This window comes from Pleurodeles waltl, chromosome 1_2 (genome assembly GCF_031143425.1).
Source record: "Pleurodeles waltl isolate 20211129_DDA chromosome 1_2, aPleWal1.hap1.20221129, whole genome shotgun sequence".
NCBI classification, from domain to species: domain Eukaryota; kingdom Metazoa; phylum Chordata; class Amphibia; order Caudata; family Salamandridae; genus Pleurodeles; species Pleurodeles waltl.
In genome coordinates, this window is record NC_090437.1 from 708,410,463 (window position 1) to 708,698,820 (window position 288,358).

Genomic DNA, 288,358 nt, shown 5'->3' on the forward strand with positions numbered 1-288,358 from the left:
GCAACGGCTGGTATCTGGCTGCACTAGACCAGGTCAAAGTCCAAAATTAAGGATGACCACAATGGAACGTGGGTTGGATACACGGACCAGGTTCAGTCTGGTGAAAAGTGTACCCTCTGACTTTTACTTGAAGAAAATCTTCATCAACGAGGTCACTGATGGGTCGGGGTTGGAGCTAAAGAAGAACTCACCAATGGTCCCTGGCTACAGGGCAGGACCTTCGTACGAGCCTCAGTGTTGGAATGAAGTTCAAGACTCTCACTGTCAGAAGTGGGAAAGCAAGAAGAAGAAGTCTGCGTATCAGACCTAGCAAGATGTTGGTGGCGGCTGGTTGCTGCGTGGCATTGATCCCGGTGATGTGCTCTATATTCAGATGTAGAAACATTTCAGGAATTCAGGATCCCTTCAGTGGGGCATTCCAGCAAGTTGAATCCAACCAGAAATTCAATGTTGGACGCTGCGGCTCAGCAGCAGTCTGAGGGTAGCCACTGGTTCTTTTGGCAACAATCCTTGACAAAGTTTATAAGTCCCTCTTGTTAGGCTTAGGCAGGATGGGTACATGTTGACACTTACCCCCAGTGCCTTAGGAAAGCCACTTGGGGTTCACAACTCACTCCAGGAGAAGCCACTGGCAGGACCGAGGGCATGTCTAGCTGGGCCTGGTAAGCTTAGCTCTTCAGGATGGTGGTTTGTTTGCAACTTTTAAGCCCTTGTAGCCTAACAGGAGGCCAGCCAACTACCCATTGGAGCCCACTCTTCTGTCCTGAGTTCAGGTGGGAGTAGGTCCATGGGGGTTCTGTCAACAATTTACAGAAGGTGCAGTCCTCTTTCTGAAGTCCAAAGGGTTCAGCAGGTGCAGTTTTATACTTTGTTCTTCAAGTCCGGCAGGGTTCTGGAGAAGGTATCTTGGGATACACTTTTACACCTGACACTAGCTTGTGGGTAGGGTAATTTCTTGTGAGTAGGAGAAACTCCCTGGCTCATAGAGGCAACCCTACCTGCATTGACATAACTTCCTAAATAATCTGACAGTGCCCTGCTCTGCTAAAATCCAACATGGCAGAATCTTTCTTCCCCTGGTCGAAGCTCTGGGCAGACGCCTAAGGTGTGTCTATGGAATGAGGCTTTCCCCCTGCAAAAACAAACTGGTGCTACTCTGGCTACTTGGCCAATGGATGATGCAGGCCTAGGTGTCTGTTTCATCTGCCTGTGACAGGGGATGCATCTTTGAAGCTTGTGCAGTTGATGGACATCCCCCAGGCCAGCCTGTCAGAAGTAGAATGTGCCTCCTTCCAGCCAAGGCCCTTTTGTTCCCTTTCCTGGGAGCCATGTACACCTCCCTGCAGACTGCCAGGAGGCAGTTGGAGGATTAGCTCTGAAGAGGCTACCAGAGGCTTTAAGCATGACAATGTCAACTTCCTAAAAGTGGCATTTTCAAAATAGTAATTGAAAATTCAACTTGACCATCAGAATGGATTTTAAAGTTCTATTAATTGGAGTCTCTGAGCCATGGTTTTAGCTATTCCAAAGCTGACGTTGTGCATTAGATGTTATAATGTAACCAATTGCTTTTCTATGGGAGAGCCAGCCTTGGCACATTGAAAAACGATTTTGCAGATTTTTCACAGGCAGGCCAAGTAAAAAGTAAGAACATTTGTCCTACTTTTTAAATATGATGCACCCTGTCCTATGGGCATTTAGGGCCTGCCTTAGGGAGGACTTAGAAGTATTTTTTTTTTTAAACGTTAGGCGTGATGGGAGGGTGATTTTAACAGGTTAAAATGACAGCTCTAGAACTGCCATACTGGGCTGATCAGGCAGGTCATGAGTCATATTTTACTTAGTCACTTTAGTGGTGGCACCAAAAGTGCTGCAGCCCACTAGTGCCACTTAATGTACAGGCCCTGGGTATGCAACATAACATACACTAGGGAATTAAAGATAAGTTAAATATATCAAAGATTAGCCAATCGCACACATTTTAGGGGTCAGAGGACATGCACTGGAGCCTTGTTAGCAGGACCCCAGTGCAAAAAGGTTTAAAAAAACAGCAACATTGTCCAACTATTGAGGGGTGATCATGCAAAAAAGCATTTCCTAACACCCCCAAGAAATCCTTAACAATATTGTCACTCTAGATATTTTGCTTGTTGAGCTATGAGACCTGGCACTGTAGTGTTTACACTTGAACCTTCCCATATTACATTTTGCAAGGAAGAACTAGCAGTAGTACTTTCATGTTTTTCTGTTTTAGCCTGGCATAGATTTCAGACCTATTTTCACAGGCATTAAGGCCCCTCACATTAAATATGAGTGCTTTGCATTTCCTTGCTAATATGGAGGCTGGTTATCCAGATTCACCATATCACCTAAGCTGCCACCCCTTTGATCCCTCCTCACCATTCCTCACATGTTCTGAAATACCTCGATGTTGATCTCATGTTCAACAAAATCAATATAAAATAATTGCACCATCACTAGAGTTTATATTTCAACAGGGTTACCCATGGGTTTCTGACATCATGGGCTGCAGTCCCTGCCCCTTTGTCTGTATAGTTTGTGAGTCTGAATGACAAAAGAACAAGCCCACAATGTTAATTTTCTTTCTCTATCAGGTGATACGAATAGTCCTTGTGTCCACCTCATAGTTCTATCTGTATTGTTTGTTCTCCCCGTTTTAAAATCATTTAATATTTGAAACATTGTAAAGTGTGTCATTAAGGCATCCTAGTGCTAAGACATGGGAGGCAATTTAGATGAAACACCTGGGCCCGTATTTATACTTCGTTTGCGCCGAATTTGCGCCGTTTTTTTCGACGCAAATTCGGCGCAAAACTAACGCCATATTTATACTTTGGCGTTAGACGCGTCTAGCGCCAAAGTATGGGCAAATAGCGTCATTTTTTTGCGTGAACGCCTTCCTTGCGTTAATGAGATGCAAGGAAGGCGTTCCCGTCTAAAAAAATGATGGCGATGCAAAGGCATTGTATTTATACTCCCGGGCAAAAATCACGCCCGGGAGTGGGCGGGGCAAAAAACCCCGCATTTGCGCCACTTTTTAACGCCTGCTCAGGGCAGGCGTTAAGGGGCCTGTGGGCTCAAAATGAGCCCACAGGTGCCCTCCCATGCCCCCAGGGACCCCCCCTGCCACCCTTGCCCACCCCAGGAGGACCCCCAAGGATGGAGGGACCCACCCCAGGGACATTCAGGTAAGTTCAGGTAAGTATAATTTTTTATTTTTTATATATTTTTTTGGTGGCATAGGGGGGCCTTATTTGTGCCCCCCTACATGCCACTATGCCCAATGACCATGCCCAGGGGACATAAGTCCCCTGGCCATGGCCATTGGGCAAGGGGGCATGACTCCTGTCTTTACTAAGACAGGAGTCATTTAAATGGCGTCTGGGCGTCGAAAAAAATGGCGCAAATCGGGTTGAGGCGATTTTTTTGCCTCAACCTGACTTGCCCCATTTTAAGACGCCCTAACGCCATTTTCCCCCATGCCGGCGCTGCCTGGTGTACGTGTTTTTTTTCCACGCACACCAGGCAGCGCCGGTCTGCTAGCGCCGGCTAACGCCATTCCATAAATACGGCGCCCGCATGGCGCTTCAGAATGGCATTAGACGGCGCTAAATTTTTTGACGCTAAACTGCGTTAGCGCAGTTTAGCGTCAAAAAGTATAAATATGGGCCCTGGTACTTTGTATTTATTTACTAATGGAACAGCCAAATGCCTGAATTAGATGGAGTATCCCGTCCAGAGAAAGGAGAAAGTAAAAAAAATAATGACGACCCCCCCCCCATACCTTGGGAGAAAACTCCCTAGGTGTTTGGTACATTTGTTTTTATAAAACAACCTTTCCCTTTGGGAGCTTGCTTTAGAAGAAAAAGTACTTGAAATGTTTGATGGTGGCAACAGGAGCATAGCTTGCTCAGTAGGTTTGGGGAGGGTGAGCTTCAAATTTCACAGATATGCTGCTATGACATAACATAAGAAGCAAGGAATGAAGGAGATTAAAGGAACGTAGAAAGGGAGACCAGTGTGGATTAGGGTTACTTAAAAGACAATAAATACAGTTTTAAAAACTTCAAAACAGAGAGGAGAGTGTGTGTGTATGATTCTGTCAGTGTGCTTGTAAAACTCCTATGTGAAATCCGACAGCCACCTCACCATACCCGACTGAAAATAGCTGTACCCAACTATTTACTGGAGAATCCACTTATTGGGGTGTGTAGCACCCCAAACACCCCTCTCACCTGAAGCTATGCCCCTCGGTGGCAATCATGTCTGACAATACTGTCTTCAAACATTTCATGCATAGATAGAAACTGCTGGGAGAGTGGTTCCTGTCAATGTACATAGTTGTCTGCCAAGCTGGAGGATATCTCTAAATTTGGTGGGCCAATGTCACTCAGGATGGGAGAGGTAATGTCCTCCACCATCCCAACAAACTACCCTCCTTCCACTAAACTCTAAATCAGGCCCCAAGTTTTTCACTGGTTTCTAAATCAAAATAAACTGGTTTCTGAACGCACGTTGGAAGGAAGTTTCTTACAGTATTTCCAAATTTAGTGATACCATATTTATTGTTTAAACCTTTTTTGGTGTTCCTTGTTATTTTTCCCTTCTCCTTGATATGTTTGTTTGTCACTGCCATTACTTTTTCAGACATCACATTCCATTGCCACCAGGACCCCCTTCAATGATGACTCAAGTTTCTCCCCTTTGATTTACATGTAAATTGACTAGAAACTATATCCCACAAGTAAAAGACCAATGGAATCTAAATCCCATTTTTTGCCAGTTCATCTATAAATAGGTGCAAAGTCTTAGTAAGTGCCACCATAGATTGTGCTATGCTCTGTAGCAGAATGATCACATCTCTCTGTTAAATCATCAGGCTTTTTGTCTCTATTTTTATCAAGCACTTTTTCAACTGAATATCATTTATCTTTTCTACAATGTCCTTCAGGCATTGGTTATTTTTGTCCCTGAACAGGTCTACACTGTCACTCTCCCTGAGAAAGTTAATGCTGCAGAACTTTGTATTGTACAATCATTTCTTATCTCTTTGCGAGCCCTTTTGGTTACTAAGCTTTCTCCTTCCTTTCTTTTCTACATAGTTCACTGTTGCTTAGTACTTACTCCAAAAGCCCACTCCTACCTGGCCGGCCTGTTATCTCTCCATTAACTTTCAACGTCTGAGGAAGTTACCATATCCAACCCTCACTGCCTTCTGTGTTCTACCTATTTCCATGCCCTCCAGCATTTGATGGTATTCTGTCAGTGTTCTCTCTGCAGTTTCCCTGTTGTTCTGTTGTCTGACTTCAGCCACACATCTTTCTCACTATGCTGCAGCCAAGTCCTCTAAGATCAACAACATACCACATGTTCATTCTTCTGGCTTCAGTCACACATCTTTCGCACCATGCTGCAGCCAAAGCTTCTAAGGTCAACAACATACCACATGGTGATTCTTGTTTCAGGGGTCATGCGGGAGTCTCCATTCAGCTTACATGGTGCTGTCCATCTCCCTTTGTATAGCTCATTTTGCAGTTTCCATAGTTGTGGCACCTAAACAGCCCAGACCTTCATGAATTAGAAGTCTCACTCTTTGCAACCTGGCCATGGCAATTCTAAATTATACATTAGTGAAATTAAAAGAGAGCCAATATGTCCCAACTCTCTCAAATAAATATATACTTTAGGAAATGACCATCTTTGCATGGTGTGCCCCCTGATATTTACCTAACTGTTATTGCTGGCTGTAGAACGTTGTACTGTTTACCCCGCTAAGCATTGGTAAGGTGCCTGTGCTCCACCTTGCAACATAATGAAATTAGCATACTCCTAACTGGAATATTTAACTATCTATAAGCCCTTAGTATATATTAGTTAGTGTACTCATGTTCTGTAATTAAACGTCATTAGGTGACTGCAGTCCATTTTGTGCAATCCACAACAGTGACAGTGTACGAAATGGCTTCAGGCCTACCTTTGAATACCTGACTGTAACAGTGTAAAAACTGCAATGGAATCTATCAAAATAAACTTTTTTAATAGGTCAAAACCTTCCTTTTAAATATTAATAAGTCACTTCTATTTAAGCCTTGTAGTTCACAATGCAGGGAGCAGGGGATTTGAAAGTAGGATATGAAGAAATTTAGGGGCATACAGCAAAGTGGTGCATGTGTGATTCAAGCCCAAAATGTGATTTATGAAGCTGCACAAGGCCACCATGCATGGCCCTGAGTGGCTTCATAAATCTGGAGTAAAGCAATGCAGCACAAACTGTTGCATTGCATTACTCTGCCTGAGGGAGATGTTTTCATGGGTGTTGCATGGGTGTTCCCATGCATTACCCATGGATTTTCATGCATTCCCAGATTTACCAGAAGTGATAGGCCTGGAAATGCACTAAAACGTTACGCTTTCCCAGGTGAGGAAATATCTTTATTTCTCCTCATTTCTTCCTCATTCTGCACACATAGAAAAAGGAAAAGGAAAATACCTCCGGGGATTTTTTTTCTGCAGGACGGTCCCCCTGCCTACATAAAAAACAATTCTCTTTACAACACAGTCACCTTTAAACTTTATTACTGATTTGGCACTCCATAAATGCTTTACACATTGCCGCTAACTTAAACCTGTCTGATCTGTGCCATAGCTACCAGGGTGCTGGGCTGATGTTTATTTAGTGGTTTTAGTGGTTCACCCTGACAGTATTTGTGTGGGATATTGTCCCTTAAACTAACACTCAACTTTCTTACATATACCTTTAGCTGTGCACTTAATCAGGCTGCTTATCTTAGACTCAATGAACTGTTAGCTGATAGATAAACTGATTTGCAGGTGTGGAATTATCCAATATATCTTGATTTTACTAAAACGATATCAATAATATATTTTCTTAAAGTGGATTTCAGCCACCTCTCCTCATCCATTGGTCGTATGTTGTTTCATTCACCTTTTGCTTCCACCCACTACAGCATACAGCATGGGACAGTGGGTCAACCTTCTTAGGCCACTGGTTAACTTCACTTTGACTGACTGCATTTTGTTCTCTCACAATGAGCATATCCCTAAACAAGGCAGTTTTCTTCTGTGCCAGTATTTCTGTTTTTAATTTATTTCCTTTATGATTATGTTAGTGCTGTCTTTGTGTTTAGAGCATAATGTGAAAGCAGGACCTACCAGAAGTGAGCAAAGGGCACATTCCAACTTTATCTTTTCTTGTTGTCTGCCAGTGTTGTTGTGATTTCCTTTTTGAGTGTATTTTGTTTATTTGCCTGCTGGTATTTCACAGAATAACATATTGTGTCAATTTGAAACTGTTCTGTAATAAGTTATCCTCTTTTTACTATGCATGCAGTTTACAAACCAAAAGCGTAACTATTATATGATGTTAATTCATAAGCTGACAGTTTTTCAGAACACATTTATTTTGGATTCGGTTTTACCAAGAGTTCTTTAATAACTTTGCCCACAGAGAAAACTGGCCTTTATTTATTTTTTTCTTTTTAATTTCTTTATTGGCATTTTAGTCTATAAACATACACAAAGGAGCAATGTAAAGGCTCTGACACATAAGTAGCGCAATAAAACGAATAACAATGAGTGTACGTGATGTTGCAGCAAATGCTGAGGAGGAGTCATGAATCAAATTAGATTGGCGAGGATATTTACACCTGGGGGGTTTAGGGTCTCAGGACATCGAAGTAAACACAGAATAAGCCAATAAGGGAAACACTTCACAAAATAATACAACATGGCAACAATAGAACACTTCTGCAACAAATGGCTATCTGGTGAGGCAGCAAGATGAAGATGTCATACCCTCTTATAAGTTTGGATAGGAAGGGGGAGATGTACCTCCTAGTATGGAATAGAGCCTAGGAGGCATGGAAATATGTATGTCAGGGATGGGGGGCATGAACCCAACCAGGATTTGGAGTTGTAACAGAGGTATATGTCTAGAGCGATCGGGACACATAGAACTCCGTCTTAATGTGGCATCAGTCAGTCGTAGAAGGGTGTAGTTTATTAAGCAATTGAAGGATGTACCTGTCCCCGGTCATGGCAGAGGTAGTGCCACCAGGGGATCTCCGATCCTGAACCAAGGCCTTAGCTTCAGCTAAAGCCTATTTGTGGGTCACCCAAAGGCAGCAGACTATCGTAGGGGGTGCTGCTCCTTCCACTGCATAGCAATCAGATGTTTGTATAGATCAGTCGCCAAATCAACACATTTCAGATAATGTTTGTTATGTTTTGAGCATGGCAGAACACCCAGTAAGCAGATAAGCAGGGTCATAAAGATCTGGACTTCTATAAACGCTGGTATCAATTCCATTACCTGAGTCCAGGCATGCAGGAGCGGGGGCATTCCCAAACCATGGGTATGAAAGGTGCATGGTCCAGATTGCATCTGGGCATCCAGTCCGTGTCCCAGGAACATTTCGCTCAGATGATACAATGCAAGATAAGCCTGGTGCACATAATTAAATTGTGTGTATTTCAGATGTGCCTTTTAAGGAGACTCGTTGGATCTGCTCGGGCCATAGTGTCTTACTCCGGGACAAAGGGCCATCCCTGCTGTGCTGTAGCTGTGTTGTAGTGCTTTATATAGGGTTGATATCGCTTTGCGGCCCATACCATCGATCAATATACATTGGAGTCCTAAGTGTGTTGGAGCTGCGCCGCTACAAAGTACAGTTCCAGATCAGGAAACCTTGGGCCCCCTCCAAGCCCGGGCATTGGAATGTCGATAAGGATGCTCTCATTTTCGTCTGACCCCCCTATCAGGGCCGACATTAAACCACGTAAGGTGGAAAAGAAGGATGTGGATGTGAGCACTGGTAAAGCTGCGGAGAAATACAAGAAGCACGGGAGGAACAACATTTTAGTGATCAATGTTCTTCCCATGGGTGACAGGGGCAGACGCATCCAGAGTTCCATGGATTGATGTATGGACGTCAGTGCCTTCCCATGATTGCCATCAAGTAGATCCCTAGGTGTGTGATAAACGTTGACCCCAAGATATCGGAAGTATCAAAGGCCCAGGGAAGGCAGCCACCATCCAGGAAGTTGCGTTGAGCCTGCTCAGCCCTCCGCAATGAAAAAATGCAGGATTTACCCCAGTTTATCCTAAGGCCTGTTAAATCCCCAAAACGCACTAGTAGAGTATATAGGGGTGTGGTAGTGTAGAAGCATGATCTCGTAGGTAGAGAAGGACATTGTCTGCATATGAGGAGATGATATGCCAGACGGGCCTTATTTAAACACCCCACTCCGGTCCTTTCATACCCAATACAGCGGCCAGACGCTCCATGGCCAATGCAAACAATACTGGTGATAAAGAGCAGCCCTGGTGAGTGCCCCGTTCTATGGTAAAGGAGCGCAAGATACATTGGTTGGTGTGGACTCCTGCTCTCAGGCAGTATACAGTAACTTAACCCACCCCAAAAAAGCAGGGCCCACACCAAAAGCCTGTAGGACTTGAAGCAAATAGGTCCAGCTAAGAGTGTTGAACAGCTTCTCAAAATCTGAGGAGACTGCCACTGAAAGGTCAGGCTCCACAGCTGAAGAGTTGACTATGTGACATAGGTGCCTGATATTAAAATGTGTGACCCTACTCAGCACAAAGCCATTTTGATCCGAGTGAATAAGGGTACCCAAAAGCGGAAGCAGTCAGGAGTTTACTTAAGATCTTGTAGTCAATGTAAAGCATTGACAACAGTCTGCAGGATCCTTCCTGCTGGCCTTTAGTAGCACAATAATTAGGGTTTCCCGGAGTGAATCAGGTAGTATGCCGTGCATGTGTGCCTCACTTTAGACTTCAAGAAGGCGAGGAGCAAAGGTGTCCATTAAAGCTGTGTAGTACTCGACCAGGAACCCGTTGGTACCCGGTGTTTTACCCCGTGCCTTTTGTTGGATTGCTAATGCAATTTCCTCTAGCTGGTCCCCGCTGGTACAGTTCCTGTCGTTACAGCGGGGACAAAAGGGGGAGCAATCCCACCTGAAAATAATCTTGTGTGTGTGTTAGAGGGGAGTCCTGAGGGGAGGAGTATAAATGTTCATAATTCCTGTTAAACACCTCATTAATGTCTGTCTGAGTGTTCTTGACAACTCCGGTGTGATCCCAAATGGCCCCTACAAAGGTCTTGTGAACCTCTGTCCATAATGACCACACCAATATACGTCCATATGTTGCCATCAGTATGTTGACGTGCCACAAAGATTTATAGTCTAAATCGTCCAACCATTGGAGCTCGTCCCAATAGCTGCGATGCAGAGCCACCAACCTTGGACATGATGATGGAGACATGATCACCTCGAGCTCCAGTGAATAAAGAAGCACCTTCAACTTCAGCCCATGCAGGTCCGAGTGTCCCACGTTGTGGAGATACAGGGTCCTCCCATGACAACTTTAATAGCTTTCCATTCCGCCACACTAGTGGTCCCAGTACCCGCGTTCTCAGCAAAATAAGTGGAGATCTGTGTGGCTAACATAGTATGGTAAGCTGTGTCCTGCAAGGCCTCAGTGTGCAGGTGCCAGGAGGGAATAACTGGTTGTGACCTCCCCCACTGAAAGGTGACTTTAAGCAGGTTATGGTCTGGAAGAGTTCTGCTCAGATATTCAGAGGTACATATCAGCTGCCAGCATTCAGAGCTACAGAAGAAATCATCTAGGCCTGCATGTATCTGGTGACCTGGGGCCAGATGTAGGAAACTGTTTGCGACTCGCAAACGGCAAAATTTGCCGTTTGCGAGTCGCAAAACACAGTTTCCTATGCAGAAATGCATTTTGCGAGTCGGAACCGACTCGCAAAATGCATTTCCGACTCGCAAATAGGAAGGGGTGTTCCCTTCCTATTTGCGACTCGCAGTGGGATGCAATACCATTTGCGACCGCGTACGCGGTCGCAAATGGCATCGCAGTTACCATCCACTTCAAGTGGATGGTAACCCACTCGCAAATTGGAAGGGGTCCCCATGGGACCCCTTCCAGTTTGTGACTGGACCCACAAATATTTTTTCAGGGCAGGGAGTGGTCCAAGGGACCACTCCCTGCCCTGAAAAAATACCGAAACTAAAGGTTTCAGTTTTTTTTTAAGTGCAGCTCGTTTTCCTGTAAGGAAAACGGGCTACACTTAAAAAAAAAAAACTGCTTTATTGATCAAGCAGTCACGAACATGGAGGTCTGCTGACGACAGCAGGCCTCCATGTTAGCGAGTGCCTATACTCGCTATGGGGACGCAATTTGCGACCCACCTCATGAATATTCATGAGGTGGGTCATTGCGACCCCATAGCGAGTCGCAGTCGGTGTCTGAGACACCGTACTGCATAGCAATTTGCGACTTGCAAATTGCGAGTCGCAGGGACTCGCAATTTGCAAGTCGCAAATTGCCGTTTTGCTACATCTGGCCCCTGGTGCGTAGTAGGAGTAGTCCTGTTCCCTCAGGTGACTCATCTGCCAAATGTTGAGTAGATCTGAGGTATTGGCCCAATGTTGGAGATGTTTTATGGCATGTATACCTGCTGTGCCCGCTTAAGGGAGTAGTGAACGGTCCCAATCAGTATCTTCTATACACTTAAAATTAACCCATCACTGGAGCCTGCAGTGTTAATAGCATGGTAGGTGACAGAGAGTCTAGGAAAACTGCCTGAGTGCTGTTAGGGGCGTAGATGGATACTAAATAAAAAGGATGCCTGTCTAGGGTTCCCTCCACCACCACATAGCAGCCCTCAGTGTCTACTAAGACCCTACACTTCACAAACGGGACTTCAGGGGCAACCCAGATGAGGACCCCTTGGGCATAGGCGGAATAGCCCGTGCCATACACCTGCCCACCCCATTGTCTGCTCACCTTATTCAACTTACTCTTAGTGATGTGAGTCTCATTTAAACATGCAAAATATAATTGTCGCTGTCTGAGTAATGCATAAATCTTATGCCTTTGGGCCGGTGTAGCTATGCCTCTAATATTCCATGTGAGTGTGCAGCAACCCCCCATTCTCAACAATCCACTCCCACACCTTCACACCGACAGTACCTCATACAGACAGTGCAGTATGAAACCAGTAAACAGATAAAATTAACAAACCCCATTCCCCTGACCTGAGTGCAAAACAGCCTCAGGCCACCCTTTAAGAAACAAATTAACTGATATGCAACAAATGCCCGTATAGCAGCCATGTACGGCCAATAGTTTGGCGGGGTGGGCCCAGTGAAGAGTGGTAGTGGGATTGGTGTGAGCCCACTCGAAAAGGCTGGGCCGAACATCCAGGTCCTTGCCCCCCTGCATCTCACCTCCAGAGCAGAGTATAGTCCACCTAATAACGCACCCCCTTGGTGAGTACTCGTTGGTCGTCAAGAGGGAAGATGTCTTCATAAGTCATCAGCAAAGCGTGGTGTGACCTGCGGCCCCAGATGGGACAGAGCACTGAAGGAAAGCAAGCCACCAGTGTTCAATCCAGAGTCCAATGCCTGCAGCGAGTAGGGATTTTTGCTGCAAAGAGAAGCCTCCATTATGGCCTGTGCCTGCGCTGCCACCACTTGGTCTTTAGTTGGTTTTGATTTAAGTGATCTCCTTTTGCATTAGCCAAACCGCAGCCTCAGGATCCTCCATCGATTCCCTCTCCAAGTTCTTGGCATGTATGCCAAAAGTTCTTGGCATGTATGCCAAGTGCAAACGTCCTTTGGGGAGTGGAATATGGCTCTTGTTGCCATCAATCACACGGACATTTGCTGGAAACAGCAGGGCATTTTTCAAGTTTACCTCGAGAAGACACAGTTTAACTTTGGCATAGGAATTCCGTTGGTGCTGTACTGCCATGGTGAAGTCGGGATAGGCCGTGATCGTGCTGTCCTCGTACTGCCAGTGTCCTTTAGTCCAGAACCTTTGCAAGAGCATGTCCCGGTCCCAGTAATTGAGCAGCCGAGCTGTTATTGGTTGCGATGGGGCATCGGGTGGCTGGGGCCGCCCCGGGATGCAGTGTGCCCGTTCAATGGAAAAGAACTTTGCCACCTTACCCTCCAGCACTGTCTCAGCAAGCCAGTTTTCAAGAAATAGTTCCATGCTGGGACCCTCAGCACCCTCTGGAAAGCCAAGCAAACATACATTGTTCCTCCTGGAGTGTCCCTCCGCATCCTCTACTCTGAGGTGGAGTGAGGCAACCTCGGTCTCAACCCGTTTCAGATGATCTTATAAATCCTGCACCTTCAGACACACAGTGGCGAGAGTTGATTCCATGTCACCAATGCGATCTGCCAGTTTGCGATATTCTGCTCGCAGTAAGTTGACTTCCAGAGAGAAGGTATTGATCTGAGTCTCAAGGGAGGATTTTGTATCCAAGATAGCCTGTAGGACCTTGTCAAATTGCATTGAGTGTGTTTGTAGTGTGGCTTTGAGCTAATGGAGGCTATCCAAGGTTTTGTCTGGGAGGTTGAAGGGGGCCAACTCATTGACCGCACCTGTCATCAGCAACTTGAGGGACCTGACCTTCCCCATCATATTTGGCAGGTGCCGGGCAGTGCAGGGAGGCCGGAGGATCAGGACGGCAAGGGACTGGGTATGAGTAGGAGTCAAAGTGCTCCTGGATCAGTTCCAAGGCGGGGTACTCAAGGTCTAAGCTATTTGCCTCGTGCAATAACTGTAGTGTGGCAGCATCATTGACAGGGCACCACTTAGGGTGGCTGTTAGAAATGGGGTCTTTGGTTGGCAGTCAGGTTACCCCCTGTCCAAACAAGGTCCCTCACGCTAGTCAGGGTAAAAGAGAATCACCCTCAGCTAACCCCCGCTCACCCCCTTGGTAGCTTGGCACAAACAGTAGGCTTAACTTCAGAGTGCTTGGTGTAAAGTATTTGTACCCACACACACAGTAATTCAATGAAAACACTACAAAATGACACAACACAGTTTTAGAAAAATAGAAAATATTGATCTAAACAAAACAAGACCAAAACGACAAAAATCCACAATACACAAGTCCGGTTATCAATTAAAAACCAAAAAGAGTAATTTTAAACACAACGCTAACGCTGTTAGCGTGGAAATGTTCCTGGGTGCGTCCAAAATAACCCACACGGGCAAGTGTGCGTCAAAAAGGACTTGTGATGCATCAATATCACTCACAAACGAGACCGAGCATCATTTCTCCTTCAGTCGCGTTGGCTCTCCGCAGGAGAGCGATGCGTCGATTCGAACCTTGGGTCCGAGCAGGCCATGTGTAGTTTTTACACACCCAGAGATGTTTGCATCAGAAATCCTGCCGCATGATGATCTGAAAACCATGCAGCGCGGGTTGCGATCTCACCAGCCTCCAGAAGCGATGCTGTGCGTCGTTTCTCCAGCCGCGTGCGTCAATTTTCAGCCGCAAAGCCGGCAGTGCATCGATTTTTCAGGAGTTGTGCCTATCTTTTCCCCGCATGGCAGTCGTGCTTGGATTTCTCTCTCTTGGCCTTCCAGCTTCTCCTTTCAGAGTCTTAGGAACTGGATGGGCACCACTTTGCAGAGTAGGAGTCTCAGCAGACGCTCCAGGTGCTGGCAGAGAGAAGCCTTTGCTGTCCCTGAGACCTCAAACAACAGGAGGCAAGCTCTAAATCAAGCCCATGGAGAGTTCTTCACAAGAAGGAAGGCACACAAAGTCCAGTCTTTGTACTCTAGCACAGGCAGAAGCAGCAACTGCAGGATAGCTCCACAAAGCACAGTCACAGGTAGGGCAGCTCCTCTTCCTCAGCTCTTCAGCTCTTCTCCAGGCAGAGGTTCCTCTTGGTTTACAGAAGTGATCTAAGGTCTGTAGTTTTGGTCGCCCTTCTTATACCCATTTTGCCATTTGAAGTAGGCTTACTTCAAAGAAAAGTCTCTCTTGTTTGTGAAATCCTGCCTTGCCCAGGCCAGGCCCCAGACACTCACCAGGGGGTTGGAGACTACATTGTGTGAGGGCAGGCATAGCCCTTTCAGGTGTGAGTGACCACTATTCCCCTCCCTCCTAGCAAAGATGGTTCATCAGGAAAGGCAGAATACACTCCAGTTCCCTTTGTGTCCCTGTCTAGTGAGAGGTGCAACCAGCCCAACTGTCAAACTGACCCAGACAGGGAATCCAGAAACAGTCAGAGTCACAGAAATGGTTTAAGCAAGAAAATGCTCACTTTCTGAAAGTGGCATTTTCAAACACACAATCCTAAAATCAACTTAACTAAAAGATGTATTTTTAAATTGTGAGCTCAGAGATCCCAACTCCACATGTCTATCCGCTCCCAAAGGGAATCTACACTTTTTAAAGATAGCCCCCATGTTCACCTATGAGAGGGACAGGCCTTGCAACAGTGAAAAATGAATTTAGCAATATTTCACTGGCAGGACATATAAAACACATTACTATATGTCCTACCTTAACCATACACTGCACCCTGCCCTTGAGGCTACCTAGGGCCTACCTCAAGCGTGTCTAACATGCAAGAAAAGGGAGGGTTTAGGCCCGGCAAGTGGGTAAACTTTCCAAGTTGAATTTACAGTTAAAAACTGCACCCTGCAGTGGCAGGTCTGAGAAATGATTACAGAGCTACTTATGTGGGTGGCTCAACCAGTGCGGCAGGCCCACCAGTAGCATTTGATTTACAGGCCCTGGGCACCTCTAGTGCACTTTACTAGGGTCTTACTAGTACATAAAATATGTAAATCATGGATAAACCAATTACATACACATTTTGTATAGGAGCACTTGAACTTTAGCACTGGTTAGCAGTGGTAAAGTGCCCAGAGTAACAAAAACAGAAAAAACATCGTCCAGCACACATCAACAACCTGGGAAAAGTTAAGGGAGACCACGCCAAGGATGAAAAGTCTAACATGTGTGTCCCCCAGCTGAAAGTGGGGATCAGCTACCCAACCTCATGTGAGTTCTCATCACTAAGGCAGAAGAACCAGGACAGACCATCAGCACTGGCGTGTTCTGTACCAGGACGGTGTTCCACCATGAAGCCCATCCCCTGTAGGGAAATGGACCACCTCAACAGTTTTGGATTCTCACCCCTCATCTGCATTAACCATCTGAGGGGCCTGTGGTCGGTCTGAACCCGGAAGTGAGCCCAAACAAGTAGGGTCTTAGCTTCTTTAGCGCCCAGACCACAGCAAACGCTTCACGTTCTATGGCACTCCACCTACGTTCCCTGGGAAATAACCTGCTGCTAATGACGGCTACGGGTTGATCTAGGCCCTCTTCATTAAGCTCTGAGAGTACTGCTCCAATACATGCTCTGAGGCATCTGCTTGCACAACAAACTCCTTGGAGTAGTCAGGTGCTTTCAGCACAGGTGCTGTGCACCTGGCAGCCTTCACGGCTTCAAAAGCGGTCCGGCAAGCCTCTGTCCAGATCACCTTCCTGGGTTGCTTCTTAGAAGTCAACTCAGTCAAGGGGGTAACAATGGTACCATACCCCTTGACAAACATCCTGTAGTATCCTGTAAGACCTAAAAAGGCTCTCACTTCAGTCTGGGTCTTGGGAGGCTCCCGAGCCAGAATGGTATCAATCTTTGGTTGTAGGGGTGCCACCTGGCCACTCTCTGCCTGGTGTCCCAAGTACACCACAGAACCCTGCCCTTTTTGGCACTTGCTTGCCTTAATAGTGAGGCCTGCCTAACACTCTCCAGAGGTGTTGCAGATGTTCCTCCCATGTGGAACTAAACACAGCAATGTCATTGAGGTAGGCGGCACTGAACTCATCCAGCCCAGCCAACACCTGGTTGACCAACCTGTGAACGGTGGCAGGGACATTCTTCATCCCAAATGGCATCACTTTAAATTGAAAGTGTCCATCTGGGGTAGAAAATGCTGACCTCTCCTTTGCCCCCTCAGTTAAGGCAATCTGCCAGTACCCAGATGTTAAGTCAAACAGACTGAGGTACTGGGCAGCTCCCAACTGGTCAATGAGCTCATCAGCTCGGGGAATGGGGTGTGCGTCAGACTTGCTGACCGCATTGAGTCCTCGGTAGTCCACACAGAACCTGAGATATGGGGTGGCACCAGGTGCAGCAGCCTTGGGGACCAATATCACTGGGCTGGCCCAAGGACTGCTGAGCAACCTCTAGGGTTAACATTTTGGATACTTCATCCTCAATGCAAGCTCTGACCCTGTTAGTTACCCTGTGAACTTTCTGCCTAATGGGTGGACACGTGGCGAAAGTCACTCTGCTGCTCTTCAGTCGGGGGGGAGAGGATCACTCCCTCCACAGGCCCATCTTTCTCTCCTGCAGACAGGAGGTCAGGAAGAGGCTCCCTCTCCTCCTCCACCCCATCATCTGTTGCAAGGAGTATGGACAGATCAGTCCGCTCAAAGTGCGGCTTGAGGCGGTTGACATGCAGGACCCTTAAAGGGCTCCTTGGAGACTGCAAGTCCACCAGGTAGGTAGCTTCACTCTTGTGCTCCACCACCTCAAATGGCCCAGTCTACTTGTTCTGGAGTGCCCTAGGCTCCACTGGTGCCATCACCCACACTTTTTGTTCAGGTTGAAACTCAACCAGAGTGACATTCTGGTCATACCAGCGTTTCGTTTCCTCCTGGCTTGCTTCTAGGTTCTCCTGGGTGAGACTCCTGAAGCGGGCAGTCGGGTTTCTCTGAGCCGGCATGTAACTGAATACATCCTGGGGGGGTTTACTAGAAGCTTTTTCCAAAGCCTCCTTGACCAGACTTAAAGGTCTCCTCACAGGGTGGCCATAGATGAGCTCAAAGGGACTAAACTCAAGTCCCTTTTGAGGCACCTCCCTGTAAGCAAACATAAGGCATGGCAAGAGGACTTCCCACTTCCGCCTCAAGGGCTCTGACAAGCCCATAATCATGCCTTCCAAGGTGCGGTTGAATCTCTCAACCAGACAATTACTTTAGAGGTGGTAAGGGGTGGTGAACTTGTAGATTACCCCACACTCCTTCCGCAGAGACTTCATATGCGTGGATATGAAGTTGGTACCCCTATCAGATACCACTTCCTTGGGAAACCCATGCAGGTAAAAACCCCCATCAAAGCACGACCCACCACAGGGGAAGTGATTGATCTCAAAGGAATGGCTTCTGGGTACCAGGTGGCGGGGTCCACCAAGACTAGGATGAACCTGTTGCCCATGGCTGTCTTGGGTTCCAGAGGCCCCACAATGTCAATCCTTACCCTTTCAAAGGGAGTACTGACAACAGGTAAAGGTTGGAGTGGAGCCTTACATTGCCCCCCACTCTTGCCACTTGACTGACAAGTCTGGCAAGATCTGCAATGTGCATCCGAGTGCCTACGCATTAGGGGCCAGTAAAAGTGGGTGAGAAGCCTCTCAAAGGTCTTGTCCTGCCCAAAATGTCCAGCTAAAGGCACATCATGAGCCAACCCCAGTAGGAAGGACCTGAAGCACTGGGGTACCACCAGCACACTGGCTGACTCAGGCTCTGGAACCCTTAGGCTCACTATACAGGAGGTCATCCTCCCAATAGATCAGGTGCGATCCTGGCTCCTTGCTAGCCGCTTGGTCTGCAGCCTGCTGCCGCAAACCCTCTAGAGTAGTGCATGTCCTCTGTGCTGCACAGACTGCTTCCCTTGTGGGCCCCCCTTCCTGCTGCCACTGTGACAGCTCAGGGAACTCACCCAGTTCAACCACCTGTTCCGCTGTAGGCTCTGAGGCATCACCCTCAGGCTCTGCCTCCTCCTGGACCTTGGGAACTTCTGGGGCCGGTTTCCCGCCGCCCCTGCCCTTCCTCTTTTTGGCGGTCCCCTGGATCACTGTTTCAAGCTCCAGGGGCTCTTGACCACCCTGTCGGGCTGTCATTGGCCAGGTGGAAACGCATACCCACCCAGGCAGACCCAACATCTCCAAGTGAGACCTGTGTTTCACCTCCTTCCAAGGGGAATCCTCCAGGTCATTGCCTAGCAAACAATCAATAGGCATGGTTGGACTCACAGCTACCTTCAAGGAACCTGAGACCCCCCCATTCAAAGGGAACCTGCGCCACTCTGCACAGGCGCTCTGAGTTGTCCACTGCAACTACTTGGTGAAGTACCAGGGGATCAATCTGCTCTTCAGACACCAGCTGACTCCTCACTGTAGTCATCCTGGCTCCTGTGTCTCTCAGATCCTCCACCCTCTGTCCATTGATGGTCACCCACCTCCTCTACTTTTTAGTGTTCTCAGGCACAAGGGTTCTCTGGGCCATCTCAATGTCCCCTAGTGAGACAATGGTCATCTCAGCTGGCTCCCACCCACCTGGAACCAACTCCTCCCCAAGCGCTACACTAGCCAAACCCTGGGATGGTGCACCAGTGGGTGCCGGTGTGCTCTTGGGGCATTTGGGGTCCCCCCTCACATGACCCACCTGGTCACATGCATAACACTTACATGGGGGTCCCCCTGCCACTGAATTCCCTTTGGAGAACCATGGCTTCTTCTCACTGGGGAGGTTGGGAATCTTATCCCTGGGAATCAGTTTGGGGTCCTTTAGAGAACTCCCCCGTTTGCCCTTACCACCCCCTTTCTTCTGAGAGGGACCCTGCCCACCCTTGGCGTGGTCTCCCCCATACCTCTTCTGAACCCTGGTGCTGTCCCAGCGGTCTGCTTCCTGTGCAAGCTTCCTGGGATCAGTCAGCTTGCTGTCAATCAGGTGCTGGTGCAGCTCTGGAAAACATAAACTGTACAAGTGCTCCCAAGCAATCAGATTGTAAAGGCCATCATACGTAGTTACCTTACTGCCCTTTACCCAACCATCCAGTGACCTGCAATAAGAATCAACACATTCCAAACATGTTTGGGACTCCTCCTTCTTATAGGACCTAAACTTGTCCTTATATTGCTCAGGGGTGAGACCATATCTTGTGAGTAGGGCATCCTTCATGATAGTGTAGGTGCGATTCTGAGCATCCCCTAAGGCTGTCAGTGTATCCCTCCCCTCTACCGCAAAGTGCTTCCACAGACCCGCCCCCAATGAGCTTCAGGGACCAGATTCCTGTGGAGAGCAGACTCATGCCCCTTAAACCACAAGTATATGTCATCCTCCCTTTTGTACTTTTTCACAAGCTCTTTAGGAATGTGCACCCTTATCTCAGGCTGTACTATGCTGCTGCTGCCACCATCTTTACCAGACTGGCTCCTATGATCTAACTCCTTTAAGCTAAGCTCATGAGCCAGCAGTATCTTCCTTTCAATCCTTCTCTCTTCCATCTCTAGTCTGAGCTTCTTCAGCTCCAATTGTTATTCTCTCTCTGCCTGTCTGTCCTGTAACTCTTCAGGAGTCAGAACCTTGGATGACACACTGCTACCTGCCCTGGAGACTCTCTCCCTGGACATAACAGGCCCACCCACTACATCATTGTGAATAACTTGCACCCCTTTCTCCCCTTCCTGCTCCTCATCTGTGTGCCCCTCAGCTTCTTTGGCTGTCACCCAGGTCCTCAGCGCCTTTTGCAGCTCCTCTTTCTTGGATGAGCTCTTAATGGGACAGGCAAAATCTTTACAGAACTGCTTCAACTGAGCCACTGTATAGCTCTCCAATTTCTCTATGTCAAAAGCAGCTCCAGCTGATGCATCTCCAAATTGAGACATGATGAAGAGTTAAAAAAGAGCAAAGTTCCAAAGGCAGAAAAACAAGTTCCCAAATGAAGTTTAAAAAAAGTCAATCAAGGGATCAGCAAGAAGTAAAACAAAAAGAAGACCCAAAGAGAAAAGCAAAAATCACAAGACAAGTAGTATGTGGTCACGTAGTGGTCTGAACTCAAAACAGTAGTGTACACTTAATTACTGTATGTGAAGTACAAATACAAATCCAATCCTAACCGCTGATCACCAATGTTAGAAATGTGGTCTTTGGTTGGCAGTCAGGTTACCCCCTGTCCAAGCAAGGACCCTCACTCTAGTCAGGGAAAAAGAGAATCACCCTCAGCTAACCCCTGCTCACCCCCTTGGTAGCTTGGCACGAGCAGTAGGCTTAACTTCAGAGTGCTAAATGAAAAGTATTTGTACCCACACACACAGTAATTCAATGAAAACACTACAAGATGACACAACACAGGTTTAGAAAAATAGAAAATATTTATCTAAACAAAACAAGACCAAAATGACAAAAATCCACAATACACAAGTCCAGTTATCAATTAAAATCCAAAAAGAGTCTTCATGTAATTTTAAACTGGGTGCATCAAAAATAACCCTGCACGGGCGAATGTGCATCAAAAAGGGCTTGCGATGCGTCGATATCACTCTTGAGAGAGACCGTGCGTTGTTTCTCCTCCAGTCGAGTCGGCGTGCATCACTAATTCTCTCCCCCGGAGAGCGATGTGTTGATTCGAACCACACTCTTGGGTCCGGGCAGTCCTTGCGTCATTTTTACACAAGCCCAGCGATGTTTGCGTCGGAAATACTGATGCACAATGATCCAAAAACCACGCAGCGGGGGGTTGCTATCTCACCAGCCTCTGTCAGCGATGCTGCGTGTCGTTTCTCCAGCCGCGTGTGGCGATCTTTCCATTGCGCTGCAGGCGAGCATCGATATTCAGCCACAAAGCCGGCGGTCCATCGATTTTTCAGCCGCGGATCGGAGTTGCGTCTCTCTTTTTCTCGCACGGCAGTCGGTGCATGGATTTCTCACTCTTGGCCTACCAGCTTCTCCTTTTAGGGTCCCAGGAACTGGATGGGCACCACTTGGCAGAGTAGGAGTCTCATCAGAGGCTCCAGGTGCTGGCAGAGAGAAGTCTTTGCTGTTCCTGAGAATTTAAACAACAGGAGGCATGCTCTAAATCAAGCCCATGGAGAGTTCTTCACAAGAAGGAAGGCATACAAAGTCTAGTCTTTGTCCTCTAGCACAGGCAGAAGCAGCAACTGCAGGATACCTCCACAAAGCACACTCACAGACAGGGAAGCTCTTCTTCCTCAGCTCTTCAGCTCTTCTCCAGGAAGAGGTTCCTCTTGGTTTCCAGAAGTGATCTACAGTCTGTGGTTTTGGGTGCCCTTCTTATTCTCATTTTGCCCTTTGAACTAGGCTACTTCAAAGACAAGTCTCTCTTGTTTGTGAAATCCTGCCTTTTCCAGGCCAGCCCCAGACACACACCAGGGGGGTTGGAGACTGCATTGTTTCGACGGCAGGCACAGCCCTTTCAGGTGTGAGTGACCTCTCTTCCCCTCAGTCCTAGCACAGATGGCTCATCAGGAAATGCAGACTACACCCCAGCTCACTTTGTGTCACTGTCTAGTGAGAGGTGCAACCAGCCCAACTGTCAAACTGACCAAGACAGGGAATCCAGAAACAGGCAGAGTCACAGAAATGGTTTAAGCAAGAAAATGCTCACTTTCTGAAAGAGGCATTTTCAAACACACAATCTTAAAATCAACTTTACTAAAAGATGTATTTTAAATTGTGAGCTCAGAGATCGCAAACTCCACATGTCTATCTGCTACCAAAGGGAATCTACAGTTTAATCATTTTTAAAGGTAGCCCCCATGTTCACCTATGAGAGGCACAGGCCTTGCAACAGTGAAAAATGAATTTAGCAATATTTCACTGTCAGGACATATAAAACACATTACTATGGGGGTCATTCTGACCCCGGCGGTCTAAGACCGCCGGGGCCAGGGTCGGCGGGAGCACCGCCGACAGGCCGGCGGTGCCCCGCAGGGCATTCTGACCGCGGCGCTTCGGCCGCGGTCAGAAGAGGCAAACCGGCGGTCTCCCGCCGGTTTACCGCTGCCCTTTGAATCCCCCATGGCGGCGCAGCTTGCCGCGCCGCCATGGGGGATTCTGACAACCCCTACCGCCATCCTGTTCCTGGCGGTTCGCCCGCCAGGAACAGGATGGCGGTAGGGGGTGCCGTGGGGCCCCTGGGGGCCCCTGCCATGCCCATGCCAATGGCATGGGCACGGCAGGGGCCCCCGTAAGAGGGCCCCGCAAAGTATTTCAGTGTCTGCTAAGCAGACACTGAAATACGCGACGGGTGCAAACTGCACCCGTCGCACCCCTGCAACTCCGCCGGCTCAATTCTGAGCCGGCGTCCTCGTTGCAGGGGCATTTCCTCTGGGCCGGCGGGCGCTCTTTTGGAGAGCGCCCGCCGGCCCAGAGGAAATGTCTAAATGGCCGCCGCCATTAGAATCAGGCCCTATATGTCCTACCTTAACCATACACTGCACCCTGCCCTTGGGGCTTCCTAGGGCCTACCTTAGGGGTGTCTGACATGTAAGAAAAGGGAAGGTTTAGGCCTGGTAAGTGGGTGTACTTGCCCAGTTGAATTTACAGTTAAAAACTGCACCCACAGACACTGCAGTGGCAGGTTTGAGACATGATTACAGAGCTACTTATGTGGGTGGCACAACCAGTGCTGCAGGCCCACTTGTAGCATTTGATTTACAGGCCCTGGGTACCTCTAGTGCGCTTTACTAGGGACTTACTATAAAATCAAATATGCCAATCATGGATAAACCAATTACATACACATTTTGTATAGGAGCAATTGCACTTTAGCACTGGTTAGCAGTGGTAAAGTGCCCAGAGTAACAAAAACAGCAAAAACAGACTCCAGCACACATCAACAACCTGGGAAACAGAGGCAAAAAGTTAAGGGAGACCACGCAAAGGATGAAAAGTCTAACAGCGGCAAGCTGTGCAGCATTAATTAATTCCCACCCTTGTGAGGGGCACGAGTATCAGTAGTCAATTCACATGCCTCTTTTATACCTCCCTCAAGAGGCCTCTGTGGTGCAGTGTTAGGCACCCCTCTTTAGTAGACAAGAAAGCAACACATATCCCTTGTTTGTGGGGGGAGGTCCAGGGTATAGTTGCTCATCCAGTTTATAGAAGGAAGGGGAAGGCTTCTTGACACATCGTGTGGCCCAGCAGAGGGGCCCAAAACTTAGTCCTGGTGTCACTCAATGCCCAGTCCCCACACTAAGCGTGGCAAGGATCTGTTTTGTACCTCAGCGAGGGGGAAGAAGGCATGCCAATATTCAGCAGCATGGCCCTCTCATCTGCTCCTTCAAAGCAGGCACAGCCGAGCGCCTCAGCGGCTCCGATGTCGCATACTGGTGAAGAAGCCCAGTGAGAGCCGCAGCCAGATGACACCAGCGACACCAAACCAGAATTGGATTGAATCCACAAAAAGAGACTTATGGATAGATAAAGCATACGAAAAGGAATATACCTGATATTATTCCCTGTATATTTTCACCCTTAGTTGTGTTCGAGACTATGATTACCTAAAATAATATCATGCCCTGCTAGAGAGTCTTAACACTTAGGTCTACCTGCTCATCGAGTTTGATACTGACAAGTGTGAAGGAGTAATCTGGGCAGTTTACATTCCTTTGATCACAGTGAGAGTGCTGTTGGGAGTACTTTCTCTAGCTGCGGTTGTCTCCAAATGATGCCAGATGCAATTAGTTTAAAACATGAAGGATTCCCATTCACATCAGCATTCTATCTTACCATCTATCTCCTGTACACTTGATATAGTATGATGAAGCTCTCATCCCTCTCCCTCTCCCTCTCCCTCTATGTGCTAAGAGGACCTAGCCTGGGATAGACCGCACATTCCTGAAAACATTTCTCAAGTGGCACTACATATGGAGCACCCTCCATCCACCCTTCTTGGGTCTCCAGTTTTTGGGGTTATTACTATCTCATGTTTTCAGTACTAAATGTTGCTGTCACACAACCTTCGATAAGTGGTCATGTCTTTTGTGAGGTCCTTGAGACCTCTGCCTTCCTAGGAAGCAGAGGGTGGGGGAGGCAATTATGTCACAACCTACTGCAATCTAAGAGGGACAAGGAATTCCCTTTAAAATGATCATGAAGGAACTTAACACAATTGGTGGGACCTCATGCAGTAGTATATCAGCATTATCATCAGAAATCAAATTGTGAGGGCTGACATCTTCACATTCCATAATAGACTTTCCACTGCCGAAAAACATCTGGAAATCATAGAGGGTAATCTTAACACTGCTCCTGATTAAGGTCAGGAGATCTGGCAGCTACACAAGGAACTCAAAGATCTGGAAGAACATTTGAGATGAGACAATGTCTGGTCTATGACATTACAGAGAAGCTTGTAAAGGACTGTAAAAGCCTGGAACTGTATTTACGTATAAAGGGCAATAGTGAAAACCATAACTCACCTCAGCCGTAATTTCTTGCCTATCCTAAGACGTGTCTGTCTCTGACTTGATGCTGCTTCTTCATCTTGGATCCTAAATTACGAAAATCGATGAAGAGGTTGCACAGATGAAAACTGCAACTGTTTGAAGACCACTCTGCCTTGTTACCTCGATCTCAAACCAGTGCTCCTATTAGCTCTTATTGTAAGAAATAGATAGTTATTGCTACCATGAAAAGGCTGGTGGAGAACAGGTGCAGGGGGCCACAGGGGGACCCCTGCACTTCCCATGCACTTGGCATGGGCAGTGCAGGGGTCCCCCTGCCCAGCACCCTCGCAGTGTTCACTTTCTGCTGCGCACACAGTGAGTATTGCGCAGGTGTTGGTGAACCCTGAAGGCGATAGCATTGCTGCTGGCTTGATTTCGAGCCAGAGACAATGCTGCCGCCAGTTTCCCTCTAGGCTGACGGGTGGAAACATATGTTTCCACCCATCAGCCTAGTGGGAAACTCATAAGAGGTCCAGCGTTGTGGTTGTCACTACGGCGGCAGCCACCCTGTCGGGCCTTTGGCAGACAGGTGTTCATGTCTGCCAAAATCAGAATTAGGCCCAAAGTGTGGGAGAGTATTGATAATTGTTGGATAGGGAGAGTGGGAGATACAGAAATCTAATGAGAAAATAGCGAATATAGAGAAGGAAGACATTTAAAGACGTGGGAAAATGCAAGTAAATGGGTAGGTTACATAGAATGAGAGCAGGTGGTGACAAAGAGATGCAGGAGGACAAAATGAAATGTAAACAAATTAATAAGCAGTGTGATAGGAAAAGCAGGGGGGCCAGACAGAGAATTCTAGAATGAGAGCGACTAATTAAAAGAAAGTGAGCAGAAAAATAGGGTGAAAGGGTAAGATAAAAAACTTTGGCAGAAAGAGGAGACACTATTGTGGGACAAAAACAAGTTTTGTGCTGAATGGTAAATGCTTATTCTACACTTTGCACCAGTTTGCGTCCCAAACCTGGCACAAAGTGTTAGTAAATCAGCCCAATTGCATCTATTGTGAGAACAATGTAGTCCTCCCCAGGCTTCAATGGTTGCCCTTACCTAGTAACAGCTGCACAGTCCTTTGGCATCTGTTTTTGAAAGCTTGAAAAGGGGTCTAAACATAGCTAATAGAACTTGTCATGTCATTCCAGAGTTACATTTTAATCAGTGTAAACCCTCCAATCTCGTATTTTTATTTAGTGCGCCACTAGCACCTGGAAGCTGTTTGATTTAGAGTGTGTGATGGAGCCGATATATAGTATGTGGAGGTGGGTGCAGTATAACAGTCTTAGCTCATGTTTGACCCTACTGGTGGAAATAGTGTAATGAAAAAATGGTCTTCTTCATGCTGTATCCCCATATACTCCCAGAGCATGGGTGCTCTGGTGGAATCACAGCTGTGGAAAAAGACAGAATGGAATAATATACTGTTGCAGAACATCCTTCATTACTGTCTTTGAAACAAATGAAGCGTCTTTTCAAAGCCCAAAGAAAATTGCTCTTTTATCAGGATGTTGGGCTCACAAAAAATTGCATGGATCATCCCCTTAGAGTGAAAGGGATCCCAACACTTCTATTTACATACTCATGATGCATTTGCGCACAACAGGATTGCCTAAAACATCTTTTAGTATTATTAATCACTTATGTTTAATTTCTCAATTATCCTATTTTTTGCTTGGCACCTGTTTATTCCCCATTCACTTCCACTTTCAAGTAATACTGGATGCAAATGAAGAAGACTTACTGTCTGAGCCCCCTCTAAGAGTATTACAGAACACTGGTTTGAATCTAGAAAGGCCTCAACCAACACAATGCACATACACCATAGCAGTGCTACCCTTCTAGCAACTACACACATATTTTCATCACAACATATTAAATAATTTTCTGCGTGCCCTTTGAAAACATCTTAGTTGTGCCATGTGTTTGGGTATCAATGTGTCCACAACAGTACGTATTCTGAATCACACAACAAACACATAGGCCCTCATTATGAACTTGGTAGTAATCAACAGAAGAAGAAGACCGCGAGTGGCGGTAGACTGGACACAGCCGAATTATGATGCCAAAAGTCAAACCTCCCAAAATTCTGAACCTCCACCCACCGCCATGGCCCACAACGGCGGAAAGGCAGTACACCCCAACCGCCACTGCCATGTAGACAAATCCTACGCCCACCAAATAATGAAGCACATATCAGCGCAGCGGATAGTGGATGCCGAACGACCATTGGCAGTATGGTCCCCACCAACGTCAAATGTACACATTGGCAACTTTGAAACCCACACACATGACACACATCCACAACACTATAAAACACCCACACACATACCCCACAATCCTTTGTATTGCCAATAGCACGACTGAGATTGACAACACAACACGCATACACTGAACACAGAATAACACAAGTCACATACACAAATACACCACCAAAACACATACAAACCCCAAACACCTTCACAATCCACACACACAACCACACAACAGCACACTCACCAATACACCCACAACACATACCTTGGCACCCCCTAAGCTCCCCCGCTTCACAGATAGGGAGCTAAGGACCATGGTGGACGAAATACTCAGGGTCGAGCCACAACTATTCGGGGCACAGTTGCAGCAGACACCAGTAGCCAGGAAGATGGAGCTATGGCAGACAATGGTCAACAAGGTCAACGCAGTGGGAAACCATCCACTCACAAGGGGTGACATCCGGAAGAGTTAGACCTGCGCTGGAAGGTTCGGTCAATGGTATCCAGACACAACATCGCCGTACAAAAGACTGGTGGCGGTCTCCCACCTACACCCTCCGAATACATCAACTGGGAGGAGAAGGTCCTGGCTATCCTGCACCCAGAGGGCCTCACTGGAGGACTGGACTCGGGTGAGTCAACCACTATACCTAAACATCCACCCCACCTATAATGCATGTATCACATGGGGACACAGGCACAGGGGGCTATGGCCAGTGGGAGGACATCAGTGGCCCAGGGGGGTGGCCAAAGGATGGGTGCAGCAGCCCAGGAGGTGATATCTGAGGTCCTAGGAGCATACCACCATACCCAGGACAGGATGGGCCAGATCCTGGCCACCTTGGAGCAGAATCAGAGGCTGCAGGTAGCACACCACCAGGAGGCCATAGAGCAATGGAAACAGCTTAATGCCACCACGGCTTCCATTGCAGGGGTACTGCAGCATCAGTACCACAGCCAGCCTGAGTTCTCCACCCACCTGTAAGCCCCGACCACTATCCAGGACACTGCCCTGCCCTCTATATCTGCAGCAGTCCTGACTGGTGACACTGCAAGAGGACACACAGGAAACCAGCACCCCTACACCGGCAGCCCAGCTCCAGCCACACAAACATGCCCTCAGACCCAGACATGCCACTGAAACACCAGCTAAGACTAAGCCCACCGCAAGGAAGAGACTCTGCCCTGAACTGTCTCCCTTGTGTGCCACTGTGCTCCCTTGTTGACATGCCACTGCCATCACACCATCTACCAATGGCCACATGGAACAAAACCCAGTGCTACCAACAGCTGAGCATATGTACCTGAGTATAGACATGCACCATGTATCCCCTCCCTAACACTGTCCCATGAAATGTGTATATTCTGTCATTTAATAAATACATCTATGCACTCAAATCGTATGTCCCTGCTCAATATGAGATATCAATAGTGAGTGTGTATGCATTGGCCAGTCAATTTCAGAATCATACATGTATTGCAGGAGGAGTTCCAACACACTGTAGTGTCTGAAGTATGTCACACTGTACATAATATTGGGTTACCTGGCACATGCCACTGCAGTCATCAGTTATCGGTGTCACTGACACCACATTACCAATTACATGAGTCAGACTGAAACTATACAGTGAAGACATCAGCATCACTGAACAGAACCTTATAGTTACTGGAAGTATGGGCGGATCAGCTGGTTCCTGGAGTTTATATCTTCCCCCTCTTCCTCCTCACCATCACTCTCATCCCCTCTCTGAGGTTGCAGGGCTGGTTGGACACCACCCTCCTCTTCCATAAGGGGGGTAGCTTTCCTCACAGCCAAGTTGTGCAGCATTCAGCAGGCCACCACTATCTTGCACACCTTGTCAGGGACATAGCACAGGGATCCCCCAGAGAGATGGAGGCAACGGAATCTAGCCTTCAGGAGTCCTATAGTGTGCTCAATCACCCTCCTAGTACGTCCATGGGCCTCATTATAATTCCTCTCTGCATCTAGTCTGGGATTCCTCACAGGTTTCAGGAACCATTGCAAGTTGGGGTAGCCAGAATCACCTGCAAAAGTGGGCGAATCAGGACCTTAGGAAACTGACTTTACATGCACATAGCTTGGCTGTCAGCTATGTACAGATCCAGTGTAATGCACAGTCACCTCTGTCCCCTTGTAGTTGTTCCATCAAGTGTGGTACTCTGCTGTTTCTCAGGACAAAGGAATCATGGACAGAGCCTGGGAACCTGGCATTGACATGTGATATGTACTGATCAGCAGTACACACCAATTGTATATACATGGAGTGATAGTTCTTCTGAATTCCTGTATACCTGTTCATTCACACCAGGGGGTATGAGAGCTGTGTGGGTTTCATCAATGGCACCAATCACATGGGGGATGTTAGCAAAGGCATACAATCCAGATTTGATGGCAAGAAGTTCAGCCCTTTGGGGAAACTGGACATATGTTTGCAGGTGTTGGACGAATGCATCCAGGAATTTTGACAGGATGAGGTTGAACATTGGCTGTGAGACCCCAGCACCCATGCCCACTGTCACCTGAAATGAGCCTGTAGCCATAAAATGGAGTACAGATAGCACTTGCACAGTTGTAGGGATGGTTAGCTGATTAGCTTATTTCAATACAGGATCCATTAATGCACAGAGGTCATGGACAGTAGCTCTTTTGAGTCTGTAGGTGACAATGATGTGACATTCCTCCATAGTTATCAAATCAACCAGAGGTCTATAAACAGATAGGGCCCTCCCTCGCCACATGGGTCTGTACCTATGGGGGAGGAAAGAACACATATTGAGTGTAAACATAAACTTGCATCACATGATGTCACTGTAACTTTGTAAGTGCGACACGTAGGTAACACACACAGAATAAAGGTATGAAGTGCTTCGTCAGGCATATGTGTGTTGAGTTAACTCTGTCATAATGGCATCCCAGTGAGGACACAATTCCAAAGATGGATACATGTGAGGATCCTAGACCCATGTCAGCAAGCGACTAAGGTCGGAGATTTTGAGGCCCTGGATGAGGCCCCTGGCCAGGCTATGGTGACGTGGTGGTAGCAAAATGGCAGCCTCCTGCCATCCAGGTATGAGAGAGTGGAAGTCGCTTCTTTCTGCTGGCGTTAGTCATCATGGTGGAAGGAGGTGTTCACCGCCGTGCACCCGATCATTGGATTACGTGGTTGTCAATGGGAAACCTGGGCCAATCATGATCGCCGCCAACGGTGACAGAGCACACTGCCATGGTACCTACGCCATTTCATCAGACCCTTGACACTTGACTCCTGATTCCCATGCAGGGTAGTACTCAACTGCGTGTGCTGCTGTGCCCTGACTCTGGTTCCTGATATGCGTGGGTCACAGGGGAACGGGCCCTGCCCTTCAACGCGGAGGAGCTGGAGAAGCTGGTGGACGGGGCCCTACTCCGGTATGCCAAGTTGTATGGGCGACCAGAGGAGCAGGTGAGTTGGCATCTGTCATCCTTAGACATGTGTGATTGTGGCAGATGCCTGTATGCATGTGGGTTCGACGAGTGACTGCCCAGCCGTAGTCTGACTGGCTTGTACTGTAAGTGAGTTGATAACTTGCCTTTTAACAGTGGCCATTCCATAGTGAACGACATGTTATCTGTATTCAGTGCACACATACTGACGTCTGTTTTCTTTGCTCTGTGTGTCCCATGCAGGGCAGCGCCCATCAAAAGAAAGGCCTGTGGCAAGCCATCATCAAGGAGGTGCGGACTCTGGGGATCTACAACTGGTGGAGAACCCACTGCAGGAAGAGGTGGGAGGACCTGAGGCGCTGGGCCAGGAAGACTGGAGAGGCCCAGCTTGGGAAGGCCTCCCAATGAGGAAGGGGTGCCCGTCGGACCCTGCCCCCCCAATGGCCAACATTCTGGCGGTGGCCTATCTGGATTTGGATGGGCACTTGAAGGCAGCACAGCAGCCACAAGGGGGTGAGTACCTACACTGTTGTGATACTGCGGAGATGGATGGATGTTGGTGCTGTGGTATGTATGCATTCCAGTGCCAGGCACTTGGACAGGTGTGTTCCTGCAGTCCTGCCCCCTCAAAGTCCCTGGAATGGTCTGAGGGCTAGCTTGGGCAGTCTAAATGGGCACATGGGGGGTCCCCTTTCTGTCATCTGGTATGCTTTGTGGCCTCATGGACTTGTAAGTGCATTGGCTGGGCATGGTTTCTTATGGGTCTCTCATGGGTGTACTCCACAGTGTATCAGGTCCGTGTTTTATGTGGGCAATGTGGTGTACTCTGGGGAAATGGCCACTAGTCAGGGGCACAGTCATGACGTATGTTGTAGGTGCTGCGTGTAGGTGTGTGACCTGGATGGGAGTGTGTGTGGGCCAGAGATGTACATGTATTCAGGTTTTGACAAAGTTCTTCCTTGTTTTGTCTCTCCACTCCTGTGATCTTGTGTCCTTTGTGTACATCAGCATTATCTGGCGAGGGAGCAGTGGCACTGGCGAGTGGGAATGAAGCAGCCCATGGTTCCAAGGAGGCAGAGTCAACGCCAAGTGGACTAGTGGGTTGGAGGGCGAGGGGAGTACCACGGTAAGGCAACTACCACTGGAGGTAGTGACTCTGATACCTCCACTGATGGGAGCTCCCTGGTGGTGGTGGACCCTACTGGGCACACCCATTCTACTCCATCTTCCGCCACCCCCCTTGCCATCACCGCCCTCCCAGTTACTCCCCACCCAGTTGCCCTTGCCCACTCACGCAGGAGGGTGGGCGTCTCCTTCGCCCCAGGCACCTCATCCCCTGCCCCAGTCAGCCCTGCTGCCCTCACGGAGGAGGCTATTGACCTCCTGAGAACCATCCCTGTAGGGCAGACAACCCTTGTGAATGCCATCCAGGGGCTAGCATCCCAGGTGCAGCAACGCAATGCATACCTGGCAGGCATTCACGGTGCCATGGCTGGCCTATAGAGATCTTTTCAGGATCTGGCCTCCTCTTTGACGGCAGCCAGTGTACCTGTTCTTTCTGTCCTCCCTCCCACCACCTCTACCCCTTCCAGCACCCCATTCCCTTCACCCATCCCAAGCACACATACAGACAGCCATGCACACAGATCAACACACAAGAAGCACACAGACAAACACGAGCACCACACTTCCCACCACAGGCAGGCACACACCCAACATACCAAAGCACACACAACAACATCCACTTCCCCCAGTGCGTCAACCTCCCCGCCACCCTGCCTGTCACCTCAAAATCTACACCAAAACACACTGCACCCTCAGTCACTGCTGCTGCCCCATTCATGCAGTCACCACAACATCTGACATCCAGACATGCACCCCAGACACCACACCTGCACTCACCACAACTACATTTACAGACACTTGCAGCACACTCACCAGACCTTCATACACCCAGACAACATCCATGTACACTGGCAGCCTGTTTTCTCCCAATGTGTCCAGCCCCTCCTCCCAGATCACTCAAACATTCGCAGATATCCACAGCACACACATCCACCACACATCAACATTCTTTACAGGCACCTGCATCCATGTCTTGCACATCTACACCTGATACAAGCACTCCCTCAACCTCTACTTCAAGACCTGCCTCCAGATCCCTTCCAACTGCCCCTAAGAACCTTTTCCTCTCCCGTATTGACATGTTCAAACCCATTGGCCCTCCCCGTCTTGTCCCTAAACGTGCCCATCTCCTTGCCCAGTCCACTCCTTCCACGTCCAAGTCCGCCCCAGTCCACCCTTCCCATTCCCGTGCCCCTTCCCCAGGGAGGAAGAAGCCCAGCGTTGCCCCAGGTCCCTCTGCCACCCCCTGGTCCAAGCCCACTCCCCCTCCTTCCAAGGGGATGCCCAAACCCCCTCCACTTCCCAAACCTAAGCCCAAGCCCCCCCTTCCAGATGTAAGGCTCCACCCCTGCCACCCCCTGCCCCTTTTCCCTGAGGTACCTGGCTGCCCCATTGATGCCCCTTTCAAGTGGAGTACCCTTTGCACACGTGGGAGTCAAGTTCGGCCTATTTTAGGCCTTCAGGCTATTTGTAATGGACTGGCCAATGGCCTTAATTGGACATGATGTAATGTCTTTGTAAATAAAGTTTCAGTGCTCAGTAGTGCTGTTGGCACAATATGGTGACGTTGTTCAGCGTTTCACTATGGTGGGGTGATGTGTACATGTGTGAACTTTGGTGCAGGTCTTTGTTGTCTTGTGTCTGGTAAGTACATTTTGTTATGGTATGTTTGGCTTAGGATGTGGGAGGGTTTGGGGGTGTGTTGCAGGGTGGGTGGGGAGGGTGTGTAACTGTGCCCTTTCTTCCCATGGGTACTTACTGTCGTCGTCTTCATCAGCGGTCACGATTCTGGAGGTATATGGTGAGGAGCAGCACTGGCATTATTTCCAACTCTCTCTCCATGTCTGCATCGTCGTGTTGTGTGTGCCTCCGGTGAGTGTGTCCTTTTATATTGTTCATTTCCGACACGCTTTGCCTGGCGGTGGTTCCTGCCCCAGAACTGATGGCGGCCTTGTGTTTCACTATTGGGTGGGCGGGTAGGACCTTGTAGCCGGCCTGTGGATGACCTCCACCATCCTTGTCGGGACTACAAAGATGGCAGTGTGTGGAAGGACCGCTACTTGTTTCTCATTGGCTTCATTATTTGGCGATCCGGACCACCAGCATGTTGGCCTTAGTTACTGCCACTACCGGCGGGCCGGTGTTTACCGCCATGTTCATAATGACCACAATAATCTTAGCAGTTCATATTAGACAGAACATATGTCACGTAAAATACAAATCAGTAAGGTGCATCAACACCTAAAGGGTGCATTTACACTGTTGACAGACATTCATTCTTAAGTAACTCACAACATGCACTCTATCAGCCTAAGGAGGGTTGACCCACCAGGAATCAAACCTATGGCCAAGCGGTCAAACACAGATTCCTGCAGTGGAGACATTAGTTCTCTGAACCAACAGATGTGGATATAAAGGCCCAAATTTACTATTCTTTCACACCACGCAACACAGCAAGGGAACTTGCTATGAAAGGGATAGAGCAGAAATACACCAAATCTACGAAGATATGGCATACTTTTGCTATCTTTTATCACTGGCACACTTCAGGCAGCCTACCACCAATGCAGGTGCCCTTTCATTATGGCACAAGTGCTGTGTTACAGGTAAGATTGTTTTTGTGCAGAAAGGGACACTGTCCTGACCAAATTGCAGAAAGGAGTGCCTTCCTGCACAAAAACAATCCTTAGAGGTGTGTTTGTTTATTCATTCATTGATCCACTCCTCATCCTCCAGTTAATTATTCATTGATCATGCTGTCCTGTCTCCAATCTCTATCCATCCATTCAGTGACAGGACAAGGTTCTGGATGAATTGGATGGAACAGTCCACATTTTCTTTCTCTCTCTCACACACACACACACACACATACACACACACACACACTTGCGCGCACACTCACGATGCAAGGGCTCAACTCAATGAGTCCTTTTAGCAATGAGAGACCTAGCAACAATGGGACATTGGCAGATTACAATCTGTTTGTGCTATGAAGAAATTGTGATTAGTGGAAACAATATACAACACCGCCTTATAAATGCTTTATTTTTCTGGTACCTATATATTCCTTCAAAAACTTTATTTTTATTTATTTTTTGACGAGAAACACCTAACCTCCTTTCGGACAACATAACACCAATTTATTTTTTGTTTTTATGGCATTTCCTTTGTTAATGACAGGGTCACATTTCTTCTTTTCACTTTTACATAGTGTCATTCGATTCACAAAATGGAATAGGGTATTTACTGCTCGTGTTCAAAGATATTTCAGAACTTTGTGAAAAAAGGCAGATACCATTTGTTCAGGTAATGTTACGCTATTTGTCTACTAACCAGTAACTTCTGGATGCCTGCTGCTTCAAAGACAGTCTTTTGGCCCCAGGGGATTGTTATGAACACGTTTACACAGTGCCTGCTAGCATCATAACTTTCTCACACATCTGTATTTTCGTCCTCAGCATTTTATTGCTTCACAATGGATTTTCACAAAAAATATCAAATCCCTTTGTTCTATGACTGTCTTGAAAACTTAGCATTTCCTTTCCCACTTCTAATAAATCATATACGGCAATCCTTATTCTGGCAGCCCTCATAAAATGTACATGACATTTGGCAAAAATGTGTGTGACGTTAGATAAAAAGCTGCTCAGCAGCTTAATAAAGACTCGAATATTTCATCCCCACTAATGAGCTGGTCTTCGATGAAACCACTCATGTTGTGAGACGCTGTAAACTCCCACTGCTCTATTTTTTTTATTTTTAATCGAATATAGGGTTTATGTACCGCTCCGCCTACACCCAAGCAGTCACTATTAGCACCACCGCCTGGATTTTTACCAGGACTAAGAAAATAACATTGGTGCAGAAAAAATACTTTGGTTATATACCTCTCTCTCTATAAACGGGGTAAGCATTTACTGCTCGTAACAGTGTTTTTTTTTTTTTCTTTTTCACAGCAGAGTTTCGAATTGCACAAACGAATGTAGAAGCGTTTTTAAAATAGTGAAAATTAATGTCATAACTTGTAGAAGTTAACATGCAGGTTTTAGGCAAATGCTATTTCTTTTAATCCAAGTGAAAGCAGTAGGCTGTCACAATTAAACATATTAGGCTTAAAAAGCTGATACTGCCATTTTGCGAAGTTGACCTATGTAGGACGTGTGAAAAGTTAAAGTTTCAAAAAAGTAACATGATGTGAAAACCATAGGGCATATTTTTTGTAGAATATAATAATGTATTACGTCGTTTAGCTTTACTATGCAAACTGTTTCAAAGAATACAATGGCTTAGCCTAAACATGAACTGAAGTTTCCTCAAGCAGCAGTCACTGATGAGAACCCTCATGGAAGTATACAAAGTTTAGATAAAATTTAAAAATTGCTCTCTACGCAGTATTGTTTCCACTGTGAGATGACAACGAAATGTTCCCGTTTCCATGAAGACATTGCTGATTGGGTGACGAGAGGAAGAAACTAAACATGGTACAAAAGTTTAGATATGTTATGTTATATTAGGATGTGGTTCCTAGAGTCAGATACTCTTGCTCAGACACTTTTCCAAGACATTATTTTCCAGACTCTCTCTGCAGGAGATTTTTTCCACGTTCATTCCTTGCCACACAAACTTTTGCCTGAATCAATTCAGTGCTTGATTAGTAAATTAAAACTTGCCGGTGCTCAAAGCCCCCCACTGAAACACGCGGCTGCTGCATTTAAATGTGAGAGCACGGAATACTGAGGCCGCGTAATCCTGAAGCCATCTCGGTCCTCTTCAATCTATTTAAAGCCACTCACCGCCCCTTCAGCGCACTCCTGCAGCTTTCTGCTTTCACCTTTGTGATGCTTTTTTGTTTTTCTCTACCTCCCTCTTTCCCATATGTGTCTTTTGCTCTCAGAAAACGCTTGAGGCAGAAGAATAAGCGCCGGCCCTGAAAAATAAGTGCAGGCGCTCAGCACCGGAAACAACAAGCACAAATTAAGCACTGAATCAATGCTTCTGTGAAACTCTATCAAGTTTCTTGAAACTCTCTTTATGGGAAGTTTTGCTTTGACTTTTCTCTGCCCTCTTTGGGCCCTTTTAGTTCGCTTTTGCCTCTGCCCCTTTTTGAGCCTTTCCCTCTCCTTCCTCCCACTCCCACCTCCTCCAACTTCCCCCTCTGCTTTCCATCTTTTCGTCAACCCTGCACATTGCCTCCTAGTGCCCTTTCCAGGACCTACTAAATGTTGGCTATAGTGTGGCCACACCACTGGTGCACCAAAGGCATGCCAAATACAAGCCTGTCTGCTTCCATCCATGCCTGGACTGTGCCCAGCACCAGGAACCCTGCTGCAACCTCCACCCACAGCTACACTTCTACAGCCCTCCATGCCCTCGACCATGAATGCGCAATGAATGCTGCCACCATACCACACCACACTCCACGGTGTGAACTTCACCTGCATTCTCTGCCACATCACCTGCAACACCACACACACACCCACCCCTCTAAGCAAAACCCACCCCACTAGACGCGCAACAACAGCTACTCACCACCAACTAGCATGCATTCTCCTCAAAACTCGCTCACTCAGCAAACACGCCACTGAGGTCTGGGACATTATTGACACTATTGCACCAGACATCATCTTCCTCACCTAGACGTGGCTCAACCCTGCATCAGTCCCTGACATCGCCACTGCCATACCAGCAGGATACAGAATCACCCACCGCAACAACATCAACAAGCCAGACGGAGTAATCACCATCATCCACAGACAGTCACTCAAATGCACTATGCCAAAGATGACATTATCCCAGCAAAGGAACACCGCAACTTCACTATCCAAATGGCCAAGAAATCCACCACTAGGGGAACCCTCTACCGGAGTCTCGAACTAGCTTTTCATCACTGATTTCATCAACCTCTTTGCCATTGTTTTGAAGGACTACATGTTTCTGAGTGACCTCAACTTCCACCTTGATGACATAACCAACCTTAATTCCACCAACCTCCTCGACAGCCTGAACAACATCGGCTTCATCCAACTCGTACATGACCCCATGCATATGGCAGGACACACACCCATTCAGACATGCATATTCACCTCCAGCGACTACATCAAATATAACCACACAACCAAACTCACATGGACCGACAACTCAATCATCTACTTCATCATCACGACCCCCATGCCCTCCCCTCCAATGCAACACAACGCCACCCATCACAACTAGAACAAAGCCGCAGAGACCGAATATACCAACACACTGTAGGAAGGTAGCCTCTTTCTAGCCTTGTTACCCCCACTTTTGGCCTGTTTGTGAGTATATGTCAGGGTGTTTTCACTGTCTCACTGGGATCCTGCTCATAGTGAAAACCCTATGTTGTCAGTATGTTTCTTATGTGTCACTGGGACCCTGTTAGCCAGGACTCCAGTGCTCATACGTTTGTGGCCTATATGTGTTCCCTGTGTGATGCCTAACTGTCTCACTGAGGCTCTGCTAACCAGAACCTCAGTGGTTATGCTCTCTCTGCTTTCCAAATTTGTCACTAACAGGATAGTGACTAAATTTACCAATTCACATTGGCATACTGGTACACCCATATAATTCCCTAGTATATGGTACTGAGGTACCCAGGGTATTGGGGTTCCAGGAGATCCCTATGGGCTGCAGCATTTCTTTTGCCACCCATAGGGAGCTCTGACAATTCTTACACAGGTCTGCCAGTGCAGCCTGAGTGAAATAACGTCCACATTTTTTCACAGCCATTTACCACTGCACTTAAGTAACTTATAAGTCACCTATATGTCTAACCTTCACCTGGTGAAGTTGGGTGCAAAGTTACTTAGTGTGTGGGCACCCTGGCACTAGCCAAGGTGCCCCCACATCGTTCAGGGCAAATTCCCCGGACTTTGTGAGTGCGGGGACACCATTACACTCGTGCACTGTACATAGGTCACTACCTATGTACAGCGTCACAATGGTACCTCCGAACATGGCCATGTAAAACGTCTAAGACCATGGAATTGTCCCCCCAATGCCATTCTGTCATTGGGGGGACAATTCCATGATCCCCCAGGTCTCTAGCACAAAACCCGACTACTGCCAAACTGCCTTTCCGGGGTCTCCTCTGCAGCTGCTGCTGCTGCCAACCCCTCAGACAGGTTTCTGCCCTCCTGGGGTCCAGGCAGCCCTGACCCAGGAAGGCAGAACAACAGATTTCCTCTGAGAGAGAGTGTAACACCCTTTCCCTTTGGAAATAGGTGTGAAGGCTGGGGAGGTGTAGCCTCCCCTAGCCTCTGGAAGTGCTTTGATGGGCACAGATGGTGCCCATCTCTGCATAAGCCAGTCTACACCGGTTCAGGGATCCCCCAGCCCTGCTCTGGCATGAAACTGGACAAAGGAAAGGGGAATGACCACTCCCCTGACCTGCACCTCCCAGGGGAGGTGCCCAGAGCTCCTCCAGTGTGTCCCAGACCTCTGCCATCTTGGAAACAGAGATGTCTGTGGCACACTGGACTGCTCTGAGTGGCCAGTGCCAGCAGGTGACATCAGAGGCTCCTTCTGATAGGCTCTTACCTCTCTTAGTAGCCCATCCTCCTTCCTAGGTAGCCAAACCTCCTTTTCTGGCTATTTAGGGTCTCTGCTTTGGGGATCTCACCAGATAACGAATGCAAGAGCTCATCAGAGTTCCTCTGCATCTCCCTCTTCACCTTCTGCCAAAGGATCGACCGCTGACTGCTCAGGACGCCTGCAAAACCGCAACAAAGTAGCAAGATGACTACTAGCAGCCTTGTATCGCTTCATCCTGCCGGCTTTCTCGACTGTTTCCAGGTGGTGCATGCTCTGGGGGTAGCCTGCCTCCTCTCTGCACCAGGAGCTCTGAAGAAATCTCCTGTGGGTCGACGGAATCTTCCCCCTGCAACCGCAGGCCCCAAAAGACTGCATTACTGGTCCTCTGGGTCCCCTGTCAGCACGACGAGCGTGGTCCCTGGAACTCAGCAACTCTGTCCAAGTGACTCCCACAGTCCAGTGACTCTTCAGTCCATGTTTGGTGGAGGTAAGTCCTTGCCTCCCCACACTAGACTGCAGTGCTGGGTACCGCATGATTTGCAGCTGCTACAGCTCCTGTGCACTCTTCCAGGATTTCCTTCATGCACAGCCAAGCCTGGGTCCCCGACACTCTAACCTGCAGTGCACAATTTTCTGAGTTGTCCTCCGGCGTCGTGGGACTCCCTTTTGTGACTTCGTGTGGACTCTGGTTCACACTTCTTCCAAGTGCCTGTTTAGGTACTTCTGCGGGTGCTGCCTGCTTCTGTGAGGGCTCCCTGACTTGCTGGGCGCCCCCTCTGTCTCCTCCTCCAAGTGGCGATATCCTGGTCCCTCCTGTGCTGCAGCAGCACCCAAAAACCTCTACTGCAACTCTTGCAGCTAGCAAGGCTTGTTTGTAGTCTTTCTGCATGGGAAGACCTCTGCAAGCTTCACCACGACGTGGGACATCCATCCTCCAAAGAGGAAGTTCCTAGTCCTCTTCTTTCTTGCAGAACTCCAAGCTTCTTCCAACAGGTGGCAGCTTCCTTGCACCCTCAGCTGGCATTTCCTGGGCTCCTGCCCACTCTCTACACTGTCGCGACAATTGGACTTGGTCCCCTTGTCTTACAGGTACTCAGGTCCGGAAATCCACTGTTGTTGCATTGCTGGTGTTTGTTCTTCCTGCAGAATCCCCCTATCACGACTTCTGTGCTCTCTGGGGGTAGTAGGTGCACTTTACACCTACTTTTCAGGGTCTTGGGGTGGGCCATTTTTCTAACCCTCACTGTTTTCTTACAGTCCCAGCGACCCTCTACAAGCCCACATAGGTTTGGGGTCCATTTGTGATTGGGATTCCACTTTTGGAGCATATGGTTTGTGTTGCCCCTATACCTATGTGCTCCTATTGCAATCTACTGTAACTTTACACTGCTTGCATTACTTTTCTTGCTATTACCTGCATAATTTTGGTTTGTGTACATATATCTTGTGTATATATCTTATCCTCATACTGAGGGTGCTCACTGAGATACGTTTGGCATATTATCATAAAAATAAAGTACCTTTATTTTTAGTACTTCTGTGTATTGTGTTTTCTTATGATATTGTGCATATGACACCAGTGGTATAGTAGGAGCTTTACATGTCTCCTAGTTCAGCCTAAGCTGCTTAGCCATAGCTACCTTCTATCAGCCTAAGCTGCTAGAAACACCTCTTCTACACTAATAAGGGATAACTGGACCTGGCACAAGGTGTAAGTACCTCTGGTACCCACTACAAGCCAGGCCAGCCTCCTACAGGGAGGAGTAGCCTTCCCAGCCTCTGGAAATGCTTTGAAGGGCACAGATGGTGCTCTCCTTGCATAAGCTAGTCTACACCAGTTCAGGGATCCCCCAACCCCTGCTCTGGTGCGAAACTGGACAAAGGAAAGGAGAGTGACCACTCCCCTGTCCATCACCACCCCAGGGGTGGTGCCCAGAGCTCCTTCAGTGTGTCCTAGACCTCTGCCATCTTGAATGCAGAGGTGTGAGGGCACAATGGAGGCCTCTGAGTGTCCAGTTGCAGCAGGTGACGTCAGAGACCCCTCCTGATAGGTGCTTAGCTGGTTAGGTGACCAATCTTCCTCTGAGGGCTATTTAGGGTCCCTCCTGTGGGTTTCTCATCAGATAACGAATGCAAGAGATCACCAGAGTTCCTCTGCATCTCCCTCTTTGACTTCTGCCAAGGATCGACCGCTGACTGCTCCAGGATGCCTGCAAAACCGCAACAAAGTAGCAAGACGACTACCAGCAACATTGTAGCGCCTAATCCTGCTGGCTTTCTCGACTGCTTCCTGGTGGTGCATGCTCTGAGGGCTGTCTGCCTTCACCCTGCACTAGAAGCCAAGAAGAAATCTCCTGTGGGTCGACGGAATCTTCCCCCTGCTCACGCAGGCACCAAACTTCTGCATCACCGGTCCTCTGGGTCCCCTCTCATCTTGACGAGCTTGGTCCCTGGAACACAGGAGCTGGATCCAAGTGACCCGACAGTCCAGTGGTCCTTCTGTCCAAGCTTAGTGGAGGTAAGTCCTTGCTTCCCCACGCCAGACAGTAATCCTGTGTACTGCGTGATCTGCAGCTGCTAGGGCTTCTGTGCACTTTTGCAAGGAATCCGTCATGCACAGCGCAGCCCAGGTCCCCAGCACTCCTTCCTGCATTGCTCAACTCGCTGAGTTGACCATCGGCTTCGTGGGACCCTCCTTTGTAGTATTGAGATGACCGCCATGCTCAGATTTCTTGAATGCCTGTTCAAGTACTTCTGCGGGTGCTGCCTGCTTCTGCGTGGGCTCGCTGTGCTGCTGAGTGCCCCCTCTGTCTCCTCCTCCAAGGGGCAGCCTACTGGTCCTTCCTGGGCCCAGGCAGCACCTATTTTCTTCAACTGCAACCTTTGCAACTAGCAAGGCTGGTTTGTAGTATTTCTACATGGAAATAACTCTGCGTCCTCCAGCATGCCGTTGTACATCTTCTGTGCAAAGGAGAAGTTCCTGGCATCTTCCCTTGGTGCAGAATCTTCAGCTTCTTCCACCCGGAGGCTGCACTTTTGCACCATCATCCAAGGTTTAGTGGGCTCCTGCTCCCCCTGGACACTTGCGTGACTCTTGGTCTTGGTCCCCTTCCTTTACTGGTCCTCAGGTTCAGGAATCCATCTTCAGTGCTTTGCAGTCAGTTGTTGTCTCTGCAGAATCTCCTATCATGACTTTAGTGTCTTTCCGGGGAAGTAGGGTAACTTTACTCCTACTTTTCAGGGCCTTGCGGTGGGGTATCTTGGACACACATAGGCGGTGATTCTAACCGCGGCGGGCGGCGGTCGCCGCCGGCCATGCGGTTACCGCCAAATGACCGCACCAGGGGCCCCGCGGCACCCCCTACCGCCATCCTGTTCCTGGCGGGAGACCCGCCAGGAACAGGATGGCGGTAGGGGGTGTCAGAATCCCCATGGCGGCGGAGCGCGCTCCGCCGCCATGGAGGATTCTCAAGGGCAGCGGAAAGTCGGCGGTACACCGGCGACTTTCCGTTTCTGGCCGCGGCTGAACCGCCGCGGTCAGAATGCCCAGCGGTGCACCGCCAGCCTGTTGGCGGTGCTACCGCGGTCATTCGCCCTGGCCGTTTTTACCGCCAGGGTTAGAATGACCCCCATAGTGTTTTCTTACACTGCCAGCAACCCTCTACACACTACACTAGGCCTGGGGTCGATTTGTGGTTTGAACTCCATTTTTAGAGTATATGGTTTGTGTTGCCCCTAGGCCTAACGCACCCTATTGTATTCTACAGTGTTTGCACCACTTTTCTAACTGTTTACTTACCTGATTTTGGTTTGTGTGTATGTTTGTGTATTTTACTTACCTCCTAAGGGAGTATATCCTCTGAGATATTTCTGACACATTGAAACTAAAATAAAGTACCTTTATTTTTAGTAACTCTGAGTATTGTGATTCTTATGATATAGTGCTATATGATATAAGTGGTATAGTAGGAGCTTTGCATGTCTCCTAGTTCAGCCTACGCTGCTCTGTTATAGCTACCTCTATCAGCCTAAGCTGCTAGAACACTACTAATCTACTAATAAGGGATAACTGAACCTGGCACAAGGTGTACGTACCATCAGATACCCACTATAAACCAGGCCAGCCTCCCACATACCCTCACCCTCAACCCACCCTAACACCACAACAACGTGAACCAAGACTTCACCACCTGTATCACTGACTGCGCTGACACCATCACACTCATCAAGAACAAGAAATACAGAGGTCCACCAAGCAAGCCAGCTGGTACATCTATGACCTCAGGATACCACTCTACTACTGCAAGCACCTGAAGAGAAGGTGGCCCACCAACAAAGACCACATACAAATTAATACTCAATCGATACCACCGTCAACCACATGAGACAAAAAAGAGCTACACCCAATGATAGTAAGAAGCTCATCGGCACGGTCAAGGAATTCACCAGCCCTGCAATTGCGATAAGCAAGATGTCTCCTTCTCAGGACCTATGCACTAGCCTCGCAGATTTCTTCCACAACAAAATCGCCAAAATCTACAGAAAATTCAACTCCCAACCTAAGCCTGCAGATTATTTCAGTGGCCAAACCTCCACACACATGTCCATCCCAAGGGTAACCACCTGGATCCACCTCACCACTCAGGACACTATCACCATCATGCGATCCATCCACTCAGGGGTGCCATCTGACCCATGCCCCCACCACATCTTCAAACCAAGAGCATCTAGGATGAGCCTGGAACTTCCCACTCTACTCAGCCACTCATTGGATTCTGCCACCATCCCAGAAGTCTGGAAGCACACAGAGATCAAACCCCTGCTGAAGAAACCTTCAGTGGACCCCAGTGAACTCAGCAACTACAGACCCATCTCCATGCTCTTCTTCTCAGTCAAACTCATTGAAAAAGTCACCAACCAACAACTCACCATCTACCTGCAACATAATCGCCTCTTGGATAACTCCCATTCCAGATTCTGCAGCAACCACAGTAGAGAGACATCACTGATCCTGGCCACAGATGACATTTAGGTCCTCCTCAATAAAGGAGAGACAGCTGCCCTTATTTTCCTTGATCTCTCAGCAGCCTTCAACACTGTCTTCCACCACGCACTCATAGCCAGACTTCATGACAATTGCATCTTTAATTGCATTGGAAGCTTATTGACATTCATCAGACCAAATAAAACTAGCGTTATTTTTCAATAATGCTCTCATGGCATGTCTTCCACCACGCACTCATCGCCAGACTTCATGACATAGGCATCCAAGGTGCTGCCCTAAGATGTATTGTCTCCTTCCTCACGAACAGAACACAAGACCACCTTCCACCCTTCACCGCTAAACCCAAACCAATCATATGTGGAGTCTCTCTAGACACCACCCTCTTCAATATCTACATATCCTTGCCAACATTGTCAGATCCCACAAATTCAAAATTACATTGTAGGCGACACACAACAAATCGTTTCCCTTTCTGCAAATTCCACCAATGCCAGCACCAACAGTGGATGACCAGCATCATCAATTGGATGAGGAATAACTGCCTCAACTTCAACACAGACAAGATGGAAGTCTTGATATTCTACAGCAACAGTTGCCCTTGGCACACCTCCTGGCGGCCCACACACCTGGGACCCACTCCAACCTCAGCTGAGCATGCCAGGAATGTTGGTATCATCCTGAACAGCAAACTCACCATGAGGTCCCAAGTCAACACAGTGTCATCTTCTTGCTTCTTCATCCTGCGCATGTTACTTAAGATTTCCAAGTGGCTTCCCTAAAATGTGAAATGCCCCATCACCCAATCCCTCATTATCAGTCAAATGGAAACACCCTATATGTGGAAATTGAGGCCCACCTTGTTTTAAGACTACAGACCATCCAGATCATCGCAACAAGACTCCTCCTGCATCTCCATGTCTCACCCACATCACCTTCCACCTAAAAAAATATCCACTGGCTCCTAGTTCAGAAGAGATGCCAGTTCAAGCTCCTCACCCACGCGTTCAAGGCCCAGCACAACTCTGGACCACCTTACACCGCCTGAGATTCCACAAACCCTCAGACAGCTATGCTCCACATCCTTTGCACATACCAGGCAGCAGAGCAGGAAGACACCCCTTCTCCTTGTCACAACTCTGTCTTGTTCCCTATGTGCTGTGAGTTTTACTGGCCGGGATCATGTCACCCTTCCCTTGTGGCTCTCTCTGTCCAAAGCACTCTAAGACATCCTTCCTTTGTGGCGCCCTTCTTTTTCGAGCACTCCATGGTCGCCCTCCCAGGAAGTCTGAACTATTGACTCTCCTGTTCTGTTGCCAAGCAGGGTTAGTCTGTTTTGCACCTGTGGATTGTCACATGCCTGTTAGGAGAAATTACGTATCCACTATGACCCATTGAATTGTACCATCATGCACATGGGTTCTGTTATGCTTGTCAATTGCTGCCACTTACCGTTTGCACCTGCCACCTGCAAGGCCCCATATCCGTTGTATGTAACACGGGATCTTCCCCAGGTTCATTGGAATATTCCACTCTTCCAGGTGGTACACATGCCTTCCGGAACACTCTTTTCTTCCAGGACAAATACCTGCCTCTGAACCTGCATCAGCGCTTTGCTTGGTTCCAGTCCTGAGCAAGCATCATCCCTGCACTCACCTTCTGAGTCAACTGGAACTTCCAAAGTTCTAGTCTTCCAAGCCTTCCTGATGATCCTTGGATCCTGGTATCTGCAATGCTTCCAATATCTTCCTTCATGCTCTACAATTCCGCCTCCTGTTGAGCTTCTTGCACCAAGTCTCTTGTCATCTTCGGATTCCAGTTAAAGTATTAGTAATGGCTAAGTACTTTCCCTTCAGGTAAGTGGACACTATTCCATAGGTTAGCAAATAATTCAAAGACTAATTCCAATGAAGGTGTAAGTACGTTTTTGGACATTAGACATTATTTGAGTATTAATCCCCATAAGGCCCAGCGCTCTGTACTTTGCATTGCACATCTCTGAACTTTATTGGATCTGAACTGAAAGTTTGTCACTGTGTTCTTGCCAAGTTGTATCTAGTATCTTGGGAGAAACATCTAGAGCCTGAAGTTGTATTTGAGTTTGAATCTGAACTTCGTATGTTCCAGAGAGCCGGGAAATTTCCAGTTTATTTTTTAAATGGTTTCTGCTGTCTCTCATGATATATGTATGATGAAATCTGTAAGTGTACAAATAGTTGAAACAATTGATAGATCATTTGGAGTTGAGAACATATGAGTAACTTTGCCTGTTGTTTTTAGTGTTCCACACTTGCATAAGGACAGTGAGGTCCATGGAGTCCCGACCCTAGCAGGTAGTGCACAGGATGGTAAAGCAGTAGCTTTCAGTGATGTAAGTTTATCTTTTCTTCCCCTTGGAGGCAGTGGGTAAATAAGGGTTGATTTTGCCTTATTTCAGTCCTGTCTCAGTTGGGATTGCAGGTCCAGCATCATCTCTGCAGTTGGAACCACATGAGTGTGTGACACTTCCACCTCACAGCCAAAGCCTTGAACAGATTTCCTCTGCACCTTCAGAATTCCCCAACTCTACAGGAGTTCCATAGGACACTGAAACCCTGGCTCTTTGACTGAGATCCTGGGTCCTGCCAACAAGTAGATACCCTCACAGGTGACAAATCACACTCTACAAGTCAACTGATTGACTGATTGCTTGAAGTAATCAAAAGAACATGATGGAGGCCCTGGGAGATTGATGCAGTGCATATTATGGGTGTCTGTGTTTACCAGAACCATTTTTGTTCACCCAACTTTAACTACATGCTGCTCTACTTCATTTCTCAGGCTCTATTGCCCTCACTTCAAGTTCTCACTCTAATCTAGCTTTTAATTGGATGATTTGACCTCTATTATGTCACGATCAATAAACATATGTGCCATTCTTGTCTCCTTGGAGGACAGGTATGAGGTACAGTCCTTGATTATGAGTATAGGTACTATTGATCACATCTGATAATTACCAAAACCACGTGGTACTAAATTTATCGGGTGCCTTAAGTAGCTCTTCAAACAAAACAAAAATAGAGATGTCCAGTAGGGATGAATGCACAGCCAAGTATCTAAGTGAAAACATGAATTATTCACTGAACAATATTTCTTTATTCAAATGAAATCAAATAGATTAATTAATGCTTAGTGTCTACAGGTCACACTCTTACATCTGTGTAACACTGACAAACAATGTAATCATCAAGTGTATTAAACAAACAAAAGACAAAAATGACAAAAACCAATATTAAGGTACTATACAGAACATCACAATGTTAAAAACAAGTGAGCCAGTAGTTCCTTTAAGCACCGTTATACATTAACCGTAAACTGCTTAGCCATTCAGTGGCGAGCAGTATTACAATGAGGTAATGAAAGTATTGCAGAGAGCGTATCGTCCATCAGCCAAATGTCTATCACTGGTGTAAATATCCGATACGGTTCAATGTTTTTATCATCCAATTTTTCAGAAATTCCAAGAAACATTCCTCCACAATTGTAGTCGACGCGTTTCAGCCTTTATAAATCTGGCCTCCTCAGAACAACAGGAACAGTGCCTTATTAAGTTGTTATTGCTGAAAGCCTCGCTCAAAAAGTAAAAGCATCACAAGAATTACCGATGTTCATATCTCATTCAGTCAAACCGCCCTTGTCGGGCAAACTAGAAAATGACTTAATAAGCTACTGTTCCTGTTGTCCTGAGGAAGCCAGATTTATAAAGGCCGAAATGCGTCGACACGTACATGGTAATAATTGTACTGGCTTCAGGGTCAAATCCTTGTAGGTTCGGCACCTTGCTAATTGCATCTTTAATTGCATTGAAAGCTTATTGACATTCATCAGACCAAAAAAAACTAGCGCTGTTTTTCAATAATGCTCTCATGGCATGCGTCTTATCTGAGACTCTGTCCACAAATTTTGAATACAATTCTGGCAACCCCAAAAATGACCGTAGATCATCCTTGGATTTGAGTGATGGAGCACTAACTTTCTACAGGGTCATTCCCTGACTTTCTGCCTTCCTCCTCCTAGTTTTTCAGACTCTTTTTGGCTGACGTTATGACTCTGGTAAATTTATCACTGCTAACCAGTGCTAAAGTGCATGTGCTCTCCCTTGTAAACTTGGTATGATTGGCTTATACCTGATTGGCACATTTAATGTACCTGTAAGTCCCATGTACAGTGGTATCCCTATACCCAGGGCCTGTAAGTTAAATGCTACTAGTAGTCCTGCAGCGCTGCTTGCGCTACCCACAGAAGTAGTCTTTCAAACCTGTCTGAGGTCTTCTAGTGCAGAGCCTGTGGGTACAGTTTACTGCCACAGGGACCTGGCATCTAGATTTACTTGCCAGGCACAGAACTCCCCTTTTACTACATGTAAGTCTCTCCTAAGGTAGGCCCTAGCCAGCCCTATGAGCAGGGTGCTATGTAAGTAGAAGGACATGTGCCTGGTTGTGTGGCCTGTCCTGGTAGTGACAAACAGCCTATTTGGATTCTCACTGCTGTGAGAGCTGCCTTCTCGTGGGATTGTATTGGAAATGTCCTGCCTGATATCTATGGAGTATTGTCTGATTTATGAGGGGTAGCATAGGTATGTTTGGTATGGATTGTAATGGTAGTGAGAAATGCTGCTTACTGGTATAGGTGGATTTTTTATTTCCATTTTAGAAATGCCACTTCTAGAAAGTGAGCATTTCTCTGTGCTTATTTCTATGGTGTTTTGCAGCTATACTCCAATCTATGTCTGGGAAGAGTAATAGCTGGGCTTTGTGTATACTTTTCAGACAGCATGTACACAGGTAGGGTGGAAGTGTCACAGAGGTGCATCTACATACTGAATAATCTTCCTAGGCTGAGAGAAGAGGGGGTGGGGCACACCTGCATTTGTAAAGTCTGTGTCCTAGCCTCACACAAAGGGCTCATTTACCCTCAAACTGATGTCTGGAGCCTGTGCTAGAGGAGAGAGGGGGCACTCCTAGAACCAGTTGTAACTGGTTGGAACCTCCTCTCCCCTTCATTAAAAATGCTTTGCAAAACTGAGTATAAGTACAGGGGCTTTTCCCCATGAAAAGCACACTTTTAACATAATTGGAACTGGACACAGAATGCTGCTGGAGGGACTTTCCAGGAACCACCTTGGACTGCTGCTGTGTTGACCTGTGACCTGCTGGGTCACTAGAAGGAACTGCCACTGTCTGTATCCCCTTTGTGCTCGCCTTTTGCTGGGCCCTGCCGCCCTGTGCTCCACTTTGTGTCCCCAGGGATTGGGTGCTGTGGCCTCTACAGCCTGCAATTGCTTAATTGTAATGCATGAGGAGCACTTCATTTCATTTCACAGCACCTGGTGTGCGATCCACATAATTTGCCTAAAGTGACTGAGGAGCACTCCTCTTTATTCTCCTGAGCACCTTGGAAGCACCTTTTTTTTAGTCCTTGAGCGCCTTGAAAGCGATTCCGTTGTTCCACTGAGCGAGGAGATCAACGCACCAACCCGGTCATTCCTGTTTATCGAGCTTGTCGAACTCACAATGTGTCATGTGCCCCTGGGGTACTAAGGAGTGAAGCCTGGAGTGAGAGTGCTCCTAGCGGTGTCCCCAGGGTGAAGCACGCTCCAAGGAGCACCCCCGGGAAACCAGCTGGCAGCCACTTTGAGCCTGGGATCACTGCTACGGCCCCGGAGCCAGTCGCACACCAGGATCGGGTTTGGGTGTTTTGGGGAAGGGAGTGAAGTGCTGGGCTCAGGAGAGCTCGTGGTGCACCCCCTTCCTTCCCCGTCCAGTAGAGGAGATTAGGCCTCGGGAGGCCTCCCCTTTCTCAAGGAGACGTCTGCCTGTGTCCCGCCCCCAACCGCAATTCGGTACGTGCAGGAGCGTAGGAGCATATTTGCAGAGCCTGCGGGCATGGTGAAGTTGTGGCCCCATCCCCAGGTCCAGGAGGTCATTGTTGAGAGATGGCCCCCGTGTAAGGAGTGCAGGCTGTTCTTGCCTCTCGCCCATGCCGAGGTATGCTTTGGGGACCGCGGGAGCCTTTAATTGTGGAGGCATCATTCTGCGGGACGGACGGAGGCCTCAACGGAGGCCAGGTCCCACTGAGAGCTGGTTTGTGCCCCCCCCCTCATCCTGTTGATCGGAGAGCAGGGCTCCTATGTGACACCAGGTGTGAGAGATACCCTTTCCCTCGCAATAGCAGCGCAGTTTCATTCTGACCTACATATAGACCATGTTTCATAGATCAGTGCATCTAGGGTGATATGTGTTCTTTCCATGATTTCCCATATGTTTTTAGATGTTCCTCTTATGGACACTTAGGATGATTTCATGACATATGCAATATTTTTGTAACATGTTTACTGTGACATTATGCCTTTCTGGTGACGTGTTTTTACCATGACATGTGCATTGGTTTAGTAATGTTCTCCTGACTACTGCTGATGTTGCAGAATAATTAGTAATCTATGTGTAATATGTGACACCTACTGGCTTTTGCAGGGTACTAATGCAGAGTAATGTTCTGACAACTGCTTAGGTAGAAGGGTATTACCGTCATGTTGTGTTTGGTCTAATAATGTTGTGTACAATATCGTTTTTTTTATATAACTTGGTGGTGTGTTTGTTTTGTGGTGTATTTATTGTGTCATGTGTATTGTGTGTGTTGTGCAAACGCTTCACACATTGCCTCCCTGACTAGAGTGGGTGGGGTCTGCCTGGATTAGGGGCATACCCTAGCCAACCAGAAACTCAGGGGCATATTTATACTCCGTTTGCGCCGAATGTGCGTCAAAAATTTTGACGCACTTTCAGCGCAAACGTTGCCCCATATTTAAACCCTGACGCCCGATCCGGCGCACAAGGAAAATGGCGCTATGTGCGCCAGTTTTTGGAAGCGGCACCCCGCCCTGCGCTAATGACATGCAGGGTAGGCGTTCCCGTCCAAAAACCGACGCACACAGAGGTGCATCGTATTTATGCTTCAGGGCAAAAATCACTTCCGCGCGGCAGGCGGCGCAAAAAAATCACGCAAAGCACGAATATCGTGAAATTTTAACGCCTGGGTCAGGGCAGGCGTTAAAATGGTGCAAACACACCTGTACTTAATCAGAACACACAGAACAAACAACAGAGCAGCAGAGCAGCAGAGCAGCAACAGGGAGACATGGAGGTGCTTTTTCTTCAGCGTGCACGTAGACGCAGAGCCCTGCAGCAACAACAGCAGCTACAACAACAACAGCAGGGACCCCAAAGACAGCGCAGAAGGCAGGAGAGGATATTCCGCCCAAGAACAACCCTGCATGGCCTCAGGGAACGAGACATCATCCAGAGGTACCGGTTGAACTGGCAGGCCATTCAGCAGCTGCTGACAAATATTGAACAGCAATTGTCCCCCACTTTAGTGACTCCACGCACTATCCCAACAGAAACAAAGCTGCTTGCATACTTCACATGCTGGCAAGTGGCTCCTTTCAGACAACTGGTGCCCTGGTTGGTGGAATATCACAACCATCTTTCTCCGCATTCCTGCCTAAAGTACTGGATGCCATCATTGGACTGACACCCCGCCACATCTGCTTCCCTAACACACTGCAGAAGCAGCAGGAAACCAAACAGGGGTTCTACGCCATCAGTGGCTTCCCGGACGTCCTTGGTGCAATCGACTGCACACACGTACGCCTTGTGCCACCTGCTGCGAGTGAACACCTCTACCGCAACAGGAAGCACACACATTCCATCAACGTGCAGGCCATAGTCGATCACCAAGGACTGATCAGCAACATCGTGGCTAAATATCCTGGGAGTGTACATGACGCATTCATCTTCCGTCACTGCACCATCAACCAACACTTCCAGGATGGACGGTATGGCAATGGACTACTTGTTGGTAAGGACAAAAATCTACTTATATACTCACTGCACAGAAACCCTCTAGGATAAACAACCCATACACCACAATAGCAACACCTAGACAGGAACACACTGAGGTACTCACATCACTAGCCATGTTTCACAAGTCACCATTGAACCTCTCACACATTGGAATTTACTCTACAGCTTAGTGTGAAGACATTAATGACTGGTTGCCTAAATGTCACCTTGCAAATTCGAAGGCTCACAATAACCTGTACAGTAATACAATGCATAAGTTCTAAGGGATGGGATGGCCTGGGTATGTTCATATGAACGTTTCTAATACACTTTCATGTTTCAACTCTGCATGGAACTATCATCACACCCCCAGTGAGGACACACGGACACCTGTGTCACAAGTCACAATGCAAGGGAGGGCACACTGTACTTGAGAAACCAATACATCCTGCTGACAAACAGTTAGCCAACAAACACTTGCTCAGCCAAGGAAAAAAAACAATGCCAAAGTTTTCACCAACAACCATAGGTTGTCACATTAGTACACAAAATAGTCACAGACAACACAACACAACTACTGCCATCAAAGATACGTACAACAGTGCCTCCTACATCTAATTGATACCATTCTGTGTTTCTCTTTCAGCTGATCAGGGGTATGGCATCCAGCCTTGGATAATGACACCATGTGGGAACCCAAATACTACTGCTGAGCGGGCATACAATGACGCCCACAAGAGGACACGCAGCATTGTGGAGCGGACCTTTGGGATCCTAAAGTCAAGGTTCCGCTGCCTTGACATCACTGGCGGTAGCCTACTATACTCCCCAGAGATGGTCTGTAAGATCATACTCACTTGTGCCATATTACACAATATTTGTGTGAAAAGGAACATTCCCCTCCTTGAACCGGACCCAGACATGCCTGAGGATGACGATGAGGAGGATGCTGGCCTGCAACAGGAGGGGGAACAACCTAACACGGCAGCAGGAGTGCGTAGGCGCCAACAGATTGTCAACAATTTTTTTTACTTAAGTTATTATAATCACTTGTATTCCACACTTGTAAATAAACACAGATAACAAACACCACATCATGCTTTGGCCTATTCATTTCAGACCACCTTTAGTTTGAAATTGCTGAAGATGAATGTCGTCTCATTGAGCAAGAATGCTATAACATTCATCACACCAAAAATAAACATCACAAATGTATGCACAGAGGGTAGGATGTGACATGATACATTACCATACACAGAGCCCAACAAGAGTACAAATGTGACAATTACAGATGCCGGATCCAACCAACTGAAACAGTCTCTCATCCAGCCCAAAATTGGAGATCATTTGAAAGTCACATCACACGTGTTCAGAGACAGGGTGGGACCATCCATGTGTACGTGACCATGTCATCAATGGCTTCTCTCAAGTGTGTGATATGAGCAATACACAATTGGTACAACATCAGCTGCCTCTAACTCAGCCGGAGACCTTGAAGTTACAGTGACAACATACACCCAGACAGGTGATAGTGGATCCACATTCCCACACACATGCACACATATGTCATACAATCAACCTAATATTTGAAAGTAGACCATCACAGTTGTGTCCCAGTTTGAACCTAGCAGGAAGATTGTAACATGACACTAAACCAGTTTATGCAGAAAGGGACACAGACAACCAAAACATTATTCTCATTATCACATCGGGAACGCTGAGAGTCTTGCAAACATAGTCATAGGAAAATGGTATGCAAGTTGGCTCCAATTCATCATTACTGCAAACGTCAAATGGGCTAATGAGATGAATGAATGGTCAACAGTCATTCATACCATATGGCCTTACATTAGCCTGCTGCTGCAGGTTTGCCATGATATAATAAATATACTCCATGGATACAGTAGCTATTCTGGATGGTCAAATCCTAGGGTGCTGGGGGCCTAAGTCCACCTCTACCGCCCCCAAAACATACAAGAATCATGTACTTGTGAACTAAACACATGCATAAGGCACATGTGTGGCCTCCATGTCATAAGTCCAACACAAATCTGAAACACAAAATCATAATGGGACATGGTTAGCCCCATAAAAACTGTAAGTGACTCTTCCACTCCCTGTTAGGACTACAGATAAAAGCATCACCATCATAAATGTGGACACATTTTGGAGACGGAATACATAATGGTATCCCATCCATCATTTCAAAATAGCCATCAGCAATTACACCAAATATGTCGTCAAATATGGTCAATACATTAGTCAACGTATCCCAAACATTACAGTGTGAATGCCTTCTATACATAAAACAACGGACATGTGTCATATCCAAACACAAATGTGTATCACATCGCACCGTTTGACCATGACAAATCACCTTTCCAAAGGTAAAAACATGAAGACATAAGGACAAATTTGCTCCATATTCTACGCATACAGCATGGGCGTCATAATTTGTTCACGTACATGAGTGCACACAATGCAGAGTCAAATACAAATGTATCCAAAAGTGTCTTAATATTTCGCCTTCAAAGTATATTTTACATCCACAATATTTTTGACTCTGCATCATGTGCACTACTGTACGTGTAAAAAAATTGACGCCCATGATGTATGCGTGGTGAAATTGACGCTACATGGACAATATGTTGGTCATCTCATGTACATAAAAAATTATTAATATTCATATCATATTTTTTCACTCCGCATCATGTGCACTACTGTACGTGTAAAAAAATTGACGCCCATGATGTATGCGTGGTAAAATTGACGCTACATGGACAATATGTTGGTCATCTCATGTACATAAAAAATTATTAATATTCATATCATATTTTTTCACTCCGCATCATGTGCACTACTGTACGTGTAAAAAAATTGACGCCCATGATGTATGCGTGGTAAAATTTACGCTACATGGACAATATGTTGGTCATCTCATGTACATAAAAAATTATTAATATTCATATCATATTTTTTCACTCCGCATCATGTGCACTACTGTACATGTAAAAAAATTGACGCCCATGATGTATGCGTGGTAAAATTGACGCTACATGAACAGTATATTGGTCATCTCATGTACATAATTTTTTTTAATATTCATATCATATTTTTTCACTCCGCATCATGTGCACTACTGTACGTGTAAAAAAATTGACGCCCATGATGTATGCGTGGTAAAATTGACGCTACATAGACAATATGTTGGTCATCTCATGTACATAAAAAATTATTAATATTCATATCATATTTTTTCACTCCGCATCATGTGCACTGTAATGCGTCAAAAAAAAATGACGCACAACTGTGTATGCGTGAAAATATGACGCATAACGGGAAAATAAAAACGGCGGCCATTTTATGCAGGAAGTGATGTAATAGGATATCCTGTTTACCAAATCTGTACTGGGAGTTAACTTTCACTTTCACTTTGCAGTCTCAGATTTATCTAGACTGTGTGGTTGTGTGAAAGGTGTTGTCCTGTGTTTTACTGCTTTAGTGTCCTGTGTGTCTTGTATTTTGTCTTAGTGTCAATCTATTATTGTTGTATAACATTGTCTCAGTCTGTTTAGTCTTGTTTTGTCTATACCTGTGATAGTTTGTATTGTCTGTGGAAGTCTGTTGTGGGTAGCATAGTTTGGGGGGTTAGTTGGGCTATTTTTCTCCTTCTTCTTTTTCTTTCACACCTCTACCTTTCCCCATTTTCCACTTTTACTTTCATATTTCATTTGTCCATTTTTAGACCTCTCAATATGTCAGGTAGGCCTCGCCTGTCCAGGATGGGTGAAGACGAATTGGGGGGGTTCATATGGCTAGTAAGCCATTTCCTCCCACTGATGCTGGAGGTTGGGGGCTGTGTGATACAGGGGTATCACACGGAGGCGAGGAAAATCCGGTGGGAGAAGGTGCGCCATCACCTGGTCCGGGTCTACGGGAGTCTGCGAAATGTCCATCAACTCAAGCACCGCTGGGCAGATCTGATCACCAGGGAACAGGACCTGCTGGACCACCTGGGACTCCGGATTGGTGGCCATGTTGGTGAGTACAAATCAATTACATGGGAATAATAGAAATCTGTGTGTGAACATGTGATGATTGTTAGCCAATCTGCAAAATAAGTAGCTGACTGTGTGTAATGCTAGGGAAACCTAGGCCCATGGTCATACACATAAATCCCCATTTTTGCAACACATGTACACGCAATAACAGCAGTAAAATCCAACATCTATTTGTATTTTGCTAAGTAGCCCCCTCTCTGCGTCACAAAATGATGCAAATGCTGCGATACAAACGTATACATCTGTGTCCTAATGTGTATTTGTTGCAGAATGTGTATGAAGACCTATGCTACCAGTCCGATGGCTCATTTTTGCAACACATACCAGATGCCTGTAGCTGCATGTAATGTAGTGTTGCATTTGTGTCAGAAAAGCAACACGTGAACTGCTCTATTTGTACTCTGCTGGTCATAATGGCCAGTGAGTACGTCATGTAGAAACAACATACCTACATATGTAGACGCCATAGCTAGACAGAAAATTGGAAACACATGATGATGCTATACATGTGTGTTGCCTTCACGTCACATGAAGTTAGTCATGTTGTCCACACATATGTTACATGTGTGTCTGGTTGCTGTGTGTTGAACCTGTCCACATAGCCTGTTTGATTGTAAGTGGTCATGCAGTCCTCATGGAACCAGTTTTGGAATGTCTCTCTGGGATGCACATGCTGAGATGTATGGATAACATTATTGTTGGGGCATACTAATGGAGGATTAACTTGGACGACACAGGACTGTCCTGGCCACTGCATGAGTGTAGTAGGGTGTGTCACTGGAGCAGGAGACTCATCCAATGATAATGTTGAATACAAAGTCATCCATGCAGGATGAGCATGTGTGAAAGTGTATCATTACCATGTCATATTCACACAGTGTCATTGTAACAGAAATTATTTGTCCGTTCACCCAGTCTGAGTATATTCTTCCTTTCATGCTTTACAGGTGGACCAGCCCCGTACACCGTGGGAGAGGTGGCCCATTTTGACGACCCCGATACCTACAGTGAGTATCGCCTGAGTGCTATTTTCATTTTTTGGTAATGAAGCATGATGGATTACTGTGTGTTCAAGAGAATTCATGATTTGATGTGCTGGCCGTTCATTGGCTTGGTTGTTTTAGTGTGATATCAAATAGGAATAATGTTTCTGTAAAGCAATACCTAGTCATCTCTCAGATTGAGGGGCTGTATGTCATTCAATTAGGGCGGCAATTGGGAATGGTATGACTCATTTGGAATACACTGCTCAATGTTAGACTTGGTCAGGGACTTGCCATTAACTGAGTCTGCATATCAGACTGACAGTCTCCCAGATAGCTTAGGCACATGGCTTTGATGACAAGTGCTTCTTCCTAGTTGAGGATGGACTGTGTACACTGTAGGTCGGATCTTCCGGGGGCATGTACTTCCACAAGGTGAACTCGAAGTGTGTGTGACTTGAGTGCAATGGCTTAGGTGTTCTGTCGAATCATGAGAATGGGTGTTCTACCTCCTCTGTGTATGTTGTAAAACATGCCTCACTAATAGTATGTTATGTTGGGCTAAGTCATATCATTTTGACATGTGTGGACCTGGGATGTGACAAGGTTTGGCTGACTACAACGTGTTGCTAGCCCTTCATAGGTGTTGTGTGTGAAGGCACATACTTGTTGAACTTTCTGTACCCTCCTGGGTGTGCATTGAACATGGGATTGTTGGTTGTTCTTCCCACACCACCCACAAAGACTGGGATGTTACTGTGAAACAGGGTACCTAGGACTGTAGCAACCAGTATGTTAAACGTATTTAACACCTTTTGTGACTTGAGTTAGTACCTAGGACAGATGTAGCAAAATGTCTACACGTTGCAAATGGCATAAATTTCTGTTTGTGAGTTGCAAACGTCTGTTTCCTATTCCAAAATGTATTTGGTGGTCATGTACATATTAGCAAAATGCTTTTCAAAATGCAAATAATAAAGGGGTTTACCAGACCTACTTGCAACTCACAGTGGTAGGCAATCCCATTTGCAACCGAGTACGTGGTTGCAAAGTGAGTAGCTGTTATCATCCACTTGAAGTGGATGGTAACCAACTTGCTGACTGGAAGGGGTCCTCATTGGAAAACTTCACCTTTGTGAGTGGACCAAAATAATCCTGCGCAAAACAGCCAGTGGTCTAAGGGACCAATAATTACTGTGAAAATTTCCAAGTTGAATTGTTGTGATTTTTAACTAATTGCAGCTCATTTTCCTTTCAGGTAAACGGCCTACACTTGGGGAAAAAAAACTTGCTTTATTTAAAAGCAGTCACGTCTATGGAGTTCTGCTGTTCCCAGCAGGCCTCCATCCCCGTGAGTGCCCATAGTTGCTAAGGTGGGGCAACTTGGAACCCACATCATTGATGTTCATGAGGTGGGTTTTAGGGACCCCATAGCGACTCGCAGACGGTGTCAGAGACACCGTTCTGCTTTGCAAATTGCTTGTTGATTTTTCAAAATTCCTACATCTGGCCCCTAGTGTGGACATATGATTCTGGGCCAGGGGTTCAATCTTAGCACACAACTAATTCCAAATGCCATTGAGTGAGGAGTGTGATTGTTATCACATAGAATGACATATGTAGTGAAGTCAGTATGCGGAAGAGCTGGTGCCATAATGTCTAATGCCTTAGGTATGATTTGGATGAGTAGTTTAGGGTGATGTCATCCATCATGTAGAGACATGGATATGCTATGTGTGATATGCCCTTATGTATGCATGATTCACATGTACTTCCTCTGAGCCTTTCCGTGAACTATGTTGTAACAATTGCTGCAACCAATACATTTCTAGTAATGGACAAATGACCCATTGTGGTATTCAACCCACTGTAAATTTAAAGCTCAATATTTCCCTTTTCTCTTCACAGCTGCAAACCTGAGTGCCGCAGATCGCGACCATTTCGAGCGCCGTGTGATGAGGTACAGGCACATCCTGCAGGTGCAGTGTGGGTATCGGAGGATGGCCCGCAGATATCATTCGGATCGGGCCTCCGGGGCGTGGTATGCCACACCACAGGTTCCCCCAACGATGCCACCAACAACCACCGCCACTACATCCACCAGGTCTGCCCAAGTGGACCCAGCAACGGACCAAGCATCTTCCTCCAGACCTGGACCCAGCCGTGTGGTGGGAGCAGGGCTGTCCCGTGGCCACACAACTCCAGCAACAACATCCACCTCCACCGGCACGCAAACCAGCACTGACCCTCCTATCGACCCTGCGGCGTTCCAGGCATTGTCCCGAAAATTGGACAGGTTGATTCGAAAGGTTGACAACCTGACGGAGGACATGGATGAGGTCAAGAAGAAGGTGCGCTCCATCCGGCGCACACTACGGAGGGCAAATCAGTAGTCATTTTGCCCTCCTGAACTTTTACCCCTCCCCTCTCACCTCTTTCCTATTTCATACTGTTAGTTGGGTTTGGGGGGTTAGTTATAGGATAAGTATAGGAAATTAGCTTAGTTAGTGTTAGGTAAGAGGGTGGGGGGTCCTTATTCTTTCTATCTTATATTTTTGTGTGGGTGGGTGGGTGGGGGGCAATGTTGGGATTCCTGTTTAAAAAAAAAAAATAATAATAATAATAATAATAAAAAAAAAAAATATTCAAAAAAATATATGTTTGTTTAGGATAGTATAGTATGTGTGTAGGTAAGTAAGTGTTGTCCTGCATGTGTCTTGTCTCATAATGGTGGGTGGGGGGTTGATGTTTAGATCGTTTCGTTACATGTGTAGAGTAAGTTTAACTTAGGTTAGTTAGGGACAGTTGTGGGTTAGTAGTAGTCAGGTTAGATTAGTGTAGGTTTACCTTTCCCTTAGTTGCCTCTTTTATTACTACTTTGAAATAAAAAATTTGTTAACCCTTTACATGATGCGTTAGGTGCTACCTTTTCATGGCCTTGACATCAGTGTAGCAGAAAGTTTTAGTATGACATTTGTGTCCTATGCTCGCTATCTCCAGGCTATTGAGGTTTAACATGCCAGCTACCGGTGCTAACTTGGTAAGTATCCACCATGTGGGAGAGCCACCATTGGTAGTGTGCATTGATCATCAAGGTTTGGGGTTGGTATGTATCCTACTTCACAAAGAGTGCTTCCAGACTTGTTATTGTAGGTAAATAGATAGGTCGGACAGCAGTGTGAAGTTCAGGGAGATCTTTGTAGATGAGGATTTGTTCACACTCTTGTCTTGTTGCTGTCATTGCTGACCTACATCATGTGTGTACTGATTCAGCATGACTTTCCTTCATGGAAGTATACGCCGTAAGGGTGATTGATGCTGTGTAATTTGTTTATCATTCCTTTCATTTTACAACATAATTTCTAATTTTAGTATTGCATGGTGCCTACATTTCTCAGCCACCATTAGTTGTCTAGAATAGCTATAGATGGTGCATCATTCTGTCCAACACAGCATGATTGTGTGTGCTTAGTCCCTTCATCAGTTATTTTCCTCAGTATAGTAAAGCTATGATGCAATCCTGGCCACTGCACAGATGTTTCAGTATACATGAAATCAGGACAGTAGTATAGAGAATCGACATGGTTGCCACACAGCCACTTTGGAGTTATGTACTGCACAGTTGAAGTGTGAAATAACACAGAGACACAATAGGTGTGCAAGTGATATTTATTTTTAGGTGGTGTAGTGCAAAATGTCCATTCACAATGTTAGCTGAGTCCGTTCTGGTGCATTCTTACATGGTGATCCTACAGACGGGGTGTGGATGATGCTCCTGACATGCTGGGGTGATGTCACAGACAGTGCAGAGGAACAGGAATTGCCAAATAGTAGGAGAGGAACATTCACTGCCAATGGGGACAAGTCATACAGTGGATTGCCGAACAGTCATTGAGGGTAGTTGTAGTGAGACTGGCATGTGTCAAAACGTAGGACCTTGGTCAGAGTAGGCCATGGTGCAGGGACTAGGGCTTCCGGGTACTCTTGCGTGTGAATGTTATCTGTTCCATGTCTTCTTCTTCTGATGTGTGTGTTGCCTGGTGTATCCTTGTTGTTGTTGGTTGTGAAGGGGCAACACACACCTCAGTGTTAGAAGACATGGAGGCAGACATCCCGGGGGCTGATCCCTGTCGAGTAATGAAGGGCAGTACTGCAGCAAGGAGGGCCTGCTGGTTTTTCAGAATGGCAGCCACATCCCGATGGTAAGCAGCCAGGTCGGCCCTGAGGGGTTCTATGTTGCATTCGTGCACACGTTGACTGGCTTGCAGTTGGAGTTGTTGTGTCAACTGGATGACAGCTGTGCAGATTTCCTTCTGTGTTTTTAAAAGTTCCTCCAAGAGCGATGTTCTGGCTTTCATTGCAGCTGCCTGATCAGCAGTTGACAACATGCACGAACGCACCCCCTCAAGGCTGGCTGCCATAGTTTGCATACTCACCCGCACCTCCTTGGCCAGCTCCCGCTGGACCCCAACGACTGTTCTTTCGAAGCTGGTGCCAGTGTCGTCAGAGTCCTCAGCTGTGTTGGAGCTGGCAGGTCTTACAATTGGGGTGGCGGGTGGTTCTACTGTGGTGGCTGCTTCTTCTGTGCTCCTCCTTGTGACTGAAGGTGGGGTTTGGAGGCTTTCAAGGACCATGTCAATGGTCTCTTGTGGGAGGTTGATGGTCTCGTCATCCATGTCATCAGGGAACTCATGGACAGGCATATCGGCAGGAGATCCGTGTTCCTCTGCAATGAAACAGGGTACAATTAGTGTGTCTGTGTTGTGACAATTTTGCACTAAGATACAAGCCTTTGGATGCCTTAACTTTGTACTCTGTGTTTGTCTTGGTATCTGCTGTCCGTCATAGGGCATTGTTGTAGGCCTATGGCCCACCTGTGTGTCACATGTATGATATGGAGCTATCAGACATGTCTGCCAGGTCGCCTCTAGGTGTTGCTTTGTAATTATTTAGGAATAGGCGTGTTTTTGTCCTACTCCTCCCTCGGTGTTTCACTATTGTTATGGAGGGACATTTTGTTGGGTGGGCTCTCATTATCCTACATGTGATTCTTGGCTTTCTAGGCAGCAGGATAGCTAATGGTGTGGGGGACTAAGTTTGACCCACTTGTAAATAACTCTGTCACCCAGATATTCAATTTAGCTCAGACAGACTAGCAGTGCCTCTGGTCTCCCACATCAAAGGAATGTTTAGACATCCGAGCGCATGACATCTTTGGAACTTCTCAGGGAAGTGGTGGTCACTCAGATCCTACACAATTCGATCTTTTCCGGTATGTTCCCATACACAAATGACAAAGACAGTATTTGTTTAATATGAAGTTTCATTGTACAACTGAGTTGTAGAAATTTAGGTGTGAGCCCCAATAACCCAAACAATACACACTGTTAGAATTGAAATAGTCCGCAGGAGAGTAATACATTAGTACACAGCTATCATGGTGCCTAACAGTTTCTACTCTCCCTCTGCTTGTTCTATGTATAGCACAGCATGTTAAGTTTGGAGCTTGCCTGTCTGAATCACAGGGGAGACATCATCCCTCATATCAGAGGAATGGGCTGGGATCTGGTTGTGCATCAGCAGCAAGGCAGGCAGCATCTAGTTGTGATTTTCTGTTTGGAAACTCCCCCATGCGTGTCTTGGGACGAGGAAGTGAATTTAAAAGACATATGTCATGGTGATGACAAAGTTTCCCTACGCAGGAATGCCAAACCTTAACCCCTACCACATCTATCAGCAATGTACCAGACGGTATCCTTGACTGGGGCACAGAGTGAATATGTTCTGGCAAACTCCAGTGCAGAAGTAGGCAAAACAGTGTGATTTGACTAATTGACAACACCTTAGGACTGACTATTTGATACATTAACTGATAGGAAGGGCAATGAGATTCATTTAGTGCAAAGTGCTCTGAGGCACTTAGATGTGAGCAAATGAGTATAAGTACATTCAGGGTAAGATGCACAAAGGCCTCCAGGCTGAGGCTAATGCGCAAAGTATACGTTTCACTTGCCACACTACACTTTGACTGACTGTGGGTGTTGTGACTGCCCTGCCAGCACACTTGCCTCTCAGGCCCTGCCCCATACACTTTGTATTCACATTGCATGATCTGTACATGTTACGTGGCATTACCTATGCATGTCAATGTTAGGATGTGGTATGGATGTAAACATTGTTGAGGTTTGAATATGATGGGGTATCATGTGTGTCTTACTGGATTGGCCTGTTTATCGTATGAATGTCCTATTTGTTTGTCAGACTGTGCAGATGTGTTTCAGTGACCAGTTGCCTGTGTCCCCTCCTCAATGTTGTTGTCTGAGCAGTATGACATTAGTGATGTAGCCTTGTTAGCCAGGCACATGAGGGACCCTGACGTATGCAGCATGTGTGTGTCGTTGGTGCTGTGTGGCTCCTATTGCTGTTTCCTTAGGCTTATGTATGTGTCAGTTATGGACATTCGGCATTTGAGTGTACTGGTACCTTTGTCTTATTTCTAGGAGTAGTTGCAGATGTCATCCTCACCCCCTAATTTAGGTATGTATGTTCCAGGGTGGGGTTCCTGCCATTTGGTACTATAGCTGCACAGAGATGAGAGGTGTTATTGTCAACTGTTGTGGCAGTTACGTTGCAGTTGTTGTATTTGCTACTGCATTACAGGTAGGGACCTAGTTGATGTAGAATAGATTTTGCAATACAAGTGCCTGGATGTGGATTTGAGGTAGTGTCCTTCCCACCTGTCACTGCTTTCCCTTGGCTCTCTTGTTGTAATTACAGGATGTACCCGTGGGACTGTTGTTGTTGCTGTATTTTGTCGTGCCCCAGCTTCGGTCAGTACTGGGCATGCCCCCCTGCCGTGCCCCTTTCCCCATGCCACTTCATATATGTGCTAAGTTACATGCATTGTGTAGTAGGTATCCCCCCCCCTGCTTACAGTCCCCATTATTGCATTTGAATTCCCCATGCGACTTACCCTGCATGTGCGTTGTGTCGTGGTAGTCTGCGCTGTCCAGTCCTTGAATCCCTGTGACGATCTCCTCCGGGATGACGGCTGCGATCATCTCCTCCATGTGGTCCAGGGCCTCCTGTTGTGCTGGACTCCCCCCTCCAGTCTGCATTGCTGCCTTCCTTTTCCTGGCCATTTTCTCTTTGGTCCTACGTTTGCAGTCATGCCAGCGTGTCTTACACTCGGTGACTGTCCGGCGTTCTTCAGCCACACTGTTAATCTTGTCCACAATTTGTTTCCAGATGGCCTCTCTCCTACTGAGTGGCAATTTTGAGGAGATGAAAAGTTGGTGCTGGTGTTCCGTCACCTCTTTCACCAGGATTTCCTGTTCCTCTGCACTGAAGCGACACTTTTTTTTTATTTTTTAAATGTCCTGGTTCCTGTATGGATCCTCCTGGCTGGTTCCTGGTCTGCTCTCATCCTCCTGGGGTCTGTTGGGGCATCTAGGATCCATTTTGGCTCTCCTCTGCTGAAAGGGCAGTTTTCGGGCAGAAATTAAACGCAATAGTGTGAAAAAAAACGGCGTTTTCACGATTGCGCTGTCGTAAATCGACCCACAGTGATGTGCGTCGCATTTACGTTGGTTTCCTTTACGACAGACGGACGCTGTGTGCATCACGAAATAATGACTCCCACCTGTTGGTTGCGCCGCCGTACGTCAAAGTATAAATTTGACGCCCGCATGGCGCATCAAAATGGCGTTAGACGGCGCACATTTTTTTGACGCAAAACTGCGTTAGCGCAATTTTGCGTCAAAAAGTATAAATATGGCCCTCAATTTCTAGAACTCATGTAGCTACAACCATAGCGAAATTCATTCAAAAGCCTCAGTGGACTCGATAACACCCACATTTTGTAATTTACTCAGTTCCATTTTGACTTCCTCTTTGACAATTAATTTTATGTGTAGCAGATGATTTCATTCTAATCCTATTGTGAACCGATTAATTTTATCAGTTTTCCCTTTGAAAACATCCTGAAACTTACTAAGAACCCATTTCCTATTGTCTTCACCGCCATAATCTACTAATACTTATTCCGCACTGTTAGGGTCAAGTATTATATGCATCGTCCTTTGGTCTTTCCAACCTAATACCGAAAGACCATCAGCTGCAACATACACCTTGCACGTGCCTTTCTGGTTCTTAAACTCAAATGCAAGTAACCTATACACCGACATATCAATTTCTTCTTCTGTGAAACTTTCCAGGTTCACATCTGTGGGTCTTGGTGTGCGCCAATGACACATAAAAAATAGTTTTCCCTTAAACTACGAGCAATGAAGAAAAAAGGGGAACCTGAATCTGCCTCAACCTGTAAAGGAATACCTCCAAAGTTCATGGTGCACAATGATTTGTTCTTATCAGTGCTCTTTAGAACAACACTTTTCTTCTGCACACTTTGTTGGTGTTCAACACTTCAGAAGCATCGTCTACTTTGTTCCCTGATGGCTCAGAATCACTTTCTGTTAGACAGGCTACTCTGTTTTTATTTTTTTCCTTTTTCTTGCACAGAAAATGTCCTGCAGTACTTTCCTAATTTTTCTGGGCACCTTTCCGACTTGGCATTGTGTGCACTGCTTCCACATCGATTACATGCAAAATTTGTGACCTTTCCCTGGTTGGCATTACTATCTTTGCTTGGGCCTTTATGAAAATTAGCCCATTCATACATCTTCTTTGCATACGTATTTTCCTTTTTTCCTTCTGAAATCTTATTAACAGAAGGAATTCAACCTTGAGGAGAAATCGCCCTGGCACATCCTTCGGAAAGCTCAGCTTTCTTTAACAAGGCTATAATATCTCTTAAATTTGAGTCTCCTTCAATCCAAAGCCTATATTTTATTCCTTTGTTCTTTGTGCACATGCGTATTTGCTCCTATATCATCTTGTCATGTAAACTACTAAATTTGTAGGTGACAGCTAGAGTTTTGACTCAATTCTATTGTTGCTTCCTTTTAAAAAATGTACATCTTGTAGCCGTTACACACACACAATAGGAGAGTAATGTTTATCCAAATCTAAAATAGCGCATTTAAACACATCTAATCACCAGCTTTCTTCATTTTATGTGTTTGATTGTAAACTCTGAGCTCTTCAGGACCTAGACAGTGCATCAGGATGTGTTTCCTTCGTTCTGGTGATAAAACAGTACCATTGTCATCAAGTGTAGCAATATATTTAAACATACTCTTTCCATTCTGGCCACTTGACAATAGATTCTCTTGGATTAGTCAAACATTATTTTGGTGCATTTAAAGTGATTCCTACACTCCTGGTGCTGGAACTGGCTGAGTTTGTTTCTATGGTAATTACTCACACCCAAATGATTGAAATGACGAATCTGTGTATCTTTTATAATACTAGTACTACACAGGTGGCAATGCACTTGTATAGGCAACACTTCAGCTAATGCACCACTTCCACTGTTTATTTTTTTAATGAAAAGAAAACACAACAGTATATTCATAAACAAGCATTTGCAATGCAATGGGTCTCGCGTTTGCCCGGGTTAGAGCTACTGACAATGTACTCCGACTGGGGACCGTCCGTATCTGTCAACGCATTCGCTTTCCATTCAGAGACGAAAGCAAATTTAAATGAAGTGGTCTACTGATTGGAGATCACAGAGATCTGAATTATAATCTCAGTTCACTAAAAGTCGACGTTTCTGTACACATCACTTTATTGCTATGTGTAATACTTTTGAAAACTGCCAACACTTTGCAGATCCATAAAAAAGCTGATTCAAAGCACCACCACCGCCATGAGCTTGAGCACAAGACTTTTTGGCTCTCTGCATGAATGTCTAAAATGGATTGCGGCTGGGATGAAAGACAAACCGAAACCGGAGGCGGGGCCATCACACTCTGTAACTGTGAAGTAGTGTGATGGCCAACAGAAATGTTCACTTATTTAAAATTCCTGGTACTCAGCACACAAAGGAGGGACATTTCACAAAATGCACCAATAAAAATAAAGCATTTAATACAAGCATAACAAAGAATGAATAGCAAGAGTGGGCATGGTTAAAAGCCTACAGAGAGATTACAACAGGCTAGAGCGCTTGTGCGCCCGACTCTAAAAAGCCTTACTTTTGAGAGAGCGTAGTTTTTATTACATATTATAGACGTGAAATGCTTATGATTAACAATGCTACATTAAATAAAATATTCATTGAAACATATACATTAACATAAATGATTTTATGTGTGTAAACTAATGTCAACTATAAGAAATAATCGTTCATAGATTGCTAAAACTGTGCCTATTAAAACCTATAAAACTGCATTCATTAGAACTCATATATCTTCAGTTAGCATGAGCCAAGCAAAGCTGTGTAGCTCTCATATTAAAGTGTATTTTTCTGTCTCTTCAGTGTGCTGACTTGTAAAAGACCATGACCCAGCGATTGTTCTTTTCCTTTCAATAGTTTGCAACAGAACCACATTTTCTCATCCGCTTGCTAGCAGTTTTTAGTTTAGAGTTATGTGCTTCGAAACATTATTTGACACTTCCAAGGACGATGGAGCGAAGAAGAAGAGAACTTGTGACCTGATATGTATAAGAACAATGAAGTAATCCCGGATGAACCGCCTACGAAAATACGTCAATTATGATGACCAATTAGAACATAATGTTTTATCGAAAATTACAAAATGCATTACTTAATGTATAATTTGATAGGTTAACAATGGTGGGGTGTATTGGCTGACCAATAGAATTTTGGGGGAATGTATCACGAAAAAGGGATAAAAACCCATGACACAGGAGACAAACGGTCATTAGGTAGGGAATGATATTGATTGCATCCCGAAACTCTGTCACTCTATTTGGTGACTTGAGACTTAGAGAAAACTATCTTTGCCCATAGGCTGCCCCTTACACTTTTCTCCGTAGGAGGAGAGTGTCTTTGCCTTTAACTTAGATAGACTGTTGGCGATCTAACTGATGTCCTGAAGACAAAGACTGATCCTGAATGCTGACTTAATCAGAGGAGGGTAATTATAAAATTGCTAATGAGAATTCATTTATTTGCCTTTTCTTTCTAGGTACCAACTGCTGTATGTTTGATTAGAGACCTTAGTTAGATGTTTTCCAAATTGGTGTTCAAATTGTTTTGCATGAAGCCCAACATGCTAATGCTAATTAGAGGTTAGACGAGGTATTCATTTTGACTGACAAACCGACGTGACTGACGTGATGCTATGCTGAACTAGTATCTTAGAACATTCGATGTATTCGATGTATTATGATTCACTTATATCCATCTGATTATCTATGCTATTGATCTATGCATTATTGAAAGCTTATTATGATTATCATCTTGTGACTATGCTTATATGTTTCCTGGCTTTGAGATTGATGCTTTTGCTATTAGATTGTAATCAATAGGGAATAAAATTCATAAAACTCGATTAAGGTGTGGTTATTCGTGACTGAAAGGTCATGATTGCACCGAAGGTTTATTAATGACTAAAGTAAGATATATTTTGGTGTTAACTATTGACAATGTTATTGACGTATTGATTGATATATTGATCAGTTATCTCCTATGGTGTCTCACCACTGGGCCCAAAGATTCATCGTCCTAAAACGAGTCCTGATGTGTATAAATTGACATAGACGGACGCGTTAGCACTTTTATTATTGTCCATGTCTGGTTTCAATTAGCCTGGAAATCCATGAAAGACGCTCCAGGTAATTGTAATTGTATAATTTCCAAAACGGAGGCATGCAAGGTCAGGCAACATGACGCCGTGATGAAGCTGGTTCACCCAGAAATCGATGCAGGAAATTTCCGATAGAAGAGCTGCGCATTGGAGATGCGAAAGAACGTCAGAAATTAATGCACGCGGATGAGCGCACAGGTTCCGTAGCTCTATGTAACACATGCAGCAAGAGCGTTGGTTTCTTTGTGTGCGCTGATTGTTTGAGGGCATGCAATGCCTTGCTTTTTGCATGTACACTGTGCACACGCGGCGGCTCGTTTGAAAGTAAGCAACAAGTAACAGGTCGAAGTGCAAATGTACAGACACGATCACACATCCAAGAATTTCTTGAAATTCTGAAAAAATGCTTCCTGGAATAAGCGTAAATCCTTGTCAATCCTTTAAGTACTTTAGATTCACAGGGTTCAGGGGTTGATAACCGTTCTTGTCATCAAATACATGTAGTGTCTCCACAGATAATGTATACATTGTATAAATCCAAGGTTTAACTCTTCTTTATTATTATTAGCTTCAAAGTATCCAAAAATTAGCGTCAACTCCCGGTACAAGATTGTGTCCTACATTCCATCTAGTCATAATTATACCTAGAACTTAGAATACATGACAACGACCTGGCACATTCTAAATGGACTGATATACCCTTACCTACGTACCACTAACTATACTACAAAACCATATGTCCAAATGCGGGATTATCAAGAAGGCAGACTAACACCGAGGAAATGATTCAACAAAATGCCAGAGGTAGCCGGAAAGAGATTATGAACCCTTCCATAATACTGATAACATTAAAGAGTTGGATTCTTGTCCCTCACTTGGCTTCTCAACAGAATCCGTTTTGCTGCTGCTGAGTAAAGGGGAAAGGGAGAGAAAATTACTTTATTTTCCTGCTGCTGCCTTCTTGAGTCTTCTGACTGGTATTGTAAAGGCAAGACACGGGCCAACTGATGTCCTTGATTTACACATTAGTAGTATAACACTCCGATGGCATTTAGGTTACAGCCAAGTTTACAAACAGGTAGATTCTCCCTCACATTTCATACAGGTTCTCCCCCTATGACATCAACATCTGGCTAAAATAATGATTACACACTCAGGTACTTTTTTGGATTAAACCAAATCATTAGCGTCTCTTCTGATTTACATGTTTCAACCCCGACTTTCAAAACATAAATCCTGTAGGATGGATTGCGTTTTAAGAATACATCCTTATTGTTTTTGTTTTTCTTTTAAACAGTGGTATTTCATACATCTGTGACTGGCAGCAGTTGAGATGAGCATCAACACGCACATCACTAATACAATTCCGTGTAAATTACCCGAATGATAGTGAGTGTATACCTGTACTCATAGTTTAATTATAATGGAATAATGCAGAATCGTTGAGATTTCACATGCCATTTTCTAAATGTAATTGTTAAAATAAACATGGAGGTCGCTCTACACACTGTTTTGTTATCCTCCGGAGATGGCATCATGTCTTTATCAATGGACTCCAGGAAATAGATGTTGTCTATGGATTCAACTGGTTGAGAAGCCTTTACAACAAAACGTGTAACAGGATTGCAGTGGCTGTCTTCGAGAGGGTTTTCTGAAAGATTTCCCCTCTAATGTCATCAGATATTCCGGCAAAGAGGGGAATGCCAAATGATATTGCATTGCCTGGTCACCTTCTCCCACCTCTCTTTGGTTTCCATAGAATCTAAAGAAATAGATGAAAGTAGGCCACACTGGCTTGCAGTATCTGTAAAATCATTTATCACCTTTAATACATATTTCTTGAGATCTGTTTCCGATGTGTGTTGTTTCTCTTATCTTCCATCTCTTTCCTTGTCTTACCGTCCTGTCTTGTGCATGAGCGGGGTGCTCCACGAGCTGAGTGTTCTGAAAAATATCATACTTTTTTATGTCAGTTGTTGGTGCTGCTGAATAAAGATTACTCATACTTACCTTCTGCTTGTTATCACTACATACCCCCACCTACCACTGCTTCCCTAGCAGCTGCTCACACGAACAGAACAGTGGTTGATGGGATTCTAATCCATTTTGGCAGTGGCTGTCAGAGACCCCGTGTCAGCATAGCTCTGTCTCTGCAGCCTATCACACTGAAAGTAGAAAGGAGGGCTCAGGTTGGGAATAAAAAGACAGGTATTTAGGGGCATAGGTATATTTTGTGATGCAAACCTGCACTAACGCATCAAAAAGTTTAGCACCGGCTTGCACCATTCCTGAGCGCCAGCCGTGCGCCATATTTATGGAATGGCGCAAGCCGGTGCAAATGGTGGGCTAGCATTAAAAAAAAAATATGTTAGCCGGGTGGGGGTGGCGGTATGGCAGAAGGGGGTTTTGCACCAAAAAATGATGTTAGGCTGGTTAGAGGCAAAAAAAAAAGACTCTACCCAGCCTAGCATCATTTTCTGACGCAAAACCATCCATACCACATGACTCCTGGCTTAGAAAAGACAGGAGTTATGCCCAACAACCCAAAGGCCAGCACAGGGGACCAGTGTCCCGTGGGCACGGCCATTGCACCCTGTGACATGCAGGGCCCCCCAAGTTGGGGCCTGATAGCACTTTAATTTAAAAAAGTAAAATACTTGCCTATACTTAGCCTACTTACCTGGGATTGGCTCCCCCATCCTCTGGTGTCCCTCTGGTGTGGGTGGGGGTGTCCCTAGGGCTTGAGGAGGGCACATGTGGACCCATTCCATAGTGTTTAACCATGGAGTGGGTCCACAGGTCCCTTGATGCCTGGTCTGACCCAGGTGTTAAATAATGGTGCAAAGCATGCTTTGCACCATTATTTTTTCCCTCCTCCCACCCATGCATCATTTTGGCACAGGGGGATAAATATGGGGCTATGAGGCTAGCACCATTTTTTTGGTGGGAACTGCTATCTTGCATCACATTGATTCAAGGTAGGTTCACACATCTAAAAAATGGAGCAAACTCCAATATTTTGACGTTAGACATGTCTAACGTCAAAATATAAGAATGGGGTTAGTTTTGCTTTGAATTTGCGTAAACAATTACGCAAATTCGGCACAAATGGAGTATAAATATGTCCCTTATTCTTTAATGTTTGTGTGGGACAGGGGAGGGTGTTAATGGAGTAGGGTGGTGTAAAGTAGCAGGGTACTAGGTGTGTGTTTCAAAATATTTGGGTGAATGAGGAAAGAATTTAAAGGAAGAGAGGTGGAGAAGTGCAAAAGGACACCAACTGTTAAATTTTGTTATATTATGTTATGTGCATTTATGGGGCATGCATATCACCTGAAGGGTATAGTGGTGCCTGAAGAAGCAAAGTGTGGTCCTGTCTGGGACCTATTTGAAGAACAAGGTTTTCCGTTTTTTTTTAGGAATTCAAAAACTGAGCTGGTGGCTCTTTTGTTTAGAGGGAGGTCATTTAAGGCTTTGGGGGCTGATGAGAAAATGCCTGCCTGCCAACTTCGGCTCAACAGAGGAGGGTGGCCAAGCAGAGGTTTCTGGTAGGGGTGTGGAAACTGATGTGGCTGTTCAGGTATGCCTTGATTGTGTGGGGCTTTGTATGCGTGTGTGTGTGAGGAGCTTGAAGAGTGCTCGCTTGTAGACTGGGAGCTAGTAGAGGTCTTTGAGATGTGTGGAGATGTAACTGTGGGGTTAGAGTTTGAGCATCAGCCAGACTACTGCTGTTTGAATGACCTGGAGTTTATTGGTGAGGTGTATGGTAATGTCAATGTGGAGTTCATCCCATAGACTAGATTGCTGGTGACAAGGAACTGTGTGATGGTTCTAAGGGTGTTCTACAGGAACATTCGGAATGATTTTTTAAGAAGCTTTAAAGGTGGCATCCATTTTGATCTGGCTGGTCATCAAGAGTTGATTGTCCATCACTACACCTAAGTCCCTGGCTTGGTTGGATGGGTTAGGTGTTGGTCCTAGTTCAGTTGGCCACCAGGCTGCGGTCCATAGTGAGGTGTCTTTTCCTAAGAGTATCACCTCTGTCCTCTTGGAGTTGAGTTTCAGGCACTTGGTCTTCTTTCAGGTGTCAACTTCGGACATGCAAGTGGTTAACTTTGTCCAGGTGTTGGAGTGTCGTCAGAAAGGATGAGCCCAGTGACATTGGTGTATTAGATAATGCTAATTGTATGGGTTTGGATGATTTTTGCAAGTAATGCAATGTAGACATTGAACAGTGTGGGCCTGAGCAAGGATCCTTGTGCAATTCCTCTGATGTGGTTGGTGGTGGCGGAGGTGTACAGTGTCAGGATGACTGATTGGGTGCTCCCATTGGGGAAGGAGGTGATCCATCAGAGAGCAGGTCTGTGTACTAGAGTTTTGTGGGGGCATTGAATGAGGATGAGTTGAGAGATGGCATTGTAAGTGGTTGAGAGATTGAGCAGGGTAAGTACAGCTGTGGCTCCTCTGTCCATGACCATACACATGTCATTGGTGGCAGCAATGAAGGTGGCCTTGGTGCTGTGATTAAGCCTGAATCATGATTCAGAGGGATACTTGAGGTAGCTGTCTTTGAGGTGGTCGCCAGCCATTTGTTGACAAGTTTTTCCAAGATTTTTGCTGGGAAGGGAAGGAGGGTGATTCGTCTGTAATTTGTTAAAGTTTTCAGGTCTAATCAGGGTTCAGAAGAAGTAATATGGTTGTATATTACCAGGAGTTCAGAAAGGTGGCGGTAGCGAGAGATTCATTGAGTAGCTGCATGAGAGCAGCGCAGATAGGAATGAGTGTGGGTACATGGGCCCAATGGGGCTCCCGAGTGGATGAAGTGCATGGTGGTGGCAGTTTCTTTCATGATGATGATGGGTCGGTAGGACCGGGGTGTGATCTCATTGGGTTGTAGGTATTGGAGGTCAACAAGGGTGTATAGGATTGTTTTGGGGAGAAAACGTGCAGTACATGGTGCTTTTTTGTCTCTAGAGTAGTAGGAGAGCTGAGTGCAGAAATACTGTGATAGGGTAATGGTCGTAGAGCAGGCTGTGGGGTAGGTGAAATCCTTTATCATGGCAAAACATGTTTTAGTGCTGTTGGAGCTATTCTTGATTTTCGTTTATAGCTCAGCATTTGCTGCATCTGACGGGGGATGATCTTTAAATGCTTCTATCGTTTTCATATGGGTGTGTATCTATTAGCATTCTGTTAGACCTGACAGCCTTAGAGTGGTCACCTCCAACTTTTTTGCCTGCCTCCCTCCACTTTTTGACACTGCTTTTGCTGGTTTTAGGACTCTGCACACTTTACCACTGCTAACCAGTGCTAAAGTGCATATGCTCTCTTCCTTAAAACATGGTAACATTGGCTCATACCCAATTGGCATATTTGATCTACTTGTAGGTCTCTAGTAAAGTGCACTACATGTGCCCAGGGCCTTTAGATTGAATACTACTAGTGAGCCTGCAGCATTGATTGTTCCACTCACACAAGTATCTCCTTAACTATGTCTCAGGCCTGCAAGTGCAGGGCCTGTGTGTGCAGTTTCACAGCCACTTTAACTTGGCATTAAAAATGACTTGCCAAGCCTTAAACTCCCCACTTTCTACATGTAAGTCACCCCTAAGGTAGGCCCTGTGTAACCCATATGGCAGGGTGTTATGTAGGTAAAAGGCAGGACATATATCAGTGTGTTTTACATGTCCTGGTCGTGGAAAACTCCTCAATTTGTTTTCCACTGCTGTGAGGCCTTCTCCTTTCATAGGCTAACATTAGGGCTACCCTCATATACTGTTTGAGCAGTAGAAAGGGTTAGTATGGCCAGAATGATAATACAAAATCCTGCTGACTGGTGGGGTTGGATTTTATATTACTATTTTAGAAATGCCACTTTTAGAGAGTGAGCGTTTCTCTGCACTTAATATCTATTTATGCCTACCAGCTTGTCTCCAACCCACGTCTGGCTGGGCTGGTTGACAGCTCCCTTGTGCATTTCACCCAGACAACCACAAACACAGGATGCTCAGTCACACCTGCACTCATCTGCATACTGAATGGGTCTTCCTGGGCTGGAAGGGTGGTGGTCCTGACACTTACATTTCAAAGGACAGTGGTCTGCCCTCACACAATGGACTGTCAAACCCCCTAATGGGACCCTGGCAGACAGGGTTGTACTGAAAGGGGACCTTGTGCACTTGAGCACCACTCTTTGAAGTCTCCCCCACTTCAAAGGCACTTTTGGGTATATAAACTGGGTTCCTGACCCTACCAGCTCAGACATTTCCTGGGACAGACACTCTGAACCAGATCCTGCAACCTGCCAAGAGGAGCTGGCTGGCTGCCCAAAGGACTCATCTGGACTGCTTTGCTGTGAAGGACTGCTGTCTTGCTGTTGCCCTGCTGACGTGCTGGCCTCTGGCTATGCTGAGAAGTGCTCTCCAAGGGCTTGGATTGAGCTTGCCTCCTGTTCCTGAAGTCTCAGGGCCAAAAAGGCTTCTTCTCTGCCAGGAAACTCCTTGTGCGGTGAAAATTGATGCACAGCCTTCCGGAATCGATACATAGCCTGTTCAGTGGTGAAAGAATCACTGCATCGCTGAACCAGAACGACGCAGCCTGGCTCTCCGAGTGGAGATCGACACAGCGCCAGTTTTGCGACCGGAACTTCGACACACAGCCCCCCGTATAGAAGCATCGCCAAGCCGGGACGACGCAGCTTGACTTCCTGCGGGAGGAATCAATGCAGTGCCTGCCATGTGACAGAAACTCCGACGCATCACCCACCGAATCGGCGCAGCACCTGTGACTTCATCCTGCATGCCCAGGATTTCCACACATCATCCCTGGGCGTCAAAAGACCCTGCATCGCAAAGAGGATTCAAGACTGCGTGCCGGAATTCGACACAAAGCCCTTGCCGCGTGGAAAAGAATCGATGCATAATCTGTATGCACCTGGAAACCTTCCTTTTTTCACGCATCTCCTTCTCTGCGGTCTTAGTGCATGTAATTTTGATGCATACTAGGTACTTTGTTCTTGCAAGAAACATTTGTTGATTTTTAAAGACTTAAGACTCTTCTTATCATTGCAACATTAATATTTTAACTTGTGATTATCAAATCTTGATAGTTTTGACCTTAATTTACTCAGATAAATATCTGATATTTTTCTAAAACTGTGTGGTGTATTTTTGTGGTGTTTTCACTGTGTTACTGCATGATTTATTGCACAAATACTTTACACATTGCCTTCTAAATTACGCCTGACTGCTCAGTGCCAAGCACAGGATAATTTGGATTGTGTGTGACTTACCCCGACAAGGATTGTGGTCCCTACTTGGACAAGGGTGTATACCTTTGCCAACTAAAGACCCCATGTCTAACACATTCTAGTTGCTGGCAGTGGCCTTTGAAGAGTCACAGATCTTCTGTATACCAGCTAGCTTGAGGTCTAGCCCTTAGGGTAGAAATGTTTTTGAACAGGGCCAGTGAGTCTGTGCAGGAGGTGATCCAGGCAATTAATTTGATGATGCATCTGAAAAGGCTGTCTTGGTCTGGCAGGCTTGGAGCTCTGTGGTCAAGGTTTCATCAAGGATCACGTTCCAGTTACGTTAGACGGTTTTGGTGGGTGCGGTTCCATGTTGGTAGGGAAGGTGCAAGTCAAAACAGAAATGTCCAATGTGATGTCAGAGAAGTTGGGGTCAAGAAACCGCCCTGCAGTGTGGGTGGGGCCTTTTACTCGTTGGGTATGTCCTAGTGTAGGCAGATCTTCTGGGATGTTGTTGGAACTCAGGTCAGTGGTGTTATACAGGTGGGCATTTAGGTAATAGAGAAGGAGGAAGGAGCTTGAGTCATGCACCAGAGGAGGAAAGAGGTCCATGATAGTCATTCTGAAATTTGATTTCAGTCAGGGAGGTCCTGATAGGGGTCCTCTCACTGTGGTGTTGCAGGAGATGTTGAGTTTGAAGGCCAGGACCTCTGGGAGGTCAATGGAATTGGCAGCAGTCATGGAGCAGTGGGTGCTTTCTCTATAGGTGATGGCTAGTCCTTATCGGGTTGGTGACTTCTGCCCTGTCTTACAATCTTCAAGCAAGGAGGATAGTGACTGCTGTGTTGGGGACTAAAGTCTGGGTGAAGACAGTTTACAATCAGGTAGAGGAGTTCCAAGAAGAGGTCACTTTGGAGCTTCCAGATCTGAATGGCATTTTTGATGAGGGAGCGAGTGTTGAGGAGAAAGCACTCAGGGTGTAGTCTGTGTTGTGCATGGGGTGTTGTGTGTAGTGTGGTCACATGTGCGGGGTGAGGAGGAAGGGCAAAGAAGGTTGTGGACAGAGTTGCGCAGGAGAAACAGATGGCAGTGCAGGAGAATGCACTTTTAGTGCAAGTCTGGGAGGCTCGGGTACAGCATCTGGAAAGTCAACTGGCATTCATTGCATGGAGGTCAGCGGCCTAGTAGAGTTTGTGGTGGCAGTGGTTAGGTGGAATACCAGGGATCCTGGCAGTGGGGACTTCCAGGGCACAGATGTGCACAAATGGGCTCATGTTTGGCATGCCAGCAGCACATCCTTTGCACACATCCGCTGCATGCCTGCACTGCAGCCACCATTAAGAAGGTCTGGCAGAGGGGAGTGGTGAGTGAGGCTGGGAATAGAAGAAGCAGGTGGCAGGAGAAGAATATGGGAGGTGGAAGCAGCAGGTGAGTACCCACCACTTGGGTGAAAAGGCAGCAAAAGGAGGCAAAAAGGGAGAAAAGGCAGTATAGGATAACTGAAGTCAGGAAGGAAGTCAGGAAAGAGACAAAAAAGAGAGAGAAAGCAGCAAAGAAGGCAAAATCAGAAGAAGGCAAGAAGGAGGAAAAAAAGCTGACGTTTGAAGGAGCAAAGGAGGAAAAATTAATAAACGTATACATAACAAAAATACATATGTAACCTGATTTTAATGTTGTAATTAACATATAAAAATGTTTTCAATTAATACAGCTAAGTAAATATATAAGCAAAATTTGTACACAATTTAAAAAATAAAAACAATATCTATACCAATTCACAAAAAATGCATTATTATTAACAATAACTAAAACATTTAAATTAACAAATATATGACGAAAAACATATATCACACTTTATTAAAAAATAAATTGATATAAAATGTAAATAACAATGACTATTTGATAATAAATAACATAAACACTAAAGAAAAAATTATTCAGAAAATAACAACAACACTAGCTAAAAAAAGATGCACTTAAAAAGAGTTAGAATTACTATTCTATCTTAAATTTTAGTAAAAGTAGGAAAAGCTTTGTACTTTGGAGGGGTTAGATTTAGTATTCCAATTTCAATTTATGCAAAAGTAGAAAAAGCTTTATATTTTGAAAGAGTTATGTTTACTATTTCAACTCAATGCAAGGAAAAGCAGGGTTAAACTTTGGAGAGGTCAGACTTACCATCCCCCTCTCTAATGTAAGCAAAAGTAGGGAAAATGTTAAATGTAAGAATGGTGAGATCTATTATCCCCATTCCAATCTAGTCAACAGTAGGGAATGTGTTGGACTTTGAATGGTTTAGAATGACTATTCCCATTTAAACCTAATCAAAGAAAGTATTAGGCTTTGGATGGGTAGTATTTATTGTTCCCACTCCAGTCTAACCAACAGTTGGGAAAGTTTTGGATTTTGGAAGGGTTAGATTTATTAGTCCCACTTCAATATAAACAACAGTAGGGAAATTGTTGGACTTTAGAGGGGTTAAAGTTACTGTTCCTACTATAATCTGAGCTACAGTAGGGCAAGTGTTTAACTTTACAGGGATTATATTTATTCTCACTCCAGCGTAGGTAAAAGCAGGGAAAGTGTGGGACCTTGAAGGGGTTAGATTTACTACTCTCACTCCAAAGTAAGAATGCTTAGCTATATCACTCAAATTTTAAATATTGTTTTTAAAACATTTGAATGCCTAGCAACATAACATCATTTAAATATATTTAGATAAAATACACATGCTGTATAATGAAAGTGAATGTAATTCTAAACAAACAATAACTTAAAAAATAAAGACATTCAACATAAATAGACTCCATCCACCAACCATCCATCAATCCAAAAACAATCTGAAATTAACTATACATAAAAATAACATTGAAATAGTTATTCAATAAAACAAATAATACTAAACCAGATTTCATTATTAAATAAACCTGTTAATAAAACAATTAAATAAAAGACAGAAAATAATTTGCATACCTCTTTACCAATTGAATATTAAGTTCATTAGTTCTTACAAACATTTCTAAATGAATAGCTCTATTCGCCTACAAACCCAGCAACACACTTCTAAGTTATAAGTTATACATTAGTATTTAAACTTTACAAAATAAAATAAATAATACAGATCACAAACTATGCCTAAATAAATACAATAACTATTAATTAAACAATGTACATATTTAATTGCCAACTAAATATGTAATAAACATAAATACATTAGCAAAAAACTGTTTATAATTTTATTAACTTTCCACCCTGTTCCCCTACAAATCTTACAATCCTCTACTAAATTATAAATGAGTAATTGTACTATAGAAAAATAAAATTACATACTAAAATCCACAAAGCATGCTCAAATATTTAAAAAGACAATCAATTAAATATTTAACAGAACTAATTACCAAATAGTTATTTAGTTAATATTAAAATGATTTAAAATACAAAAACACTAATTCTTGATGCAAATTATTTACAATTTTCATAACTTCCACCCTATTCCCCAACAAATTCAGCAACAAAAATATATATTAATGAAACTAACACTTAAAAGTAATATATTGACTAGTATAATTAAATTAATTTAAAAAAAGGATTGGTAAAAAAAACTATGCTAAAGTAAACAAAATGATATAAAATAATATTTAAAAAACTATTTAAATAAATAAAAATATATTCTTACCTTGTATACTCTGGGGCATATTTATACCCCATCTGTGCCGAATTTGCGTAATTGTTTTGTGATGCAAATTCAGTGCAAACTCCAAATTTATACTTTGGCACTAGACACGTCTAGCACCAACGTTTTGGAGTTAAAGTTATTTTTTGTCCGCAGGAAACCACCTTGCATCAATGAGATGTAAAGTAGGTGTTCCAGGGCAGAAAATGACGATGTGGCCTTAGGACCATATCTATCACTCCGTGCTAAAATCAAGCACGGGGAGTGTCTTTAAATAATTGCACTAAGCGTCTCTAGCGCCATTATTTAATGCCTGGGTCAGGGCAGGCGTTAGGGGACCTATGGGCCTTTTACCATGGTCAGAGACCATGAAATGGGCCCACAGGTGCCCTTCCCTAGCTCAAGGGACACCCCACCCACACAAGAGGGACACCAGAAGATTGGGGAACACCAGAGGATGTTCCCTGTTCCCCCTGTGCCTCCTCCACCCGGCTAGTATCCTTTTTTATGACGCTAGCTGGGTCTTACCTCCGGCTACCATCAGACCATAAATATGATGCCCGGCTGGCGTCTTGGGATGGCGCTAGCCAGTGGCATACTTTTTCATGCAAAACTGCATTAGTGCAGTTTTGTGTGAAAAAGTAAAAATCAAGGCCTCTGTTTCTCTATATTTTGTATTGACAATATTTGTGAACTGTATTTATGGAACTTGATATTTTTGCAAATCTTCTTTTCACTCTCAGAGCTGTCAGTAAGATCTGAATATGTTTTTAGGTATTTGTTTTAGGGAACCAATATGCCATGACCTCAAACCTAAGCGCTTGTTAGAGCATTTTTAAAATGTGGCTCTGAAAATACCGTTAAGTAAGTTGTGGAGATTTTAGTTTTACTCTGGGTTTTGTCTGCCCATAACTCTCATGTATAGCTGTTATAGGATCTGACAGTACAAAAGTGATGGATGGAAATGTCTGGATTCATCTGAACCTCTAGTAATCACTTTCAACTTGCCCTAAAAGCGAAAGTCTCAGTTGAACTGCTTGGCCACATATCCCTCCGAGCTGGAACACAAGCAAGCTCATATCTTTGCTAGACTGGTTAGGGCTCAGCACTGAGGAGTAACTTCACTCCCTAAGCCTAATATTTGGTCACATGGTTATTACCAGATGTTGTTCGTAAGCTTAAACGTCCTAAGATGTTCCAAGCTGCACCTTACTGATTAGGTCTACCCAGTCTGAAATTTGTCTTGGGCTGCATAAATTCCCATTGAGAGGGGGAATAAGTGACATCAGTTCAGACTGTACAGTTACTGTCGGCCTTACTATGAGTCTGACGGATGTGATAACCCATCCACAGAACTTCTGACAGGGAGGTTGCTGCCATGCTGGCTACCTCCCCGCTGGGCCCATTGAGGCTTTCCCGCTGGGCTGACGTTTGGAACCAAGGCTTCTGCCCATCAGCCCGGTGGGAAAGTGGTAGCAGCATTGTCTCCGGCTCATAATCGAATCGGCAGCAATGCTTCTGCAGCAGGGGCACCAGCACCCTCACAATGCTCACATTGTGAGGGAGCTGGCCAGGGGGACTCCTGCACTGCCCATGCCAAGTGCATGGGTCCCCCATGAAGCCCCCTGCACCTGTTCTCCACCAGAGTTTTCATGGCGGTGATACCACCAAAGGCTGGCGGAGAAACAGGTCATAATCAGCAAGGCACGCTGGCTGATTTCGACCTCCACCATATGAGCCTGTCATGATCACTGATCCCGGTGGAGACTGCAGTAGCGTCATAATGTGGCTAGCCTCGTAATCAGTCCCTTTATTGTCAGGGAAAACAATAGTTTGCCTATGGCTGGTACCTATCTATAATGGCACAAGGGAACTAAAACAGTGCACCTAGAATTAGTACTTGTAGGAAATTGAGTTATTGGTTGAGGGGGGGTTGTTAGACCTGACAACCTTAGGGTGGTCTGGGACCCAATTTCTAACAGGTGTGGAAACCCCACTCAAGCAACAAACCCAATCCTTGCCAGGGTGAACCACAAAAGTCACTAAATTAACCTGTGATTAACCCTCTGGTAGCTTGGCACAAAGTGGTCAGGCTTAACTTAGAGGCAATGTGTAAAGTATTTATGCAGCACACAAACAGTGGTAAAGTGAAAACATCACAGAAACAAAATCCCAAACTAATTTAGAGAAATAGAGTATGTTTTATTAAATAAAATGATACAAAAACAACAAAAGTCCAATCAGTAGAACTGCAGATATTGACTTGTAAAATTTTTAGGTAAAATAGAGCCTAAAACACAAAGGGTTATCTGTGATTACCGTTCTGCGCTGGACTGGGACAAAGTCACAAGTTCAGTCCGACTGCCATGGAGTCTGTGTGAAATACAGTGGCCAGGTTAGTTCTGCTGAGAGTTACACCTTATGTCCTTGATGCGAGGCTTCTTGTTGATCAGGAGCTGTGTGGTGCTGGGAAGTCGTGTGTGTCGAGTTGTGTCACAATGCATTGGTTCCAATCATGAGCTGTGAAATGAGATCCTGCGCTGCGTTGTGTTGCACTGCATCAGAGTCAATGAAACCCATGGTAACTCAGCCAAGTAATCTTGGCTCCAAAACACGTTCTGTATTTTTCCACAGAGATCAGGGTAAGGGCCTGATTATGACTTTGGAGGTCTTTGAACCACCTTGGTGGTTGCGACAGTCACCCTGCTGCAGTGTTGGTGGTCCGACCGCTGTATTATAATGCATGTGGTTACATAGACGTAAGACTGCCACAATCCTGCTGATACTGACAGCAAAGCTAAACCACAGCGTTGGCAAGATAGGCCAATGTGACTGTCGGAGGGTGGACCGCCAGTGAAACCGCCGGACCAATTACGAGGTGGTGTTCCACTGACTACCACATGAGGTATGGGATGGGAGGAAGGCTACCATGAAGGAGGAGGCCAGAGTCTGAAAAGATCTCTGTAGGGCAGAAATGTAACTGTGGAAAGGGAGGATATAATGCTGAACCTCACCTGTACTCAGCTTCACATATCCAGTGCCACCATGGGGTTGATCCTACACGCACTTCCTCTGCTAGATGACACCCAAAACCGACTCCGTCATGGACGCAAACAACTGTAACCCAAACACCTGTTACCAACAACTCCACAGCAAATAGATGCCATGCCTTGGATCTGGCATTGTCTATGTGGTCCAAGTGCCAAACATATTTCGTGGACCCCCGTTCCGAGTAGTACTCAATGTGTGATCCTGTTGCAGCCCTATGATGCCCTTTTTCACCAGGTCACTGCACAGGCATACTATTCTAAATGTTAAATGTGTACATAACCAATATTCTGAGAAAGGTATGTGTCTATAACATTGTGACACACAACAGCAACTCATCATCAATATCCCACCTACAAAGTGACACCCTCACATTGTTCACATGCCATGGCCTGTTGTGATATAAAAGATACATTAATATGGATGTGTCATGAAACTGAACCACACTTTCTCTGCTCAACCTCTGTAATGGACTTCCACATATCACCCACATTTCAATATAATGCAAGTAAATGGGATGCAAAATAATCAGTATGAGAAATATTCAAAAGTTACAATGTAAATAATCCCTGCAGTATAGGAATGTCTCTAGCAGGGGGACCCCTGGAAGACTGGTGCCATGGGCCACATGCCAATTTGCACATCCCTCAAAACTACCATCTGCACAGGAACTGTGGCTTGATAAATATCAGGGACAAACAACAGTATAACTAGGTGCCATGCATATGTGAGAAATGTGTAAGTGCAAGTCATAAAATCACATACAGCAGTAACAGCATGGGTCCCACATTTAGTTAAAGTAGGGACATGGTACACACATGAAAATGGACACATGGCCATTAAAATGTATACAAAGATATGACAATTGAATACCTTCCATGTGTGGACAAACACATCTCAAGCTTGCACACATCAAATGAATGTACAACCTGCATCATAGGGAGAAAGGGAACCCAATTAATGTTGACATTGGCCAAACCAAGACTATACACTTACCATATAAAACACCACACAATGCAATATCAGCCCCAATGACAATACATCCCACATATCCATCCATTGAACATTTCCCCTTGTCCTGGGTGACTCCAAGGCCAGATCGCACCAAACACATCAAATGGATCATCAATCAGGGTGAAACAAACAAAACTGTAGTCATACATCCCAAAGTATCCATGAACATCCAAATGGTAGAAAAGTAATGGCAGGACTAATGTGTACAAAAAACAGCAACTTATTTTTTTATTTTAAAAAAAATAAACACATCTAGTTAAGGCCAATGGCCTGTACATTTGTTCAATAGGTGGTCCAGCAAATTGCTGGGCCTCTAGACTTGCCTCTCAGAACACTGCCATGGGAACCTGACCAGAAAGGGAGATCTAGTGGGCAGTCCATACATCTCAATGATGTCCTTTTGTAGGGGTGTGGTCGGGTTTGGAATGGATGGGTTTGGTTTTGGGAGGGGTGAGCCTGGCTTTAGGGAGGGGAGTCCTTTTCTGAGGTTTATTAGGGGTATGGCTGGGTTCAGTGTAGGGGGATCAAGTGTCACAGGGGAGGACTTAGTTGTGGAAGGGATGGATTGGGGTGTGGGTATGGTCCCTTTGGCTTTTGGACAGGGTGGTTTTTACAGGGTAAGGACAAAGCAAACATCAAACTTTCTTTAGGGAAATGGGTAGGGTGTCCAGGAGGGATTAGGGGCTGGGAGGGTGAGGAAGTGGAAGTGTCAGGTGTGGGTGCATGTGTTGTTGGTGCTGCTGTCTGTGTGTCATATGTGTGATGTTTGTATTTTGTAGGCATCTGTTGGGTGGCTGAGTGTGAGTGTGTTTCTTTGTGGTGTGTGATGTGGATGTGCTCAGTGTGCTGGGAGTGGGATATGTGTCTGTTGGTGTACGTGTGGCATCAGGGGTATGGTGGGAGTGGTGGATGTGTCTTTTGGTGTAGGTGTGATGTCTGTGGGTATGGTAGAAGGAGTGGATGTATCTGTTGGTGTGGGTGTGGTGTCTGGGGGCATGGTGAGAGTGGTTGATGTGTCTGTAGGTGTGGATGTGGTGTCTGGGGGAATGGTGGGATGGTGGCTGTTGTGAATGGGGTGAGTGTCTGGTGAGTGGTTGTGTGCTTGTGCGTTCTGTGGTGTTTCTGTTTACGTATACTGCTTGGGGCTGTTGAGGTGTGTGTGCTTATGTGTGAGTGTGCTTGGGACAGGTATGGAAGTAGGGAAATTGAATGGGGAAGAAGCATGTGAGATCCTGTGCTGAGTTGCATTGAGCTGCATCTGAGTCAATGGTACCCACAGTAACTCAGTCAAATAACCTTGGCTCCAAAACATGTTCTGTATTTTTCCATAGGGATCAGAGTAAGGGCCTGACTATGACTTTAGCGGTCTTGGTACCGCCATGGCGGTGGTCACCACTCTGCAGTGTTGGCGGCACGACCACTGTATTACGATGCATACCGTTAGATAGAAGAAAGACTGCCATGGTCCCACCCACACTGCCAGCAAAGCTAGACCATGGGGTTGGAGAGATAGGTCAGTGCGTCTGTTGGAGGGCGGACCATCAGTGAAACCGCTGGACCAATTACAAGGTAGTGTTCCACTGACATGACTGTAGCGGTCCAACCACCACATGAAGTATGGGATTGGTGAAAGGCTGCCATGAGGAAGGAGGCTAGAGCCTGAAAAGATCTCTGTAGGGCAGACATGTAACTGTGGATGTCTTCAAGGTAGGCCACCATCTATTGCACATGGCTGCCCTGCATCAGGATGGCATTCAGTAGTGCTATCTGACCCACAGATATGCTTCTCCGGATGTCAGTAGCCTCCTCACTCAGGGAAGCAGAAGGAAAAGGGGCAGGGGGTAAGGTGCCTGGAGCGAAGGAGACAGCTCCCCTCTTGGTTGAGCGGGCCCAGTCAACTGGGTGGAGAGTGTTGGGCCTGGCCCTTTTTGCAAGGTCATCCCCAATCTCTTTGTCTCCTTCCTCCTATTTTTTCCTGACCTGTTTTTGTTAGATTTAGGACTCTGGGCACTGCTAACCAGTGCTAAAGTGCATATGTTCTCTGTGTAAATTGTATTGGTAATTGGCTATCCATGATTGGCATATTTGATTTACTAGTAAGTCCCTAGTAGAGTGCACTAGAGGTGCCCAGGGACTGTAAATCAAATGCTACTAGTGGACCTGCAGCACTTGTTGTGCAGCCCTCCATAAGAAGCCCTGTAAACTTGGCTCAGACCTGCCACTGCAGTGTCTGTGTGTGCAGTCTTGTACTGCCAATTTGACCTGGCAAGTGTACCCACTTGCCAGGCCTAAACCTTCACTTTTTATACATGTAAGGCACCCCTAAGGTAGGCCCTAAGTAGCCCCCTGGGCAGGGTGCAATGTATGTTGAAGGTGGGACATATACTGATGGGTTTTACATGTCCTAACAGTGAAATACTACTAAATCGGTTTTCACTGTTGGAAGGCCTATCTCTCTCATAGGTTAACATGGGGACTGTGTTTAAATAACTTTAGAGTGCAGATTCCCTTTGGGAGCAGATAGGAATGTGTAGTCTGGTGTATCTGAACTCACAATTTAAAAATACATCTTTAAGTAAAGTTGGTTTTTAGATTGTTAGTTTGGAAATGCCACTTATAGAAAGTAGGCATTTTCTTGCTTTAACCATTCTGTGACTCAGCCTGTTTGTGAATTTCCTGTCTGGGTCACTATGACAGTTGGGCTGTTTGTGAATCCCCTGTAGACAGTGAGACAAAGGGAGCTGGGGTGTAGCCTGCATATCCTGATGGGCCATATGTGCTAGAGTGGAGGGAGGAGTGGTCAATTACACCTGAATGGGCTGTGCCTGCCCTCTCACAATGCAATCTCCAGCCCCCTGATGTGTGTCTGGGGCAACAGAGACTTTCTTTGAAGTTTGCCTACTTCAAAGGCAGAAAGGGGTATAAGTAGTGGACCCAACACCCCATACTTTAGATTTCTTCAAGATCACTTCTGGAACCAAGAGAACCTCTGCTAAGCAGAAGAGCTGAAAAGCTGAGGAGGAGTGCTGCCCCTGCCTGTGACTGTGCTTTGTTGGGATTTCCTGCAGTTGCTGCTTCTACCTCTGAAAGGGGACAAAGACTGGACTTTGTGGTATATTCCTGCTTGTGAAGAATCTCCAAGGGCTTGAACTGAGCTTGCCTTCTGTTTTAAAGTCTCAGGGCCATCAAAGACTTCCTCTGCCAGCACCTGGACTCTCTGCTGAGACTCCTGCCCTGCCAAGTGGTGCCCTTTCCAATTCCTGGGCCATTGAAAGGTGAAGTTGTCAGAACAAGAGCTGAAAGTCCACGCACAGAACGCTGTGCGTGAAAATGTTCAACACACCATCTGTAACGCGACTGATAAACAATGCGCCACTGGCTTCGCGGCTAAAATCGATGCTCCACCTGCATCACGGCTGGGAGATCGACACATCACAGCTGGAGAAATTACCCACAACACCCGCTTGAGGCTGCTGATAATGACTCAAGCCCCACGCAACACAGTTTTCTAACACCCGGCGACCGGATTTTCGAAGCATCGTACCTGGACGTCAAAGTCAACCCGACTGCGTGGATCTGAGGTGCCCTGTCTGAAAATAGATACATCGCTCTCTTGCGAGGGAGAAAAACGATGCATCGCTGACCCAACCGGAGAAGAAACAATGCCTGGCCTCCCTTGCGAGGAAGGAATCAACGCATCCGTGCCTTTTCCGTTGCACGCTCGCCTGTGCGGCTTTATTTTTTACACTTACCAGGTACTTTGTGCAAAATCAATGTTTCCATTGATTTCTATAGAGTAAGACTCTTATTCTTTTGAAAATTCATATTTTAACTTGTGTATGTTGGATGTTTGTCATTTTGGTCTTGTTTGACTTAGATAAATATTGCCTATTCTTCTAAACTGGTGTTGTGTCCATTTTGTAGGGTTTTAACCATATTACTGTGTGTGTTGGTACAAATACTTTTCACATTGCTTTTGAGAGAAGCCTGACTGCTTGTGCCAAGCTACCAAGGGGAAAAGCAGGGGTTATCCAAGTGTGTATCTCTATTGCCCTCAGTAGAGTTAAGGTACTTGCTTGGACAGGGGGAAACCTGACAGCCAACCAAGGACCGCATTTCTAACATTGGTGATCAGCGGTGAGGATTGGACTTGTATTTGTACTTGACATACAGTGATTAAGTGTACACTACTGTTTTCAGTGCAGACCATTACATGAGCACATACCACTTGTTTTTCTTTTGCTCTTTTTGGACTTTTTCCTGCTTGCATATTTTTGGATCTTTTTTGTTGATTTTTGAACTTCTCATTGGGAACTCTTTTTCTGCCTTAGAACTTAGCACTTTTGATTTGCCATCATGTCTCAATCTGGAGATCCACCAGCTGGAGCTGTTTTTCAATTGGGGAAACTGGAAAGTTACACAGTTGCTCAATTGACCGAGTTCTGTAAGAATCCTGCCTGTCCCATTAGGAGCTCAACCAGGAAGGAGGAGCTGCAAAAGGTGCTGATGGCCTGGGTGAGAGCCAAGAAGGCCCGGGAGGCACACAGAGGGGGGGGGGGGGTGTAGAGTATTCACATTGGTGTAGTGGATGTACCTGTTATGCCTGGAGGGGGAGTCTCCAGGGTAGGTAGTAGTGTGTCAGCCAGAGGCCTGACTTCTGAGTAGTTGCACGACAGACAGGAGGAGAGGGTGCACCAATTGGAGCTAGAGAGGCTCAAAAGGCAGCTGGAGCAGAGAAGGATGGACTTAGAGGTGAAAAGGATAATTTTACACTATGAGCTAAGACTGAGAAAGCTGGAAGCCATGAGGGCTGAATCCAGTTCAGATGGTGGCAGCAAAAGTTTTATGTTCAGTACTGTTGAAGAAGTACACCTGCCCAGAGGCTTGGTGCCCTACTTGAAGGAGGAGGTATACATATACCAGGAGGTTCAGGGGTATGAGGTAGCTCCAGTGGTGCGCAGGATCCTTGAGGTGGATTAGGGAACTGGCATGGGGAGTCATATTCCTTGTAGTGGGAGGGACACTCTGCTGGCTCTAGGTGAAAGTGACAGGGAGAGGGGTTCTCCCCCAGGTAGCGGTCCTGGTTGTGGAGTGTGGAGACATCCCAGAAGAGTGTGGGTTTAGTGTCAGGGACAGTCAGGTACTGTCTCACCGGTCTCAGGAGGGTGATGTGAGATACTTTTTCCAGGCTGAATCACTGGATGGTTGGGTGAAGGGTAGTTTGGTTAACTCATGTGAGAGGCTGTGTGATGTGATTTCTGGAGAACATATGTCCAGTCCTTGTTTTCCAGAGCTACGCCAACACCAGGAGGAGTTTGAGTTCTCTGACCCCAGGGAACTTGCACTGGAGGCAGACCTCTGGGTGAGTACCAGAGGGTCTGAAGAGACATTTGGGAGTGCTCCTTAAGGGAGAGGTCTAGGTATTTATCAACCAGGTGAGGTGGGAAAGGATTGCAGTGTCCCAGGTAGGTCCCATTGTAGTGGTGTGGGGGAGCCCATGTCCAGTCTCAGAGGAGAGGGAATGGGGATGGGCTGAGTCCCAGAGGGCCTGAGATCCAGTCCCAGGTCTGTGAGGGTTTCATGAGTGAATACCAAGAGGGGAGCCTCGCCTGTACTGTAGGGCCATCTGCTGAGGGAGACCCCACAGTATCAGGAGAACTTGGGGGAGTGGCTGTAGCCAGTGTCCCACCAGTTCTGGTGGTAACACTCCTAGTGAGGGGGTGCAGAAGTCCAGACAGAGGACTTAGAGGGGGTTGCGGGCCCCAGTGGGGAACTTGGAGGGTCAGGAGTTAGCTCTGAGGTCAGCACCCCTAGGAATGATCTTTGTGATACAATTTTTGGGCTGGGGGGAATACAGGCTCTGCCAGGTGGGCAGAGGTCAGGGGACCAGCACCAGCCAGACTCTTGTGTAGCCCTTAGGGAAGATGTTTCCCTTGTGGGGGGAAGGATGTCCTGGCTTAGCAGGCAGTGGTCTGAGGGTGGTGACTCTGGGTTGAATGCTCGGGTTCAGGGGCTAATCTCTGACCTGACGGGAGGTAGGTGTGTGTCCCAGGAAATCCTAGGTTGCCAGGCAGTGGTCCAGCCTTAGGGTACAGATCATAGGCTGGAGGGTCAGATGCAGGGGGTAAACCCTAACCTGATGGGGGTTTGCCCAATCACTCCCGGTGGGACTACTAGTGGTACTCTCCATGGTGGGGGGGGGGTGCAGAACCCTAGGAGTGGTGGCAGGGGAGGGAGAGACTCACCCCTGACCCCAATTCAATCCAAGGGTATAGACCCTTGGTTGAAGGGCCAGGTTCAGGGTGTCCCCCATGACCTGGAGAGAGGGGCTACTGCTAACAGTGCCCCTACCATGTTGGATTCTGGGGGGACACTCATATTGGGGTGGGGGGGTGCAGGACCTTGTAAGGAAGGGCAGGGGGAGGGAATCCTCACCTCTGACCCTGGTCCACCCTGATGGTACAGACCCCAGGTTGGAAGACCATTTGCAGGTTACCATCCCTGCACTGGTGGGAGAATTGTGCAGGGCTGCTTCCTTAAGCACCCTGACACTTCTGGATTCTGGGAGAGTCACTCTAAGTGGTGGAGGGGGGGGGGTGCAGGACCCCAGAAGGAAGCGTAAGGGGAGGGAAGCCTCACCTCTGACCCTGGATCAACCTGAGGGTACAGACCCCAGGTTGGAAGACCAGTTGCATGTTAACTCCCCTGCACTGGTGGGAGAATTGTGCAGGACTGCTTCCGCAAGTAGCCTGACAATTCTGGACTCTGGTGGTACCGCTCCTAGGGGGAGGGTACAGAGCCCCAGATGGGAGGACCAATTTCAGGCTATCATCTCTGACCTGGTGGAAGGGAGAGTGGTCAAAGGTTGCCAGGCACCTGCGGCTACTGCCCCCCCACTCTCCACAGTCACAGTGGTTGGAGAGCTGGGAGCAGCAGGGAGGGTGGAAATGGTGGTGGGGTGGCAGACAAGGATGGTGTAGGAACTGGTCTTGCATGTCCTACCACTTGGGAGTGTCCACTGGAGGTGGATTTGAAGAACGAAGATTCAGAGTCAGTCTCCTCCATGGTACTCCCCTCACCCTCTGGGACACTGGATCCCCCCGTGTCTGTAGTGTCACAACTGGAGGTACTGTTGCCAGCTGCTTCCCCACAGAGGTCAGCCCTACCTCCTCTGCTGCTTGGGATGATACTGATAGGACAAATACAAATAGGGTTATTGCATGTGCCAGGACACACTTGACCAACAGTAAGGTTCACAGAACATTAGTGTAATATATAGTAGACCACAGCTGCAAGGTCCACCAAAGTGGTTTCAACATTTGAAAGGCCACATGCATGCATGCTACATGAACTGTAAACAGTTGCCCACTGTAAAGTCAGAATCACAGACAACTCCAATTGCATGATTGAAGTTGTGCAATAACAATATCCATGTATCAAGTAGGAAACCTTGTCACCTTGAATGGTTTGGCTCCTGTAGCATACCTCAGTAACCTGTTGTCACCAAATAGTATGGCAATGCAAAATGTATTCCTACTGATCCCACAATAGGCTCGGCAATCTGCAAATGTTCATATACCTCATATCACATCATGATGAAATGATGGTTAACTAATACAACTATGTTTCAGCAAGATGTACAGTAGTTGGAAGAAGGTGACATAGAAAATTCTGTGTCATACTGTAGAAACTTCCCAAATGTAACTTTGTAATATGTCCATTGTGTGGTGAGAACTCCATTCGAACACTGCATAACTAAAGCCAATAATCCATTGAATGTTGTTGAGGCTCAGGTAAGCTCCATTACCATTAAGAGGTGGTTTAATCTGTTTCTCAGTGGGAAGGCACATCACTGTTGCTTTTCTTTTATGCAAACACAAATTCCAACCTATTACTGAGTGTACACACTCACATATGATTCCCACATATCTGTATGCCACTCCCTGATGCATGTCAACAGTCAGTTAATGATCATTCAACAATAAAAATGTGCAAATCACTAAGCTTAATAATTCCACATCAATGGCATGGAAATGCACATTGTAAATAAGTACTGTAGGTTTACCTGTTGTCCTTCATTGCTTCATGTCCTTCATTCCTGCACACATAACTATTTTCCAATAAATTCTTGAATGCACACATATGTGATGGAATCAAACATCATTCCATAAAGACAGGTTGATCATGTGGGAAAAAGTAGTGTAAACAATACTGCAAAAGTGAAAAATATACATGCCAACATGTCGGTACAAATACTGTTGGCAACAGTGATGTTAGCCAACTCATTTAACTGTACATTTCCCACTTACCAAGGGAAATTGTTGCTCAGTGACTGCACCCAAAGTGCACTATAAGCCATGTCACATGAATGAGGGCCACCATCGCATGAGAAACATTAGTGAGTACCAGCACTCATGACACACTGAAGACAAGTGACCTGTTGGGTGCAAATTTCACCTACAACATCAAACAACATGAGCTGATTGATCACTGTACTCAGCCATGTGTCTACTCAAGATAGCATATTGGTAGTGGGTTAGACTCTGTTCTGTACCTGGTCATTTGCACAATAGACAAGGCACATCAGCTTGCACCTACTACCAGACCTACACAAACAACAGCTTTTCTTGTTCGTCACACATGTGCCACCTCCAATATTCAGTGTGAGATTTCTGCTTCTAGCACATAAAGGTGACAATGTAAATGTATGAATCTGCCCAGGACTCACTCCCTTATAGCTCCTATGATTCCCTCAACCACCCATCAAGCTCTAGGTAGGCTACTGCCAGTAAGCGGGCCATGGGGGGGGGATCATGGTCCTGGTGTGCAACATGCCCATGTTGAGATAACAGCTCCAGCTGGCCCTCTGTGATCTTCCAGACCCAGCATCTCAGATCCTCCCTCCTTTTTTAACAATGGGCCCTGTGTCTGCGATAGATCCCTAGGATCTGCACCTTTTTGGTCATTGATTCCCAAATGGCTTGCTTCTGATGGGCGTTGACCTGTATGGATACAATAGACGAATGAAGAGATCATAATTGCATAATTTTGGACATCTTTTTGGTCCACACACATTTTGTAGACACCTAGCACAAGCATTCTGAATTTTTAACACACTATGGCCCTCAGTACGACCCTGGCAGTGAGTGATAAAGTGGCGGTAATACCATCAACAGGCTGGCGGTAAGTACAGCCAAATTATGACCATAGTGGTGATAACTCCCATAGACAGTGAATGTACCACACCAATCGCCAGGGCGAAAACAACACTCACCATGGCGGTAGCCATCAACAGCCAGGTGGAAGACAAAGTACTGCCCACCATATTTTGACCCTGCAATCTGCAACCTTTTCCGGGGCGGTACCAACACCATCAGAAGCCTGGCGGAAACGCATCACAGAAGAGAAAGGACTCACCATCAGAGACACAGGGAAGAACAATGCCACCATGGGACCCGAACTACAAGTTTTCCCAATGATCTTCTACGTTATGCTCCACCTGGAACACCAATGCAGACGAAGACGACGACGGTTAGTACAGCCTCCTAGCACACCAGGGAGGGAGGGAGGGAGGAAAATGAGAGTGACACACACAACACACACCCGACACACACACAACCATACACACAACCAGCTGCAGATGAAAAACAATTTGCCCCCGAAACACGGCAGAATAATGCAAGGACAACAGGAATGGGCGAAAGTGATTGTAATCAAATCAACATCTGAAAAACGTAATCGATTTGTCAATGAAACAGATATGTACACATTTACACAAAGGGACACTGCCCAGTCCAATGTACAAAGGGCCCACATGGCCACAGGGCACAGTCTAAGGCCCAACTCGAATCTTGACTTCATCCGGATAGTACTCTGCAGGTGCATCAGCTTGCAAATGGGCAGGCACCTCAGAGGGAGGGGGGACACCTCAGACGGATGCGGGATCAAGCCCACTGGCTCTGGATGGGGCTCCATGACCATTGCTCTGTCCTGAGGAGTGCAAGGCCACAGTCTCTGAAGAGGGTAACTTTCCCACTGGTTCTGGAGGGGGCAACTTGCCATTTCTCTTTGCTGGGGAGTGCAAGGCCACAGTCTCTGGAGTGGGTGACTTTCCCACTGGTTCTGGATGGGGCAACCTGCCCATTTCTCTTTGCTGGGGAGTACAAGGCCACATGCTCTGGAGTAGGTGACTTTCCCACTGGTTCTGGAGGGGGGAACTTGACCATTTCTCTTTGCTGGAGAGTGCAAGGCCACAATCTCTAGAGTGAGTTACTTTCTCACTGGTTCTGGATGGGGCCCCTCATATAGCAGTCCCTGGAGGGTGGCCTACATGGAACTGCTAGCGGTGATGGCTGCAGTGTGTTGGTGGATCGAGGTGCCTCCGGGCAGCCTCTGCAGTTGCTGATGGCTGCAGTGTGGTGGTGGATGGAGGTGCCTCCTGGGCAGCCTCTGCAGTTGCTGATGGCTGCAGTGTGGTAGTGGATGGAGGTGCCTCCTGGGCAGCCCCTGCAGTTGCTGATGGCTGCACTTCATCAGCTGGCAGTGGGGGCCTCATGACAGCTGGTGGTGGTGGTGGTAGAGGTGTCACCCTGACAGCCTCAGCTGGAGTAGAGGGCTTTGTCTCCTCCATTACACAGGGCGTGGATTCCTTACCCTTCCTGGTAGGGGTGGATGGCCTCTTCCCCTTCTTGGATGGAGGTGCAGGCTCCTTCCTCTTCTTGCCTGGATGTGCAGGCTCCTTCCCCTTCTTGCATGGAGGTGCAGGCTCCTTCCCCTTCTAGGATGGAGGTGCAGGCTCCTTCCCCTTCTTCGATGGAGGTGTGGTATCCTTACTACCAAGAGTAGGTATTGCTACCACTGTCCCCGTGGACTGTTTGGCTGAGGTGCTGGGCTGGGTCTTTGGTACCCTGCTCATACGGGCAGGACAGGGGGCGCAAGGGAAGGGAAGAAATCAAGTTGGGCAAGGTAAAGCTTTTAAGGGACGGTGGGGCGGGAGGAGGGATGAGTGATGGGAGTGGAGGTTGGGGGAGTTGTAGGAGGTGTATGTCTGCTGGATTTGGGTGCAGGTGCATGGGCTGCATGCTGATGTGAGGTGGATGGCTGTTGGGTGTGCAAGTGCTTGTGTTTGTGTGGTTTAGGAGGGGGACAGACAGGGTGGGAGAGAACAGATGGGACGCATGCATGGCTGTTGTGGAGTTGTCTGCTAGTGAGGTGTGTGAGCTGCTTGGTGTGGTGATGCTGGTGGTGGATGTTGATGTAGTGCATGCATGTAGTGTAATGGAGAAGGAGGAGGAGGAGGAGGAGGGGGAGACAGTGGAGGCAGTGGATGTTGTCATGTCTGCAACTGAATGGTGTTTGTGTGAGTGCTTGTGGGATGAAGTGTGGTGCTTGTGTTTGCCTGTTCCACTCTTGGGTGTTGTCCTGTGTGCATGCTCGTCTGTATGTGTTCCTGGGATGGGTTGGGGTTGAGGAGAATGGGACTGGGAAGTGGTAGTTGGAGGGGGGACGGTAGAAACAGCGACAATGGCTGCCATCAGAGAGGAGGCCAGAGCCTGAATCGATCTCTGTTGGGCCACCAATCCACAGTGAATGCCCTCCAGAAATGCATTGCATTGCTGCATCTGGGATGCCAGCACCTGGATGGCATTCACAATAATTGATTACCCTACAGAGATGAATCTCAGGACGTCAATAGCCTCCTCACTCAGGGCAGCAGGGCTCACTGGGGCAGGGCCTGAGGTGCGTGGGGAGAAGGAGATGCCCAACCTCCTGGGTGAGTGGGCACGGGCAACTCGCTGAGGGGCTGCTGGGAGGGCAGTGCTGGTACAGGGGAGGCGGCTGTACCTGCAGCTGGGGTGGTCACAGAGGTGTCCGCCACCACCAGGGAGCTCCCATCGGAGGAGGTATCTGAGTCTCTGTTGTCGCCTCCAGTCTCCGCCGTGGTGCTCCCCTCGCCCTCCCTCCCACTGGTTCCCTCGACATTAGTGGACTCTGCCTCCTGGTTCCTGTTGGATGCAGCTCCCTCTGTCACTGGTGCCCCTGCTCCTCCACCAGATGATGCTAATGCACACAATGACAGGATGACAAAACAAGAAAGGAGGGGCAAGAGACAAAGGATACACTGGGTCGATGACTGCACCAACACCACTATTGGCATACACATCACCATCATACACAGGGAACAGGTGTAAGCACTATGCATTGCACTACCAGTGATATGGCTAGTCACTAAGGCAAGATGAGGACCACACACCGCCAACTGCAGCACTCCTGGGACCCACAATGCCCTGGCTGAAATAGACTGCTAACAAGCTAGGTTGCCACACACCCATTACCCTTCAGATGACCCATGCTGCAATGTCTAGCCTGGCCTGAGGGGCACCCACTAACACACATCCACCACCTGGATACCACCCCACCAGGCAAAATATGTAATGATACCCACTATACTAACCCCCATGTGGCTGCTGTGATTCCCTCAAGCGCCCATTCAGCTCAGGTTAGGCCACCACCAGTATGCGGGCCATCAGGGGGTCAGGGTCCGAAGGGAACCCCTTCCTCGTTGGGAGGCTATCCCCAGCTGGGCCTCCGCAGTCTTCCGGGACCACCGTTTCTGACAATGGGTACTCCGCCTGCCATAGATCCCCAGGGTCCGCACGTTCTTGGCGATGGGACGCCATATTGCCTTCTTTTGATGGGCGCTGACCTGCAGATGCAATAAAGACAATAGAACACCATTAAACAAACAGTCCAGCCTGTCACAGAAATGGATCACCATACCCGTTTCCATTACCATTGGCACACACATAGCCCAGCGCACACCATGTACACCACCACAAGACATTCTCCCAGCCCCCCTTACACAATGCTTGCACACACATCTCCATGCATCCTTCCCACATGCATCGTGCCCAAAGTGTACTCACCTGTTGGTCTGGAGGCCCATACAGTTGTCCGTACTGGGGTAGAACCCCATCCACCACTCACTTCAACTCCCCTGAACTGAAGGCTGGGGACCTTTCCCCGGTCACACGGGCCATGGTAGGTTCCAGATACAGGTCACAGCAGTACACGCAGTGTAGCTGTTCTCCTGTTGAAGGTCAGAAAAACAAGTGAGGAATCAGATAGAAAATGGCGTTCACGTCCACGGCAGTGTACACCATCACTGCCGGTGTAGATCCCCATTGGCCACTATACTCCATAGAGCCCCATATTATCCAATGAGGAATTGCACTGCGGTGCAAGACCACCTTCCGCCACGATGCACAACATCAGCGTAATTACCTTATTTCCACCTGTCCCGACATACAGGACAGGCGGTCGCCATTTAGCGGGGGGCGAAACAGTCATACCGATCATTACTGCATCACAGATTAGATTGGCATATACTTCACCCTTTCCACTGTTCCAGTACACACGTGCACCATGTGGACTGCAGTTGTGATTTTGGTGTTCCAATTGTGACAGCCTTCTCTTGTGTCCCTTAGATGCCTACCATTGTGGATTAATAGGAGGTTGAGACATACACCTGTGTACAGACCCCTGGTGGACTTAGCTACACTGGAGGACAGGCATATTATCCTCACCTACAGACTGGAAAGGGCCACAATCACAGAGCTGTGTGCCCAGTTGGAGCCTGACCTGATCTCATCTATCCATCATCCGACTGGGATCCCCACTCTTGTGCAAGTGCTATCAGTGCTCCATTTCCTGGCAACAGGTTCTTTCCAAGTGACAGTGGGCTTGGCAGCAGGAATGTCACAGCCAGTGTTCTCAATAGTGCTGGCAAGAGTGTTGTCTGCCCTGGTAAAACACATGTGCAGCTACATTGCTTTCCCCCAGGTGGAAAATTTGGCCACTGTGAAGGCTGGATTCTATGCAATGGGACATATCCTCAATGTTATTGGGGCGATTGACAGTACACATATTGCGTTTGTCCCCCCGGCCAGAATGAACAGGTGTACAGGAATTGTAAGAGTTTCCACTCACTGAATGTGCAGATGGTGTGCCTAGCGGACCAATACATCTCCCACGTCAATGCTAAGTATCCTGGGTCGGTGCATGATGCCTTTGTTCTGAGGAATAGCAGCATCCCTCATGGGATGGCCCAACTAGACAGGCACAGGGTGTGGCTAATAGGTGAGCCTTGGTCCCCGCCCACTCTATGTTAGTGTATGCCTCTGGTGTTAACCCCATAGGATTGTGTGTGGCTCAATGTTGTCCCTAAATACTTGCAGGTGACTCTGGCTACCCAAACCTATTGTGGCTGCTGACCGCTGTGAGAAATGCCAGGACAGGAGCAGAGGAACGTTATAATGAGGCACATGGGCGAACCAGACGGATCATCGAGAGGACCTTCGGCCTCCTGAAGGCCAGGTTCAGTGCCTTCATCTGACAGGTAGATCCCTGTGCTACTCACCGGAGAAGGTCTGCCAGATAGTAGTGGCATGCTGCATTTTGCACAACCTGGCCCTCAGACGGCATGTACCCTTTTTGCAGGAGGAGGAGACAGGAGATGCCCCTGTGGCAGCAGTAGACCCTGATAACAGTGAGGATGAAGAGGCTAAGGATGAGGATGAGGACAACAGAACATCAGTTATCCGTCAGTACTTCCAATGACACACAGGTGAGACAGTGCAACTTCACATTTCTATGCCTATTGGTGTATTCTGTGTGGCTGTGGCATGAAGGCATTAACTTCCTTTTACCTCTACTTACTGTCACCTATGGTTTGTCATTTTTACAGATGTTGGTGATATAACAACTGTGTACTGATGTGCTGACTACAGCCAGCTACAGGTCATTATTCCTATGCTCTCACAACGTACAGTTCATTTGCAATGGATGTAACTGTTTCCATAAATACACATTTTCAACACATGAAATATTAGTAGTCGAGTTGTGTGCAAGGGTGTTTATTGTAGTGCTAAGAAATTTAGGGGAAAGTGCAATGGAATGGGGTGATGATGGTAGAAAGTCCAGGCTATTGTTCCAGTCTGTTTGTAGCACAGGCCCAGTGTCCAAGGGGCCATAGGAAGGGGAGCAACGGCAGTTCAAAGTGGACAAGGTGACTGAGTGGGACACAAGGGGGACAATCAGGAGAGTCTCATTTCCTGGCGGGGGTCTTGACAAGTGTCTCTTGCTCCTGTCTGGGTCGCAGGGAACGTTTGCGGGGTGGTTCACCTTCTGCAGGGGGATGGGTGCTGGTGGCCTGTGGGTCTTGTGGCGGGGCCTCCTGCCCACTAGTGGCAGCGGAAGTGGAGGGCTAGTCAATGGACTGGCTAGTGGTAGGGGCCCGCTGGTGTGCTGTTGCCACCCTCATGATGTTGGCCATGTCTGCCAGCACCCCTGCTATGGAGATCAGGGTGGTGTTAATGGCCTGCAAGTCCTCCCTGATCCTCCTAATACTGTCCCTCCTGCAGCCACCTGTTCTCCTGCACGTTGTCAAGGATCTGGCCCATCGTGTCCTGGGAATGTTGGTAGGCTCCCAGGATCTTGTAGAGTGGCTCCTGGAGAGTCGGTTCCCTGGTCCTGTCCTCCCTCTGGTGCACAGCAGTCCTCCCAGTGTCCCTGTTGGCCTGTGCCTCTGTCCCCTTAACGGTGTGCCCACTGACACTAACCCCCGGTCCCTGATTGTCTTGGGGGTGAGGTGTGGACTGGGGTCCCTGTACAGGTGGGCACACTGCCCGATTGATGTGTCCTGGAGACAGAGGTTTGAGTACGCTGGGTAGGTGCTGTGGTGTTGGATCCTGATAGGGGAGGCTCTGTGGTGGTCTGTGAGTGGGCTTGGGTGACCGGCTGTCCAGTGGTCCCTGATGGGCCAGGTAGGTCATCCGGATCCAGAAGTCCAGAGTTGCTGTCATCACTGGGGCGTCTTCTGTTGGGGGATTGGATAGTCGTGACACCTCCTCTCCACTGACATTGGCTGGGGTACCTGTGGGGATGTAAGTGATGTATTATGTTTCATGTGTATGACATATTGTACATCCCTGGCTTCCCCTCTATCATTGGTGTTGCCCTGCCACCTTTTGCTTATGTATGGTGGTGTATTGTGGGATTGTTAGTTTCCCTATGCTGTGCATGCTTTTGTGATGGGCGTCCATGCAGGGCTGGGAGGGCTGTCCATGCATTGGTATTGCATACAGGGCCTGGCATTGGTGTTAGTCATATGTGTAGGTACAGTATGTGGGATGGAGTGGAGTGATGGGAGTGAGGGTGAGAGGATGTAATGGCATGCAGGTATGGTGGTGATAAGTGGTAAATGTTGACTTACCAGTGTCCAGTCCTCTGGCAACTCCAGTGAATCCCTCAGGATGCAGTATTGCCAAGACTTGCTCCTCACATGCTGTGAGCTGTGGGGGAGGAAGTTGGGGCCCACCGCCATTCCTCTGTATGGCGAGCTGGTGCCTTGCTGCAATGGAACATACCTTACCCTGTAGGTCGTTCTACCTCTTCCTGATGTCGTCCCTTGTTCTTGGGTGCTGTCCCATGGCGTTCACCCAGTCCACGATTCTCCGCTGTAGCTTCATCTTCCTTGCAATGGATATTTTCTGTACTTGTGCTCCAAACAGCTGTGGCTCTACCCTGACAATTTCCTCCACCATGACCCTTAACTCCTCATCTTTGAAACGGGGGTGGTTTTGTGGGGACATGGGTGTTGTGTGGTATGTGCTGGTGAGAGTGTGTTGAGTAGTGTGGCGGGGTGTGTAATGTGGGGTGCTTGAGAGATGTATGGGTGTAAGTGGTGTGTGTCTAGTTGTCTCAGTGGTCTTGGTGTCAGTCTGGTGGCAATTATTTATATTCGTAAAGGGTTGTGGGTAATGTGGAGGTGTGTTTTATAGTGCTGTGGGTATGGTGTGGTATGTGTGTCAGGTGTGTGTTTTTCATATTGGCCAATGTGGTGTTGTTTTGTATGTGGGTGTCCATTCTGAGCGTGGCGGTATGTACCGCCAATGGTTTACCACCATTGAATGTCTGCCGTGGTGAGTCGTGGGTCATAATGTGGTGGGCGTTGTTTTGTTGGTGTAACGGTATGGGTGTTGGGACCGCTACTTTTGCACTGACCTTTGGGCTGGCGGATTTGTGTATGTGGCTGTATTCTGTCGGATTGGTGTGTGTGTGTCATAATATGGCGAACTGATATTTGCCACCGTGGAGGTATATTGGTGACCGTCAGCGTGGCAGTAAGCAGAACTTACCGCCTATGTCATAATGCTGGCCTATTATGTGGACATTTCACATGCTGATAAGTACAAGGATATACATGCACACTTTGTAGTCATCTGCTGACTATCCACAACCCTGGTCATGATCTACTCTGACTAACCAAGCATACTAACTTCATGTAGCCCAGGGCAATCCAACATTAACTGATGTGAGCTACAATGAAACACAACACACCATTCTGACCTTATGAAGGGTAAACTACTTGTGCATGACTGCACAGACACCTTTAGATCCATGCTCTTTGACTTGTTACATATGGTCCATACAAGCTACCACCATAGTCAAGACTTAGGTCACAATGAAAGGGCTGGCATGGTTTTTACTGAGAGCTTCCTTTCTGTGGATGAGTGGGCATGTGGACTACCTAATGGAATACCAAGCTGCATCTGATTGAATTTGTGTGGTATGTACTAGTATCAAAGGACACACCTTTTAGCATATGTGGCACTCTTACAGAGATGGCATTCAACATACCAAGTTATGTTTGGTCTGATTGGTTCAATGTAACAAAGCTACTGATTCACACACAACGATCTCTCCAGAACTAATCAACTATCTGCACTGTCACTTGTGCATGGCGCCAGTACAGTGCAAACATGACTTAGGGAAAAGTAACAACAGACATGTGGGAGTAAGGGGCCTGTCAGTAGGAAATGTCACACATTGAGAATGTGGGTAAATGGAAAGATGTAGCAGGTCAGGGGGTTAACTCAGTCACCATTCCAAATGTAGTCGCTGTAAAAGTATACAACCCTGCTATTGGTTCTGAAGAATCATTTTAGGAACAATCCAAGGATCTTCAGGTCTACAGGGAGTTTATCGTCTGCATCAATTGCATTGCCATAGTAACCCTGCCCCAGCATGGGCTATGGCCCCTAATGGGAAAACCTATGACAGGCCTTGCTCTCTGCAGGCTGAACATACTGAACCAACATGAACATCACATTTTCATCACTTCAATACATACCAGTACATCTTGTGGCCATCCTATGTGTGAACTCAAGGTTGTGTGGCACTCTGAAGGAGTCAGTGAGGTTTAGCTAGCTATCAGACAACAGCGTTCCAAGGCCTAATGTGGGCTGACTGATATGTGGGACTGTACACATTGCTAACATCCTCCTCAACTGTTTCTAACAGTACACAAACACAGCTCATGCTGTACTTCAAATACATTTGTTTTCTTATTTACCATCATCTGATCATCACATATGTCATTGTTACCCTGAAAAGTTTACTTGCGTAGACATGTGAATGCAACAGAAGGAGGATCTAGGTCTTATCACACATCACACAAGACAATGGTCATTCGAAATACACAAAGTACAGGGCTCCACAATCCATGACATGTACATCCTATGTATGGACCGCAAAATGTAACTACAGTCATCCAAAAAAATATCTGGGACTCAGAGGCACATTGTAGCCTGTGGTAAAGGAAAGAATAGTGTTGACCATAGTCAAGTATGTATGTGAAGTAGCTACCTGTGCCTCTGATGATCCATAGAGCTGACCATACTGGGGAAGGACCTCATCAACAAGTTTTTCCAGCTCCTCTGCCGCATGGTTGACTTCTGCTGGTGGTGGCAGCTTCCAAAAGTCCAATATTCGAGGTCAGGCATCCACCATTATATCGGTTGATGCCTGGTAAATGCATCACTACTACTACAAAAGTGGCGTAACATGTCAACATATGTAATACTCCATTGTTGCTTAGTTTCTAGTACACAATAATTAGTGTAGTGTGTTGCTGGTCATAAATGCCAAATGACCGCAGTGCACTGTACACCACCAGTGACAGTATTTTTGGAGGGAAAACACTTTCTATAACAAGGTGCACATGAGGACCAGACAGGTGTATGATGTGCACATATTTGTTGTAGACTTGTGTAGTCAACAATGGGAATTATAGCTGGATCTTGGGGAGTAGACAATTAAAATGTGAAATGTGTCAAATGGTTTTTCACCAAAGATTGTTTTGTCTCATTACTTTTGTCTTACTTATCATATATATTGCTCTCGACACCGTGACCAATGCACCTATTTATTTGATTCCACACATAGGTACCTTGAGAGAGGAAGGAGACGACACCCTCCAGTGTATTATTCATTTCCAGACCTTCAGACCCTGGAAGAAAGGGATGTAATAAAAGAATATCATCTGAATAGACAAACTATACTAGATCTGTGTCTTCATTTGGAGCCAGATCTCATGCCACAAAACACGAATCCAACATGTATACCATCCATTGTGAGACTCATGGCAGTATTACATTTTCTGGCCACAGGGTCATTTCAGTAGACAGTGGATTTATCCAGTGGTATGCCACAACCTATGTTCAGTGGTGTTTTAAAAGATGTGCTATCAGCAATGATGAAGCACATTGACAGCTTTATCAGGTTCCCCAGATATGAGGATTTAGCTAATGTGAAGATTGGCTTTTTCAGATTTAGTTGCCTCCCACATGTGGTGGGAGCCATTGATGTCACCCATTAGTGACACCACATGCCAGTGAACAAGTCTATTCAATCAGGAAGCACTTACATTCTATCAACATGCACGTGGTCTGCTTGCCAGATATTTACATTTCAAGCATCTGTGCCTGGTTCCCAGGCTCAGCCCATTATTCCTTTGTAATGCAGAACTACACCATAGCCCAGCTGATGTAACAACTTGAACCGAAGACGGCCTGGCTTGTTGGCAAGTAATATCTGTCCTACCTTTGTGTGTGCAATGTCAGGTGCCATAATCAGAAAGTGTGTGACTTATTGTAGTTCTTATGTCTCACTATAAAACAAGAGACTCAGCATATACCATATTGGTTGTTAACACTGCTGAGGAATCCATCTATGCCAGGGGAAGTCCACTGAAATGAGACCCATGGAAGAACATGGCAGCCAGTTGAGTGGGCTTTTGGGCTCCTGAAGGCCAGATTTCAGTGTTTGGACAAGAATGGGGCAGTCCTCTTCTACATACCCGGGAAGGTGTGTCAGATCACCATGCTCCATAACATTTCCCTGTGATGGAACATCCCTTACATTGCAGAGGTGGAAGAGCCTGAGGTCCCATTGGGTCAGGATCCTGAAATGCCAAATTATGATAATAATAATGAAGAGGAAGGAGGTGACTTGCCACAAGACCCTATTGATAGCTTTTTCTCATGAGTGTAAGTATGTCATGAGATGTCATGACTTTGACTGTACAATCAACTCTTGTTGTGATGAAGTGAGGAGTATATATTTTTTAAGCGTTATGAGTCTGAAGCTCAGGAAAAAACTTGCAAAGGGTGTTTGGTGATGACGTTTTTGACACATTCACATTTAGTAAATGTTGCTTTATTTATGTCAGATTTTTGTTATGGTTATTTAGTAAATGCTGCTTTGTTTATGTCAGATATTTGTCATGGACTGTGCTCTTCAGATGTTTGCTATGTGAAGTGTATAGTATGTTTGGTTTCATAACTGTACTTTGTTTTTGTGTTTGTGTAGGTACCTTCACCATGACACCTTCATTTGGACAATTCAGAGTTGTGACACTGGCCTGTATTTGATGCTGTTGGGACATATGAAGTGGACATGGATTGCTCCTGGGAATGTATGTCACAGACTTTGGGTGTATAAGACCTGTGCCAAGACAGCTTGCACAGTGATAGGATGGAAGTTAGGGAGAATCAATTGGACTTGTTCCGTGTCATGTGGTGGCCATGATGCATTATGTGTGTCATCATGTTGTGAGTACATATATCATTGTAGGCCAAATCCATGTTAGTTTTACTTCATATTGGCTAAACACTCTTTGAGTTCAAACTGTATGTAGTTGTTGATGTGTTTCACCATTGTAGGCCAAAGTGACTGTGGCACATCACTGACATTTGTTTGTGTCAATCCACTAGATGTAAAGGCACTGGGTTGTAATGACCCTGTGATCAGGAACTGTTGTACTGCCATCTGTCTGAATCTTGCATTATGTGATGTTGGATTCCTTTTGTGAGGTAAGCGATATGACTCCAGCTGATGACATCAACCAAATTCATATTTGCCTATTCTACAGGACAATGTTTGATATATCGGTTCCTTCCATTATCTGGAGGCCTGTGCCTCTAATTTGATCACTTACACAGTACCATTAAATCATGTTTGATTTTCTGTGTATCTGACACCTTGATAGCCTATGATTTGATCACTTACACAGTACAATTCAATCATGTTTGGTTTTCTGTCTATCTGACATCTTGATAGCCTATGATTTGAACAATGTAATAAAATTATTCTTAGACAAGAAACTTGTATCTATATGTTGGTGTGGCATGATTGTGATCCTGAGCTAAACATTGTGTACATGCAACATATTCATTCTTACACATGTAGCTTGTTTTGTCATTGCATAGATCACATAGTCTTACGCACCTACATTGGTAAATGTGAAATTGACTACAGTAGACAATTAGTTTGTGCCTTGTGAATTTATTAAATTGTTAAAGGTGAACACATACTTGGTGCAAAAACAAGATGTAGATGGCTTTGATGTACTTGCACCCCGGGAAGGGGTAGATGGTGGTGGAAAAGCCCTGCTCACAGTTGTATGGATGTCCCCTGTTGGGGTGCCCATGTTGGTATTATGGGCCACCATCTGTTTGTACATGTCCCTCTACAGCTGCTTGATTTCCTGGAGTTCAGTTACTACCTGGTCCATCACGCCTTGGGACTCCTGATAGACCCCCCTGACTTGGCGGATGGTGTCCTGGTCGTGAGTGGCCATAGTGGCCTCACTCTGCCAGCCCATAGCATCCCTCCCAAGCACCCTAACCCACAAGCATGTGCCCTTGGCCCAGAGTTCCCTCTCCTACTGGGTCCTGGTCCCTCTGTAGCTGGGGTGGTGATTTCCTCTTAATTATTCAGGCTGGGGAGATTGTACTAACAGTGCTAGGTACACAGGTTGGGATGTATGTTGCTGGCAGAGTTGGTGTAGCAGCTCTACCTGGTCCGTCATCCTCGGCCTCATGTCCAGGAGCGTTGTCATTCCTGAGGGCTTCATCCGAGGGTGGGTTGGGAGTCTGTTTGGTGGGCAATGTCTGCCCAGGTGCAGTGCCAGTTAGACCTGTTGAGAAAAAGAGTATATTGTTATTGGTGGAAGTGTGGAATCTACATTCAAATGTTTAGTGTCACAGTAAGTAGAGACCAACGAAAATGTTAATAGGTAGGGTTTCCTATTGTAATATATTTCCACGGCATTGAAGCTGTTGAGAAGAAGACATTTGCGGATGTTGCAAAAATGATTAGAATCGAGCAGCAAATTAGATGTGCTGATAATTTGCATTTTGGATTAAGGAATGAACATGACATCTGACAAATAGCTAAGCCAACACAGTGGAGAAGTAACGTGTATTTGACCATTCCATGGCCTAGTTGTATAAGATACAGGCAAACACACAACTTGGTTGAATATGTAGCAGTGGACATCAAGTGAGCAGGACAGTCAATGGGTTACCTGACACTTCTAATTGGCTGAAGCAGCTTAATGCCTTACAACATCTTGATGTACACACTTATTAAGGTGTCACTCATGGCATCAACAGTGTAATTTGGGGTTACCGGGACAACATTAGGGTCAGTAGGCATACGGGTTTAAATGTTAAGCATGATATCTAGATTGCTCAGGCCATGATGATTGAATATCAGTTGTGACATGGCTTACAAGTGTATTTGGGCAAGGGCACAATGGCCTCTTGTTTTGAGTTACAGAGAGAGAGCCTCATGGTAGTTGTAGTCATGTCACTTTCTAACTCCCATCACTAGATAAATGGTAAACTCCATGATGAGTGGACATCAATTGTGACATGGCTAACAAGTGTCTTTGGGCAAGTGCACTATGGCCTCTTGTTTTGAGTTAGAGAAACAGAGCCTCATGGTAGTTGTAGTCATGTCACTTTCTAACTCATAACAATAGACAAATGGTGAACTCCATGATGAGTGGACATCAGTTGTGACATGGCTAAAAAGTGTCTGGGCAAGTGCACAATAGCCTTTTGTTTTGAGTTACAGAGTGAGGGCCTCATAGTAGTTGTAGTCATGTCACACTATCTTCTTCCAACCACTTGACAAATGTTTAGTCTGACATACCTGTTGCCACACTGCAGTTAGGTATATTAGATATATTTACGTGTTGACACATTCCATGTGCCCCGGGATGATCTTTTGAAATTAAAATACTCACAGGCCCCATTCCAACATATTGCATGTGATGGAGATTGATGCATGTGGTGTTATATATGACAATACACATTGAAAATCTACTGTCGCTAACCCTTTGGGTATTGCAGGCTAGGAAAGTAGATTAATAATATTAATACAGGACACATGTGTGAGGGCGGCTTTGCTCCAGATTTCTTCTGTTTGCCTGTGGATTAGGTGTGATTTTTTACTTTTGTGTGGAACAGTGTACTGTATTAATATTATTAGTCTTTAGGGAGAGTGTACACTGGACCAATAATCTCCCTTTCCCTGTTGTCTTATTTATATGAAAATATATGAACAACACAATTGTAAAAGCTGAGATGTGGGCATACAGGACATTGACATTTTGTGACAGTTTTTGTGGTGTGACTTACCAGACTCCACTCCTACAGCTGTTCCTGCCAAGCCCTGAGGATGCAGGATGGCCAGGACTTTCTCCTCCCAGGGAAAGAGTTGTAATGAGGTGCCGGGAGGATCACCAACAGTCTTCAGGGAGTCCAGGGGTTGCCTGGAGGCCAGGGAATGCACCTTCATCCTCAGGTTGTTCAACCTCTTCCTAATAACCTCCTTTGTGCGCATGTTGGTGCCTACAGCTTTCACTCTGTCCATTGTCCTTTGACCCATTTCCATTTTCCTACCGAGAGGAGTATGTTGGAGTTGGGTGCCAAACAACTGTCGCTCTACTCTTATGATTTTATCCACCATGACTCTCGACTTATCCTCTGAAAAACATGGATTTTTGGGCCATGACATGACTGAAAATTGAGGTGGGTGACAGTGACTAACTAAACAAGACAAGTCAAATTTGAAGAAGTGTGTGAAAGATGTTAAATGGATAGGAAAGGGGCTGCCTTATGCCACAAAAATGAAAAAAGAAGTGTGGTCTCTGTCTTGCTATGCTGCAGTGGAGAGACAAAGGATCATGATCTGGAATGGGGTATGTTTTATAGTGTGATTTTCAGGTGTGTTCACTTGGCCAATGTCTGTCAGCTATGTTGTTTTTTAATCTATCCAATGGGCACTCCTCTGGTACTTTGCTGTGAGCATATCGCAATGGCGACTGTCGTCAGCTAACTGCCACAAGTGGGCCACAGTGTCAACTGTGTTTTTGTAATGGACTTTGCAGTTGGCCGCGGCCATGACGGTGACAGAGTACGCACTGCCAACATTGCATCCCATCGTGCCGCTGGCCGGCAGCAAAATGTCAACGTGGTTGGCGGCTCCACTGGCATACATCGTACTACGGTGGGTGGGAGACCTCCAGCACCTTCATCCTCAGGTCGTTTGACCTCTTCCTAATAACCTCCGTGGTGCGTAAGGTGGTGCCAACGGCATTCATTCGGTCCATTGTCCTTTGACTCATTTCCATTTTCCTACTTAGAGGAGTATGTTGGAGTTGGGTGCCAAACAATTGTTCCTCTTCTCTTATGATTTTATCCACCACGACTCTCAACTCATCCTCTGAAAAAAGTGGATTTTGGGCCATGACATCACTGAAAATTGAAGTGGTTGACAGTGACTCACTAAATAAGACAAGTTATATTTGGGAAGAAATTTAGAAGAAGTGTGTGAAAGGTGTTAAATCGGATAGGAAGAAAGGCCTGCCTTATGCCACAACATTTTTAAAAAGAAGTGTGGGGTCTGTCTTGCAGTTAGTGTTTCAGAATGGCCACCGCAAGGGGGTCACCGTGTCAACTGTGTTTTTGTAATGGACTCGGTGGTTGGCCGTAGCCATAACGGTGACAGAGTACGCACTGCCAACATTGCAGCCCGCCGAGCCACTGGCAAAATGTCAACGTGGTTGGTGGTTCCACCTGCATATAATGTAGTACGGTGGGTGGGAGACCACGGGCACAGTAGTCTTCTTGGGAACGCCACCGCGGAGGACTGGGTGTCCTACTTCCAAACTCCTAATAAGTCCCTAAGTCAGCATGTCGCAGTACAGAGGTATCACGTTCTTTACTAAAACTGTGCCTTTATTTTAGTTACAGTGTACATTGAATATGATTCTTTAAAGTAAGCCTTTCTTCCATGATTGGTCAACCATGACTGGCCTCTATCACTGGATGGTTCCAATAATTACATACCTATTCACCAATTAACTATTAAATTAAATATTTTGTAAAAACATTTATAATGTAATAACTCTATTCCTAGCTATCAAATGTATTAATTAGAAATGAAAGGGTGGAGACTGACGCCAGTATGTTTTTTCGCTGAGATCAATAGTATTTTCCCCACCAATGTACAAGCCCTTAATGGCCAGGCTTTTTACTTTTGAGGAATTCTGTGTCCCTCTCCTTCGCCGTAGCTTTTTGTGTCTCTGCAGTAGTTCAAAGACACCCTAGCTGAAAATATAGATCGGGCCAATCATTCCGGTCTGCGCAGCAGACTTGGCTGGCAGAGTCAATGTCACTGCCAGTGCCTTATTCCTAATGGCATGAGCTATTAAATGCATAGCCAAGAGTTATGTTGGGTATCAGTTTTTCAACCAGTTTAATTGAGATTTTTTACGGAGATGATTAGCTGTTGGGGTCAGATTTTATGCATTATGTTTTCTAGTGCCAGTTTCATGGAAAGAATAACATTTAAAATTAGGGTCAGCTTACTTCACAAAGTACATGTGAAATGAGGTATTCCAAGCATTCAGGATTTTATTTTTCTGGTTTATCTTTCTGTTCTAGTAATCTTCAACATAATTTATTTGATGACATTTTGTGTGGATAAAAAAATGCTACAAATGGCATTTTAGGAAACTCCTCTCTCTCAGCTTGAAGCATTATTCTCGCTGGGAAAGGCCTGGAAACGTCTTAGCAAAAAGATCGTAAAAAACAGCGCTAGATATTTATATTGTGCAATATTGCAGTGGCACACGTGTTTGCAATTTGCATTTGTGATGGCTTTGTGGACCATCACAGGCGATTTTGACAGACTTAAGAGCCTCCAAATCCAAACCATTCCCAGACAAGTGACAAACAGACATAAAACCGGCTTTCAAAAGGTTAATCGGGATAAACATATTGTGAAAGACAGAGGCTACCAGAAAGTACTATATATCACAGATTTCCAACCTTTTCTGTAATAAGAGCTACTAATGCTCAATGAAAAGCATCCTGACCTACTAATACTGTTCGTGGTGTAATACTGATCATATCTTACAAGATGGTGGTCACCATGTGCAAGATATGAGCAGTGATCACCTCAATTCATTTGCCATGATTGCCAGCATTGAGAAAGGGCAAAGCCTATACATGGGTAATACATAACAGCTATATCTGCAATGCCCCTGGCACTAAGGGAGTAATATTAATCTATTGTAATAAGTCTCCCTAACGTCATATGATTCATCATTCAAATATTAGTTTTTTAAATATACTCTGGAAATTCAACCATTTTTGCCCAAACATCAGCTTATAATAGTGAACATATACACAAGCTTATCTCGTATTTTCAAAATTGGTAAATACATATTAAACATAGAGAAGGTTTCTATTTTTTTGGGCTGGGTTGCACATGGGAGAGCTACTTATAAAAAGCTGGAGAGCTACCAGTAGCTTGTGAGCTAATCGTTGTAGAAACCTGCTCTAGATTAATGTTCACATACTCAATCCTTTACTTTCCAAGATATAATGTAAATAACCAATGGAATCACAAAATTGTAGACAGAACTGTCTACAGAAGTTCATGAAAAATATCTGAGAGAGCGTAGTTTAAATATTACATATTAGATGTGAAATGCTTATACTTAACAAAGCTGCATACAAAACAATCACAGAATATTATTTGCTTGAATGTATTCTTAACGCAATTATAAGTGTGAAACTGCTATTGTACACATATACTAATGTCGACTATAAGAAATAATTGCTTGCATTATGATTAGTTGAATATGTTAACATCTACGAAGATTACGTTTATTAGAATCCATAAGTCTTAAGTTAGCGTGAGTTGAAAACTTAGTCGTGTAGCTCTCATATTAAAGCATATTTTTCTGTTCCCTCAGTGTGCTGACTCACAAAAGGCCATGACCCAGTATGTGTTCTTTCTTTGTTTTATGTAGCAAGTCATGCACCGTTCCCATCCGCATGCTAGATGTTTTAGTATAAGTTTTATACGTTTTGCAACAAATATGAAACTTTCAAGGACAATCGACCATGGAAAAGAGAACTTTTGACCTGAAGACGTGCCAGAGAATGAAGTAAACCCGGATGTGCCACCTACCAAAAACGTCAATTATGAAGACCAATCAAAGTGTTATAAATGATCTTGGGGTGGCAAATGTATTACCTAATGTATAATTTGATAGGTTAAAGAAAGTGAGGTATAGTGATTATCCAATAGAATTTTGGGGGAAGGTATTGCGAAAAATGGATAAAAACCCATGACACAGAAGACTCGAAACCTGGAGGGTAGGGAAAGATATCGATTGCATCCAGAAACTCCGTCACTCTGTTTGGTGATTTGAGACTTAAACCATCCTCATCTATAGACTGCCCCATTACACTTTTAATCCTTATGAGGGAAGTGTCCCCCGTCCCTTAGACAAAGCAGATTGACTGCGATCTAACTGATGTCCTGAAGACGAAGACTCATCCTGTATGCTGACTCATTCTGAGGAGGGTAATTATGACAATTGCTATCGTAATTTGTCAATCTGCTTTTCCTTTCTAGGTACCAACTGCTGTATTTTTGGATAGAGACCTTAGTTAGATGTTTTCCAAATTGGTGTTCAAAATTATTTTGCATGAAGCCCAACATGCTGATGCTAATTAGTGGTTAGGTTAGGTAATCACTTGACTGACGCAAATAGATGTGACTGACATTGTACCATGCTGAACTAAGACGTATATGATGTTCTATGCACTCTGATCTGTGTATATCTCATATTGGTATTTTATGTTTGTGATCTTTGCATTATCAAAATCTCGTCACAGTTGTCATATCGTGACTATGCTCTTTTGCTTCTTGGTTTTGAGATTGATACTCTTATTATTAGATTGCAATCAATAGGGAATAAAATTCACAAAACTTCAAATAAAGGTGTGGTTATTCATGACTGAAAGGTCATGGTTGCGTCGACAGTTTAATCAATGCCTAAAGTAAAATATATTGTGGTGATATATGTTGATAACATCATTGACATACTGCTTGACATATTGATCAGTTATCTCGTTCTACGGTGTCTCACCACTGGGTCAAAAGATTCATCGGCCTAAAACGAGTCCTAATGTGTATAAGATTGACATAAAAGGACGCGTTAGCATATCTTTACCAAATTTCTTATCAGATACCTGTTTTTTTGGAAATAGAACACCAACAAGATCCAATTGATCGCAATACATTCGATGTATAGGGAAAGAGGTGCTCTCAGGTGCAATCTAAGGACCTTATTTAGAGGTGGGCACTAAAATACCACAGTACAAATATCATTTGCCCTGGTATCGGTAGCGCGTTCCACCTGCGAGGACAGAAAGAGATGCTGCGTCAGAGCGCGGCGTTACAGTAGGTCCCCTCCCCGAGGCCCCAGGTTTGTCAGGATGATTGTCAAAAAACAGGCGGACCAAACGGGGAGCATGGACGGAGGAAGCATCTTCCCACGAACAGTCACTGAGGGGGTATCCTTTCCAGTGGACCAAAAACTGTAGTTTGCATCGAAAAATTCTGGAATCACAGATCTCCTGGACTTCATACTCAGGCTGTCCGTTGATAGAAAGAGGAGGTGGACGTTGGAACTGGCGATGGTAAGGATCAGGAACAAAGGGTTTTAACTGGGACACATGGAAAACAGGATGAACCCTCCAGGTATGAGGTAAGCGGAGACGCACAACTACATGATTCAGGATGTGCGAAATTCGAAAGGGTCCATAAAAACGTGGTTTGAACTTATTGGTGGAAAACCGGGATGGTAGAAATCTGGAAGAAAGCCATACCTTGTGGCCCACTTGATACAAAGGTGCGGCTTGCCGATAACGATCCGCCTTTCGCTTCATAGCTTGTTTCGAAGCTAGGAGAGCAGTGTGAAGTAGGCCCTGGATTCGACGGATCTGTCGTGAAAACGAAGTGACAGCAGGCACAGAAGAGGATGTTTGGGAAACAGTAGTGAAAGTCCTTGGATGAAATCCATAGGTACAATAAAAGGGTGTGGTCTTGGTCGCACTATGTATTGTGTTGTTATAGGAGAACTCGGCAAGAGCAAGATATTCTGACCAATTGCTTTGTGTGGCATTACAGTAACATCTCAGATACTGCTGAAGTTCTTGATTCACTCGTTCAGTTTGCCCATTCGTTTGTGGATGGAAACCCGAGGATAAAGAAATCTCAATGTTAAAGAAGGCACAAAAGGCTCTCCAGAAACGTGAAACATATTGAGGCCCTCTGTCCGAAATGACCTCTAGAGGAAGACCATGGAGGCGAAAAATATCTCGCAGAAAAATGCGACTCATTTCTGGGGCCGTTGGTAGTTTCTTCAAGGCTGAAAAATGGGCCATCTTGGTGAATGAATCCACGGTTACCATGATTACTTGGTTACCAGAGGAAGTAGGTAGAGAGCATATGAAATCAGTGGATAGAGTACACCAAGGAGCGGAAGGAACCGGTAAAGGTCTTAATAAACCTGCCACCTTAGTTCGGGGTGTCTTAGTCTGGGCACAGACTGGGCATGCTGACACATAGGTTTCAGTGTCTGTCTTTAGTGAAGGCCACCAAAAAGATCGCTGAAGCAGTTCCTGGGTCTTCCTGATACCTCGATGACCGGCTATAGGAGAATCATGGCACATTTGCAGGGCTTCTGTCTGCACTTTCTTGGTAGGTAGGAAGAGAGCATGTTGATGATAGAAGTAGTTGTCCTTCTTCTGCAAAAAAGGAGTCACTTTATCCCATTCTGAAGCAGACAGAAACTGGTAGTCGGATTGAATGCGTTCTTGAAAAGATTGAGTAGCTCCGATGATCCTGCTAGACTCAATACGATGTGGAGAGGAGTTCTGGGCTATGTCAGGATATCTGCGGGATAAGGCATCTGCCACTAAATTCTGGGAACCAGGTATGTACGTGATCACGAAATCGTACTGGCTAAAGAAGAAAGCCCATCGAGCCTGACGACTGTTGCGACACTGAAAGCTCTGCAGACACTGGAGATTACGGAGATCAGTCCTAGCTTCAAAAGGCTCTCTGGAACCCATCAGAAAATGCCTCCATTCCTTACAAGCTACTTTGAGAGCGAGTAGTTCTCATTCCAGTACAGAATAATTTCGTTCAGCCTCTGATAGAATATGGGACAGATAAAAGATTGGATGTTCCAATCCATCATTGTCTTGCTTCTGCAGCAAAACTGCTCCAATAGCTCTGTCTGAGGCATCAGTCACGACGATAAATTTCTTGGTATTGTCAGGATGACGCAACACGGGTGCTTGGGTAAAGGCTGTCTTTAATTCTTGAAACGCGTGTTCAGCCTCCTTGGTCCAAATGAAACCCTTCTTCAGGTTCTCTTTCTTAATTGTTTGTGTTATGAAACTTTGTAGGTGGGCAAAGTTCTGAATAAACTGACGATAAAAGTTTGATAACCCAAGAAAACATTGCGTTTCTTTAATGGACGTTGGAGAAGGCCAATCTAATATGGCACTGACCTTGTCAGGATCCATGGATATTCCGTGTTGATTAATACAAAACCCGAGATACCTTACTTCAGATTTATGGAACTCGCACTTCTCAGGTTTACAAAACAATTGTTTTTTCTTGAGTCTTTCCAGGACTTGCAGGACATGATCTACATGGTGCTCAGGATCACGGGAATATATCAAGAGAGCATCCAAATAACTGACTACATATTGATTGAGTACATCAGAGAACACTGAATCCATAAATCGTTGAAAAACAGAAGGGGCGTTGGTCAGTCCAAAGGGCATAACACGATACTCATAGTGCCCAAAAGGGGTACGGAAAGCAGTCTTCCATTCATCTCCTTCCTTGATCCGAAGGAGATGATAGGCACCCCGTAAGTCTAATTTAGTAAATATCTTGGCTCCTTGAATGGCATCCAGTATATCTCTGATTAAAGGCAGTGGATATCGATCCTTAATCGTTATTCTGTTGAGTTCACGAAAGTCCACACAAGGACGCAGATCCTTAGTCTTCTTTGGGACGAAGAAGAGAGGAGCCCCAGTGGGGGACGTGGAAGGAGCAATCAAACCGTTGTGTAAGATGTCGACTAAATATTCCCTTAACACCTTCTTTTCTTGGTCTGTCAGAGAATACATTCGACCGAAGGGAACGACTTCATCAGGAATTAAAGGAATAGCACAGTCATAACTGCGATGAGGTGGCAAAATAGGATTACTAGGTTTCTGAAAAATCACGATATATTCCTGATAACAATCTGGAACCCCCTGGATAATATTGATAGAGTTAGTGTTATCCTTAGTTGACTGACAGGACCTTTTTGGAGTCCAATAAGAAGTAGTAGAATAACAATTCTGTTGACAAAATGAAGACGTTAGGGATATAGTTTGTGTTTCCCAATTGATATAGGGATTGTGTCGAGCTAACCAGGGAATTCCCAAAATCATGATGTGATTTGGTGAGGCTATGAGATCAAAGGCAACGTGTTCTTGATGCCCCCCAAATGTCAAACAAAGAGTAGGAGTTGAGGCCACCACAGGTCCTGAGGTTAACGGAGAGCCATCCACTGTGTGAACCTGCTCAGGGGTTTCTTTAGGAATGCGGGGAATTCCTTTACTAGTATCCCAGGTCTCATCCAGATAGAGTCCACTGGCTCCACAATCAAGGAGAGCCAGAAGATGTTCTTCTTGATCTTGTGAACTCTGCAACTTGACCGAGAGAATAAACAGGGTGGACATGCTTTCTTTGGAGGAACATATTGATGGTACTTCAGCTCCTCCCGTCTCCTTCCTCCTTACAGGGGACGGGAGCTGGCGTTTCCCGCAGGCCTTGAGGGACGTACCGGACAACTACGGATCAGGTGGCCAGCCTTACCACAGTATAGGCAAAGTCCCCTTCGTCGTCGTTCCTCCCTTTCTGACTCCGTCAATGGCCCACGAACCAGATCTATCTGCATGGGCTCTTCATGGGGAGGTGGAGATGCTTCAGATGGACTATCTTCCGTTCGCTGACTGCTAGCACGGAAGGTACCGGGCTGGTATGGAGCTCTAGTTCTACGTCTTTCCATCTTGCGCTCTCGAAGTCTATACTCGATGTTCATAGATTGATCCATTAATTCTTTCAAAGAACAAGCTGGGGAAGAGTGTACAAGCTAATCTTTAATTTCTTCACGCAGGCCTCGGCGGAAAAGGGTTACGAAGGTGCGTTCTACCCAGGAGGTTTCAGCTGCCAGCTGTTTGAAGTGGGTTATATACTGTAGTACATCCTGATTACCTTGCTGAATGTCACATAAGGCTTCTTCAGCTGCTGCTTCTACCCCAGGTCTCTCAAACATTTGTTTGAAAACAGTCAGGAAAGCGGAATAGTTAGCCAGGACTGGGTCATCTGCAGAAACCAGAGGAGTCGCCCAAGCAAGCGCTGGACCAGACAAGGCGCTGATCAGATAGCCCACCTTAGTCTTATCCAAAGAAAATTGGAGTGGACGAAAGGCAAAGAAAACCGTCAGGGCGTCCAAAAATTCCTTCATCTTTAAAGGATCTCCGGAATATCGAGGAATAGTAGCAGATACGGGTGGTATGTCCATTGATCGGGAAGACAAGACCTGTCGTAGCGCATTGTTCTCTGCCCGTAACTGTTGTAACTCTTGGGCTTGTTGTTGGACAGTCTGTAACATAGCTTGAGCATTTTCTGACACCTCTCCCTGTGGATCTTCCATGGTGCTCTCGCAAAACAGAATCTTTTGGCGTTGTAATCTGTCACGTACTGTGCTGGACTTCTCACCTCTGGATTTCGGATTGGCGAATACACCAAGTCTTCTACAGGTCCTGGATGCTCCCAGATAAGGGCGACCCCTTCTAGTAGGCACGGTGCCGCTAGACAGGCTACGCCAAAGCAGACCGTACCCTCCAGAAGGAGTCCCAGAGGGAAAAAACCCCAACACTGGGGAAAAAACCTCTAACAGGAACTCCAGAAGGAAAACAAGAAAAAACAGGACTTGACAACAGGAAACAAAAATAGTCAATATCCAGGGTACAAGGCAGGAAAAAAGGAACAGGCAAAAATCTCCCAAGGCAAAAACAGGAACAAAGAACAGGCAAAAATCTCCCAAGGCAAAAGCAGGAACAAAGAACAGGAGCGAACAGCACAACCAGAAGGAAGTGTTTGCAACGCAAGGAGGAACAAGACTGACTGACTTATATACTGAGAAAAGGGAAGTGACATCACAGGAAAGGGAAGTAACACCATCTTGGATTGGGAAAACCCCATAGACCAGTATAGGAAAAAGGAAGTAGTATAAAAGAAAAACAGAGCATGCTGGGACAAAAACACGAAGAAGACAAGATGGACACAACATGGATAGAGACAGGCAAAAGGCTCAACAAAAAACCCACCACCAACAATAAAAGAAGAAAAAAGGCTACAAGTAAGTGTAGCGCGACCGGGAGCGAAATATATGCTTCCCAGAAAGCTTAGTCAAAAAACGCAGGGAACGGCGCTCCGAATATCGGTAGCGTGTTCCACCCGCGAGGACAGAAAAAGACGCGGCGTCAGAGCGTGGCGTTACAGCTCCTGCCTGTCACATTACATGACAGACCAAACGCTCAGTACAGTGATGCCAATATGGAAATAAAAACAGATTTGGTAATTATAAGTCACACACCCAAACTGTTGACATCTGATGTGTAAAATGAGAGTCTGTGGTACAGCCATTAGAATAGTCTAACTCAATCATAGAGCCAGATAAGCAGATACCAAACACATATATATCACAAGTGACCATACCGCTAAGTGCACCTAAAAAGTCCCATATAGCACCTATGACACATCCATACGCAATCACGAGTGCAGTGTCACACCAGATGTACTTCAGGAACACACATATTACATCATGGTCCACTTACAATGCAACCACACATGCAGTAACACCTGTTAGACTGCGCAGTGTGACAACTCCAGCTTCAAACACCAATCCAGTAATGACAATTCCTGCCACAGAGGTCAGACAACACACATCTCAGATGGTAAATGTCAGGATGTATTAGGTACAAATGGACCAACACCACTGATTGTAAACCATGTACAGATCCCACTACTACATGCCAAGGGAGAATAAAAACAATATTAGAATCACATCCACATGCCATGTGACATGTAATAGGCCAGCCTCTTTCATTCTGCCACTTCAGCTTGGCCAAGGCAAGCAGAACAATCCCAGTCCATCAGATGTGCCCCCAACATACCATTAGGACATGATGTTGGCAGTCACTCTGCAGTGTAGCATATCAATTGCTAGGCCATTGTCATACATACCATATGCATACCGTGCTGACATATACAGGACCTGTCAAGGCACCTACCACCTCTAGTACCATTCCATGGGTTTAAGGGTAAAATCCCCAATAGTATGGCACCTAGGAATGCATAATGTATGCAACCGGACCTCATCATGTGTACATGCAACAGTTTCCCAGTTAGCCTACCTTCACATACCCTACAGTCAGCAGATCAGTTATATATGACAATACAGCTAGCAAATCAATGATCCAGTCCCATGAAGGGCATAGCTGTAGTGTAACTGTGATGGCAGCCCCACATTCAGTCAAAAACATTTCCAGTACATGATGTATTCAGTCCCATTGATTAAACTAGAGTCACACAGTAGCATATACAGGTATGCTACACAGATGGGAGTAGACTGACACCTCAGAGCCACAAATGTAGATGGATAGAACTAGTCATACTCAGTGCTTAGGCTGATACTAATACATACATCCTTTACATAGGCAGGATGGTCTTACACACGTGGCAATGTCATATGAGCATCACGACATTCCAGACATAGAGAGGTATTATATTGGAAGATGTACATCCACTTACAATAAAGCTTGCCAACACATCTACTATCTATTCTCAGCCAGGGTGCATAATAACCATTCCCAATAGACGATACACTGGATGTCAATACAACAATGTCACTTTGCCTGCATTGAGGCACACTATTCCAATTTAGGACAGTCAGGTGCCAGGATCCAGTCTGTACTTACCCCCTGTGGTTGCTGTGCTGCCCTCAAATGCTTATCCACCTCAAGGTAGGCTACTTGCAAAATGCAGGCCTTTAACGGGGTCAGGGTTCGACGGGCATCCCTCCCTCGTTGGAAGGATATCCTCAGCTGGGCCTCCGCTTTCTTCCAGGCCCAGCTTCTCCGGTCCTCCAACCACTTTCTGCAGTGGGTGCTCCACTGGCTGTGGACCCCCACTGTCCACACTTGCTTGGTGATTGCATGCCAGATCCCTTTCTTCTAATGGGTATTCACCTGCATGGATGACATAGACAGAAGGAGAAAGTCAGGTACACAAGCCCCATACCAACAACAGTGGACAATACTCATCTGACTCACCAAGTGCCCACCCATACCCTTCCTCTCGGCTCACATGCTTCTACTCCATGCCCTCTGCATGCATGTACTCCCTCCACAGTACACTTACCCCTTACACCATCACACACACCCCTATCACATATGAGTATGGCGTTGGGCTCACCTATTCCTCTGGTGCCCCATACAGCTGTACATACAGGGGTGGGACCCTGTCCATGAGCTTCACCAGCTCTTCTGGGCTGAAGGCCGGGGCCCTATCACTTGCAGGATGTGATGTTATGGCTCCCAGAAAGAGGACACAGCAGGCAGCCCAGCTCATGGAGATCTTGCTTGCTTGAGTGTCAGAACTTAAGTGAGCAAGGTGGCAAAAAAAGGCAGTCACAGCTGTGGGGTACAGTACTGTCACCGCCGGTAGTGATCGCCATTGGCCCCAATCACCCATAGGCAGAAATGGTATCCAATGAGAAGTTGCATGGCGGTTGCGATAACCTACCTCCATGATGACTTATGCCGGTGGACTTAGATCACTTCCAACTGTCATGTGCAACAGGCCAGGCAGATGCCATTTTGTGCACATATCGTGCCTTGCAGTCCCTAAATAAGTGCGTAAAACACACTTATGTGCAAAGTGCGTGGTAGGCCTGTGTTGTGCAATTATAGTTTAGCCGATACATGTGACATGCATATTACTGTGAAGCTTCAGCTTTCCCATAATGATATGTGTCAGCAGTGCGATGTATGTCTACAGTGTTCGGTGTGTGCGATGATGACATGGACTGCTTGCATGCGTTAAGTACTCATTACTCAGTACATTTTCTACTCTCGATCCTAGACAGCCTGCCATGAGGAGATTGAGATATGCACCAGTATATCGACCACTAGTTGACCTTGCTTCCATGGAGGACAGGCATATCATCCAGAATTATCGTCTGAATCGTCAGACCATCATCGATCTATGTGGCGAGTTGGACCCTGATCTCTTACCTGCCATACGCACTTCCTATGCCATCCCTCCCACAGTACAAGTCCTGCAGTGCTACACTTTCTTACCACAGGTTCTTTCAGACTGCAGTGGGCTTGACAGCTGGGATGTCACAGCCCATGCTCAGTCTTGTGTTGAAGGATGTACTGTGTGCTTTATTGAAATACCTGGACAGCTACACCAGGTTCCTCCAATGTGCAGATTTGGCCTATGTGAAGGCAGAACTGTATGATGTGGGACACATCCATATGGCACCCATATAGCCTTGGTCCCTCCCAGTGCCAATGAACAGGTCTACAGGAACAGGAAGACCTACCACTCAATCAATGTCCAGGTGGTGTGGCTGCATTGTAACAGGTTCTATCTTTATGCACACAGGTGACTCTGGCTATCTTAATCTTCCCTGGCTGTTGTACCCTGCCACGGAATGGGAACTCCATTTCAATGAGGCCCATAGCAGGACGAGGCGAGTAATTGAAGGGACATTTAGGCTTCTGAAAGCCAGGTTCAGGTTCCCGGAAGTGTCTGGAGGTGCCCTCTCTATACTCCCCAAAAGGTATGCCAGATCACAGTTGCCTGCTGCATGCTCCACAATCTTGCCCTGAGATGTCAGATACCATTGTTAGCTGATGATCAGGAGGCAGGTAGACCAGTGGCTGGTGATGCAGACATGGAAAGTTATGAGGAGGCAGATGAGGATGGTGCAGCTGACTCTAGGACTAAAATCATCAATCAGTACTTCCATACAGGTATGCTGACTGTGTATTTGCAAGTGATGTGTATCCACATTGATTGCTGACAATGGTCCTCTTGATTAGTTTCATCAGTAGTGTTGTGATGTGTTCCTTTACCTATGTGTGTGTTGGTAGAGGTGAGTGCTGTATACAGTTTTGCGCATGACAGATGGCAGTTAGAGTGTATTGTTATGTATTTCCTGTGACTTGGGATGTACAAATGCCATCTGTTTTGCCCTGCTTTGGCAATCTACACTGGGCTGGAAAACTATCTACTGCATATGTACATTGTGTGGCACCATGCCTTCTATCCTGATGTAACTCTGTGCCATGGTCTCTTTTGCAGGTTGGATGAGTGAATTCACTGTAGTGCGTGCCTGGACAGAAGATTTCCAAACATCTGCCCTGGGACATATCTGTTGTACTGTGCCTCCTGCAAGGGATGCCTCCTTCTGCTGTTCATTACACTGCCTGTTGGTTTGGGGGGTCATATCTACATCACATTTTGCTGACAAAACATTTGTACATGTTCAAATAAAGACATATATACAGTTGCTGTGATCAATCATGTTTATTGGACATACAGGGGATATGTGAACAATCTATGGTGCATATATTGACAAACAGGTGAGTGGAGTCATGGTAGTTGTAATCATCAGAGTAGGTTGCACATCTGTAGGTAGCACAGATCCAGTGGCCAAGGGCTATTGGAAAATGGAGTAGTGTTATTGAAAAATCAATATGGTGTCTCAGTGGCACACAAGGGAGAGAAATCAGGAAAGTTCACGTCCTGGTACTGGGTATTGTATTGGCACCTGCTTCAGCCAGATGTCTGGGTTGACATCCACGTTTGCGGGAGGGAGGGGTTCATAACCTACAGAGGGAGGGGTGCCAGAGGTGTGTGGTTCCCCTGGCAGGGCTCCATTCCTCTAGCTGCGGCAGATGCGGATGGCTCAGTTCTTATGTGGCTAGTGGAAGGGGCCTGCTGGTGGGTGGAGGAAGCACACATGATGGTGATGAGGTCCCTGCGCACCCCTGCATTGGAGGCCATGGTGGCATTGTGGGCCTACCACTGCTGCATGACCTCCTGGTGGTATTCCCCCTGCAGCCTTTGGTTTTCCCCTAACATGGTAAAGATCTGGTCTATCCTGCCCTGGGATTGTTAGTATACTTCCAGGACTTGTGAGATTGTTTCCTGGTCAGTTGAGTCCCTTGGGGGACCCAGCCTCTGGCCCACAGGGTCCCTCCCATTACCCCAGCCAACCTGTGCCTGTGCCCCTGGCACAGTGTGCCTACTCCCAGTGTCGCCAGGACATTCATTGTCTTGGGTGTGAGGGGTTGACTCAGGCCCCTGTACTGTGGGGCACACTATTTTGATTGAACTGTCCTTGTGACACAGGTTTGGGGACGAAGGGTTGGCTGTGCTGTTGATGCCACAGGGTGGGGGGAATTTGATGTTGGCAGGGTGAGGCAGGGAGTAGTGGACTGACCAGGTGTCCCAGATGGGCTAGGTAAGTTGTCAATGTCCAGACATCCAGAGGCCTTGTCCTCACTGGGCCTCATCCTGAGGAGGGCTGTCTGTCTCTGGCAGCCTCTCCTTGGTGGCATTGGCAGTAGTACATGTGGATGGACTGAGAGAGATTTACGTGGTGGAGGTGTGATTGGTTGCCTCTTTGTCTAATGCATACAGTGCCTTGACTTGATTCCCAGCAACGGCAATGACAGATGCAGCACTGCAAGCATTTTTGTGGATAGTGGGTTGTGACCTGTGTGCCATGCTCCACTGAAGACAGGTGTCAATCTGGATAGGTAACTTATGATGGGTGAGTGGAATCAGGTTTTGTGTGATGGTTCACATGGCAGGTGTGTCCTGTTTGTTCGTGGTAAATCAGACTTGTTAGAAGTGAGTGGGGATGGCTGTACATTGCAGCATAGTGTCCAAGTGGGAGGAGGGTATGTGTGTATGCATGGTAACTTGTCTTGAGTGTGGTTTTGGTGCATGGGGTTTATCGTCTTGCTTTCTAGCCCATGCTAAGTCCATTTGAGGGTTGTAGATCTGGATAGGTGGCCATTTGTATGGCACAGTCCTGTGGCTGTGTTTGGCTTTGGCATTATGTGGTGTCATTGCATTGTTGTCATTGCCATATAGTGGTGCTCAGTCAAAGCATCCAGTTGCTGTAGCTAGTCCAATAGTCATACATGCAAACGTTGTGCTGTGAAGTCGACATAGCAGCTTTGGTGTAGCTGGGCCAGTGCATTGTGGGAGTCGTAGTGATTGTTATTGCCACTGCTATTCAGGCACTATGTGGACATTTGGGCTGGGTGGTGGTGTGGCATGCAGGAGAGGGGCATTAGGTGAATAGTTGGGAGGTGTAGTGGGAGATGGAGTGGAGTGGGGGTGTTTGGGTGTTGAGGACGCATGCTGGACAGGAGTAATTTGTGCCAGGGGAGTGTTAGTTACTTACCAGAGTCCAGTCCTCTGGGTATTCAAGTCAGGCCCTCTGGATGCAGGATGCCCAAGACCTTCTCCTCTCATGGTGTGAACTCTGGGGGAGGAGGTGAGGGACCACTGCCAGTATTCAGCAATTTGGTGTCTCGATGTCATGGAATGCACCTTCCCCCGTAGGTCGTTCCACCTTATGCATGGATGGTTGCCCACTGAGTTGACCCTCTGCCATAACTCCATTTTCCTGGCAATGGATGTTTGCTGGACCGGTGCTCCAAACAGTTGTGGCTCTACTCTGATGATTTTATTGACCATGACCCCCAACTCATCGTCAGTGAAGCGTGGGTGCTTTTGATGGGACATGATGGTGGTTGTGTTTTGGGTGGGGGTGGGTGTTGTGTGTGTAAGTGTGCAGTGTAGGGTGCTTGGTGGGGTGTGGGTATTTGGTTGTGTGTGATGGTTGGTTGTGGTGTTTGTGTGTAGTTGTGATGTGTGTGTTGTGTTGTTTGTGCAGTTGTGTGCTGTGTGCTGAGTGTGAAGTGTATACATGCCTATGCTGTACAAATGCAAAATCATTATATTTTGGCTCCTCATTGTCAGTAAAAGTCGTTTTAGTAGCAAAAGATTGTGGGTTGTGCGGGGGTGTGTTATATAGTGTAGTGAGTAGGTGTGCCTGGTGTGTGTATGTGTGTCAGGTGTGGGGTATTTGAACTGTCCATTGTGGTTTTGTGTTCTGTCTGAAGTGACTTTTGGACACGGCGGTTTGCTCCACCAATGGTTTTCCACATGAAAGGATCGCTTTGATGATTTGTGGCTCGTAATGTTGTAGGAGGGAAGTTGTTGGGCTGGCGTGCTGGTGGTGCAACTGCCTCTTTTCCACCCTCCTGTGTCCTGGCAGCCTCAGAGTTTTAGCTGTATTTTGGCGGTCTTCTCTGTGTGACTCTTAATATGGCAGTTCAATGTCAGCCAACATGCTGGTCTTCCCAAAAGACCACCAAACTCATAACGAGGCACTCAGTATGAGTAGAAGCACAGCCAATAGGAGCAGTCTGTGTAATTGAGGATGCTGAACTGGCTGTTGGTGAGGAGCTACAGTTGAGTGAGTTTGAAAGGTCGCCCTCGTATTTGACCTTCCAGGTTTTCCTCCAATTTCTGTCTAGGTGTATATTCTGGCTATTAGATCTCAAGTTATTTTCCCTTGACCCCCCCTTATCATTCCTCCCTTGCCTCTGTTTCTATTCTCCCTGAACCACACTCTGCTCCTCAACTCAGTCTAGATACTCCTTGCCCAGCACTGTGTCCATCCCCATTGCTCATTGCTCTTCATACTTCTTCTCCATTATTCTGGTATCATTCATTCCTGAATAAAGAGCACCCTCTTTCTGATGTTTCTTATTCACCAAGTACTGCAGTATTGTATATAACTTGTTCTTGATGCGTGGCTTCAGTGCACTATAAAATAAATAAAATTACAAGATTAAAATTAAATAAGTATCTTCCACACTTCTTTAACACTTTGATATTGCCTCAAAGGAGTGTGCTCATTTTACACATCCTGTAATTAAATAAAAAAATAATGGGCACTCGTAACTCTAGCCCCTAGTGCACAACACAAAAGAGGGCAACGTGACACTCATTTAAGGACAGGCAATAACTCTGGGCCGGATGTATTAAAGACATGTTCACAATGCAGTTGGTATTTGTGCACACTGGATTGAAACACTTGTTGAAGTGACTGATGTTCTAATAAGTTGTACATAAAAATGTCTATTTAGAGGATGTCAAAAACCTACGGAATGAATATTAATTTGGGGAAGAGGCACTCTGGTTTTCTGTGAACGTGTGTGAATGGAGGCCTGCAAGGGACAGCAGATCTCTGCCCTTGCATTCTTAGCAGAAAGAAAGTGTTTTTGAAGTGCATGCCCCTTAAAGTAAAAGGTGCAGCTTAAAAAAATCCTTCAAGGAATAGCATTGTAGGAGAACTAAGGGTCCGATTATGAGTTTGTCTGTCGAACCGCCAGACTGTTGTGGTGGCAGTCCCAAGAAGATGCAGTATTATGATGTATGCAGGTTAAACAGCTGACCCGTAGACATTTTGCTGCCTGCTAGCGGCGCTGTGGGCTGCAATGTTGGCAGTGCGTATTTCGTCGCCTTCATGGCTGAAACCAACCCTATTAGAAAAACACAGTTGACATGGCGGCCCTCTTGTGGCGGATAGCCGAGGGTGGTCGTCCATCGTGGTACACTCACAACAAAGCACCAGAAGAGTGGACTTTGGATGGATTGAATAACAACACAACTGGCATCCATTGGACAAGTGGATACACCTGCAAATCACACTAAAAAACACAACCTATCCCAGACGATGATCTTTTGCTTCTCCACTACAGCACAACAAAACAGAGACCACAAAACTTAGGGCCCTCATTATGACACTGGCGGTAAGTACCACTTACCGCCATGCTGACTGCCGCCAACATACCGACACCGCAGCGGATTACCGCTACCCATATTATGACACACACATAGCAATCCATCACTATACAGTCAAACACACAAGTCCGCCAGCCCAAAGGTCAGTGATAAACTGGCGGTAGCAAAACCCACACCGTTCCGCCAACAGAACTACGCCCACAGCATTATGACCCACGAATCACCGCAGCGGGCATTCAATGGCGATAAACCATTGGCGGTACATACCGATGCGCTAAAAATGGACACACACAAACAAAACAACACCACATTGGACAATTTGAATAACACACACCTGACACCCATACACACACTGCACCCACACACCCACACCACTATAAAACACACACCCACATTACCCACAACCCCTTACAACTAAAAACAATTGCCACAAGAGAGATAGCAAGACCACAGACAAGACCACAGCCACACACCACCATCACTTACACACCATCTACGCACCTTACATCACACACCCCAACACATCACCCCACACACCCTCAGCCACACCACTCACACTACATCCATGGCACCACAATGACACCCCAGGTTCTCAGAGGAGGAGCTGAGGGGCATGGTGGAGGAAATCATCCGTGTAGAGCCACAGCTATTCGGATCACAGGTGCAGCAGACATCAATTGCAAGGAAGATGGAGCTATGGTGGAGAATCGTGGACAGGGTCAATGCCGTGGGACAGAACCCCATAACAAGGGATGAAATCAGAAAGAGGTGGAACGACCTACGGGGGAAGGTGCATTCCACAGCAGCAAGACACCGCCAGTCCTGTACAGAGGACTGACAGCGGACCCCCACCTCCTCCACCACAACTAACAACATGGGAGGAGCAAGACTTGGCAATAATGCATCCTGAGGGCCTGGCAGGAGTAGAAGGAGGACTGTACTCTGGTAAATTAAATATCTATTACTATCACCCCCCCTACCTGCATGCCATCAAAAACCTGACCCTTACCCTCACTCCCATCACTCCACCACCTCACACACACCCCACCATCACAACCCACCCCTCCCAATACCAAGCCCTGCATGTAACACCAATGCACGGAACCCCATCACAGACCTGCATGGGTACCCATCACTAAAGCATGCACACTAGAGAGAATCACCTAGCCCACCAAAAAACTACTCACACAAGGCAAAGCTGCCAGGGCAATAACAACCATAGAGGGGAACACACCCATGCACAAGATGTCACTCGCAGAAACAATAACACTGCATTTGCATCCCCACAGGTCCCCCACCCAACGTCATCGGAGAGGAGGTGCTAGCAACATGCAGCCCCCCCAGAAGAGGCCCACAGTGATGACAACAGCACTGGACGCTTGATCTGGGTGACCAACCTGGCCCATCAGGGACCTCTGGACAGTCAGTTACCCAGGCACAGTCCCATACCACCACAGAGCCTCCCCCTCTGGAAACACCACCACAGTACCCACACAGCGGGCCCATACCTCTGTCCCCAGGACACGTCAATCAGCAGTGTGTCCACCACTACATGGACCTAAGGCCACCCCACAAACACAGGACGATCAGGGACCTGGGGTCAGTGGGCACACGGTCCAGGGGACAGAGGCTCAGGACAACAAGGAAGCTGGGAGGACTGCTGTGTGACAGGGGGAGGACAGGCCCAGGGAACCGATTCTCCAGGAGGCACTCACCAAGATCCTGGGAGCATACCAACATTCCCAGACGATGGGCCAGATACTGGACAATTTGCAGGAGACCCAGTGGCTGGTCACCATTGCAGGGATGCTGGCAGACTTGGCCAACACCATGAGGGAGGCAGTGGCACACCCGCGGGCCCTAACACTAGCCAAACCAATGAACAGCCCTCAACCTCCGCTTCCGCTAGTGGACAGGAGGCCCCACCACAAGACCAACAGGCCACCAGCACCCCTTTCCCTGCAGAAGGAGAACCACCAAGCAAATGGTCCCTGCGATCCAGGCAGAAGCCAGAGACTATTGCTAAGACCCCCGCCAGGAAGTAAGACTCTCCTGATTGTCACCTTTGTGTCCCACCCTGTCACCCTGTCCACCTTGAACTGACATTGCTTCACTTCCTATGCCCCCTTGAACAATGCACCTGCGATCCACATAGACTGGACTCTATCCAGGACATTCCTCCACCATCACCCCAGCCCATTGCACATCCCTCTCTACTTATTGGCACTTAAATAAACACCATTTGAATAAAAAACAAGTATGTAGTCTGTCAAATGATTGAACTATGTATTTGTTTAACAAGCTTTAAACGCTGCAGTACAACTGTACAGTAATCTATACATAGGAATGACCTGTAGTTGGCTGCAGTCTACACACCAGGAGCAATAGTGGGGCACAAATATCTGAAAACAGAGATGCCAAAGGGCACGGTAAGTGGCTATAGAAGTGGGAAAATCAGCCTGCCAGTTACAGTGTCTTACCTGTGTGTCACTGGAAGTATTGTCGCATTATTGCACTTCTGTTGTTCTCACCTTCATCCTCTGCCTCCTCATCTTTACTGTCCACAGGGTCTACTGATGCCACACGGCCATCTCCAGCCTCATCCTCCTGCAGAAAAGGCACCTGAAAACGTAAGGCAAGGTTGTGCAACATACAGCATGCCACAATGATCTGGCAGACCTTCTTGGTTGAGTAGTAAAGGGATCCACCTGTTAGAAGGAGGCAACGAAACCTGGCCTTCAGGAGGCCAAATGTCCTCTCTATGATTCTTCTTGTTTGCCCATGTGCCTCATTGTAACGTTCCTCTGCCCTTATCATGGCATTCCTCACAAGGGTCAGTAGCCATGAGAGGTTGGAGTAACCAGAGTCACCTGCAATTATTGGGGGACAACTGTTAGACACACACTAACCCTTAGGGCCCACACCATGCCCATACACCCACACCTACTGGGTGGGAACCAGGGCTCACCTATTAGCCACATCCGGTGCCTCTGGAGTTGAGCCATCACATATGGTATGCTGCTATTCCTCAGGATAAGGGCATCATGAACAGACCCAGGATACTTTGCATTGACATGGGAGATGTACTGGTCCACCAGGCACACTATCTGCACATTCATGGAGTGAAAGCTCTTTCGATTTCTGAACACCTGTTCATTTTTCCGGGGGTGGGGGACAAATGCAATATGTGTACAATCAATAGCCCCAATAATGTTGGGAATATGTCCCATTGCATAGAAATCAGCTTTTACTATTGCCAAATCCTCCACCTGTGGGAAAACGATGTAGCTGCGCATGTGTTTCATCAGGGTAGACAACACTCTGGTCAGCACTATTGAGAACATTGGCTGAGACATTCCTGCTGCCAAGCCCACTGTCACTTGGAAGGAGCCAGTTGCCAGGAAATGGAGCACAGATAGGACTTGCACAACAGGGGGGATCCCGGTGGGCTGACGGATAGCAGATATCAGTTCAGGCTCCAATTGGGCACACAGCTCTGTGATTGTGGGCCTGTCCAGTCTATAGGTGAGGATAATGTGCCTGTCCTCCATTGTTGCCAAGTCCATCAGGGGTCTGTACACAGGGGATGTCTCCATCTCCTATTCATCCGCAGCGGTTGCAATCTAGGGGGCAAAACGGTGAGCAGTTGGTCAGTATTCCATATTTACAAATACTACACTGCATTGCATGTTGTGACTGTAACAGTATATTGTTGGATAGGCCCCAGTGGTGCCTATGTGTACTGTGACGCAGTTAGGTGCCATGGCCTGCCCCCCCACCCCCCGAAATGGCATCCGCCTGTCCTGTATGGAGGGACATGTGGAAATGAGGTAATTCCGCTGACATTGTGCGCCGCTGCGGGAGGCGGACAAGAACCGCCGTGCAACTCCTCATTGAATACCATTTGGCCCTATTGGTTACAGTGGACAATAGTGATGTATGCCAGCGGTGACGGTACTCACTGCTGTGGACGTGTCCGCCATTTTCTATCTGTTCACTCACTTGCTACCTAACTTTCAACAGGAGAGGACCTACACTGCAAGTGCTGCTGTGACCTGTGTCTAGAACCGACCATAGCTCGTGTCACTGGGGAAAGGGCCCCTGCCTTCACTGCTGCAGAGTTGGAGAGACTGGTGGATGGGGTCCTACCCCAGTACCGAATGCTATATGGGCCTCCAGACAAACAGGTGAGTACACAGTGAGCATGATGCATGGTGTATGAATGCATAGAGTGCTGTGTGTGAGGGCCTTGTGTAGGGAAGGTTGGTGGAAGGGCCCTGGGCAGCGTGCTGCACATATGGTGGGCAATGTCTGTGCCTAAGGGGATGTGAGGGCTATGGTGGGCCAAGAGTATAACAAGTAGGACGGTCTGACTGATACCTTTTCATATGTGTATTTTTCTGCAGGTCAGTGCCCATCAAAAAATGGGTATATGGCATGCCATTGCCAAGGACATACAGACCCTGGGGATCTACGGCAGGCGGAGCACCCACTGTCAGAAACGGTGGGAGGACCTGAGACTCTGGGCATGGAAGACGGCGGAGGCCCAGCTGGGGATGGCCTCCCAACGAGGAAGGGGTGCCCATCGAGTACTGACCCCCCTGATGGCCTGCATACTGGCGGTGGCCTATCCGGAGATCGGATGGGCACTTGGGGGCATCACAGCAGCCACAAGGGGGTGAGTACAGTGCCCCAATATACTATTTGCGCATGGTGGGCTGGCATCCATGTGGGGAATGTGGGCCTGTGGGTGCCACTAGGCCAGGCTGGACATTGCAGGGTAGGTCCCATGTTGGGCAGGGTCTGATGTAAACCTCCTCCAACCAAGGTAGTAGGCATCCACTACTGGGCAGGGGTCTGTGGGCCTCAGGTATGCTGCAATTGACGTTAGGTATCCCTGTCCATGGGCTGGTGACTAGCATTGTGACTGTTAGTGCATTGCCTAGTGCGTAGGGCTGTTCCCTGTGTGTGTGTGTTGTGTACGCCAACTGTGGTGTTGTTGCCCCATCGACCAAGAGTATCCTTTGTCTCTCCCCCCCTTTTTATTTTGTCACCCTGTCCTTATGTGCATTAGCATCATCTGGCGGAGGAGCAGAGGCACCGGCGACGGGGAGAGATGCATCCCACAGGGCCCTGGAGGCCAAATCCACCGACGGTGAGGGCACCAGTGGGATGGACGGAAAGGGGAGCACCACGGTGGGGACATGAGGGGACAGTTCTGAAAGTGATACCTCCTCCAATGAAAGCTTCCTGGTGGTGGCGGACACCTCTATGCCCACCCCAACTACAGGTACAGCTGCCACCCCCGTACCAGCACTCGCCTCCCAGCAGCCCCTCAGCGTGTTTCCCATGCCCACTCACCCAGGAGGGTGGGCATCTCCTTTGCCCCAGGCACCTCAGGCCCTGCCCCAGTTAGCCCTGCTGCCCTGAGTGAGGAGGCTATTGACCTCCTGCGATCCATCTCTATTGGGCAGTCAACCATTGTGAATGCCATCCAGGGGCTGGCAGCCCATATGCAACAAACAAATGCATTCCTGGAGAGCATTCACACTGGCATGGCGGCCCAACAGAGATCAAACCAGGCTCTGTCCTCCTCCCTGATGGCAGCCATTGTCACTGTTTCTAGTCTCCCTCCTCCAACCTCCTCTGCCCCATCCCATTCCCCTCAACCCCAACCTATCCCAAGCACACATTGAGACCAGCATGCACCCATGACAACACACAGGAGTGGTTCAGGCAAACACAAGCACCACACATCATCCCCATCCAGACGCAGACATACCAACATCCACTCCCTCCAGTGTTCCCCTCCTCCCCCTCTTCCACCTCCCTCCCAGTTGCGTCTACACTCACACCTGCATGCACTACATCCACATCCACTACTACCATCACCATCACGCCTATCACTACGCACCCATCATTGGCAGTCACCACCCCCACATCCATGCACATGTCCCCTGTGTCCTCTCCCACTGTGTCTGTGCCCCTCCTCCCAAAGTACACAAACGCAAGCACTCAGACACCCAACAGCCATTCACTTCACAACAGCATCCAGCCCATGCACCTGCACCCAAATACAGCAGACAGACACCTCCCACAACCACTTCCTCCACTCCCAAACCTTCATCCTCTTCCCACCCGATGTCCCTAAGAAGATTTTCCTTTCCACCGTTGACCTCATCCCTACCACTCCCCCCTCGTCGTACACGTTGGGCCAGGGTGGTCAGAACCCAGGCGAACACCTCAGCCACCCAGTCCACGGCCACAGTAGTGTCGACAGCTACTGCAGGTGGGGGAGGATCCCAGGCACCAGGCAACAACACTGATAGGGTGCCTGCACCAAGTGCTTCAAGGAAGGGCAAGGAGGCACCACCAGCTGCGACAGGTAAGGGCAAGGAGGCACCAACAGCTGTGACAGGGAAGGGCAAGGAGGCACCACCACCAGCATCTAGGAAGGGCAAGGAGGCACCACCAGCTGCATCAGAAAAGGGCAAGGAGGCACTGCCAGCTACAGGAGGGAAGGACAAGGGGCAATCCCCAGCTGCTGACAGGAAGGGCAAGGGGCCTGCACCAGCAGGCAGGAAGGACAGGAGGCCTGTTGCTGGGACTCATTTGGAGCCCCCACCTCCAACTATGGTGGTTCAGCCATCCGAGGCTGCAAGGAAAGGGCTGGAGCCTCCCCCCACCACTGCCAGCACCGCCACAAGCACCACTGCCAGCACCGCCACCAACACCGCCACCAGCACCACTACCAGCAAAAGAAGCCCCAGTGGGCAGCGTCAGAGGCTGCAGAGCATGAGATTGAGCCTCCCCCCACCACTGCCAGCACCACCACCAGCACCACTGCCAGCACCGCCAATAGCACCGCCACCAGCACCACTGCCAGCAGCAGCAGCCCCAGTGGGCAGCCGTCTGAGGCTGCAGGGGATGGGCTGGAACCTCCCCCCACCACTGCCAGCACCAACAACAGCCCCGCCGCTGCCACCACTGAGCAGCCATCCCCGCTGGCGGACAGTGTGTAGTGCTGCCTCCATGGGCTGTTGTGTGTCCTGGTCCCTGCAAATCCTGTGGGTCTGACACCCAGATGAGAGACTGTGACCTTGCACTCCCCAGGATCTGCATCACAGGGCGCAATGCCCCCTCAAGAACCAGTGTGGAAGCCATCCACTCACCCCATCCTTCCCAGGATGAAGCACACTGGGCACAATGCCCCCTCTAGAACCAGTGGAAGAAGCCATCCACTCACCCCATACTTCCCAGGATGAAGCACATTGGGCACAATGCCCCCTCCAGAACCAGTGGAGAAGCCATCCACTAGAGAGACTGTGGCCTTGCACTCCCCAAGATCTGTATCACAGGGCACAATGCCCCCTCCAGAACCAGTGGAGAAGCCATCCAGTTACCCCATTCTTCCCAGGATGAAGCACACTGGGCACAATGCCCCCTCCAGAACCAGTGGAAGAAGCCACCCACTCACCCCATCCTTCCCAGGATGAAACACACTGGGCACAATGCCTCCTCCAGAACCAGTGGAAGAAGCCATCCACTCACCCCATCCTTTCCAGGATGAAGCACACTGGGCACAATGCCCCCTCTAGAACCAGTGGAAGAAGCCATCCACTCACCCCATACTTCCCAGGATGAAGCACACTGGGCACAATGCCCCCTCCAGAACCAGTGGAGAAGCCATCCACTAGAGAGACTGTGGCCTTGCACTCCCCAAGATCTGTATCACAGGGCACAATGCCCCCTACAGAACCAGTGGAGAAGCCATCCAGTTACCCCATTCTTCCCAGGATGAAGCACACTGGGCACAATGCCCCCTCCAGAACCAGTGGAAGAAGCCACCCACTCACCGCATCCTTCCCAGGATGAAACACACTGGGCACAATGCCTCCTCCAGAACCAGTGGAGAAGCCATCCACTAGAGAGACTGTGGCCTTGCACTCCCCAGGACCTAGCAGTGGGCAAACCACCCACTTGAGAGACTGTGGCCTTGCACTTCCCATGACCAAGCAGTGGGCAAACCACCCACTAGAAAGACGGTGGTCTTGCCTTCCCCAGGACTAAGTAGTGGGCAAACCACCCACTAGAGAGACTGTAGCCTTGCACTTCCCAGAACCACGTAGTGGGCAAGCCACCCACTTGGGAGACTGTGGCTTTGCACTCCCCAGGACCAAGCAGTGGGCCAACCACCCGCTAGAGAGACTGTGGCCTTGCAGTCCCCAAGATCTGCATCACAGGGCACAATTCTCCCTCCAGAACCAGTGGAAGAAGCCATCCACACACCCCATCCATCCCAGGATGAAGCACCCCTCCAGAACCAGTGGAGAAGCCATCCACTAGAGAGACTGTGGCCTTGCACTCCCCAGGACCAAGCAGTGGGCAAACCACCCACTTGAGAGACTGTGGCCTTGCACTCCCCAGGACCAAGCAGTGGGCAAACCTCCCACTAGAGAGACTGTGGCCTTGCACTCCACGGGACCACCCAGTGGACAAACACCCACTTGAGAGACTGTGGCCTTGCACTCCCCAGGACCACGCAGTGGGCAAACCACCCACTTGAGAAACTGTGGTCTTGCACTCCCTAGGACAGTGCACAGGGCATGTTGCCCCCTCCAGGACCAGTGGTGTTGTACCATCTTCCGGCTTAGTGCTCTCCATTCCCTGTCCCACTGAGGTGCCTGTGTATTTTCAACCTGATGCCCCTGCAGTGTTCTGTCTGTGTTTTTGCAGGAGTGAGGTGGGGCCTTGGCCTATGTGTTGTGGCCCTGTGGCCCACAGACATTGAGGACTGGGCAGTGTCCCTACATTTGTAAATATGTATATGCCTTTCTATTTTAATGCACTTATTCATGTTATTTTATCGTATTGCACTCACTTTCTTCAAATCATTTTGTCCTTGCATTATTCCTGAGGGGTACGGGGTGAATATGTAATGTTTGTGCTTCTGATTGTGTGTATGGTGTTGGGGGTGGGGGTGTGTGTGTTGCGTGTGTGTGTCACTCTCTCTTTCCTCCCCCCTCCCTTGTGTGCTAGGCGGCTGTACTCACTGTGGTTGTCTTCGCCGGTGTTGATGTTCATAATGCAGCAGAAGGTAGACGAGCATCAGAAATATGTGCAGTTTGGGCTCCATGGCGTAGTGGTTGTTCCCTGAGTCTCCACAGGTGAGTTCCTTGACTTCTGTGCAGTATTTCCGCCATGCTTTTGATGTCGTTACTACCGCCATGGAAATGGTGGCGGATAGGCCGGTCGTAATAGTGTGGGCGGTACATTGTCTTCCGCCTGGCTATTGGCGGTTACCGCCGTGGTGCTTGTTGATTCTGCTATGGCAGTCGGTGTGTTAAAGTGGATGTCTGTCTGAGCGGTTTCCGCCGTGGTCATAATTCCTTTTTGGTTACTGCCGGCCTGTTGGTGGTATTACCGCCGCTTTATCACCGACCGCCAGAGTTGTAGTGAGGGCCTTAGTGTAATTTTGTTACCTAAGGCAGACCTTTTTCCCTATCCCATTTTACATTCAGGAGACTCCTCAAGACATGGCTCGTCGAACGATAGCAGCAGCACCACCCCCCGCCCCCAGCGCCTCGAAACCCTAACGGGTACATAGCGCGCTTTATAAATCTATTGATTGATTGATTGAATTCACACACTTCTTCTAATTTTTCATTTTTCATCCCAAACATCACTTGTCTTGTTAAGTTCATCACTGTCACCCACTTGAAATCATAAGAGTAGAGCCAAAATAGTTTGAAGCCCAAGTCCAACATACCCCTCTCAGATGGAAAATAGTAATGTGGCAAAGAATAGTCAACAGAGTGAATGCAGTAGGCCCCACCTTGTGCACAAAGGAAGATAACAGGAAGAGGTCGAACCTCATGAGTGGAAAGGTGCATTCCCTGGCCTCTAGGCAACACCTGGAGTCACTGAAGACTGGTGGTGGCCCTCCCAACGCTCCATTACACCTCTTTCCCTTTGAGTAGAAGGTCTTGGGCAACCAAAAAGGATGATGGACGGAGTGCTGAACAATGCAAACACTCAGTCACATATCTGGGTTCAATCCATCGTTCTTTTGCTCACCATGCCACCCCAGTTTGGACCCAGCCATATGCAAGTCAGTCTTGACCATGATCCTCATGGGAACAGTCCAGCCCGAACTGCCAGGCCACGTCCTCCCTGCACCAGAAACAAGCATCCTGGGACCGGTTTCAGGGTATCACACTTCATCAGCCAGGCTAGCTTCAATCCAGTGGCACAGTGAGCAAGGTCTTGACCTACCTGAATCCTGAGGGCTTGGCAGGAATAGCTGGGGAAGCGGAGTCTGGTAAATCACACCATAAAAACTGTCACAAAACTTCAATGTCCTGTATGCTCAGATCTCAGCTTTTGCCACTGTGTTGTTCATCTACTATCATAACCTTCAATACCCAATGTATCAGAGTCAGTAGATTGTCAATGTGTATTGTCATAAATAACATCACACGCATAAATCTCCATCACATGCCATCTTTCTGTAACTCAAAACACAAGGCGTTGTGCACTTGCCTAAAGATACTTGTTAGCCATGTCACAGCTGATATTCACCCATCATGGAGTTCACCATTTGTTTAGGGTTGGGAGTCTGAAAGTGACATGACTACAACTACCGTGAGGCCCTCTTTCTAAAACTCAAAACAAGAAGCCATTGTGCACTTGCAAAAAGACACGTGTTAGCCATATCACAACTGATGTTCACTCAACATGGAGTTCATCATTTGCCTAGGGTTGGGAGCCTAAAAGTGACATGACTACAACTACTATGATGCCCTCTTTCTGTAACTCAAAACAAGAGGCCATTGTGCACTTGCCCAAAGACACTTGTAAGCCTAGTCCAACTGATATTCACTCACCTTGGACTGAGCATTCTACATATTACCCTTAACTCTGAAACAGGTATGCCTACCTAGCTTGATGTTGTCCTGGTAAACCCACATGATACTATTAATGCCATGAATGACACCTTACCCTCTGTGTACATCAAGTAGCTGTAAGGAATTCAGCTGCTTTAGCTGATTTGAACTGGCAGGTAACCCATTGACTCTGCACTGCTCACATGATACAACCAAGTTGTGTATGTCTTATACAACTAGGCCCCTTGGAATGATCAAATACACATGTTATTTCTCCACTGTGTTGTCTCAACTGTTTGTTAGATGTCATGTTCATTCCTTAATCCAAAATGCAGGTTATCAGCACATCTAATGAGCTGCTCAATCATAATAGTTGTTGCAACCTCAACAAAAGTCTTGTCAACAACTTCAATATTATGGAAATGTATCACAATATGAAAACCTACCTAATAACGTTTTCATTGGTCTCTACCTACTATGACAATACACATTTGGATATAGATTCCACACTTCTACCAACAACAATGTATTCTATTTCTCTACAAGTCGAACTGTCACGGCATATAGGCTGATATTGCCTACTGCACAGACTCCCTCCTCTCCCCGGGTGAAGCCCTTAGTCCTCGACATATGGACGTAGATGATGGTCAGACGACAACAGTGAGTTTCGCTTTGCTCATATCAATATCCCCACCCCACCTGTTGCAACAACTCAGCCAGCAACATACCTCTCAACCGTACAATCGTATGCCCCCCAATCCTAGATCTTGAAGCTGCAAATCACCACCCCTGGCACAGAGGGACAAGGACCAGGTTGCAGAGGGAACCTAGGCCAAGGGCATGGGCACAGGCTTGTGGGGGTAGGGTTAGTGGGAGGGATGCTGTGGGCCAGGAGAGTGAGGCCACTTGGGCCACTCACAACCAGTACAACATCTGCCAAGTCATTGGGGTCTATCAGGAGTCCCAAGGCATGATGGGCCAGGTAGTAACTGAACTCTGGGAAATCAAGCAGCAGCGTGACATGTACCAACAGATGGAGGCACATAATTCCAACTGGGGCACCTGAACAGGAGTGCTGTTGGACATCCATACAACCCTGAGCAGGACTTTCCCACCACCATCCACCCCTTCCAGTGGTGCAAGTACATCAAGGACATCTACATCTGCGGCAGACACAGGAAGGGATGCCCTGCTAGAGGAAGAAACACTGTCAGATACCCTTGCCTCTGCAGCAGCTGAACCTCACACCCTCGCAAGTGGGGATCTCCATGCAAATACCTAGGAGGTGCGGATGGAAAGACACCCACCACTGCCAGCAGGAAACATCAACCTTAATGTCCTCCTTTGTGTGTCACACATTCACTCTGTGGACTAATTCAGGACACTTTTCCATTCCTAATGAGAGGAGTAATTTGGACTTTGGATTTCAGATGATTTGGCATCTACATCTATGGTTTCATTCACCATGACTGAGTCCTTCAATTTTTATTTGATTGTTTTTGCACCAAGTATGTCTTCATTTTTAACACTTTAATACATTCACAAGTCACAAACACATTGGGCCTGATTACAACTTTGGAGGAGGTGTTAATCCGTCCCAAATGTGACGGATATACCACCAGCCGTATTACGAGTTCCATAGGATATAATGGACATACAGCTGGTGGTATATCCGTCACTTTACCGTCACTTTTGGGACGGATTAACACCTCCTCCAAAGTTGTAACCAGGCCCATTGTCTGCTATGGTACATTTCACATTAAGAAATGTTAGCTATGGAAGACCATGTGAACTATACAATGACAAAACAAGCTACTTATTTAAGCATGGATATGTTGCATGTACACAATGTTTAGCTCAGGATCATAACAGGGCCACACCAACAGATACATACAAGTGTCTTGTCTAAGATTTGTATTATAGTGTTCAAATGTTAGGCTAGCAAGATGCCAGATACATAGAAAATCAAACATGATTGAATTGTACTGTGTAAATCATCAAATTAGAGGCACATACCTCCAGAACATAGAAGGTAGGGATATTTATTAGATAATGTCCTGTAGAATAGGCAAAAATGAATTTGGCTGATGTCATCAGCTAGAGCCATATCACCTACCTCACAAACGGAATCTAACATCACATAATGCTAGATTCAGACAGATGGCAGCTCAACAATTCCTGATTCCAGGGTCATTACAAACCAGTGCTTCTGCATCTGGTGGTATGACACAAACAAATGTCAGTGATGTCCACAGGCACTTTGGCCTACAATGATGAAACACATCAGCAGTTACATACAGTTCAAACAAAAAATGTTTTTAGGCAATGTGAAGTAAAACTAACCTGGATTTGGCCCACTGCTAAATGAGTACTGATCACATGATGACACACATTATGCATTATGGCTACCACATGAGAAGGACCAAGTCCAATGGAGTCTCCTTAACTTCCATCCTATCACTGTGCAAGCTGTCTTGGCTCAGGTATTTTACTCCCAAAGTCTGTGACATACATTACAAGAAACAATTTACATCCACTTTGACTGTCCCAACAGCATCACATAGCTGCCAATGTCACAACTCAGAAATGTCCAAATGAAGATGCCATGGTGAAGGTACTAAAACAAACACAAAAACAAAGAGTATAGTTATGAAACCATATGTATGGCCTACTTCACATTGCAAAAGTCTAGAGAACGCAGTCTATTCCAAAAATCTGGCATAAAGCAACATTTACTACATGAGAATGCATCAAAAGTTTCATCACCTAACACTCTTTGCCAGATTTAAATGGAGCTTAAGCCTCTTAACACTTTTCAAAAAACATACTCCTCACATCATCACAACAAGAGTTCACTGTACAGTCAAAGGGCCTGATTATGAGTTCGACAGACAGTTTTGCCCATCCACTGAACTTCCGACAGGGAGGTTGTCACCATAATGGCTACCTCCCCGCTGGGCCCACTACAAGTTTCCTGCTAGGTCGGCGGGTGTAAACCTGAGTTTCTGCCCGCTGGCCTAGGGGGAAACACCCTATAGCATTGTCTCTGCTATAATTGCTGCAAAGCTGTAGGATGCAGGGTGTACTAGCACCCTTACAAGGTTCACTGTCAGCAAACCATGGTGCATGGGCAGTGCATGGGCCCCCCTGATGCCCCCTGCACCCCTGCACCCGTTCTCGGACAGCCTTTTCATGGCGGCCTTACCGGCATGAAATCTCTGGCAGAAAACAAGGTTGTGATCCCCAGGGCAGTGCTGCTTGCATCTCTGCCCTGGCAGATTAGGACCTCCACAACTGCCAGACCATCGGGATAACTAATCCTGGCAGTGCTGGCGGTCTGACCATGGTCCGACTGCTGTGGTCATAATGTGGTGCTTGGACCACTGCATTGGCGGCGGTCTAACCGCTACCACACGTCTGGCGGTCAAGTGACCCCCAGATGCGTAATGACCACCAAAGTCATGATATCTCCCAATCGGACTTCATGTTTAAAAGGCTCCCTCGAGCCATTGAGCTGACGAGCTCTGGAGACGCACCTGTGTCTCTACTGATGAAGGGCACTAACCCAGAAACACGTGTCTAGAGATGAACAGTACTGTCTGCACTAACTTTAGTGAAATACTACAGATTTTTTCAAGAAAGTGTTAATTGTTCAAAATGCATGTACCAGGATGCAAGGGGCGAACTCGACTGGAATGTTAGGCAGTGTGCTCCCAATCAGACTTCATGTTTAAAAGGCCCCCTCGAGCCATTGAGCTGACGAGCTCTGGAGACGCACCTGTGAGCCGGGGAGTGGTACTAAACCTGAGACAATATTGGCGGCATTTCCAGCAACCCCAGATATTTTTGTTGTTCTTTGGTCTCTACTGATGAAGGGCACTAACCCAGAAACATGTGTCTAGAGATGAACAGTACTGTCTGCACTAACTTTAGTGAAATACTACAGATTTTTTCAAGGAAGCGTTAATTGTTCAAACTGCATGTACCAGGATGCAAGGGGCGAACTCGACTGGAATGTTAGGCAGTGTGCTCCCAATCGGACTTCATATCCCATGACATAGTTACACTCATGAGAAGAAGCTTTTGATGAGGTCTTGTTGCAAGCCAGCTCGTTCCTCTTCCCCACTATCATCAACATTTGGCATTTCAGGATCCTCACCCGGTGGCACCTCAGGGTCTCCCTCCTCTGTGATGTCAGGTATGTTCCTTCACAGGGTTATGTTATGGAGCATGCAGCCGGCCCGATGATCTGACACACCTTCCTGGGTGAGTGGAGAAGGGCTCCCCAGTAATGTCCAGGACATGAATTCTGGCCTTCAGGAGCCCAAAAGCCCACTGCGTTCTTCCATTGGCCTTATTGAAGTAGACTTCCCCTGGCTTAGGTGGATTCCTCAGCAATGTTAACAACCAAGGAACATTGGGATATGCTGAGTGTCCTGTTTTGTGATGAGACATAAATGCTACAATGAATCACACTTTCCTGCTACAGCACCTGACATTGCGCACACAAAGTTAGGACATATATTACTTGCCAACCAGCCAGGCCTTCTCCAGTTGCAGTTGTGATATCAGCTGGGGTATGGTGCTGTTCCACATTACAAAGCAATCATGTTTACGGAGGCAAGATGGCGGCCGCGGGTTTCTAGCGGTCGGACGTTTTCTTCCCCCTGGCTCCTGTGCGGCGTTTCTGTTTCCCCCACGGGGAGGATTATGCGCGCGGCTTCAGACTGGGGCACACCCGCCTACATTTGCGGTAATTACCCGCCAAGCGGTATTACACGCGGAATCAGCAGGAGCTCCCTGGGCGACCTCGGTAATTCTGGCCATAACGGCCGCGGTTTCCTGGTCTTGACATTTGTTATTCTTTTAGCCCCTTGCGGCAAACAGTGGCGGATGGCCCCGAAAGTCGCACGCGGCAGCCGGCTAAAACCAGGGTCGCAGGAACGCCGAGCTTTGGACCCCCAGCCGCCCGCTCGGGGGGGGGGATTTCCAGGAATAGCGGCTTTGGAAACGCCGGCAGCGGTGAGAATGTGCCTGAGGGCAGACAGCCAGCTCCAGGGAGCTCCGCGGTCCTGGGGCAGACGCACAGGGTGAAAAATGGCGCAAAACAGATTGGAGAAAAGGAGGAAGTGGTGACTATACCCCGGATGTTTAAAATTCTTCATAATTCAGCCTCTAATGGGGGCAGTATTACTATAAAGGACTCCGATTTTGGATCTATACGAGATGCAGCGGAGCTGATTGTGGATGGTGACAGCACTGGCCCAGGACGTCTGGCTTCTTTAGATAGTGGGGGTTTGCCTCAGGTGAAAACCGATGTTGGTGGCAGCCGATCTCTGGATACACACAAAACTGTAAGTTGTATTGCTGGGGGATCTTCACAGGCTTCTGTTCCTTGTGTTGGGGGTAATGGTCTTGCAGCAGCATCTGAAGGGGAGACTGACCAGCCGTTATATGCCCCGGGGTTTCAGGGCAATGTAGGGCTCGCGCAGGAATTGGTGACAGGGGCAGGGTATTGCGAGCAAGCAGCAGCAGCATACCTATTGCCAAGTACCGACCCGCCAACTCTGGCTTGTACTCTGGAGGCGATCCGTGATTTCCGGCAGGGTAGAGAGGATTCATTAGTTCAGGGTGAAGTTGGGGAGAATTTTTTTTCTCTGTCGGATCAATCTCAAGACTCGGACGAGGCCAGCACCAGCCCCTCCATAGACTCAGAGACATGTGATAGCTCTACAGCCCCTTTAACTCCTATTTCTGTGCTGAGGGGCACCGCAATTAAATGTCAACCAAAACAGAGTGAGGTATCTAGACTAGACAAAGCTGGTGAGTCTAGTGAGAAGAGGAAAAAAAAAAAGAAGGCGTCTAGGACGAGAGCTATGTCCTGGGATTACACAGAAACACAACAGCTACTGCATAGCATGGGTGATCTCTCAGTGGCTCCAGCTCGGGCAGAGGTTAATGTTTTGAATGCAGAGACTGTGCCCCCTTCCCCTTCTCTGCATCTTATTTATCAGACCATCACGGCACAGCATAAGCAAACGCAGAGGGACAGCAAGAAAGCCAGGGTGGCCACGAAGCAGCTACAAGTGGCAGTCAGCAAGGTTGCGAAGACATGCTCTGAAATTGGGGAGCAGATTGCTGCTATTGAGTGCCGGGCGGACGTGCTGGAGTCAGACCTGGGGGCAGTGACAAAACAAGCTGCTATGCATGAGACTCAGCTCTCTGATATTCAGTGGAAAGTAGAGGACTTTGAAAATCGGCAACGTCGTAACAACTTGCGCTTAATTGGGATACAAGAAGGTGTAGAAGGGCAGGATTCAAGAGCCTTTATAATCAGATTGTTTAAAGCAGCATTTCCGGAGCAGACTGGATGGGAGTGGGAGAAGGAGATACAGAGAGCCCATCGGTTTCCATTACATCTGAGGAATCAACAATTAACAGGAGCAAGTGGAACAGCCCAGCAACAGCCTAGGGCCTTTATAGTTTATTTTGGCAACTATTTGTTGCGCCAAATAGTTTTTGAGAAAGCCCGCCCTGATGCAAGGATTAGCTGTGAGGGCTGTACATTCTTCTCCCGGCCCGACTTTTGTCATGCTACGGTAGAGAGACGCTGGCGCTTGAGACAACTGATTAGCCCCTTCCAGGAGAAGGGAGCGGAAGCTTATCTACTGTCCCCGGCCCGACTTAAGACTATATATAAGGGGACGATACGAGTGTTCTCATCCGAGATCAAAGCCAAGGAGTACCTGCAGTCTTTGACTTAACTGTTTATATATGGTTTATAAAAAAAAAAAAGTAAAAAAAAAAAAAAGGACTAGGGTTAAAAAAACAAAAAAAACAAAAGAAAATGAAAAGGGGCGGGTGATAGAGGTGGGTAGCTTGGGAAGAGAAGAAAAGGAGGAGGGATGCTTTTATTGAAATGGTTGGTTTATGGGGGTTTAGTCTTTAGGGGAAACAGCTTTCTGTTAGGCAACTTGTTTAATTTAGGAGTCGCCGCAGGAGCCCTTCAAGGGGGGGGGGCTGCTTGTCCATCTTACAGACTACAGTCTGGAAGCCTCATTTGGTAGGGTGGGGGGTGGGTGGGAGGTAGGGTCTTTTTTTGTGGGTGGGGTGGGGATAGGTGGAGTGGTTTGGGGTTGGGTAGGTTTTGCATGGGAGATGCACAGAAATATGTATTTGAAGGCACAGGAGATTATTAGGTGTATGATGGAACAAGATGTAAGTTTGGGTGTATTTGTTAGAGCTTTCAATGGGGGACCGTAATGTTTTGCGGGTGGCCACCTTAAATATATGTGAGCTAAACGATTCCAAGAAAAGACGTCTTGCCATTCAGGAGCTCAAAATATTAAGGGCAGATATAATTTGTTTGCAAGAGACGCATGTTACCCCGGCTAAAAAGCATTTGTTGGATTTTCCTGGTTTCCAATTAGTCGCGTACACCACCCAAGAAACTAACACTAGAGGGGTTGCAGTACTTACACGGCGAGATCTTCTTAAGGTGGTCAAGAAGAGGGTTGATAACATGGGCCGGTGGGTTATAATAGAGTGTGTTATGGGACAATCGAATTTTACTGTGTGTTCTATTTATGGCTCTAATTTTGATGATCCTGCTCGTATTAATATGTTGAATATTGAACTTGTGCTTTGGGCCTTACCGCTTATTATATGTGGGGACTTTAATATACATACTGAGGCTAATATCCCCTTACAGAATCAGGGCTCATATTTGGGACGAAAACCGAAGGTGTTTCGCGCCTTACAAATGTTGGTGCAGACTCATGCCCTTGTGGATGCATGGCAGCATTGTATGTCTATGGATCCTGGGTACACTTTCTTTTCTTATCCCCACCGAAAGTCTGTCCGGTTAGACAATTTTTTTTGTCGTCTTCGCTATTCGAAGGACTTTTGGTGGAAAAATTCCCTAGGGTCATATCTGACCATAATCCTTTGGTAGTACAATTACTGGACTTGCGTAAAGAGCGACATTTAAAGCCCTGGTCTTTTGACCGGGGCTTGTTGCTTGACTCAGCTTATGTGTCACGGATGAAAGTATGGTTAACTGAGTTTTTGGGTTTTAACAGGGATACGGTTCCACCGGGGATGCTATGGGATGCTTTAAAGGCTACTATTCGCAGGGAAACCCTGAGCTACGCCCTTAGGCGGGAGAAACAACGGCACCTAGTTATATCTGCGGCCCAGATTGAATTGGCTTCTCTGGAGAGTCAGCTAGTGGGGTTCGCAAGGAATAATGCTCCAATACAAGATACTTTGGATAAGATTGCGGTCATGAAGGCCAAGATCATTCAGTTGTATCTAGATCAAGACATTATTAAAGCCGAGATTCGCAGGCAGGAATGTTATGAGTTTAGTGAGAGGGTGGGTAACGTGCTTGCATATAAGACTAGACAAAAGGCGACTCGGAGTGCCATTTTGGCAATTAAAGATAGGCTGGGGCAGATTGTGTATGGAGATATGTCAGTACTACAGGTGTTTAAAGAATATTATTCTGTATTGTACCAGCAGGAAAATCTCTTCTCGGATGACAGAGACGAAAGGATTGCTCAGTATTTGAGTGATATTTCATGTCCAAAGTTAACGCAAGATGAGGGCTGTCAGTTGACTGCCCCCATTGAGTTGGATGAGATTATCTCGGCTTTAACTGCTATATCTAATGGGAAAGCTACTGGCCCTGATATGATCCCAATAGAATTCTTTAAAACTTTTTTTGAGGAATTGAAGGATGATATTATGGCACTCTTTACGTCAGTACAGGCTGGAGAGCGGGTGCCGGGCTCATGGCTGGAGGCCAATATTATTATATTTTTAAAAAAAGAGAAGAACCCACTTTTACCAGGCTCCTACCGACCTATCTCATTGATAAACGCGGATGCTAAATGGTATGTCAAAATCCTTGCGGTTAGGCTTAGTCGAGTTATTAGTGGGCTTGTTTCCCCTTGGCAACATGGGTTTATTCCTGGGCGGGGGACCGCCGATCATGTCAAGCTTGTTATCACCATGTTAGATGCATCTCAGGTTATGGCGGCCCCTATGTCATTAATATTATTAGATGCCGAAAAGGCTTTCGATCGGGTGAGCTGGAAATATTTATGGACAGTGCTCAGTAAAGTTAATATAGGGGCTGGTTTTATCAAGGCTATACAAGGTTTATATCAGAAGCCCCTTGCTCGAATTCAACTAGCCGGGGCAACCTCAGAACCCTTCTATATTACAAGAGGAACCAGACAGGGCTGTCCCTGCTCCCCTTTATTGTTTGCACTTTATATAGACCCCTTGATTAGGAAGTTATTGCAAAGTACTTTGATCTCGCCTATGGTAATGGCGGAGGGCAGGTTTAAAATTTTGGCATATGCTGATGACATAGCCGTCACTACTCCTGAACCAGGGAGGGCGATTGAACAAATAGAGAAACTAGCCGCGGAGTTCGGCGAGATCTCAGGCTATGCATTAAATAGGAGTAAATGCCAAATACTGGGCAATGAGTGGGCCATTATTGAAGACAACAGGAGGGCCAATCAACTGACTTATCTAGGTGTCAGCTTATCGGCCAATTTGGACCAGATAGTGGAGAGTAATCTTGCCCCTGTGTTAGCTAAAACCAGGAAAGAGTTGCATCATATGAACAATTTGCATTTAACGATTATTGGTAGATGCAATCTTATTAAAATGTTTTTTATACCTAGGATCTTATATTTTTTCCGTACTATCCCGCTGGAAATTAACAAAGAATGGTTTAAACACATGGAGAGTTTAGCGAGTAGTTTTATTTGGTCTTTTAAAAAAGTACGGCGGGCATATAAGTATTTAGTGTTACCCAGAGAGAGGGGGGGTGGGCGGCCCCTCATTTTCTGTTTTATTACATATATCTGCACTGCAATATATCCAACCATTAATTAGTCAACAGGCTGATAACAGAGATTTTGGCGAAATCTGTCCTACTATATATAATATGATTTGGGGAAGACATGCCAATGCAGCCTTTTTGAGAACAGTGGAGCCTAGTTATTTAAAAAAAGTTAAGTTCAAGACTGTCTGGGCTGCATTTAAGGTGTGGACCAATGTTAAAAAAAAAATTGGAATTGGCCGGATTAATTTTTACACCCCAATTTTGAATTCTTCGGTACTTCCTGACATTTTTAAGGATGAATACAGTGCCAGGTGGGCTCAGCTCGGTGTTCGGTGTATTGGTGATTTTTATGGGAACATCCACCTTAAATCTTTTGAAGAGTTGACAAGTGAATTTTCATTGGACACTAAGGATTTTTTTAAATATTTGCAAATCAGACACTTTTTGGGGGTAAACTTTAGATCAGCAGCTGGGCAGGTGGGGGATAGAATCCCAGTTATGGAGGTTCTTCATAACTCCACTAGATGGCGGGTCTGTTCGCTTTATCCGCTCTTTTTGAATTTAATGCCAGATGACTTGAGCAAACAGGCGGAGAGGTGGGCTCGGAATATTGGAGCTTCTGAAGTGTCAGTACGAACCTCTTTAGATATGGCACAGCGTTTTATATTAGCCGCTGGGCCACAAACCCAACATTATAAAACTATTTTTCATCTATATTATACCCCCGCTAAGCTATTCAACTGGGGCAGTTCAAGGGGGGTGGTGTGTCCCAGATGTAAGAGTGTATTGGCCGACCTGGTACATATGTTTTTTAGCTGCAGTAGGCTACATTAATTTTTTACTGATATGGCTAACTTTTTAACTAGGCTAATTCATCAGGAGGTGGAAATTACGCCGCTACTAGAATTATTGGGAATTGATGGAGGGGTGTATCTAGAATACTCGCAGAGGTTCTTGTTTTTAGCTATGTCTGTGGCCCGCTGCTGTATTGCATCTGATTGGCTGGAGTCAACCCCACCAACTTTTAACCATTGGCTGGCTCGGATGTGCTCAATGTTTTATCTAGAGATGGGTTCTTATACGTGCAAGGGCCGCCCGCGTAGACGGATGGGTGAAGCTATCTGGGCCCCGTTTGCACAGTGGTTAGATAATAATTGAATCATGTTTGTAGGGGATTTATTTATTTAATCATGTTCAACTTTTGCACTCTATTTGTATTCTAAGGTCTTGAATAGGTTATTCACGCGTCCCCTTTTAGTGGTCTTGTTGTCTGCTGTAGATTGATGAAATTAATTTATGTAGTGATGTGTATTTATACAATGTATTTATTGTATTTATTCAGCCTTCTCTTTGTTTTGGTGTCTGTACATTGTGCATCTTCAAAATAATAAAAATAATACCAAAAAAAAAAAAGCAATCATGGGCTGAACGTGGGAACTGGGCACAGATGCTTGAAATGTACAGATCTGACAAACAGACAACTTGCACGTTGCTAGAATGGAAGTGCTTCCTGCTTCGATAACTTGTTCACTTGCATGTGGTGGCACTAATGCAATATGGATGCCCCCAGTAGCTCCCACCACATGTCAGAGGCGACCAAATCCATAGAAGCCAACCTTCACATTGGCTAAATCCTCACATCTGGGGTATGTGATGAAGCTGTCAATGCGTTTCATCATTGCTGATAGCACATCTTTTAAAACACCACTGAGCATAGGTTGTGGCATACCACCAGCTATGGCCACTGCATACTGAAAGGACTCTGTGGCCAGAAAGTGTATTACTGCCATGAGTCTCACAATGGAATACATACATGTTGGATTAATGTTTTGAGGCATGAGAGCTGACTCCAACTGATGACATAGATCTTGTATAGTGTAGCTTTTAGGATGAAACTGTTTTATTATATCCCTTTCTTTCATGGTCCGAAGGTCTGGAAATAGACAGTACACTGGAGGTTGTCATATCGGCCCTCCCATGGTACCTATGTGTGGACTCAAATAAATAGGTGCATCAGTCACAGTGTCCAGAGCTACATATATGATGAGTAAGACAAAGTGATGTGACTAAAACATTACTGGCTGAAAAACCATTACACACATTTCACATTTAAATTGTCTACTCCCCATGATCGAGTTATAAATCCCATTGTTGTCTACACATATGTGTACAACATATACATGCACATCATACACTTATATGATCTTCATGTGCGCCTTGTCATAGAAAAATATGTTTTCTCCTCCCAAAATACCATCACCAGTGGTGTACTGTGCACCATGATTATATGGAATTTATGACCGGTAACACTGATGATTGTGTACTAGGAATTACACATCAATGGAGTATTACATATGTGTACCTATTATGATACATATGTAGCGGTAGTGATGCATTTACCAGTCAGCAATACTGTAGTTTCAATTGCTAAAACGGAGGATGCCTGACCTTGTATATTGGACTGTTGGAAGCTGCCGGCAGCGGTGGAAGTCAACCGTGCGGTGGGCAGTTTTATCCACAGAGGTCCCACCCATAGGCTAACGTTGCCTGTGATGGTTCAGGATCAACAGCTGAGCCCTTCTGTGGTGATGACCAAGTATGTGGCGAACATGCACTCTGTTGTTTGAAAAAGAACTCACTTGCCTCCTGACACTGCTGCCATCAACAACTCCATCACTTTAACTGCTGTGTGCCACCTCCGGGAACAATCATGCCAGGCCAAGCAGGTGAAAGGGCCCCTACCTTCTATCCAGAGGAAGTGGAGAAACTTGTTGATGAGGTCCTTCCCCTGTATGGCCAGATCTATGGCTCACCAAAGGAATAGGTGACATCTCACATACATATTTGACTATGTTCAACACCATCCTTTTATTTTGAACAGGCTACAATGTGCCTCAAAGTCCCAGATAGTTTTTGGATGACTGTAGTTACATTTTGTGGTCCATACATAGGATGTACATGTCATGGATTGTGGAGCCCTGTATTTTGTGTATTTTAAATGCCTATTGTATTTTGTGATGTGTGATAAGCCTTAGATACTCCTTCTGTTGCATTCAAATGTCTATGCAAGCAAACATTTCAGTGTAACAATGATATATAAGATGATGAGATGATGGTAAATGAGAAAGTAAATGTATTTACATTGCGGCATGAGCAATGTATGTATAATGTTTGAAGGAGTTGAGGAGGGTGTTATCAATGTGTACAGTCCCACACATCAATCAGCCCAGATCAGGCCTGGGGAAACTGTTGTCTGAGAGCTTGGTAAACCTCACTGATCCCTGCATAGTGCCACACAACCTTGAGTTCACATATAGGATGGCCACAAGATGTACTGTGGTGTATTGAAGAGATGGAAATGTGATGTTCAAGTTGGTTCAGTGCTTAGCCTGCAAAGAGCAAGGCCTGCCAAAGGTTTTCCCATTAGAGGCCATAGCCCACGATGGGCCAGAGTTATTGTGGCAATGCAACTGATAGAGAGGGTAAACTCCCTGTAGGCCTGCAGATCCTTGATTGTTCCAAACATTACTCTTCAGACCTATTAGTAGGCCTGAATGCTACATTTGGAATGGTGACTGAGGGAAGCCCCTGCTACATCTTTTCATTGACCCACATTGTCAATGTGTGACATTTGTTACTGACAGTACCCTTACTCCCACAGGCCTTTTGCCACTTTTCCCTAAGTCATGTTTGTACTGTACTGGCCTCTTGCAAAAGTGACACACATAAAGTGCAGATAGGTGGTTAGTTCTGGAGCGATCATTACATGTGAATCACTAGCTTTGTTACATTGAACCAACCAGACCAAACATACCTTGGTATTTTGAATGTCACCTCTATAAGAATGTCACATATGGTAAAAGGTGTGTCCTATGATACCAGTACATCCCCCTCAAACTCAATCAGCTGTAGCATTAGATTCCATTACATAGTCTACATGTCCACATCCACAGAGAGGAAGCTTTCAGTGACACCCAGTCCGGCTCTTTTATTGTGACCTAAGTCCTAGTAGTAGCCTGTATGGACCATATGCAACAAGTCAATGTGCCTGGATGTCACGGTGTCTGAACAGTCATGTACAAGTAGTTTACCCTTTAGAAGATCACAATGGTGTTTTCTGTTTCAAAGTGGCTCACATCACAGTACATGTTGGTTGGTCCTGGGCTACCTGATGTGAGTGGGCTCGGTTAGTCTGTGTAGGTCATGACCAGGGTTGTGGATAGTCAGCACATGATTATAAATGTATCTATGTGCGTCCCTGTACTTTTCAGCATGTGCAATTTCCACATGTAGTATGTTAACAAATCAGAAATGCTTGTGCTAGATGTCTGCAAAATGTGTGTTCACCAAAAAGATATCCTAAATGATGCCACTTGGAGAGCCAACACCAGGAAGGTGCAGACCCTGGGGGTCTTTCACCAACACAGCGTCCTTTATGGGAATAGGTGGGAGGACCTGAGATGCTGGGCCCAGAAGATCATGGAGGTCCAGCTGGGGCTGTCCTCCCAATGTGGACGTTGCGCATGCCGGACCCTCATGATCCCAATTACCCGCACACTGACGGTGGCCTACCTGAAGCTTGATGGTCATTTGAGGGACTCATAGCAGCTACAAGGGGGTGAGTACTGGGCAGATTCATACATGTTACATTGTTACATTTATGTCTTAGAAGCAGCCATCCCCCCCGATTTTTAGAGGTGGCCCATGTGCAAAGCACAAGAAGAGTTGATGTTTGTGTAGGTCTGGTAGTAGGTGCATGCTGATATACCTTGCCTATTTTCCAAATGACCAGGTATACAACAGAGTCTAGTTCACTACCAATATGCTCTATTGCGCAGACATATGGCTGAGTACAGTGATCAATCAGCTCATGTTGTTTGATATTGTGGGTGACATTTGTACCCAACAGACCAATAGTTTTCAGTGTGTCATGAGTATTGGTACTTCCCCTACTGTGTCTCATGTGAAGGTGGCCCTTATTCATGTGACATGGCATATAGTGCACTTTGGTTGCAGTCACTGAGCAATAATTTCCCTTGGTTAGTGGGGAATGTAGAGTTACATGAGTTGGCTAACATCACTTTTGCCAATAGTGTTTGTACCTACATGTTGGCATGTGTACCTTTAACTACAGTTGTATACTGTTCCAGACGAGATCAACCTGTCTTCATGGGATGACGTCTGATTCCATCACATATGTGTGCATGCATTAATTAATTTGAAAATAGTTCTATGTGCAGGCTATACAGTTCATGTGTTACCACAGACAGGAGTGTTTCAACATTGGTAGGTGGGTCACGCATACCCTAATCTATTACTCAATGTCATTTGTCATGTCCAATTGCTGAAGCAATTACCGTACAGTACTTATTGACAATGTGCATTTCCATGCCATTGATGCTGAGTCATTAAACGTAGTGATTTGCACATGTTTATAGATGAAGGATCATTAGGTGTTATGCATCATGGAGTGACATGCAGAAATGTGTGAATCATATGTGAGGGTGTACACTCAGTAATACATTTGAATTTGTGTTTGTGTGAAAATTAGGTACAGTGATGTGCCTTCCTACTGTGAAACAGATTAAACAACCTCTTCAGGTAATGGAGTTTCCCCGAGCCTCAACAACATTCAATGGACTATTGCCTTTTAGTTATGCAATGTTAGAATGGAGTCCTCACCAGTACCAATCACAACTGGTGATTTACCTAGGCCTAGTTGATTCATTGTGCTGTGGATATTTGTTGGCTATTCTCCCACACATTTTGAGCAGATTGTCCCCAGTGTACTTTTCTGTGTGATGTGCTATGTTGTGAAGCTACATTAGTACTTCCACCATGACAATATTTTGACAATGGACCGATTAGGAAGTTACAATTGGGAAGTCTTTACAGTTTGAAACAAGTTTATTCATGTCACCTTCTTCCAGCTGCTGTCCTTCTTGCTGCAACGTAAATGTATTAGTTAACCATCACGATGAGGTATGAAATATATGAACATTTGCAGATTACAGGGCCTTGTGTGGAATCAGTAGGAATAAATTTAGCATTACAATATTATTTGATGACAACAGGTTACTGAGGTATGCTGCAAGACCCAAACAATTCATTTGTCATTTCAGCATCATCCTAGGAAGCCGAGGAGACAGGGCCGACATCTTTTGGGGACCAAGTACCCTCTGTCGGGACACCACAGACAAGGAGGGACTCAGTGGCCCAGAGAGTGAGGGGAGTGCCATGAAAGACACCGACTCAACATAATCATCATCAAACTCCAGGTCCAGTGGACACTCCTTGGTGGTGGTGTAACATGCAGGACCAGTCACAATCCTTGTCCATCACCCCCCACCATCTCCACCCTCCCAGTTGCTCCCCACCTTGTTGGCTGGACCCACTCACCTAAGACGGGAGCGTTTCCTTCGCTCCAGGCACTTCGCCCCTGCCGCAGTTCCCCCAGCTGCCCTGAGTGAGGAGTCTATTGACCTCCTGAGAAACATCTGTGTGGGTCAGACAGCACTACTGAATGCCATCCTAGTGCAGAGGTCCTCTTTCCACATGTCAAACTTCCCCCCCCAATGTCAAAGGGATCACGGCCACACCCAAACCCATCCCTTAGGTATCCAAATCCTCCCCTGTTACACTTGATCCCCCTCACTGAAACTAGTCCTACCCCTAAGAAGCCAAAAAGGACCGCCCCCCAAAACCAGACCCACCCCTCCCAAAACCAAACCCACCCATCTCAAAAACCGATCCCCAAAACCCTGAGGACATAATTAAGGTGCCTGGACTGTCCACTAGATGCCCCTTTCTGGTGAGGTTCCCATGGCAGTGTTCTGAGAGGCAAGTTAAGTGGCACAGCAGTGTGCTGGACCACCTATATTACTGTTGATCTGGCCATTGGCCTTACATACATGTGTTTTGTTTGTCTAAAATAGTAAAGAGGTTTCTAGTTGTCTTACACATTATCCCTGCCATTACTCTTCTACCGTATGGATGTTCATGGATACTTTGGGATGTATGACTACAGTTGTGTTTGTTTCACCCTGATTCATGATCCATTTGATGTGGCTGGTATGATCGGACCTTGGAACCAGTGCTGCAGTCTCCCAGAATAAGGGGATGTGTACAATGGATGGATATGTGGAATGTACTCTTATTGGGGCTGACACTGCATTTGGTGGTGTTTCATGTGGTAAGTATTTCATCTTGGCCTGGCCAATATCAACATCACTTGGGTTCCCTTTCTCCCTATGATGTAGGTTAGACATTTGCTTAATGTGTGCAAACTAAAGATTTCTTTGTCCACACACGGAGAGTGCTCAATTCTCGTACCTTTTATATAGATTTTATAGGACACGTCCATTTTCATATGTGTACCTTACACCTACCTTAACCTAATGTGTGACCCATGTTGTTACTGCCGTATTTGCATTCATGACTTGCACTTAAACATTTCTCACATATGCATGGCAGTTGGTTATACTATTGGTTGTAACTGATAAACATCAAGTCAGAGTTTCTGTGCAGATAGTGGTTTTGAGGGATTTGCAAAATGGTATTTGACTCAGGGCACCAGTCTTCCAGGGGTCATACTGGTAGAGGCATTCCTATTCTGCAGGAATTCTTTACATTGCGATCTTTGAATGTTTCTCACACTGATTATTTTGCATCCCATTTACCTTGCATTATCCTGAAATGTGGGTGATATGTGGAAGTCCATAACTCAGGTTTAGCAGAGAAGGTGGGATTTAGTTTCATGACACATCCATACAAATGCATATTTTATATCACAACAGAACATAGCATGTGAACAATGTGAGGTGTCTCTTAGATTTATAGGTGGGATATTGATGACGCATTGTTGTTGTGGGACACAATGTTATGGACACTTCACTTTCCAAGAATATTGGTTGTGCACACATTTACAATTTAGAAGCATGTCAGTGACCTGGCCAAAGAGGGCATCATAGGGCTGTGATTGGGTCATATGTTAAGTACATCACCAAACAGGGGTGCACAAAATATGTTTGGCCCATGAACCACATAGCCCATGCCGGGTCCATGGCGGGGCATCAATTTGCTGTGGAGTTGTTGATAACGGGTGTTTGGCTTCCTGTTGTTTGCGTCCATGATGGCATCGGTTTTGGGTGTCATCTAGCACCACAAGCAGCAGAAGCGTGTGTATGCTCAGCTCCATGGCGGCACTGGATGTGTATAGCTGAGTACAGAGGAGTTTCACCCTGATATGCCTCCTTTTCCACCTGTTTAGATGTGGTGGTTGGACTGCCACAGTCACGTCAGCGGAACGCCACCTCATAATTGGACTGGCGGTTGCACTGGCGGTTCACCCTCCGTCAGACATATAGGCCTATCTTGCCAATGCCGCGGTCACATTTTCTGGCGGTGTTGGTGAGACTGCGATGGTCTTTAATCTATGTAACTGCATGCATTGTAATATGGTGGTCGGACCACCACCACTGCGGCCAGGTGACCGTCTCCTCTGCCATGGCAGTCCCAGGACCACCAAAGACATAATGACACCCTAAGTGGTGCCATGTACCATTGTCTTTAGCGGCGGCAGTCATGATTCCCAAAGGGTAATATTCCCATTTGAAAATCAGTTGCTACCCCCAACTTGTGGGTCTGTAACATTTCAATGGTTTGCAACTGCAAATACAGATCATTTGTTTTCTTTTGGCAGCTTTTCTAAAGCAGGAACCTGGTCCAAGGGCATTAGAGCACTTTACAACATTACCAGACTACCTTATATATTTTTCATCTTTCAAGCCACAAGAATTTTACGTGGTTTGCTGAGGATCAGAGTATGTTGGGGCGAAGTAGAAATGATCAACCACGCTTCCCATGAAAGCCAGCAGTTTTAGCCGCTAGGCTACATTTCCTCTACTTTGTGGCTAACTAATTGGAGGTGGGCACCTCTTTTATGTTGCCTCCTACTTACAAGTTGGAATAGGCCATCTTTATGAGTTGGAAAGACTTCTTTGATTTGAAAAGGGCCTTTGGTACATTGTAAAATGCTGCCACAGCAAATTCTGCATTGCAAACGAAAACACCTTTACACATCGGGCCTGATATTCTTAAAACAATCCAGCCTTTACCGTGACAACCTGGTAAGTTACTTCTATATCTCAAATCAACCCATAATTTCCAAGACAATGGAAAGCATAGCCAAAAGACAGCTCCATGAAGAGGAAGTATGCATTTTACCAGTTACAGGCAGGGTTCTGCATGGAGCAAAGTATCATATCAGCCCTAGCTGTCATTAGAGAAAAAGCTGCATTCATACTTCCAAATTAATTTCACTGTATGAGGAGGGACGGGGCCATGAAGAGTACAAGGCCTTGTGTTGAGAGATACTAAGAGTCACTCTGCCCCTCACCAAGCCTCCCACGCCCTCCCTCCAAAAAAACAAAGGGTCATCAAGGCTGTCACACCTTTTAATGGACATTGCTTGCTTACTGCCTCTGAAAATGAGTCAGAAATTCACTGCTTACAATGGTTTCAGCTAATTTTTCCTGCCATTGTGTGATCATTGGGTGACTGTTAGAAGGGAGCCAAAATCGTGTGGCACATGATGGCATCATGTGAGTTAGCAGGTCTGCCTTTGCGTAGAGCCACTGTATATATATAGCAACAGAAGACTACATTGAGCAGTATTAACTTGCCACTTTGCTTCACTTTCTTATCGCCATCTACGCACCTGAATGTAGTATCATCATCTGAAGGTGACTTTTGTGAAGGGTCTTCCACTGCGCAGCACTGTGTATCACACTTTTAGAGTATTCTTGGATCCATCTGAGCTAGAACTTTTTTGTTGAAAGTATGGAGCAGGTAGTGTAAAGTGTGGTAAATTTATATCTAGGTGACAAATGCCATGGCTAGAGAATCACATAATGCAAGTGGCCTATGTCAGGTGAGAGCTGACAGTCCTTAGGATTTGTGGCTTGTCACCTCATAACCAGGCAGCTGAATATGGCATTTTAGTGTTTGGACAAATTATCGGATTGAAAATATTGCGATACAAAAATATAGGGGGTCATTACGAGTCTGGCAGTCACTAGACACCAGACTAGTGGATGGCGCTCTCACTGGCCACATTATTACCCTGGAAGTCAGGCCACCAGGGTACCACCAAGAGATGGTGTCGGTCCTAATCCCCCAGGGCAGCACTGCAAGCAGCGCTGCCCTGGGGATTACGACCCCCTTCTCCGCCAGCTGTTTCATGGCGGTTTCACTGCCATGAAAATGCTGGCGGAGAACGGGTTTACGCGGCTGCAGGGAGGCCCTGCACTGCCCATGCACTTGGCATGGGCAGTGCAGGGCTCGCCTAGCCAGCACCAATGCAATGTTAACTGTCTGCTGTGCAGACAGTGAACATTGCGAGGGTGCTGGGGCACCCTGCAGGCTACAACATTGTCCCAAGCCTGATTATGAGCCAGAGACAATGCTGTGATCTCTTTTCCGCTATGCCAGCGGGCGGAAACTTAGGTTTATGCCCACCGACCTAGCAGGAAAAATCTTAATGACTCTGACCGGGAGGTCACCGCGTAGGCAGTGGCCACCCTGTCAGGAGTTTGGCGGACAGAGTTTTCCATCCACCAAATTCAAAATTGGGCCCATGGTATCAAAAATGTTATCAATGAGAATATTGTGTGTAAGAATATAATTTTAAGTGTTGTTTTTAATATTGTTGCAAAAAATACCAGTTTAGAAAATATTCTTGTATGTAATATCATTTGTATTATATTGTATGTAATTTATTGTAGTGTTTCAGGTAATATATGTTTAATTTGTTTTTAATTGTGTTTTTTCAGGAAGAGAACATTGATTCTGCAACTGTTGAAATTAGTATATATTTTAAGATGGATTTTTAGGGGATGGCGTGTGTAGATTATTAAAAAGTGAATATTTTGATTTCAAATGAATGTTCATTAAATACAAATTAGTAAAGTAAGATTTTATAACTTATTTTGTTACATTAACAAGTTTAATAATATGGCTATATAATATATAAAAATCATCTTAAATTAAAACATATTTGTAATTGTAAGTTTTAAAATAAATAATAGAATTAATGAAAAAATAAAAAATAATTGTCATTCAAAATAATTAAAACTTTTTTAAATAACATTTTTAATACAAATCTAAAGATATACAGCATCTTGTCAAAACAAAAATATTTTACATTTTGTTCATGTTGAATATTATAACGTAAATGTAAAAACTTTTTTTGCATTTTTTATATTTATATATTCACATTAATTTGAAATGTTTTTGAAATTATATTTAATCACAATATGAAAATAATATAAATATGTATTAATTATGATGTATAAATGTATATTTTGTTCTACATTTTTTATTTTGTTCTTTTTCATGAAGAATTTGCTAACAAAAAATCAATAATCCAATAAAAAGTTTATGTTTAATATTTGCATAAGTTCTGTTGTTATGAATATATTTTCCAAAATGTATTACATTTAATTAAAACATCTTAAACATTTTAATTTTTTTAATTTTTATGCTTGTTAGTTTTGAATTATGATTTTTTTATGATAGAATTTTAGGAACAGTAGTGAATATATTTATAGATATATTAATTATTAATAGTGATAAGGATAACCTATTATATGTAAATGTTTAATTATGAATATATAGGTTTGTATTTTGGGTTAGTGTGATTTTGAAGTAATGTTTAATTTATTTTATAATTTAAAAAAAGTATGTGTGAGTTTGAAGTATTGATTGTGTATGGTAAATTTTTAGTGTGTAGCACCTTGCATGGAATGTTTTAGATTGTTGTACAAATAGTAAATGTTACCCATCTAGTATCTAACATCTTTCCCACGCTGGTCTAGATTTGAGTGAGAATAGTAAATGGCATCCTTTTGGTGTCCAGCACCTTCCCCAAATTGGTTTTGATTGGGGTGGAACTAGTAAAGGACACATTTTTAGTGCTTAACACTTTCTTCAAGCTAGTTTACTTTGGAGAGGAAATAGTAAATGTTGTTTCTTTAGTGTCCAACACCTTCCCTAATTGGTATGGATTGGAGTGGGAATAGTAAATGTCATCCCTTTAGTATCTAGCACCTTACCCAAATTGTTTTAGATTGGAGTATGAATAGTAAATATTATCCCTTTAGTGTTTAACACCTTCCCCACATTGGTTTAGATTAAAGTACGATTATTCAATGTCACCTCTTTAGTGTCCCACACCTTCCCCAAATTCATTTAGACTGAAGTGAGATTAGTGAATGACACTCCTTTATTGTCCAACAGGTTCTTTCAAATGGATTACTTTGTAGTGTGATTATGTAATTTTATAATTTTAGTGTGGAATCCTTTCAATAAATTGTATTTGTGTATGTTATTTAAGTAGTAGTAGTTGATGTTTAGAAAATAATAAAAAAGTTGCAATTTTGGAATGAATAATAATATTAATAACATGTTTTATAGAATAAAGACACATAACAAATTTTCAAAGTTTACTTAATTTATATTTTTGCATTTTCAACATAGATATTTTACCTTAAATGTATACTTTTATGATTAGCTAAATAAAACATTTTAGACACATATTTATTACATAAAAATGTAAATCCCATTTAAATAGTAGTGTATGTTAGATTTTCCACGTTTTTTCTTTCTTTATCATTTCTTAAATTGTTTTATTCACATATTTTCAACATCATTTTAACTTACGTTCAATATATATATAATATTTGTGCATATGTTAATATATATTATACTATCGTATACTTAGACTTCACAATTGTTTTACATGATTATAACATTTTTGACATGTCTTACATGTTTAGCAATTTGAAATATCTTTAATACTTTTATTCAACATTTTTGAGTTATTTCCTATTTATTTCCCCGGGGTGCCAGTCTTTTTTTTAGTTTCATTTAAATGCCCATTTTTTTACAGCTGACTTCTATTTTGTAGTCTATTTGGGCCATGTTTAGTCTATTTTCCAGAATCCAGGTCACAGTAAGGTGCTGCGGTTTTTCAGAACAGGTAATTCCTTTTTAAAGGTTCTGTAAGAGTTTTGAAGGTAGGGGGACGTAGGAAGTAGATTCATAGGTTAGTTTTAGTGTTGTGTGTTTTTTTTTTGCACATCGTTTGGTTTGTTTGCTAAATTTAACTGCAATTTGGGTAACAGATTGCTCCATTCATAGTTGTTAGTGGCTTTGCTCTTTTTGTAATGCTTCTTTAAACTTATAGGGTTTAGGTTGGGTTCGGCTTTAAACTTATAGGGATTAGGTTGGGTTCGGACTAGCGTGGATTGGAAGGCATTGTGCCATCCTTCCACTGCGTTGTTTGTTTTGGCTTCCTGTGCCAAGGTGTTGTCAGAAACATACCCCATGGTATATGGAATTTGGGTTGGTGTTTATGTCCGGAGCAATACAATTAAAGCCAATAGGGGGGTGAGTTTGTTTTAATTTTGTGGTAAAAAGGCCTTTCTACTAGTAAATTGTAGGGATTAGCTACCTCTGTGCCAGGGACATAGGATGGTGCTATAATTTGTTTTAATTGAAAGGGAAATTGTCTGTTTGTAGCATATTCTACACAAGTGCAGGTTGATGGAGGTGTCTCCATATGCTTCATTGAAATGGTAATAACAGTCTTGTATGACTGTGTGGGGGCACACTTTTAAAATGGTTTATTTAGTGGCTTCATCATTGTATATGATTATGTTTTGTAGGTAGTAGTTATTTCTTTTATGTTTAATGTGGTTTAAGAGTTTGCAGTGAGTGCTGCTTAGTTTGGTAGTATTGCATACATAAAAGGGATATTTGCCTTTTGATAGTCAGTGTGTATGGTGTATATCTAAGTGAATGATTTGGGGCAGATTTTGAGGGCCCATCCAATATCCAGGTTTCGCAATGGCTTAGATTAAGTTAGTTAACTGCCGTAGAAAATATTAAGATTTGTTATTCAATGTTTAGTATTACAACATTTCTGCTAGTCAGTATGGTGGAAACAGTGCAGTATCCTTGGCCTCGGCTCCCTTAGGGAGCCAAAGCCAATACAGTCACTAACCAGCACTCTCGCAATGGCAGACAGTGTGCATTCCAAAAGGTGCTGGCAGGGGGGCCTTTGCACTGCCCACAACATAGTTGTGGTCAGTGCTGGGGCCCCCTTGTGGCCCCCAGCACTGGCTTTATGCCAGACCTTCCAGGGCAGTTCAACCGCCATGGAAGGGCTGGCAGAAAGTGGAGTCATGATCAGCATGGCGGTGCCGCCATGGAAACTGCTGAGGCTGACCACATCTGCCTGATCCCCACAGAGGTGGCGACCTCCTGGTGGTCAGACTGCAAGGATCATAATCTGGTGGTCAAACCTCCAGCCACTGCGATCGTAATCGGGCCCAATATCGTTTAGGAGTTTGGTTATAATTTCCTGGGAGTTAGTGCTTGCCTCTCTTCTATTATGCAGTACTTCCCTTACTTCTATTTATGTCACATTTGTCAGGTGATTATATTCCCTTACATTAATTACAGCATCATATTTTGTAGTGGACTTCCCATAGCATGCATTAGAATAATAGGTGGTACATTTCCAGTTCACATTTTCTGTCATTGTACTTTCTCGGCTGTTGGTGTAGCCCATGCAACTTCGGGCTACATTACGAACGTGGCGGTCCAAAGACTGCCACACTCGTGTTGATGGTCGGACCACTGCACTCCAGATGGTCCGACCTCCCAAATACAACCCTGGCAGCCGCACCTGCCAGGGAACAGCTGTCCCAGCCGGGAACATGGTTCCTGACATGGTGTTGGTGGTCTGAGATGTACTCAGCCACAGCGTAGCTGAACTTAGCACCACCTGGCTGATTGCAACTCCCTACACCAGCAGACTTTCCATGGCAGTTTAATTGGCATGGAAAGGCTGGAGGTGAGGGTGTACGGGGCCCCCTGCAAAGCCAATGGCATGGGCAGTGCAGAGGCCCCACTGGACAGCACAGCCAGAATGTCCACTGTCTGCTTTGCAGACAGTGGACATTCTGAGTGTGCTGATCGGCACCCTCTGTGCCACAAGATAGCACTCGGCACCTTTAAGGGAGCCGAGTGCTATCTGGGAGCACTGTCCACCAATCTGGGGGGTGGGAATACTCTATGACAATGTTCCCGCAAGTCAGTCTGGCAGAAACATTGTAATAGGGCAATGGGGATGCCACCACCATGGCGTTTGCATCCTCCTCACGAGTTTGGCGGTCCTGCATTGGGATAGCCAAACTCGTAATGAGGCCAATAGTAGCTGCTTTCCTTTCTGGGATGTTTTATTTTTATTATAGTGTTATAAATGTATTTATATATTTTATTGAGGTGATTTTAAATATTTTGATGATGTAATTTATTTTGTTTTAATTCAAACTTTTGCATACAACTTTTAATATTTATTTTAAATAATTGTTTTGCATAAAATGTGTTTGTTGTATTTATCTTTGATGAAAATGTAATTATTTTGGTGATATTATTGTAGTCGATATTGTGTAAGACAATATATTTGAAATTTGTTACGCTTTTTTAAAGATGACAATATTTTTGTTTTTAACAACAATATTTGTGTTTTCAATATTTATGGTTTTAGTAGTAAAGTATAGGAAGGCAATGTATTTGTTACTATTTTACTTCTGACATTTTTGTGTTTTGATATTGTATACATTGGTATAATGCCAGTGATCCTGAAATTTTACTACTTCATCTAGAGGCAAGAAAAGGCATTAAAGCTCTTGCCCGAGCCTCATTTCTTTTTTTGCTCCTCTTCTTCTTTCCTCCTTTGTATTTGCCTCCTCTCCTTCTTATGAACTATGGTTTGGTTCTCAACTCCATCTAGCTCGCTTGTCCACCCCAATGCCCAGTCTCAGGTGCTCATTACGAGTTTGGCAGTCTTTTCGGAAGACCGCCGTAGTGACGGCTGCCAAAAGACCACCACTGATGGTGGTATCCCGACTGCCGTATTACGAGTCACATACTGAAGACTGCACAAAACAGTCACAAATATGAGACTGACTGGCCAACCGAGACAGAACCCAACACCACATTGGACAGTATGAACACCCTACACCTGACACACATTGCCACACTACACACACCCACCACTATGAAACACACCCATACACAACACACAACCGTTTCCAACTACAACCACAGACAGACAGCGGGGAGCCACAAACCCATCACCTACCACTTATACTCCATAGGCACATATACACTACACACACAGCACACATCACACAACTGCACCATCAACAACATACACACGTCACAACTGCACCCAAACACCACAACACACCAGCAAACAAAACTAAGCACCCCCCCACACCCAACTAAGCCCCAATCACCCCACCCTTGCACAAGACCCCCCCCCAAAACCACATCACAACCACCATGTCCCCTCAAAAGCACCCACGATTCATGGACGAAGAGTTCAGGATCCTGGTAGATGAAATCGTCAGGGTAGAGCCACAGCTGTTGGGAGCACATGTCCAGCAAACATCCATAGCCAGGAAAATTAAGTTATTTCTGAGGATAGTTAACAGGGTTAACTCAGTGGGCACCCATCCACGCACAAGGGGAAAGTGCATTCCATGGCCTCACAACACCAGATTGCCATGAACAAGACTGGCAGTGAAAACCCACCTCCTCCCCAGAGTTCAAATCATGGAAGGAGAAGGTCTTGGACATCATGCATCCAGAGGGCCTGACTGGAATAACCGGAGGACTGGACTCTGGTAAGTCAAAAACACTCCTCTGGCACCAAAGACAACTGTACAGCATGTGTCCCCACCACCCAATCACTCCCCAATTCACCCCATCTGACAGTTCTGCCCCCCCAAACATCCAATGCACCTCCCCTGCATCCCACACCACACCACTGCCACTATCCCCACACAGTCCCTCCCTTGTGCACAGATAGCACTCACAATGGTAAGCACCACAACTTCCACAATGCATTACTCCCTACACATGAAAAGCTGCTATTCCCACTTCACAGTGGAACACCTGCACGAAAAACCATTGCACCAGCTACACCAACTGAATGTGTTGATTGCGTACTACTACATGGCAATGACAGCAATGCTATCCACTATCCACAACCCACAATGGTACATGGAACAAATGCCACAATCCAATGTCTGCAGTGCTACATCTGTCATTGCCATCACTGGGAAGCAAGTCAAGCCAGTGCTTGCACCAGACTATCAAACAAAGAAGTACACCTCCACAATGTAACTCTCTCCCTCTCTGGTACCCCAGCCACTGCCACCCTGCAGAGGATGCCAGAGACAGCCAGCCCTCCCCAGGATGAAGGCCCAAGTGGATGTCTGGACTGTAACTATTTACCTGGCCCATCTGGGACAACTGGTCATTCTACCATCACCAACCCCACCCTGACCCCATCTGAGTCCGCCACCCAAGTGGCAACAACAGCACAGCCAAACCCTTGTCCTCAAACATGTGTACCAAGGACTGGTCAATCAGCAGTGTGCCCACAGTACAGGGACTAGAGTCAACCCCTCACACCCAAGACAATGAAGTTCCTGGTTTAAATGGAAGTGGGCACACTGTGCCAGGTGCACAGGCAGAGGGGCCAGGGGCAGTTGAAGGGCACCTGTGGGCCAAGGGATGGGCCCCCAAGGGAAATGAGTGGCCAGGAGGCCATTACCAAACTCCTGGAAGCATACTAGCAATCCCAGGACAAGATGGGTCAGATCCTCTCAACCTTGCAGGAGAACCAGAGGCTGCAGAGGGAATATCATCAGGAGGCCATGCCGCAGTGGCAGGCCCACAATACCACCATGGCCTCCATTGCAAGGGTGCTCAAAGAACTTACTACCATCCTGTGTGCGTCCTCCACCCACCAGCAGGCCCCTTCCACTAGACACACACAAACTGAGCCATCCACTTCTGCCGCAGCTAGTGGAATTGAGGACCTGCCAAAGGACGCACAAGCCACTAGCACCCCTCTCTATGTAGCTGAGGAACACCCACACAAACAAAGTCATTCATCCAGACATCCTGCAGGACCTGATGCCAAGACTAAAACCACTGCCAGGAAGTGAGCCTCTCCTGAACGTTCTCCCTTGTGTGCCACTGGCACACCCTGTTAAACGTCCACTGTCATGTCATCATTTTCCCATGGCCCTTGGATATTGGACCTGTACTATCTGCAGCTGGACAACTGCTCAGATGATTTCAGCAACCATTACCCCACTCTTCACCCATTGCACCTGTGTTTCACAACTAAACAGCATTGAACACAGCTACTGCTTACGTGTCTTTATTGTAACAAGTAAGATTTTCTGTTGTACAAAATGTAATTATAGTTAACCCATTGACCATTAAAACTCTGGAAGATGGACAGAAAGGGGGTGCAATGTGCTGGAATTATGATAGTAGGATAGACATATACTGAAATCGTGTGTCAAGGGAGCCACCAGTTAAGCCAGGAACCAGAGTAGCACCACCCAACAGACCTGCAAAGAGACCAAGATAGGGACAACCACCATGAAAGGAGTCAATGTTGTACAACCAATGCAAATGCAGTAAATTGTCATGCTCCCTAGTAAATGCTAACCTTATTACCATGGCAGACCTACATGTTCCAGACACGCATTCCCAATGGTACAACCCTCACAGCTGATGTTACTCCACTAAAGATAGGTTGCACTGTCAGTAAAACTAATGTTCCATAAATGTCCATTATGTACAGTGAGGATAGGTAGCCATACTGTTAACCACTGTATGTGTGGCAGTCCAATTGCAGTTGACAAAACTGTACAGGGAACATACAGCATGCCCAAGTCATTGTAGATGTGATGCTAGACTAAAGCATAGCAAAAATAGCTCAGACATCAGAACACTAACTCCTCCCCCAATGGCCAACATGTTGTCCACCAAACCCACACAGTGGGATAGCTGCACTTGCCACCTCCACTGATGGCAAACATTAGGAGGAGCAATGTCACAAGGCATACAGAAGTGCAGCATACATACAACAGAATAAACACACACCTGTATGTCATAGGAAGTATTGTTGGATCAACTCTGTTATAGTGTCAGCTGCATCATCATCATCTGCCTCCTCATTATTATCTATTTCTACCATCATCAGCCACTGGTCCAGTTGCCACTTCTTCAACATCCAGTAATGGGATGTGATGTCTCAGGGCTATATTGTGTAGCATGCAGCAGGCAACAACTATCTGACAGACATTTAATGGTCTGTAGAGCCGGGCACCTCCTGAGATGTGTAGACACCGGAATCTGGCCTTCAGTAGCCCAAAGGTCCTATCGATGACACGCCTCATCCTGCTGTGGGCCTCATTGAAACGGGTTCCCCCATCTGTTGTTGGATATTTCACTAGTGTCATCAGCCACTGCAGGTTAGGATAGCCAGAGTCACCTGTGTGCACACAGATTTGACACATCACAATACTGGAAATGACAGAGGGCAGTATGTGAAGCGAGGTGATATAACAGATGCACACATACAATTGGAGACATACCAATGATCCAGGTCCTCTCTCTCTGTAGTTGTGCCATCATGTGTCGGACATTGTTCTTCCTCGGAATGTAGGAGTCAGGCACAGAACCAGGAAACTTGGCCGTCACATGGGAGATATACTGGTCTGCGAGACACACCACCTGGACATTTATGGATTCAAGGTTTTTCCTTTTCCTGAACACTTGTTCATTGGCCCTGGGAGGTACCAAAGCAATGTGGGTGCCATCTCTGGCCCCTATCATATGAGAGGTATGTGCCATATCATAGAAGTCAGCTTTCACAGTCCTGTCCAGATGTTTGAGTAAAGCACACAGTACATACTTCAACACATGACTGAACATGGGCTGTGACGTCCCTGCTGCCAAGCCCACTGTGATCTGGAACGAGCCTAAGGCAAGGAAGTGTAGCACAGACAACACCTGCACTGTTGGAGGTATGGCATAGGGATGACGTATGGCAGACAAGAAAGCTGGCTCCAACTGGTTACACAGTTCCATGATGGTCTGACGGTTCAGACAATAGTTCTGTACGATGTGTCTTTCTTCCAGGGTAGCAAGATTGACAAGGGTCCGGTAAACAGTTGCATGTGTCATTCTCACCATTGCATGGAATCTAGGAATGGGAGAGAGGAATTGCCACAAGTTGATTTTGTCAGTTCTCAAGCCCCCAAACACAATACACATAGCACACAAGAGTAATGTGGACATAACAATGATGACAATTCCAGGCCCAGACATACAGTTTGCCAGACACAATACATTTGACACATCCATGTAACAACACCCAATTACCACAGGTAATGAGGTGTATGTCAACTTTGAACATATAGAGATGGTTACCCCATCTATGAGGCAGCAGGTGAATGCACATGTTGTGTTATAGTTATCTGTACACCCAACAACACTATGCATGAATATCAAATGTGTGTACCATGTGACATGTGTGAACATAGGTCATCTGTGCACATCTCACTAAAATCATCTCTGACTCACTTATCATTCACCTACAATACACAAAATTCATGTAAAATGGCAACCAAATGACCTAATTCCGCCGGTGTTTGTCGTCATGGTGGAAGGCGGTGTCAACCGCTGTGCAACTCCTCTTTGGTTAGCATTATTGCCAGTGGGAGACTGGGGCCGATGATGATCACCACCGGCAATAACGTTGATGTACGCAGCAGATGTGACCGCCATTTTTTGTTGACTAGCTCACTTGACTCCTGACACTTGTGCAAGCAAGACCTCCACTGCGTATACTACTGTGTTCTGACTCTGGAAGCCAATATGCCACATCCTACAGGAGATAGGGCCCCTGCCTTCACCCAGGAGGAGCTGGAGAAGCTAGTAGATGGGGTTCTACCCTTGTATGGACAGTTGTATGGGGCACCAGAGCAGCAGGTGAGTCACATGTTCCTCTCCTTTCTGCTTGTGATGTGTGTGGGTGTGAATGGCGTTGTGACGATGCACACTGAGTCGATGCATGCAGATGGCAAAGGATTTGGTGTGTTTGTGGTGTACGTGCATGTTTGTGTGGTCATGATATGTGTCTGATGTGTGGAGTCCACTGCTATTGTTGTGATGCCACTATACATGTCTTTCTACTTCTGTCTTTGTCACCCATGCAGGTCAGCGCCCATCAGAAGAAGGGGTTTTGAGGTGCCATCGCCAAGCAAGTGTTTACCCTGGGGGTCCATGCACGGTGAAGCACCCACTGCAGAAAGCGGTGGGAGGACCTGAGGCTCTGGGCCTGAAAGACTGCTGAGGCCCAGCTGGAGACGTCCTCCCAACAAGGGAGGGGTGCACGTCAGACCCTGATCCCCTAATGGCCAGCATTTTGGGAGTGACCTATCCTGAGTAAGGTGGGCGCTTGAGGACAGCAAAGAAGCCACAGGGTGTAAGTACACACTGACAACTGGCTAATGGTAGGCATGTATGGGTTTGAGTAGCCTACTAGTGGGAAGATGTGGTGTAGATTATTGGTACTTGCACATTGGCTATGGGTATGAGCCACACTGGCAGGGGTTTTCTCGATGTTGGCTGCCAATGCCATGCAGACAGTGACTCATGAGGGGCCTTACTCCCATGTTAGAGTTTGTCAGGACACATTACACATCTTTTGAGTGAGCAGATCCTTCCATCACCAACAGTGTACCTGAGGTGTCAGGGCTTTACCATCAGTAATAGACTTTCACTATCTAGGAAATTGGTGAGTTCTCAATCGGCTGCCTCATACTGTAGGTGTAAATGGCTGCACGGGGCCAAGATGTTACTGTATATATTGTGAAAGGGTTTCATGGCATGCATCCTTCCCATGCAGGAATCGTATGGGTAAGGAGTACAGGGTATGTCTATGTAAAAGAGCATGGTGGTGTGGCAAGTATTGTGCTACTGTGCATTGTAGGACCCTTCATACAGTCATTGTGTGCTATATGTTTCCACATCAGTAGGTTTTCACTGCATAGCTTCAGTGTGTCCTATGATTTCAGCCAGATGTGCATGTCCAGCTACCTGTGCCCAATCCCATACCCCTTTCCCCACACCCATCCAAAGCACACAGTCAGACCACCATTCATCCACCTCAACAGACACGGTTTGCAAAGACAAACACAGGCACTACAAGTCCCACCACTGCCATGCATACAAGCAACAGACACATGCAGACACAACACCATCCACTCCCTAAGGACTCTGCAGCCCCCTCCTCCCTCACAAACACTACACAACTCAAACCTGCTATCACCACATTAACACTCCCAGATCCAGCCACAAGTCCCCTCATGCCCACATTCACCACAATAGCAGGCACCCATATATCCACCCCATACACAGCAAATGCACTCACCATGATTACCAACACCCCCACATGCAGTACATCCACCTTACCTGCACACACCAGACACTCACACATCTACCCTGGCATTTACTTGCATTTCCTCCCCTCTTCTCCCAGACACCCCCACACACCCACCCAACAGATACTCAGCACACACATGGCATCCACCCACACACCAGCACTCAAGACATATACCTGTACACACATCTCAAGCATTCCCTCTTCCTCCACCCCCAAACGTTTTTCCCATGATCGCCCTTGTGTTCCCCAAAATGATTTTTGCAGGAGTTTGCCCTATTCCCTCCAACTGACACAGTCCCTGTTTCCCCAAAGCACCCTGCTACCCTGCCCAGACCCAGTACTTCCACCTCCCAGTCCTCCCATGGCCGCCCGGGTACTGCCCATGCCCCTACCACACCTAAAACTTTGGCCCCCACAAAAGCTAGAGAGAGCCCTCTGAAACCCAAAACCAAGGGCCCTCCCTCTAGCTCAAAGTCTAAGTCCAAACCCCCCTCCATGCCCAAACCAAAGGACCCCACTCCCAAACGCAAGACCCTATCTCACCTCCCCCATCACCACTGAGGTGTCTGCTTGCCTCGTTGATGCCCCTGCCATGTGGAGGCCACTTTGCAGTCAGGAGTCAAGTTGGGGCGAGAGACATTACCAAGTGTGCCAGGGGCACAGCGGACTACTGGACCCGCTAGTAGGCCCATTTTGTACATAGTTTTATATACATCTATTTATATATTTCAATATATCTGCTCCACTTCACCATTGGTGTCAATGGTTACAAACTTGTCCTGGCTTTCCTTCAACATGTATGTGTTGTACATGTGTGATTTGGTGTGTGTCTTCTGTGTATGTGATGTGTTTGTGTAGCAGCATGAGTTGTGTGGGTGAGTAATGGACTTATGATGTGTTGGGCTGGTGTTGTGTGGCATTATGTGGTAGTGGTGTGTGTGATGTGATGCATCTGTGAGGTACTTTGTGTGTTGGGTGGACATGGCGTGTGCTCAGACATGCTGTTTGGCAGTGTTATTGTTTGTATTGGTCGTGTGCTGTTGTCACGTGTTGCTGCCAGTATGTGTTTTCCTATAGAGGTGTGCCTCTCTGCCAATGCAGTTGTGTGGTAACAATGGTATAGTCGTTGTGTGACTCGGTCGTGTTGTGTGTAGATGTGTTTGACAGTGGCCGTGGTGTGTGTGTGCAGTGTGGTGTGTGTATGGCACATGTATGTTGCCCATGGTGTGTGTTGTTTGTGTGTGGGTATGTGTATGTAGATGTGTATGTGTGTTGGCACTGGTGTATGTTTGCATGTGTGTGGCAGTGTTTTGCCGTGTCCGGGTTGTGTGTGTGCTAGGTGGGTGTACTCACGGTTGTTGTCTTTGTTGCCGTCGCTGGTTCTGGAATAGTATGGCCAGCAGGAGTAGTGGAAAGACTTTAAGTTCAGGTTCCATGGCAGCTGCGGAGGTGCTGGTGTTCCTGGAGGTGAGTGTCTCCTTTTATGTTGTTCATTTGCGCAAGGCTTTTTGTGGTGGTGTAACCACCGCGGAAATCCTGGTGGTGTGCAAACTCGTAATATGGTCGGCGGAAACATGGTCTCCGCTGGCCTGAAGATACCTGCTGCTGGCCCCGGCGGTCCACCCACACTGGTGGTGTATTGACTGTGTTCTTTTAGGAACACTGCCATGCTCATAATATTGCGGTCTTCTCCACTGGGGCACCGGCAGTGCGTCCACCATCACCTTACTGCGGTCATGGGACTGCCAAACTCGTAATGAGGGCCTCAGCCCTGACATTTTTCCTTCCCCCCAAATGCTGCAACAATCTCATTTCTCTCCTCTCTACCCCCATATTGGATTAATTTAATGTTCTGAATAAAGAACATCTTATCTCTTTTTCCCATTCAGAATTGCAATGTTGGTTTTAGTTCATTCCTGGTATATTATTGTCTTCCTTTACTAATATCATTCAGTGCTTTGGCTAACGTGCTCTCTATATTCAATACAATTTGGAAAACAAAAAGTAAATGAACATTGCTACCTTATTTGGTCTACTTTCCCTTGGTTCCCTTGAATGGGTGTGGTTCCAGAATAGTATAGTTAGACCACTGTCTGACATGTGATATGTTGTGTCCTAAATACATTGTACAAAAATATCACTGCACTGGAGCTAATAAAAGAAAATCTACTCCCAGTAGGGCAGTATTTATCTAAACAACATCTAGGACACAATATTTGTGTGAGATGATATTTCATCCCATGGAACTGAGACATACAACCCTTGATGGGATCTACCTGCAGACTCATGGTTTTCCGAGCTTCCTCTCCAAACCCTTGTTTAGCACTATAAACAGTACAGTCTCAAGCAGTGCAGGGAATTTTACAAACCCTGCAAATAAATAAACATATAAATGTACCAAATGCTTGTCCTGGACTGATTTTAATAAGAAGTCTCCAATAATACACCCAATGATAAAGCACAATGTGGCACACATTCTAAAAGATTCAATAATACCTCTGGTCCTAAAATAATAGGCTAGGCCCTCTGCACCTACAATACTGTATATTCTTGCCCTATCATGAATAAGTCCACAGTATCAAATGCATTCGAAGTCATAGTAGACAAATAGCTTGAAAATGGCCTTGTGGAGGTAAGCTTACTTATCAATCCTCAACCACATTCTTCCTTGGCAGAATCACAAAGTCAGTCATGTCTGCCATCAGAGAAAAGGCTTAATGGGCATGTGATTTTTTGGCATTTGACATTGTTATGTTTTCACCTTATCAGCTGCCTATGAGACAGTGGATTATCTAATTTAACTAGCTCATCTACTGGCCAAATAGTACAAAATATCTGCTATTCATCCAGCAGCTGGTAAAACAGTACATGATGTCTGCTGTTTAGCCAGCCACAGACTAGTACATATACATTTGACCAGTGGCTGCATAAATAATGTGAAGGACGTCTGTATTTAGCTACGGTAAAAAAGGGATTCCAGACAATGGCAAGGTGGGGGCTATCTTGTAATGGGGGTACAGCATGTGTGAAGCATTTGAAAGTAAGTGTATATATAAACACACAATAGATTGCAAAAAGGTAAGTGCATGAATTAACCTAAATTGTTTACAGATCAAAAATGTAAAATAATTTATGCTATTTTAACATACAAATAGGACATGTAGAAATCAAACAGAACCTTCAGGATACGGCACACAGATATTTGACACTTTAGTCAAGGAACATTTGGCTGTCGCTAAGAATGTTGAGTATGGGTTTAAAGCATGTTACACAAATGTTTTATTCACTCATGACAATTTATTTTTTCTTTAACCGGGGAGGTGCGTGTGTCAGCCAATGGCCAACACACTCACACCCTTCCTGGTGCGGGCCACTTCCATTAGCCGACAAAAGAGTGGTCTGTAAAAATTGCTTCAGTGCATTGCACCAGAAGTTTTTTTTCTTTAAAATGCCCTCTGGAGATGTGGAAGAGCTTCCGCGTCTCCCCCGCCTCCCTCCTGTCCATTCCGGTGGGGGGAAAAGAGGCCAAAACGGCATCCCCAGATGCCAGGGAGGCAATGAGAAAAAGTGTATGTATTGCAAACAGATGTAGTGGGGAAATTAGGGTGTATACATTTTGTAATACTGATTTGAACAACAATCATGCTCTTTTTTGATGAATACTTGGATAAGGTATATTTAACTACTTTTTGCACAGGTAAACATCATTTAGTATAATGTGTAGTAGAACAGCACATGCACACTTTTCACTCTGTATGTAAACACTACAAGGGGTATATTCATATATACAGCTTTTTATATATATATATATATATCTATATATATAAACATATATATATACACATATATATATATATATCAAAAGAAGGGGATTTCTCTTTCACTTTGTCAAGAGAAAAGAACCGCACTCCGTCGTTGTGCAATTAATAATTAAACTTTTATTCCATTCGTGGGATTACAAACAAACAAGACAGGAATCCCCTGACGCGTTTCAGTCACACCGGACCTTGTTCACAACGATGGAGTGCGGTTCTTTTCTCTTGACAAAGTGAAAGAGAAATCCCCTTCTTTTGAAATACGGACGTCCTGCCTTCAATCAGCACCACCGGTGAAATAAGTGCGCCACAACACGCTTGTCAGGACATTTCTCCTCTTTTTACATATATATATATATATTTTATGTGAATAGCTGGGTGGATTAGTAAAGCAAGCCATTACCTCTGCTTTAAAACAAATGAAATGTATGTATGTGCGGGAGGGCTAAGAAGAGATGAAGGGCACTTTTGCTGGGTGGTAGTGAGGGCATTCAAGGAGAAGGTCATGGGACGGGAGCACCAAAAATGACTGTCGTACTGGGTGCCACTAGCACTAAAGACTGTGATGATGGGTATGGTAAGGTAAAGTAATAATGTGTCCTTTTTGTTTTTTTCTGTGTCTTTAGAAAACCTGCTGATTGAAAGAAGAAGCAAAGGTAAGGTGACTGACATTTATTGACACTTCACACACACACACACACTCACCAGCAATTTTGCTGACAACATATCTGCCTTCTACATAGACTAGTGTTTTAGAGGTAGAGTTCAGTTGATAGCAGAAATGGGGTCTCATTGGATGACTGTTGCTGAAGCCGTAACATGGGCACTAGACCTACCCACACAAGTGAGGAACCATTTTTATACCAAGAATACCCTGCAAAGGTGAAATGTTGATTAAAAACACAGTTTACCCTTGCTTTTCTGTCACATAAACTGCAGAAATGTGCAGAGATCCACAAAATTCCTACCACCCAGTGTTTCCCCACTTGTCCTGATCAAAACACAACCCCACTTGTGTGCCTGTGCCTAGTGCCCACATTAGGAATGGATCACTCCAGGGTCAACAGTAGCCCTCATGCAAGGACTATTATTGCCCCTTGTGTGATCCATTTCTGTCCCTGACACTAGGCCCAAGCACACCAGTGGGGTAGGGTTTTTATCTAGACAAGCTGCGGAATGCTAGGTGGTTAGATCTTTGTGGATCCATGCATGTTCCTGTAGCTCACTTCACAAACCTTTGGGAAATCCCCACAAGCCACACCTCCGTGGACTCCCCTGAGTGTCTAGTTTTCAGAAATGTCTGCGTTTGGTAGGTTTCCCTAAATGGTTCCAGATCCCAGGACTAATTAGTACACTCATCTCAGTTATCATTATCACCACAGTACGTTTTAGGCCCTTCCCTGTTGCATGCACTTGGCATACCCACACAAGTGAGGTGCCATTTTTATTGGGAGACCTGGGGTGAATACTGGGTGGAAGGAAGTTTGTGGCTCCTCTCAGATTCTAGAACTTTGCATCGCTGAAAGGTGCAGAAAATATGTTTTAGACAAATGTTGAGGTTTGCAAAGGGTTATGGGTGACAGAACCTGGTGAGAACCCTACAAGTCACCCCATTATGGATTTACCATGAGTGTCTAGTTTTGAAAAAATGTATAGTTTTGGTAAGTTTTCTTAGGCACCGGCTGAGGTAGAGGCCAAAATCCACAGCTACGCACTTTGCAAAAAACCCGTCCATTTTTACTGGAAAAATGTGGTATGTCCACGCTGTGTTTTGGGGTATTACCTGTCGCAGGCACTATGCCTACCCACACAAGTAAGGTAACATTTTTATCAGGAGACTTGGGGGAATGCTGGTTTGAAGGAAGTTTGTGGCTCAACTCAAATTCCAGAACTTTACATCGCTGAAATGTGAGGAAAATGTGTTTTTGTAGACAAATTTTGAGGTTTGAAAAGGATTCTGGGTGACAGCACCTGGTGAGAGCCCCACAAGTCACCCCATTTCCAATTTACCTAGGCATCTAGTTTTTACAAATGTATAGGTTTGCTAGGTTTCCCTAGGTGCTGGCTGAGCTAGATGCCAAATTCCACAGCTAGGCACTTTGCAAACAATGCATCTGTTTTCATTGGAAAAATGTGATGTGTCCACATTCTGATTTTGGGAGTTTGCTGTTGCGGATACTAGGCCTACCCACACAAGTGAGGTACCATCTTTATTGGGAGACTTGGAGAATTGCTGGGTAGAAGGATGTTTGTGGCTTTCCTCAGATTCCAAAACATTGCATCTCTGAAATGTGAGGAAAATGTGTTTTAGACATGTTTTGAGGTTTGCAAAGGATTCTGGGTAACAGAACCTGGTGAATGCCCCACAAGTCACCCCATTCTGGATTCCTCTATGTGTATGTGTCTAGTTTTCAGAAATATATAGGTTTGCTAGGTTTCCCTAGGTGCTAGGTGCTAGGTGCTGGCTGAGCTAGAGGCCACAATCCACAGCAAGGCACTTTGCCCAAAACAAGTCCCTTTTCAGTAGAAAAATGTAATGCACCCACATTGCGTTTTGGGGCCTTTCAGGTCGCCGGCACTAGGCCTACCCAGTTGAGGATCCATTTTTATCAGGAGACTTGGAGGAAGACAGAATAAAAGAGCAAGCATTATTGTCAATTGTCTTTCTCTACATTTGTGCCTTCCAAATGTAAGACAGTTTGTAAGAAAAAAGTCATTTTAAGAAATGCCCTGTAATTCACATGCTAGTATGGGTCTCCTCTAATCCAGAGATGTGCAGATAAGCACTGCTTCTAAACCCCATATGTTGTGCCCATTTCGGAAATACATAGATTTCCCTGATACATATTTTCCACTCTTGACATTTTACCAAATGAATTGCTGTATACCCGGTATACAATGAAACCCCATTGCAAGGGGAAACTCATCTATTGGCTCTGGGTTCCTTGCGTTCTTGATGAACCTACAAGCCCTATATATCCCAGGAACCAGAAAACACCAGCAGAGATTACAGTATATTGCTTTCAAAAATCTGCCACAGCTGGAAAAAGATACAGAAGAAAACATAGAGAGCAATGGCTGTTTTTTCAACTCAATTTCAATATTGTTTATTTCAGCTGTTACTTTCTATAGGAAAACCTTGAAGGATCTACACAAATAACCCCTGCTGAATTGAGAATGTTGTCTACTTTTCAGAAATATTAAGTTGTCCGGGATCCACCATTGGTTTCACACCCATTTCTGTGACTAACTAGAACTAGGCTGAAAGCACAAAAAATAGTAAACATGGGGTATGTCCCAGTAAAATGCCACAACTGTGTTGAAAATTCTGGTTTTAAGATTTAAGGATCTGATTTAAGTCGGCCTGTTCCTGAAAGCTGGGAAGATGGTGATTTCAGCAGCACAAACCTTTGCTGATCCCTTTTGCAGGGAGAAAACAGAAACCTTCTTCTGCAGCCCTTTTTTCCAATTGTATCTCCAAAAACACATTTTAACTGTATTTTGGCTAATTTCTCTGTCTCCTCCAGGGAAACCACAAATTCTAGATACATTTAGAATCCCCAGGATGTTGGAAAAAAAGGCACACATTTGACATGGATAGCTAATGTGGACAAAACATAATGGGGGCCTAAGCCCAAACTACCCCAAATAGCCAAAAAGAGCTCAGCACTGGTGGGAGGGAGGCCAAGCAGCAAAAGGGTTCATGTTCACGAGGCTCCTTTAGGTGATTTTTTAGGGCTGGGCTCTTTTTGGGCTTCTTATAGAATGATATGTGTAGCTTTAGGATTATGCATAAGGGTGATTGTGCTTGCTTCGTATTTCAAATCTGGCAACACAGCAATAGTCAACAAGCAGCAGCCAAGAGGGAATGCAGAATGATAGGTGGTATCTGGGCTCCAGATGGAGGAACACACACAGTAGTTAATTGATGTTTAGGGACACAGTACTTTGGGACACATGCACGAGGTAAATTGAGGCTTCTGTGGAATGGAGAAGTGAAAGCAGGAGACAGGTAAATAATACATCCGGGTAATTCAGAGGAGGCATGGCCTCTGCTGCCTATGAATGAACACACTTTCTGATACTATTCACATAGCACAGTAGGCTTAGGGCATAGATGCAGCATGCATAGAAAGAGGAAGTATCAAGGAGCAATACAGAAATTTCTCCTTGTTACTCCTCACTTGGGAAGGTGTACCATTTTGACCCATTCCCTAACTGGGATTGCATCAGAATACCTGGGTGGATGCATGAAGATGTCCATGTTCCACCCATAGAATGCCTTCTCAGCACAGGGTAAAACAATGCAGTGATTTGCATTGTCTTGTTTTACTCGGAATCTATTAAGCCACTCAGAGCCACACCAGATGGATTTGAGTGGTTTACTAAATCCCACTAAATCCCATTTAAAGGCTTGTGTTGCCTTGAGCCTTCTTGCTTGAAGCAAAGGCTAAGACTGTGACTTCCCACCAAATGCAACCTACCAGGAACAAATTCCTGCATACATTATTATTCTTTGTACTGTTGCTATTTTTATTTGTATGTGTCTAATTTCATATGGAAACTGAGAAAACAAATGTTACCACTTTATTTCTTACACTTGCCCGGAATGTTTCATAGAGCAGAAGGCTGGTGGGGCTGGCAGGAGCCACTCATTGGTGGTTACAAACTGTCTATTAGGGCAAATGGGTACAGTATATTCTTTTCACAGCATATTATTGTGGTTAATTTTCATTAGAATGGGTTCCAAAGAGCTGTTGTGCAGCTCAGCAGCACAATGTAACAAAACAACTTGATTTTATTTTAGGATTATTGAACATCAAACCAATTTTATGAAGGGAAAATTAACAACCAAAATCATATCACAGTTATTGAGAAAGTTCATAGAGATGATACAAAAACACTTTACAGACAGGAACAAAGATAGGTGTTTAGACATTAAGGGGGTGATTCTGACCGCGGCGGATGGCGGTCGCCGCCCGCCAAGCGGTTCCCGCCGAAAGACCGCTCCGCGGTCAAAAGACCGCGGCGGTCATTCTGGCTTTCCCACTGGGCTGGCGGGCGACCGTCAAAAGTCCGCCCGCCAGCCCAGCAGGAAACACCCTTCCCACGAGGACGCCGGCTCAGAATGGAGCCGGCGGAGTGGGAAGGTGCGACGGGTGCAGTTGCACCCGTCGCGAATTTCAGTGTCTGCAAAGCAGACACTGAAATTCTTCGTGGGGCCCTCTTACGGGGGCCCCTGCAGTGCCCATGCCATTGGCATGGGCACTGCAGGGGCCCCCAGGGGCCCCGCGGCACCCCCTACCGCCATCCTGTTCCTGTGATGGCGGTAGGGGGTGTCAGAATCCCCATGGCGGCGGAGCGTGGGATTCTCAAGGGCAGCGGGAAGTCGGCGGTACACCGGCGACTTTCCGTTTCTGGCCGCGGCTGAACCACCGCGGTCAGAATGCCCAGCTGTGCACCGCCAGCCTGTTGGCAGTGCTACCGCCGACCTCCGCCATGGCGGTAATTACCACCAGGGTCAGAATGACCCCCTAAATTCATCAGGTAGGATTAAATGATCATATTCAGTTATGTCAAATTTAAACTCCTACCTCACCCCTACTTTTTTCAATGTCCTGCAATTGATGTATACACAGTGCTACATTGCTGCATCCTTTGTCCAAAATACAGCTTTTCTCTTCTATTAGTAATAATTCTCACCTACGACAAGGTTTCCGTAATTAGGGGTTGTGACTTATCTCCACCTGTAATATGATCTCTTATTTGTGTGTGTAAAATAAAAACTGCCAATATATAAGGGGCATATTTATACTCTGTTTGCGCCGGAATTGCGTCGTTTTTTTTTACGCAATTCCGACGCAAAACTAACTCCATATTTATACTTTGGCGTTAGACGCATTTAGCGCCAAAGTCCATGGAGTTAGCGTCATTTTTTAGCGTGGACACCTACTTTGCGTTAATGATATGCAAGGTAGGCGTTCCCGTCTAAAAATTGACTCCGAGGCATGTGCGCCGTATTTACACTCCCGGGCAAAATTCACGCCCGGGAGTGGGCGGGTCAAAAAAAATGACGTACGGCCGCTTTTGCGCCGTTTTTTAGCGCCTGGTCAGGGCAGGCGTTAAGGGACCTGTGGGCTCGGAAGGAGCCCAGAGGTGCCCTCCCATGCCCCCAGGGACCCCCCCTGTCACCCTTGCCCACCCCAGGAGGACGCCTAAGGATGGAGGGACCCATCCCAGGGACATTAAGGTAAGTTCAGGTAAGTGTTTTTATTTTTATTTTTTTGTGGCATAGGGGGCGTGATTTGTGCCCCCCTACATGCCACTATGCCCAATGACCATGCCCAGGGGACAGAAGTCCCCTGGGCATGGCCATTGGGCAAGGGGGCATGACTCCTGTCTTTGCTAAGACAGGAGTCATTTCTATGGGGGTTGGGAGTCGAAAAAAATGGCGCAAATCGGGTTGAGGCGAAAAATTTGCCTCAGCCTGTCTTGTCCCATTTTTTGGCGCCCAAGCTCCATATCCCCCTACGCCGGCGCTGCCTGGTGTACGTCGTTTTTTTTCACGCACACCAGGCAGCGCCGGCGGCTAACGCCGGCTAACGTCATTGAATAAATACGGCGCCCGCATGGCGCTTCAGAATGGCGTTAGCCGGCGCTAATTTTTTTGACGCAAAACTGCGTTAGCGCAGTTTTGCGTCAAAAAGTATAAATATGGCCCTAAGTTTCACAGACTAATATGAAGGTTATTTTGCATTTCTGAGATGTCTTGGGCTAGTGGCTATTTTGTTCCATTATCTATTTTCCTCAGTCTGTATCACACATACATATCCTTTAAAAAGATGGACAGTGCATTGCTTGAGACAGTTGCGCCATCTCTATTGTGGGACGTGAAATGCGACTTCACCATTGTGCACATCACTTTCTTTCGCAGTCTCATACACCTCATTAAGACTCATTGCCTGATCAGGAAACCTCATAAGATGGCCACACTGTTGTGAGGACCTTGCTGCTAGAGTGCCCAACCCTTCTGTACATGCCCCACAATGCTACCTGAGTGCTGCTGTGGGGTAATGGCTTTTTTCACACTACCCCCTGGAAACATTTGCAAATTGTGCTGGTGAGCATCAGGGGCTGTGAAAACCTCAGCTAATTCTGTACTGACGCAGCTGTCCTAGATTCAGCAGCGCGGCCGCAAGCCTAGTCATACTGCTGTCCCTACTCGAGCATGATATGGGGCCTCAGTGACAGCCATCTCCACACCAGGTGCCTGATTGTCATCTTTGGCCCCTCCTTGTAGCTCGGCGTGGAGGAAGCCATATTGGCATTAGAGGTCGGCTGGACTGTGTGATGCAGGGCCTGCATTGCTGTCTGGACCTGCACTGTGGTGGGGTTGTGAAGTCCTGATTGGCCCCATGAAAGGGCAGATTTTCCCCTGACCTGCATCAACTCATGAGCCCGAGCTGGGGGGGAGGGGAGCAGCCTGTGCTTGGTGGGCACCCAAGTGATAAGAAATGGATGCACATTGCCAAGCTCATCTGTGGTGGGCAGGGTCTCTGGGACTACTTGTGCTTGGACACCTCACACCATTTAATAAGTGACTCAACTCTGATTTTGCCTGCCTTGCCCTTTGACTGGTGGGACTGCTTATTGCCCCTTCTGGTTGCGGTCTGCCTGACTACACAGGACGCATCTTACCAAACAGAGACAGCCTTCACAAAGAGATGGGCATCTCAGTGCATCTAACAACATCATTCTGAATATTACTTTTATGTGTGAAGGATGGGCATATTGATTAAAAAAGTTGAAGAATTTAACCTCATAGGCACAAAAATAGATGATCATGGCAGGTACGTAATAGCATGGGGTGTGTTGAGTGGCACTTACATAAATATTGATAATAATTATGGCCAAAATATAGACAACTCTGGCTTCCCCATTAACTTATGGGGTCAAATGCAGATTCACATAGCTTTAATGATTAAATAATAATGATTTAATAAAAACAAGGAGGCTAGCATTGTGCATTAACTTTTCTTTATCATGCCCAAGCAGCAAACTATTCAAAGTTCCATGTTAGAACAAAGTATGACTCATAAAGAAAATCTAGAGCTTACAGTCCATAAAAATCCTCAAGATTCTATCTTCTCCCTCTTTTGGCACTGCTCTCTTATTTTCCAGCTTGAATCTATCTCCATTCTGCCAAATATATTTTCTATGAATCTGTAATTAAGAAACAGGACCTAATTACGAGTGTGCAGTCTGACCATCGGATTACAATACTGGCGGTTGGACTGCCAGACCTTTGCCTGCACCAGGATCATGGAATTCGACAGGTGGACGACGGTCACAGTTGTGGTCAGCCACGGCGGTGCAAAGTTTGGCACAGCTGTGTTGATTACGACTTTGCTTTCCACCAGCCAATAAAGGCTGGTGGAAAGCCAATGCTGGGTGCCACAGGTGGCCCTCCTGCCATCATTCTCAGAGTGAGCACTGCCTGCTATGCAGACAGTGTGCATTGCAAGGATTCTGTATGCTATGGTATTGGACTCGGCTCCTCAATGCTGCTGCCCTGTATCCAATGGGCCGGCAGGCAGAAACATCATGAAATGACATTTCCGCTGGTCAGTCCGCAGAAAATAGATTATATAAATAGTATATAATCTGTATAAAATAAATATATATAAATAAATGCAGATAAAAACGTTTACAATTTCCTTTATTTAGATTTCTAATCCCTCCCATCATTTTTCTATTTTTTTCTTTGGGTTGATAGGAATGGATACTGCTAGCCTCCTTTTCTTTAATAAAATCAAGATTCTCAAATTACTAAAGCTATGAAAATTGGCATTTTATGGCATAACAGGAGGCTATCATTATGCATGATCCCCTCAAGGCAAACTTGAAACATGTTCCACAGGCTTAAAATCTAATTTCCTGAAAACCTCATCATTTTACCAATCAGCTTCACTTAGAACTTCCTCCAAACCATCTCCTGCTGTAAAAGCTCTTGAAGTCATCACTCCCCATACTTAATGTGCCTTAAATCTCAACATCCACATCAGCTTCTTTCATAACTTGCTTCACCCATTTCGCAATAGTTGACACTGAAACCGCCCTATGTGGCTTCACATAATAAATGAATAATTTATTTGCAAAATCACTTATGAATTGTTACATTCTGGCCTCATATCCCTTCACACATTCAACCACACAAAACCTTGGATAAATCTCACATTTCGGATACAAAATGGACTCCAACATTGTCTTTGTCCTTTTCCATATCTTCAAAAACATCCCATCTGGATGATAAAATCTGCTGGCAACTTCCAAAGCCTGACCAACAGATACCCTTCTAAATGAAACCAGACAAAGTGAATTTGCTAATTTCCATGATGACTTCTTTGTGCTCAAATATGTGTTTGTTGGCCAAGATTGAGTAGTTTAAATATCAAACTTACATCCCACATGCTTTCATATTTTGACCTAGGAGGTTTCTTCAAACATATTCCTTTCATCACCCTACAAATCAAAGGCACTCTGCCAACGGACATCCCATTAAACAATTAATGTTCTACTGCCACTGCCAACCTTTAACAGTTAGTTGTCTTATATGATAGACCTTTTGAGGGCAAATGACCAAATAAATAGCTACTTCTACAGGATCCAAATTCCTCTCCAAGCCCCAAAAAACCCATACATTCCAAGCTCTTTTGTATCTTTTCTTTGTTCCAAGTGCCCATGAATCATTGAGGAGTACTGAAGCCTCCTCTGAAAGTCCCTTGAATCTTTCAGATTGCCTGATATCTTTCAAGCTAGATGGCTGAGCATACCTGATTCCACTAAAGGATGCTCTTCTCCTTCTATTTCTGCCAACATACCTATTGGGCACTGAATTAAATAAGGTATTTCTGTTGCCAACTCCATCTCTGACGGAAACCAAATTTGATTCACCCAAAAAGGTGTTACTAAGATCATTTTATATATCTAAAACAATTTTATAATTCAATTTTATATATCACTTAAAAAACACCCAGCAAAACTCTCCTTTATGTTTCACTAGTCTTACTACCAACTGTCACTGAAATGCTCTCACTGAAAACATTTACCAAATCTCCCTCGATTTTTTTCTATAAAAAAATATTTAAGGACTTTCCTCTAAAAAACACACGAATTGCTTAAGTGCACTTATATCCCTTTAAAACTTTTTTATTTTGGTCCATGCCCAATTTATAGATGGTCATCCGATGTAAAAGATTCTGCTGAAAACCCTTATGCTTCTACTTTGCGCAGTGTGCCCATTACTAAGACGACCACCCATTGAAATTAATATAGTGAAGCCAAAAGGGCTCAAAAGTGCCCTTACTGTTCTCCCTCACAGAGAGTTCCCATTTTAAAGATGGCCGCCTGCTTGAAAACAATACACAAAAGTTGGAAAGGGCAAAACTTGCCCTTATAATGCTGGTTATGATCCACAAGCCCCGACACAGCTTATTTTTAAACCCTCAAACTTTCACAGTTTTAAAAGAGCCTGCTCCTTTTCAAATAAGGTAAATTACATTTCGTTTTTATGAATATGTTTCTTTTTTAACTACCCACTTATAAATATTGACTTAGTTAAAGAATGACCAAATATCAAATGACATTTAAATAAACCAAATTATTAAGCTTAAGGATCTCTAGTTGTAAAATAATGTAAAATAAAGCAATCCATAAATTGGATTTTTTACTAGTCAAACTAAAACTTACATCAATAGCCTAACAGACATATACTACTACAATATATAATGAAGATAATCTTATTTGCTCAGAAGCAGCATACAAAAGAGGGAAAAGATATAGGTGGTCATTTTGACTCTGGTGGTCTTTTGACCACCAGGGTATAATGTGGCGGTCCCACCACCAACAGGCTGGAAGTGTAGACCATCATATCATAAGTGTGACGAGTTGGCAAATCTCTTCTCATACCGCCATGGCGGTCGGAACTGCCGAGCTGGAGATGATCATCTCCGACCTGGCGGTCCACAGAAAACCACCGGAGGTATTAGGAGCTGGCTTTCCACCATAGTTTCTATGGCGGTAGCACCGCCACGAAAACTGTGGCAAAAAGGCTAGCGGTGACAGGGAATTTTTTCCCTGTCACCAGAAGATGGCTCCCCCTCACCACCCAGCACGCAAAAGACCATTCCCCCCCCCAACCCACCAACCCCCTAGGCAAGCACTAGACCCCCCTGCTGCTGCCCCAGCAAGCACTAGACCCCCTCAGCCACAGCACCTGCTCCCCGCATACATGCACACAGATACCCACACGCACCACGCATACGCCCATTCACCTACACTTACATACGTGCATCCACTCACACGTATCCATACATGCATTCACAACAGCATTCATACATGCATTCAAGTACACATACTCACACCCATCCAAACATGCATACTCACACGTGTACACACTTACATGCACACACGCTCTCACTTCAACATTCAGACACGCATACAACCACACATTAACACATTCATGCCACTCGCAGACACCACACTCTCATACACGCACACACAACCCCCACCCTACCACTTCTCTCCCCTGCTGGATGATCACTTTACCTGCTCCGGGGAGAAGGTCGTCCAGCCGGAACAGGAAGAGGTGCTTCCAACTCTGGCAGCGCCCCACCAACAGGACACCGCCAAGTCGCATTATGGCCCATACTATGGCAGATGGTGTCCTACTGGTGTGGTGGGGCAAGTGGTGGAACCGCCAGAGCGCCTCCACCCGCCAGCACGACTACTGCTGGTTTTACTCCCAAAGTGTGGTGGAAATGGGCAGTACCCATTATATGGTGGGTGGAAGACCGCCAGCACTGGACTTCCAAAGTCATAATGAGGACCATAATGTTGGGTAGTTTTATGGACTGCATGCTCTAGATTTTCTTTAGGAGCCATATTTTGTTCTAATAAGGAATTTTTCATAGTTTGCTGTTTGGAAGTAAGTGGTAAATAAAGTTAATGCATAATCTTCCTGTCTTGCCATAAAAAACACATATTTTGCTCAGTGTGGTTTTTGATTTCAACTGTACCTTGATGAAACACATTGACAGATCAGCTGACTTGCTTAGTTATAGGTTCGCTTCTGTTACCTCCCTACAAGCCATTTTATGTGAACAGAAACTGCTAGATATATAGCAGCATAAAGACCCCTTGGTAAGGGAAGACACCTTCTATCCGTTGCACACAACATGTGGTTTAGACTGGACTACTTGCTGTATATTCAGGACATCAACCCTTGGGTGTGTGAGGCTAAACATCTGGCCAGTACAGTCTCTGACAGTCACTAGTGAGCTTAAAGTTAGAAATTCTGGGGATGTTCCTTTGTTGGGCAGCAGAGCTTGGGGGTGGAGGCGTAGCGGGACACACTACTTTGTGATGAACTATGATTGAGATAACAGAACAGTTTTGGATCAGTCTATGCTCTGTGGACAATATGGGCATGGCCTTGGAAGCATTTAAGGAGGTCATGTATGGCTAAGCAAGATTAGATGACGTGCTGAGTTCGTTTAAGTCACTCTTACCCCGGCTTGAGAGTGAGATTAGAAACTTGGAACTGTTGCATTATCGCAGCTCTGAATCCTCTTGCTTGATGAATTTGTGGATAATTTCCCTGAATACTCTGAAATTGCAGAGAGAGAGAGGAAGCATTGCAAATAAAAGTACACAGTATCCTGTGCATATGATGGAGAAAAACACCCCAGTAAATCTTCTATATTGTCAAATCACCCCAAGCTGTAAATCATATTACTGAGATTGGAGACTTGCAGGGAACCCCTTAACATGAAATGACTCAAATCTTGGCCTCCTTTTCAGAGTATGTTTTAAATTTATATTCTACTCCAAGGATTCGAACATAAGCCCAGGTGGCGGATTACCTAAGGGACACTGCATTAGCCTGGCTGAGTGATGCACTTCAACAGTTCCTTGATCAGAAGTCTACACTAAAAGAAGCAATTGGTGTCCTTTGATCTGGAAAAGCCCTAGCTTTGACAGAGCCCATGCGGAGTTTTGTAAAATGTTTTATTGACAGTCTCACCCCAATCTACTGTCAGTATTTGAAGAATCCAAGATGAAATGCATACTCCTGCCTATGATGAGAGGCCATATTAATTTGCTTTACTGAAACCTGGAAAGTCAACAAACAAATGTGAGGCATATATGCCACAATCATGCTTAAACTGTGATGCTAAAGTTCTGAATAACATTATTGCTGATTGATTTTTCCCTCTTATTCCTATCATGGTCCAACCCTACCAATCAGTATAAATATTGGGTAGAACTTACATACTCTCTTTGCTCTGTTACATGTTCTGGAACCCATTCAGGACATGTTAGCTGTTTTCCTTGACATCTCTAAGGTGTTCAATTTGTTGGAGTAGGAAAACTGGTTTGCTATTTTGGGTAAATTCAATATGCCTGGAAAATGTATTGAATGTAGTAGACAACTCTTTTCCTCTTTGGCTGTCTGTGTCCGAATTAAGAATGTGATCTTTTCCAGTATTATAATTTCTTATGGAACCCCAAAGGGATATCTCCTTTTGTGAGAGCCGTAGAGCCTCCAGCCATGAAGCTCAATTAGCACTGCTCCAGCCACTGCCTCTAATACACAAGCTGTCACCTTTTGATCTCCCTCTATGCAAACCATGTATTTGAGAAAACTGAGTGCATGGCTAATTCAATAATGCAAGATGTTGGGTGTTATCAGGAGTCTTGATAAACTTGAACAAATCACATCTTCCTCCTTACTAATAATAATATAAATAGGTATGTTCCAATACTTCCCATTGGAGTGGTGTGAGAGTACAATCAGTTATTTGGGAATATATGGTCAGTCGAGATGAAGGTCGCATCATTAAAGTAAGATATGATGCTGCACTTGACAAAATGATGGACAAATCACATGCTGCTCATCCCTACAATTGCCACTTGCAGTTTGATTTATACTAATGAAAATGATTGTTTTCCCGAAGCTACTATACCTCTATGTGAACATCCCTGTCCCTCTCAGTAAAAATGTCTTTCATACACAGATCCAGATAAGCAGACTGGGGTGGGCTGGTATGCTACCTAGAGTAGAATGGGAAATACTGGTGCTCCTTTTCAACAGGGGGTTTGAGGCATCTGATCTTGAACCTAGTGCATATTGCTGTTGAATTAGATGCCTTTGCACTTCCACCTCTTTGTTCACTGGTGAGGAGAAAGCCTTCTCAGCATGTGATAGCTGTAGAAACCTATGTCTGCTCCACTTGTACTTTTAATAAACTGAGGGACAGAGCTGTGATAGACATCATCTACTCCACTCTGCTCCGGTTGCTCTCCCACTCAAGCCTGCTGGTCACCTTTGAGAAAAGAATGATCATCCAATTGCAGTCCCTCAGTTTTCTCAGTAAGGTGATCTACATCAAAATAACAACTTTATTGCTTTGCCTGATTCCATGTAGGGCTCTCCTTGTGCCCTGGTAAATGTTTTCAAATACTATTTGGACGCATGTAGTTTGGCATTACATGAGTTTTGGTTGAAGCCAGAAGTCTTTATGTCATTATATGAACTTTCTGCAGCATCTAACAAGCATATAGGGCCTGATTACAACTTTGGAGGAGGTGTTAATCTGTCCCAAAAGTGACACTAAAGTGACGGATATACCACCAGCCGTATTACGAGTCCATTATATCCTATGGAACTCGTAATACGGCTGGTGGTATATCCGTCACATTTGGGACGGATTAACACCTCCTCCAAAGTTGTAATCAGGCCCTTGGTGCTTCTATTGCTTTCAATCTGGATTACTATCATCGAATAGCACACTCAGTGTAATTAATTTAAAGTTTCTTCCTAGAGCCTACTACACCCCTTTGGGTCTGGGAAAATGTGGCTCAGAGAAAACTCAAACTGTGGCAGATTTGGGATCTCCAAGTTGGGCTCCCTCCACCTGGCTTGGTCTTGAGTACATACATGCCTGGAATCATGGCAACGTAGTCTACAATAATCAGCTGTGTAAAACCACCAGATCCCAAGATTGCTCTGACGGGCTACTGTACTGGTGCTGCTATTGGCTACACATTGGCGGTATGTTACTGAAGGAAAACGAGGGCACCTCATCATACATATTAGTTGTTAGACTCCTTTATATATTGTAACAAACAACTTGAACTGTTTGCAGAGCTCATGCCGAATTCTGCTTAGCCGGGGGAAATATGGGGACCTCTTAGGAGTCATCTGCTGTCTACAAACATTCACATGGACTACAGCTGAATTGAGCCTGGTAGATACACGCAGTCAATCCATTTGTATATGCTATTTTGTGTTCGTTCCTATGGCCCTGATCATAGTTTGAACATGTGTGTCCATTGCTGTATTCATCATGTTACCTTGCAGTGCAGCACATTGCTGCTGCATAAATGCTTAGACACTTTTTCTTGTATGGCTGGTTGGATCAACAATGTATTCAATGCTTGCTGTTTTCCAAGCTCTGTACCTGCACAGCTAACCTCTATTGGTTTGTTAATGTTAATTCTCTATTGCAGAAAATGAATAAAAAAGTTTTAAAAAAATTACTTATTTTCTCCAAACCGCAATTCTAACAGAGCTCATGCCTCTATCTCTAGTGGTACTACAAGACAATAGTTTTCATGAGGTCGCTTTATCAACACATACTGTCTGTAAGCATTGATACTGTGCCATGGTCCCATAATTGTATAATTTGGTGTTGGGCTATGTGTGTGGTGGAGGACTGTTTTAAGCATGATTTGCAGTGACCCATGTGCTAAAAAATTGCCTCTTTTTTAAACAGTTTTCAAAACATTAAGACAAGCATTTACAAAATTCAGAGTACTAGGGGCAGCATAGTTTGGTGCATTGCAACAAAATAATTTAAGTGTGTGTTGTTCTCTTCACATTTTATAGGATAGTCAACTGGTAGCTACACCATTCCAGGAAAGATGTAGCATGTTCCTTTACATTATTACACTGCTACTTTGACACAAGATATGATTAGACAAGCAAAATCTACATAGGGCGATTCACTAGAAGTAGGGGGAACCTAGTCCTGAGGAATGCCCTAGACCTGTTAGGGATGAGTATCAAGGGGCAGAAACATGTCGACTCCAGACTAAGGGCCTCATTAGGAGTTTGGCGGTCTTAAGAGCACCAAACTTGCAGTGGTGGTCAGACCACCGCACTCCTGGCTGTCCCACCTTCAGATTACAACCCTGGTGATCGGACTGCAAGATAACGACCGCCCCGCCAGAATCATGAATCCTAATGTGTTGGTGGCAGTCGGAGTTATGGTCAACCACATCGTTGCCCATGGCGGCACTGCCGTGCTGATCATGACTCCACTTTCCACCAGACATTCCATGGCAGTTTCACTGGCATAGAAAGGCTGGCAGAAAGCCAGTGCTGGAGGCCACAGGGAGGCCCCTGCACTGCCCATGCCCATGGGATGGGTAGGGTTGGGGCTCCCCTGCCAGGACCCTTGGAATGCGCACCTTGTGCTCTGCAGACAGTGCGCATTCCAAGGCTGCTGGTGTGCGGCAGCATTGGCCACGGCTTCCTTAAGGGAGCCAAGGCCAATGCCGTTACACTGTTTCTGCCGGTCAGCCTGGTGGAAACATTGTAATACGACAGGGGTGTGGCTACCAGTATGATGGCAGTCTCACCCCTGTGGGTTTGGCGTTCCGACAGTCAGACCGCCAAACTCTCAATGAGTCCCTGAGACTTTGCTTTGCACACAATTTTTACTTGGATTTTAGGGAGATTTCAATAAATGAACCACATCTTTAACCATCCCTCACACATTTTTAACTTGATAGGCCCCAAAAAACTCCCTGGTTGGGAGGCTTATGAAGTTCCGCATGTAAGCTCCAGGGAAAGCCCACTGTGTTGTTCTCCAGAGAACCACAGTGAGGAGGGGTCCAATGATGAAGCTCATCACTGTGGTGGGTGAGAGCCTGAGTTCTACATTTTGTTTATTGGTTTTTTAAAAATTTGAAAGCAACAAATGCCTAGAGCAAGAGAAAACATAAATTATGTATCCAGCCAACAAGGAAAAGAACAAAGTTAGCAGCTAAACAAGACCAACCACCATCTTAAGTGATATAAAACATATCAGCAAAATGAAAAAAAAATCCCCAAAATTGAAAACAAAAAGAAAGCAGATAAGACAAATCAATATAATACGTAACCATACCTAGATGGATAAGAGAACCGTGGAGAGAAAATAAAACTAAGAGACTAGGTGAACAAGTCCTGTGAAGCAGCCACCTCAGCCAACCACCCTGAACAGGGTCCCAAATCTGACCCAGAATTTTCCTCTGTTGATTGTTCTCAATTTGCACCATCTCCATATTACTTATGTTTCAAAATTACAGCCACAAGATCCATGGACAAGAGGCTCACTGGAAAGCCAGAATCAGGACAGAACCAACCGTGCTAAAGTGATAGAGAAAAAGTAAAAGCCCAATAAATTGAAAGGAATAGCAGGTGAATGACAAAGCATGATCAACTTCGGATGAGGCACAACCACAAAATTTGAAAGTCACAGAACTTACCAAAGACAAACACCCAGTACAAACGCAAAGCAGAACAAGATGCCAAGACATGAAACGCATTAGCTCCTGCAAGTCCCCAACAGAAACAACGATCGTCCACCTGCAACTTCATAATAAAGAGACTATGCGGGTATAATACCAATCGTTAAGACACTTGAGGTGATGTACCTTAATAAGAGACAGGGGTTATCAGTACAACTCCAATCTTCTTCCTTAAGACTTAAGATAAAATGCAGCATCTGCTGATACTTATATAAAACTGTATGAAGAAGAGGAACCTGTTGTGGTATATTTCCAAATGAAGAAAAAACACCACCATCAAATAGTTCGCCTAAAGTCAGGAGGTTATTCCTTCCCCAGAATCGCCCTTAAACATTTATTAATACAATGAGACACATTGGGATTGTAACCCAAATATGTAAGCTGATTAAATGGGGTGAGACCAGAAAATATTCTCTTGAAAGAACCCCAGATGAAAAATTTTAACATCTTAAAGCGGGTTTGCTTAAAGTATATTGTATCTACAATACCCACACTGGGGACTTTCAATTCACCCAGCGGAAGAAACTCTGTAAGCATACGACCCAATGCCCACGCCCCAACCCCAATACCAACCGGTGTCATGAGAAAAATGACATCCAATAATAAAACCGGAGTCCCCCCCTCTCTTCCTTAAGCTGTTGCAAAACCTGGATCTTACAGTGAGGCTTCCAATAGCATCAGATGAACTTTTGCCATAATGCCTCAACTTTAATAAAGAAAGCCACAGGAAGAAAAAGTGGAATACAGCGAAAAAGATGAAGATACCGAGGGAGGATAATCATCTTAATAAGATTGCAATAACACTCAAGTGAAAATGGTTTCATTTGAGGAAAACCTCAGCTGAATGTTGATGCAGCTTCCCATATTTATTTTTCAGAATCTCAGGGATATTGATAGATATGGTGACCCCCAAAATACACCAAAAACTGTATCCACCTCTCATCTTGGCCGGTGGGGAGTAAAATTGGATAAGATCTGGGTCGTATTCAAATTTAACTTATACCCAGCTACTTCTCTGAATGATTGCTCTGGAAAGACCCAGCCCGTAGATCCCTAATTGGAACTGTGGTCAAGGCAGTAATATCTTCTGCATACGCCAGGATTTTAATCAGCATTAATTAAAGAAATTGGACCATCTGAACTGCAAAAAGTGGGATCATTCCCTTTTTTAGAAGGATGACAATATTTGTTCTCCTTCCAAGTCTCATGTACCCTATCAGACAAATCTAAAGAATTAAACAGATCCCTTAGCAAGAAGCCAAAGTCTGTGGAAAAAATGAGATAAAACTCTAATGTTATCTGGTCAGGGCCCAAAGCCTTCCCCTTGGCCAGGGAACTAATGGCATCCTTAACCCTTAGGTGCTGGATCCTCCTAAACCCCTCTGCCCCCCATCGTGCCTCCCCACACCCCTACTGCTGAGCCCTTTTTTTGGCTATCTGGGGTAGTTTGCGCTTAGTGCGCTATAACTTTTTTGCATATAAGGTACCCATGCCAAATATCTGTCTTTTTTAAACATATCCGGTATTGCAAAGGTATCCAGGGTTTCTGTATGCCCTTGGAGAAGACTGAGAAAATGGGTAAAATATAGCAAACTTTTGAGTTCCTTTTAGAAAAAATATTGCAAACTTTTGAGTTCTTTTTAGAAAAACACAATACTCCAGATGAAAGTAGTTTTTTCCTTAAATATGACATCCACACACTCTTGGCTGTACAAAGGTCATCATCTTCCCAGCTTTCAGGAACATAGAGAGCTGAATAAGAGTATTTAATTTTGTATCAGAGTTTTGGCATTTTTCTAAGAGGTAGCCTATGATCCATATTTTTTGGGCTCTCATCCTACTTCCAGTTTGTGGTGGAAACCTGTATGGAACCCATAGGTAGTCAAGAAAAGATATAGAGTTCGGAAAATTCCAAATTCAGAAAGGGGTGATATGTGTAGATCCCTCAAGGATTTGCCAAGGAAAATAACTGTTGAAATAAAGAAATATTAAAATGAGTAGAAAAAAACGGTCATTTGTGGCAACATTTTTATCCATAACTTGTTGTCACAATGGCTGATTGACAAAAACAATATACCATTATGTCCCTCATGGTTGCAGGAATATATGGGGTTTATAGGTTCTCCGAGAACAAAAGGTACCCACAGCCAACAGCTCAGGTGCACCATACAATAGTTATTCTTTGGGTACTGAGTACAGACCAATTTTACAGCGAAATAGGCACAGTGAAAAATGGGTATCAAGGAAACCTATGTATTTCTGAAATGGACAGAAGATATAGGAGCAGTGGTCATTTCTATATCTCTGAATTTGCGGGTACCCGTACTAGCAATTGGAGGCTATGTTTCAAAATGTCATCTTTCTTACACACGGGCTTATATTTGAAAGGCACAAATGCAGCAATATCCAATAGGTTATAAAAAATGTTCTATTATTCTATGCTCCCAAAAGTCTCTCAATAAAAAGGTACCTCCTTTTTGTTGGTAGATCTAGTACCCACAGCAAGAAACGTCCCAAAATGCAACATGGACTCATCTCATTTTTCCATCGAAAACTGTTCCTTTGTTCCCAGTGGGCGTAGCTTGAGATTTTGGACCCTATTTCAGCCAGCACCTAGAGAAACCTAGGTAACCTGTACATTTTTAAAAAACATGACACATAGGGGTATCCAAGGTGGGCTGACTTGTCTGGCTCACATTAGGTGTTTTTACCCAGAACCTCTTGCGAACCTCAAACTTTCACTAAAAAACACATCTTCCTCACATTTCTGCAATGGAAAGTACTGGAATCTGTGGGGAGACGCAAACTTCCTTCCACCCAACATTCTCACAGCTCTCCCAATAAAAAGGGTACCTCACTTGTGTGGGTAGTCATAGTGCCTGTGACAGGAAACATCCCAAAACATAACATGGATGGATCAAATTTTTCCACTGAAAATTGGTCTTTTTTACCAATGTGGGTAGCTCGAGATTTTAGACCTTAGTTCAGCTGGCACCTAGGGAAACCTAGCCAACCTGTACAATCTTTTTAACTAGACACCTACAGATATTCAGGGTGGGCTGACTTGCATGGCTTACACCGTGTTTTTGTTCTCAGAATCCCTTGCAAACCTCAAATGTTGACAAAAAACACACTTTCCTCACATTTCTGTGATTGAAAGTTCTGGAATTTGCAGGCAGTCACAAATTTCCTACCATCCAGGGTTTCCCCAAGTCTCCCTGGAAATAAGGTGCCTCGCTTGTGTGGATGGGCCAAGTGCCTAAGTCAGGGACGGTACCAAAACGTATTCTGGTGATTATGACAACAATTTTGGGTGTAGGGAACACATAAAACTCAGGCATTTCTGAAAAGTAGACATCAAGGGGAGTACAGGAAGTATTGCTTGTGTGGATCCCCTAAAGTTTTCCTACCCAGAATTACCTGAAAATGTGAAACATTGAATAAAAACACAACAGGAATGGATCACACAAGGGTCAATTGTAGTCCTTGCATGAGAACTATTAATGACCCTGGGGTGATCTATTCCTGATGCCGTCACTAGGCCCAGGCACACAAGTGAGCTAGCATTTTTATTGATAGTAGGGGAACCCTGGGTGGTAGGAAGTTTGTGGATCCTGCACATTCCTGTATTTTACGTCACAGAAATGCAAGGAAAAATAGTGTTTTTATTCAATGTTTCACCTTCGCAGGGTATCCTGGGTAAGAAAATGTTGTGAACGGAGTACCAAACTTTCCCTCCCAGATCCAGCTGGACCTATCAAGGTGGTGTCCCCCGACATCTTTCCATTCAGGATTGTTTCCAATGTGTTTACAACAGGGGTACCTTCTGCCCTCTCCTTGATGTTTGGGGCGGTGATAATGGGAGGGCCTGTAACAACTTTTTCCCCTTTTAGTGCACCACGGGTACTCATATTGCCGTCACCTAACTTAACAGACAGCAATCATTTTTTTTCAACTTTCAGGGAGGTGTGAGAGGTGTCCACTCCAGGTCTACCCACCTTCTTTGGTCCACCCCTGGTGGGCATCCCGACATGGAGCCTGACTACAGCTCGTGAAGCACCTCACAGCATCGCAGCCTTCCATGCATTCAGTGTTGTCTCTGCCTTGGTCACATGAAAGCTAGAAACTCGATTTAAAGCTGGCAACAAAGTATCCAACAGTGCACCTGCCCTAAAGCTGAACTGGCAATGCAACGGCTGAAGAGAGAGTCACACAAAAGAGCAAAAACATTCAGCTACAGACTCTCTTCTCCCCCCTTTGAAGCGAGTAGAACAATTTCTGTGGGGCAGCCAACAGCTGATTCCTCCAGAGACTGCAAGTCCAGCGTTCCAGGCTCCCATGGTGGCAGAAATACATAGCAACATAACAAACCAGCCAGGAACCAATGACAGTCTTCAGAGCACTGCTGGCCGAACTCCGGCTGGAGTCAATCACCGAGACTGTTGCTACCACACATAGTCCCAGAGGCTGTCGAGCAGACGTAGGGCCAGGAAACAAGCACTCCTACCACTGCAGTAGTCAACCTCTGGGTGGCCGGTGTCTCCTCCTCTGTCCCCCTGACCCATAATGCAGATGGTCCTGTTAACGCGTACCTTTATGATATTTTATTATACATCAGGACTCGTTTTAGGCCAATTAATCTTTTGACCCAGTTGAGAGACACCTTAGGACGAGATAGCTAATCAATATATCAATCAATACATCAATAATATCATCAATTCTTATCACGACAATGCATTTCACTTTAGTCAAAGTCATTAATCAATTCAAAGATGGTACCATGACCTTTCAGCCATGAATAACCACACCTTGTTTAGTAGAATTTTATGAGTTTATTTCCTATTAATTACAGTCTAATAGCAAATGCGTTAATCTCAACACCAAGAAACATAATAACATAGTCACGATATGGCAACTTTGGTAAGCTTTCATTAAAGCGAGAATCACAAACATCAGAACCTAACACGCCGTGAACATAGATCAATTTAACAGAGTGTCAATAACGCGTCAGTTCAACAAAGCATAATCTTGATCGTTTGTCTATTTGCGTCAGTTTGATGAACACCTGTCCTAACCACTGCATGTTGGGCTTCACGCAAAACAATTTAGAACACCAATTTGGAAAACATCTAGATAAAGGTCTTTGTCAAAAGCAAGCAGTTGGTACCTAGAAATGAAAAGCAAACAGACAAATTACAATTGTATTGTCATAATTACCCTGCAAAGTTTAGGTCAGCGCACAGGTTCAATCTTCGTCCTCAGGACCTCAGACAAATTGCCATCAGTCAAAACTCAGCTCCGAGGCAAAAGGGCACTTTCCTCATAAGGAGGTAAAGTGTAAAATGAACAATCTAAGGGCAAGGATGGTTTTAAGTAACCCACCAAGTCACCAAACTGAGTGACAGTTTCTGGATAAAATCAATAGCATTCCCTTAACCCACCTACATGAATCCCCGTTACATGGGTTTTTATACTTTGTACATTCCCCCAAAAGTTGATTGGACATTTGCTATACCCCACTATCTTTAGCCTATCAGAAAATACATTAGGTAATCTAACTCTTCACCCCATATTATTTTACAAGTCTTTGATTGGTCTTCATAATTGACGTCTTTAGAGGTGGCACGCCCGGTGTGATTTCATCCTTCTGTAATTCTTTGCACATCTTTTGGTCAGCAGTTTCATTGTCTTCACCGGTTTGAATGACCTTGTACATTACATCAATCTACTTTGTTTCAATTCAATTTTAACATTTAGGTGGTCATTACAACCCTGGCGGACGGTGTTAAAGCGGCGGTAAGACCGCCAACAGGCCGGCGGTAAAAAATTGCAATTATGACCGTGGCGGAAACCGCCAACAAAGACAGACACTTTAACACTCCGACCGCCACGGCGGTACAGACAAACAGCGTGGCAGTCACCGCCAACAGACAGGCGGGAGACAATGTACCGCCCACAGTATCACAACCTACCAATCCACCACCTTTTCCGGGGCGGATTCACCGCGGACAAAAACACGGCAGAAACAGGCATGTCAAAGGGAAAACGCTCACCTCTGCACACTCCACGAAGAAGGAGGGCACCATGGAGCCGGAACTCCATATTCTTCCTGCACTAGTCTTCCTGCTCCTATACGACGATCATCAACGCCGGCGGCGAAGACAACGGTGAGTACTGTACCTATGACATAGGGTAGGGGGAAGCAAAAGACAGGGACACACACAACCAACATCCCAACCCCCACCCCGACCCTCACCCACTACAACACACACACCAATGCATATCCAAACATTACAGTAACAACCCCCAACCCCCCCGAAAGAATGCAAAGACAAAAGGAAATGAGTGGAACCATTGTAATATATCAAAATACAGTAACTAAATATATACAGATATATATACACATTAAACAAAATATACATCACGATTAGTAGTGCAGGTAATGCACCATTCATTGTCCGTGGACCACTGGGCCCAAAATGCATGGGATCAGGCCCACACCAGATACCTGATCAAAACGGAGAGAACACTGCTGGGGCATCAGATAGAAATACAACAGGCACCTCATGGGGAAGGGAAGGGGGGGCACCTCAGCCGGATGAGTGCACCACGTCAGATCCACGAGGGGGCTCCATGCCCATTGATGTATCCTGGGGAGTGCAAAGCCACAGTCTCTCAAGTCTCTACAGTGGGTGGGTTGCCCACCGCCATATCCTGGGGAGTGCAAAGCCACAGTCTCTCAAGTCTCTACAGTGGGTGCTTTGCCCACTGTACCATCCTGGGGAGTGCAAAGCCACAGTCTCTCAAGTCTCTACAGTGGGTGGTTTGCCCACTGCCATATCCTGGGGAGTGCAAAGCCACAGTCTCTCAAGTCTCTACAGTGGGTGCTTTGCCCACTGTACCATCCTGGGGAGTGCAAAGCCACAGTCTCTCAAGTCTCTACAGTGGGTGGTTTGCCCACTGCCATATCCTGGGGAGTGCAAAGCCACAGTCTCTCAAGTCTCTACAGTGGATGGTTTGCCCACTGCCATATCCTGGGGAGTGCAAAGCCACAGTCTCTCAAGTCTCTACAGTGGGTGGTTTGCCCACTGTACCATCCTGGGGAGTGCAAAGCCACAGTCTCTCAAGTCTCTACAGTGGGTGCTTTGCCCACTGCCATATCCTGGGGAGTACAAAGCCACAGTCTCTCAAGTCTCTACAGTGGGTGCTTTGCCCACTGTACCATCCTGGGGAGTGCAAAGCCACAGTCTCTCAAGTCTCTACAGTGGGTGGTTTGCCCACTGTACCATCCTGGGGAGTGCAAAGCCACAGTCTCTCAAGTGGATAACAGTCTCCACAGGTTCTGGAGGGGGACTGGTGCCCAGAGTGCTTCATCCTGTGAAGGACAGATGGAGTGGATGCATGTCTCCACTGGTTCTGGAGGGGGACTGGTGCCCAGAGTGCTTCATCCTGTGAAGGGCAGACGAAGTGGATGCATGTCTCCACTGGTTATGGAGGGGGACTGGTGCCCAGAGTGCTTCATCCTGTGAAGGACAGACGGAGTGGATGCATGTCTCCACTGGTTCTGGAGGGGGACTGGTGCCCAGAGTGCATCACTCTGCCCGTGACGGTCCCAGTTTCGTCACTGCCCCTGCCGCCCATGGGCTAGCGGTGCTTGCGTTGGCGGTCTTTGCCCTGTTCAGCGGTGCTTGCCATGGGGGTCTTTGCCCTGTTCAGCGGTGCTTGAGTTTGCAGTTTCTGACCTGTTCAGCGGTGCTTGCCCTGTTCAGCGGAGCTTGCCCTGTTCAGCGGTGCTTGACCTGTTCAGCGGAGCTTGCCATGTCGGTCTTAGCCCTGTTCAGCGGTGCTTGAGTTTGCAGTTTCTGACCTGTTCAGCTGTGCTTGCCCTGTTCAGCGGAGCTTGCCATGGCGGTCTTTGCCCTGTTCAGCGGTGTTTGAGTTTGCAGTTTCTGACCTGTTCAGCGGTGCTTGCCCTGTTCAGAGGAGCTTGCCATGGCGGTCCTTCATTGCCCAGCTGGGCTGGGGCTGGCAGTCTTTCATTGGGCAGCTGGACTGTGGCTGCCGGGGCCCTCCTGGGCAGCTGGGATGTGGCTGGCAGTGGCCTCCTGGGCACTGACTCTGGCGGTGGCCTCTTGGCCAGTGACGATCGGGCTGCCCTCCTGGGCACTGACTCTGGCGGTGGCCTCCTGGCCAGTGACGATCGGGCTGCCCTCCTGGGCACTGACTCTGGAGGTGGCCTCCTGGCCAGTGACGATTGGGCTGGCGGTGGCCTCCTGGGCAGCGGGGATGATGGCGGTCTTCTCCGCCGTGCTGCTCCTCCCAGACTTTGGAGATTTCTTCTGCCCCTGGGAGGAGTCACAGCTGAGTCGACACTCCCCCCGGGACCCTTGTGAGCGGCTTTGCTGGCTGGAGTCTTCACCCTCTCCCGCCGGGCACTGTCCAACTTCTGGTGCTTCACAGGGGGGGGACTGGCTGTGCTGTGGCTCTGTGTCACACTGGCTGTCTTGGTGGCTGGTGCACTCCACATACCTGTAACAACAGGCACCACTGGTCCCGGAGATTTTTTGGCTGAGGTGCTAGTATGGGACCTATGATTTGGAGGGGGGCTGGGAAACAGGTCAAGCTTGGTCAGGAAAAGTTTCTTAGGAACATTGGGACGGGTAGGTGGAGGGGGTTTGGGAGTGGAGGAAGAGGTAGTGGTTGTAGGAGGTGTATGTTTGGTGACTTTGGATGAAGGTGCATGCACTGGAGGCTGTCGTGAGGTGGATGGCTTTTGGGTGGGTGTGTGCCTGCGTTTGTGTATCTTCAGAGGGGGCATCACAGACACAGTGGGAGAGGACACAGGGGACGTGTAAATGGTAGTGGGGGTGGTGAGTGCACGTGAGCATGGTGTGGTGGTGGGTGTGCTGGTGCGAGACGTAGTGGCTGTAGTGGTAGTGCATGCAGGTGAGAGTGTAGACGACACAGGGAGGGAGGAGGGAGACGACGACGAGGGGGACACAGTGGAGTCAGTGGATGTTGCTGTGTCTGTATGTGTGTGATGCTTGCGTGAGTGCCTGTTGGATGTGTGGTGCTTATGTTTGCCTGAGCTTCCCTTGTGTGTTGATGTGTGTGCATGCTGGTCTGATGGTGTGCTTGGGATAGGCTGGGGTACAGGGAATTGGGTCTGGGTGGAGGAAGTTGGAGGGGGAGGCTAGAGACAGGGACAATGGCTGCCATCAGTGCTGAGGCCAGTGTTTGCAGGGTTCGATGAAGGGCAGCCTGACCAGAATGAATGCCCTCCAGGAATGCATTTGTGTGTTGCAATACCCTTTCTACACCCTGGATGGCATTCAAAATGGTAGACTACCCAACAGTGAGTGACCTGAGGAGGCCTTCTCACTGAGGGCAGCAGAGGTGACAGGGGCAGGTGCTGAGGTGCCTGGTGCGAAGGTGATGCCCACCCTCCTGGGTAAGCGGGCACGGTGTGAAGGCTGAGGGGCTGCTGGGAGGGAGGTGCTGGTAGGGGGGGTTGCGGCTGTACCTGTAGAAATGGGGGGCACAGATTTTGCCACCACCACAAGAGAGCCCCCATCGGAGGACAAGTCTGTGTCGCTGGTTGCAGATCCTGTGACTGCCGTGAAGCTCCCCTCGTCCTCCGTCCCACTGGTGTATTCCGAGTCCGTGGTGTGGCCCTCCAGGGCCATGTGGGATGCAGCTCCCTGGTGCTCCGGTGCCACTGTACCTCCGCCTGATGATGCTGATGCACACAAGAACAGGGAGACCACAAAAAGGGGGGGGACGACAGAAGAAAGACAGGTTGAGTGCATGGCTTATCGCTACAGTTGGCAGACAATACAGACACAGAAGCCCCCTGCACTACGCCGCGCTGTTGGGCTCTACAGATGCAATTCCTGGGATATGTCCTACATGGCTATGGTCGACATCTGCACACATAGATGACACAGGGGCATGTATACCTGTACTTGGCACTCTGCAGAGGTGGGGTGGGGTGCCACATGGCCTGCATTACGGAGGGGCCTAGCCTACGGAACTCTCCCTGGCCTAGGGAAACCCAAAGCCTTCCTCCCCCACCCAGACACCTTCACTGTGCGCCAAGTCCGCTGAATGATGCTGTACTCACCCCCTTGTGTCTGCTGTGATGCCATCAAGCGCCCATCCAACTCAGGGTAGGCCACCGCCAGGATCCGGAACATCAGGGGGGTCATGGTTCGACGGGCACTCCTCCCACGTTGGGAGGCCATCCCCAGCTGAGCCTCCGCCGTCTTCTTGCTCCAGCGGCGAATGTCCTCCCATCTTTTCCGGCAGTGGGTGCTCTGTCTGTGGTGGACCCCCAGGGTCCGGACATCCTTGGCGATGGCACACCAAATATCCTTCTTCTGGTGGGCGCTGACCTACATGAAATGTACAGGGGAAGAAGAGAAGTCATTACCAACTGCACCGTCGAAGTGAGTGGCCCACATCCCTACCCTGGCCATGTGGCACATGCATTCACAGTCCTTCATGCACGCAGAACTGTGCCCCCTTCCTTCTTACAACCAGCCCTCTCCACACAGGCATACCCCATACAACGTGCTCCCTGTGTACTTACCTGTTGGTCTGGAGGACCGTAGAGTAGCGTGTACTGGGGGAGGACCCTGTCCACGAGCATCTCCAACTCCTCTGCAGTGAAGGCAGGGGCCCTTTCCCCAGACGCACAAGCCATTGTCTCTTCCAGACCGAGGTCACAGCAACACTTGCAGTGTAGGTCCTCTCCTGTTGAAAATCAGGTATCGAGTGATTGAACAGATAGAAAATGGCGGTCACATCCGCGGCGGTTACGTCCGCGGCGGTGCGTACCATCACTGCCGGCGTACATCGTCATTGGCTCCTGGGACCCATAGGGTCCAATGTTAACCAATGCAGCATTGCGCCGCGGTCTCCGACCGCCTACCGCCACGGTGTACAACGCCAGCGCAGTTACCTCACATCCCATTGTCCCACTTTAGAGGTCAGGCAGCCGCCATTTCAGGGGCCCACATGGCCTGATTCACAACTGTGTCACACAGAACTAGGCCTTGTCGCACAACACAAATACAGGCCAGATTTTGTGTATGAATGGTGTTCTGTGTAGACTGTGGGTACATACCTCTGAGTTGTTTGACTCTGTGGTCACTGTTGTCCTTCCTAGGCACCGTCTGCTGGGACATGTGAGGAGATGGCGGAGTCCTCCGGTGTACTGACCGCTGGTGGACCTGTTGACAATCGAGGAGCGACATTTGATCATCACCTACAGGTTTGACCGTGCCACAATCCAGGATCTGTGTACCCAGTTGGAGCCAGACCTGATGTCAGCAATCTGCCATCCCACAGGGATCCCCCCTCAAGTGCAGGTGCTATCAGTGCTCCATTTCCTTGCAAGTGGGTCATTTCAAACAACAGTGGCCATGGCATCAGGGATGTCCCAGCCTATGTTTTCCAACATGTTGTCCAGAGTCTTGTCTGCCCTTCTGAAACACATGCGGAGCTACATCGTTTTCCCTCAGGTGGAGGATTTGCCTACAGTTAAAGGTGACTTCTATGCTCTTGGACATATCCCCAACATCATAGGTGCCATTGATGGGACCCATGTAGCTCTGGTCCCCCCCCCGCAGGAGTGAACAGGTGTACAGGAACCGGAAGAGTTATTCCATGAATGTACAGATGGTATGTTTGGCAGACCAGTACATCTCCCAGGTAAATGCTATGTTCCCTGGCTCTGTGCATGATGCCTACATCCTGCGGAATAGCAGCATCCCTTATGTGATGGGTCAACTCCAGAGGCACTGTGTGTGGCTATTAGGGGACTCTGGTTACCCCAACCTGTCATGGCTACTGACCCCAGTGAGGAATCCCAGGACCAGGGCAGAGGAACGCTACAATGAGGCCCATGGGCGGACTAGGAGGGTGATCGAACGCACCTTCGGCCTCCTGAAGGCCAGGTTCAGGTGCCTCCATATGACAAGTGGTTCCCTATTCTACTCACCAAGGAAGGTGTGCCAGATCATCGTGGCCTGCTGTATGCTTCACAATCTGGCTTTGCGACGACAGGTGCCTTTTCTGCAGGAGGATGGTCCAGATGACGGTGTTGTGGCAGCTGTGGAGCCTGTGGACAGTGATGAGGAGGAAGCAGAGGAAGAAGACATTGACAACAGGGACTCAGTTATCCAGCATTATTTCCAGTGACACACAGATGAGAACACATTCCTGCCTACTACAAGTACTTTCACACTTCTACCTCTATCCTGTATGTCGATTTCAACCAGTATATGGTAACTGAGTTGTACATTTCCATTACGGTTTCACAGCTGTGGTTACCAACGTGTGTCATCTGCTTACATTCCTCATGGACTTGAGATGTGTAACATAGGTATGTTGACATTACATTTGAGAACGCATTTTGTCACTGTCATTGCTAATACACATTTTTAAAATCACAGACTGACTCCAGATTGTTTTGTGCTTCGAGGGTGTTTATTGCAGTGCTAAATATCGGAGGGGGGTTGTAAAATGGTGAGGGGTGATGTGGAGGAATGTCCATGGCAGAGTCCAGTCTATTAGGCTCACAGGTGCATTGCCCATATGGGGATAGGAAGTGGAGCTGGGGCAGTTCCGATATGGACAGGGTTACAAAGTGGGACAGTAGGATGACAATCAGGGTGGTCTCATTTCTTGGCGGGGGTCTTGGCATCGTGCTCTGTCTTGTTCCTGGATCTCAGGGACCGTTTGCGGGGTGGTTCTCCGTCTGCAGGGGGTGGGGTGCTGGTGTGGTGGTCCTGTGGCGGTGCCTCCTGTTCACTAGCACCGGCGGAGGTGGTGGGCAGCTCTTCGTCCATGCTAGTGTCAGGGGTCCCTTGGAGTGCCACAGTGTCCCTCCTGGTGTTAAGTATCTCCTTCAGCACCCCTACGATGGTGCCCAGGGCGGTGCTGATGGTTCTGAGTTCCTCCCTGAACCCCAAATACTGTTCTTCCTGCAGCCGCTGGGTCTCCTGAAACTTGGCCAGGACCGTTGCCATTGTCTCCTGGGAGTGGTGGTATGCTCCCATGATGGAGGAGAGGGCCTCGTGGAGAGTGGGTTCGCTAGGCCTGTCCGCCCCCTGTCGCACAGCAGCCCTCCCAGTTCCCCTGTGTTCTTGGGCCTCGGTCCCCTGGACCGTGTGCCCACTACCACTGCCCCCAGGTCCCTGTTGTTGTTGGGGTGGTGGGTTATCCTGGGTTCCCTGTAGTGGTGGACACACAGCTGATTGACATGTCCTGGGTACGGAGGTATGGGCCCGCTGGGGGGGTGCTGTGATGGTGTTACCAGAGGGTGGAAGGACTGTGGTGGCCTGTGACTGGGTGTGGGGAACCGACTGTCCCGAGGCCCACGATGGTCCGGGCTGGTCATCTGGATCCAGTTGGACAGAGCTGCTGTCATCACTGTGGGCCTCTTCTGTGGCTGGGGTGGAGATGTCTGGACCCTCCTGTCTCGTGACGTTGGGTAGTGATCCTGCAGGGGTGTAAAAGCATGATTATTGCATCTGTGTGTGTCATGGTGTGCAATGGGTGGGTGACCGTGTACCCCAGTGCTTGCACTCCTGTGTGGGGGCTTGTGTGATGATGGTTGAGGGGGGTGTTATGTCAGTGGGCATGCTTTAGTGATGGGTGTACATGCTTTGTTGTGTCATGCAGGGCTTGGTGTTGGGATGGGTGGTTTGTGTTAGTAGTACATATGTGAGGAGTTGGAGTGATAGGGGAGGGGGTGAAGGTGGGGGTCTGTGATAGCATGCAGGTAGGGTGGGGGATATGACTTACCAGAGTCCATTCCTCCACCGACTCCTGCGAGTCCCTCATGATGCAGAATAGTCAAGACCTGCTCCTCCCATGTTGTTAGTTGTGGGGGTCCGCCGCCACTCCGCTGCACCGCGATGTTGTGTCTGGAGACCACGGAACGCACCTTCCCCCGTAGGTCGTTCCACCTCTTCCTGATGTCGTCCTGATTTCTTGGGTGCTGTCCCACTGCATTCACCCTGTCGACTATTCTTCGTCATAGCTCCATCTTCCTAGCTATGGAGGTGTGCTGCACCTGTGATCCAAATAGCTGTGGTTCTACCCGTACGATTTCCTCCACCATGACCCTGAGCTCCTCCTCTGAGAACCTGGGGTGGCTTTGCCGTACCATGGGTTAGTGTAGGTGATGTGTGGGGTGGTGTATGTGGTGATAAGTGTGGTGATATGTAGTGGTGTGTGGTGTTTTGTGCGTGGAAGTAGTGTGGGTGATGGTATTGAGTGCCTATGGCTGCTAGTTTGTGGATGGTGGTGTCTCTCTCTGGCCTTCTTTCAGATTTTTTGGTCGTAGGGGCTTGTGGGTGATGTGGGTGTGTGTTTTATATAGTATTGAGTGTGTGGGAGTGGTGTGTGTATGTGTATCAGGTGTGTGTATTTCGAATTGTCCAATGTGGTAGTGTTTTGTAAATGTGTGTGTATTTTGAGCGCGGCGATGTGTACCGCCAATGGAATACCACGGTTGAAAGACCGCCGCGTGGATTCGTGTGTCGTGATAGCATGGGCATATTTTTGTTGGCGTGACGGTGAAGGTTTTGTTTTCGCCAGTTTATCACTGACCTTTGGTGTGGCGGACTTGTGTGGGTGTCTGAGTTTTGTCAGATTTCGGGATGTGTGTCATAATAGCTGTGGCTGATTTCCGCGGCCACAGTGGTGTGTTGGCGGTCTTCTGCACGGTGGTAAGCGGCTTTTACGACCAGTGTTGTAATGACCCCCTTAGTCTGTGGACGAGGGGAGATGGTAAGAACGGATCTAACATGGTTACATTCATCTTCCAAGTTTGAAGAAAAAGAACAAACAGGGTCATGGCCCCTTGTGAGTCAGCACACTGGAAAATAGAAAAATGCATTTAATATGAGAGCCAGGCAGCTAAGCTCTGGCTCATGCTAACTTAAGGCCTATGAGGTTTTCAGTACAGATTTAATAACGCAAATGTTAGTGTAAACTTATTTAAACATAATATGATCACCCTGGTCATTATTATTAGTCTATGTATACATTGGTGGCCACTCATCGTGATCACAATTCACACGCATGTCTAAGCATAATTACTATTATTATAGTTTCTATGTGACAGCATCACACCTTAATTCATAAACATTTCATGTTAATATAGATTATATAAGCTACGCTCTCTCAGTCCCTCCTCTGATGACGTTCGTCATCACAAATCTTTCCTTTAACCTTTCACTTTAATTTTTCACTTTACGCATGATGCGCACTTCAACATCTTGTCCCTTGTGTGAACTCTCCCAAATTTCATTAAACATTTTCTCCCTTTCACTTTCCTCATTCCTTTTGCTTCTCTTTGTCCAATTTCTTTTGATTTTATCATTTATTTTACATGCTCCCCATAATGCTAATAGACAGGCCAGAGCGATTAATAGACCCCCTAATATTTTTGCAAGTACCCAATTCCAAATATTGCTAAACCAGCTCCCTACTCTGGCAATTCCTTTCCCAATTTCTCCCACACTCCGGGTTCCTTTAAATCCTTCAGATCTGCACTATCTTTAGTTAGGTTAGTAAGCATACCTCTAATCTTTTTACTATTATGCGGTATAAATGAGCAGCAATGACGCTCGTTGAGCATCTTGCAGACTCCGCCACTCTTTGCTAAAAGAATGTCTAAAGTAATCCGATTTTGAAGAGTCATAACTCTTTCCGCAGCAAGTTCAGTATCCATCAGGAGTATAGCTCCTGTAAAATTTGTCAGCATGTTATCCACAATAGTAGACAACTTTTGAATCTTTATGGAGTTTAAAATAACCCCTACTGAAGGAATTATGGCTCCAAATATGTCTCCAACGACAGCAGCCGCTGTCTCTCGTTTTTGTCTAGTATGTTGTAATTCAGACGTTTTAGGTATTTGCTTTGAGTCATCAATCTGATAAATCTTTGGGAAAATTATTCCCAAATAACATGTCCCATACCATCCCTTAGGGAGACGGTAATAAGCATTAAGTCCACAGATATAATAAATCCCAGGGATCGCTGGATCATGTCCATTTAACATCAATGTCCATTTACTCTGAAACAAAAACACATGTCTGCATTCACTCGTTCCCACAAATAAAGTGTCGTGCTCAGATTTTGGCCTATATATACAAAGCCTTCCTACATGTAATGCATCTATAGCTAGTTTGCCTTGTGTCTTTATTGCAGTGTAAGCATAATCATTTGCATATGTGCGTTTTTCTAACCCTTTCTCTACTCTTTCTTTCAATGCTTTGCGTCTATCATCGATGTGATCTAAGAAACTTTTCTCTACAGGTGTCAATAAGCAGGTCAGATTGTTGCGGTGTGCATAAGCTGTCCCAAATGTAAGCGTCGGTTCAAAGAAACCTCTTACTAATTTTTTACTATGCTCTTTAGCTAGCTTGTTCAGAAACTCAATCACAGGCACAAAGGAAAACACCACATCTAAGTTTGAATAAAAATATTGCACATGCTCTTGATTATAGAATCTTGTTAAAAGCAAGCTACAACTTATCCTGTATGTTAGTGGAAGGCTATGGTAGGTGACCCCTTCTTGCACTGATGAAGGAATCTTTGTGCACACATAACAGTTTTTCACATCCATGGTCTCAACGTACTCATTCAACAGGCGATAGAAGACATTAGTGGAAAGTTCCCCCTTTGAGTTAGTTCCCTCATGCAAGTGTTTTGCATCCTGCTCAAACTTTTCCCACGGTGTTAGTGTTGTAGTCTCAGGTTTTGAAGCATTGTTAGTTGCTTTCTTATCCAACCACGGCATTCCCACAATCACACCTACAATTATTATTGCACACACAATACCTTATATAAGACTCAGCCAACCACACACCTTACCCTTCTTGTTACTACCTCTATCATAAGCCATGTCTGTAAAGAATCAGATAGCAGAACTTGAGGACGATATAAACCTTTTTTTGTTTGTTTTTGTTTTAATGCAAAAGTCTCTTTCTCTCTTCTGCGTGTATTTACAGCGTTTCACTCACTCCAGGACCCCTATGTCAAATCAGGTTAGCAGCTTCTCATAATCAAGTTCTCAAAGTCAAATCAGGTTAACAGTGTCGCATCCGGTAATTTATAAGTTTCTTTCTCAGCTTCTCAGTTTTCAATTTCATTTATTTTTTTCATTTTAACAGTCTCTTTCTTTGATTGATTTTCAGGTACCGTAATATTGGACTGGTACTTCTCGATCAAAACAGAACGCTAAAAATTCTTGTTGCCATTCAGATGTTGTTGCATATGCCCACTCAGGACCTGCGTACCTTCTATTTGCGATTCTTTTTCTTTTTAGTCTGCGTTCACCTTGCAATTCTCTTTCACTCAGGTCCTCTATTCGGGATGTATCCGTTTCTTCTGTTATTGTTTCACCTGGTACGCTTCTTGCTTTTGCAGTTTGTTTCTCTGGCCAGTTATCTCCTTTATGCGTCTTCTTCCTGCTTGTCCTTTCAGGACACTGAACAGCACTCTCCTCTTGTAATATGGTGTTTTCTCTTGATGGACCTGCAACTGGCTCAGGGGATGCCGGTGTACTTTGATCTCTCTCTACTATTTCGCCTTCTTCTTCTGGATCTGTAACAGGTTCAAGTTCTAACCCGTATCCGTCTGCTTCTGGGAGAACCTCTCCTTGATTTAGTTCTCCTGCTGCCTCTACTAAGATAGGCACACTGTAACCTCTCTCAAACTCATTTACTGTTTGAGGGACCAAGCTGTTCTCAGTGGGCTCTCCTGCAGTCTCAGTTCCCGATTGGCTATTTTCAGGCCCTGAGACTTCCCCCTCTGGAACTGTTGAGTCGGAAACTTCAAGTTCCTCATCAGTTGGACACGTTACCTTCTTTGTGTGACTGGCATGTATCCGGTTTGGAACGCCTGCACATTTCACAGCAGTGGTTGTTGTCAAGGTTACTTGATATGGCCCCTTCCAACGGGGCTCCAAACACAACTTCCTCACTGCTTCTTGACAACCACCCAGTCACCGGCTTGCAGGGTGTGACCTGGATCACAGATGGGTGGCAATGTGTTAGCTTCCACCTGGTGAGAAAAAGAGCGAATCACATCAGCCAAACCTTTGCTGTAGTCCAACACCATATCATCTGTGATATTCACAAGAGCATTTGCAGGTACTGCGGGCATCCTCATGGCTCTACCCATAAGGATCTCGTGTGGTGCTAGTCCTGTCTTCTTATCGGGGGTGTTCCTCATTGACATCAGCACTTAGGGTAATGCATCTGGCCATTTCATATTGGTAGCTGCACACATCTTCGCCATTCTTGATTTTAAAGTACCATTCATTTGCTCTACTAATCCGGATGCTTAAGGACGGTAGCTACAATGCAGCTTCTGTTCGATGTCTATTGCAGCACACAAGAGCTTAATCACCTCATTGTCCAAGTGTCTGCCCCTATCTGATTCTATAGAGACCTGAAACACAAACCTAGGTATTAGTTCCCTAAGCAGCAGCTTTGCAACTGTGAGACTGTCATTTCTACGTGTGGGGTAAGCTTCAATCCAGTGGCTGAAAACACACACAATCACCAACATGTACTTCAATCCTCCGCAAACAGGCATTTCAATAAAATCCATTTGCATCTTGCTAAATGGACCACCAGCTCTCCCTATGTGGCTCAAAGTTACCACAGTCCCTTTTCCGGCATTCATCTGTTGACAGATGATACACCTGTGACAGGTAACCTCTGCAGCATGTCTGAACTTTGGGTTAAACCAATCGATTTTAAATGACCTGATCATTGCATCCCTTCCAAGATGAGCCTGTCCATGATAGAGCCTCGCAAATTGTGACAGAAGACTGTTTGGTAAAACTAATTTCCCCTCTTCTGAGACCCACAAGTCATCAGCCCTTTGTATACATTGCATTCTCTGCCAGGAGCGTTTTTCCTCTTTGCTAGCACGACCCTGTAGTGTCTTTAGCTCATCTAGTGTATCGACCACCCTTAATGCAAGGTTCAGGCATGTGTCATTTTCAGATTGCGGTAATAATTCCCACTGATCCTTGAACGATATACAGTTCAATGCGCAAAACCTCGCGACTTGATCTGCATAACCGTTTCCCATGGACACAAAGGGGGTCATTTTGACCGTGGCGGTCTTTTTTCAAGACCGCAGAGGGACCGCCGTGCGGAAGACCGCCAGTGCAGGCGGTTTGCCGCTCTGCCTATCATGACCGTTGGCAGCTCTCCGTCCCTTTACGGACGGAGAGCCGCCAACGCCCATACTGGCGGGAGGCGGGGAAGGGGAGTTTGCTCCACCTCCACCGCCACGCCAACAGAACACCACCCAGCGAATCACGTCCTGTGATTCGCCGTGGCGGTGTTCTGTTGGCGGTGTGGTGTCGGCGGAGCTGCCCCCATGGCTCCCGTCCCCTCCCGGAGGATTGACGGACCAGGTAAGTCGATCGTCCATTAGGGGAGGGGGACGTGGGGGTGTTGTGTGTTGTGTGCGTGCATGGGGGTGTGCGTCTAAGTATGTAGAGGGGGTGTGTGAGTGCGTGTATGCTTGTGGGGTGATGCGTGTTTGGGAATGAGTGTGTGTATGTCTGTGGGTATGTCTGTATGGATGTGTGCGAGTATGTTTGAATGTGGGTGTGCGTGTCTGACTGTGTGTGTGGATGTTGGCATGTATGTCGGGGTGTGTGCGTGTGTGTGTTGGTGGTGCCTGCATGCGTGTCGGGTGTGTGTGAGTTATGTGATGTTGAGGGTCGGGGTGGGGAGGGGGGCCCTGCCACCACTGATTGTGCTTACCGCCATGGATTTCATGGTGGTTCAAACCGCTGGAAATCCACGGTGGTAAGCCGGGTCCAAATACCGCCGGCGGTATAGTGACGGCCGCCGGGCTGGAGACCCAGGTCTCTAGCCCGGTGGTCTTCTCCGCCCTGGTGGGCGGAACGGAGAACCGGCAGATGACCATGGTGGTAACCGCCATGGTCATAATTCCACAAGGTAAGACCGCCAGCCTGTTGGCGGTCTTACCGCTGGTTCTCCGCCTTCCGCCAGGGTCGTAATGACCCCCAAAGTCTTGTGACTTAACGTGAGCATTGCATTTCACCACTGCAATTTCAAGAGGTAACTGAATTGCATGTAACAAATCCTTAATTTGTTCACCATTTCTCACAGGGGAACCAGAGGAGGTCATAAAACCTCTCTGAGACCACAATTGGCCAAAATCATGTACAATTCCAAATCCGTATCTGCTGTCGGTATAGATAGTGACCCTCAGATTTTCAGCTGCGTGGCATGCCTTAGTAAGGGCAATTAGCTCTGTCACTTGTGCGGAATACACTCTCTCAAGCCAGGAAGCTTAGATGATACCAGCTATGGTACATACAGCATAACCGGCTCTCAGCATTCCGCCTGAGTCTCTCAAACAGGATCCATCAACAAACATAATGCAGTCATTTTCTTTTAACTGCGTATCTTGAATATCAGGTCGGGGCTTGGTACATAGTTCTGTTACCTCAAGACAATCATGCTCCACTTCCTCTTCATTATTAATCTCGGTATTCTCAACAGGAAGCAGAGTTGCCGGGTTTAATACAGTACATCGCTTCAATGAAACATCAGGTGGCCCCAATATATTTGTTTCATATCTGGTAAGTCGGGCATTTGTCATGTGCTAAGTTTTGGTTCGAGTCAACAAAATTTCAACTGAATGGGGAACCATTACTGTCAAGGGATGTCCCATCACTATGCCTTCACACTGTGTGAGGCTTTGACCAACTGCTGCAACTGCCCGCAAACAACCCGGTAAGGCTGCTGCGAAGGGGTCCAAGGTAGCTGAAAAATATGCTACAGGGCAGTATGCACCTCCATGGACCTGTGTTAAGACAGACAAAGAACAAGCATCACGTTCATGACAAAACAGTAGAAACGGCTTTGTATAATCAGGCATACGCAAAGCTGGTGCTCTGCACATGCACTCTCTCAATTCCATGAATGACTCAAGCTCTTCCTTGGATAAAACTATAGTATATGGCTCATCTTTAATCTCTTTGCCTGTCAGCTTTATCAATGGTTTCAAGATAATTGAGAAGTTGGGTATCCACTGGCGACAGTAGCCCACCATTCCCAAAAACATCCTGACATCTCTCTTGGTTGTTGGAGGATTCATTTGCAAAATAGCAGTCACCCTTTCCTTAGATATTCTCCTGGACCCTTTCTCAATCAAGTGTCCTAAGTATTTTACCTCTTTTTGACAGTACTGCAGCTTCTTTGGCGACACTTTATGTCCATTCTTTCCCAAATGATTCAGTAAGGCGATTGTATCATATTTACAATCATCTTTTGTCCTGGACGCAATCAGCAAATCGTCAATGTACTGTACTAGAGTTGAATTGAAAGGCAGTATTAGGGACTCCAAGTCCTTTTTCAATATCTGATTGAAGATGGACGGTGATTCAGAAAACCCTTGAGGAATTCTGCACCAACTGTACACTTTGTCCAGGAATTTGAAACTGAATAAAAACTGGCTGTCTTCATGAAGAGGTATCGAAAGGAAGGCTTGTGACAGGTCTACAATGGTGAACCATTCAGCATCACACGGGACCTGAAACATAATCACTGCTGGATTGGGCACTATGGGGCAACACTTTACCACAATCTCGTTTATTTTTCTTAAGTCCTGCACAATTCGAACCTTCCCACAAGGCTTTTTCAGAACCATTATCGGTGAATTACAAGGGCTGCTCAATACTTCCTTCAGGCCACCTTGCTTTACAAAGTCTGCAATTATTTGTGCCACTTGGATAAGAACAACTTGTGCCATGTGATATTGTGTCACCTGGGGAAACACTGGCTTCACTTGTACTTTAACTGGTTCTACTCCTTTTATCAGTCCCACTTCTTTTCCTGTCAAATCCCACACTTTCTCTGTCACCGTTCCCTGTAACTCGGCAGGTAGGTCAATCACTGTAAGCATCAGGAACAATGTAATCAAAGGGTAATCTTCATTTGTAGTTCTTGTCTCTAACTCTGCAAACTGACCATCATCTCCTTCATCATCACTGTTTGTCTGCACCTCAATTCCATCATTGGAACATGTAATCGAGTATTTCGTTTTGCACAGTAAGTCCCTTCCCAGTAGTGATACCGGACTTGAGTCGCAGACTACAAACTTATGCAGTCCCTGGAAGTTGACAATCTCAACTTGTACTGGATCTGTAATCGGATTTGCCAGGTACTGGTTTGCTACTTCGACCACCCTTATGGTACGCCCTGAAAGTGGTGATTTCGGAACCTCTGCACTTCTGACTGTAGAGCGTGTAGCTCCAGTATCAACCAAGAATGAAACCTTGTGACCCATTACTTTTCCTTCTACATAGGGTCCCCTCTGATCTACTTCTAAGGACGCTGCAAGCCTGCACTCTTCACTGTCTGAGCTGTCATCCGACCATTCCTCATTCATTCCATCTTCACCTCGCAATGGGAACTGTTGTATTGTATTATTTTGCCTCATCACTTGACCTGTGACCTGCTGAGGAAGCATCACCTGTTGCTGTCCCATCGGAGCCATTGGTAATTGCATTTGCTGTCTAGGGACCATGGGAACCTGCTGTTGTACTTGCTGCATTTGCCCTGGCTGAACACGCGGCATTTGCATTTGCTGCATGGGTTGTAACCCTTGCATCTGAACCATGTTATTTTGAAAGTTCGGGTTTTGATTTCTCAACTTTGGACCTCTCGTATTTTGCAATGTACCGACATTAGTGCTTTGTTGAACGACACCATCCTGCACCACATTCGGACATTCCCGCTTCCAATGCCCCACGCCCCCACACGCGTGACATGGTGACATCTTTTTCATCCCTTGTCCATCATTTTGAACCACAACAGTATTCAAGTCCGGACCGCGATTCACAAAACCTCAACCTCGACCTCTTGGTTGTGCCTGAAACACGCCATTCCCTTGCGGTTGCTGCTGTATCATTTGTTGAATTCCATTTCCCTGCATTCCTGCCTGCGCTGCCCTTATCTGCATCACCATCACTTTCTCCTTTAACTTTTTCTGCTTCAGCTCAGTTTCATCACTACAGTATTTCGCATACTGCAACACCTCATCAATCGGCTTCGCTTGACAACAGATCAAATGATTTTTAATCATCTGGCTAACCTCTGATCTCAACCCTTCAACAAATCTGAACACAAGATGGTTCATGTCTTCCGGCTCAATTGTCTCAGTACCACTGTAATGTTTGTATGCCTTCAACAACCTCTCATAGTAAACATGTATTGATTCCTTAACCTCCTGCGAGGTCCGGTCGATTTTCTGCCAATCAGTCACTTTCGGTGACACTTTCTGCTTCAAAAACGCAATCACTATATGATAGTACTTCATCACCTCCTCAGAGGGTGCTCCGGTCACCTTATCCCTTGCCGGTTCCTGTGTTGGCCAGTCTACCCCTCTCTTTCACTCAAGCCATAAATCGGGCGGAACAATGATCTCAAACAAGCTAATCAAGTCTTCCCAGAGACACTTCGCAAGCTTCACAAACCTATCTGTTTGTTGGTACCACTCGATCAGTTTCTCCCTCAACCTGGGATAATCATTTGTAAAAGATAGGATGTGTCCCCTGGACCACGGTACATGAATTAAAACCCCACTAGCTGTTTCTCTCATTGGTAGTATCTTTACTGATTCCGTATCTGGTGTAGTTTTGGCTTCACTAGCTCCTGGGCTGTCATCTTTCTCCTTATCTCTTTTCTTAGCCCATCTGACTTCCCACTTTTCTAACGCTCCCCAGATTTGCGCACTTTGCAGTATTTCCTTTAAATGCGCTTTCATTCCAGCAGATCTCATATGCTCGAAGTCCTTTGAGTCAAAGTCTAACCTGTAACTTCTTTTCAAATGTTTAGTATTCTCAATATCAATATTGTACTTGTCTGCCAGGTTCGCTAATTTCTGATGTACTTTGCCTACTTCTTTAGTAGTCTTAGGGCACAGGTATCTCAACTCTGCTTCTGTGTATGACTCTAGCCTGTTCACCCCCATTGTTCCTTCCACTAATTCAGCAGCTTCCACGCCCAGTCTCACAAAGTTCAAGTAATCATCTTTCTCTGCCGTTATTGCAGCAAGACGTGAAGGTTTATTATTTCCCAGCCACTCGTTTAGTTGCTGCACAGAAAAACCTTGCAACTAAATATTTCCGGCTTGCATTATTGGAGTCTGTGATGTTTCCACACTCATTGTCTGAGGGGCTAGCACACTTAACCCTACTTGTCTTATCGCCTCGATAGGAGCCCCAATCAGACTAAGGCTTATCAGAGCCCTGCGGTGTTCAGCTGTTTGCGATCTTGGTGATATTGATCGAGGGGTTCCTGTGAATCCCCCTCCCATCATTTCCTGGGTCCCCATTCCTTGGTCACTTGTCTCAGGTTTACCCTGTGCATATAATGGAACAGGTGGACCAACATTAATGGGCAACGATATGGCAGCTGGTGTCTGACCTGGTCCCAAACCTCGTGGAGCAGCGACTCCAAAGGTCTGATCCAGTGAAGCCGGGGCAGGTATTAATGGAGGTCCAGCTGCTGTGTTATATCCCAGTATCAGTTGTGGCTGTGGCAGCAATTGTGGAGTTGGCTCAATCTGCACTAACCTCGATTTTGTATGGCGGCACTATCAGATTTGTTGTAGTCTCTAGTACTGGGACGTCTGGATAGATTCTCTGTATCTGCGGTGGAGGTTGCAACTGTATCTGCATGTCTGGCGCAGTGGGTACACTGACACCATTCTGTATCAAAGCCGTATCACTAGTCTGTGCTGTATCAGTAACTCCCTTCTCCTGCTTCTGGTTCCCAGGACCCGTGCTAGTGCTCGGGACATTATCGCTTACCGCATAAGGTGGCAGGCGATCATGTAATATCCGATCAATAAATTCTTCATCGTCTGAATCATCTTCTTCTTCCCAAGATCTCTTAGTTTCTTTAAGCTTACTAGAGTCTTTGTCTGTTTTACAGGTGGCTTTCTTTCCCTGTGTCTCATCTCCCTGTGTAATAGCTGAGAATAATTTTAACCCATCAACTATTCCCCGTCTCCACATTTTGCTGTCATTATCCCATCTAGCTTCCGCATAAGTCTTTTCTGCCCTTTTTATTCTTCTTTGGAATTTCTCTTGTCTCTGTTTAAGGGCCATTAAATCCCAAATCGCTAAAGCCTCATACTGAGCTGGCCTCGGAGGTGGTTTCTGTACACTTAACATCCACCTCAGATTTTCTAGCACTCTCGGATTGAACGTCTGATGTTCTGGGAACGCCAAACATCCCTCTTTTTCTGTCAATTTACGCCACTGTTTCATCCATAAACAAGGCGCAACACCTTTTTCCTTCATAACTATGTAAGCCGGAGTTCCCTCAGGTGATGTAGGCTCCCCTTCACTCGCCATAATGTATGCATCTCCTTTCAGAGCACTCTTAAAAGCCTTGACAAAATTCATTTTTGCGTTTTCTCTTATTTGTATTTAAACAGAAAGTGACTTTAGTTCCCAGGACACTCTTCACCCACCTTCCTCAACCTATTGCCTCTCACGGACGGCAGCCAATCCGTGCGCGACCTCTCTCGACAACTGACCTATCTCAGCATGGCACCACTGACGTCACACTCACACACTGCAGCTGACAAAGTCTTGTGGCTCGTCCGCCCCTCACTAGATTCACACCAAAATAATGTAAAATTACTGTGAGCACCTTTAACAACAGCACAAATTTGCTGGTTTACTACAGGAAGGGTAACACATTCGCTTCAGAACTTTACAGAGATTTCACTTGAAGCCTCGGCCGCTACTCTCTCCTTCTCAATTCCCGCATACGCAAGCAGAATTCGACCTGCAAATCCTACTCTCGACTTGTCAATGGTTCGTTCTAGTGCACTTTAGAACTTGCCAAATCTCCATCGAAGGTTTTACACATACAATTTGACTCAAACTCGACTTGTCAATCACGCCCGATTGACCTATTAAACCGCACAAATTACAACAGAAACCCAAGTGTCTCCCACACTTGTCAATATACTCCGGAGTCTTAGACCATGACGGGTCCATACATGAACAACCAACCACGTGGATAATTTTGAGCACAAAGCGCCACACTCATATGAAGTACGCCGACTTCCCTTCTCTCATACTGCGGAGTACGCCCACTCCTACTATAACAACATTACCTGGCCTAAATACGCACAAACTTCACAATTCACCTGCAAAAATGCATAAACTGAGCAAGCGCAAACCCTACACCATACATGCTATGACACCGAGAACATTCCCAACTCACTTAGGCAGGCTCCGAGATCCCGGGAAAGTCATGGTGAATTTAGAAACACATCATACCTCCAATTTGCATTATCTCAGAAAAACAATTTAAACAATGATTCTCCGTCCTAGTGCCCCAAAGGGCCAAACCGTCTCTCTGCTACCAGAACTGTTAACGCGTCCCTTTATGATATTTTATTATACATCAGGACTCGTTTTAGGCCAATGAATCTTTTGACCCAGTTGAGAGACACCTTAGGACGAGATAGCTAGTCAATATATCAATCAATACATCAATAATATCATAAATTTTTATCACGACAATGCATTTCACTTTAGTCAAAGTCATTAATCAATTCAAAGACGCTACCATGACCTTTCAGCCATGAATAACCACACCTTGTTTAGTAGAATTTTATGAGTTTATTCCCTATTAATTATAGTCTGATAGCAAATGCGTTAATCTCAACACCAAGAAACATAATAACATAGTCACGATATGGCAACTTTGGTAAGCTTTCATTAAAGCAAGAATCACAAACATCGGAACATAACATGGCGTGAACATAGATCAATTTAACAGGACCTCAGACAAATCGCCATCAGTCAAAACTCAGCTCTGGGGCAAAAGGGCACTTTCAGCATAAGGAGGTAAATTGTAAAATGAACAATTTAAGGGCGAGGATGATTTTAAGTAACCCATCAAGTCACCAAACTGAGTGACAGAGTTTCTGGATAAAATCAATAGCATTCCCTAACCCACCCACATGACTCCCCGTGACATGGGTTTTTATCCTTTTTTCATTGTACATTCCCCCAAAATTTTATTGGACATTTGCTATACCCCACTATCTTTAGCCTATCAGAAAATACATTAGGTAATCTAACTCTTCACCCCATATTATTTTACAAGTCTTTGATTGGTCTTCATAATTGACGTCTTCAGAGGTGGCACGTCCGGTGTGATTTCATCCTTCTGTAATTCTTTGCACATCTTTTGGTCACCAGTTTCATTGTCTTCACCAGTTTGAATTACCTTGTACATTACATCAATCTACATTGTTTCAATTCACTTTTAACATTTAGTCTGTGGACGATGGGAGATGGTAAGAACGGATCTAACATGGTTACATTCGTCTTCCAAGTTTGAAGATAAAGAACACTGTAAAATTGAAAAATGCATTTAATATGAGAGCCAGGCAGCTAAGGTCCGGCTCATGCTAATTTAAGGCCTATGAGGTTTTCAGTACAGATTTAATAACGCAAATGTTAGTGTAAACTTATTTAAACATAATATAATCACCTTGGTCATTATTATAAGTCTATGTATACATTGGTGGCCACTCATCGTGATCACAATTCACGCGCACGTCTAAGCATAGTTACTATTATTATAGTTTCTATGTGACAGCATCACACCTTAATTCCTAAACATTTCATGTTAATATAGATTATATAAGCTACGCTCTCTCAGTCCTTACTAGGCAAAAAGGGGTCTAGGGCCCACTGATGCTGGGAGGGTTATGCCAACATATCAGACGCTAAGTAAACTAGGTAGATTTGAGGGAGCTGGAACTCTGCACAGACTCAACCGTTATCCGCCATCTTGTGTTTCTCTCACCTAGAAATGGTTTGTTAGGGTGTCTAAGTCCTTATTTCGGAACACCCACACTAGGGTTTGTGTTTGAGTGCACCTTTTCTCAATGTTAGAGGAACCCAGTACACTTTCTTGATTTGCGGCCTGTTATGTTTTGTAGTAAATACGAGATTTCCCATGCCAAGGCCTTCCAGACACTCTAGAAGCAAGGACTGCTTCTACGTCCAGCACTTCCTGAAATCCCAAGAGTCTTCCTTGAATGGGTACCAGGGTGCTCAGTGTTTGTGGCATCTCTAGTCAACTCTGAATCAATACATCTGTGGGATACAAGTCTTTCTCAGACCCAGTTTTTGTAGCCTATCTAGGTTATATGTTCTCCATTAAGCAGTCTTCAGGATTGTGGACTCAAACCCAATCCAGGTTATGGTTGGAATAATTCGGTGGATGTCTTATAAGCACCGATACTCTGTTGTCACTCTTTTAAAAATGTTGTGGCTAAAGTCTACGAAGCGTGGCAAACCCATTCTCTCTCATGCCTTCCCCCTCCCCCTTACACTAAGTCATACCTATTGTCATTCTTGCACCATTCTATGTATGTCCCTACAAAATGACATGTCAAGGACCACGGTGCAGCAATGCGGAGAAAATCTGCTCTTACGGAATGGTCATCCCTCATTTTTCACCTCTATGTGGGCCTAATTTATTTATGGTGTTAGATGCCAAGGTGTGTGTGTTATGGCTTGAAATGAATTTGGTAAAACCTGTTTCCACCTGTAAGACCATGGCAGAATGTGCAGAAATTGCAGTAGTGACGTGGAAGTTAAATATGTTATGTTAGCAGCAGTATGTGTGTGCACCGCCTACATGTATGACAAAAATGTAAAGCTGCCAGAAGCAAACGTGCCCTCGATGGGCTGTAGTTTAAAGACGCAACAGTAACATATGGCAAGGAAAAATGAATTTGCTAAGTAGGAAAACTTGTTTTATATGTTATTAAGTTACACCTAAAGTGTGCCTTGAAGCCCACAGGTTTTCTGCAATGCTTAAAAGAGATGCCTGGAGGTCCTCACCACTCAATGCATAATTCAATGTGTCCATCACGAATTGAGACATACGTTTTAATGTTTGTTGCTGAAGATTGAACTTTAACCTTCCAAACGGCAGATAGAATTAAGAAGATGGAATACATGTCTTAAGAGCGTGCATTGTATGCAATTTAAATAGGTGTCCAACTTTCCAGGGACCACCGGCAGCCTGTATGTCATAAACGGAAGAAGTTTTGCATTGCATTTGCATTGAGCACCGAGAGTAGTGGCTTGTTCGTTGGTGCCTCCAGGTTGTTGTGTAGGCGCTTTAGAGTAGCGAAAGCAAAGAAAACGTTGTTTTCAAATATGCTCAGTGCTCCTTCACAGAGCCATTTACAGCAATCCAGGTCTTGTTACAAACTGTACCCCTGAAGTATGACTATAAATTATAGACACCTCCTTTCTCCCCATAAAAAACAAGCCTTACAAACTAACCAAACCATTTACCTCTCACAACATATACCTCTGCTGCTCCACACTAGAAACCACTTGTGTAGCATGCATGAGGACCTCTTGCTTTTTTGAGAAACTGCTAACTGCAATGTGGGATGAAATTGTGGATGAAATTGTGAGGATAGAGCCACAGATGTTTGGGGCTATGGTGCAGACCATAACCATGACTCTGCATAGGGAAAAGTGGGTCAAAATAGTGAATAAAGTGAATGCTGTTACACTTACAGACTTGGATTCACAAGAAGTGAATAGCATACAGGTAAAAGCCTGTCCCCTTTATGCCAGATATTGACAACATGGAAAAAGTGGGTGGGTGGGCCTCCTAGGCCCCTCAACCTCTGTAACTCGGAGGAGACCGTCTTAGCAATACTCTACACTAAAGGGATATTGTCATTGACAGTAGACTGACAATGGTAAGCCCTCTGTCTGTCGTTAGGTATGCTGGGCCTCTACTCCCTAGAAATTAATTGAGTTATCGACTGTCCTTATATGTGGACTTATTTGGGTCACAGTACATATTATTCCTAGGTTGACCTTTTCTTTTCCACAATCCTCAGATTACCCAGAGGACACCATACTTCCGTCAAACAAATAGTGATTTAATCAATTACAGTGCTGGTCTGACAGCTGGGGATTGTATTTCAATAATGAAATAAGCCCTCCAACAAATGGCAAACAAGTATGTTAACATCAAATGGCAAAAAAGCATGTAAACCTCCTTGGTGCATTCGTAATTACTGTCATTATTGTCACAAGGGTAAATGCCTGACAAGATGCCAGGAAACGTATTAACATGCAGAGCCAGCATCCACCATGTCGCGTCCTCCATAAAGACACTGAAGGTGGAGTGAACAGTGGCAAATACTCTGTAAAAATGTCTTTAGATATATTGGGCCTTTACTTCTATTGAGGACATATTTTTCAAAAATTAAAAAATTAGTATTAAAGCTACAGATTGTCCCACATATGTGGACACATGTAGGTCACAGTGCAGAGTATTCCTAGGATATTGTTTTCTCAAGCCCTACTTTCACGATCCCTACACTATACAAATATATATGGAATTAGGGTGAGTAACTAAATCCAGGCCATCATAGACACTGGTAGGGTATTTTGTATTCTGCTTCAAAAATGCCATTTTACCCTGTTCAAAAAACGAGACCCCTGCACAAATATATTTCTGACTAATTCTCATGTTTCAGTACCTCTGAGTCTGTTGGTGCAAACTTTGGACATATTGTTTGTTGCATCCTGCATCTTTTTACTTTGGTCAATGTATGTCTTAAACTCGTACTTTCTGAATGGATATCTTTTGAATAAATAATGTACATGTTTGTGAATGGTAAGGAAAGACTGCTATATCCGGACAGGAATATTTAAAAAATAACCTAAACCTGCTTGGTCACAACTGTCAGTGTGTCTAGAGTTTGTAATTGTATTATTTTGTCACATATGTTTATTGTTTTGCTTTTATTAATAAAAAATGTAATGAGTGCTGTTGGACCTGGCTTTTTGACAGGGACATCCCCAAACTTTTTGCCTCCTTCCTCCTATTTTTTCTGACCTGTTGTTGTTGGCTTTTGACCTCTGGGCACTTTACCACTGCTAACCAGTGCTAAAGTGCATATGCTCTCTGGGTAAATTTTACTACTGATTGGTTTATCCATGATTGACTATTTAATTTACTTGTAAGTCCCTGGTAGAGTGCACTACATGTGCCTAGGGCAGGTAGATTAAATGCTACTAGTGGGCCTGCAGCACTGGTTGTGCCACCCACCTCAGTAGCCCCTTAACCCTGTCTCAGGCCTGCCATTGCAAGGCCTGTGTGTGCAGTTTCACTGCCACTTCGACTTGGCATTTAAAAGTACTTGCCAAGCCTAGAACTCCCCTTTTACTACATATAAGTCATCCCTAATGTGTGCCCTAGGTAACCCCTAGAGCAGGGTGCTGTGTAGGTAAAAGGCAGGACATGTACCTGTGTAGTTATATGTCCTGGTAGTGTGAAACTCCTAAATTCGTTTTTACACTACTGTGAGGCCTGCTCCTTTCATAGGCTAACATTGGGGCTGCCCTCATACACTGTTGAAGTGGCAGCTGCTGATCTGAAAGGAGCAGGAAGGTCATATTCAGTATGGCCAGAATGGTAATACAAAATCCTGCTGACTGGTGAAGTCGGATTTAATATTACTATTCTAGAAATGCCACTTTTAGAAAGTGAGCATTTCTTTGCACTAAAATCTTGTTGTGCCCTTCAATCCACGTCTGGCTAGGTTTAGTTGACAGCTCCTTGTGCATTCACTCAGACACACCCCAAACACAGGGTACTCAGCCTCACTTGCATACATCTGCATTTTGAATGGGTCTTCCTGGGCTGGGAGGGTGGAGGGTTTGCCCTCACACAAAGGACTGCCACACCCCCTACTGGGACTCTGGCAGACAGGATTGAGCTGAAAGGGAACTTGGTGCATTTCTTAGAGACTCTTTGAAGTCACCCCCACTTCAAAGGCACAACTTAGTATAAAACAGGGCCTCTGCCCTACCTCATCAGACACTTGCTGGAGAAGAAACCTGAACCAGAAACTACATCCTGCCAAGAAGAACTGCCTGGCTGCTCAAAGGACTCCCCTGTCTGCTTTCTACAAAGGACTGCTGCCTTGCTGTTGCCCTGCTGCCTTGCTGAACTCTTGTCTGGCTGTGAAAGTGCTCTCCAAGGGCTTGGATAGAGCTTGCCTCCTGTTCCTTGAAGTCTCAGGACCAAAAAGACTTCTTCCTTTCACTTGGACGCTCCGTGCGCCGAAAATTTCGCCGCACAGCTTGTTTTGCGGCGAGAAAAACGCCGCACACCGACGCTGATCGACGCGACGCCCTCGGGACGATCGAGACTTCGACGCACAACCTCGCAAGGACAAAGCCGCCCGACTTCCAAGGAGAAATCGACGCGACGCCTGCCGTGAGACCAAAATTTCGACGCACGGCCTCGCAAGGACAACGCCGCCCGACTTCCAAGGAGAAATCGACGCGACGCCTACCGTGAGATCGAAACTTTGACGCGCAGCCCCGCAGAACGACGCGCAGCCGGAAAACAAGCAGGAGAATACACGCACAGACCCGGGACATCTGGTAATCCCCGCGACCCACAAAAAGAGACTGTCTGCGCGCCGGAAAACGACGCCCGACTTCCCCGCGTGGAAAAGAACGACGCAAGTCTGTGTGTGCTGAGGAGAAATCGACGCACACACCCCTTTTTCCGCTCATCTCTTCTCCTGTGGCCCTCTGAGGAGATTTCCCACCAGGAACCAGGTACTCTGTGCTTGAAAGACACTTTATTGCTTTGTAAAGACTTAAAGACACTTAATATCACTTTTCAGTGATATCTTTACAAATTCGTATTGCAACTTTGATCGTTTTGACCTACAATTACCCAGATAAATATTCTATATTTTTCTAAACACTGTGTGGTGTATTTTTGTGGTGTTATGCTATGGTGTTGTATGATTTATTGCACAAATGCTTTACACATTGCCTTCTAAGTTAAGCCTGACTGCTCGTGCCAAGCTACCGGAGGGTGAGCACAGGCTGATTTTGGATTGTGTGTGACTTACCCTGACTAGAGTGAGGGTTCTTGCTTGGACAGAGGGCAACCTAACTGCCAACCAAAAACCCCATTTCTAACAAGTGCTCACATTGAACATGGTGGGTCTTGGGAATCTTGCTTTGCCTTTTGAGGTCCTGCTGTTACAGTGCCTCATGTTAATCCACCGTGATTGCTGACTGACAAGTTCACAGACAAAAGTATGGATGTGTTTCTTTCAAAAAGGTAGTTGAGTTCATAGATTCTTTAAAATTAGGACTAACAGATCTGATTACCAGCTTAAAATAACACCAATTGGCTCTAGCCATGAAATTAAAACCAACAAACTTTTGCATGGATGTGTGTTGATATAATCATTTAGACATTACATATATAAAAATACAACAACATTCAAAAAAATGGGGCCAATTTAGAGTTTGTCAGATGGAGTTTACTCTGCTGGGATGGCTCAAATAGGGTATGGGCAAGATTTAGGGTAAAAAGGTATCCACCAACACCATAGCAACAACAAACTCTTCTATACCCACAAAGATCAATAACTCAAGCACAGTACAATTAGTTGAGATAAACAGTATTTTAACGACGCACACATCACAGGTGCAAAATGTCTTTAAATATTACATTTCATGCATATTCATAAATATATTAACGTAAAATATTTCAATGACGCCCTTCGCAAAAAACATTCTAAAATTCCTATCCATCTACACCAAGTTAAAAACAAAGCTCCATGTTGTGTAGCAAAAGTCATTCTAAAGGAGAAAATGACACAACTTGAATTCCACTTTTTAAGCCAACAACAGTGGATGGTTAAAAACATCGGAACACGTTTTGGTGGTGCCGCTAGTATGAAATACACCTTCTTCAAGACCACCGAATGAGTGTTGATTAATTTTGTGTCCTTTAATCTGAAAGATAATAGAACGGTTCAAAATGAAGTAAATCTTAGTACTACCAGAATTCTAAGGGCAAGAACTACATGGGAGAGACCAGTCAGCTCCGGACCACCAATCCAAACCCTGCAGGGTCTGAACCTGAGGCACTTTGCCGGAGATGTCACATGGTAATATCAGGTGACGCTATCTGGCTATTAATGGCGAAATAAACTGAAGACGACTGGTATATCCATGATTATACTAGGTTAGCAGAGGCAACAAGAGCAACGATAATCCTCTGAATAGCTGAAGCTGGTGCATCAGTTAGTGAATGACTTGCTCAAATAGCTGGTCTAGGTATGTCAATGAATCACAACAACATGCGTAACCATAGAGTCAAAGGACATGGAACGAAGAAGACAGAGAAGCACGACTGTATAAGGAATGTAAGAGTCGGCCCGCTGTAGATATGTGAAAAAAATATCTTGTCCGCCAAGTACAAAATCAGAGGCTATGACTGCAATCAGCGTAGGAAGCTAATTGGAGGGACGTGATCACGTTACTTTAAACCATAAACAAAGACATAAATTTACCACCTGTTTGTTTAGCAATAACAGATAACCTAACTTGCAAAATTATTTCTAAAATTAGAATAATCCATATAACATTATATACACTGTATTACATCAGTTACTATTACATGTAACTACGTGATATTTCTAATCATATTTAATTGAAATCTAACATATGCCACAGATACTACCATTCCCTCATCAACATAAGCACAACTAGGGCATCCTTTAAAATATTTCCAGATGTTTCTCAGTGCAAGCCTGCGTCATTCAATTAATACATCAAAATAAACATTTGTTTAAAATTGCATAGAATCTATAATAACAAACATAAACTAATTATCGGGCTACTAAGCTCTATCATAAAATGAATGCATTTTTAATATCTACATAGAAAAATATGCAGGCCATTACATCAATAGCCCCACAGTGCCTTAAATATTATACTTTATATAATTTTTCAAATCTTGAAATGGATATTTGCTCCTATACAAGTTGTATGATCCTATACATTTTGTAGAAATACTATCCCCAGGAAAATCAAGTGCACAATAAAGTTGGGCACCTATAAAATGATATATGGCTCTTCATTCGCATTAGCAATTGTGAAACCCATCCGCCCAATAACGTTTGGTTGCACTCCATTATCAATATTATTGTCTAAATCAGTGCGGGGATCAAATTGTGGCAGACTTTGACTTTTCTTGTGGTGTTGATGACGCAGAAAAAGAGGGTCCTACATATATCCACATATTACATAACCAAAATCGTATAATGTAGTGTGATTTTAGTGAAGAAAATAATGTACGAGGGAAATTGGGCCCTCGGAGTAGTTCGCCAATATTATAATCGTGCTTTATTAATCATGGAGAATTGAAAAATGTATTAATCCGTCATAATCGCAAATGTCTGTTATGATTCCTTATTGAAACTGTATGTGCTTAGCTTAAATTTAGTGGAGGCTTTGGCCTAGTTTCCTGGTCTCAAATTCTAAACTGCGTGGCTTTTCCTTGAACTAATGTAACATATATTCACGTTTAAAGTTGTATTTTTTCAGTAGAAGATGACTAATACACTTATCTCCAAGGTTTCGTACTAGGCCAGTTTCATCCCCTTTGAAGCAAGGTTAGTCTCTGCAGGTGCAGACAAAGGAGGTACAGATATTAAAATAATTGGCAACCCATGTTGCAACTTGTGTTCCAAGGCTCCAAGGACAATGTATGCATAAATGAGTGTTAGTAGAAAGACATTTTTCATTGGTCAATTTGAAGCCACCTTATGAACTCTCCAATGGAAGACCCTGCTGAATTTGGAATGTTTCTTATTTAAACCCACTGGACAAAGAGAAGTCAGCCATTTTTTTCCTTGATGCCATCTTTGAAGCCGAATGCCCGACGCCATCTTAGACGACATCTTGGTGCCCTTTTTTCTATTACTAAGAAAGAGACTTTGAAAATTCTTACCCTAGAGACTTTAACTTTAAATTGCCCCATCTTGCCTATGCAGTAACTTTGCCCATTCTCCTTGCTGCTGCAAGGAAACCTGCCCTAACTTTGCCCCTTGAAATTCTGCCCCATGCTGACCGAATCGGTACCTGAAGGACGAAGATATTCTTGAATGCTGATTGTAATTGGTAAATATGAAAGGATAATTGTATTATGCACTGTGTTTTTCCCTCTAGGTACCAACTGCTATTTTGATAGGGCCCAAGCTAGGAGTTTTCCAAATTTGTGTTGACTAAATTCGTTTTGCATGAAGCCCACACATGCCAATGCTAATTAGAGGTTAGTCGCGGTACACAATTGATGCACCATGTTGAATTGAAATCTTGTTATGCTGACCAATGTATGAGATTAGTCAAATACAGTTACTCATATTAGTGATTTGCATTGCCATAACTGAATGCACCATTATTCAGATATTTCGTAGACTGCGTTTCTTCCGCCGTTATGGACAGCTAGTAATGTTCGTATACATATATCATTTGGTTTCGAGACTCATATACATCGTTTTAGCTTTGTTAATATAGGGAAATAAATTCACTAACTTTTAATAAACCGGTGTGGTTATTCATGACTGAAAGGTCATGGCGCGTCGAATTACCAACTGTTATTGATTCCTAATGTGTTATTTTGATTTACTAATTGAGTATCGGCCATCGCGCACAATAGTTATTGATTATTGTTTTAAGTGACCCGACTATTCAAGGATGAGGAGAGCCCAACTCGGCTAAAAGGTTCACCGACCTCCAACGTGTCCAGATACAGGTAATTTATAAGGACTGGACGCGTTATCAGTGTCAGAGACCAGACCTGGGCATTATGTGTAGCTTATCAAGCAGCTAAAATATTTATTTTTTGTTATGTCAACCATCTCCCTGTGGAATAGTATTGTCAGGTATGCATCTATAGTAGTTGTTAGTCATTCTTGATCCCTAAAGATTGTACCTTCAGCTGTACCCATCACCCTTCATGCAGGTTTAGAATTGCCTACTGAAGATAAGCTGACCTCGGAAGACTGCTCACCTATCTACAAAGATGGGAGAATGTGACATGGGTGGGATGAGGGACGGTGAGGGGAGTAGAAGGTGATAGTGGGGTATGCATACATTCTTTACAAAGTTTTCCTCATCTTTATTTGCTGTCTGCACTAATCCAGCATCAGTTAGATGAGTCTTTGTCTCCTCTCAAACATTTCTTTAAATCACGTTTCATGCTAGCTACCTAGTATGGCCCAGGTCTCCCATTCCACACTCACATTTTATTTTGGAGGTTTTGCATCAATACCCTTTATGCTCCCTTTCTCTTCTGTCTCACCAGAAGACTCCTGTTAGATTTGCAAACAATAGGTAGTCTCTGAGTTTTGCACATATACATGAGGTGTGTAAGTGAGGCTACAGGATGTTCATAGGATGATGATACCACTTCCTTGGGTTCAGGAGCATCATCGATTTCTATGAAGTGTAAACGGATTTATGATGTGAAGTGAGGATGAGTTTTGTATTGTTTGCACGCTAGAAGTTATGGTTGAGGCCAGCCAGTAGTTCCAGGAGGTGCATATGTCTCATAAGTTAGAAATGGTTCATGAGATCTAGGATTGGCCTAGTGACCTGGGATTGGTTCGTTTAGGCCTACCTTAAGCCCATAGTGAAGAAGAAAGGGATTTGTGTGATGTCGATGTTGCTCTTTGTTTGATCTTAGGGACCAGTGGCGTGGTTGGCTGGATTTGTCTTATAGAAAATGTGGAACAGCTGGATGACAGAGGACTGGGGTTATGTGCAAGACAACAATAAACAGCTGACGGAAGGAGACATTTCAGCAGGGGTTAGGGGTTAATGAAATGAAAAGAAGTAAGGATAAAGTGACAAGAAATGGTTGGAACAGGAAGTGACATAAGGCAAGGGTAGGGGATGGACTGATAGCTAGGCAGTGGAGATTGTTGTTTTCAAGAAAAAAGCTCATCGTAGATGTCTGATGTCTGTGCAGACAGAATTCAAATTGTTAGAGAAAGAAACATTAGTGAGACAGAGGGAGTAGAGATGGATCTGTTGCATTCTTAAAATGAAGAGTAATGGTTGGTGGGAATAATAGATTGGGGTTAAGGAAGAACTATGTTAGGAGTGTAAAGATGGGGAACTGCCATTTTGAAACTAGAATGATGTGGCAGAGTCAGTGACGATTGTTAGTTGCATTATGGTGTGGAGCAGGTATGCAGCTAGAGAGAAAAGCAAAGAGGAAGAGAAGAGAAAGGAAGGGGCAAAAAATCAGATGGTAAAATGTGACAGGTGATGATGCAGAGGGAAAATAAGTGTAAGATTGAAGAGGTGAAGAAAGTGTCAGATATGACCTAGAGAATGGGAAAAGGTTGACTTGGCTATTCCCAAACCAGTTGGAAGGCCATTTTGTTGCACTGACAACAGAGAGGACATAGAAGGTGAATGTTATTAATTACTTCATGGAGGGGTGAGGCTGAAAGAGATTTTAAAAGAGAAAGAAGAGTGGTATTGAAATTATACAGAGGTCCTGTCACATTAACTGATTGGATAGCAGTAATTGTAATTTATTCCAGAGTGTATTGCAAATTATGTTTCCCACTCCTTAGATATACCGATGTGATCTGGAAAGTGTAGGTTAATTTCATAATCATGGCCGGAGTCAGATATGTGTTCAGTTGAGGATGATGCAAGAGTCAGAGGTGATGTTAGGTTAGAAGAGCTAGGTAAGAATTTGTGGCTTTAATGGAAGTCCCTGACCTGATATTCACCTATGATGCATGGACACTGCTGGTTTACATGTGTATCACCATCCTTTCTAGGATGCCTAACTCACTTTGTATGAGAGGAATGGCAACGGAACAGTTTGAGCTTGGTGACACATGTTGGTCTTTTAATAAAGGACTTTCTGCAATTTACAGGACTTTTTGCAAGTTTAGGCATGTGTACACCAAGTGTATAATCAAACACCCACAATTATTTGGGTAGGTTGGAGAAGGCATGCAAGGATAGCTAGTTTAGAATAGTTGATGCCAAAGAAATATGGAAGCAGGTTCATGATTCAGTTAAAGTGGAGCTTTACTAATATCAAGTGGTGTTTACCCAGAATGGAAGAAATGGGAGTGCTGGGTATTGGGTTTAGGAAGCGGTTTGGAAACACTGGGATCAGAGAAAGTGGTGCTAAGGTGATAAGGAAGGAAATGAAGAAAGATATCAGAAGAGAATTTTGTAGCCCTTTTATTGGTCACCATTAGATGGCACACCATTAAGAATGGTTGCTAAGAAAGCTAAAGGGAAATGTTGCTTCATTCATCGTCTATCTTAGCCTGTAGGCGCATTGGTCATTGACTTCATTTCAGAGGAGGATAGCTTGGTGCAAAGGGCTACCATCAATGATCCAATGATTCAATCAGGCTGGTGAGCAAATGTGAGCAGGGTCCGAAATGCAAAGAATATCTTAAAGTCAGTCTTTTCGGTGGACTTCCGTTTGTAAGATTTACAGTTTGATGGCTTTAAATTTGTGGAAAATACCTTACCAATGGGTTGCTCACAGTCCTGCATGCTGTATGAAAAGTTCGGTTAATTCTTCAGTGCATTTTTAGGTTCTTGGCAGAAGTGGATGTGGTGACTCACTATATATTTTTTCGACATCCAAGAATATGTGTGACTGTGGTGTGGCTTTAGAGGATTTTGAGAAGTTTATACAGTAGTTGTAGATGTCTGGGGTATAGTTAATCCTTTTGGGAGTTTTGGATCCTGACAGGATGGAGGCATGATTCCCATAAGTGAAAGTGAAGGTTATGAAGATAATTGAAGGTGTCTTGTGTTTCAAGGTGTAGTAAAAGAGGGAGGTACACATTCTTGGTTCTCTTGAATTTCACTTGTCAAGTGGTGAGAACAGGCAAGACCTTCTGCAGATGTTTTCGCCTTTCCATGTTTCAGGCTTTTTGCCACATAACAGGATCAGGTTGAAGGCAGTTGTGGAGATAGGTCTGAGTGTAGGAGGCTGGCCCTCTATGTAGTGTGCAAAGCTAGGCACATTGTGCAGGGGATTCAGGCAACCACACGTTGGTTTACAGAGGTAAAAACTGGACCACCTAATGCTCTAATTTTTATGGTAGCTTGGTTGAGCAGTTAGGGTAATCTTGGAGATGTGCAAAGCATTTGTTGTACTCAGTGTATCAATAAATGAGATCACACACTCAAAAGAATAACTCAAGACCAATTTACAAAAATACTTCAGATTTTTATAAAACTTTTAAGACCAAGATCATCAATATCAAGTAAGTACTTTTTAAGTTATTCATTTTGTAAGTTTTTTTTAAAATAGCCTTTTGTGCGTAATTACGCACCATAGGAATCAATGGAGAAAATACTTTGAAAATGCATATAAATCAGGCAATGCGATTTCCAATGTCTCCTTTTGCAGGTATGTCAATCTCATTGGTGGGCAATATGGATCAGCTGGAGAAATTTGGGTGACTCTCAGTTTCGGCAGGGGCAGCTGCAGAAAGTTGTTGGAGCTGGTGCCAGGCCACTGCAGGAGACCACTTGGAAAAGCACTGCACTGGTGGACTTAAAGGTAAGTTCGGTGGGTTCGCTTGCGTGTTGAGGTTGCAAGGGGTGGGGTGTCTTAGGGCACAGCTGGATCTCCAGTTTATGGCACAGGGCAGCTGGGTGGAAAGCAAATCGATGAGCCAGGAGGTGTGTGCAAAGGTGCCTTGGAAGCAAGAGGTAGGTCTCTTTGAGGGTCACTTGTAGGTCAGCAGGGGCACTCTGGTGGGAAATCCTGGTGGTTTCTGAAGACCCTTGATGGGGCTTCCTTCTGGTCCTTTTACAATCTGGTAGGGACTGTCCTTCTTGGGGTCCCACTTGAGGTGACTAGTACCCAGGGCTATTGCACAGTCTAGCCACTGGAGTGCACAGTGCCACCAATCTTGGCACACTTTCAGGGTTTGTCCCTATAGTTTGTTGAGTGGAGTTTGGTCTGGCTGTGGCATCTGTTTCCTTGGTCAGCAGCCGGTCAGTGAAGTGGTCCTAGATCTTTGGTTGTGGGAGAGTGATGCCTTCACTCTGGAGAACGATCGTTGGCGATTTTTGAAGAATGGAGGTCCTCTAGGGGTTTTTAAGTCTGTCCAGTGTCCAAGCAACCCCTCAGTGGTGATTGTGGAGTCCTAAGTGCAGCAGGCAGGGTTTGATGCCTTTTTTTTGTAGCAGCAGGACTTCAGGTCTCGAGACTTGGGTCTTCTTTGTTGCTGGTCTTCTTCTGTCCTTGGAATCTGATTTCTTGGTCTAGGGATGCCCCACCAATACTGTATTTAGTGGGCATTTAGGGGTGTTCCTAGTAGTGACCAATGGGTCATATACCTTAGGGTGGCTACACCCAATAAGTGACCACTTCCTGTGGGTGTAGGTCACGTCCCTACACCTGATTCACAATTTTCCTTCCATGCAAGATGGAGGAAAATGAAATGGAGAGGTTGCCTTGCATGCAAAACCTCAGGGGTGGTGGAAGCTGGAGCTGCCCACTCCTCCTGTCCTTTTCTGGTTTATCTCCGTTGCTCCTACCAGAAGTGGTGGTTTGTAAAGGGGGTGGCCATCTGCTGCTAGCAGCATGCTTGGGGGTCAAGTTTCAAGGGCTGTAAGCCCTTTGAAGCTCGCTATCAGGGCAGTGCACGTTCCTGAGGAAGGGGTGTTTGCACCTCCACCAAGGAAGGACCCAGAGAGCAGGACCTCAAACCCCAGGGCTCCAGAATCTTGTCTGGTGGTGGCAGGCTGGTTGTGACTTGCCAGCAACCATGCCAGGGTAGTTAGCTGTTGCAGGGAGCACCTCTAAGGTGACGCCTGGGCACATTTGGAAATAAATCCAATACTGGTATCAGTTTGGATATATAATTCTGAGCTGTTGACACCAAACAACCCAGGGTTCAGAGTAGCCATCGTGTAGCTGTGACACGCATACTAACCAGTGTCCAGCACATGCATTTAAAATGGCTGCTATGTTCACTAACTATGTCCCAGGTTTGGCAAGAACGCATTAGGGGTAAATTGCTCATGCATCTATGCCCACATACACAATATAGTGCACCCTGACTTAGGGCTGAGAGAGCTGCCAGAGGGGTGACTTACCTATAGGGCATGTAGTGTGTAGTCGAGATGGCACACAGGCTGTGTGCCATGTCAAATTTGTCTTTTAGGATTGCATCGGAACACTCAGCTGCAATGGCAGTGCTGTGGTGCTTCTGGATGCATGGCACTAGAGGGTGGCACAATCTGTGCTGCTGCCCTCAGGAGCCTACCCTTAGTACCCCATGCCCTGGATACCTAGCTACCATTTACTAGGGACTTGTAGTAGCAGCTAAAGGTGGTGCCAGTTGTGCCAATACATCACTACAGTTTTAGGGAAAGAGATCTGGCCGAGGTTACCTTGTTAGCAGGAGCAATGGGCACTAACAACTTTGAGACTACATAAAAAAACAGGCAAGGGGGGGCTAACCATGACAAAAGAGGCCTTTTCTCACTCTCAGAGTCTGAGCACAATTTTGAGAAGATTCAATGGAGAAGTGAAACTAGAAAGATTTCATTGGGAGATGAAATGGAGTAGTGTGTGAAGATTTATTTAGCAGCTATGCCAGTGGAGGTTTTTGGGCTATTCTGGCATGGCAAATGGTGGCTAGAGAAGTAGATGAAGGTAGATGGGAACATAGATATCCTAGAATTTTTCTCACTGATGATGGTATTGGTATATTGTAGGGGAGGAACAGAATAGACCATTTTACTGTAGATAATGAAGTTCAGGTGGTCAACAGGAATTCAGCTAGAGAATAGAGGTTAGTGCTGCTACTAGGAGGTTTTGTTTTTGCATGATGCATGAAATAATTTTCCGGGCAAGACTTCTACTGGGCGTAGAGAGTGACATTGCTGATGTGTTGTCTCATTCACAGAGCAGAGATTCCATGAGCTGTGCTAGGAGCAGATGCAGTCAAGAGAGAGATGGTGCCAGATTTCTATGAGCTACAAGGGTGAGGGTTTTCGAACAGACAGATGGATCACAAGCACCTTCAACTAATAAATGTTATAGATAGACATAATTAGAGTTCTTAGCTAGTGGGTCAGTGAAATGGGACTGGGGACAGAGATGTGCAGTTGTGACTATAAGATACATCATTGCTTATATTGAGTTTGACTGATAAGCATTCTTCACCGGTAACAATGTCAGGTAAGTTTGGGGAGTGTTTTTGAGGTGCGCGCAAAAGAGAATGGGCCCAGAAGGAAAGTTAAGTTACCACTGGTGACACTAAGGGGAGGTTGGAGCAGAATGTATGTAGAAGAAACATCACTGTTTAAGCTGTGTTTAACAAGGCTACCTTTTAAAGTGTTTTGATAAACAGAGTTATAGGGGGCCGTATGTGAACATGAGGTGAGATGTAGTACTGTTTTGGGAGTCAGCTTTGAAATCATGGCTGTGGAATGCAACAACAGATCAATTTGGGAAGGGTAAACCTGTGGTATTAAGGAGGACTGGGAAAAGAGCATTTGCCTAGTTAAAGCATGGGGACATTTTTAGAAGTGAAAACGGTTGGAGAGGGCCTTTGTACAAGCAAATGGGGTGTATTTGACAAGTTATCCTTAAAGTGTTGAGATTAGCATTAATAAAGCTAGACAGTTAGGGGTGACGCTAAGGGATTTATTCTTTTAGGATAGAGGTAGCGATTTACTTAAGAAGCATTGGCCTTATGGAAGAGCATGTTAGATGTGCATAAGAAAATATGGGCGGCCACAGAGGGTGCTGCATTTGTAATTCTAATGCTTGTTCTAATGCTTGTTTTATTTCACTGTCTATGGCCCTTCCCTACATTATTCTCAATGTTGTACATATGCATGTCATGGCTGAAGGAAGAGACAACAATTTTTGGATTTGTGGATATTCTTTTATGAAGTGATCAGCGAAGAGAGCTGGAGAGAGGCATTTCACAAGAAAACTGGGGGTTCATGTAAACAGCATCCCTCTACCGGGAATGGTGGTTACATAAGGCGAGGTAAAGCATCAGCTGAAGGGCACCAAATGACAAGAGAAGACAAGAAAAAAGTACAGTTCCCTAATTTATGTGATCCTATCCAATAGGCAAAAGTTTATTTTTCCTGGCACTCTAAAAACGATCTCACCGTTCTTGCCCTCCATTCACTACTCTGTACCGGAATGATGCTAGCTGTGAAAACAGCACTATGCTCATCTGATTCCAAGGCACTATTATTTCTCGTCCTTTCAATACTGCAGTGAATTTTAGGACTAATCGCGGGACTTAGTCGGGCTCCCTGATTTTATAGCTGTTATTAAGAACCCTAGCTCCTATATATAAACACTCTTCACAGATGTGTACTATAGAGTAAATTAAGAATGCCAGTTTCCACTTGGTATTTTTTATATGTGGATATAATTTTTATGAATACTAATTTGACACCAACTTGTTGCTTGTAAAAGTGAAACTTTTCAACGCAGCTGTGCTCAGTACTTGCTGCTATTAAGTTTTATTAGTACTGAATGTTCACAGCGTCTTCTGAGAAGTGGTGGTAATCGGTAGCTGCTCCAAAATAGTTAATGTAGTAAATGCTTCTCTTGCAGCGGCACAATGTCAGCCCTTGTATAAATGTGACTTCATTGCTTTAGCATTTCTTACGGTTTGCAATTCTGAAGCACGGTAACATGATGGTTTGCTCATCGTGATGTCAAGCCAGCAGTAGTCTTCAAGTCGGTGGAAAACTTGCCTGTAGACTATAAAAATGCTGTGTTTCAGAATTATTAAAGATATTAAGCATTATCTAGAACTTTACATTTGCTTGAAATATAAACAGATATATAGCTGCCACCTGTAGGTGCGTAATGTACGTGCCCTTTGAAGAGTGGTTTGCGGGTCTGTTTGGCTACCTGATGTACCTGCAATGTTGTTATACTCTATTAACAATGTTGTACAGGAAGTGAGGACCTCATTTGCAAGCCCTTTGCACCACTGCTACATCAGTTTCTTTTATACGCAGCAGTGGTGCTAGCAGTGCACTGCACTGCTGCAGATTTACAAACTGATGCATTGGGCCAAATGCATCAGTTTGTAAATCTCTGCGTCAGATAATACCTGCACCAGGTATAATGTATGCTCGGTAAGTGTGCCCAGGCAAAAAGCCATGCAGAACTGACGCAATCAAGCTTACAACATTTCACTGCGTCATTGTATAACTTCACTGCATCAGAATTTTACCACCTGCTCAGACGAGGCAAAAAATTAACGTAGGACTTTTTCCTACGGTAGCCTCCTCGCATTGCTGGAGTATAGTCATTTTTATGACGCTACTCCAGCAATGCGTGAGTTGAGTGCAACAGATGCCTCAGACTTGTAATTACAGCGCATCCATGGCATCATTAAGGGATTTTAGGGAAGAGCAAGAAATATGATCCATCAATGTCGATGGGTCAGATTCTTTGAAATGAGGCCATGAGTGTTTTAAATGGCATAAGGTGTTTGAAAGGAAACATGTTTCATTAGTGGAAAATACATCATGTTGTGATTTCATGTGATGGAGGTTTTGTGCGTTTTATTTTGTGCATTATTAAAAACATGCAGAACATGGATTCACTCTCAAGTTTGCATGTGCACAGTGGACTTTCATTTTTTATGACTTTGCACCTTATCCTTTATTGCCCTATTACTGAGAGCTTTCATTGCAGTGACTTTATACATTTGCATTTAAATTTCTGTACTGCACATATAGAATTTTCATGATAAATCTTTTTGCATTTTGATTCCTGTCATGGAACTCAATTACTGAGTCTGTCCTTATTTAATTGGCTGTAATTGTTTATGTGCGGTATGTTGCCTTATTTCGGGGACATATTGCCTCATGAAATTGAGGTTAATATCCATCTCCAATTTAGCCACCCGTTGGTGTGAGATTGCGGTAACATTTTGAGGGGATACATTTCAGGGGTTCCCTGCACCCACACGTGAGATTAGTGTGACACGTGGTTGAGTATATACTGGGGCACCTGCTCTGTTGTGCATTATATGTTTGTATGTATATATATGGTATGCATGCGGTATTTCCATAGCTCAGACCTAGTTAAAAAGCAGTGGAGGGTTGTAACTGGTCAAAGAGAAGCATAAAGTCAATCGGTAAGAGGACAGGAAGCTCTGTTGTAGATGGTTAAGGCATTCAGATGTGGTTCTCTTTACAGAAGTGAGCCTTCACCTCTTTCCTAAATTGGTACTGTGTTGGGACAGTCCTGATGAATACAGTGAATTTGTTCCATATCCTGGGTGCACAGATAGAAAATGTCTGTTGTCTTGTTTTTTTCTTTTTTCCCCACTTCTTAGTCTGTATGTTTATGGTTTCCTGGCTGCAGGTTTAAGAGGGCTTAAACAACAGTTCTGAAGTTGCTTGCTGGAAGTAATGGTTTGACTTTCTTCAGAATGGAGAGTTGGTACCAGGCCATCTTTGGTTTTTGGCAATGTGTTTCTTCAGGGTGAGGTTGGTGTCCAGAGTAAATCCAAATGTCTTGCCATTCAGGGAAAGTTGGGTTTCGAAGTTGCCAAGCTACATGTCATTGAGCCAGATGTGTACTGTAGCTTGTTTATTGTTCTAGGTAAATAACAGGAATTGTGTCTGGGATGATGCACATCCAGGTCTGGATGTTGTGCAAGCAGTGTTTCAGTTGTTGGATGTCTGAAGCAGAGGAGACTTTGGGGGTCATTCCGACCCCGGCGGGCGGCAGGCGCCGTCCGCCAGGCGGAGACCGCCAGAAGACCGCACCGCAGTCAAATGACCGCAGCGGTCATTCTGACTTTCCCGCTGGGCGGGCGGGCGACCGCCAAACGGCCGCCCGCCCGCCCAGCGGGAAAGCCCCAGCAACGATGAAGCCGGCTCCGAATGGAGCCGGCGGAGTTGCTGGTGTGCGACGGGTGCAGTGGCACCCGTCGCGATTTTCAGTGTCTGCTTTGCAGACACTAAAAATCAGAATGGGGCCCTGTTAGGGGGCCCCTGCAGTGCCCATGCCAGTGGCATGGGCACTGCAGGGGCCCCCAGGGGCCCCACGACACCCGTTCCCGCCAGCCTCTTCTTGGCGGTGTAAACCACCAGGAACAGGCTGGCGGGAAGGGGGTCGGAATCCCCATGGCGGCGCTGCTTGCAGCGCCGCCGTGGAGGATTCCCTGGGGCAGGGGAAAACCGGCGGGAAACCGGTGGTTCCCCTTTTCTGACCGCGGCTTTACCGCCGCGGTCAGAATTGCCCCAGAAGCACCGCCAGCCTGTTGGCGGTGCTTCCTCCGTCCCCGACCCTGGCGGTCCATGACCACCAGGGTCGGAATGACCCCCTTTGTGTATTACTGACATATTGCTGTATTGGCTCCATGTATGAGTTGAAGATGACAGGAGTGCGTATAGAGCCCATATGAACACATTGGTGTGGGTTTGCAAGCTAGGAGGAGAACCAATAATGGACATTGTTGGTGAATCCCTTCAGAGACTCCAAGATTCTTAAGGGGGTGTGTTTGTCAAATGTATTGAAGGCAGCTAAGTGGTCCTACAATATCAGAAGAAAGAGGTGATCTTCATCTGTGGTCAAGAGAGCAGCATCTACGACAGTAAGGTAGGGAGTTCTGTACTGCCGTGTGATCTGAAGCCAGATTACTAGTCATGAAGCAGATGGTTAAGACTGATATAGGCCCTCATTCTGACCCTGGCGGTCGGTGATAATGCGGTGGCCAAGCCGCCAACAGGCCGGCGGTCCAAAATATGCAATTCTGACCCTGGCGGGAACCGCCAACACAGCCCGCCGCATTAACACTCCGCCCGCCACGGCGGAACAAACAAACAGCGCGGCGGTCCCCGCCAACAGCCAGGCGGCAGACAATGTACCGCCCACCCTATCACGACCCACCAATCCGCCACCTTTTCCGGGGCGGGAGCACCGCCGATAAAAACACGGCGGAAACAGACTACGAACGGGAAAACGCTCACCTCTACGCACTCCACGCGAGATTCCGGCAGTATGGAACCCGAGCTGCAGGTCATCCCCGCACTCCTATACCTGCTCATATACCAGGAGCACGCCCGGCGGCGCGGAAGACATCAGTGAGTACTGCACCTACGACACAGGGGAGGGAAAAGATTACCGGCACACACCCACCCACCCACACGCACTACAACACACACATCAATGCATTCCCACAGATCACTGTCACAACCCACAAACCCCCCCCCCGAAATAATGCAAAGACCAAAAGAAGAGATCATAAACGGGCAGATATATTGAAATATGGACACCAGTAATCCCAATAAATAAATAAACTATGTACAAAATATTTACAGCTACTAAATGTAGTCCAACCACTGTCCGTGGACCACAGGGGTCCTGTGCAAAGGGGCAAGGCCCAGTCCCACGACAAGAACTCCACGGAGAGAACACTGCAGGGGCATCAGAAAGAAAATAGGACAGGCACCTCAGGGGGAAGGGAAGGGGGGGCACCTCAGCCACTTGAGTACACGACGCCAGATCCACGAGGGGACTCCATGACCACTGGGCCATCCTGGGGAGTGCAAAGCCACAGTCCATACAGTCCATACAGTGGGTGGCCTGCCCACTGGGCCATCCTGGGGAGTGCAAAGCCACAGTCCATACAGTCCATACAGTGGGTGGCCTGCCCACTGGGCCATCCTGGGGAGTGCAAAGCCACAGTCAAAGCCACAGTCCATACAGTCCATACAGTGGGTGGCCTGCCCACTGGGCCATCCTGGGGAGTGCAAAGCCACAGTCCATACAGTCCATACAGTGGGTGGCCTGCCCACTGGGCCATCCTGGGGAGTGCAAAGCCACAGTCCAAACAGTCCATAACAGACCCCACTGCCACTGGAGGAGGCATGTTGGCCAGAGGACATCCTGCAGCCCTGCCCGAGATAGATCCTGCCCTGCCACGTCTGCCAAAGGGCCAGCGGTTCTTGCCTGGAAGGGCCCAGTTCAGCGCCTCTTGCCTTGAAGGGCCCAGTTCAGCGGGTCTTGCCTTGAAGGGCCCAGTTCAGCGGTTCTTGAGACGGCGGGGCCCAGTTCAGCGGTTCTTGAGACGGCGGGGCCCAGTTCAGCGGTTCTTGAGACGGCGGGGCCCAGCGGAGCGGTGCTTGAGACGGCGGGGCCCAGCGGAGCGGTGCTTGAGACGGCGGGGCCCAGCGGAGCAGTGCTTGAGACGGCGGGGCCCAGTTCAGCGGTTCTTGAGACGGCGGGGCCCAGTTCAGCGGTTCTTGAGACGGCGGGGCCCAGTTCAGCGGTTCTTGAGACGGCGGGGCCCAGTTCAGCGGTTCTTGAGACGGCGGGGCCCAGTTCAGCGGTTCTTGAGACGGCGGGGCCCAGTTCAGCGGTGCTTGAGACGGCGGGGCCCAGCGGAGCAGTTCTTGAGACGGCGGGGCCCAGTTCAGCGGTTCTTGAGACGGCGGGGCCCAGCGGAGCGGTGCTTGAGACGGCGGGACCCAGCGGAGCGGTGCTTGAGACGGCGGGGCCCAGCGGAGCGGTGCTTGAGACGGCGGGGCCCAGTTCAGCGGTTCTTGAGACGGCGGGGCCCAGTTCAGCGGTTCTTGAGACGGCGGGGCCCAGTTCAGCGGTTCTTGAGACGGCGGGGCCCAGGGGAGCGGTGCTTGAGACGGCGGGGCCCAGTTCAGCGGTTCTTGAGACGGCGGGCCCAGTTCAGCAGTGCTGGAGACGGCGGGGCCCAGCGGAGCGGTTCTTGAGACGGCGGCCGGTCTATGGCCAACTGCTCATTGGCTGGTGGTGCCCTCCTGGGCAGCGGGGATGGTGCTCCTTCAATGCCCACCTGGGCTGTGGGTGGTGGGGCCCTCCTGGCCAGCTGGGCTGGGTCCTCCCTGGGCAGCGGCTATGGGGGTGGTGGGCTCCTCCTGGGCAGCAGGCCTGCTGCCTGACCTCTCCGACTTGCTGCCCTTGCCCTCCTTAGTCGGGAGTCTGTGGCCCTTTCCTCCCTTTGGAGCTGTGGCTGGTGACTGTCTCTGGGTGGTGTCCGGGGGGGATGTAGAAGCCGGGCTCCGGCGGCGCCCCTTCCGCCTTCTGCTCCTCTTCCCAGGGGGTGGGCTGGCTGTCCCCTTGCTGCTGGGCGAAGATCCAGACATGCGGGCTGGTGGGCTCCAATACCCCTGCACCCTTGTCAAGGGGGCTGCAGGGCTGGTGGTGGCTGAGGTGCTCTTCTTACCCCGACGAGAAGGAGGGGGGGGGCTCAGGGTCAGGAAAGAAGTTAGCAGTGGCGAGGAAGAGTTTCTTGGGACAATGGAGAGTGGTAGGTACAGTGGGAATGGGAGTGGAGGGAGAGGATGTGGTTGTAGGTGAGTCACGTTTGCTGTCTTTGGGTGCAGGTGCAGGAGGGATAGGCTGTCGTGAGGTGGATGGCTGTTGGGTGGGTGGGTGGCTGCGTTTGTGTGGTGTGGAAGAGGGGGTGACAGACACAGTGGGAGAGGACACAGGGGACGTGTAAATGGTAGTGGGGGTGGTGACTGCACGTGTGCGGACTGGAGTGGAGGGTGTGCTGGTGATGGAAACACTGGCTGATGGTGAGGTGAATGGAGGTGTGAGTGTAGACGTCACAGGGAGGGAGGAGGGAGACGAGGAGGTGGGGGTCACAGAGGTGGTAGTGACTGTTGGCATGTCTGCATCGGAATGTTGCGTGTGTGAATGTCTGCGTGATCTGTGGTGCTTATGTTTGGATGAGCTTCTCTTGGGTGTTGAGGTGTGTGCAGGCTGGTCTGATGGTGTGGGTGGGACAGGAAGAGGAACAGGAGACTGGGAGGAGGGAGTTAGTAGAGGGAGGCAGGAGACAGGGACAATGGCTGCCGTCAGTGCTGAGGCCAGAGCCTGGAACGATCGCTGATGGGCAGCCTGACCCGAATGAATGCCTTCCAGGTACGCATTGCTGCGATGAACCTCCCTCTCCACCCCCTGGATGGCATTCAAAAGGGTAGTCTGCCCAACAATGAGCGTTCGGAGGAGGTCAATGACCTCCTCACTGAGGGCAGCGGGGGTAACAGGGGCAGGGCCTGAGGTGCCTGGGGCGAAGGAGATGCCCGGCTTCCTGGCAGAGCGGGCACGGGGCGAACGCTGAGGGGCTGCTGGGAGGGCGGAGATGGTGCGCTGGGTGGCGGCTGTACCTGTAATGGCGGGGGCACGGATGGTGCCACCCCCGCAAGGGAGCTCCCTTCCGAGGACGTGTCCGTGTCGCTGCAGGGTCCAGTCGTCCCCGTCGTGGAGCTCCCCTCGCCCTCCGTCTCACTGGTCCAGTCTGACTCTGTGGCATGGCCCTCCTGGGCCATGTGAGATGCAGCTCCCTCCTGCCCCGATGCCACTTCTCCTCCGCCTGATGATGCTGATGCACACAAGCACAGAAAGACAAACAAAAAGGGGGGGGGAGAGAGAAATAAAGGGATATTGAGTACATGGATCTCCGGTACAGTTAGCGGACATGACAGACACAGATGCCCCCTGCACTAAGTTGCGCACTTGGGGTCCGCTACGCATTCCGTGGAACATGCCCTACACGCCTAGAGTTGACAACTGCACCCATGGATGACACGGCCCAGGGACGGCTGTACTGACAAACTACTGAGGGTGGTGGCTGGGGACACAGGGGCTTACGGGGGTGCCCAGCCTACAGATATCGCCCTGGCCTAGGATGACCCACAGCCCTCCTTCCCCACCCAGACACCTCCACTGCGCGACAACAGAGTAGATAATGCTTGTACTCACCCCCTTGTGTCTGCTGTGCTGCCCTCACGCGCCCATCCAAATCAGGGTAGGCCACCGCCAGGATCCGGGACATCAGGGGGGTCAGTTGACGGCAGGCACCCCGCCTACGTTGGGAGGCCATCCCCAGCAGAGACTCGGCGGTCTTCTTGGTCCCGCGGCGGATGTCCTCCCACCTCTTGCGGCAGTGGGTGCCCCGTCGATGGTGGACCCCCAGGGTCCGGACTTCCTTGGCGATGGCACGCCAAATCCCGATCTTCTCATGGGCGCGGACCTATGTGACACGTACAGGGAGGGAGAAATACCACGTTCAAGTTTGTCTGCATTTTCCTTGCCAGTGGCCCAACGCCCCCCATCCCCGCCAGGCCCCCCGCCATGCCCCCCGCCAGGCCCAACATGCCCCCCATCCCCGCCAGGCCCCCCGCCAGGCCCAACGCCCCCCATCCCCGCCAGGCCCCCCGCCATGCCCCCCGCCATGCCCCCCGCCAGGCCCAACGCCCTCCATCCCCGCCAGGCCCCCCGCCATGCCCCCCGCCATGCCCCCCGCCATGCCCCCCGCCAGGCCCAACATGCCCCCCATCCCCGCCAGGCCCCCCGCCATGCCCCCGCCAGGCCCAACATGCCCCCCATCCCCGCCAGGCCCCCCGCCAGGCCCAACGCCCCCCATCCCCGCCAGGCCCCCCGCCAGCCCCAACATGCCCCCCCATCCCCGCCAGGCCCCCAAGCCAGCCAGTGGCCCCAAATCCAGATTGAATTAAACTCACTTGTTGGTCTGGAGGACCGTAGAGTAGCGCATACTGGGGGAGGACCCCATCCACAAGTTTCTCCAACTCCTCTCCAGTGAAGGCAGGGGCCCTTTCCCCAGGCGCAGCAGCCATTGTCCCTTCCAGACCGAGGTCACAGCAACACTTGCAGTATAGGTCCTCTCCTGTGAAAGTTCAAGTCGCAAGTGGATAAGTAGATAGAAAATGGCGGTCACGTCCGCGGCGGTGCGTACCGCGGCGGTGCGTCCCGCCGGCGCCCTTCGCCATTGGCTCCTGAAACCCATAGGCTTCAATGTTAACCAATGCGGCTTCGCGCCGCGGTCTTCGCCCGCCGCCCGCCGCGGTGTGCCACGCCAGCGCATTGACCTCACATCCCATTGTCACACTTCACAGGTCAGGCAGCCGCCATTTCCAGGGCCCACATGGCTCAATTTCAACTGCGTCACACAGGCCTTTGCCTTGCATAGCCACTCAGACACGCCATTCACTGCATAGAGAATCGTTTACTGTGCTAGCTGTGAGTACGTACCTGTGGGTTGCTTGACTGTGTGCTCCATGTTGTCCTTCCTAGGCACCGTCCGCTGGGTTTGGCGAGGAGACGGATGAATCCTCCCGTGTACCGACCGCTGGTGGACCTGTCGACAATGGAAGAACGCCACATTATCCTGACCTACCGTCTTAACCGTGCCACTATACATGAACTGTGTGCCCAGCTGGAGCCCGACCTGATGTCCCCCATCCGCCAACCCACAGGGATTCCCCCTCTGGTGCAGGTCATGTCAGTACTCCATTTCTTGGCAAGTGGTTCATTTCAGACAACAGTGGGAATTGCTTCTGGGATGTCTCAGCCCATGTTTTCGAAGGTGTTATCCAGAGTGTTGTCTGCCCTGATGAAATACGTGAGGAGCTACATCATTTTCCCTGAGGTGGGCGAATTGGCTACAGTGAAGGGTGATTTCTATGCCCTTGGACATATTCCCAACGTCATTGGTGCCATTGATGGGACCCATGTGGCTTTGGTTCCCCCAAGAGACAGGGAGCAGGTGTACAGGAACAGAAAAAGTTACCATTCAATGAACATCCAGGTGGTGTGTTTGGCTGACCAGTACATCTCGCATGTAAATGCCAAATTCCCTGGGTCAGTGCATGACGCCTACATCCTGAGGAATAGCAGCATCCCTTACGTGATGGAACAGCTAGAGAGACACCGTGTATGGCTAGTGGGGGACTCTGGGTACCCCAACCTGTCGTGGCTACTGACCCCAGTAAGGAATCCCCGGACCAGGGCAGAGGAACGGTACAATGAGGCCCATGGGCGTACTAGGAGGGTGATCGAACGCACCTTTGGCCTCCTAAAGGCCAGGTTTCGGTGCCTGCATATGACAGGTGGATCCCTAATGTACTCACCTAAGAAGGTGTGTCACATCATCGTGGCCTGCTTCACAACCTGGCTTTGCGACGCCAGATGCCTTTCCTGCAGGAGGATGGTCGAGACGGTGGTGTTGTGGCAGCGGTGGAACCTGAGGAGAGTGACGAGGAGGAAGACGACGGGGCTGAAACAGACAACAGGGACAGAATCATTGAACAGTACTTCCAATAGGACACAGGTAACAATTCAAAGATAATTTAGTAAATGTGAACTACTCTCCTGCATCTCTGCTGCCTGTCTATTTGCCCCAGTGTATGATGACTGAGTTGTGGCTTTTCCCTCCCTATTTCAGATCTGGGGTCCCCACTACGAGTCCTGTGCTTCGTTTCCCCATGGACTACAGCTTTGTGGCAGCTGTTTGTTGACTTCACCATGTACAAGGACATATTTGCACTGTCATGTCAATTACAATATATTGAAATCACAGCCAGACTCCAGATAGTTTTGTGCAAAATAGGTGTTTATTTAAGTGCTCAAAATGGGATGGGTGGTTTCAAGTGGGTGGGGGCTATGGTGAAGGAATGTCCATGGCAGAGTCCAGAGTAACAGTCACACAGGTGCATTGTCCAGAGGCCTGTGGAGAGATGGAGCATGGGCAGTTCAAGGATGGACAGGGTGACAATGTGGGACAGTGGGATGACATCAGGTGGTATCCATTGCTGGCGGGGGTCTTGACATCCTACTCTGTCTTCTTGCGAGATCTCAGGGCCCTCTTGCGGGGTGGTTCTTCTCCTGCAGGAGGTGGGGGTCTGGTGGGCTGCTGCTGTGCGGGGGCCTCCTGTCCACTAGCGCCGGCGGAGGTGGTTGGCTGTTCTTGGTCCAGGCTAGTGGCAGGGGCCCTTGGGTGTTGTTGAGTGTCCGTCCTGGTGTTGACGAGGTCCTGCAGCAGCCCTACCATGGTAACCAGGGTGGAGGTGAGGGCTCTGATGTCCTCCCTGTACCCCCAATAGTGTTCCTCCTGCAGTACCTGGATCTCCTGGAACCGGGCCAGTACAGTCGCCATCGTCTCCAGGGAGCGGTTGTATGCTCCCATGATGGTGGTGAGGGCCTCGTGGAGAGTGGGTTCCCTGGGCCCGTCCCCCCCTGTCGCACAGCTGCCCTCCGAGTTGCCCTGTTTCCCTGGGCCTCTGCCCCCTGGCCGGTGTGCCCACTACCACTGCCCCCAGGTCCCTGTTGTTGTTGGGGTGGTGGGTTATCCTGGGTGCCCTGTAGTGGTAGACACACCGCAGATTGACGCGCCCTGGAGACAGAGGCATGGGCCCGCTGGGTGGGAGCTGTGCTGGTGTTCCCAGAGGGGTTGGGGTCTGTAGTGGCCTGGGCCTGTGTGAGGGGAACCGACTGTCCAGAGGTCCCCGATGGTCCGGGCTGGTCATCGGTGTCCAGGTCGACAGAGCTGCTGTCATCGCTGACGGCCTCTTGGGTGGGGGGTGTGGAGAATTCTGGGCCCTCCGCGGCGGTGTGTTGACGGTCGGGTCCTGCAGGGGTATAGAGGTATGGTTATAGTTTCAATGTGTGGCATATGGGTGTATCTGTGGGTTCCCGTGTCCCCAAGTGCTGGCATTCGTGTGTGGGGGCTTTGGTGAGGGTGGCTTGTGGGGGGGATGTGTATATGCATTGGGCATGCTTTGGTGATGGGTGTCCATGCTTAGTGGACGCATGCAGGCCTAGGTTTTGGGATGTGTGGGTTGTGATGATGAGACATTGGCAGGGAATAGGTGTGCTGGGGGTGGGGGTGAGGATGGTGGTGGGGGTGAGGATGGTGGTGGGGGTGAGGGTGGGGGTGAGGATGGGGGTGGGGGTGAGGGTGGGGTTCGAGGATGGGGGTGAGGGTTGGGGTATGATTTGGCATGCAGGTGGGGGGGAAGCAGTAGTGAAGCTTCAACTTACCAGTATCCATTCCTCCGCCGACTCCTGCGAGGACGTCAGGATGCAGGATGTTCAAGACTTCCTCCTCCCATGATGTAAATTGTGGGGGTTGAGGTGGGGGTCCTCCGCCAGTCTTCTGCACGGCGATGTTGTGCCTGGATACCATGGAACGCACCTCCCCCCGTAGGTCGTTCCATCGCTTCCTGATGTCTTCCCGATTTCTGGGGTGCTGTCCCACAGCGTTGACCCTGTCGACAATCCGCTGCCATAGCTCCGTCCTCCGGGCAATGCTGGTGTATTGTATCTGTGTGCCGAACAGCTGGGGCTCTACCCGAACGATTTCCTCCACCATGACCCTGAGTTCTTCGTCGGAGAAGCGGGGGTGTCTTTGGGGTGCCATGGGGTGGTGTGTATGATGTGTGGGGTGGAGTATGTGTAGTTAAGTGTGTTGAGTGTGGTGGTGTGTGTTGTTTTGTGTGTGGATAGTGTGTGGGTGATGGTGTGGAGTGGCTGTGGCTGCTAGTTTGTGGATGGTGGTGTCTCGCTCTGGCCTTCTTTCAGAATATTTTGTCGTAGGGGTTTGTGGGTGATGTGGGTGTGTGTTTTATATTGTATTGTGTGTGTGCGAGTGGTGTGTGTATGTGTATCAGGTGTGTGGGATTCAAATCGTCCAATGTGGCTGAGTTTTGTTCGTTTGTGTGTATTCTGACCGCGGCGGTGTGTCCCGCCAATGGAATACCGCGTTTGAATGACCGCCGCGTGGATTCGTGGGTCGTAATGGCATGGGCGTATTTCTGTTGGCGTGACGGTGGAGGTTTTGTCACCTCCACTTTTCCGCCGACCGCTGGTCTGGCGGTCTGTTGTGGCTGTCGGATTTTCGGAGGTTTGCCTTCTGCGGGTCAGAATGACCGTGGCGGGTTTCCGCGACCGCGGCGGGATTATGGAGGATTTCTGACCGGCGGTAGGCGCCTTTTACCGCCGAGGTCAGAATGACCACCATAGTCTTGAAATGAACACAGACTGTTTTTGCAGTGATCTTGCGGACGAATGGTAGGTGAGTGAGGCATGGTGGGATGTGCTGTTCTGCCTCTTGAGAGTTTTGGAAGGCAGAATCTGAGGTTGGTGATCATTTACAATCTCCAAAAATGTGTTTTCACATTTAGCCTTTCAGGACCCCCTTCCCTTTATGTTTGTTTTTTGTCATGCAGTATAACTCTGATCTCATATGGTCGTGGATATGTGACAGCCCTTAAAGCCCTAGGAGCATGGTCTATGCTGGGGTCACATTTCCTACTCTTTCCCATGGTGCATATATTGATATTATTTGTTAAGTGCACAATTGCCCTTAGGTGTCTTGGCGTTAGCGTCTAAATTGTTTGAATCAACAAAAAGATAACTACAGAAGTGAAAAAGGCCAGGACTTAAGTTGTTTCCTGCATCATAAGAGGGAAATGGTGTCCCCTTTGAAAGTAAGTGAGAGAGTGGGTCTGTTAGTGAGTGAAATGAGATTTTCAACATCTATGTCTCCAAAGAGAATGTGCTGTCACTGAGGTTAGACAATGATAATCAGAGCAAATGAACAAGAAGGTTCTATAGGAATGGCAATGCACTAGCCATCTAGATGTATGGGCAAGGGTTGTGAGTTATCATTTATTGTTTCTAGTGTAGTCCTTTTTTGACAGTTAAAAGTATTGGATATTTCCATTCAGATCTGCCAAGATGCTAGCTGCATGAGGTGTTGCCTGACATAGAGAAATAGATATCACTTTTACATGTACTTAGGGGGTCATTATGACCCCGTCGGACGGCGCTAATATGGAGAAAAGTACTGCAAACAGGCTGGTGGTACTTTTCTCCATATTAAGACATTGGTGGTTAGGCTAAAGCCAAACCGCCAATGTACCACACCAACTGCCACAGTGGTAACAACCGCCAGGCTGGATACTTCACTCTCCAGCCCGGCAGCCGTCACTTGCCAGTCTGCGGGATTATGATGCTGCTTACCGCCATGGTTTTCATGGCAACCTTACCACCATGAAAACCAAGACAGTAGGCACTATCAGTGACAGGGAATCCCTTCTGATAGGGGTCTTCCCCATCCACCTCCCCGTCTGCTGGTTTCCAACCCACCCCCCGTTTCCCTCCAGACCCCCCTTCCTGCACTTACCTTCATTCATATACGAACACACGCATACACACACCCATTCCAACATTCATCCACACATGCATGCATCCATTCACACACACTTACATACATACACTCAGACATGCATTCACACAACTCAACATACATGCACTCACCCCCCCAAACATGCACACTCATACAACACACACATGCATACACGCATGCACAGTCATACACACACACACACACAAAACACCCCCACCCCCTCCCCTGTCGGAGCACCCGACTTACCTGTAGTCAGGGGGTCCTCCGGCAGGAGTCGGGATGAGGCGATGCTGCCACCAGCAGCGTCCACCAGCAGAACACGGTCAGGCCATATTATTCTCATAATACAGCTGGCGACGGTCTACTAGTGTGGCACTGCTGCTGGCAGCAGCGCCACCTTACCGCCATCCTTCTGGCGGAAATCCAGCTGTGGTCATAATCCCGCTGACGGCTGGTAGCTGTGGCGACGGTCTTTTGGCGGCAGTCACTGCAGCGGTAGGTGTTTTTTACCGCCAGGGTCCAAATGACCCCCTTAGTCTTTAACCAGTAGTTTTGACAATTGGTGATGAGTTTTTCTTTGACCCCATGCTACTAAGAGAATGCCATTCTGAAACACCTACAACACAACAGACTCATTCTCACGAAACACGTCATAAGATACTGTACAATTTTCATAACTTAAGTGTTAGACTTGGCATCCTTGGCGTGGTCTCCCCTAACTTTTTGCCTCTGTTTCCCAGGTTGTTGATGTGTGCTGGACTCTGTTTCTGCTGTTTTTGATACTCTGGGCACTTTACCACTGCTATCCAGTGCTAAAGTGCATGTACTCCTATGTAAAATATATATGTTTTTGGTTTTCCATGATTGGCATATTTGATTTACTAGTAAGTCCCTAGTACAGTGCACTAGAGATGCCCAGGGCCTGTAAATCAAATGCTACTAGTGGGTGTGCCACCCACATAAGTAGCCCTGTAAACATGGCTCAGACCTGCCACAGCAGTGTCTGTGTGTGTAGTTTTAAACTGCCAATTCGACTTGGCAAGTGTACCCACTTGCCAGGCCTAAACCTTCCCTTTTTTATACATGTAAGCCACCCCTAAGATAGGCCCTAGGTAGCCCTATGGGCGGGTACAGTGTATGTTAAAGGAGAGACATGTACTGATGTGCTTTACATGTCCTAACAGTGAAATACTGCCAAATTCGTTTTTCACTGTTGCAAGGCTTATCTCTCTCACAGGTTAACATGTGGGCTGACTTTAAATATTACTAAAGCGCAGAATCTCTTTGGGAGCAGATAGAAATTTGGAGTTTAGGGTCTTTGAACTCACAAATTGAAAATATATCTTTTAGTGAAGTTGGTTTTTAGATTGTGTGTTTGAAAATGCTACTTTGAGAAAGTAGACATTTTATTGCTTAAACCATTCTGTGGTTCTGCTTGTTTGTGGATTGATTCCTGTCTGGGTCAGTTTGACAGTTGGGCTGTTTGCACCTCTCCTCTAGAAAGTGACACAAAGGGAGCTGGGGTGTAGCCTGAATATCCTGATGAGCCATCTGGGCTGAGGGGAGGAGTGGTCACTTGCACCTGAAAGGGCTGTGCCTGCCCTCACACAATGCAGTCTCCAACCCCCTGGTGTCTGTCTGGGGCCTGGCCTGGGCAAGGTAGGGTCTTGAAAACAACAGAGACTTCCCTTTGAAGCAGGCCTACTTCAAAGGCAGAAAGGAGTATAAGAAGAGCACTCAAAATCCCTGAAAATTAGATCACTTCTGGAATCTAGAGGAACCTCTGCCAAGGAGAAGAGCTGAGGAGAAGTGCTGCCCCTGCATTTGACTGTTCTTTGTTGGGCTATCCTGCAGTTGCTGCTTCTACCTGTGAAAGGGGACAAAGTTTGGACTTTGTTGTGCATTCCTGCTTGAGATGAATCTCTAAGGGTTAGAACTGAGCTTGCCTCCTGTTGTTGAAGTCTCAGGGCCATCAAAGACTTCCACTGCCAGCACCTGAACTCTTTGCTGAGACTCCTGCCCTGCCAAGTGGTGCCCTATCCAGTCTCTGAGCCCTTGAGAGGTGAAGCTAGTAGCTAAGAACTGAAAATCCATGCAAAGACCGCCGTGCGGGGAAGCTTATGATGCACCACCAGACTCGCAGCTGAAATCGATGCTTCACCTGCATCGCGGCTGTAAGATCGATGCAACGCGGCTGGAGAAACAATGCGCAACACCGGCAGTGGCTGCTGTTAATGCTGCAAGCCCCCAAGCAGCGCGGCTTCTGGATACCCTGTCTCCAGATTTCAACCCAACATCCTTTGGCGCGGAAAATCAACGCAAAGCCTGCCCGGACCTGAGGTCCTATTTGGATCGACGCATCGCTCTCTTGCGGGAGAGAAGAAATGACACACGCCGACTGACCGAAGAAGGAATGACACACGTTCTCGTTTGCGGGTGAGAAATCAACACATTGATGGCATTTTTCAACACACACTCGCCCGTCTGGCTTTATTTTTACGCTACCCAGGTACTTTTGTGCGCTAATAGCGTTCTCCCTGTTTTCCAAGGATTAAGACTCTTATTCTTTTTAAAATTCATAACTTGACTTGTGTATGTCAGATTTTTTTCATTTTGGTCATGTGTTGTTTGGATAAATATTTACCTATTTTTCTAAACCCGTGTTGTGTCATTTTGTACTGTTTTCACTGAGTTACTGTGTGTGTTGCTACAAATACTTTACACATTGCTTCTTAAGTTAAGCCTGCCTGCTCTTGCCAAGCTACCAAATGGGTGAGCGGGGGTTAACTGAGGGTGATTCTCCTTTCCCTGACTAGACAGAGGGTCCTTGCGTGGACAGGGTGTAACCTGACTGCCAACCAAAGACCCCATTTCTGACATTGAGGGTTTCATTTCAGTTGTACATCGTTCACACAAACTGCACTTCATACGACTTCCTTCCAATGGCTCCAACTCTGTGTTCAATCATTTTACCTCCTGACAGTTATTGACATCATGTAGTCACTTGTCACTCCTGTAGCTTGTCACCTAGCTGTGACATTCTGCATAACCAGTGGACCTCAGAGAGGTAAGCTGTGAGCCTCTCCACAGTTGTGTCTCCTCCTATAACTAGACCTCCTGGCATATATCTCTCTATGATGACCCAGGGTTTGTATAGGTGTAGTACCCTACTGGGACGATCTTTGCCAAGCAAGCCTTTATGTGTTCCCACCCTTTGGAGAGACCAAGGTGGTCATTATGAACATGGAGGTAATGACCACCACGCCGGTGGTCATTACTGCCAACAGCATGGCGGTCCAGACCGCCATATTGTGAAGACAGTAGTGAACTAGCTGCTAAGCAGCCAGTTCACTACTACCCACAGCCAGGTCTGAATCGAGAGATGGCAGGCACATTCGACCCAGAGGTGGAGGCTGGACCAGCGGTGGGATTATGATCCCATTTCCACTGGGGATTTCTGCCCGGATACCCCGCCAGGTAATCTCTGGTGGAAAGCATACGGGTGACAGGAATTCTCATTCCTGTCACCTGTATGTGACATGACAGGCCCCCCCTTGACACTACCCCCACCCACCGCCCCAAGCACCGAGAACCACCCACACACCCACCCCCCAAACTCAGAAAAACCGACCACCCCAACCCTCCTACCCTAAATCTCTATGTAGGCCTCCTGGCTCCCCCTCATCCCCCCACATATAGGTCCCCCCCAAACCCCCACATCCTCATGCACCCATACACCTACATGCACACATGCATTCATACACTCAGACACACATCCCCCCTTCACAAACACTTACGCACACCCCCATGTACGCACTCACACACTCACAAACACCCCCTTCCCCCCCTCTCGGACAGCACTTACCTGTTCCATGGTGCTGCTCCTGGAGGGAACGGGCTCCTTGGATGCTGCTCCCCCGCGTCTCCATACACCGCCATGCCTATAACTGCATCATTATAGGCATGGCTGGGTATGGACTGATGTGGCAGTTAGAGTGGAGCAGCATCCACCCCCGCCACCGACCACCATCATGGCGCATGGCGGGTCTCACCGCCATCAATGGTGGTGAGGCTCCATGTGTTGGAATATGGCGGGGTGCCTGCAGCCGCCACTGGTGGTCTTCTTTCGACCGTCAGCAAACCACCATGTTTAAAATGAGGGCCCAAGTCTCTCCTTCCCATAAACCTAATTAATGCGTGTGGTCATCAAAGAGAAGTGTGCACAGCTGCAATACACATACATTTTCGGATTATTTTTCTGATTATATTGAAATATTACATTGTACCTGAGATATACATGCGTTGGTTCTTAGATGCTGTGAGGCTGCAATTCAAGGGTTTGCATTGTTATTTAGGATCCCATTGACAGGGCGTGTGATGCAAAGGGCAGTGACGAGGATGCATTGTGCAGTTGGGGCAATGCTTCAGTTCCTAGGAGTTGTGAGGGGCCTGCATTGAAGATGTATTGTGCATGTCTTTGAGGCAGCTCTGATTCACACAGTAGCAGCGATGCATTGCTTCTGCTCCAAGTTACACTGCACAGCAAAGGGGATGTGTCAATTCGGCTGGATCCACAGAGGGCAGAAGAGCACCTTAGGCCCACTTCCAAGGGCCCAGGACTGGGGTGGCACCACTTGATGCAGTAGAGTCACAGATGGCAGAATCCAGGTGCAGTTGCAGGGTTGTTGGAAGCCTCTTGTGTCCCGAAGGCTTCCGATCAGGAGGCCAGCCAACTTGCCTTTGAGGTCACGCTGAGATTCTGGGTTCAAAAGTTACTCCTCACCCAGGCAAGAGGGCAGCAGGTCAGAGCAGCAGGGCTGCAGTCATTCAGAGCAGCAGTCCAGCAGAGTGGCAGTCCTTGTAGCAGCCCAGCAGTCCTCCTTCCAGAGGTCCAGAGGTAAACTGAAGAGGTAGTGTCTGAGGTTCAATATTTATGCTTGGATGGCTTTGTCTGGAAGGTGGTGGAAGCTTCTAGAATTCCCTTTAAACCTAGGCATACTTCCTTCCCTTACCTGGCTCCAGACTAACTACAGGGGGTATGCAGTCCTTTGTGTGGAGGCAGGACACAACTATTCAGGTGTAAGAGGGACTAGGTCCAGCGTCCCCCTCCCATCCAGCCAGCGATAGCCCATCCAGCACACCTAAGCTCCCTATTGTGTGTGACAGTCTAGGAGGAATGCAGAGAGCCCAACTGGCAGCTACACCCAGTCAAGTGACCCAGGCACAGGCTACAGGCACTAAATGGCTAAGGCAAGAAAACGCCAAGTTAAATGTTATAAGGTAATTCCAGTGGTTTCTATCGGAGAAGTAGGCCTTCCAGTAGTGAAAGATGAATTTAAGATTTTTCACTACTAGCACACTAAAATTGCTATTTAAAACTGCACATACAGGCTGCAATGACAGGCCTGTAGCATGCTTAAAGTGCTACTTAAGTGGGTGGCACAATCAGTGGTGCAGGCCCTCCAGTAGCATTTAGCTTAAAGGCCCTGGCCACAAGTAGTGTCACTTTACTGGGGACATAGAAGCAACTCAGATATATGCCAATTGGGGATAAGCCAACATAACCTGTTTCAAGAGTGAGCACATGCACTTTAGCAGTGGTTAGCAGTTGTAAAGAATGCAGTAAAGAATGCAGAGTCTTAAGGAAGGCAAAATCTTTGTGTGGAAGACCATCGTAAGTATAGTATGACTTTGTATGTACCCCTCAGTAACTTGCATGCTACAAGGGTTTGTTTTATGTTTTTCAACCCCACCCCCCTTAGCTAGTCAGACATATTCTAGAATTTAATATAATACATTGCTGTAAGGTCAATATCATACTGGCATTGTGATGATCTTATGCTATAGGCTTGCACAAAGTAAAGTATTTGTTTTGTTTGCCCTCTCTCATGTCCATCTTTCATCTTTCATAGTAAACTCAGTTCTCTCTCTCTCTCTACAATGCAATATGAGCCTCCACAAATGCTTTTGCAGTGTAAAGAAGACCCACCCATACCCAGGAAGAAAATGGAAGCAGCCATACATAACTTATTCATTAGCTACTGAAGCAGACAATATACATGTACAATGGATATATGAATTTTGTTACACTGTCTTGGTTTTGAAGGACAAAATGTTTATGTCTTTACCAGCTATTGTGCCTACCCAAACAGAAGGTAATATAAATGAATTTGATAAGGGTCTGAAAAGGCAGGTACTGTGATTTAAACCCACCATTACTGTTGCTCTAGAAAGTTATCCCTTTTATACATGAGCACAAAGACCTGATAAAGCTATTGATGTTTTCCTTACAGCTCTTAGATATTTAGCCATCTCATGTACCTTTGCTATGTCACTGGATAAATGATTAGGGACCAACTTTGTGCTCCTTACTAATTCTAAAAAGATCCAAAGGCATTACCGGTTATGGGTGGGCCCAGACTAGAAGAGGCCAAAGCAATCAAACAATCTTTATCAAAGATGAGATTAGTTAATGAAGACAGAATGGATAAAAACCAGTTGCAGGTTTATATGGTAAAGAATCCTAATTTTAAAACTTAGGAAAATACAAAAGTGGTGAGGTGAGGTTTTCCTGTTACATATGTGGTAACAAGTTGCATTTAGCTTCGTTCAAGGGATGTCATGCATTTAACAAGTCTTGTAATTTATGTAGGAGAAGTAGGTATTTTTTAAAGTGTGTAAAGAGAAAGGATCTACTAGACAAGTAGCCCAAGTGGGTCTAGCAGACAGGGCCTGCTTTAGCACTAGTGGTGCCCAGTGCAATAATCTTTGTTGGTGCCACTCCAAAAACCTCCTTATCCAAGAATTCCCTCACTCCCATGCTCCACCAGTGCTCATCATCTTTCCATAGCCACTCTCTCACATGCATTTAATTAGCTTTATATCACTACCCATACCAGTGTAGGGTGTCAGAGCACTTTACGTCACACAAACATTTTGAAGAGCCAATGAATCATAGATGTGTAAACCAGCCTATAGGAAATGTTACATAACACTATGAGAATTGCAAGGTGTAGGAATCACAAGTCACTAATAATGGTTGTAGTGTCTTGCAAGTTTTATGATAGAACCCCTTTTGGCTCTGAATGGTCTCCGTAGCATACTGATGTAGTCGAGAGTGGAATATAACAAAAGCTTGGTATAGAATGTGAGTTCGGAGGTTCGCACAGAACAAAAAAGATGTATAACTAACAGCTCTGTGTGTTGCGTAGTCATTGACTGGTAAACAGGTGCGAAAGGATGCTACAACTGGAGACAAGATAGGAGATATGTAACCCGAAGAGAGATTGTGCTCTGCAAGAGAATTTGCCACGGTCCAAGCAAACTGCTTGTGCGTTCCACGTGTGCTTTCATCGAAGTGCCAAACAGAAAGTCACTGTATGTGGAGTCAAAGTGCAATTTATACGGAAAAGTATTGCTCTGCCACGCAAGATAAAATTAAACATTATACAGAGGGTTAACGCTGAAGGTGGATGCAACCAGATTTTCAAAGCGCCGTCAAATATAAACACAGCTTTTAAAAAAACACCAAGAACAGAAGTGCTGCAAGCCAGAGAGCAACCAGGTGTGGAAAAAGAGGCTGAAAAATGATCCCTCAAGTACGTAAAAGAGTCATCTGCTTACATGAACTAATTAAACTGAGAGCTCATACTGCTGCAGAGGGTGGCTCAAGGAAAAGTGCCCTGGGTTGTGCTTACAGAGCCGTTTATACCTGAAGCAGTTTGCCCACAAGGCTGCAGAATGGGGCTCAGAATAATTTCATAGATCTTCAAAGAATAAAGAGGCAAAAACGGAATCATGAATTTTTCAGATGGTAGCTTAAAGAGAAGCCACAGTTCCAAGTAATACTAAAAACAATCCTGAGGGCCATATGTCAATGAACCTTAGAGGAGGTTTGCATAAACATTATCATCCAACAGCATCAGAGAGCACACTATTCTCACCATCAGTAAACTCCACACTAGTCCATAATGCTGTCGTTTTCCTGAAACCACCATCCCATTTCGATACTACTAAAAAGCTAAATATTGGCAATAGATGGACTGCTTGGATAGAGACGTGATGAATTCATTGATGCACTTGAAGAGACTGGTAACAAAAAGATTTTCAAATACCTCAAAAATCTTGTAGGGGATGGTGTGAAAGAAGTCATGAAGAAAAAGCTGAGAACTGATAAAGAAGTCACATATTATGAGGGTAAAGAAGCGTTAAATCTCAAGTTCAACCCAGTATCAAACGATGATTATGAAACACATTTTCAGACAGGAATGCCAAAGAGTTAGTAAAACTATTAATGAGTTTGTGGAGAGACTCGATTCACTCATCAGAAACTGCAAGTTCCATGAATTTAATGATGAAGAAGCTATAAGTCTTGGAGCTATTGATGGACACTTGTCAGATTTATTTAGACAACGAATGCTAAGAGAAACTCTTAATCTGGAGCGAGTGTTAGTGGCTGCCAGATTTGAAGAGCATGTTGACAGACAAGCTGTCGACATATAGGTGGAAAATACTCACAGAAAATCAGTCATGAGCATAAAAAGTAAGCCAAAGACAAAGACTGAAGGACACAAAGTGATGTCTACGAGTAGAAAGAACTTATGTTTTAGATGTGGATTTTCGTTACCACATAAAGGTAAATATCCAGCCAGTGTTCAGATATGTCAAATGTGTGGAAAATATATATTTTTTTGATGTTATGTAAAGCAAAGGAAACTGTAAGTGCATCATGGCTCAAAATGGCTGCCAGAACATTTCAGAAGCAATTCTTGACGCATGCCCACAAGGCCAAGCGGCGACATCAGTTGAAGCATATTGACACTAAACAAAGTTGATCTGTATAAATCATTGTCAACCAGTTCTTCTGCCTTAGTATAAAGTTAAAGTGAAGAAAACCATTGTGCCCTATTGATGTTTACCTCAGAGAAACATGAGCATGTTTGACTGGTCTCATGTGAAGAAAAATGTCAGTCCTGGAAAAGTCAGCATGCCAACGTGACGAAATCATACAAACACTATCTAAAGATTACATTGTAAATAAATGTCTGTTCAATAGTTTCTTCATGGACAGTGGTGTATCGATGAACATAATGCCTGAAGAGAAATACAATGAATTATCTCAAATACTGCAGTTTACACCATCAGAAACCAAAATGTATTCATGGGCTGCATCGTCGCCCATAAAAAGTAAATGTTCATTTGTAGTGACAGTGAAACATAAGAAAACAGAGGCACAAACCCCAATCCATGTGCATCAAGATAAAAAGTCAAGTGCCTGTGTACTCAGTTTCAACACAGCTGCTAATATGAGACTGATTTCTGTGAAATACAACATCAATGCTCATCACCAAATAGTAAGTCAATTCCCTTTGTTGTTTCATGGTTTAGGAAAACTTAAGACTATGAAAGTAAAGCTGTTTGTTAACAGGGATGTACGTCCTGTTGCTTAGAAATATAGATACATTGCTTTTCATTTACAAGAAGCTGTTGAAAAGGAATTTGAATCATTACTTAAGCATGACATTATTGATCTTTCCACTGGTCCAACTCCATCAGTTTCTCTCATAGTAGTAGTGCCCACAAAGTACAGTGAAGGATCAGTGCGCGTCTGCATTGACATGAGTAAGACAAACAAGGCAATCGTACTTGAAAACCATGCAGGTCCACACTGACATAATAATGCAATAAAATAGTGCAAAGGCCTTCTCTCGCTTTGATTTAAAAAAAGGTAATCATGAGTTGGAATTCAAAGAAAATGGCTGGTACATTACAACCTTTCTTACACATTTTAGTCTGTTTCGATGGAAAAGACTTGGTTTTGATGTGTCATGAGCTGCAGAACTTTTCGAAGTTGTCATATGACATATCATACAGTCTGTTGTGAATGCGTTCAATTATAGCAATGAAATATTCATTTTCAGAGCTACACAGAAGGAGCACAATAGAGCTCTCACACAAGTATGTCATTTACCCAGTGATGCAGGTTTGACTTTGAATGTAGACAAGTGTGAGTACAACAACAAAAAATGGAAATTCTTTTGCCATATCTTCTGTGAAGGGGGTATGATACCCGCTCCTACAAAAGTACAAGCTTGTCAAATGCTGAACCCCCACAAGATACTTCTATGGTATGTTAATTTTTTGGCATGACCAGTAACTGTTCCAGGTATATTCAAGACGTTGGCCCTCATTACAACATTGGCGTTAAGTGCCGCTTACCGCCATGCTGACTGCCGCCAACATGCGGCGGTATACCGCTACCCGTATTATGACCCACACATAGAAATCCGCCACTATACAGACACACACACAAGTCTGCCACACCAAAGGTCAATAATAAACTGGCGGTACCAAAACCCACATCGTTACGCCAACAGAAATACACCCACAGCATCATGACCCACGAAATGCACACACACACTAACAAAACAACACCACATTGGACAATTCAAACTACATACACCTGACACACATACACACACCACACCCACACACCCACACCAATATGAAACACACTCACATTACCCACTACCCTTTACGACCCAAAGATTTTGGCAAGTGAGAGAGAGAGACAAGCCAGGAGCACCCACTAAATATAAGCCACAAAAACAATCACCCATACACCATACACGCACCTCACAGCATACATCCCAACACATCACCCCACACACCCTCACACATACCACTCACACTACACCCATGGTACCACAAAGACACCCCAGGTTTTCAGAGGAGGAGCTAAGGGTCATGGTGGAGGAAATCATCCGGGTAGAGCCACAGCTATTCAGATCACAGGTGCAGCAGGCGTCTATTGCAAGGAAGATGGAGCTATGGCAGAAAGTTGTGGACAGAGTCAACGCCGTGAGAAAGCACAACAGAACAAGGGATGACATCAGGAAGAGATTGGAACGACCTACGGGAGAAGATGTGTTCCGTGGTTGCAAGACACCAGATAGCTGTACAGAGGACTGGCAGTGGACTCCCACCTCCTCCCCCACAACTAACAATGTGAGAGGAACAACTCTTGGCGATCATGCATCCTGAGGGCCCGGCAGGAGTAGCAGGAGGACTGGACTCTGGTAAGTCAACTCTTTACTACTTTATCCCCCATCCTACCTGCATGCCATCACAAACAACAACCCCTACCCACACCCCCATCATCCCACCACCTCACATATATCCCACCATCACAACCTACCCACCCCAATACCAAGCCCTGCATGCAACAACAATGCATGGACACCAGTCACAGACCTGCATGGACACCCATCACCACAGCATGCACACTAGTGACAATCACTTAGTCAAACCAATCCCAACTCATACAAGCCAAAGCTGTCTTGATGATAGCAACCATAGAGGGAAACATACCCATGCACAAGATGTCACATGCAGAAACAATAACACTGCATTTACATCCCCACAGGACCCCCACTTAACGTCACGGGAGAGGAGGTGCCAGCCACATCCAGTCCCCCCCCAGAAGAGGCCCACAGTAATGACAGCAGCTCTGCACGGTCGGATCACGATGACCAACCTGGCCCATCAGGGACCTCTGGACAGTCGGTTACCCAGCCACAGTCCCAACACACCACAGAGCCTCCTCCCTCAGGAAACACCACTGCAGCACCCACCCAAAGGGCCCATCCTTCTGTCCCCAGGACAGGTCAATCAGCAGTGTGTCCACCACTACAGTGAACCCAGGCAACTCCACAAACACAGGACCATCGGGGACCTGGGGTCAGTGGCAGTGGCGGTTCAGGGGACAGAGGCACAGGACAACAGGGAAGCTGAAAGGACTGATGTGTGGCAGGGGAGGATAGGCCCAGGGAATTGACTCTCCACGAGGAACTCACCAACATCCTGGGAGCATACCACCTTTCCCAGGAGACCATGGGACAGATACTGGCTAAGTTGCAGGAGACCCAGCGGCTGCAGGAGGGACAGTACCTGGGGATCAGGGAGGACCTGAGGGACATCCACACCACCCTGGTCACCATTGCAGGGGTGCAGACAGACATGGCCAACACCATGAGGGAGGCAGTGGCACACCAACAATCCTGTGACATTAGCCACACCGAAGAACAGCCCTCCACCTCTGCCAACGCTAGTGGACAGGAGGCCCCGCCACAGGAACAACAGGGCACCAGCACCCCACCCCCTGCAGAAGGAGAACCACCACGTAAACGGTCCCTGCGATCAAGGCAGAAGCCAGAGAACATTGCCAGGACCCCCCGCCAGGAAATAGGACTCCCCTGATTGTCACCCTTGTGTCCCACTCTGTCACCCTGTCCACCTTGAACTGCCATTGCTCCCCTTCCTATGCCCCCTTGGACAAAACACCTGTGATATAAATAGACTGGACTCTACCCCCGACTTTCCTCCATCAGCAACCCAGTCCATTGCAATACCCCCTCCACTTATTAGCACCTAAATAAACACCCTGGAACAAAACCAAATTTGGAGTCTGTCAATTGTTTGACAAATGTATTAGTTTCACAAACTGTAAACATTGCAAATCAAATGTACTGTGATATTTACATAGGTATGACCTGTAGTGGGCAGAAGTAAACAAACCAGGAGCCAGAGTGGGGCACAGAGATCTGAAAATAGAGATGCCAAAGGGTACAGTAAGTGGCCATAGAAATAGTGAAATCAGGCTGACATGTTCAATGTCCAAAACAAAACTGCAATGGAAGGTGAAGTTACAGTGTCTTACCTGTGTGTCACTGGAAGTACAGTTGAATTAGTGTAGTTCTGTTGTCCACATCTTCTTCCTCTGCCTTCTCTTTGTCACTATCCACAGGCTCCACCGCTGCCACACGACCATCCCCAGGCTCATCCTCCTGCAGAAAAGGCACCTGGCGTCTCAAGGCCAGGTTGTGCAACATAGAACATGCAACGATGATCTGGCACACCTGCTTGGGTGAGTAGTACAGGGATCCACCTGTCAGATGGAGGCACCGGAATCTGGCCTTCAGGAGGTCAAAGGTTCACTCAACGATCATCCTTGTTCGCCCATGTGCCTCATTGTAACGTTCCTCTGCCCTTGTCCTGGCATTCCTCACTGGGGTCAGTAGCCATGAGAGGTTGGGGTAACCAGAGACACCTGCAAATATCCAGGGATGCCTGTTAGCCACACACTCACCCTTAGGGCCAAACCCACACCCATTTACATGCATCAACTGGGTGGGGACCATGGGCTTACCTATTAGCCACACCTGGTGCCTCTGGAGTTGAGACATCACATATGGGATGCTGCTATTCCTCAAGATAAAGGCATCATGCACAGAGCCAGGATACTTGGCATTGACATGGGAGATGTACTGGTCCGCCAAACACACAATCTGCACATTCAGAGAGTGAAAGCTTTTTCCATTTCTGAACACTTGTTCCTTTCTCTGAGTGGGGGGGGGGTGCAAATGCAATATGTGTACCATCAATGGCACTAATGATGTTGGGGATATGTGCCAGTGCATAGAAGTCAGCCTTCACTGTGGCCAAATTCTCCACCTGGGGGAATACGATGTAGCTGCGCATGTGTTTCAGCAGGGCAGACAACACTCTGCTCAGCACGTTTGAGAACATAGGCTGTGACATCCCTGATGCCATGGCCACTGTTGCTTGGAAGGAACCACTTGCCAGGAAATGGAGCACTGACAGGACCTGCACCAGAGGAGGGATACCTGTGGGGTGGTGAATAGCTGAGATCAGGTCTGGCTCCAATTGGGCACACACTTCTTGGATTGTGGCCCTATCAAGTCTGTGCCTATCCTCCATTGTTGCTAGGTCCAACAGGGGTCTGTAAACAGGGGGAATGTCTCCATCTCCTATTCATCCTCAGTGGTTGAAATCTAGGGTGAAAAACAGAGAGCGAAAGGTCATATTCACACATATTTCAACAGTAATAGGACATTTTTGCTTTACAGAAACAGTATGTGAACTCGTAATTCAGTTGATGTGCCTATGTCTGCAGTAAAGCAGTTAGGTGCCATGGCCTGTGCCCCCCTGAAATGGCAGCTGCCTGACCTGAGACGAGGGACAAGTGGAAATTAGGTAATTCTGCTGGCGTTGTGCACCGTTGCGGTCGGCTCTAGACGATTGGCGCGCAACGCTGCATTGGTTATCATTGGGCCCTATGGGTTCCAGGAGCCAATGGCGATGTACGCCGGTGGTGATAGTACGCACCGAAGCGGACGTGACTGCCATTTTCTATCTGTGCACTCACTTGCTACCTGACCTTCAACAGGAGAGGACCTACACTGCAAGTGCTACTGTGACATGTGTCTGGAAGCGACAATGGCTCGAGTGTCTGGGGAAAGGGCCCCGGCCTTCACTTTGGAGGAGTTGGAGAGACTGGTGGATGGGGTCCTACCCCAGTACCCTTTACTCTATGGTCCTCCAGACAAACAGGTGAGTACATTTGTGAGCATGATGCGTCGGCCAGGAATGTATTGATTGCTGTGTGTGTAAGCCTCATGTACGGGGGGTCTAAGGGGTCCTGGGCAGAGTGCTGCATGTATGGTGGTCAATGTATGTGCGTAAGGGGATGGGAGGGATATGTTGGGCAATGAGTATAACAGTCTGGACGGTATGACTAATGCCTTTTCTGCTGTATTTTTTTCTGCAGGTCAGCGCCCATCAGAAAAAGGGTATTTGGCATGCCATCGCCAAGCAGGTGCGGACCCTGGGGGTCTTTGACAGGCGGAGCACCCACTGCCGCAAACGGTGGGAGGACCTGCGCCGCAGGGCAAGGAAGATGGCGGAGGCCCAGCTGGGCTGGCCTCCCAACGAGGAAGGGGTGCCCGTCGTACCCTGAGCCCCCCTGATGTTCCGCATCCTGGCGGTGGCCTATCCAGAGTTGGATGGGCACCTGAAGGCATCACAGCAGCCACAAGGGGGTGAGTACAGATTCTGAATCATGACTTTGCAAGTGTTAAGGTATTACCTGGGTGGGGGATGTGGGCTGTGGGTGCCCCTAGGCCAGGGTGAACATGTTGTTGCTGGCATTGACCAAGTGTATCCTCTGTCTCTCTCTCCCTTTTTGTTTTGTCACCCTGTCCTTGTGTGCATTAGCATCATCAGGCGGAGGTGCAGAGGCACCGGCAACGGAGGGAGCTGCATCCCACATGGGCCTGGAGGCCGAATCCACTGACAGTGAGGGCACCAGTGGGGCGGAGGGCGAGGGGAGCACCACGACAGAGACAGGAGGGGACAGTACCAACAGCGACACCTCCTCCGATGGAAGCTCCCTGGCGGTGGCGGATACCTCTGTGTCCACCCCAACTACGGGTACAGCCACCACCCGCATACCGGCACCGCCCTCTCAGCAGACCCTCAGCGTGTTTCTCGTGCCCACTCACCCAGGAGGGTGGGCATCTCCTTCACCCCAGGCACCTCAGGCCCTGCCCCAGTCAGCCCTGCTGCCCTCGGTGAGGAGGCTATTGACCTCCTGAGATCCCTCTCTGTTGGGCAGTCAACCATACTGAATGCCATCAAGGGTGTCGCAGGGCATTTGCAACAAACAAATGCATACCTGGAGGGCATTCACTGTGGCGTGGCGGCCCAACAGAGAGCATTCCAGGCTCTGGCCAACGCACTGATGGCAGCCATTGTACCTGTCTCCAGCCTCCCCCCTCCAACTTCCTCTACCCAGTCCCAATCCCCTCAACCCCAGCCTATCCCAAGCACACCTTCAGACCAGCAATTACCCAGATCAACACACAGAAGTGGCTCAGGCAAACACAAGCACCACACTTCATCTCACAGGCACTCACACAAGCACCATCCAGATGCAGACATACCAACATCCACTGCCTCCACTGTGTCCCCCTCCTCCTCCTCATCCACCTCCCTCCCAGTAGCATCTCCACTCACACCTGCATGCACTACATCCTCATCCACTACCTCCATCACCAGCACGCCTATCACTACACGCCCCCCATTGGGAGACACCACCCCCACATCCATGCACACGTCCCCTATGTCCTCTCCTACTGTGTCTGCGACCCCTCCTCCCAAAGTATACAAACTCAAGCGCTCAGACACCCAACAGCCATCCACCTCACAACAGCATCCAGCCCATGCAACTGCACCCAAACACAGCAGACTGAGACCTCCTACAACCACTCCCTCTTCCTCCACACCCAAACCTTCACCCTCTTCCCGCCCCTGTGTCCCTAAGAAGCTTTTCCTTGCCAACACTGACCTATTTCCTACCCGTCCTTCACCTCAGGCCAGGGTGGCCAGAACCCAGCCCAGCACCTCAGCCACCCAGTCCACGGCCACTGTGGTTTCTGCAGCAACTGCAGGTGTTAGAGGCTCCAAGGAGGCACCCGTCAGCCCAGCCAGTGTGCTAGCACCATCTGCCAAGGCCAAGAAGGGTCTGCAACCTAGCAAGGGCAAGAAGGGGACACCAGCCAGCACGAGGAAGGAGGCACCACCAGCCAGCAAGGGCAAGAAAAAGGCACCAGCTGGCAGAAGCAAGGAGGCACCACCATCTGCCAAGGGCAGGAAGGGGCACACAACACCAGCCATGGCACTTCAGCCATCTGAGGCTGTAGGTGAAGGCCTGGAGGCTACCACCACCACTAGCAGCACTGCCATCTGCACTGCAGCCAGCACCGCCACCTGCACTGCCGCCAGCACCGTCACATGCACCGCCGCCAGCAGCACCACTGCCAGCAGCAGCAGCCCCAGTGGGCAGCTATCCAAGGCTGTAGGTGAAGGCATGGAGGCTACCACCACCACTGCCAGCACCGCCACCTGCACTGTGGCCAGCACCACCACCTGCACTGCCGCCAGCACCACCACCTGCACAGCGGCCAGCACCGCCACATGCACCGTCAACAGCAGCACCACTGCCAGCAGCAGCAGCCCCAGTGGGCAGCCGTCCGAGGCTGCAGATGAAGACCTGGAGGCTACCACCACCACTGACAGCATCGCGGCCAGCACCACGGCCAGCACTGCCACCTGCACCACCGCCAGCACCTCCACATGCACCGTCACCAACAGCACCACTGCCAGCAGCAGCAGCCCCAGTGGGCAGCTGTCCGAGGCTGTAGGTGAAGGCATGGAGGCTACCACCACCACTGCCAGCACCGCCACCTGCACTGCAGCCAGCACCACCACCTGCACCGCCCACAGCACCGCCACATACACTGTCAACAGCAGCACCACTGCCAGCAGCAGCAGCCCCAGTGGGCAGCCGTCCGAGGCTGCAGGTGAAGGACTGGAGGCTACCACCACCACTGCCAGCACGGCCAACTGCAGCGCAACTGGCATCTACTGAGCAGCTGTCACCACCGGCGAGCAGTGTGTAGTGGTGACTACATGGGCTGCAGTGCGTCTTGGCCCCTGCAACACCTGTCAATGTGTCACACAGGTGAGAGACTGTGACCTTGCCCCATCCAGGATGAAGCACACTGGGCACAAGGCCCCGTTCAGAACCAGTGGAAGAAGGCATCTACTCAGCCCTTCCTTGCCAGGATGAAGCACACTGGGCACAAGGCTCCCTCCAGAACCAGTGGAAGAAGACATCTACTCAGCCCCTCCTTACCAGGATGAAGCACACTGGGCACAAGGCCCCCTCCAGAACCAGTGGAAGAAGGCATCCACTCAGCCCCTCCTTGCCAGGATGAAGCACACTGGGCACAAGGCCCCCTCCAGAACCAGTGGAAGAAGGTATCCACTTGAGAGACTGTGGCTTTGCACTACCCAGGACCAAGCAGTGGTCAAACCACCCACTAGAGAGACTGTGGCTTTGCACTCCCCAGGACCAAGCTGTGGGCACACCACCCACTAGAGAGACTGTGGCTTTGCACTCCCCAGGACCAAGCAGTGGGCAAACCACCCACTAAAAAGACTGTGGCTTTGAACTCCGCATGACCAAGCAGTGAGCAACCCACCCACTTGAGAGACTGTGGCTTTGCACTCCCCAGGACCAAGCAGTGGGCATGGAGCCCCCTCCAGGCCAGTGGGGTTTTACCATCTTCCGGCTGAGGAGCCCCCCATTCCCCGTCCCCCTGAGGTGCAGTGTTCCCTCCGTATTGAGGCAGGAGTCAAGTGTGGCCTTGGCCTATGTGTTATGGCCAAGTGCGCCACAGACATTTTGGAGTGGGCATTGTCCCTCCTCTTATATATATTGTATATATTGTACACTCATTTTACTCCATTTTGTCCTTGTATTATTCGTGAGGGTTATGGGGTGTATATGTAATGTTGTTGCATCTGTTTGTGTGTATGGTATTGGGGGTGGGGGTGTTGCGTGTGTGTGTCACTCTCTTTTTCCTCCCCCACTCCCTTGTGTGCTAGGTGCAGTACCCACTGTGGTCGTCTTTGCCGGCGTTCGTGTTCCTGGTCTTGGAGAAGGTACACCAGCATGGGAAATACATGCACCTCGGGCTCCATGGCGTCGTGGTTCTTCCTTGAGTGTCGAGAGGTGAGTCGTGTCCCTTCAGTGTTCTGTTTCTGCCGGGCTTTTGATGGCGTTGGTACCACCCCGGAAAAGGTGGCGGATAGGCGTGTTGTAATGCTGTGGGTGGTACACTGTCTCCTGCCTGGCTGTTGGTAGTTACCACCACGGTGTTTGTTACTACCGCCGTGGAGGTCGGTGTTTTAAAGTGGTTGTTTGTGTTGGTGGTTTCCGCTGTGGTCATGATTCCATTTTTTTTACCACCGGCCTGTTGGCGGTGTTACTGCCACTTTATCACCGACCGCAAGGGTTGTAATGAGGGCCTTTGTCTTTGTTAATGCTCCATTATGAGAGCTGACGAAGAAAAATGATTTATTTCAATGGTAACACAAATGTGAGATAAGTTTCACAAGAATCAAACATGCCATTGAAAATGCAACTGAAATGGCATTCTTCAATACGAAGCTTCATATGTAGGTTATTGTTGATGCTAGCCAAGTCAGGATAATTGCTATTCTTGCACAGCACAGTGAACAACCAAATGCTTGAAGACATATTGAAGCTTGTGCTAGTAGAAGTTTGTCCCAAACAGAAGGTGCATACTCACAACTTGAGAAAGAAAGTTTAGCTGTGGTATGGGCTTGTGAATATTTCCATGTATTCCCGTATGGAAAGCCTTTAAGCTGGTAACTGATCAAGCTTTACTGACCATCTCTGGCCTCCTTGCATTGAACGATGGGGACTACAAGATGGCAAGAATATGATTATACAATTGTGCATCATCCAGGAAAGGACCAGAACCCTGCTGACTACTTTTCTAGAGTGCCTATACAAGATCACAATATTCCATCCAAGATAATTGAATCCTACATTAATTTAATCTCACAATCAAATACACCAGCTGCTATCTCATTAGCCCAGATTATCACTGCCACAAGCCGTGATAGTGACATGTTGAAGTTAAAAGACACTTAACCTCTCACCAATGATGGTGAATATCAAAAATACAGAAATGTCAAAGATGAATAGTCCATAACTCAGGGGGCTTTATACCTCAAAGGTCGAGGATCCTGATTCCAGAGAGTCTGTGACAGAAGGTAATTAAGTGGCTCACGAAGGACATTCTGGTATCATTGCCACAAAAAAAGTTCTCTGAGACTGAGTTTGGTTTCCATAATTAGATGAAAACTCTTTTTGAAAAATAACTCAAGGCCTGTCATTTATGCAACTGTCTTTCTACCAAGGTTACTCAACATGCTCTGAACATGTCACAACTCCCTAAGCATGCATGGGAGAGAATAGCCATCGTTTTTTTGGTCAGCTTGATAATGGACATCGCCTGATGGTGATTGTGGATTAATACTCACATTTTCCTTTGGTTTGATATCTCTCATCCATGACTCATGAACAAGTCATTGAAAAACCAGATGGCATCTTTGCGATATGGCACATTCAAGCCATTTTGAAGTCTGACAATGGCCCACCTTTTAACGGTTGAGAGTTCAGAGAATTTCTGGAGCATTTGTACATAAAGCATCAAAAGAGTACACTTTATGGCCGCAGGCCATTAGACTTCTATAATGTTTTACGCATATGCTAAGGAAAGCAGGTCAGTGTGCAACACTTGAGAAGCTCAGTTTGAAAACCTTATTAAAATCTACCCTACAAGCTTATAATTCAACATCTCACTTGACCACAGGCGAAAGTCCTGAGACTTTGATGTTCAGGAGGGCAATGACAACCCAGTTACCTCAAAGGACCACCAAGAGAGACAAAAGTGAGAATATGATTCATACTAGGCCCGAGCATCGAAATCCCCTTTTCTGCAGAATTCAGGCAGTTCTTGCTGCATGTAGTAGCACAGAGTTTCTCGAATTCCGCATTCTAGTGTGGAGCTGCGCTTGTTCCCATGAGCAATATTGGGTTTTGGTGCTCTCTCACGAGTGCAACAATACTCCTGGGCTGCTAGCGAGTGCGTGCACGATTTAACATCCACTGGTGCTGCTTCCGGCTGCAACGTCAGCAAGAACAGTCCTGCTTGCGAAAGCGAATACACCTGGAGTAGATGTTCTCCTCCAGATACATCTAAAAGTAGAATAAAAAGTGGTGTTTGAGTGGATTTTCTTCTCCAATGGACCCTTCAAGTTGTTTTTTTTCAGATTGAGAAGTCTTTTTTTCAAACAGGAAGAAAGTGCCCCAGTAGGAGGCTGGCCTGGGTATCCAGGGTACTTACACCATCTTCCAGGCCCAGTTATCCTCTATTAGTGTAGTATAGTGTCTTATCCAGGTGACTGGTTGACACCTGTTCGGTATAAGTCAATAAGGACTCTCAATGAAGGACCACACGCCAATTATAAATACAATTTAGCTTTACTAGAATTGCAGGTAAAATGTAGGTATTTAGCACATTAACAATAGTAGAATAAGAATAGCAATGAAAAGCATCTATTTATATATATAAGCAAAGAATTCATTGACAGATATAAGTTTTGATTAACTGTATACTAAAATGCATCGCACTACGATATTCAGGAAGCAGAATATAAATTAGTTGAATACTTCAGATAAGCTTTGATTTACTGCACACCAAAATGCATGAGGGTTCTGCCCTCCTGGGGCCTGGGCAGCCCAGTCCCAGGAAGGCAGAACAAAGCATTTCCTGTGAGAGCAGGGTGTTACACCCTCTCCCTTTGGAAATAGGTGTTACAGGCTGTGGAGGGGTAGCCTCCCACAGACTCTGGAAATGCTTTGAAGGGCACAGATGGTGCCCTCCTTGCATAAGCCAGTCTACATTGGTCCAGGAACCCCTCTTCTCCTGCTCTGGTGCGAAACTGGACAAAGTAAAGGGGAGTGACCAATCCCCAGTCCATCACTACCCTAGGGGTGGTGCCCAGAGCTCCTCCAGTGTGTCCCAGATTTCAGCCATCTTGCTTTGCAAGGTGTGGGGGCACTCTGGAGGGCTCTGAGTGGCCAGTGCCAGCAGGTGACGTCAGAGACCCCTCCTGATAGGTCCTTACCTGATAAGGTAGCCAATCCCCCTCTCAGGGCTATTTAGGGTCTCTCCTGTGGGTTCGCTTCAGATTCTGCTTGCAAGTTTCCTTCAGGAATCCTCTGCATCTACTACTTCATCCTCTGACCTCGGATCAACTGCAGCCAGCTCCAGGAACCGCTGTAACAGCAACAAAGTATCCAGAAGGGATACTTTTCCTCCGCAACTTCAGCTCCAGCCAGAAACTGCAACAGTTTCCATGGTGGGCACACTCTGAGGACTCCCTGTCTTTATCCTTCACCAGAAGGACCAAAGAAATCTCCCATGGGGTGACGGAGTCACTCCTCTGCTCATGCAGGCACCTTCTAAGACGACGACCGGTACCCTTGGACTCCTTTCACAGCAACGAGCGTGTTCCTAATGACACAGAGGGTGGACCCCATCAACATAGACTGTCCTGAGGTCCTGCTGATGCAATTTGGAGGAGGTAAGACCTTGCCTTGCCTGAGAGTGATGGTACCCCTGTGTTCTGCGTCTTCTTCACCTCCTGAGGCCTCTGTGCACTATTTGCATAATTCTTTCATTCACAGCCTGGCCCAGGTCCCCAGTACTCCATCCTGCGATGCTCAACTCGCTGAGTTGTTCTCTGGTGGTGTGGGACCTTCCTTTGTTGTGCTGCACCAACCGCGTTTTGCACCTCCTTTGTCCCCATGTCCCGAGACTCCCGTGGGTGCTGTCTGGCATCCTGAGGGCTCTCTGAAGTGCTGAGAGCCCCCAGCTCCCTCCTGGGTCCAGCCAGAGCCATTTTGACACAAAACCCACTTTTGTCGTAAACAAGGCTTGTTGGCGACTTCCAACACAAAATCACATCTGCATCCATCTTCACTTCATGGGACATCCTTTGCATCATTCAGGAACCTGCTGTCATCTTCCTAGGGTGCATTCCTGCAGTCTTCGTCCAACCTGGGACTCTTCTTTTGCACCCTCTTCTGGCTTGGTAGGGGCTCCTTTCCTTCCTGGAACTTCTTTCAACTTCTGCACTTGGTCGCCTTCTTTTGCAGGTCTTCAGGTCGCAGTTGTTGTTTGCAGACTTGGTTGGTTACTGCAATAATCCATATCACAAGGTGTAGTGTGTCTTAGGGAAACTTGCAGTACTTTACTCCTGCTTTTCTGGGCTCTGGGGTAGGGTAATTTACTTACCTTTACGTTATTCTTACTCTCCCAGCGATTCTGCACACACCACACTTGTCTACGGGGGAATTTGTGATTCGCATTTCACTTTCTCAGTATATGGTTTGTGTTGCCCCTAGGCCTATTTTCTTCCATTGCATTCTATAGCATTTCCTATTGTTTACACTATCCTATGTCTAAATACTTACCTTATTTTGGTGTCTAGTGTATATATTGTGTGTAATACTTACCTCCAGAAGGAGTATTCCTCTAAGATATTTTTGGGACTGTGTCACCCAAATCAACTACCTTTATTTTTGGTAACACCGGGAATTATCTTTACTTGTGTACAAGTACTGTGTAACTATAAGTGGTATTGCATGAGCTTTGCATGTCCCCTAGTTCAGCCTAAGCTTCTGTGCTATAGCTACCTCTATAAGCCTAAGCTGCTAGAACACTACTACTTCACTAATAAGGGATAACTGGACCTGGTAAAAGGTGTAAGTACCAAAGGTACCCACTACAAACTAGGCCAGCCTCCTAGAATGTCCCACGCTGGAAGGAAGATTGCAGTTGGGTTTGCGTTTTCGGATTCCACCAACAAGCCTTGGCACATGCAAATCTCACGGTTGGCAGAAAGTTGTGCTGCCGGTGACCAGGAAGGACCAGGTGGACTCTATCCAAGAGGAGGAATCAGAGGGGACCCTCAGCATCACAGAGAGCCCAGAGAAGCACAGGCAGCACCCACAAGAGTCCCACAAGATGGGGACACAGAAGTCGAAGAAGGAGCCCATGCAGCACTACAAAAAAGAGTTGCATGCTGCAGGAGAACCACTCAGGAAGCTGTGTGTTGCAGGATGGAGTGCTGGGAGCTGGAGCCTCAAAATGCCTGAAGATCCCTTAGAGAGGATGCCAACAAACCTTGGCAGTTGCAATTGATGCAGTGCACAGGGATACTGTCTTGCGTGGGAAGGCAAAGGCTTACTTCCACCCAAGTTGGACAGCTGGAAGAAAGGACCATCTGGAACCCTTCAGTCTACCACCTGTGTTGCATGATCCGGCAGCTCAGCAGGAGAGGGGATCCGCGCAGCCAGTCGTTGTTGCAGTTTGTGCCTGCAGATGCAGGGGAGTGACTCCTTCACTCCAAGGGCAATTCCTTATTCTTTGTGTGCAGATTGAAGATGGGCTGTACTCAGAGGATGCACGAATGGGAAAATGAAGCAGTTACTGGAAGGAGCCATGGATACAATGTTGCAGGCAGAGTCTTGCTTTGTTGCAGCTTGTCGGGTCCTGGAGTGTCCAGATGCAATTTCTTCAGTCAGAAGTCGAAGTGGAGGTTGCAGAGAAATCCTGCTGGAGTCTTGCAAGCTGAATCCGAGGAACCACCCCAGAGAGAGACCCTAAATAGCCCTGAAAGGAGGATTGGTCACCTAGCTGGGTAACCACCTATCAGGAGGGGGCTCTGATGTCACCTGTCTGCACTGGCCACTTAGATGCTCCCAGAGTTCCCTGCCAACCTTGAATCCCAAGATGGCAAAACCCAGGGAACCTCTGGAGGAGCTCCGGACACCACCCCTGGGGTGGTGATAGACAGGGGAGTGGTCACTCCCCTTTCCTTTGTCCAGTTTCACGCCAGAGCAGGGACTGTCTTTGAGGTGGCAGCAGCGTGGGCTGCCTGAAAAATCTCAGAAGGCTGTATCATATAAGGGTTATCTAAGGAGCCCCCAGAGTACATGGAACCATACAACCAATGCTTGCAAAAGCATTGGGGTATGATTTCAACTTGTTTGATATCAAACATGCCTATGTTCGGAGTTACCAATAAAGCTGGACATAGGCATTGACCTATGTCCAGTACACACGTAAAATGGTGTCCCTGCACTCATGAAGTCTGGGAAAATGGACCTGGAGTTTGTGGGAGCACCTCTGCTAGTGCAGGGGTGCCTTCACACATGGGTACTTTGCACCCTGCCCTCTGGGCTAGAAGGCCTGCCATAGGGGTGACTTATAAGTGACCTGGTGCAGTGAAAAGTGGCAGTGAAAGGGTGCTTGCATCTTTTCATGCAGGCTGCAATGGCAATCCTGCAGAACCCTTTGCTTGGCTCCCTTGGGTGGCAACATATATGCTGCAGTCCCTAGGGATCCCCTGGAGCCCCAATGCCAGGTACCTAGGTACCATATACCAGGGACTTACAGTGGGGCACCAGTGTGCCAACTGTGGGATGAAATACAGAGTTTTGGGAGAGACAGCATAATCACCGGGGTCCTGGTTAGCAGGATCCCGCTGAACACAGTCAAACACATTGATTTCATGCAGAAAAAGGGGGTAACCATACCAAGAAAGGGGGTACTTTTCTACAGCCCCAGAAACCCCAACTTCCTGTTCCAGTCCAGCAAGCTCCTCCCAGTGCTTTGTCCATCTCCCAGTTACTTTTTGCTTGGATTTCAAGATGGAAGGATCACTTTGTCTCCTGGATCTACATTTGGATTTAAGGGCATTGTTTATGTGAAATCACACAAGTAAGTTAAACGACTGTTGAATAGGGATGTTGTCTGTTTGCTTGGGCATGCACCAGTATGTTTTATACTTTAATTTGGTTTTACAATTTTTATAGGTGCGGGTGGTCTGGAGTTTAGGTATGGACATAGTGTTTTATTTTTCACTTAAATAGATTTTTCATCTTTTGTAAAGGATAGTTGTTGCACAGCTCAATACCTTTTCTACATTTTTGTAACATTTTCAATATTATTTTCCTTCTGGCCTAGATATCCAAAGGGAAGTATAGCCAGTAGGCCCAGTACTAGTAGTCATCAGTGCATGAAATAAATGTTTCAGTGATGTATGTTTTTAAAACTTCATTTAGGACAGAAATGGCATTGGATTAAATTAAAGATTTATTTGTTTGCATTTAATTTTTTTTGCAAAAAGTGTATATGTTGTGTGGTAATATTTGAAGGCATAGGAGGATGTGTGTACTGCTGTTGTGAAATGTTTATAGCAAAGTTATTTTTCATATTTTGCATTGCTGAATTAATGTTAGTATTTTCTTCAGCATTACCACCATGCCTCCTTAAGGCTTGTGTGTGTGTGTTTGTCATTGTCCACCATTTGTTTTTGTGCTCCAAGCTGTGTGGCCATGGGCCATTTTCTGTATTATATGTCTATAGGCTTGCATGTGTTCTTTGTTCTCCGTGCCTCCTTGTTCGCAGTTGTTGTTTGACCATGTGGCTGGCAGCCATTTTCTGCATTCAGCTGGCGTGTCTTTGCCATAGGCTTGCATGTGTTCTTCTTTGTTCTCCTTACTTCTTGTTGTTATTGTTTGACCAAGTGGCTGGAAGCCATTTTGTGCATGCAACCAGTGTTCCTTTGCCATAGGCTTGCATGTGTTCTTTCTTTGCTTGCCATGCCTCCTAGCTCCTTGTTGTTGTTATTTGACCATGTGGCTGGTGGCCATTTTATCCATCCAGCCAGTATCCCTTTGCCATAGGCTTGCAGGGGTTCTTTGTTTGCATTGCCTCCTTGCTCCTTGTTGTTGTATGACCATGTGGCTGGCAGCCATTCTGTGCATGCAGCCAGTGTTTCTTTGCCATAGGCTTGCATGTGCTCTTTCTTTGTTCCCCATGACTCCTTGCTCCTTGTTGTTTGACCATGTGGCTGGCAGTAATTTGTCCATCCAGTCAATGTGTCTTTGCCATAGGCTCACATAAAAACATCTTTAATTATTTTTTTTTTTTTTAAGTTTCTATTTTAAAATGTAATTTTAATTTTCTATTTTAATTTTAATTTTACATTTTTATTCTATTATTTTTAATTCAATTGTTTTTATCTTTTTAGTTTAATTTTATTTTTTTATTTTTTATTTCAGTTATTTTAGTTTTTTATTTTTATTTTTATATTTTAGTTTTTTATTTTAATTGTTTAATTTCTTGTTTTTTTATTTACATTTTTATTTTAGTTTTTATTTTCATTTTTAATTTTTGATTTTAATTCCATTTAGTTCTGCATTCTGCCTTGATCTATCCTTCCACATCCAGTCCATTATCCTTCTACCAAAAATGCACACCCGCACCACCGCATTCGGTTTCTTTAGGTGTACAATAAATCTATTTCTTCCTGGACACCCTGGCTGTGGAGTACTGCAGACAAATTAGCAGCATAATTAATTTTTGAATGATTATTCCATTTCTCCTGGACCACTGGGCAACAATAGTTTTTTTAAAGGATTATTCCATTTAACCATGCACGTCTCTCTCTGACTACCCCAGGAGTCCCCTTTAAAACAGATGGAGATAAAGCTATGAGCCATATCAGCATGTTGTGCTCCCTGATTGGAAATTACATTTTATGATGTGGTGGTGTGGTTTGACTTTAAAATGTTTGATTAAATTAGTATTTATTATATAAGTAACCAACCGCACTAAGATTGCCTTTGTCTGTACTATTTCAACCTGCAACAACGCCACATTTCACTAACTACATGTTTCCTCCTTGGTTGCTTTTAGGTGAACAAGAGAAGAGACCTCACATCACCCGCAGTACTGCCAAGAGAAAGCCTTACAGTTGCTTTGGGCCTCCAAACTCTTCAGCTTGTGCATCTGTGTGCCACTTTCAACTTAGAGCTTAAGCTGGCCCCAAAGAAAGTTGCTATCAAGAAAGTGGCCAGTGGGAAGAAGCAGCTTTCCACCAATGATATGCCAACTGCAACCCTTTTCAGGAGACGTGTGCCTGCCACACCAGCCTCCAGGGAAGAACCTGGGAGCAGCACTCGCTAATCAACAGCACCACCCGAACTTAAGCTTCAGACCATGTCTGTCAGTGAGACAGCCACTGCAATCATGCAGACACCGACGAGCAGTGATGCTGAATTGGATTTGCACCTTTCGCAAAGTATTACCCAATTGTTTCAGGAAACAGAGCAAAGTGGGCAGCAGCCACAGGCAGCAATAGTAGATCTTACCAAATCTGGAACAGAACAAGAGGTTGAGCTTCCTTCAGAGTAAGAACCTTCTCTCTTGGAATCAATGGCTACAAGATCTCCAGCAAGAAAAAGGAAGGGTACTACACCACCATCTTCTCCAAGCACCACTTTTGATGACGATGATAGGGACATGGAATGGACCCTGGCAAAGCCTTGGATACTCCAGAAGAGGCAAGGGAAAAGGAAAATTACAGAAAGAATCATGGAAAGGGATGGTGATGTGGAGGATGACGAAGACAAGCCAGTCATTGTGAAACCTGGGGCAGAGGAGTCCAACATTACTATCCAACCTTCTTTGAGGGATGTGGCACAGGCAGCACCCCTGGCTCCCATATTTGTAAGGCCTCAACAGAAACCTGCACCAACCCGTACCTCAGTAGAAGTATGCACTGCAGAGAGGCAATCAACACACCATCCAGTTCTTCTCCAGGCATTGGCCGTTGCCCAACAAGAAAGTACTCCTCCCCAGTTTGGGACTTTTTTATGATTAGCAAACAAGAGGAGAACATTCCCGTATGCTCCATTTGCCAAGCTAGTGTTCGTCAAGGTAAGCCTGGTTCACATTATGATACTGGAGGCCAGATGACTCATATGAAAAAACCACAAAAGGATGATGGACAGAGTGCTGAACAAAGCAAACACTCACTCACAGTCACAGATCTGGGTTTAATCCATCATTCTTTTGCTCACCATGCCACCTCAGTTTGGACCTAGCCATATGCAAATCAGTCTTCACCCTCTTCCTCATGAGAACAGTCCTGCCCAAACTGTCAGGCCAAATCCTCCTTGGACCTGAAACAAGTATCCTGAGACCCGTTGCAGGGTATCACCCTTCATCAGCCCGACTAGCTAGAATCCAGTGCACAGTGAGCACGGGACCAATGTCTGGGCATACCCTTCCCACTTAGGGCAACTTTAGAAATCTTGTTTCACAGCAGCCAACACCAGCAACAAGAACACTGGCAACAACAGCATCAGGAGAATCAGACCCAACATGTGCATTGGCTTGGTTTCTAGTGCAGGTCTTACGTCCAGTGCAGTGGCAAAGCCAAAAGAGGTCAAGCAAGTGGCAGCACCAATGACACTTCAGAGGAGGTTCCAAACCACCTGAGTTTGAGGATGAACTCTACTTCCGGGACTGAGTATGCCAGTGCCACCAGAAAACGTTTTAATTATTTCTCATTAAAATGTGTTCCTGTTTTTCCAAAACAAAATGCTAGTGGCACATTATGTTTGCATCAGATTTATACTGCCCTACCATTTTTTAACCAAATGTTATTATAAGGCTGGGTTGGAGTTGGTATGCAGTGAAAATGCCCCACATTCCCTTCAGGACTTTGGAGATAATGCCTGCCTCCCTCACATGCCATTGCCAATCCTTTTTTTTTTACATCACCAGCAGGTCTGCCCCAGAAGAAGACTGCCAGTGCCAATGCCAAATTCTAATGTCTTGCTACTTGCTACCAATGGAGGAGATCATATTTTGTTCAATCACGTGCTTCGATTGGAAGAGGTAGCTACTAAGACACCAATGAGTAGTGAAGTGATTGCAAGTGATGATTAAAGATGTATATGGTGACTGACAGTGAGGGAGGGATTTCAACACACATTGAAACTTTATTCTTATGAGTTGGGTAATATTTGTTCCGGAAAGTGATTTGTCTTTCAAACTTAGGGACCAGTCACCTTAGTTACCAAACACAAATCTACACAAAATACTGCAGTTGTTTCTCTATTTGTTCTTCAACAGCAGTGCATTTGACTACACCGATCTATCTTGCTCGGTTTGGGACTGGGACGGATTTCCTCAGAATCAGGAGTAGGAGGATGGAAGGACTTAGGGTGGTACTATCTCAGCAGCTAGAAAAGAAAATTATCGACTTCAAAGACAGATCATGATGATGGTGGAGACTTTGAGGTTTAGTACTCACTCAGCTCTTTGGACTGGCGAGAGTTGTGGTGATTTAGGAAATGCTGCTGAGTGTGTGTTTCATCCATTGCTGGCTCAAATGTGAAACTCATCTTTATGTTATTGCTCTGCCTCTGAGTCTTCTTGGTACACCCTTGACTCCTCATGAAGCTTTCCTTACTTCCAATCCTTTTGTCCTTTTCCTTTACCCTAAATTATAGTTAGTATTGTTTTCAAAGCACAGGCCTACTCCTAGTCATTCACGAACACAACTTGAAAGCTCAAGACTCCAGCTTACCTACCAGACAGGTTCAGCCAGGCACTCAAGAGTGATGGACATTCCAAAAAGAATGGAGATGCACCGCCCAATTTGATAATACAGTATCATTTTCCTTTTAGCAATCATAATTTTTAGAACTGGGTGGGTTAACTTCAATACCCCATAATTTGTATTTTTCAAACCTAGAAGACATAACATTCAGAGATATACTATCTTGGTTTTCTCTGGGGCACTGTATTTAACTGAACTGTGTCATACTTATCCCTGCATCATTTCCTTTCACAACAGATTGATGATGGTGGTCTGCTCAGCACAACAATTAATATTGTCATAGTTTCTTTTATGTGGTGTTTGCTTTTGTCACACCTTTCTCTAAATCTCCTTTCCCATCCATTCATCGAGCCCCGAACCCTTTTGCGCCAGGCTGTGTGATTAATTGAGGTGTACCTTCATTTTGTACCATGCATGGATCACACACTTGCTGGGGCAGATGTGGTGAAAGCGACACCAACTCATTGCATGACCTTCTATTACCAAAGGAATATTCCACACTGGCCCCATCAATATCATCATTAAGGCCTGTTGTATTGTATGTTGCGTAAATACTTAACCTTGTCCAACCACTCTTGACTTCTCCTGACTCCATAAATTAATTTCCTAAGTTTAGTTTTTTAAATATTAGCTCCCCACCATGGCTCAGAAGAAGTTGGTATTGCTATTTTTATTATCATATCAGATCTACTTTGTTGTGTGTAAAATACTGACATTGTGGTAGTCTGTTTTCTTTCAATCTAGTTGACAGTGAGGGATAACCCTTTGATTAATCTTGCAGTTAGAGTTTGATGAGGTGGGATGGCACCTTCTGTCTTCCTGTTAGGACACTAGCCAGTTGCTACTACTACCTACCACCCCCTTAGGATGCCACCTTGGGAAAAACCCTGCAGTAAGAAGGCTCCCTCGCTTCATCTATTCAGGTAAGAGAAGAACTATGGATTGAAGTTAGCTTGTTTAGTTAGTAATTAACTCCTACTAAACAAGATGCTGTCTTATTTGTCTGTGTGTATCTAGGTTTTTGTAGGCAAAATGGAAATGGCCATCATCCCCTAGTTGTCAATGTAGTTGTAGATGGCAATAGAGCAAGGGTATAAGTAAATGACACACCTTTTTACCAGATGAAAAAAAACAGGATTCACTAAAAGACAGCAGTGCAAACTAAAACATCAAAATACACATTTAAGGCATAAACCAATTAAAATAAATTATTCCCTTTATTTTAAACAAATACATAAACCCACTCTTTCCACCAACAACAGGCCCACTCCCCTCCCCAGACAAATAGCCCAGTCCCCAAAAATTCCAACCAAAAGTCCAATATGTAAGGTTCTTGAAAAAACCCTGTCTCAACTACCTCCCCATCCTACCACCCCACAAGTGTCTCTTCTATCAAAATATTTTTTTTTTAAAAGAGTCAGAAGAGGGCGTTCTCAACATGGGTCTAGAGATTGTCGAGGGTTTCCTATATGTGTGCCACCCGATAGTCCAGGCATGCCAGGTGTTGCAGGATGCAGAGTTTGAAGTATCGGTCCAATCTTGGTGGGGGGGTGCAGCAGTGGTGGAACGGGGCAGGCTAATGCCAACTGGCGGTTGTGATGGGGGTGCTGCTGGGAGGCACTTGTGGCAGTTTGGAGGAGCTAGGACCGGGTGGCCATGTTGATTGCTGCCTTGGCCTCATCCTCTTCCTCCTAAAGGGCCAACAGCTGCTAGATGTTCATTGCGGATGCTCTCCAGCATCTGCTGCTGCAGCCAGGCTGCTATCTCCTGACGAGTTGGATGATGTCCAATAGTAGTAGCTATAGCAGGAAAGAAAAAGGAAAGTGACAAATTATAAACCATGCTTTGTGCAATTTTTTTTTTAAAAGTAGAGTGGCACAGTAGCAGTAAATTGCTGGTCCCCTAGGGCCATTGGAATTTGATGTGGCTGATTACGAGTAACAGGACAATTTTTTACCCACACATGCCTCACTGTAGTTGATGAATGTCAAAAGGGTAAAATGTGAACTGGCACGAATCTGTAATGGAAGCCATGACATTATAGTCAATTATACATAAATGTGGTACCTGCCAAAAGGGATTTTTCAATTTTGTTTTTGGTGGCTGGATCAGAACTTTGTATATAATAAAGTACTGAAGTACTAGGAGGTGACAGAATGGGCACTGCCATGGAAAGGGACACACACCTTTTAAGTTTGCAATGCATTGACACCTTTGTAGATGTTGCATTAACTGTAGCAGGTGCAAATTGTACAGAAAACACGATTGTACTGTTATATTGAATCACACTGCAGTTACATCATAGTAGCATTGGTGACTAATGGGGAGGGAGGTATGATGATTGGAAGGAGGATAGATATCTGCCTTGCTTCAACTATAGTGAGTTAAGGGAGAAGACAGAAAATTAAAATGCCCCCACTTTGAACCAAAGCTTTGACGACCATGCAAACCAAGAGAAGTAGGTCTACAGCTCGCCACAACATCTCCCTTATTTCTTGTTCAAATCAATTATACATTCATCCTTTCATTCATCTATTCTATTCGCACTCTGATAACCACCATTTAAGCTTTGCACTCTCCCATACAGTCTTTCACTATTCCAATCCAGCCATCCATATTTATCTATCCTTCCATCCATACACTTACCTATCCAGAATCCACCCTTTCAAACACACTGCTTTCAACAATCCATCCATTTGCCCACGTATCGTTTGGTACCATCCACCCATTCCTCACCAGAGCATCAGCTTTTACCCATCCACCCTTCACCCACTCAGGCATCGTTTCACCCCTTTCAGCACTTTCATCCATCCTTTCACCCACCCATGCATCTCCTATCACTCACCTATGTATCTTTTCCTTTCACCCAAACATCCTTTTGCTCATATACCATTTCATTTTTCATTATTTGTAGCGTCCATTCGTTATGAGCTTTTGTCTGCTCATTTGCAGAGAGAGGAAGCCATTAAGAACTCAACCACCACTGAAGCTGCTAAACCAGGGGCTTCACAAGCAAAGCCCTTGCAGTGAGTGTATTAGTAATTGTCAATGAGCAAGAGCAATATGACTTATTAGTGCCCGTCCTTGCTTCCCCCAGTTCTTCCCTCCGATTGCTGCCATGTCCAGTGCACTGGTGCTGCCACTGGCCCCTGCACTGGTGGTAGGTGCGGCTGGAAAAAACTTTACACAGTTAAGTTCCAACAAAATACAACCATAATAGATCCTTGCAGTTCTATCTTCTTCTATCATTCACTTTAGGAATTTTGTCTTGGGGGGGGAGTACTGCAATTTTACCCATTGTGATGGTGGACATAGGCCCCACAGAACGAGGCCCTGGGGTTGGTGGACATGTGGAGAACACACTTTCTGACAAAACCGGCTACACATATTTCTCAGGAACACATGACTCTCTTTCCTGTCAAGACTACTTCTTTGTCCTAGCTACATACACTCATAGAGTGGTGGAAGTGGCAGTTCTGCCAAGAGGCTTATCCAATCATCCTCCACTCCTCATGGGACTCAATTTGAGGCTGGAGAGACTGCAAATACGATGGCGCATGCCGCCCTGGGGGCAATAGCACTGGCGGGCCACCTAGGATGCACTGCTTCTATCTTATGGGTGGACCTAGACAGAGCCTTTGATTCTGTAAGCTGGGAATACCTGTTTGCATTATTGTTGAGATTACATTTTGGCCCTCGCTTCATCGCCTATACACGTCTATTGTCTACCAATCTCAGGGCCATGGTGTGCATGGTGGCTACCTCTCAGACGACTTCCCGATTCACTGGGGTACATGTCAGGGGTGTCTCCCCCCCCTCTATTGGTCACCTTGGCCATTGAGCCCTTGGAGGTGTGGGTGAGAATGGACGCTCAGGTGTGAGGGTTTGAATGGGACCCTGTCCCATCAGATAGGATTGCCCTTTATACCGACGACCTCCTGTTCTTCATGACAAATCCTGCAAATACTTGCAAATACTGCACAATTCATATCATGCAAATATTAGGTGAAACATCCGGTCTCTTCATGAACACTTCAAAATCTATCCTGCCACCGCTGAACAGGTATACGGGTCCATTTGACTGGGCATCAGTGATTCCTGTGAATGACATGGTCTTCAAATATCTAGGAGTGCATCTTTCGCTGGACGTGGGATGGTCATGGGCTACTAGAAATATTGAACCTGCGATACCAATAATGCGGGAGGAAATCTGTTTATGGTCGCTTCTAACTCTCTCTCTCACGGGTCGATCAGCCATTTAAAGGATATTCATCCTCCCTTGTCTGTTATACCAGATACAAAACTTCCCCCATGATAAACCAAGAGGCTTGTTTAGACAGTTCAACGCCATACCGTCCGGATTCCTCTGGAGCAAAAAGATCACCCGGGTAGCCCTATCCACATGTACCCAATACAGATGTGTATTCCTACTATGCAGCATCATAGTTAATTGTAATAAACAAATGGTGATGTGCTTGCCATGATGACCCAGAGTATGACACTGAAGTAACTCTTCTGTCCGCCAGGGTTAATGTGGCAGTATCACCACCAACAGGCTGGCGGTAATGACTGCCAAATAATAACCATGGCGGTGAGCCCTCCCATAGACAGCCAATGTACCACACCAACTGCCAGTGCGTTACGAACCCCGAACATGGCGGTAGTCAAGGTAAGCCTGGTTCACATTATGATACTGGAGGCCAGATGACTCATATGAAAAAAACACAAAAGGATGATGGACAGAGTGCTGAACAAAGCAAGCACTCACTCACAGTCACAGATCTGGGTTTAATCCATCATTCTTTTGCTCACCATGCCACCTCAGTTTGGAACTAGCCATATGCAAATCAGTCTTCACCCTGTTCCTCATGAGAACAGTCCTGCCCAAACTGCCAGGCCAAATCCTCCTTGGACCTGAAACAAGTATCCTGAGACCCGTTGCAGGGTATCACCCTTCATCAGCCCGACTAGCTAGAATCCAGTGCACAGTGAGCAGAGGACCAATGTCTGGGGATACCTTGCCCACTTAGGGCAACTTTAGCAATCTTGTTTCACAGCAGCCAACACCAGCAACAAGAACACTGGCAACAACAGCATCAGGAGAATCAGACCCAACATGTGCATTGGCTTGGTTTCTAGTGCAGGTCTTACGTCCAGTGCAGTGGCAAAGCCAAAAGAGGTCAAGCAAGTGGCAGCACCAATGACACTTCAGAGGAGGTTCCAAACCTCCTGAGTTTGAGGATGAACTCTACTTCCGGGACTGAGTATGCCAGTGCCACCAGAAAACGTTTTAATTATTTCTCATTAAAATGTGTTCCTGTTTTTCCAAAACAAAATGCTAGTGGCACATTATGTTTGCATCAGATTTATACTGCCCTACCATTTTTTAACCAAATGTTATTATAAGGCTGGGTTGGAGTTGGTATGCAGTGAAAATGCCCCACATTCCCTTCAGGACTTTGGAGATAATGCCTGCCTCCCTCACATGCCATTGCCAATCCTTTTTTTTTTACATCACCAGCAGGTCTGCCCCAGAAGAAGACTGCCAGTGCCAATGCCAAATTCTAATGTCTTGCTACTTGCTACCAATGGATGAGATAATATTTTGTTCAATCACGTGCTTCGATTGGAAGAGGTAGCTACTAAGACACCAATGAGTAGTGAAGTGATTGCAAGTGATGATTAAAGATGTATATGGTGACTGACAGTGAGGGAGGGATTTCAACACACATTGAAACTTTATTCTTATGAGTTGGGTAATATTTGTTCCTGAAAGTGATTTGTCTTTCAAACTTAGGGACCAGTCACCTTAGTTACCAAACACAAATCTACACAAAATACTGCAGTTGTTTCTCTATTTGTTCTTCAACAGCAGTGCATTTGACTACACCGATCTATCTTGCTCGGTTTGGGACTGGGATGGAGTTCCTCAGAATCAGGAGTAGGAGGATGGAAGGACTTAGGGTGGTACTATCTCAGCAGCTAGAAAAGAAAATTATCGACTTCAAAGACAGATCATGATGATGGTGAAGACTTTGAGGTTTAGTACTCACTCAGCTCTTTGGACTGGCGAGAGTTGTGGTGATTTAGGAAATGCTGCTGAGTGTGTGTTTCATCCATTGCTGGCTCAAATGTGAAACTCATCTTTATGTTATTGCTCTGCCTCTGAGTCTTCTTGGTACACCCTTGACTCCTCATGAAGCTTTCCTTACTTCCAATCCTTTTGTCCTTTTCCTTTACCCTAAATTACAGTTAGTATTGTTTTCAATGCACAGGCCTACTCCTATTCCTTCACGAACACAACTTGAAAGCTCAAGACTCCAGCTTACCTACCAGACAGGTTCAGCCAGGCACCCAAGAGTGATGGACATTCCAAAAAGAATGGAGATGCACCGCCCAATTTGATAATACAGTATCATTTTCCTTTTAGCAATCATAATTTTTAGAACTGGGTGGGTTAACTTCAATACCCCATAATTTGTATTTTTCAAACCTAGAAGACATAACATTCAGAGATATACTATCTTGGTTTTCTCTGGGGCACTGTATTTAACTGAACTGTGTCATACTTATCCCTGCATCATTTCCTTTCACAACAGATTGATGATGGTGGTCTGCTCAGCACAACAATTAATATTGTCATCGTTTCTTTTATGTGGTGTTTGCTTTTGTCACACCTTTCTCTAAATCTCCTTTCCCATCCATTCATTGAGCCCCGAACCCTTTTGCGCCAGGCTGTGTGATTAATTGAGGTGTACCTTCATTTTGTACCATGCATGGATCACACACTTGCTGGGGCAGATGTGGTGAAAGCGACACCAACTCACTGCATGACCTTCTATTACCCAAGGAATATTCCACACTGGCCCCATCAATTTCATCATTAAGGCCTGTTGTATTGTATGTTGCGTAAATACTTAACCTTGTCCAACCACTCTTGACTTCTCCTGACTCCATAAATTAATTTCCTAAGTTTAGTTTTTTAAATATTAGCTCCCCACCATGGCTCAGAAGAAGTTGGTATTGCTATTTTTATTATCATATCAGATCTACTTTGTTGTGTGTAAAATACTGACATTGTGGTAGTCAATCTAGTTGACAGTGATGGATAACCCTTTGATTAATCTTGCAGTTAGAGTTTGATGAGGTGGGATGGCACCTTCTGTCTTCCTGTTAGGACACTAGCCAGTTGCTACTACTACCTACCACCCCCTTAGGATGCCACCTTGGGAAAAACCCTGCAGTAAGAAGGCTCCCTCGCTTCATCTATTCAGGTAAGAGAAGAACTATGGATTGAAGTTAGCTTGTTTAGTTAGTAATTAACTCCTACTAAACAAGATGCTGTCTTATTTGTCTGTGTGTATCTAGGTTTTTGTAGGCAAAATGGAAATGGCCATCATCCCCTAGTTGTTAATGTAGTTGTAGATGGCAATAGAGCAAGGGTATAAGTAAATGACACACCTTTTTACCAGATGAAAAAAAACAGGATTCACTAAAAGACAGCAGTGCAAACTAAAACATCAAAATACACATTTAAGGCATAAACCAATTAAAATAAATTATTCCCTTTATTTTAAACAAATACACAAACCCACTCTTTCCACCAACAACAGGCCCACTCCCCTCCCCAGACAAATAGCCCAGTCCCCAAAAATTCCAACCAAAAGTCCAATATGTAAGGTTCTTGAAAAAACCCTGTCTCAACTACCTCCCCATCCTACCACCCCACAAGTGTCTCTTCCATCAAAATATTTTTTTTTAAAAAGAGTCAGAAGAGGGCGTTCTCAACATGGGTCTAGAGATTGTCGAGGGTTTCCTATATGTGTGCCACCCGGTAGTCCAGGCATGCCAGGTGTTGCAGGATGCAGAGTTTGAAGTATCGGTCCAATCTTGGTGGGGGGGTGCAGCAGTGGTGGAACGGGGCATGCTAATGCCAACTGGCGGTTGTGATGGGGGTGCTGCTGGGAGGCACTTGTGGCAGTTTGGAGGAGCTAGGACCGGGTGGCCATGTTGATTGCTGCCTTGGCCTCATCCTCTTCCTCCTAAAGGGCCAACAGCTTCCAGATGTTCATTGCGGATGCTCTCCAGCATCTGCTGCTGCAGCCAGGCTGCTATCTCCTGACGAGTTGGATGATGTCCAATAGTAGTAGCTATAGCAGGAAAGAAAAAGGAAAGTGACAAATGATAAACCATGCTTTGTGCAATTTTTTTTTTTAAAGTAGAGTGGCACAGTAGCAGTAAATTGCTGGTCCCCTAGGGCCATTGGAATTTGATGTGGCTGATTACGAGTAACAGGACAATTTTTTACCCACACATGCCTCACTGTAGTTGATGAATGTCAAAAGGGTAAAATGTGAACTGGCACGAATCTGTAATGGAAGCCATGACATTATAGTCAATTATACATAAATGTGGTACCTGCCAAAAGGGATTTTTCAATTTTGTTTTTGGTGGCTGGATCAGAACTTTGTATATAATAAAGTACTGAAGTACTAGGAGGTGACAGAATGGGCACTGCCATGGAAAGGGACACACACCTTTTAAGTTTGCAATGCATTGACACCTTTGTAGATGTTGCATTAACTGTAGCAGGTGCAAATTGTACAGAAAACACGATTGTACTGTTATATTGAATCACACTGCAGTTACATCATAGTAGCATTGGTGACTAATGGGGAGGGAGGTATGATGATTGGAAGGAGGATAGATATCTGCCTTGCTTCAACTATAGTGAGTTAAGGGAGAAGACAGAAAATTAAAATGCCCCCACTTTGAACCAAAGCTTTGACGACCATGCAAACCAAGAGAAGTAGGTCTACAGCTCGCCACAACATCTCCCTTATTTCTTGTTCAAATCAATTATACATTCATCCTTTCATTCATCTATTCTATTCGCACTCTGATAACCACCATTTAAGCTTTACACTCTCTCATACAGTCTTTCACTATTCCAATCCAGCCATCCATATTTATCTATCCTTCCATCCATACACTTACCTATCCAGAATCCACCCTTTCAAACACCCTGCTTTCAACAATCCATCCATTTGCCCACGTATTGTTTGTTACCATCCACCCATTCCTCACCAGAGCATCAGCTTTTACCCATCCACCCTTCACCCACTCAGGCATCGTTTCACCCCTTTCAGCACTTTCATCCATCCTTTCACCCACCCATGCATCTCCTATCACTCACCTATGTATCTTTTCCTTTCACCCAAACATCCTTTTGCTCATATACCATTTCATTTTTCATTATTTGTAGCGTCCATTCGTTATGAGCTTTTGTCTGCTCATTTGCAGAGAGAGGAAGCCATTAAGAACT